The sequence below is a fragment of the Rhineura floridana genome, chromosome 1 (genome assembly GCF_030035675.1).
Source record: "Rhineura floridana isolate rRhiFlo1 chromosome 1, rRhiFlo1.hap2, whole genome shotgun sequence".
Taxonomy (NCBI): Eukaryota; Metazoa; Chordata; class Lepidosauria; order Squamata; family Rhineuridae; genus Rhineura; species Rhineura floridana.
Window position 1 is genome coordinate 271360400 of NC_084480.1, and position 288358 is coordinate 271648757.

Consider the following 288358-nt stretch of genomic DNA (forward strand, 5'->3'; position numbering starts at 1 on the left):
CATTATTTGTCAGAAAATCTTCCTTTTATGTTTTTCAATCTATAGCGTCCTGTTTATAAATGTGAAAAAGCATTTTGTTCTGGTGGAAGATGTGTTTTAAACCCCACAGTTTTAAAAGACTTTAATTGCTCTTTTAGTGCATTGCTGATGCTATTTGATTAGTTTGATTGTTTTAATGGACTTCTATGATTCTTTTTATGTATTGTACCCTGCACTGGGATCCATATCTAATCCAGGCTGGATTAGAAATATCACAAATAAATAAGGAAGGAAGCTAAACACAGCAGTACTTACGTACCCAATTTTTAGAATTCCTTTTGGTGGCAAGTGAAGGATAAAAGCAGGCATTTCAATTGGGAAGAAAAGCAGCAGACTCATTTTATACTGTTACACTCATCCACTTTGAGTGGTGTGGAAGTTCTTAATATCTGGATTTGGTTTCCTTTGGAAGGAGGTCACTGGGGGCTTATGACATTTCATAATGTTTGAGTTTAATATCAAATATACAAGTTGATCATAGGTGGAGACATCCACCTTAAGCACTCCGACTTTCTGGAGCTTGCTCTTTCCTGTCTCTCTGTGTCTCACTCGAAAAACTGCAGCCTATTTCCCGAAAATGCTTCTATTTGTTTTTCTGCTCACACCTGGCTCGCCCACTCTGTATGGTTGAACCAGGAGCAGAAGTCATATTCCTCAAACATTTCCTAGCTTTCTGGGGACATTCACCTGTAATTTCCCTAACAGAAGATAGGCCTGGAACTTTGTCATTCCCTATGTTGAGCCCCAACTCCCCCAAAAGGAGCAGGGAGAGGAGTCGGTCGAGCCCCAGCTTCCCCAGATAGATCAGGGAGAGGAGCCAGAGGTGGATGAGGTTTTCGAGGGCATTGAGGGAGAGGGTGAAGTCGACAGCCCACCAGTTCCCACGGACAGTCCTCCCATCAACGCAGAGCTCGGTCTACCTACAAGTGCGCCAGCAGAGCCATTGGGGGATGACCTTGCACGTCTGCCAACTCCACCCCCCAGGACTCCCTGCCTGGTACTTTAAATGCTTCCCCACCAGCGGGTTCCTCACCCCCTGAAGTCGAGCTGGCACCTAGCGAGCCTGCACTGTCAGATGAGCAGGCGGACGCTCGCCCCCCCTCATCCCGCGAGGGTCACTCAGAAGGTGGAACTTCGAAGGAGTCAGAGATTGCGAGCCAAGACCTTTCCTATTTAAGGTGGCACCCCCCTGATTGGGGTGCTGAATCAACTTACTCCACACGCTGCAGAGCATGCTTAAGTAGTCTAGTTAGGGTCAGTAGTGAGTCAGCATAGAGAGGTCTGCTTTTGATGTAACCATTACCCTAATAAAACAAGAATTAATTCCAGTCTCGTCTCTGTCTTGTCTCTCAGACTCTGGGCAGGGCACCCTATGAAAGAACATTCACAGTCATTCTGAACCTATTAATCTTCTCCTGTCTACCTTGTCCCCCAGTCTCACAACACTGTTTTAGGTGTATCTGCTTATTGGGCTGCAATTGTTAAGGGTGAAACAAATGAATCACACTGCACCATTGTAACCAGAAATTCATATGTTTTTATTGATGTATAGTTTTTTATTAGATTTTGAATATTTTACCTACATGTTTGATAGCTGCACTAAAGCAGAGTGATCAAAATAAATTCAGAGAGTGATCATGGGGGATTGTTATATGCTTCCATTGAAATGAAACTGTAACTCACCATTACTTGATAAATTAATTTTAGCCAAGTACTGTTAATACCATGGCTAAACAAAATGGCTCTTGTACACATACTTTCATATCGATAGCTGCACACTCTTCTTCATAGCTTCAATCCTCTATTAATAATAATAATAAAATACTTCAAATGGATCCTAATACCCCAATTTACCTGTATGTAGTAAAAGTCTTCTGTCCTCTGAAAAGAGACATTTATAAAAATAATTAGCTGACCCTAGTAAATAATCCTCTGACATTTACAATAATCATCTTTATTGTAGGTTGGAATAAATATTTTGTTGCATGTAAATCCATAAAAAACAAGATGCCAGGCACAACTTGAAAAGAGAATGGAATATATTAGTTTTGATTGTGTGAAATACACTTCAGTGAACAGGTTGCACAGTGCTGAACTGTGCTTGCATCCCTTTGATTATGGAAAGAGTAAAATAATCCGTGATAATGTTCACAAGATGAGGTGATCAGTGAAAACAAGTTATACTGTGGTTCAATGGGCGAATATAGACGACCATATACTAAGTCATCTGTATTCAATTATTCTCACTGTTGCTTAGTTCTACTGCTTAATTCCCCTTGAAAACCAAAACAAACTTAGTGCCTTTCCCCTCTTAACCACAAGGGATTTAAGCACACACTAACCATGCAACCCAGTCAAGCATGTCCCAATTTCTTGGATGAGTTTCAGTTGGTACAGCCTGAGGACGTTGACAAGGACCACAATACCTGATGGACCGCCTCTCCCGACATGAACCCACCTGTACACTACGCTCAACATCTTAGGCCCTCCTCCGGGTGCCTACTCCAAGGGAAGCTCCAAGGATGGCAACAAGGGAGAGGGCCTTCTCAGTGGTGGCCCCCAAATTATGGAATGATCTTCCTGATGAGGTGCACCTGGCGGCAACACTGTTATCTTTTCGGCGCCAGGTCAAGACTTTCCTCTTCTCCCAGGCATTTTAGCATGTGTTTTTAAATTGTTTTTAATTTTTTTAAACTGTTTTTAAATTGTTTTTTGTGTTTTTAAATTTGTATATTTGTTTTTATTGTTTTTAATTGCTGTAAACTGCCCAGAGAGCTTTGGCTATGGGGCGGTATATAAATGTAATAAATAAATAAGTAAATAAATAAGCATGTGGATTTCACACAACTAAGTCTGATCTATTTTCAGTGGTGGCTGGTGCCAATTTGGACACTCAGGGTGGAAGACAGACAGGTGAAGCTAATGACAGGCTGAGGCAGAACCAATGACAAACAGGGCCAACTAATTCTAGTTTTGTCCTTATCCTTTCACCTACCGAGTTCTATAAAGGTAACACTTAAGTCTAAGAAGGAGGAAGGTGAGAGTCTGTGCTACCCCCTGGACTGGTTGCAAGATGGCAGACAGGACAAGGGTGGCTATGGACAGACTGAGGTTTTATTAATTATATTTTTATCCTATCTTTCCTCTGCAGAGGTGAGGGCAGCTTGTGTGCTTCCATCTGTTTTTCCCCACACATGAACCTGTGAGGTAGATTAGGCTGAGAGATAGTGACTAGCCTACAATCATCCAGTGAGCTTTATGGCTGAGTGGAGATTAACATCATCCAGGCCTAACAATTTTACCACACTGGTTCTTAGTCAAAGTATAATAACACAATCCTGTATATGCTGACTCAGAAGTATGTTCCATTGAGTCCAATAGGGCTTAGTCTCAGGTCAATGGGTGTAAGATTATAGCCCTAGTTGTTATTTCAAATGTCTTTATAAAATTAGAACTGTTGTTTATACCTAGGGCAGAAGGACATCTTGACCCTCCAGATGCTGCTGGATTCCAACTCCTGTCAACCCTATTCATCAGCTGCCCTACCCTGCCATCATGGATATGGGAGATGTAGTGGGTCACACTTTTCCCACTCCTGACTTTGGGCATATTAAAGTAGGGCTGGGCAACCTGAGACCTATGCTCTCATAGGAATGGGGTTCCCTGCCTACTTCTAATCCGCTTGTATTTCGATAGTCCATCATTCGATCCTAATCCGCCCTTTTTTGGTCCCTCTTGCTTGGGGACTTGTTGGTTCGATCTGCTGTTTGTGTTTTGGGGGGGATGCAAAACAAATGGTGTCATTTTTAACGTAAATGCCTATGTAAATGATCACAGTGGTCCACATGGTTTGTTTTTTCCTATTTATCACACCTCACACTGTTATGAATGCATCAACTTAGAGGAAATTACGAAGATAATTACGTAAAATCGGGGGAGGGGGTTTAAAAAATCCATGCTGATTACAGCTGCGGCCTGCCACAAGATAGCAGACTGTCGAATACAGTCAGAATCCGGTACTAAGTCTGATTTAGCGGATATTCTTCTCCATCCCTAGGCCTTCATGTTGTTCTTGGCCTAATTTTATGCAGCCCTAATACTAATTTCTAAAAGCCCTCTGCAAGTAATTAATTTAGATCTCGGGCAAGAGAGATCTGTTTCTCCCCTGGCAGCCTGCTGGGCAAGGAGGAGGAGGGAAAAAATGGGGGAAGGAGAAAAAAAGGCTGCTGGGGGGAGAGAGGAAGGCTAACTCCATTCACTTTTGTTCTGGCTCCACCCACTGTTGGCTTCAGCCCCGCCCACAGTGGGCATGTGGCTCTTGGCAGATTACGCCTGAGAGAATGTGGCCCTTGACAAAAAAAAGGTTGCCCACGTATTTGAAAGCATGGCTGATTCTCAGTTTCTGAAGAAGATGTCAACTTTAGAAGAATTGTTTTCCTCTCATATGAATGAGCTTATATGAATTCTTAATCAAAATGAAACGAATGCTCAGCAAGATATGAAAAATTTGGTTTTGGCCCAATGTCTTGGTAGCTTTTCCCATTATCCTAGGAATAGTCCTAGGTGGATATTCTTACCTTCTGGGTCATGATCAATGCTATTTTGATATAAGTTTTTAAAAAGAATTTCTATCCTAATGTGATAGAATCACTGTAATGAAAAAAATCATGTCTTGTAAGCTATCATGAAGCAATTAGAATGCTGATGTGCATTTCAGCTGGATAATCTATTGCTGCATTTCTAATGATGCTTTTGAATTTATCAGTGGGTGGGAATGAGACACCTCAGTTTTGTTCTACTTGAACTTTTGGGATTAGTATTCAACTTGATGTCATCTGAGCCTGACAAGAACAGGGACTGTGAAGTCAAGGAGAAATAATGCCTAGCATTTCCATGTCCTGAAACAACCGGTACATTTTGTAAGCGATCTGGGAGTTTTCTTAATGGAGGGGAGGCTTAGAGATGAAAGGAAGTGTTGAGAGCTGGAGGAGAGGGTGGAAGTTTGTCATGTATAACTTTCAGATTGCTAATGAGGAAAATAGAGATGAAATCCTGGGTATCTCAAAGCCTATTCGAGAATCTGGTGTGGATATTTCATGCCTTTTGCTGCTGCAGAGGAGTATCAAATGATTTACTGTGAAATCCTATGCATGCTGACTCAGAAGCAAGTCCCACTCAGTTGAATGGGGCTTATTCCCAGTTAAATGTGTATAGGATTGTGGCTTTACAGCACCAATCCTAACCATGTTTATTCAGAAGTAAGTCCTATTGAATTCAATGGAGTGTACTTCCAGGTAAATGAGATTAGGATTGCAGCCTTGATCCAGACAAAGTTAAGCATCTTTACAACCCACTGGTTTTGGCAGGTGATACTTAAGCATGTGCTTGACTCTCCTATTGAAACAAATGGGAAATTAATTTTGAGCTTTTCTGGGATTCTGAAATTGTGCTGCTTTCTCCAGTTCATGCACAGAACAGTGAAAGCAGGAGGCTTCTGGGAAGCATGGCACAAACCTGTACTTTTAAACAATGGGTTCTGTGGCCTCAGCAATGATGATGTTTTAGATATTAGAATTGCTATCAAGCAACGAAAAAATGTCAACTGAATTATATATATGGTGACAAGAGAGAGGGCTTTTTCAGCTGTGGCTCCCCATCTGTGGAATATGCACTCCTGTGAGGTCTGCTTGGCACCTTCATTGTCATCTTTCTGGCACTAGGTAAATATTTGCCTTTATTCCCATGCATTTGATAGACTGAAATGATGTCTGTTATTAGTATGCTGCCAAAGCTTCCTGTGGCTGCATGGGGATGTTGTTGTTTTATGGGTTTTTTTTTATAGCATGATATATTTGTTTTTGTTAACATTGTTGTAAGTTGCTTGGAAACCTTTGGGTAATGAATGAATGAATAAATCTTTATTTTTACCCCGCACTTTTTCCAAAACTGGAACTCTGGGCGGCTTACAAATAAAAACTACACATAGGTAAAAAAACATACAAAAATATACAATTAAAATAGAATTAAACTATTTGTGACATTAAAACCATGAAACATACACTTAAGATACTAAGACAATTTAAAACATTAAGAATAGGACCATAGAACAATACAACAGACCGTATGAGGCCCTATCTTAAACATCTTCTTAAACAAGCAACTAATAAATCTAAATCTAAACAATGACGATGATAATGATGATATGAATTTAATATATGCAAGCTGGAAATGAATTCTATGTAAAATTTTATTTTTATTTTTCAAAGTAAAACCTTTAAAAAAATAAAAATATACAACACACTGCAATCCTAACCCCACTTATCTGGGAGTAAGCCCTAGTGAATTCAATAGGACTTATGTCTGTGTAGACATATTATTATTATTATTATTATTATTATTATTATTATTATTATTATTATTATTATTATTATTATTATTATTATTATTTATACCCCGCCCTTTTTCCGAACTGGAACTCAAGGCGGCTTCCAGATAAAAATAAGTACATATCATTAAGAACCTATAAAAATATTAAACATATAAAATGAGCATTAAAACAGGATTAAACTATTAAGATGTTAAAATCAATTAGATATACTCTTAAAATACTGCAACCCAGTTTAGGAGCATACAAGTAAAACAATAACATACAGCATCCTCTTCAGTCACTACCCTTAAAACCTTCAGTTCCAAACGTCTGCCGGAAGAAAAAAGTATTTAGCTGTCGGCAGAAAGACTGCACAGAGGAGGCCATTCTTGCCTCCCTAGGGAGGGAGTTCCAGAGCCTAGGGGCAGCCACCGAAAAGGCCGTATCTCGTGTCCCCACCAGTCGCACTTGTGAAGGTGTTGGGATTGTGAGAAGGGTCTCTCCTGAAGATCTCAGGGCCCAGGCAGGTTCCTATAGGGAGATACGGTCTGACAAATAGCCTGGACCTAAGCCATATAGGGCTTTATAGGTCATAACCAGCACTTTGAATTGTGTCCGGAAACAGACTGGCAGCCAGTGGAGCTGTTGCAGGAGGGGAGTTGTATGGTCCCTGTAACCAGCCCCAGTTAACATTCTGACTGCAGTTCGTTGCACCAACTGAAGTTTCCGAACAGTCTTCAAAGGCAGCCCCACGTAGAGCGCGTTACAGTAGTCTAAGTGGGATGTAACTAAGGCATGTGTCACCATAGCCAGATCAGACGACTGATTGTGCTGCTAGTTAGTAGGTCCAATCCATTGCAGTGGGACATGTTCTCCCATTGAAATCAATGGGATCAACCTGCTGTTCAACTTTTGTCTGGATTACGCCCTTAGTATTTAGTTGTTTTTTGTTCTTCAGACAAAACTCTTCAGTATTTAGGTCACATCCATTTACACCATACATTTACAGAACTCTTTTGCCACTCTGACAGCCATGGCATCCCCTAAACTGCAATTTGTTAGGGTTGCTGAGAATTGTTAGGAGAATCCTTACAGAGCTACAATTCCCAGCACACTTAACAAACTGCAGTTCTCAGGATTCTTTGGGGGAAGCCACAATTGTTAAAGTGGCATAAGAGTGCTTTAAATATATGGTATGGATGTGACTTTAGTTAATTACTTAATTTACATCCATCTTTTCCACATAGTTTAGTAGAGCTGTCCAAAATGTCTAACAATAAATCACGGATGGGAAACCTGTGGCCTTCCAGATGCCATTGGGATCCAAACTTCCATCAGCCCCAGCTAGCATGGCCAACTGTCAGGCATGATTGGAGCTGTAGTCCAACAACATCTGGAGGGCCACAGGTTCTTCACTCCTCCAGTAAAGAGGTAAAATAGCTCTTTATACAAGGAGTTCTCCCTGTAAAATGCCAGAGATCACGAACTGTGAACACTGGCAGCAGAGCTCAGGCACCTTATTCCCTCTGCCACTAGGGCAGCTCTCAAGCACAGAGAGATTCTAGCCTGCATTCTGCTGTGCTGCTGCACCACACTAGTAATGGCCAGAAAAAGACTACAGCTCTGTCAAATCAGGCGACCCAAGGAACCAACAACCAGGCTGGGTCTATGTAAGTGTTGTTTCAGGCTTGTCTGTCCTGTCCCCCCTCAGAATCTGATCACCCCCATCCTTTTTAGACCACATCTACCTCTGGATTTTTGGATCCTATTCTGCCTGCTCCAGAACATAGCTTGATTACATTTCTCTCTGACTCCACTGAGCCCTGACTCTTTGAAACACCTTAGCCTAACTTAAGAGAAGCAAATTCCATGTATAAATTTGTTGTCAGATCCCCATTCTTACTGAACATCTTCCCAAGTGACTTCTAATCAAATTCAACATAATGTGCAAAACCGTATGAACTGATGCCATTAAAAAGCATTGTCAGATGTAATATGAAATGTTGATGTTGAAGTAATACTTATGGTTATGTTTGTTCTGTGATGCCTCATCAACAGGTGCAAATTAGAACAGATGCTGTGATAATCAAGTGATGAATGTGTGAACTACTGCACAGATGTGCACAGGAAATGAACAATGCAGAAGGAACAATTGACAATGTTTATTGATATAGGAGTTTGGACTCTGAGCTGTAATAAAATCAGAATGATGCAGCAGCAGATTGCAAGCCACATGATGTTTCTGGAAATGCTGCAAAGAACTCATTTCTAAATTGGTAATTAGTGTACACAGAATGGGCAATAGCCACCCACATTAAAATATAATACTCCTACGTTTTGAGGATTAAAAAAAAAATCCTGTGCCACTGATCATCCAGCTCCTGAAGACATTCCCTTCAAACAACTTCCTTCCTGATAGGAGTAACCAAACTGAATCTGGCTTTCAGTCTTCTATTGAAATGTGCAGGTTGCAAGAATGAAACTGCACGCTATTGCTGTTTTTGTCTTGCATGTGGCAACTTTTTAATGATAGCTTTACCGCCTTCTTTTTTTAGCTGTTCCTAATAATGCAACATACTGTGTCAACAGAGCTTTGATAGAATCATGTCTAGATTATTGAAAATAACTTGTAAACATAGACACAACAACTGATGCCTACTACAGTATGAAAAATATTTGTGGCATCTACCTAAGGTTTCAGGAGATTGCAACTGTGATGAATTGATGTACTTGCATGTGCACCAATCGTTGCGTGCATCACTGCCCCCTGTAAGTGTTGTGCATAGTCACCTACTCATTAGAGTTTGGAGTGGGTTGAATTCAAACATAACTGTGGGTACTAGTAGAATTAACGGAGTGTTAGTCTTTCAGTTCACAAGGCAGTGTGATGTCCTCTTGAGCAAAAGAACAAGACTTCTAATTCCAATACCACTCCTATTCACTTGGCTAGCAACTCTGATTCCTCCAGATATACAGTAAGTGGCTAAGGGCAGTGGAAACATAAGTAAAAGGCTTTAAAGTAGTAATGTGGGAAAAGATAATCTGTCATACTCCTAATACAACGTGATGGCAAGATCGGTGAGTTGCACCAAAGGTATTTTTCACAACTTGCATTAATAATACTTTTTTATCTGGAATATATTGATTCTTACTATAGGCAGCATGGAATGGAAAGCAGCCATTTAAAAATGGAATATATGTCCTAGTTTAGCCTTTCCCAACCTCATGTTCTCCAGATGTTGTTGGCTTACAACTCCCATTATCCCTTACTATTGCCCATGCTGGCTGGTGCTGATGGGAGTTGTAGTTCAAAAAATCTAGAGCACTAGATCAGGGAAAACTGTCCTAGTAAAGTAGGCTTAGTGGGCAATGGCTCTGAGCCAGGAATGGGGAACCTGTGGCCCTCCAGACATAGTTGGACTACAGTTCTAATCAACCCTGACTATTAGACGTGCAGATAGTAAGAACTAAACTACCAGTATTTCCCTTTTTGCAATCTCAGTGTGTTTGAAGAGAACTTTAGCAGAAATGAAACCCATCACAAAGAGTGGAACCCCAAATGCATCAGGCACCCTTGTAAAGTAAAAGCACACCCAGAAACACTGGCATCTGCCAGACCGGAAGTAATGCCTTGTGTAATATTTTTCGCCTGGGCAGTATCATCTTCATGTAAGTGGCATCAAACAATTTAAAAATCCCAGCAGAGATGTAGCACATTGTTTCTAATGCAGCTGAGGTCTCTGCAATGAGTGAGCTCTTGCTATGAGCTGGCCCTTAGGTTCTGTGACACACAACCTCTGACATAAGCAGTTGACATCTACGTCTTAAGGCAGGATGGGGAGCCTATGACCTTCCAGATGTTGTTGGACAACAACTCCCATCATCCATGGTCATTGGCCATGCTGGCTAGGGCTGACTGGAGATGGAGTCCCAATGACATGAGGAGGGCCCACAGGTTCTCCATCCCTGTCTTAAGACGGGGGGGAAATCAAGAGAGTGAGTGAGTGAAGAGAAAGAATAGAGGAAGGGTGATGTACACAGACCGACAGAACAGAAACTTTGCTTTCTAATCTTATCCTATTACCTAACAAGCATCGCACGCAGATTGTGTTCCCATTTGAATAAAGGGGAAGAAATGAAGATGCATGTAGCACATACCTTCTGAATACAAAATCTCATCATATAATATTCACATCAGCGCATGTTATTCAGGTTGTTAAACATGAAGTAGCACTCTGTGATGTCTGAAGGCAGACTGGCACGTGTTACAACAAATGCAGGGCTGCTGCCAAAATGAACAGTGCCATACTGCAGTCTTCATCAACCTGGTGACTTCCAGTTATTTGGACTTGTTTGGAGCTGTAGTCTAAAACATTTGGAGGGCCCCAGGTTTATTTATTTAGGGTTGCATCCAACTAAGTTGTACACAAGAGTAGACCCAATGAAATGAATGAATCTAAGTTAGTCATGTTCATCAATTTCAATGGGTCTGCTCTGATTAGCACTAACATCGAATAAAACCCTTATTTATTATTTGTATTTATAGCCGGCCTTTCACCAAATGGTGCCAGGGCAGGCTACAAAAGCATAACAATTAAAATAAGTTCAATGTATAATTAAAATCATAAAGTGAAAACCCACAAAAATAACTAATATCGGAATAACAAAAGAGCAGCACAGAAATGCACAAGGAGGGAAGACAGCCATTCAGCCAAAGGCTGACAAAGACTGCCATACTGAGTCCCCCTTCTCCACCTCAATAATGACTAGTACAATTTTTATTTGTGCTCCACACCACTGGCTGCTGGTGGAAAGGGGCATGGAAAAGCCAGCTATGTAATGGGGAGACGCATCATGCAAGGGAAGGGAAAATGTGACATGTGGCTGCCACTTTTGGCAGCAGCCTTATGCTTCTTGGTAACATGTAGTTCTTTCCCGATATTTACCTCTAGAATATTAACATTGCACAAACAGTCATCAACCCTGTAATGCAATGGCTTAATTTACTAGCCTCATCATTGCTACTCCTGTGTGTGTGGTTTTAGTCTTTGCAAGATCAGCATTAAGCTAATGTTTGGCATGAGTAACCCTCATTTACCTGTGGAGTGACTTACAGCAGGAATTCTGAAATACAGACTGTGAGTTTTCCCAAGTCATAAAAACAACTGAGCCTCCTGAACTGTAACGAAGCCAAAATAAAAATAGACAGTTCACCTGGCAGCACTCAGTCTTTCCCTGGCCTGGGGACAAGGAGATCAAAAGAAAAAGGAAAGAGCAGGACCGTGCGCATAACTCTGCAGCATGCTCTGTGAATGCCTTGCCTCTCTCCACCTTCTTGATGAGATCCTCTGGGTCTTAGTTCATGCCCCCTGTGTCTTCCAACATCTGTACTGTTCCCTTCTGCCAAGGCTATGAGCCAACATTAATAAAAGAAATGAATTAAAACAGCCATATTCAGCTAATCAAAGTGTAGGACCTTGGCTGCATCCTAGAGGGGGAATGCTCCAGGCATAGTGAAACATATGCCAGCCCATGGCCAGTGGGAGCTGCCATTAAAGATAGCATTTCCCCCCCAGCCCATTGAGCTCCTCTGGACGTGGGCTTATTTATTTTATTTATAAAAGTATTTCTGTGCCACCATATCATAAAATATCAGGGTGGTGTTCCATAATAAAACATAAAACACAATTAAAAAACCAAATACAGTACAAATAAATGCCCAGCTTCTGGTTGAGGCCAGATGAGGGGGATGACTAACAGCAGCTTAGTGTTGCTGATCCCATGCTGTGAAACACTCTCCCAGCAGAGATTCGGCAGGCGTCCTTGCCTTCAAATTTCAGGCATCTCTTGAAGACTTTTGTAATGTTGATAAGCCTATGCAGTTGTTGTAAATGTCTCTTGAGTAGCCAGTCATTTTAACGGTTGTTTTAAAATGTTTTTATGTTGCTGTACAAAGCCCTGATGTTTTGCAAGAGGGTGGTATAGAAATACTTTTATGAATGAATGAATATTTGACTTCTAGTGGAGACCAGTTAGGCTACTGTAACTTAGGGGAGGGTTGGTCACTTCTAATGGACGGAAGTATGAAAACTGCTCATGTGTGAAAGTGGGAAATTGGCTTAGATAGCTGATATTCTTGGACCTCACTTGAAGTCCAGGCTGTGCTCAAAATCTCATCTAGGGTTGCCAGGTCAGAAGTATCCCAAACCGTGAGATTTCAGGGGTGAGCTGTAGTGATGTCACAGGGGTGGGCCCTAATGTCATCACTAGGCAGGCTCTAGTGATGTCATTAAGCATGATACATTAAGAATCAACCACAGTTGCTTGGAGCATACCATTAATACAAAAAAATTTCTCTGATTGGAAATAAGATAGAAAGCTTAGCTAAAAGATGGTGTTCCCAGGTCCAGTAGAAGTGATGGAATCATTCCTTCTCACCTGCTTAGGGAGCCTGGGTAGGGAACATTTAATCCAACCTACTTGCTTCTGGCAAGAAGGGTTTAAGTACCCCTCAGGCCAAGCCAGTCACTAGAAGGCCATTGCAGGAAGAAGGGAGCCTAGTGTCGTGAAGATGTTAGATGGGAGCACTCAGGAGTAAAGTTTGATGCCCTGAACTAAGCCCCATAGAACTCAACAGGACTTACTTCTGAGTAGATATGGCTAGAATTGTGCTGTCGGTAAGGCTCGACTAGGGATTCTCTGCAAAGATATCCATAACCAAGCAGGGTTGGCCTCTTAACATACCTGCTCCAAATTATTTACAGACTTGTCCCTTCACTTCAGAAAGAGGTTTGAGAAATGAGTAAGAGTAAGAAGATTCACTACCCTTTCCTGCCTACCAGAGCTTGGAAAAGTTACTTTTTTGAACTACAGCTCCCATCAGCCTAATCCAGTGGCCATGTTGCCTAGGGCTGATGGGAGTTGTAGTTCAAAAAAGTAACTTTTCCAAGCTCTGCTGCCTACCCTGTGGGATGCTATAAACTCACTCTGACCGCCAACCCAATTCCAGTGAGTAATAACTGACAGAGAGAAAACACACATGGTTTGGGCTACCTTAATAGACAGTAGCTTGGGAATAGCAGCAATTGCAGCCACACTTCCCAGTATGTGAATTCTCTTTTACCACTATTGAGCAAGAAACAAACTGTCATGCAACCAACATGCATCATCAGTGGGTTAAGGGGGTTGAGCTGAGCACATGGAACAACTGTTGTTGCTTCTATGGATGTAAGGGAGTGAGGTTAAATGTAAATGAAATGCAAATAGAAAAACAAAAACAAAAAAGTGATGATTTCCTAAATGCAATTCCATACCAACCACAACAAGATTCCTATGAGTAAGGCAGAAAACTCAGCATCCCATAAGTAGTCAGGGTTTCTAACCAAAACCCCAAACTAAAAAAATCCTGGCAGCCAGTCAACCAAGGTCACAGAAATTGCTGTGCAGCACAACCTGACCCGGGGGCTGCAGTTAGTGCAGAATGCTGTGGCACGTTTGCTGACATGAGTGAGACCCTATCAGCACATAATACATCTGCTCTGAAATCTGCACTGGTTGGTGAGTTTCTACAAGGCCAAGTTCAAGGTGTGCTTTCCATGTTAAGGGTGCCACTTGTTCTGCATTTGTAAGAAATCAGTCCTTTAGTGTGGCAGCACCTATGCTTTGGAACTCCCTGCCTATTGACATTAGGTAGATGCTTTCATTGTATACTTTTCAGCACCTGCTAAAAACATGTTTGTTTAGGCAAGCCTACCAGGCATGTAGAAACTATTGTTTTTTTATCTGTCTTTAACTCATTGTTGGCTTTATTATTTGAATGTTTTTAAATACCTGTCTTTAACTGTTTTTGCCAATAATTTTATTGTTTAATTCCTTTTGTAAACCACTTTGAGATTTTTTTACAATAAAGCAGTATATAAATGTAAATAAAATATATAAATAAATTTTGGAGTCATTCTGGCCCTTGGGTCTCTTTCCACTTTTAGGAAAAAAGGAATCTGCCTTATACTGACACAAGCCATTTGGTACCATCTAGCTCAGTACTGATGACATGAACTAGCATCGGGTGTCCAGGATTCCAGGCAATAGCTTTTCCCGAGATTGAATTTTGGACATTTGCATGCAAAGCGTGTGCCCTACCACTGAGCTACAGCCCTTCTTCCCCTGATTAAAAAAGTATCTTTTAAAATGGTTCTTTTCAATTCACTAATGAATGCACAGCATACCTAAGGCAGATCCACACCATACCTTTAAAGCACATTCAACACACATTTGAAGGATATGAATCCCATCACAGGTTCATGGGAACTGTAGTTTGTTAAGAGTGGTGGGAACTATAACTGCAAGGGGGAAACTGTACTTCCCAGGATTCTTGGGGGAAGTCATGCACTTTAAATGTGAATTAGATGTGCTTTAAATGCATTGTGTGGATCTACTTAATAAACTTTGCATGCATGTAAATGGTTTTAATTAATTTTTAAAAATGGAAATGAGCTATACAATTTACTGGATGACCATGGACTACTTACCAACTCTCAACCTAATCTGCCTCTCAGGATGAAAACAACAAAGGGGAACCATGACCACCCCAAGGAAGGGTACACTTAAAATGTAGAGGAAATAATGTACAGCCATAGTGTGAAATCGGAACATAGTATGAAGAAATATTTATATACGCATGACTGTCAAAGATGTTTATTATTTACACAACCTGTAAAGCTATTTATAGTGCAATCCTATGCATGTTTACTCAGAAGCAAATCTCAATGTAGTCAGTGGGGCTTACTCACAGTCGGGCATGCATACAACTGCATACAACTGCAACCTCAATAAGGAACTTCACTCACCCAGTCAAAAATTCAGAACCATCCCACTTTAAGCTGTTTTCCAACTGTTTTATACTTGTTTTATGTTTTTTTGTGGTTTACCACCACTGCCCTCTCCCTGTTGGACTTCTGCTCTGCAGGGGTCATGCCTTGCAGGACCAGGCCCCCAGGTACTCAGCCAGCTGCTGCTGATATCATCCACCTGTCCCTTCCCTGGAGGGGATACATAAGGTAGCTGGCTGGCTGAGGTGGCTCCTGCTTTGCAGATTGCCTGGCTTCTTGCGGGTCTTGAGTCATGTGCCTGGCAGAGAGGACTCACAGCAAGTCAGGAGACTTGAGGGCCCCCCAATTAGTGTAGTGATGGGTAGAGGGAGATGTGGTGTTGTGAGGAGGTCTTGCCAGGTAAGGGGAATGCAGCTCAGGCAGTTAGCTACTGTGCCTTGTTCCAGTCCTTCCCACATCCGCAGGTTTGTTGGTTGCCCTATCAGCCAGCCTTCAGATCTCCGGATGCTGCTCCTAAACACCAGATCAGTGCATAATAAGATCTCCCTCATTCATGATTTAATTGTGGATGAGGCAGCTGATCTGGCATGTATAACCAGGACCTGATAGTCACTTTAAATATGTTTGATTTACTTTGCAATGACAGTGAAGTTTCCGATAATAAATCATTTTCTTTTGCTTCTGTTTCTGTGAATATGTGAAGTACAGCAACACTTTGCAACGCTAAGAAAACTCCAAAAACAATTGTGGAATAATTGCACTGACTGTTCTGCAGAATAGTTTCCAGTGGACAGGGGGAGTGTCTCAGTTTGCACAAGATAAAACAGTGAGAGGTGAAATATATTCTAGCAAAATGCTAGGTATGCTCTATGTTTTTAACTCTACCTCTTTAGGTAGTTGGTTCCATTGTCGTATGGCTCTAACAGTTAGGAAGTTTTTCCTGATGTCCAGTCAAAATCTGGCTGCCTGCAACTTGAGCCCATTATTCCGTGTCCTGCACTCTGGGATGATTGAGTAGCGATCCCGGCCCTCCTCTGTCTGACAACTTTTCATGTACTTGAAGAGTGCTATCATATCTCCCCTCTGTCTTCTCTTCTCAAGGCTAAACATGCCCAGTTCTTTCAGTCTCTCCTCATAGGACTTTGTTTCCAGTCCCTTGATCATCCTTGTTGCCCTCCTCTGAACCTGTTCCAGTTTGTCTGCATCCTTCTTGAAGTGTGGAGACCAGAACTGGATGCAGTATTCAAGATGAGGCCTAACCAGTGCTGAATAGAGGGGAACTAATACTTCATGCAATTTGGAAACTATATTTCTGTTAATGCAGCCTAATATAGCATTTGCCTTTTTTGCAGCCACATCACACTGTTGGCTCATATTCAGCTTGTGATCAATGACAATTCCAAGATCCTTCTCACATGTCGTATGGCTGAGCCAAATATCCCCCATCTTATAACTGTGCATTTGGTTTCTTTTTCCTAAGTGTAGAGCTTTGCATCTATCCCTGTTGAATATCTATCTATCTGACAAACACCACCACCACACAGAGCAATTGGCTTCCCAAGGTCTTTCACATGGAGAAAATTTTATGAGTGTAATATCTCCAAAGTGGAACCTTAGGAAATCTGCTGCGTTTGTTACAGAGGTTCAGAAAAAATCACAAAATGTGATGGGTAGTTGTTCTGGGAAGAGCCAAGGATGTTTCCTACATATTTTGAGATGTGGGGTTCAAGCCACATGATTATTTAGCATGTCCAGAATATGCACATAATATGTTCCTTTATAGATTGATTTGTGGTGAGATGGTTACGTGATAGCTTCATCATATGATTAGCTTGCAACCAAGCCCACAAAAAAGCTAACCCAATTGTTTTGTAGACTGCATTATGAAATGGGCATATGGTTTCAGCCTTGATATCCTAGATACATGGTTATGTGAATAGCCCCTACTTAGTTTATCACTGGAGTGGGTGGGAAAGGGGAAAATCTTTTGTCACCATTGAAAAAATGTATTATTAAAATGCCCTTGGAGAGGAGATGTTCCTTGCCAATTTAGATTGCAGGCAGACCCAGAGAACCTGGACATGTTATCTGGCACCAACAACTGGACAGGTTTACAGCCTAACCATCTTCTACCTTGGAGCCATCACATTAGTTCACATTGTGGCTGCAATCCAATGAAGTGAACATTGACTTCAATGACCTTCAGCATAAATTCTGTATTGGATTATGGCAAACCCATTTTTTGGACTCCTCCAAGCTCTAACTTTTATTGTGTCTCACCTACATCTAAGCAGAGGTTCTGGTGTCTTTTGGAAAAGATAAAATAGCTGTGCATGAAATTAGTATAGGATATCAAACAGCTAAATCCAGCACACTATTAACACATGTTTCTAAATAACCTCCCACAAGTAATAAGCAATAATTACCTTCACATGACAAGTTGGGGAAGTTTTTGTTAAACTCGAGAAAGTTGACTATTTCAGGTTATTGATCTACCACAAATGACTACATATGGACAGGGAGACAGGCAGCCTTGAACAATGTCTTGCGGCCATAGTTGCTAGGCTGCTATAACTGTGTATCTTCAAGAAATCATAGTCCTAGTTCATTTTCTGGGAGTGTCTAGGGCTGCCACAGGTTGTACATTGAGTCACTACGATTAAAAACTTAATAAGAACCCTGCTAGATCACATCAAAGGCCCATCTAGTCCAGCATTTTGTTCTTATAGTGACCAACTGGATACGTATGGGAAGCCTATAAGCAGATCTTGAGTGCAACAGTGCTCTCGCCACTTGTAATTCCCAGCAGCTGGTATTCAGATGCATACTGCCTCTGATACTGCAGGCAGAATATAGCTATCATGACTAGAAGCCACTGATAGCCTTTTTAATGTTTAAATTTTAAACTTGGGTGCCTTGGTAGAAAGGCAGTGTGTGTCTCTGTGTGTCTGTAAAGTTTTTCAAGGATTGTTTAAATCTGCCACAATCATGCAAATATAGAATGTTTCATATAAATATGTCTTTATATGATCTCAATGGGACAATCTTGCATAATCTTGGTTACAATTGCGTATGTTGCAGCAGAAAAATCTTCTCTTCACATCACATTGAATAACCCCCTAGCTTTTCTGAAGATTAGCACCACTTCCTGAAAGGCTACATTTCTGTGTAGGGGTTTAACATTGAATAGTGAGGATAAAAAATTAGGAGGCATTTGTTATAGTCTCTCACTTTCTGTAGTTTCAGTGACTTAGCTCAAGGTATGAAAGGAGGACTTGAACATAAGAGAAATCTGCAGCACATGCTGCTGCTTCCCCCTGAAGATCATGGGCCTATATATTAAGTGCTAAAATAATGATTGTACCATCAGATCACTGTAAGACAAGGACTCCCAGAGGATCAATGTTCAGCAGCATGTACGTTAGAATTCTATTTCTAGCAGGAAAATGTGTAGTGCAGTTCACAACCCAAATTACATTTGACTTTCTTTTTGCATCATGAACTATATGGGCACAAATTTGTAAGGAAAGGCTGCATCCTTTGCCTATAGAAGGTCCCAGGTCCCTGGCATCTCCACATAGGGCTGGAAAAGACTCCTACCTGGAACCACAGAAAGTTGCTGCCAGTCATTGCAGAACAGATATCGCTAATGTAGTGTCCTCACATGCTGTTGCACTACATCAACACCAGCCATCGTGGCCAATGATTGGAGTTCAACATCTACAGGGCGCCATATTGGCTCTCTCTGATGTGGACAATAATGAACTAGCTTTACAATGGCCTAACTCAATGTAAAGCAAATTTATATGTTCTTGGTTTCTAAGCATCTGTTTTGTCTTGGTAAGAAACTGATTATATAGTGAAAAAGACTTAAAGTCTTGCAGAACTGAAACATCTGTAACACTTGCCCAAAGAAAGTAGAAAAATAAGAGACCCTGATCTAAGTGTAGCTAAGCTATTCCTAATGAAACATCACACAACCACTTTGTCCTACTGATATGCATTCAGCCTCACTAATGATGGATGTATGAAATAAAATAATAGAAACCAAGTTGCTAGTCTCTGAGATCAACATAAAAGATTACCACCATTAGCAGGAGTTTTAACTTCACTGAGTGCCACCACTTAAGCAAATGTCTCACATAAAGAATACTAGACAATTTAAGGATTGAATGGCATAACTAATTTTTGTAATAACTAATTTTTGTAATAAACGATGGATTTGGACTGATTTTGGAAATCTGAAGGCAATTGTCACATAATTAAAAGCAAAATAACTGATTCATTCAGGGCCATTTGCACTCCAAGAATATTAATGTTTTTGCATCTGTAGTGACATAAGTTACTCCAAAATGTACTGACAATACGGTAATATGCCACAGCAAGTACTTTGGCAAATATTTACCCTGGAGTGGTAAACTCAGGAGAGCATGGCCAATGATCAAGGAAAGTATGGTTGTAGTCCAGTAACATCTGGAGGGCCACAGATTCCCCACCTCTAGTCTATGCATATGGAAGATGTGTATCTGCTTTTATATGTGAGACAACCTTTGAGCTAACATTGCATTATAACACAGGCTGTGAGCACACTGGTTGCCTAAGCAAAGCATTTCCATTGGTTACACCTGGAGGGGCAATGGATTGCTCTGCCTATCAGGTGTGAAATCTCTTTGAAGCTAAACGCACTCAAGCTGATCCTACCAGGTTTTACAGTAAAAAGGGGTGGAGACGCACTGGAACTGGCACGACAGTAGGTGTGTGTCTACTCACAGTTAATGCAATATTGCTTTTAAGTCATCTCTGAAACATGGCAAATTAAGTTGTATCAAAATGAGTGAAACATGTGGCATCTTACTTCCAATATATGTTCTTGATCAGGGCATATTTGTGTTGTACTTCCTAAACCAGCCATCATTTAGTTCATAAATGTGATTATTGATATGAGTTGGACAAGCTTCTCAAACCTTGATTTGGACTGGGCCTGGCAACTACAAATAAAAGTGGAGAACACTAGTGGGGGAAAACCCTCTTTTCCCCTAAAAGTTCTAAGCCAGCCCATAATTTCTGCACTCTCTGTGTTCCTGCAGCAGCAGTTTTTCTTTCTCTCTCTCTTCCTCCACTGTTTTGGTAGCAACAGAGAGGGAGGTCTTTGTCCCTCTTTTGTCCTCCTTCTTGGCACATGAAGTGATATGTAGAAGCAGCCCCATTTCTAATATTTGTCAGACATTCCTCACTGCGTATGTTGCCTAGGGATGGGGAGAACATTTGGTTTGGTTAGGATTTTAATGTGAACCCACTGAATTTGCATTTCCCAAACAATATATGAACTGAAACACAGCTCTTCTTCAAAATTTGCATTCCCCAAGTTTTGTGATGGAGTTCTCCAAACAAAAATGTGTATATTGAGGAAAGCAAGCACAAAAATGCTTATATTAATGAAAATAACATAAAAGGCATTATATTATGGAAGACTGCTTGCAAACATATCAAGCAAAATTGCAAGCAAAAATGTGCATATTAGGAGAAATTTGCACTAAAACACTGATGAATTTCCATGAGGATTTTTTTTAAAAAATCACAAAGTGATGCAGGAACGTGAAAAATGGAAGTTAAGACTAGAAAAAAGAGAAAGTCAGAGAAACTGAAATGGAGAAGTTTGTCCACCCCAATTGCTGCTTTAGCCATGTGCTGGTGATGGCTGGCAGGAGAAAGAGAGCAGAGAGACTGAGACTCTGCTTCCCTCACATCTGCAGCGAAGTGCGACCATCACCTGAGAAGCAAGGTAAAGGGAGTGAGCTGGAGAAGGACTCAAGGCTGAAATCCTGGAAGGAAAATATTACAGAATGTAATGTTCTGAGCCTGGAATTTATGCTCTTCATCAGCATCACTAATGTTTGTTGTCCTGGAAAACTTACAATGTGTGGGTATTAATAAATCCCTTAACATATTACTTTCTTGTTATTCACCATTTCACAAAATATTTCACTGAAAATTGGAGTATTAGAATGGTAAAATCCTTTATGTGTATTCCATTTTCATTACTTTTTTTAGCTTATTGCCCTGGTGTACTGATGGGTGACTTGTCACCATCATATACCAATCTAATTAATATATGGACTCAGATACTGGTTTCACTAGTTATAGCCCTATTCTGTCTCTGTATATCAGTAAGAATCTGAATACCTCCAGGCATGTTACAATGCATTCAGGCTACTGTCAGAAGTGGGCATTATACAGCTTCATTATCTTTTGCTATACACACTTGTTATTCTGGACTAACATTTATGCATGACATATATGTGTACACAGCAATATCTATCTGTGTAATGGAATTCATAGTGATGTAGATGGCACATGATAATGTAGTGTAGCAGGCTGAGTATTGGGGTCTGCCTTTGACTATTTTCAGTGTTTTTATTAGCTATTTAAATGATAACTTCTAGAATTTGTTCCAAGTGCCATTAGAATGCTATTCTCCCATTTAATGTTCTCTTTATTTCTAGAATAAGAATGGGAATGAAGAATAACTCCTATCAGCAAATGTTTTAATTGAAGGGAAAACTCACTGGAATACTTTGTTCCTTTGTGCCTTTATGGTTTTGGACAACCTGAATGCTTCTCTGCACATTTTGTCAGCAGGCAAGACTATAAACTAATTATATGTATAAAAAAATATTCATTCTCTCAGCATGGCAAGAGTGTTACTGGGGCAAACTCGCTCTTTAACACAATTGAAATAGGGTTTATGAACAATTTCTGTTCCAAAAACACAGTGGATATTGAGAATAAAAAGTTTAATAAAACATAAATGGGGATCATAATTGAAAAACTGATTTTGCATAATTGTATTTCAGTTACGTAAATTCTTTGTCACTGGGTGGATTTCCTTGTAAATTGATATATTTGCAGTATTATGACTGCATTCCATTCTAAACTCATGTTGGGAAGACAAATGAAATTTGTCATGGGCATGAGAATTATAGCTGAATTTAAAAAAGGCTGTCTGGTGTGCATTTACAATCGTGTAGCTTGCTGTAATGCTCACACACTTTTTGTGCTTCTAGATAAGAAATGGAAATATAGTTTAGAAAGGGGTTATTCTACAGCAGACATAACGCAAGTGGCATGTTTAGGAAAATGACACTGAATTAAAACTCAAGTACTATTCCTACTTCCATTACAGGAAATTTTCTATGGTTTATGTTTTCTGTGTTCTATAACTTTACAAGAGATCATAAGGTGACAAAATAGCTAAGATGTGTTGTTTTGATGAGCGAATACACTACTTCGTTTAAGCCCAAACAATTCCTCTGAAATGAGGAGCGTGTGGTCTTTTTGTAGATATTATAAAACCATCTTCTAATTCTGGCCTTTCACTCATTCATTATATAGAAGTATTATTCATACCATTGGACTTGACACTATATAAAGCATCTTATCTGCATGATGCAACAGAAAGCATAGCGCGAAAGACCAGAAACAAGTGTGTTTCAATTGTAAATATAGTTTGCTGATCAAATACATATTCACTAAAGAGGGAATAAAGCACTGGGTTTTAAAATATATATGTATATATGAAGAGAAATTCCATGTACACATTAGTAACCAATTTCTTTTTATTAGAGTAAATACAGTTATGAAAACTGTACATTATTCATTTTGGGTTCCAGAATTATAAATAAAGAAGCTCATTTGATAAAGAGTTCATTCACAGCAAGAAATTTTAAATAGACAAAGTGACATATCATTAAATACATTGGCAGACTTATGAGCTGTCCAAAATGCAGTGTACAGTATACAACCAACTATAAATAGCCTTTTATGTAAAATACAGCTGTGCACATCTTAGAAAAATACCAACAATTTTTTATTGGAGCTTAGTTTTTAAAAAAGCTTATAAATCATACATATTTATAAATGGAAATAACATGCTTACATTTATAAACATTTTCAAAGCCTTTTTAAAGATTTTTAAATAAACATGTAATAAAATTTAAATGTCAGTTACAAAATTAGTTCAAGCAATAACTTAACTGGGATGAACTGTAGATAAGAAAGAGTGTTTATATAGGACATCAAGGCTTGTTACAATTTTAAGAACCTGAATCTCAGCTTTCTGAATTTAGAAGTAAAACAAGTTTCCTTCCTTAACAAACAAACATACAAACATAAGTTGTTAAAGTTTCATTTGCTGCCTTTCTGCTTTCTTCTCGATTCCACACTGGTCAAAACACAGGATTCTCAAACCCACTTCTGCAAAAAATGCCACTGAGTTACTGCCCGCATTGAGCTGCTCCAGGCTATAAGAATAATTCCTTACCTAATTCCATCTGATGGGCTGCCTCTTACAATTGCTAATGTATTTATGAAGAAACCTCTTCATTAAATCATGCAAATAATAATAATAATAATTTACAAACAAGATTAAAAAGTGGAAAAGTACTCTTTTCTCACAGATAAAAACAAAACCCAAGCCCTTTACTTTTTATTTCTAATTAAAATGCTGACTTTCAAAATGGCCACTCCATGTACAATTTTTCTGTAAGTAAACAAGCATGCTTTTGAGTAATATGGAATACAGTAACTACAGCAGGGAAAACAAGAAAAACATGGATCATATCATCAAACACAGGACTGTAAACCTAGTTAAGACGAAGAGTCAAAATTAAAGTTTGAGGCTTAAGTTTTAACTGGCTGAGGTAAGATTACAGACTCATTTTAACAACATTAAAAGGCATCAAACTGATAATCAGTCATTATTAACAGACTTAAATGCTCTACCTGAATGTATTCAACATGAAGCCTGACCTTTAAAAATAATGATTTATTGTAAGTATTGATGAACAGCTTCAATTGTGCAATCAGGCAAAGACTTTAAATGCCAGTAAAAATGTCCAATATTGAGATTAGACTCAAATCACTGAGCGGCACACTTCTCAAAATATTCTGCTTTGCTCATCCAGTATGCTGATACAGCCCAATAAATCTCACAGCATAAAAAATAATTCTGCTTGCCACTTTCAATAGGAAGATATAAAGAATGGCTTAAAACACTGTTGCATATTGCCTGCTAAGCCTTAAAGGAAGATGACTTTACTGGCTTAGGTAAAAAAAAAATATTGTGAAGAAGTTGAACCTTCCAATAAAATATTTATACAGCATATATGCTACATGCTTTAATTTTGTTTTTCTGACATAGGGTGAAAGCTACTGAAGTTTTCCAGGCTGGTGTACATTATTACATTATGGCTGTACATAGATTTTAAATAAATATTAAATTAACAGAATCATGCATAAGCAAATGAAACACAATCTCCCAGAAAACTGCAAGGAGATTTTAAAAACAGCAGGTAATGGAATAAGACTGGTGAGTGATGCTGCTAACTATTTCTTCTAATGAGATAGGAGTGAATACTGGAATCGCTTCCACAGCAACAGAATCCTCTGACCACATTCCTCTGGCAGTCGTTTTCCCATCTCCCCCTCCAAAAACATCAGACAGCAAAATAGTAAGGCAGCTGTTAACTTCCATCAACAAAAGTGCAGCTCTGTACATTTCCAGTTTAGTCACACACTCTGCTGGAACATATGGAGTAGCCAACACACTCTACTTGTCGAGCTGCTTCAGCAAGCTTGTGTGTGTGCGCGCTTGTGGGGTTTTTTTTCCACCATGGTTGTTTGCTTCAGCTTTCAGAGGACCCCAAAGCCACAAATCCTCAGCAGAGGTACTGCTCAGGCCCCTGGCTGAGATTTCCAAGTTTCATCTCTCTCGTGTCCCATCCTAATTCCATGCCTCCTTCCCTGTGTCTGAACATGACTCGTGCCATTTAAAAGGCTGATGACACAACTGCCGAGAATTGTGGGCTTACGCCACTAGTTGTCATGACTTCACTGAAGGATCAAAACAGTTATATCATTAAGTAACTATGTTGAATCACATTCAGGCATAGCTAAAATTAAAGTGCCAATACATATAATAAAGCTTTGTCATTTGAAATGGGAAAGATAAGAATTGAGATTTGGGGGAGGAGGAAATTTTAGGTGAAACACAAGACCTTTCTTACCTTTCCTAATCCCAATCAAGTTAGAAAATGGACAAAAAGAATGGCTAAACCAATATTCAACAGCATTACCAGGGCAATCATGATTGAATTAGGACCCTGAAAATGAAATAAAATGGGGTTTGATTACATTCACAAAAATTAAGATAAATACATCAGCTGAAACCTTGAACATTAAGCTGCTTCTAAACTATGTCATTATAGCAAAAACAAGATAGGACCTCTCCCCCTTTGTAAGCAGAATAGCATCAAGACTTCAATCAGTACATAGGATACTAGAAGTGCAGATGAAGATTTCAAAAAAGTATGGAAGGCTTCTTGACCTCCAACTTCTTTCACCTGGTTGTCTATTTGGTCTACAAATATTATAAATAATTTATTTTTGAGAGGTTTTCCTTATTGGCAAGTGGAATAAAAACAATATTCCCCGCCATTTGCTAGTACCAAGAGCAAACAAAGATTAGCAAAGTACTACACTGAAATGTTAGCCCCTACAAGGTTAGTCACCCTTCTCCCTTCCCTCATCTAAGACAGATACACAAATCCTCAGCAAAGGAAATTTTCACTTGGAGATGATTTGCTGTAATATTGATGCATGTTAAAAGGATAAAACCAACTCTTAACATTGACCTTGGCTAGAAATATAGACACCATTTTAATGAATTCAATCAAAGTGCAGATTCTGAAAAGCACTATATCAGCAGGTCATGCTCGGCCCACAAATGTATAATTTGATTTTTTAAAAAAGGAGGTCTTGTTGTTGAATTATCATAATTTACAATATGTGGGTTGTCCTCTAACACAAAAAAGGAACATGTGGTTATCTACCATCTTAATATCTTTATTTGGAGGCGAAGCATAAAGAAATGCTACTCTTGCATCTTTTGAAGAGCATGTTACAAACATTATGTAGAAACTACAGGGAATGGCCTCAGTGGGTTGACTTACCCTTCTGTGGCTGTAATGTAGAGTACTGCCCTTCATGCCGTTTTGGTACCCAACATGAAACACTCCCATAACCGGAACCAACTCTTATGGGAAGTGGCTGATAGTGGAACAGAAACTCTGCACAACAGCATCAAATGGGATGGTGACAGACAATATAAGTAACCAAAAGAAAGCCAATTCCACAGTTTCCATGTGATATTCACCATGTATGCTCCAGCCCTAGCTCTAATTTGAGAATAGCCTCTGCTCTGCCCTGCTGTTTACATAATCTCAAGCAATTTGCAGTTACATTTCAAGCCCAATATGATCCTAGCATTGTTGTTGTTATCATGGTATTAAGTTTATGGATTAAGCTAAAATAAAAAGGTAATGCTTTGCTGGCTTGTCTTTCTTCATAAACCAAGATTAAATGGAGAGTTTCAAGGACTGGGAAGGACAGAATGAGATATGGAATGGGGTATCTTAAGCAATGCCAAAGAAACTCTAAATTGCGTAGGCATTTTTGAGTTGATCAAATAAACTGCAGAGAACTTTGCTGTACCCATGGAATTCAAAATGTGACTCAAATTCTGGCTTTTAAAACATTAATGGTGTGACTTCAAAATGCTTTAGGGTGAAGCGCCATAAATAAGGCCTCACTCACTGCTCTCTGCTGCTGCTTAAAATAGAAAAAGGCAAAATTAGTCTCTGCTTTCCACAACTGATCTGAACAGGTGTTATAAAGAAGCCATAACAGAAGAACTTTATGCATGCCCGGAACTGTCCATTCAGCTCTTATATAACAGTAAGTTTAAGGCATAAAAAAGGGAAAAATATCAAACGAAGAAGAAAAAACATACATTGCTATGAAATACAATGATACACTGACTCACTATTAGGAAGCAACGTATTAAAAAAGAGGGTCAGTCATAAAAAGGCAATATTAGTTTTTTATTAGTCTACCATTATATTGAATAGTAATTCTTATTTTTCATGCATAATTCCCTGTTTATGAAACATAATGAAGGGAAGGACTATGATCCCATGGTCAGCCTCTGCTTTCTCTGGTTAAAATAACATAATTTGTCAGGAGTAGGAAAGACCACTGCCCCTGAACTTGAAGTGCCTCTGCTTATGAAAGCAGACAGTACTGGGCTACATAGACCGGTTGCCTGACTTGATGTAAGGCCGCCCCATAACCCAATGATGTGATTTATTCATATTATTGTAAAAAAAAATTGTTCAGAATCTGTGTATCCTTCATAAACTTATGTAGCAATTAACCATCATTTTGTCATACTGTATAAGCAAAAAATAATGTCAATACTCCAAAAACTTAATTCAAAAACACTTTCTGGCACTTCCAATTAAGCTGTCAAACCTCATCAGATAATATCTCCCATGGCTTTGCAGTTCTTATTTCTGTGGAATGGCACACTGGATATTCTCTTTTTCTGAAAAGGCCAGGAGAAGAGGTAGAATGAAGAAGATAATTTTTTCCCCTATGGTTGAAATAGTGCTGAAGACAAGAGGAAAATCTACAAGCAACGTTACACAAATGTTCTGTGCCGACTAGACTCTGATAGCACAGAAATTCTTTTGGAAGGACTTTTGCTGCTCAAAATAACTGTAGGCTACAAAGAAGATATTCTCATGACGCCCTGAAGACTGACAGATTATCTCTTGCTTTGTAGTAAGTAAAAAGTGAGAGGGGTTATCACATTTGTAGCACATTTTAGATTGTATCCAATGGTGTCCTTGAATGAGCAGAATAGCCTTCTGCTTGTGTAACAGCACTTCCTCTTCTTCTCAAGCCACCTGCAGCCTCCTCTCATCAAAATCTGCTTTGGAGAGTTGGAGCAGATTTGGGAGGGAACACTTGGGGGCTTCAGGAGGAAAAGGGGAAGGGAAAGACCAGTGCACAAGAAGTCTGCTCATGCAAAACTGGATTTAACCCTACATCTTTCAACTTCGAAAATTAAATATAAATTTGAAAACCTAAAAAACCAAAACAAAACCACACCCTTATATGTCGAGATAATACATTTGGGAGCTACATAGCAAGGCACTTAATCTGTTACCTATTTGAAAACCTTTTATATATCTTTCTTAATATTTGGTTGCACTGGTGTTATGAAGGCAAATGTAATTCTGCTCTTCCAAAGAGCATAAGAACTGGCAATGTTTTTGTTAACTCAGTAACTAAGGACCACATCACACCATTGTCAAACTAAACTGGTATTGCTTCTATCTAGTAAATCAGCTTACACACCATGTGTACTCTGTGAATATAATGTCTCTATTCGGCAATGAAGAGTTGTGTGTGATCTTTACATAGCACAATATGTGTATTTTATTTACGCAAAAGTGGCAGCAATTTATTTTAAATATTTCTAAGCTGCCTTCTAAGGCAAAGTCTTCACAGCACAACTTACATGTAGGAAAACTACCATTTGTGAAATGACCATTAAGTTAAACGCAGGACATTAGGGAGCTTCAGTCTATCCCAGCTACTTTGATAGTGCATTTGTACAGTACACATTCTTGCAAACATGCATATCTTCAATTCATACATTACATTTTCAAAGTGTGAAATGTTCTATGTGAACATATAAAAATGGAATGTGAGATGCTTCCTGAGTGATTTTATAAAAAGCAGCAAATTTATAAACTGGGATGGGTAAGTTCACATCAATGCAGCAATGTGCGAGAATGATCCAAGACAGTCAGAAGAGTGTGTGTGAAAACTCCAACACAGCTTTGTTCATGAAAGCAGAAGAAGTTCTGGTATCTCACTGGGTAACCCTGAAATGATAACCACTGAATCTCAATTGCGTAAACATTCCCTAGTTTTGATTTATTGCCACAGTCTGCTATTAAAGAATGTTATTTTGTATAATGAAGCCAATCCCCAGGGTTTAACAATATTTTTGTGTGCTTTTGCAGAAATACCAGTGGAACACTGGCACAACAACAGCAAGCATAATTCCAATGTAAAGTGTGAAGCAGATTTTTTGGTGTTGAATTAGCAATATCGCATTTTTTTAAATGATGCTAAGATGAATATTTGTTCAGTTGTCCATGTTGTATTAGGGGGCCTTCTTTAGGTGTTATAGTAAGAAGCCACTTATCTGTGGCTTTATTTCATACTGCTGCCACAGCATTTAAAGGCTTTTTATTATGTGGTTTGTCACAATGTAAGTGGGGCCAATTGCATGTATCCTTCCTATCCAGATGTTACCCTTAATTTTAGCCAAGTGACAACTGCAGGGGACAAACACGTATGATAAGCCTGGCGTCACAATGGTAGGACCATTAAAGCTGTGGTGGCAGTGTGTGATGTAGCCATAAGTGGCTTTCATGCTGCTGCTGCAATGTCTGAAGGGCATGTCAATAACATTAAGTGACTCTGTGGAGAGTCAAGGTGTTTTTTAGGACACTTGCAGATGGCAGAGCTCCAGTGAGCTCTAATAGTTGCAAACACAGGAACTGCACAAGAAAAAAGAAGTACTTTCTACTGCACTAGGTTTGAAAATGATGGTGGTGGGTTTGCCTATACTGTCACTGTGCTACTATACTTATCCTGCGAGCCTGTTTAGGCCAACAGCAATCAAAATGGGAACACCTTGCTGGAAGGAGGAATCTTGAAATGACTGTAGCATCACTTATTAAAGCAATGTACACCAGCTATTGAACTAGTTGGGGAGGGGGACACTCAGTACTTCAGATAGGAGTATTTATTTGAACTCTTCCCTAAATGTGTCTGTGGCCCTTTGTGAATGTCTAGATTTTATTTCTTTAAACACTGATTATACAGCTAAAATCTCCATATAATTTTTGTGGGAGATTAGTCTTAATTTGGGAATTTAACAGATTATATTTATTTATTTATTAGATTTTTATACCGCCCCACTAGCATAGCTCTCTGGGCGGTGTACAGCAAAAAAAAATACAAATATATACAATAAAAACCCATAATATAATACAGCAAGGACACAGTATAAAGAATGAAAGATCTAAAATCAGTTACAGCAAATTTTTAAAAACTAAATTAAAATTAAAGTTAGATTAAAATGCCTTAGAAAAGAGGAAAGTTTTAACCTGGTGCCGGAAAGATCGGCGCCAGGCGCACCTCATCGACAACACTATTCCACAGTTCGGGGGCCACCACTGAGAAGGCCCTAGTTCTTGTTACCACCCTCCGTGCCTCCCTCTGAGTCGGAACTTGGAGGAGGGCCTTCGATGTAGAACGCAGTGTACGGGCAGGTTCATATCGGGAGAGGCATTCCAGCAGGTATTGTGGTCCTGCGCCGTATAAGGCTTTATAAGTTAAAACCAACACTTTGAATCTGGCCCGGAAGCATATTGGCAGCCAGTACAAGCGAGCCAGAACAGGTGTTATGTGTTCAGACCACTTGGTCTTCGTTATCAATCTGGCCGCCGCGTTTTGCACTAGCTGTAGCTTCCAAACTGTCTTCAAAGGTAGCCCTACGTAGAGCGCATTGCAGTAATCCAATCGCGAGGTTACCAGAGCATGTACCACTGATGTTAGGTCCTCCCTGCTCAGATAGGGACGTAGCTGGGCTACCAACCGAAGTTGGTAGAACGCATTCCGTGCCACCGAGGCTACTTGAGCCTCAAGTGACAGGGAAGGATCTAAAACAACTCCCAGACTGTGAACCTGTTCCTTTAGGGGGAGTGTAACCCCGTCCAGGACAGGTTGTATATCCACCATCCGATCAGAGAAACCACCCACCAGCAGCATCTCAGTCTTGTCTGGATTGAGCCTCAGTTTGTTAGCTCTCATCCAGTCCATTATCGCGACCAGGCAACGGTTCAGCACATTGACAGCCTCACCTGAAGAGGATGAAAAGGAGAAATAGAGCTGCGTGGCAACGCACTCCAAATCTCCTGATGACCGCACCCAATGGCTTCATGTAGATGTTAAAAAGCATGGGAGACAGAACTGACCCCTGCGGGACTCCACATTGGAGAACCCACGGTGTCGAGCAATGTTCCCCAAGCACTACCTTCTGGAGACGACCCGCCAGGTAGGAGCGGAACCACCGCCAAGCGGTACCTCCAACTCCCAACTCAGCGAGCCTCTCCAGAAGGATACCATGGTCGATGGTATCAAAAGCCGCTGAGAGATCAAGGAGAATCAACAGAGTTACACTCCCTCCGTCCCTCTCCCGACATAGGTCATCATACAGGGCGACCAAGGCCGTCTCGGTGCCGAAACCGGGCCTAAAACCTGATTGAAATGGATCTAGATAATCGGTTTCATCCAATAACGCCTGGAGCTGGCCAGCAACCACTCGTTCCAAGATCTTGCCCAGGAATGGAACATTCGCTACTGGTCTGTAGCTGTTGAAATTTTCTGGGTCCAAGGAAGGTTTCTTCAGAAGTGGTCTCACTGCCGCCTCTTTGAGACAGCCAGGGACCACTCCCTCTCGTAAAGAGGCATTTATCACTTCCCTGGCCCAGCCAGCTGTTCTATCCCTGCTAGTTTTTATTAGCCAAGAGGGGCAAGGATCTAGTACCGAAGTGGTGGCACGTACCTGTCCAAGCACCTTGTCCACGTCCTCGAGCTGAACCAACTGAAACTCATCCAATAAAACATGACCAGACTGAGCTCCGGACACCTCATTAGGATCGACTGCTATAAACTGAGAGTCTAAGTCCCGGCGGATGCATAAGATCTTATTCTGGAAGTGACCAGCAAACTCATTACAACGGGCCACCAATGACCCTACTATGTCCTGAGGGCCAGAGTGAAGCAACCCTCGGACAACTCTAAAAAGCTCAGTTGGGCGGGAAAGAGAGTTTGGCAGCAAAATGTTGTTTCTTCGCCACCCTCACCGCTCCTAAGTACAGCTTAGTAGAGGCACTTACCAGCGCATAATTGCATCCGTCGGGAGTTCGCCTCCACCTCCGCTCTAGCTTCCTCCTATCTTGTTTCATCGCTCTCAGCTCTGGAGTGTACCATGGAGCTGTATGAGCTCTACAGAGGAGAGGGCGTGCAGGAGCGATCGTGTCAGCAGCCCGGGTCATCTCCGCATTCCACAGTTCGACCAGGGCTTCAACAGGAGCGCCAGTCATTTCACTGGCTCCAACTCACTGATTGTCATAATGTTTAGTAAAGATTTTTTTTTGTTGGTAACTTGATAGAACTACATGAGAAGAGATTTGACTGGTATTGCTGAAATTACACAGTGAAGTTGTACATATTTCTTCAACACAAGGTACCACTATTTTAATAACTCAATTTGCCACTGTGCACTCCAGCAGATGCATCTTCTCATGATTGTGTAGCTAATAAATTCTGTGTTGTAACCAGACATACATCACAATAGCCCTATTTGACTGACTGCAGTGTACACTGGGGAGGGGATAGGGCATACATGCCCTGTGCTCAGCATCCCTGTGTGCACTGAATCTCCTTCAGGTCTTTGTACATTTAACAATAAGAATGTCTGAAGGAGGCACTTAGAAACTTCCCAGTGACCCTGATACTGCAGGGTTCCCTATCTTAGGGAGACTTCTAAGTGCATTCGGAATTATTTATTTATTTATTCTATCCTGCCTTTCCTCTCAGAAGGAGCCTACTCTTTCAGAGGGAGTAAGATTCCATCCAAAGCAAGCAAGTGACCAATCATCCAGATTCAGGAACCACCTACCTACAGTGCCTTCATCTTGGTAGGATTCATAGTCCATTCACTGGCCCTCATCCAGCCCACTACCAAGTCTAGGCACTGGTACAGGGCTTGCATGGCCTCTCCTGATTCAGATGTTACAGAGAAACAGAGCTGGGTGTCAACAGCATACTACTGACATTTCATCCCAAATCTTCTGACTGCTCCCAAGGGCTTCATATAGATGTTAAGCAGAATTGGAGACAAGACGGTACCCTGAGGCACCCCACAGCACAATTGCCAGGGGGCTGACAGACAATCACCAATGCCATTCTCTGAAACTGACCCCAGAGAGGATTGGAACCACTGTAAAACAGGGCCTCCGATACCCATCTCACCAAGTCAGCCCAGAAGGATACCAAGGTCAATGGTATCAAAAACTGCTGAGAAATCAAGTACAAATAACAGGGTTGCACTCCCCCGTCCTCTCCTGATAATGATCATCCATTAGGGCAACCAAGGCCAATTCAGTCTCATAGTCAGGCCTGAACCCAGATTGGAATGGGTCAAGATAATCTGTTTAATTCAAGAGTACTTGCAATTGCTGGGCCTTCATAATCCTCTCAATCTCCTTCTCTAAAAAGGGGACATTTGCAACTAGGTAGTAGTTGTCACAAACATTGGGTCCAGGATGAGCTTTGCAGGAGTGGTCGGATCACCGCCTCTTTCAGGGCAGCTGGGACAACTCTGTGTCACAAAGACACATTAATCACACTCTAGAAGTCCCTTCAGACCTAAGTGGAGCCAGGCTGTGAGAGAATGGGGCTTCCATGTGTGCTCTGGTCCCCTTCTATAGTTTAAGCCCTCGTGAAGTCATTTGGATACCTAAATAGGGTTGATGTGTGTTTGTAAAGTATAAATATTTCAGTGAAGGAGACACCATTGATCTTATTAATATTATTAACATGTGGTGAAAGAAAAGGACTGTTTGCTTGGCTTGAATTTTGTACACACTGCATGCTTTCATACCTGCCAAATTTTTAAAAATAAATTTTACATTTGATGTGAACATTGTGAAAAACATCAGCATTGAGATCAAATTGCTGTTATATTTTTTATAAATTTCTCTACTGTGAAACTGATCTGTCTCAGGCACTTTTAAAAAACTTTTGTAACAGAGTAAAATGCATTGGGTGCCCAGAATGGAAGGGGTGTTTTCTCATGGTCACTTCCATGGGAAAAAAGGTTGTTGCTTATTTAGGATTGCAGAGTTCAGTCCTAAAAAACAGGAATCCAGAAAGGGGTCTATTTAGGTTTAAATTGCCTGCTCCTCATTTGTATCCTTGAAGGTGGCAAAACTCTGACACAGATGTGAACTAAACTGAAAATATCAGACACAGCAAGCAAACACTACCAAATGCATTGAGTACTAGGCCACTAACCGGCTGAAAGAATACACCCAGACTTGAGCTCCAAATGCACAGTACCTACCAAACTGCCTTCTCTTTCCATGGAAGAATAGAAGTCATTATTAGGTGGATTCTTTGGTGCAGCAGATTCAGGCTTCTTTAATGATTCTTTGGCATCTAACTGTATCCCAGATCTGGTGGGGCTTGGCTTCTGAGCTGGTGCTACTACTGCAAGTGCTGAAGATGATGGGTTGGCATAGTCCTCGTCTTCCCGGAGCTCAAATGGATACTTAGCTGGATTACTTCTCACATAATAGCCATGGTAATGATCATGTAACTCCGCATTCTCTGTGTTGATAGGATTGTTGTGGGGTGACGACTTTGGCTGAGGCTTTACCATAAGTTCCTCCTTCACTGGTGCTTTCGAATAAACAGGTTTGTTGATGACTGGTGTTATATTTTCACTGGTTAAATTCTTTTTTTCTTGAATTAGTCTGACCTCAGAGGTGGAGTTTTGCTTTTTGCCTTGTTTTGCAGGGGAAGGCTCAGCAGAGGGGGGAGTATGCCTTGGGCTCTCTTCTGGGGTCCCAGGAGGTGTAGTGCCTTTTCGATAAAAGTGAGGAGATTCTTTTGGTGTAGGTAGTTTTTTCTGAGCTTTTTCTTCAGGATTTTCCTTAACTTCTGCACTTTCTTGAAATCGTTGCTTGATATAATCAGGACCTAAAATTAAAACAATAACAATTAAGACTGAGGACTAGCATGAAGCTTCTGAAGCAAAGAGGAGTTAATTACATTTTCCATATAAAACACATAATTTTGCTGTCATTTGCAGCTGAGGAATCCAAGCAGATTTGGTTAATACTTGTGGTTTTATTTTCACGTTCTTCTTTAAGATAACATATAGGAAAATGTTTCACTAATATTTACAGGCAGTTTTTAAATGCTGCTGTTGCATACCTATTTTGTGGTCTCAATAAATACACCTGGAATTTTTTTGTCATCAGTTTGTATCCTGATGACATAATTTCATGGATACAAAATATTATAAACAGAAGAGGCCTTCAAAGTAGCAAGACAAGGGCAACATTGAAACAAAATTGTTGTAGTATCTCCTGTACATTTACAATGTAAGTTTTCACTTTTTGTTACAATAACACAAGCAAGTTGTAAAATCAGTTTCCCTGAAGCAGCTTCCAGGATCAGGTAGCTTCATTTCTGCCATTACTATTTCTTTGAATTTCCTTCGAGTCTGCATCTTTTGAGTACTGAAGTACCAAGTACCCAATACAGTGCCAGCAGGCAAAGAAGGGTGCTATTACCTTGCTTCTCCATGACGGTCTGTGTTTACAGATACAGCCTAAAATAGCATTAGCACTTTTGCAACTGTATCACATTTCAAATACAGGGGCTGAGCCTGCAGTGTTTGGCAGTTCACTTCAATGGGTGTAGGATCACGTCTCTCATCTAATTTGCTGACTCCTGTCACCTCTTAAGTTTGTTTCTTGATCAGGTTTCTCCCTTCCATGTGATTATTGTAACTTTCTATTTTGCTTGTTGTCCATTTTAAACCAGACTGAGCCACCCTTACCCCAATCTTTTTACCATCAGCGTATATGAGAACCAGCAACTCTTTGCCTAAATTATTTCCCCCCCTAGTAACTTTTTAAATTTCTCTCCCCTTCTTTAGGGTTTTGGTCTGTCATTACTGGCACTTGGCGCAAATCACAAGCTAGGGTGGCATTCAATACTAACCCTGATCAGAGTAGACCCACTGAAGTTAACAGACATGACTAACTTAGATTCATTAATTTCAATTGGTCTATGCTGAGTAGGACTTACTTTAATACAACCCTTAATTTCCTCTTTTATTTCAACCATTTGCTATATATTTCTGCCATGGATTCTTAATAAACCATATTTTATTTTGTTTAAATTAGTTTCATTTATCATGCTTTGATATTTCTAAGATTTCTAACAGCTCCATCTTAAACAACCAGCATAATTTTAAAAGGGAAAGCTGCAGAATTAGCCTCCAGTCCTAAAGACTATGAACTGGAGAATCATCTCCAGCATATGGCCCTGAAAGTCAACAACTGTGGAAGAAATTACTTCCACAGGACACGGACACCTATGCACTGGCATGCTAAGGAGCACTGCTTCTGCTCTAAGTAAAATAACTTACAGAACAGAGATGCACGACTGACTATGACAGACACTTGAAAAATGGAAGAAATTATCAGTGTGTTTAATATTTATTTATTTACATTTATTAGTCATTGGAACACAGGAAGGTGCCTTATACCAACTCAGACCATTGGTCCATCTAGCTCAGTACTGTCTATATTGACTGGCAGTGGCTTTCTAGGGTTTCAGGCAGGAGTCTCTCCCAGCCCTACCTTGCGATGCTTGGACCTTCTGCATGCAAAGCATGTGTTCTGCACCTGACCTATGGCCATATTAACCTGGTCCTCAAGGATAGGATATCTTTTCATATGTTCATATATTGTTCCTCAGTGAGTATTTATAGAGAGTTCACATTTAAAATAGATATAGAATTATAAATACAGAATAATATCAGGAAAATGGCAGATTAAAAGAACTGCAGCGTAAGAATTGCTCATCAAGTAAAAAGGCATGGAAAAATGAAAAAAACCTTCTTGTGGTGCCAAAAGTAATTAGTGTAGGTGCCAGACTACATTTTTGCCTGGGGAGATAATTCCCATAAGCAGGCACAATAACTGAGAAGACCCTCTAGCAACTTGTCACCTGCCACAATTCAGTCAGCAAGGGCACCCAGAGAAAGAGAAGAGCACCTGAAGATGTTTTCAGTGTACAGATAAGCTGATGTGGGAGTAGTTGGCACCTCCAGTACCACCAACTTAGCCGCCTGACTAGATCAGCCACGCAGGGCCTTCTCTCAGTACCACCAACGAAAACAGCTAGGTTGGTGGGAACTAGGGAGAGGGCATTTTCAGTGGCGGCCCCCACTCTCTGGAACTCCCTCCCGTTTGATCTTCGACATGCCCCTTCCCTGGATGCATTCCGCCGAGCATTAAAAACCTGGCTCTTTGGACAGGCCTTCGGGACCTCCGGGGTGGGCTAAGCTTTTATCACTATTACTGAATGCCCGTTGTTTACATACTGTTTTATGCTGTAATTTAATCCTTTATTGTCGACTGTATTGTATTGCTATGTATTTTAAATCGTATTTTAAATTGTATTTTACTGGAATTTAATTGTGTACATCGCCTAGAGTGGCCTTGGCCAGATAGGCGACACAAAAATTAAATTATTATTATTATTATTATTTAGGTCCCAAGCCATGTAAGCCTTCAAAGCCTCAGAATTAGGCCAGGAGATAATGCACGTCTTTAAACACCAGCAAGATGTGAACCAATGACTGGTCTCAACTTAGCAGCCTAGCAGCTGCATTTTGAATTAATGACAGTTTATTCACAAGTCTCTTAAAGTGTGCTGCAGTAGTGTAATTATAGTCTAATGGTGTACTGTGTATGGAATAACTTACTTTCACGCTCAGTATTTAAGTAAATCATCATCACAGTTTTGAAGCTCAGATTGGGACCTCTACAATATATCTTTGAGAACTAGGATATTAGCAGAATTGAAAGGCAGATATTGTTCTAACTTTGCTTTAGCATCAAACAAATCAAAGACATATATGCATAACTGGCTGTGCTCCTGAATTTTCACTGTGGTAAAAAGCCCTACATACACAGGAAATATTCCCGGAGAAATCATATGTCTCTTTCTAAGCCAGCTCTGTAACCAAAGGAAAAAGCATGCTCATCAAAACTGAAGATCCCACATTAGCCTTAGAGTATGTTAGCATGGGCTGAAGCTGCCTTCACAAGTGCAGATCCTGGAGATAGAATGCACTGCTTTTCCGCAACTGGTCACCCAGATAAACATCATATGGGATGCTCTAACTGGAGTCCTATTTGTACTGAATGATATTGTTCATCTGTAAAAACCCAGGCTGTTATGCTAACTTCCAGGCTTCCCTTAATTTCTAGATGTACATTCTGGCTTTTTAAAAACATATGTATATATATAAACAGCTATCCATTTCATTTGAAGGGGCTACCTGAATTGAAGTAGCATGAGGCTACTTGAATTGTATTGCTTTGGTGGAAAGGAGGGGTATAAAATATTTTAAATCCATTAAAATATAGTATGCTATAGGAGTCACTGGCAAAGCTAGTTTACATTGCTCCTTGATTAACTGTTAAAAACACAAAAAATATAAGCAAAATGAATACACATACAAGAGTTTATATCAGGGGTGGGCAGACTTCAGGCTTGTAGGATCTAGTTCATTTTTACTAGAACTCTGAGATCCACCAACAGGAGCCAGATGCAAAAGATATATTCTTAGAATCAAACACTTCTGAGTCCAGGAATTTGTTCTGAGTACCAAAACTGAACTGAGCTCACAGTTATTCCACACAAAAATCTTTTCCAGATTGCTCTCCCTCCCCATCTCTATTCATTTAAGCAGTACAATGTAAGGGGAAGTATTTTATTTCCATTGTTAAACAACTTGGAGTCAGAAATGCTTGTCAATCTATTTCAGAGATCCTTGGATGAGACAGATTTTCTAGATACATTTGAATCAGGGTTTAGACCCATTTTTGCATTGCAATCACCTTGGCCACCCTGTACGATGACTTGTGATGCCAGAAAGGCAGGTGGAGTGTCTCCGTGCTGGTATTCCTTGGCATCTTGGTGGCTTCAATACCACTAAGCATGGTATCCTTTTGAAGCAACTAGCTGGGTTAAGAGCTGGAGGCACTGCTTTGTGGTGGTTCTGCTCCTATCTGGATGGCCAACTTCAGAAGTGGTGTTTGGGACATTGGCTCCTTGGAACTTCCAGTGCAGAATTCTGCGGGATGTGATCTTATCACCCATGCTGTTTAACATCTATATGAAACCACTGACAGTGGAGTCATTTGGAGGTTTTGGAGTGTGTTGCCCTCAGAATGCTGATGTAAACAACTCTTTCACAGCTCAAGCAGGTGTAGTGGTGGATGTACTGTACTGGTGTCTGGCTTCAGTAACAGACAGGAGGAGAGTCAATAAAATGAGGCTCAATCCAGGCAACACTGAGACACTGTTAAGTGGGTGGTTTCCCTGACCAGAAAGATGGGATGTCTCCTGTTCTGGATGGGGTCAAGCTTCCCCAAAGGAGGTGTGCAGCTTGGGGGTACTTTTGGATTCAAGACTGTCACTGGAGGCCTAAGTGGCCTCCAAGGCACAGAATGCCTTCTAACAACTTCTGCTGGTGGCCCAGCTGTGACCTTATTTGGACAGGGATAACTTTGTTTCAGTTGTCTATGCTGTGGTAACCTCTAGACAGGATTATTCCAATGTGCTGTATGTTGAGCTGTACTTTAAAGACAGTTTAGAAACATTAATTAGTGCAAAACGTGGCAGCCAGACTGTTAATGAAAACAGGAAGAAATACAATACTATTGTCTTATATGCACTGGCTGTCAGTTTTAATTCTAAGTGCTGATTTTGACCTTTAAAGCCCTGTATGGCTTGGGACCCCAATACCTAAAGGGCCACCTCTTCCCATATGAACCTGCCCAGACACTGCATTTGTCATCTGAGGCCCTTCTCTGTGTCTCACCCCTAAAAGAAGCATGGAGGGTGGTGATGGCCAACTGGATGGCCAACTTCAGAAGGTGGTGCTTGGGACCTTTTGAGTAATAGCTCCCCATCTCTGGAATGCTTTCCCAGAGGCATGCCTGACACCAACTTTACTATCACTTCAGCACCAGGTAAAAACATTTTTATTCTTTCAGGCATATGGGCAGGTTTTCTGATACTGATGTTACAGTCATTTAATCCAGGCATTCGTTCTGTATTTTTATAATTGTTACTCTATTCATATGTAAGCATCACACTGCAGTTCACAGTGACACAGACAGGTCATGCTGCAAACTCTAGTGTGAACACTCCCCCCCCCACCTGTACTCTGCCTGCACAGTTTGCCACGGCAAGTGGGCAAAGCATCAGCAGCTGCTTGGGTGGGAAGAGGCTGAATATTACACAAGAACCCGTTTGACAGACAGATTTTGTAAGCAAGGTTTCATCTTTGAGCAAATGTTTATGGCAGATATAAATAAAGGTTTATAATAAAGACAGTGAATATGCTCTGGTAATACTCCCATTCATGAGCTTCTAATTCCTCCTGTCATGGATCATGCACATTTTAAAGGGCCAATATAGGAAAGGATGAGAAAGTGCTGTCAACTTATTATTTCAATTGCACATTATGATGCACAGTGCTTTTCTCGAAGATGTACTTTTGGAAAAATAACACTTGCATTCAAAGTTTCATAAAAAATACTAAAGAAAACTAGAATGCATTGTACCTTGAACAGCTCAGAATTCAAGAAAAGAACCAATGCTGTTTAATACTACATTCTTAAAATGCACAATATTTTTCAAGGGGAGGGTGAGAATATATTATATGAATGTAATTATCAGATAGTGTTTTCAAGAAACTCAATGTGTTCATAGCATTGAGTGTTAAAGGACAATGAGGCACAGGATCCTCACTGTGTGCAAAGTAACTTTGGAGCATAGGAACTTATGTCACGTCAGCCTGTTGGTCCATGTCAATCAGTATTGTCTGGACTGCCAGCTAGTGATGTTTCAAGCTCCCAGCCCTACCTGGAGATGCCAGGAACTGAACTTGGGCCTTTTGCATGCAAAGCATGTGCTTAACCCCTGAACTATGGCTCCTCCTCACTTTGAGTGCACGTGCACTGGCATTTTTACAGATAGTTCACTCTGAGAGTTTTGTGGCCTCTTACCACTGTCCCCAGCCCAGATCTTGCATCTACTCCTAGAATACATCTGACATGCCTGCATATACCTCAAAGCAAAGAACTATAAACACTCTGGAATACACTTTAAAATATATTTCTTCTGTATCTCTGTTAATCAGAAGTAGCCTCTAGTCACTATTCTCAAATTAGTAATGGTGAAAGACAATGGACACATGCATGGGCACTTATGCAAGTGGGAATCTACCCATTGGTTAGAAGAGGATTTTGTGCAATAATAGAGTGTAATCCAATTATTTATTTATTAGCAAAATTTAACAGCAAATTGTACTAATTGTGTTAAATTCCAGTTATATTTCTTCAAAAGAAGCATTCATAATTTTGCCCTCTTATTTGGAAATCAAATGTTTTTGAGTTATTTATGCTTTTCCCAAAATGCCCCCCCCTTTTGCAGCTCTGTACAAAGAGAACTGATTGAAGGAAAGTTAACAACTGTTTGAATCATAGTGATTAGTGTAGAAGCATATGCACTTATAAAAATTAAAAATAAGAATTTAAATGTTAGAAGTGTATGCTTCTTTTTAAATTGTATGTTACAGAACTATTTATTGTCATAGCACAACTGAAATTTATGTATTTCTTCTAATGAGAAACAAATGAGTAACAAGAATAAATAACTACATCTTACTCACTTTAGTTGGACATCATTTCCTGACATTCATTAATTGAAGTATTTCACAGAGCTTTACAAAAATATATGTAGCAAAACATAAACAGTAAAAAGATGCCAAACTACCTCAAGAATGGCAGAGGAGCAAACTGTTATATTGCTGTAAAAATTAGACCAACAAATATTTTTCCTCATCGTTTCTGGCACAGATTCCTCAAATTCAGTCTTAGTGTAACAAATGGCATATTTGTTTCACAGGTAGTATTATCAGCCAATTAGCTAACTGATGCCTGTACTTAACACATCAAATAAAAGAAAAGTGCTTGAAAACTGTTTTTCAGTGTTTTATGCTTTCAGTATATACAAATTCCTTAAGTGGATTAATGTTCACTTGCATTACAAAGAGAAAAGACTCTCAAATAAGGCAAGATGTTAGTAGTCCTCTGTTTCTTTTCTTAAAACAAACAAACAAAAAAAATACATACATTGTGGATTTCCTATGTGCTGCCATATACTCATTAAAGCACAGATTTCTTGCTTTTCAAACTAAGCATTTTTAGCCAAGAAAAGGGTAAAATTACATTTCCCCACAATATTGTCTTTCAGGACAATTTGACACAACAACAGACTGTTGCTTAGTTACAGTCAGGAAGTGCAGGGAGCTGCCAGGGCTAGTAATGGTAACTGTCAGATCTTTGTGCTGATATCTCATGTGATGAGCAGCAAGAGGTGCAGGTTGATGGGTAATGTCTGATGTGTCTTTAGCTTCTGGGCATCTTAACCCATCCAGGAAGCCTATTAGATCTCCCCAACTTAGAAAAACTATCAAGGGTTCTAGATTGGACTTGGACTTTACTTGGGCAACAGTAGTGTCCGCTGTGCTTGTCTATCTGCAAAACCAAGTTTCTGGCTGCTGGCTCTCAGCTTATTACCCTGCAGCTGCCCAAGGTCTAAACTAAACAAAATGACAGAAATCCATGATCAAATCTACTTTTTCTTCTAGCAGCTGTGCCCCTCCTGCACCAACATCTGCTCACACATGTCCACTCTCGTTTAGTTCGGTCCTAAGGCCTGTCACTAACATGGAGACTGAGGATTTCTGATGCATCATTACATTGTTGTACCACCTAAAAGCAAACTTTGGAGCTGCTACAACACAATTGGCTTAGGAAATAGAAACAACTGAGAAAGTTATTTGTGGATAACAACTTTGAGATTCTTTTCTTTCAAAACACATAGAATTCCAAGAATTTTAAAATAGTGTTTTATTTGAGAACTATTTTAGGAGCTTTTTTGGCTACTAAGTGTCTTTGAATCAAATGGCATCATTTATGCATATGTCACATCAGAAATATTACTAAACTGCATATTATTATATCAGAGAGGATCTTGACAGGCTCCAGAAAAAGTGATCAAATATTTCAAATGCAGTTTAACATGCAGTAAGTCAACATCTATCTATAAATAAGTAACCCTGCAAGGGCTTTAAATTGCAAGAACCTTAATTACTACAGACTCATATATCTTCTCATGCAGAAATTATACACTATAGCCAGCGTGGATTTTTCACATTCCACAATGTTAAATTGAAAATACCCCCCATACCATTCTGAGGCTTCCCATAAGCTCATTTCAAAACAAAACCTTACAAAACTTATAGTCCTGAACTCAGAAACGCTTGCTTAACAACCCTCTCAATTTTCATGGCGATACACAAAACAGCCAGAGAGCATAGACAGTACAAAGTCTAAAAAGAGAGCAAAAACCCTGAGAGCCCTTTTGGACTTTTTTCTCTCAGAGTTCTCATGATCTGTTGAAATTCATTAAAAATCAGCCATGTTCACAAAGTACCCGTAATCCCATTACTGACCTTGCCCCATACTCTGACCTTCATCTTCTGCAGTTTAAACATTAAAAAAATGCCTGGCTGGTTTTTAATTAATTTAAGAAATTTTGGCTTGAACCCAATGATAGTGTCGGGCATGCTCAGGAAGAACCAACTATCAGTGTTCTAAAAGCCAGACTCACAGCTGCTTGGCTTGCCTAATCAGGGGGCCACACCCATACCAGACTTTGATTTCATGTGAGACAGTCATGGCTTCCCTCAGAGAATCCTGGGAAGTGTAGTTTGTGAAGGGTGCTGAGAGGAGACTCCTATTCCACTGACAGAGATCCAGAGGCAAGAGTGGTTTAACAGTCAGCCACTCGGATTGAACGTCTGTGAGGGGAACAGGGCGTCTCCTAGCAACTATCAGCACCTTTCACTAACTACACTTCCCAGGATTCTTTGAGAGAAGCCATAACTGTCCAAAGTGAAATAAAGGTCTGGTGTGGATGTGGTCAGGGACAGCTTTGGTTTAAATCTGGGTGGGAGGCTACATGCACCAGCTGTAGAATAGAAAGGTGGGGCAAACACTGAAAAGCAATGATACCGTTCACAAAGTTTTCCTTTTGGAAAGGAAAGGGGCTTCCCCTCTGCCCAATGCCTACCCACCCAATCTCCCCTCCCCCTCCTCCTCCCCACCCCTCCCCAGGGTCAGTGTTGGAGAACGACTTGGGAGACCAGGGTTCGAATCCCCACACAGCCATGAAGCTCACTGGGTGACCTTGGGCCAGTCACTGCCTTTCAGCCTCAGAGGAAGGCAATGGTAAAACAACCTCTGAATACCGTTTACCTTGAAAACCCTATTCACAGGGTCACCATAAGTCAGGATTGACTTGAAGGCAGTCCATTTCCATTTCCAAACATGATTGCACAGAAATAAATCCCACTGAACTCTAAAAGTATGCAACTGATCAAACCCACCCTTCCTTCTCCTCCCTCCTATCCCCTCCTTCTTTCCCCTTCCCTCCTCCTTCCTTTGCCCCTCCCCCATCCCCTTCCAATCGACTCCTTCCCCTTCCCCTTCCCCCTCCCCATGGTCAGTTTTACCTATCTTAACCATGATTTCACAGGAGTAAATACCACTGAACTCTATAAGCATGCAAATGATCAAACCTGCCCTCCCCTCCCCCTTCCTTTGCCCTCTCCAATCTGCTCCTCCCCTTTCCCCCTCCCCTCCCCCATGGTCAGTTTTACCTATCCTAACCATGATTGCATAGGAATAAATCCCACTGAACTCAAGCATGAAAATGACCAGACCTGCCTTCCCCCTGCTTCTCCTCTCCCTTCCTCCTCCCCTCCTCTCTTCCTTCTTTCTCCTCCCCTGCCCACTCCAGCCCTCCCCACCGGTCAGTTTTACTTATCCTAAGCATTACTGCATGGGAGTAAATCCCACTGAACACAATAAACATGCAAATGATCAAACCTGTCCTTCTCCTCCCCTCCCCCACCTGCCTGCTCCCATCCCCCTCCTCCCCTCTTCCCTTCCTTGCCTCCCTCCTCCACCTCTCCTCATCCCTTGTGGGCAGTTTCACCTATTGTAAGCATGAATGCAGGGGAGTAAATCCCACTGAACTCAATAAACATGCAAATGATCAATGCCTTCTTGGCAAGCTTGCACAGGATCCCATTTCTTACCTCACAGATTAAAAAGCAGAGAAATTCACTAATAGGCAAAAAACATTGCAGTTTAAGAATGTACCTATAGCCCACAGATATTTCTATCAAACTTTAAAAAGCAGGGAAATTGGGAAGCTATAGTGAATGCACCAGGGGAGCAGGAGACCTGAACTCCTCTCTGAGATGTTGAACTGGGAGGTGTTTTAGCAGGGAGGAAGCAACATTATTAAGACAGTTGATATAATAATAATAATAATAATAATAATAATAATAATAATAATAATAATAATAATAATTTATTTCTACCCCGCCTTTTGGCCAGAAGGCCCTCAAGGCGGCTTACAAACCCCCCACAAATATAAAAATACATCAATAAAGACAATACAATTTACAAAAGGCAGCAGTTACAACTTCCAATAAAATACATTAACAAATCACAAAGCGAAAATCAGAAGAGTAGCAGTGAATTTTGACCAAGTGCTCCTTGCGGTCTTTGCTGCTCTTAAACTTCTCTGGACAGCTCTCCACCAGGTACTGGTACATGTTGTGCCCCTCTGCCATAACCTGGAAGAGGGAGTCATGCCACTCTAGAACGTGAAGCTCTAGTAGATGGGTGGAAATTCCCATAAAATTTGATGGCTGCCTCAGATTTCCACATGATGTAGGCGGAGGCATGACTGCTGGGTAGATGTTGGCCCTTCCTCTGCTGAAGCCACCTCCTCGAGAGCTCTTGTAGTCAAAGTGGAAGCTGCCCGAGGGCAACTCATCCAGCGGGGTGCTGAGTGTGGAGAGCGAGAAAGTGCCCTGCAGCATCCCCCTCACTGGCCGGGTGTAGCAGAGCGCATGAGGAAAAGGCCGCCTAGCATTCCATCGAAGGGCTACCCACCGCCCTGGCCAGGTGAGCACGGACCAAGCTCTCCGCCGCCTCTTTCCAGCCAGAGTGGCCGATAATAGCTGGGTCCGGCTGCAGGTCTGGTGGAGCCTCCGCTTGGAGAGGTTCTTAAAAGAGGAGGAGGGCGAGGTGCCGGCCGCCAGCAAGGAAAAGCAGGAGAAGATGCTGTTGAGCAGGCTGTGCACAGACATCCCGGGGGTGATGGCGAGGTAATCCTCGCTCAGCCTGTACACGCCTGGGCTGCTCGCTCGTTCGCACTCATCCTCCCGCTGCCGACCTCGCCACCTACTTGTTCCCTCACAGGAACCTGCTCATGCTGCTGGTGCCATCATGATCATGTGCTGTTCTTCAGTTCAGATGGTCACTTTAAGTATGTCTGATTTCCTTTGCAATTTTAGTGAAGTTTCCTATAGTAAATCATTTTCTTTTGTTTCTGTTTCTGTGAATATGTTAAGTACAGCAACACTTTGCAAAATTTACATTAAAAAAAGTCCAAAAATAATTGTGGAATAATGGCACTGACTATTCTGCAGAATAGTCTCCAGTGGACATGAGGAGTGTCTCAGTTTGCACAAGATAAAACAGTGGGAGGTGAAATATATTCTAGCAAAATTCTAGGTGTGCTCTCTGTTTATAATTGACCATGCCCACCTTGCCTTAAATGAAGTGGTTTAAACATAGCAGGCTGAAAACATGAATCCTCTTTTTTCCAACAGCTAGAGTCATTGCTGAAGTAGCAACATATTGTAATCATTCTGATTTTACATCAAACCGCAGTTTCAGATTCAACTGTTAATGCACCCAAAATAGAAATAGAACACAACCTGCAATTTGAAACACAAAAGGTTGTCTTCACCATCATATGATGTTGACCAATGAAAAGGCTTTGAAATTAATAAAAATAAATTTGACAGAGATTTGTAGGATGAAAAATGAGAGAAATAAAATTTTCTAGATTCAATTCTCTGTAGAAACATTAGTAACACAGGAAAAAAGCAAAGTAAGAAGAACACCAACAAACATACAAAAATATAATTCTCCATCTTTGGAGATGGCAGGTGTTGCCACCACTCACCATATGTTCAGAGGCACATGTTACTAAATTATTCCAAGCTACACAGGAAGTGGATTGGACTGTGAAAGACCAACCCAAATTGTGTTTGCATTTTGACAAATGTGTAGGGCAGTCCAATATCTCAGAGAGGGGGTCAGGTCTCCTGCTCTCCTGGTGCATTCACTATAGCTTCCCAATTTCCCTGCTTTTTAAAGTTTGATAGAAATATTTGTGGGCTATAGGTACGTCCTTAAACCGCAAGGTTTTTTGCCTATTAGTGAATACCATTATACATTCAGGCAGCTGGTGTAGCATCAGGAATAGCATTGGAAGGTCCAGTTCAAGTCTAATGTCAGTTATAAACTCACTGCCTTCAGCCTTAGACAAACTCAGCATCATGCTGTGATATTGCTCAAACATGAGGGTCTTAAGTAATACCCTTAAAAAAATGATTCCATGAAGGTACACATGTGGTAATCGTATACTGCATGTGCTTATTCTCATTCAAACATGCAAAACATCAGTAGTGCAGGGCTTTAATGACAGTCCAAGTATCTTGCTCAACACTTGGATGGAGGAGAGAAATTTGAATCAGGAATCAAGAACATATGCTAGAGATTACATTAACTTCACAGGCAGATATTCTTTGTAGCATGCTATTCTTTCCTTTCCCTTTTAGCTTTTGAAATGTAACTATTAAGTCACTCCTTGATTTTTAGAGGAAACAAAGGAAAACTTTTTCAGCATGGTAGTTCTTTAAAGTCACACTACTATTCCAGTTTCATGGTGCAAATCTTTGATTCACTCCTGCTGGTTAGACGACTTCCTGCCACAAGAATGACAGGGTTGCCTTTCCTGCAAAAACAGGTTACTAAGTGGGCTACTGAATATTTGGTTACACTTTATAAATATTTCAGCATTACCTCTGCAGGGATTGTTGTAAACATTGTAAACAGTAGTAAACATCATTCCTGTATGAATTTAAACATTTCAAATGTTACCTGGTTGGTAGAAACCCGGGGAAAGTTCTCTGGCGACTGCTCTGGCAATGTCACACTCCTGACGAGCAGATTGAGCAGCTTGATCTGCAGCATCAGCTTTAGCCCTTGCATGTGCAGTTCTGTAGAAGGCATAACAATGTTTTATATCCTTTGCATTAATACACGTAATTTGTACAAATATCCCTGCTTCTGGAAAATAAATTATACACTTTTATTTAGGCAATATAATTATTCTTTGAAACTTTTATCAATTCCAAGGGGTTGTATCCAGAGTAGCGCTATGAGAACGTTCCATCAGTGCAAAGATTTCTGTTTGTGCAACGGAACATTTCCCCCCTCTCTCCCTCCCGCCACAATGCTAAAAGCACAGTCCAAATAAAGGAACACAAGTAATAAAACTGCATTCCAGGCAGAGCTTGGAAAAGTTACTTTTTTGAACTACAACTCCCATCAGCCCAATCCAGTGGCCATGCTGGCTGGGGCTGATGGGAGTTGTAGTTTAAAAAAGTAACGTTTCCAAGCTCTGATTCCAGGCATGTTCTATGCAATGCTGTGAGCCAAAAGTATTCCAAAAATAGAGAGAGAACAAATATTATCACTTCCTTTCACTATTATATAATTCACTATTTTTGAACCTTGCATCACCAGGCTAGTTACAGGCATAATAAACCAATACAAGTATCATAATAAATAACAAATAATACAGCAGGCATACTGTCTTCTTTGATGAACCATAAGAATATAAGAATAGATCTGCTGGATCAGTCCAAGGGCCCATCTAGTCCAGCAACATTCACACAGTGGCCAAGCCAGATGCCCAGGAGAAGTACACAAGCACAGCAACAGTGCTCTCCCCACTTGTGATTCCTGTCAACTGGTATTCAGAAGCATTTGGCCTCTGACAGTGGAGGAAAAACATAGTCATTGTGGCTAGAAGTTACTGATAGCTACTATACAAAACTTGTTGTCGATCAATTGAAAATGGAAATGGACTGCTTTCAAGTCGATTCTGACTCATGGTAACCCTATGAATAGGGCTTTGATGGTAAGCGGTATTCAAAGGGGGTTCACCATTGCCTTCCTCTGAGGCTAAGAGGCAGTGACTGGCCCAAGGTCACCCAGTGAGCTTCATGGCTGTGTGGGGATTCGAACCCTGGTCTCCCAGGTCATAGTCCAGTACTCTAACCACTACGTCACACTGGCTCTTGTTGATCAATTACTACTATATTCACTAATAGGAAAAAAACCTTGTGGTTTAAGAATGTACCTATAGCCCACAGATATTTCTATCCAACTTTAAAAAGCGGGAATTGGGAAGCTATAGTGAATGCACTAGGGGAGCAGGAGACCTGACCTCCACTCTGAGATATTGGACTGCCCTACATATTTGTCAAAATGCAAACACAATTTGGGTTGGTCTTTCACAGTCCAATCCATTTCCTGTGTAGCTTGGAAGAATGTGGTAACATGTGCCTCTGAACATATGGTGAGTGGTGGCAATACCTGCAATCAGCCCAAATAATCGAAACAAGAAATGTACTGTGCTGATCTTGTTTTAGCAGGGAAGAAGCAACATTATTAAGACAGTTGACATAGTTCAGATGGTCACTTTAAGTATGTCTGATTTCCTTTGCAATTTTAGTGAAGTTTCCTATAGTAAATCATTTTCTTTTGCTTCTGTTTCTGTGAATATGTTAAGTACAGCAACACTCTGCAAAATTTACATTAAAAAAAGTCCAAAAATAATTGTGGAATAATGGCACTGACTATTCTGCAGAATAGTCTCCAGTGAACATGAGGAGTGTCTCAGTTTGCACAAGATAAAACAGTGGGAGGTGAAATATATTCTAGCAAAATTCTAGGTGTGCTCTCTGTTTATAATTGACCATGCCCACCTTGCCTTAAATGAAGTGGTTTAAACATAGCAGGCTGAAAACATGAATCCTCTTTTTTCCAACAGCTAGAGTCATTGCTGAAGCAGCAACATATTGTAATCAGTCTGATTTTACATCAAACCGCAGTTTCAGATTCAACTGTTAATACACCCAAAATAGAAATAGAACATAACCACCAATTTGAAACACAAAAGGCTGTCTTCACCATCATATGACACTGACCAATAAAAAGGCTTTGAAATTAATAAAAATAAATTTGACACCGATTTCTAGGATGAAAAATGAGAGAAATAAAATTTTCTAGATTAGATTCTCTGTAGAAACATTAGTAACACAGGAAAGAAGCAAAGTAAGAAGAATAACAACAAACATACAAAAATATAATTCTCCATCTTTGGAGATGGCAGGTATTGCCACCACTCACCATATGCTCAGAGGCACATGTTACCAAATGCTTCCAAGATACACAGGAAGTGGATTGGACTGTGAAAGACCAACCCAAATTGTGTTTGCATTTTGACAAATTTGTAGGGCAGTCCAACATCTCAGAGAGGAGTTAAGGTCTCCTGTTCCCCTGGTGCATTCACTATAGCTCCCAATTTCTCTGCTTTTTAAAGTTTGATAGAAATATCTGTGTGCTATAGGTACATTCTTAAACTGCAAGGTTTTTTTCCTATTAGTGAATTTCTCTGCTTTTTAATCCGGGAGGTAAGAAATGGGATCCTGTGCAAGCTTGCCGAGAAGGCACTGATCATTTGCATGCTTATTGAGTTCAGTGGGATTTATTCTCCTGCAATCATGCTTACAATAGGTGAAACTGACCACAGGGGATGAGGAGGAGGAGGGAGGGAAGGAAGGGCAGAGGGGGAGATAGGAGCAGGCAGGAGAGGGAGGGGAGAAGGACGGGTTTGATCATTTGCATGTTTATTGTGCTCAGTGGGATTTATTCCTGTGCAGTCATGCTTAGGATAGGTAAAACTGACCGGAGGGGGGAAGGAGGGAGGGCTGGAGTGGGCAGGGGAAGAGGAAGAGGGGAGGGAAGGAGGAAGGGAGATCAGGGGGAAAGGAGGGGAAGGGCATGTCTGATTATTTTACTTCTATGTAATCATGGTTAGAATAGGTAATACTGACCATGGGAGAGGAGGAGCAGGGCGAGGGGAGAGGAGAGGGAAGCAAAAAGGGAGGGGAGTGGGGAGCGGAAGGAGGGAGAGGGGCAAAGGAAGGGGGAGGGAAGGGCAGGTTTGATCATTTGCATGCTTATTGGGTTCAATGGTATTTACTCCTGTGCAATCATGCTTAAGACTGACCATGGAGAGGGGAAGGGGGATTTGATTGGAGGGGGAGGGGAGGGGCAAGAGGGAGGGGATAGAATGGAGGAGAAGGGAGGGTGGGTTTGATCAGTTGCATACTTTTTGAGTTCAATGGGATTTATTTCTGTGCAATCATGTTTGAACATGGAAATCAACTACCTTCAAGCTGATCCCGACTTATGGCGACCCTATGAATAGTTTTTTCATGGTATATGGTATTCAGATGTGGTTTTACCATTGCCTTCCTCTGAGGCTGAGAGGCAGTGACTGGCCCAGTCAGCTTCATGGCTGTGTGGGGATTCAAACCCTGGTCTCCTAGGTCGTAGTCCAACACTGACCTGGGGGAAGGGCAGGGAGGGTAGGAGGAGGGGGAGGAGAGGAGATTGGTGCATACTGGGCAGAGGAGAAGCCCCTTTCCTTTCCAAATGGAAAACATTGTGAACAGTATCATTGCTTTTCAGCATTTCCCCCACCTTTTTATTCTACAGCAGGTGCATGTAGCCTCCCACCCAAATTTAAACCAAAGCTGTCCCTGGCCACATCCACACCAGACCTTTATTCCACTTTAGACAGTCATGGCTTCTTGCAAAGAATCCTGGGAAGTGTAGTTAGTGAAAGGTGCTGATAGTTGCTAAGAGACGCCCTGTTCCCCTCACAGACCTTCAATCCGAGTGGCTGACTGTTAAACCACTCTGGCCACTGGACCTCTGTCAGGAGAATAGCAATCTCCTCTCAGCACCCTTCACAAACTACACTTTCAAGGATTCTTTGAGGGAAGCCGTGCCTGTCCCACGTGAAATCAAAGTCTGGTGTGGGTGTGGCCCCCTGATTAGCCAAGCCCAGCAGCTGTGAGTCTGGCTTTTAGAACACTGACAGTTGGTTCTTCCTGAGCATGCCCGACATTATCATTCAGTTCAATGCAAAATTACTTAAATTAATTAAAAATCAGCCGGGCATTTTTTTAACCTTTAAACTGCAGAAGCTGAAGGTCATAGTATGGGGCAAGGTCAGTAACAGGGTTACAGGTACTCTGTGAACATGGCTGATTTTTAATGAATTTCAACAGATTATGAGAACGCTCAGAGAAACAAGTCCAAAAGGGCTCTCGGTTTTTTCTCTCTCTCTTTAGACTTTGAACTCTCGATTCTTTCTGGCTGTTTTGTTTATCGCCATGGAAATTGAGAGGGTTGTTAAGCAAGCATTTCTGAGTTTTGTAAGGTTTTGTTTTGAAATGAGCTTATGGGAAGCCTCAGAATGGCATGAGGGATATTTTCAATTTAACATTGTGGAATGTTAAAAATCCATGCTGGCTATAGTATGCAGCCACTCTTGTGGCTGTATAATAAAATTCAACACTGTTTTAAACCAATTTTAAAAAGCAGGTAGGACACTAAACAAAGGATATTGCCACTGCAGACATAAAAGCAGAGTAATGTAAAGATAACATAGCAAACAGCATTTGCTGACATGATTAATATATTAGTTTTATCCAAAGGAAAACCAACAGTCTTGTGGCACCTGTCACCATAAGGATTACTGCTAGCTCAATAGGACTTCGTCTCTCTGCATGCACCTCACATCCTTCTCAAATCTGCTCTGAGCGGTTTGGGGAACCCCCAGAACAGATTTAGGGGGTGCATGGGGGGAGGAGAGGTGGAAGTTCCATTGTTCTAGCGGTAATACTTGTGCTGATGGGACCTGGACTTAGCACTTCATTGGATACAACCTTAAGAAATGTATTATGGCATAAGCTTTTGTAGACCACGGTGTCCACAAAAGTTTATGGCATAATAAATTTGTTAGGCTTTGAAGGTGCCACAAGACTCTTGTTTTTACTGCAACAGGCTAATATGGCTATCCCTCTGCAGGTTTTTCCAAAGCATTTGACATAAACCATTTAGCAGTATGGATCAAATTAACAAGGGGCTATAAATAGTTGGGACATCAGTTTAAACAACAAATGCAGCAGGAAAAGTAGCATAAGAAAAGATGGATTAACTTCTGAAGCCTTATTTATCCTTGCTTGTGTTTCCTGTTACATCAGTCACATTGACACTGTTGGTCCATAGCTCAAAAAATAAAAATAAAAGAAGAAATTGGTAATTAGCACTGATAATTAGAGCAACTGCACAGATAAAGTATTGAAGGTATGTCATTTTTCGAAGCATGTGCATCCTTTTAAATAAAAAATAAATTTTAAAAATAATGTGCCTTCTTTTGGATTTCTCCATGTGACTGTAATCACTTGGAGGGAGAGAGTGGCACCATGCCTTCTTGCCTCATATCCCACCTGCCCCCCATCCATGCTCTGGGGCACAGAGGTTTGAAGAGGGGAGCCTGATCTATGTAGGTAGGGTCTCCACTTGATGTAGAATTCTGCCCAATCAGGGTTCAAAATCACAGAAGCTCCTACATGCATGGAGGAGTTTCCCCTCCTCTGACCACTCTCCATACCCCCATGCAGAGCAGGCAGGGATGTGACTTTGTTCTCTTCCTCCATGCAATTATGTTTGGAAAAGAGTGCCTGAATGGAGCTTTAGTATAAGTGTTTGTGTGGCTTCATCTCCATGTGGTTACAAGTTTGCAAATGTGATTGTGAAAGGTCCCTTGAGGGTGTAGTGTGAAGAATAAAGCATGAGGACCCCATCCAGAGGAAGAGTGGAATGTACTTTTTCCTCTTTGGGCAGGTCAAGCAGCTCAGCTCACCAGTGGACTCCCTAGCTGCAACTCCTATAGCATAAAGTCCTGCATTCAGCAGGGGGTTGGACTCTTATAGGCCCCTTCCAACTCTACTATTCTATGATTCTAAGTAGGTGTAGCCAACCTGGTGCCCTCCAGAACTTTTGGACTACAACTCTCATCAGCCTCAGCAACCATGGCCAAGAGCCAGAGATGATGGGACCCCAAAACGTCTGGAGACTATCCCTAGTATAAAGGCTTTTAAAATGTTAACTGAATGAATATTGTAAACACATGCAAAGCCAGTATAAATAGAAATCTCTCAAAAGGGAAAAACCATCCTCCTTCAATGTGAAACAGAAGATGCATTGTTATTCCTCTCCTGTTCCACAAACACAAGAGTTCCTTATTTCCTGTCCACATAGCAAACAATCTGTAAGTAAGCCCACTTTTTAACTGCGTTTTTAAAGACATTTTCATATCTGGCTGGCCATGCTACATGTGTGTAGACAATCCTGATCTCTCTCCTGTTGACAGCACATACACCAAAGTAGTATGCCATCACATATGCAAGCAGAGGAAGACTCCTGTGTATCCATACACACACAAATCTTGTATCGCTTTTGTTATGTTCAACTCTAGTCTCTACCTTCAAGAAATTATCACACAATGTTCCACTTACATCCTTTGAGAGTTTCTCTTCACTCTTCTCCTTTTCCATTGTTCTTCTATCACTGATATATATTCCACTCAACACATGCTCAAACTCCTTAGCCCCGGCATGTATCAGTCTCTCTTTTCCTCTTTGACCTGATGCTCACCTTATGCTAGGCCCCCCACCTTCTGCTTTGCTTTTCTTCCTTTATGGCCTACCACAGTACTTGATTCCTATCCATTCTTCTTGACATCTGGCCTATAATTCTCTGCCAAACTAGTAGCATTTGAGATTTGTTATAATTTATACCATTCTTTCTTTAAACTTCCTTTCTTCCTTCCCATTCCCAACTGTTTCTGCTGTACATAGGTCTGCCCATCTTTTTGACTCATTTTGTACTTTCATCCATCATCATCATCATCACCATTATTAGTATTAGTATTAAATTTCTATTCTGCCCTTCCTCCCATAAGGAGCCCAGGGCAACAAAGGAAGGACAAAACATCTTAAAACAGCAATTCCAACGCAGATGCAGACTGGGACAAGGTCTCTACTTAAATGGCTTGTTGAAAGAGGAAGGTTTTCAGTAGGTGCTGAAAAGATAATGAGATAAAGAGATGGCGCCTGTCTAATATTTAAGGGTAAGGAATTCCAAACTGTTGGTGCGACAGCACTACAGATCTGCTTCCTATGTTGTGTGGAACAGACCTCCTGATAAGATGGTATACGCAGGAGGCCCTCACCTGCAGAATGAAGTGGATATATAAGGGGGAAGACAATTTTTCAGGTATCCTGGTCCCAAGTTGTATAGGGCTTTGCACACCAAAACCGGATTGGCCCAGTAGTTAATAGGCAGCCAGTGCAATTCTTTCACCAGCAGGATAACATGTTGGCAATATCCTCCCCAGTGAGCAGTCACATTTTGTACAGCTGCAGCTTCCAGACCAACCTTAAGGACATTGAGGATTTCCAACATATTAGTGACTTTTGAGTAAAACCATTTCTGCACACATGTAATTTAACTGAATACAAGTAGCACATACGTGTGTGTGAATGTGTGTATGCACACACACACACACACACACATTTGGAAGGAACAGTCACTCTTTTCTCCTCCCTGTCAGAGGACTTCTTGTTTTTGAAGTATACTTCACTGGGCAGAAATAGCCAGATATGAAGAACTAGTAAAAAACTGTTTATTTCCAAGTAGGTATTTCACTTATATTCTTTGAAAAGCACAGACCACCAATAATATATTAATATGAATCTTGGCAACACACTTACTTTCATCATAATGAAATATCATTAACAGCAGCAACACTGATTTACTTCTATGGCATGGGTTGAATGCAACAAAGTCACTGTGTTCCTGGATTGACCTCTGCTTGCACAACAGAACTCCCCCTCCCTCTCCTCCCCCAGCTCCCCCCCAAAATCTGCTCTAGGGGTTCCTCCAACCTTCCAGAGTAGATTTGGGGGTGTGAGGAGCAAGGAGAGGGAGGAGAAGTTCCATTGTACACATGGAAATCATTCCACAAGCACAGTGACTTAACTGGATTAGGCAGTGTTTAATTTACATATAAGACCCTCCGTGGCACAGAGTGGTAAGCAGCGGTAACAGCCGAAGTTCTGCTCACGGGCAGAGTTCGATTCCAACGGAAGGAGGAAGTCGAATCTCCGGTAAAAGGGGTCGAGGTCCACTCAGCCTTCCATCCATCCGTGGTCGGTAAAATGAGTACCCGGCACGCTGGGGGGTAAAAAAAGGCCAGGGAAGGAACTGTCAATCCCACCCCATGTATACTGTCTGCCTAGTAAAACGTCGCAAGACGTCACCCTAAGAGTCGGAAACGACTCACACTTTAAGTGCGGGGACACCTTTACCTTTAATTTACATATAATAGACTGGTATTTTCAATGTTTTACAAGTGATTTTTACTCAAACTGTTAGATAACAATGCGATGCATATATTATTTTGGATTATTTCTCTCCATCTTTGCTGGACTCATGTCACAGTTTAAAAAAACCCTCTCTCTCTGTTGAAAGACAGGGAAATTTTGCTTGTCGTGAGCCACTCATACCAGTCTATACTGACTCCTGAACAGGTTTGCACATGGCTGGTAAACAATGAAAAGCACCAATTTTGCCATGACTCATATCTGAGACGTTGCTGGGTGATCTAAAGAGAGAGGTAAAATGACCCTTATTCCTCCATGTATGTTGCAGTTATGGCCTGGTGACCTTTCTTAGACCCTAAGCAAACCTGGAAGAGAAGCAGTTTAGCGAACAAAGCATTTGGACAATATGGTCCCAAGCCTAGCAGCATCAAAGAAGGGATTGCTGGTGCTGTGCTCATTGCACATATCCTTCGGGTAAGTGCAAACTCCTACGCAATGGGACATTTATCAGAACTCTTGTGCATCACATTTTGTACAGAAAATACTGACAGATGGAATAAGAATGTGCTGTTTCTATCATCCCTTATTGGTATATTTACTCTTATAAGAAGAACCTGTCCAGATTTCACTTTTTAAAATAGTGCTGATATTAAAATATATTAAAATCAATAGATAATTTTGAGTATGTTACACTATTTTGCACAGGTCATTAATAAGACAACTGGAACAACTCAGGTATGAATTAAGATTCTGAATGCCCTTAGGAATATTCCACACAACATACTAAATAAATGAAATTCTTTCTAAAAAATCACATGTCCACTTCTTTAAAAGTTACAAGATTTTCTTTGGTATTTTGCCTTAATATAGCTTAATCTGTTGTCTTCCATTGTTGTTGTTATGTGCCTTCAAGTCAATTATGACTTATGGCAACCCTATGAATCAGTGACCTCCAAAACCATCTGTCATGAACCACCCTGTTCAGATCTTGTAAATTCAGGTCTGTGGCTTCCTTTATGGAATCAATCCATCTCTTGTTTGGCCTTCCTCTTTTTCTACTCCCTGCTGTTTTTCCCAGCATTATTGTCTTTTCTAGTGAATCATGTCCTCATGATGTGTCCAAAGTATGATAACCTCCATTTCATCATTTTAGCTTCTAGTGACAGTTCTGGTTTAATTTGTTCTAACACCCAATTATTTGTCTTTTTCACAGTCCATGGTATGTGCAAAGCTGTCCTCCAGCACCACATTTCAAATGAGTTGATTTTTCTCTTATCCGCCGATTTCACTGTCCAACTTTCACATCCATACATAGAGATAGGGAATACCATGGTCTGAATGATCCTGACTTTGGTGTTCAGTGATACATCTTTGCATTTGAAGACCTTTTCTAGTTCTTTCACAGCTGCCCTACCCAGTCCTAGCCTTCTTCTGATTTCTTGACTATTGTCTCCATTTTGGTTAATGACTGTGCCGAGATATTAATAATCCTTGACAAGTTCAATGTCCTCATTGTCAACTTTAAAGTTACATAAATCTTCTGTTGTAATTACTTTAGTCTTTTTGACGTTGAGCTGTAGTCCTGCTTTTGTGCTTTCCTCTTTAACTTTCATCAGCATTCATTTCAAATCATTACTGGTTTCTGCTAACAGTATGGTATCGTCTGCATATCTTAAATTATTGATATTTCTCCCTCCAATTTTCACACACCCTTCATCTTGGTCCAGTCCTGTTTTCCGTATGATATGTTCTACGTATAGATTAAACAAATAGGGTGATAAAATACACCCCTGTCTCACACCCTTTCCTATGGGGAACCAATCAGTTTCTACATATTCTGTCTTTACAGTAGCCTCTTGTCCAGAGTATAGGTTGTGCATCAGGACAATCAGATGCTGAGGCACCCCCATTTCTTTTAAAGCACTCCATAGTTTTTCATGATCTACACAGTCAAAGGCTTTGCTGTAATCTATAAGGCACAGGGTGATTTTCTTCTGAAATTCCTTGCTCCGTTCCATTACCCAATGTATGTTTGCGATATAATCTCTCGTGCCTCTTCCCTTTCTAAATCCAGCTTGGACGTCTGGCATTTCTTCCTCCATATATAGCAACAGTCTTTGTTGTAGAATCCTGAGCATTACTTTACTTGCATGGGATATTAAGGCAATAGTTCCGATAATTACTGCATCCCTTGGGATCCCCTTTCTTTGGAACTGGGATGTAAATTGAACACTTCCAGTCTATGGGCCATTGTTTAGTTTTCCATATTTCTTGACAAATTTTTGTCAACATTTGGACAGATTCAGTCTCAGTAGCTTGTAGCAGCTCTATTGGTATGCCATCTATTCCTGGTGATTTGTTTCTTCCAAGTATTTTAAGAGCAGCTTTCACTTCACATTCTAAAATTTCTGGTTCTTCATCATATGGTTCCTCCATGAATGCATCTGTCATCCTTGCATCTCTTTTATAGAGTTCTTCAGTATGTTGCTTTCATCTTCCTTGTATTTCATCTCGGTCAGTCAGTGTGTTCCCCTGTTGATTATTCAATATCCCTACTCTTGGTTAAATTTGCCTTTCATTTCTCTAATCTTTTGGAATAGGGCTCTTGTTCTTCCCTTTTTGTTGTCCTCTTCTATTTCTATACAATAACTATTGTAATAGTTCTCTTTGTCCCTACATACTAGTCGCTGTATTGTTGCATTTAGGGTTCTGACTGTGTTTCTATCACCTCTTGCTTTTGCTTTCCTTCTGTCTTTAACTATTTTAAGAGTTTCTCCAGTCATCCACTGAGGCCTTTCTCCTGCTTCATTTCTGTCCCCTAAGTCCCATTTCCCCACAATTCCTAGTTCTTCTCTGTTCCCTACTTTTGTCTTCCATAAAGGGAACTATATTAGTCTGATGGTCTTTAGGATATTACAGGATTATTTGTTGTTTTAATCTGTGAAGAAGTTTGCCAACGAATTGTGCCTCTATATCAGTTTCTTCCAATGTGGTGCCCTCAAAATGTTCTGGACCACAACTACCATCATTCCTGACAATTGGCCAGGCTAGCTGGGGCTGATGGAAGCTGTAGTCTAAAACCTGGAAGGCACCAAGTTGTGGAAGGCTGCTCTACACAGCCTTAGATACAGGAGAGAAGAAAATCCCCTCTTTCATTTGTACCATGCTGACTCAGGGCGGAGAAATACACTCTAAAGTACAGGCTATCAGTGTAGCACCTATGGGCACAAATGTGTCCGCAGAGACCTTTCCTGGTACCCATGGTGTCCTTTCCTCAACAGAAATTAGGCTCAAAACAAGCATTCTACAGTAGTCAATAGACGAGGATGTGGTATGTGGTTGGTTGCTGTGCCCATTATAGTTTCCCTAGTTTGTAAATATGCCCACTGGCCCAAAAGGTTGGCAATCCCTGCCCTTCTCTGGTTTGACAATTGCCTCAAAAAGCAGGAAATGCTTATTCAAACAATTTCCACCACATTTTAGAGAGTATCTGTCATTACCCTCACCCCAGTATTGTTCCTAGTACTGCAAGGTCCTGCTGTGAGACGACTAGAGCGCCGATGGCGGAAGTCGTGCGCTGAAGGCTATCAAACACTGGTTAGAGCAGCAATAGCAGCCTACCAGTGGGCAACAAAGGCAGCAAAGAGGCAATTCTTTGCTGCCTCTATTGCATCGGCAGAGTGTTGTCCCAGGAGGTTGTTCCAGGTGGTCCGAAGCCTGGTCGGTCCAGTTGCCCAGGAACCTATGGAACACTCAAAAGCCTCCTGTGACACATTTGTAAAACACTTTGCCGATAAATTCGAGCGCCTAAAGGGCAAGATTCCGTACGTCGTGGCTACAAGTAGTGGTCCAGAGGCGGCCAGTTGCAGGCCGGTTTGCTGGGATCGGTTTCAGCCTCTTCTTTCTGATGAAGTGGACAAGGTGCTCTCTACTGTGAAACCAACCACTTGTTTACTTGATCCTTGCCCTTCATGGCTCGTTATGAGCTGTAAAGAGAGACTGGGCAAAGGGATTAAGGCAATGGTAAATGCGTCCTTGGAGGAGGGTGCAATGCCATTAGCCTTCAAGGAGGCAGTGATAAGACCTATTCTGAAAAAACCCTCCTTGGATCCCCAAGACTTAAACAACTTCCGCCCAGTCTCCAATTTACCATTCTTGGGCAAGGTGATTGAACATGTGGTGGCTAAACAGCTACAGACACACTTGGAGGAAGCAGATTATTTAGATCCTTTCCAATCGGGCTTCAGGACTGGACACGGAACTGAAACAGCCTTGGTCGCTCTGGTGGATGATATGAGGAGGGCGTTGGATAGGGGAGAACATACTTTCCTCATCCTCCTGGACCTCTCAGCGGCTTTCGATACCGTTGACCACGGTATCTTGTTGAGTCACCTGGAGGGACTGGGAATAGGAGGCACTGTTTTACGGTGGTTCCGTTCCTATCTCTCCAGTAGATATCAACGGGTAGCATTGGGGGATGAGGTTTCAGACCCTTGGCCCCTCAACTGTGGTGTGCCACAGGGTTCTATCCTCTCCCCCATGCTATTCAACATTTATATGAAACCGCTGGGAGCTATCATCAGGAGTTTTGGGCTGCAGTGTCACCAATATGCGGATGACACGCAGCTCTATCTCTCATTTAAATCCTCACCAGAGTTGGCTGTGGATACCTTGTCCAATTGCCTGGAATCCGTAAGTGGATGGATGGGAGAGAACAGGCTGAAGCTGAACCCCGACAAAACTGAGGTGTTGCTGGTGGGGGATAAGAGAAGGTTGGGAAATTTAGACCTGGTGCTTAATGGGGTGAGATTGCCCCTGAAGGACCAGGTCCGCAGTCTCGGGGTCATTTTGGACTCCCAGCTGTCTATGGAGGCGCAGATTTCTGCAGTGAGCCAGGCAGCCTGGTACCAACTTCATCTGGTACAGAGGCTGCGACCCTATCTTCCTATCCATCAACTCCCACGAGTAATACATGCCCTGGTCTCCTCTCGATTAGACTACTGTAATGCGCTCTACGTGGGGTTACCCTTGAAGACGGTCCGGAAACTCCAGCTGGTACAAAATGCGGCGGCACGCTTAATAAAGCAGACCCGTCGCCGGGACCATATCACCCCAGTGCTGATTGAGTTACACTGGCTGCCAGTTGTATACCGGGCCCAATTCAAGTTGTTGGTATTAACCTTTAAAACCCTATACGGTTCCGGCCCAGTTTATCTGAAGGAACGCCTCCAGTATCACCAAATATGCCGCCAAATGAGATCAGCCTCACAAGACCTTCTTTCGGTCCCACCGGCGAAAACAGCTAGGCTGGTGCGGACCAGGGAGAGGGCTTTTTCGATCGTGGCCCCCACCCTCTGGAACTTGCTTCCCTTTGACCTTCGGCATGCCCCCTCCCTGATGACCTTTCGCCGCGCCTTAAAAACCTGGCTTTTCAGGCAGGCCTATGGGATCTCTGGGGTGGGTTAGGTTTTATACTGTATCAGTGTAGGATGGTTTTTTAGATGATATGATATGAATACTGTGATTGTTATGAATATGTTGATATTGTATTTTATATTGTGTACATCGCCCAGAGTGTCCGTTAAGTCGGACAGATGGGCGACTAACAAATAAAATTTTATTATTTTATTATTTTATTTTATTATTTTATTATTATAGTTCTTCTCTTCCAGCTTTTGATACTAGAAGGCAATAGGGATGGGGTTCGTTGCCTAGTTCTAATCGCCTTATATTCCAATAGTCCGTTGTTCCATCCTGATCTGCCCTTTTTTTGTTCTTGGTTGCTTTGGTGCTTGCTGATTTGATCTGCTTTTTTTTTGGTTGAGAAAAAAAATTGCGTAATTTAATTTTTTTCCTATTTATCACACCTACACACTGTTACGAATGCATCGACTTACAAAGATAATTACATAAAATTGGGTGGTGGTTTTTTTTAAAAAAACCATGCTGATTATAGCTGTGGCCCACCACAAAAAAATCTGTGCTCATTACAGCCACAGCCCACCGCAAGAAATCCGTGGTGGTCTGAAAAGATAGCCGACTGTTGAATTCAGTCAGAATCTAGTGCTAAGTCTGATTTAGCGAATATTCTGCCCCATCCCTAGAAGGCAAGTTCCATTGAATGAATTAAGAGAAAAATTGAGCAGAGTCAAAGTGATAATTCTGTTAACTCTACAATCCCAAGCATTATTTCTGCTGCCTGGCACGGACTTTTTGCAAACAAAGCAAACAGCAGAAAAGGGGAGAGCAAGAGCAGGCATAGAACCTTAACATAATTGTTCCGGGAAGGGTGACTTAGCCTGTGCCTGCTTTTGAGACGGGCTCCTGCCTCAAAAGAAGCTTATTCAGATATATCAGTCAGTTTTTTCTTTTTTTTTTGACTGATTAAACTTCTCCCGGGTAGGGAGAAACGAAGAGATTAACCTCAAAGCCTATTTTTGTTGGGACGACCAGATCTCATTAATTTATGGGACGAGGTCCAGCCGACGAAGGTGGGACGGATTTTTAACAGCAAGCTCTATCTGATAAAGCGAACGTTCACCTTATCTTCTAAGAGAGAACGCACTAACAGGCAAGCACCCTTCTTTCTATATTTTTCTTTTACTTGACTTAAATTGTTGCTGTTTAAAAGAGATTTGCCAGATTGATCAGTTTTTGACATCTCACTGGGGAGCCATAACTTCTCTCTGCTACGCACTAATTAATAGCTTATCTCTGTTTTTGTTGCAAAAAGCTGTCCTGGATTTGCATTCTAAAGATATACACAGAAGAGGGATTTCTATTCCAGATTTTTATTTTGAAAAATATTATACTGTTTTGAGACTACTCTCTTTTTGGTCTATTTTATTTTGACGAATCTGTTTCTTGACGATTGCCATTAATTGTTTCGATCCTGGGAACTGCATTTCGTTTACTTAACTATTGGAGAGATAAGGCTGTCTGCTCTGTTTATACTGTGATGTCACCAAGTTTGGAGTATTAACCCAATTGTTGCTGAAATAAGAAGTGGTTTTCCTATATTTTTCTTTTAAAATGGCAATTAAGAAAGTGGCTGAAAATCTGGAAATAACTATGTTTCAGAAAATAATGGATGAGATTGAGATAATGAAAATTGAATTGAGTAAAATGAAGCAGGAGATTAAAGATATAAGGGTCCCTGTGAGAGAGGTGACCCTGGAAGGGGTCCCTGTGAGAGAGGAGACCCCGGAGATTGGAACAGGGGTCCCTGTGAGAGAGGTGACCCTGGAGACTGGAATAGGGGTCCCTGTGAGAGAGGAGATCCCGGAGATTGGAACCAACGTGGAACAGGAACAAGATTTGGAGTCTATGGACTTTAGAAATAAAATCTATTGTTTGGAACTCAATGTTATCTCTGAAGAAATGAATGAAGATTCTAGAGATAAAGTTATCAATGGCATGGATAATCTTCTGGACTGGAATGATGTGATGGAGCCCAATATAGAGAAAATCTATGGAATTAACTGCAGCCATGTGACAATGGAAAAACTTTTAAGAGATGACCCAGTGTATTTTGAAAAAAAGAACAGAGATATGATTTTACAGCAGTATTTCAGCAACCTATTCAGAATGGATGGCAAGAAAATATTTGGGATAGAGGTAATCCCCATCAGACTCTTACTATATGACTATGGCTTTGACAGCAAGTTTATTATGGAATACTGATAATGGAAGATTGGATATTGAAATTACTGGACTTAACAAGACTACTGAAGATGGAAGATGGAAAATGGAACTAATAGAGATAATAGAACAATGGCTACTGAAATTATTGAACCTAACAGATTCTGATGTGATGGATTAATTGAAATGTTTATTTTGACTATGGTTATGACAATAAGATTATCATAATTAGTAATGAGATGGATTAATCGATATGCTTATCTGGAAAAAAAAATTGATAGATATATTTCTTAAAGAATTGAAACCTCTCTTTGACTTTTTGTGGAAAGAATAAAGTAATGTTTATGAGATTTGATGATTAAGTAAGATAACTACTGGAGGAAAGTGATTTTATAATATGACTTAAGAGACAGGATTGTTATATATTATAGACTTATAACTGATTTGATCTTTGACAAATGGGAAGTCAATATTTTACTCTTTATTTTTTATTTTTGTTTTTTTTTTCTTTTTTTCTTTTTGTTTAACTATTTTTGATTTTGTTTTTTGTCTTTGAATGTTTTATGATTTTGTCTTGTATGTTTTATGAAAATCTGAATAAAAATTATTGAAAAAAAAAAAAAAAGAACCTTAACATAATTATGCTGTTTTGAATGTGTTTTTTATATTTGGCTTGACTTTGTAATGTTTTCTTTTAATATTTTGTGATGCTTTGTTCAATGTTTTAATCTAGGTTGTAAACCGCTTTGAGATTTGTTTTCCAAATAATATAAAGCAGTATAGAAATGACATTAAATAAATAAATAAACAAACCTCACAGCAGAGTGAGGGACTGCAAAGGCTAATTCCAGGCAGGAGATGTAGGGAAGAGAAAGGAATGCTGGATTTGTGAAAGGGGGATTTGCAACGCAATGTGACAAGTTGAAAAAGAATTTGTGGGAAAAGAGTTATGTGGTTAGTCTGAGGCAGGGTAGCATTCCAGTTCACCAAATGATCAGTTACCAACAATTTTTTTAAAAAGTAATCTAAACTATTATTATGCTTGATCCAGGATTTTTTCCCAGTCTGCAATAATACTTTTATTAGAAGATGCAGCATGCTTCTGAAAACCAGTTGCCGGAAGCCTCAGGAGGGGAGAGTGTTCTTTTGCGCTCGGGTCCTGCTTGCGGGCTTCCCCCAGGCACCTGGTTGGCCACTGTGAGAACAGGATGCTGGACTAGATGGGCCACTGGCCTGATCCAGCAGGCTCTTCTTATGTTCTTATGCAACTACTGAGAGGGATCCAATATTGTTGCTCTGTTCATGGTGTAAACTTTTAATCATAGAAGAAGAGTTTTGCTTGCAGAAGGACTTCTGTGATTAGAGCAGCAATACTGGAACCTATCCACTATCTTCACATTTTAAAAAGATTTTTAATATCTTAAGAATTTTTCTTTTCTTGTTTCAGATTATGTAATGGGTATGATAGTAAACTATTTGGCCTTGTTTACTGCAATATGAGTAAACATACATACTCACCATGCTGAACACAACAAAATTTAAGTCAATTTAATTGTACATTCAGTTGGAGTTTTACTACTGAAGACATTTTCTTATAATTCACAAGTACTTAATCTTAAAACAAAGAAGATGGAGATAGCGTTAATATATTTTATATATCAATGTATCACATTACTACAGGATGTGTACTGCAGTTCTTTAAGTCAAATGAGCCTAGTGACATCCAATAACAGAACTTTAAATCATTTAAAATTTGTACTTCCTATGGCTATCTGATGTGAATAAAAGTTCATTATAAAAGATGTAAAGAATCCCAGCCTAACCCAATCCACCCTCATGGTCTCATGGTTCCCCATGAGAAGAACAATAGGCAATTTTCAACCTATCCTTACCTGCCTAGCAGGAATTTAGGAATCTGCCTTAGAATAAGTGCAAGTCAGAGCACTGAACCATCTAACTCAGTATTGCCCACACTGATGGGCAGCAGCTCTTCAGGGTTTCTAGGGGACATTCCCAGTTCTACTGAAAATGCCAAATTGTACCTGGGATGTTCTACATACAAAGCAGATGGTCTATTACTGGGCTACAGCCCTTCCCCAAACTTAAAAATTGACCAAACACACCTACAATAAAAATCTCCAAATAATTGTTTTGAACTTTTTGAAAAATTTTCCAAATAAAAATGTTTTGAATTGAAAAATACCAGACATAAAAATTAATGCTTATGCCATGGTGATTGATTTACAAAAATAAATATACCCTCTGAATATACTCTCCGTCATAAAAACAACACTAAAAGCCTTTGTAAAAAGGAATTACAGGTTTGCTTACAGACGTTCACTGTATCCAAAAAAGTCAAGTTCATTTCCTATGACAGTCTTTCCCAACCTTTTGGTCCCCAGATGTTGCTGGACTATCGCACCATTGGCCATGTTGGCTGGGGCTCATGTGAGCTGTAGTCCAGCAACATCTGGGGATCCAAAGGTTGGGAAAGGCTGTCTTATGATATTCTACTGGTTTATCAAGGGTTGATGTGCAGCATTCTTTCCAAGTTGATAGAAATGACTCAAGCCTTTGGGATCACATTCTGAAGATCAATATTTTAAAATTTTATTTCCCATGATTGTCCTTTGTTTACAAGTACATAATTTCCACTGATCTGAAAAGGCACTATGTTTGGACATGATGATGGAAACATTTTTTATTTCAGCAACTGAAGTAAAACTACAGCACATTTCAGACTATCTACCATTAACCAAATGGAAAATCTGTCAAAAATCCAGGTACATTTCAACTAGAGCCTTTAAAGCTAACTCTAACATTCCAAACTAAGTGAGTACTTAGCTCTGTCCTGTACATTCACTTTGAAATGCTTCCCTGAATTTTCAAACATGACGACCACATAACCTATACCTAGTTATGCCAATAGAGTGATCACCCCAGATCAAATGACCAAATAATTAATGTATTAGAGTGAGAATCCAGGTATAAACACACTGACATAGCATCATATTGACATTATTTTCTATGCAGAGAGCTCAAACTTTGGTCAGAAACATTTAATTTGGGTCAAAGAGTCATATTGCTCTCTAAAGATTAATACATTTATTATAGCATGAGCTTTAACAGGGAAGAATCTGCTTCTGCATCAGGATGGAACACCACAGAGGAATACTGCCCAACATTTTTTACTGTGGGGGAACTGCCAACTGATTTCAGGACTCCATTCTGTTGCTGCAGATGTACCTTATTCATTAACTGTGGTCTCATTCGCATGTCATGATAAGCCAAAATTTGTCCCTGTGTGGCACCCCCCATGCCAGACAGCACCCATGCAGTTCAAACAATACTATTTCTTGTTGTGTCATTATCTAAATATGAACTGTGGTTTGTTTGAAACAACACAAACAGCAAGCCATAAATAAACTTCAATAAAGTATATACTTTAACCTAAAGCAGAGTACCTGACAGAAAATGACAAAATTCAGTTTGCACAAAAGAAAAGAAAAAAGCCTACTCAAAAGATGATAGAAGAGGAGAACGATCCTAGACAGCCTATTAGACTAGTCTCATAGACTAATGGAATCAATACTACAGGATGTTACAGAAATGATTGGCACAAAATTGCAAGTGTGCAGACACACCACATCAATAATTCTGGTAGGAGCATCAATAATTCCTTGTGTCTCCTTGTCTTGGACTGCTTACTCACGAGTAGATTTTCTGGCTAGGAATGTTCATGGCTCCTGGTGGAAAAGGAGTCCTCCCCAGCTAGCATATATGCTTACTAGGACTTTAGAGAGTCTGCCAGCTGGAAAAGGCTCCATTTCAACTGGCATACTCTCCTCCTTTCAAGAGGAACTTGCTTTCCTCTTGATGTTTGAGCAGACATTGCATGGAACATCAAAACTGCTGACTGGGAAAGATATAGATTTTATCTTCCAAGTTCTCTCTAGCAGACAGATCTGAAGAAGAGCCCCGTGGGACAAGCCAGCATTCTGTTTCCTGCAGCAGCCAACCAGATGAGTATGGGAAGTCCACATTCAGAAATGACTGACAAAAGCCCTCAACATACTGTGCAACTGGTATGTTGCCTCTGAAAGTGGCAGTAATATATAGCCATCATGGCTAGCCTTGATAGCCTTATCCTCTTTGAATTTTCTTACTTGATTTTAAAGACATCCAGTTTGATGGCCATCATTACATCTATCCACTTTCTCCACACCATGCATAATTTTATATGCCTCTATCATGCCCCCCTGCATTACTTGCCTTTACTTAAACTAAAAGCCTCCAAAACAGTAAGCTTTCCTTTGTAGAGAAAGTTGTTTCAGTTACTTTCCAGCTCCTCCTTCAACAAGGCTTTTAAGTAGAGACCTTATCCTAGTCTGCATGTATATTAGAATTGCTTCTTAAGATTTTTTAAAGCTTTTTTAAAAAGATGTTTTTGAAGAAGTTTTGTTTTAATATATTTTAAAGTCTGTTCTTAAGATGTTTTAGAGTGTTTTTATTGTATTGCTTGCCACCCTGGGCTCCTAGGAGGAAGGGTGGGATAAAATTTATTAAATAAATAAATAATACTTGATTGTTTTGGTTGCCTTTTCTGCACCTTTCCCAACTCTACAATATCCTTTTAGAGATGCATCTGCCACAAATGCACACAGTATTCCAAGTGTGGTAAAAAATAGGTATAAAGCCATTACTATATTGGCAGCTTTATTTTAAAACCCTTGTCTAGTAACACCTAACATGGAATTCACTTTTTTCATACAGTGGAATAAGGAAATTGCTCAGATTTAGATCCCAAAAGGGAAAATACTGAGATAGCTCCACATTATTGACTGTGGAAGTCACTCATGCTTAATAGGCTTGAGCCTGAAAGATTTTCATGAGGTGTTTAGGTACCTTAATAAAGACAGATGATTTGATTCGTAGAAAGAATAAAAGCCTCTAGAGGCTTGCTGGTTTAAAATGAAACACCATGTTGAAAGACTGAGAGGCTAATGGGCATTCTTTGATTTTTTAAAAAATGGATCTTTACTCCACTGCTATAAACACATCTTAGTATCAAAGAGAACCCAGGAGGCATAGTGGTTAACAGAGCAGAGATAGACCAAGAGATCTAATAATGGCAACAATGTTTTAGAATTATAGCAAGGGGCACACTAAACAAGGATACAGAATGCTTGGTACAGATAATGTTTTGCTCAGATCTTGTTATTTGTAAAAGTAGAGAAAACTACATATGGCCCTTCATAAAAACAAAACTTTCATAATATGCTTTTTTGTTAATTGGGTTAACCCAGTAGTGGAGATGTGTGCAAAATATTTTATGCCCAAAAGTTTGAGGAAAAGAATAATAGTCTTGAATTTTTGAGGAGGAAGGATGAGAAGGGAATGTATGCAAATTTCCCATTAAGAAGCCTCTTGCTGATGTGCAATGCCACAGAATTTAAACATTTTTTCTTAAAGGGGATAACATCAATGTCCTGACAAGGTACAGCAGCAAAGTATAACCAAAAGCAAAGCTGTTGTGTAATTTATTTTTTTTCAGCAGACTTCCAAAGTTCTGCCCAAATTAGTTAGCCACATATTGGCTCTACAGTAGAGACTGAATCATGGCTGACCACCCAGAGCAAACAACAAACAGGAAAGGGAACAAGACATCTGAGGGCAGTGACTAGAACTAGGGCCTTTTCTGTGGTGGCCCCCGAACTGTGGAACAGCCTTCCCGATGAGGTGCGCCTGGCACCGACGCTACTATCTTTTTGGCACCAGGTGTGTTTTAAAGTGTGTTTTAACAGCATTTTCATCATTATTTTGTATTCTGGACGTTGTTTGGTTCTTTTGTTGTTTGTTTGTTTTGTTTCTTGATTTATTGTATTTATTGTATTCATATATTGTGCTTGTTTTATCTTTCTGTACACCGCCCAGAGAGCCTTCGGGCTTAGGGCGGTATATAAATTAAATAAATAAATAAATATCTGATTATGTTTACTGTTTCAGGCTGTGATAAACACAGGTAAGTCAATTTACTTTAACAGGACAGCAAACCTCTATAATTCTGTGGTAAAAAACTTAGGGCTGCAACATTTAATCAATTAAATGAACTGAAGCAAAAACTGTTGATTGACTGTTGATTGACTGAATTTAAAAAGCCTTTTAAAAATGTAAACACTTTTTAATGCAAGTACAAATTGCAGATGAAAAGTACAATCCTTAAAAGGCAAGCATTCCCCCTTTTTTCTCAAGCTGCAGTAAATGCCTCTTCTAAAATGATGCATCCTATGACACAAGCATAATCTAAAAAGGCAAGGGAAGCATGATTTTGATTTCAGAACTACTGGTGTTAATCATATGTAAATTCATATCTAAATTTAAATCAATTAATAAATATATTAAAATGTATATAGTTGATGAGCAAATTCTTTTTTTAACTAGAGACAACACTATGCAAAAAAATCCTACATTGCACACAGAGTTAAAAAGAAACTGGGACCACACAGAGATACACATATTGGGAACTCAGAAATTAGACCTGAGTTACAGCCTAGGTGGACATTCAATCAGCTAGCTACCTGTACTGTGCACAGTAATATTTCTATTTTTCTAGGGCTGTTTTCATTCTTTGTCATCAGGTACTTAAGAAAAAGAAGAAAAAATAGCCACTGTGATTGTGAGTATAGTAAGCGCTTTAAAAGAGTAAAGGGTAAGGGTGGTCATATTTTCAGATTTCTTTATCTCGTAAAGTAACCTGAAAAAATGCCACCCTAAATTAATTACCCTTTCCTCTTTTAAAGAGCTCACTATACTCACAATCACAGTGGATATTTTTTACTTTAAGTTGTTTCTAGACAGCCAGTGTGGTATAGTGGTTAGAGTGTTGGACTATGACCTGGGAGACCAGGGTTCAAATCCCCACACAGCCATGAAGCTCATTGGGTGACCTTGGGCCAGTTATTACCTCTCAGCCTCAGAGGAAGGCAATGGTAAACCACCTCTGAATACTGCTTACCATGAAAACCCTATTCATAGGGTCGCCATAAGTTGGGATCGACTTGAAGGCAGTCCATTTCCATTTTTAAGCTATCTCTGTATTTTACCCTTTAGCAATAAGCAACTAATCCTGCTCTACTCATCATAATAACTGCAGAATAAACAAACTCTTACTTTTTCCTGCAGGCAAAAATGCTACTTTATTGCTGGCTGGATAGATAACACAACTGAAACTGAAAAGCAAAGGAAAGTCCAAGGGGTGGAGTCTAACTCAACCCATAATACAAAGTTCTAGTATTTAACTCTTCAAGAGTCATGTTACTATACTACTGGGTGTTTTTTTTTAAAAAGGCAGTCCATAAGCATAAGTAATGATATGGTGATTGTGATAATGAAAAATCCTTCCTTATTCAGGGAAAATCTTGAGTGAGCAGATTTTGGGGGCTATTCCAGATTAGGCTTTTGTTGTGCACTCTCCCTGCCTTATTCACTACATTTTTCAGAACTTTCTATTCTTAAATTGCTCCTGTTCATAAAACAAGCTATCATAGTTTAAATGGAGGTTGTAATTGTCTGTCATGCCAGAAATTAAAAAGTTAATTTTCCAAAAAGAATCCTTGGGGGGGGGGGGAGAATCACAGCTTCTATGGGGTCATGCCCCCATTTGCCACCCTCCTGGCTAAAGGCCTGCGTCTGTTTGACAAGGAGTGAAGGATGCAGGATAGAAAATTATACCTTGGGGGCTCATATAGGGGACAGCTTAATAAAATATGTACAATGTCCTAAACTTCACCACATTCGCAAATACAAACTTTTTGATGAGTTGGAATGTTGGGAAACCTCCCATCCAAAAAGGCAGAGGACATAGACTGAAGTCATAGAGCTGTGAATGATTTTCTTAGAGGAGCCGCTGTTAGAATTGTTCCATGCAAAATATTGTTTTATACCATGGGCACCAAATAGAATAGGACATTTGTGTAACTGAGTAGAGGCCCCGCTGTTTAGACTCTAATGGAAGAGGAGGTAGATAAAACTTCCATGTTGATCCCATAAGTGTACAAAGTAGATTTAACAGCTTTTATACAAGAGCTTTGGGTTGTAGTTTGCAGTTGTCCTAGAAAGCAATTTTTTGGCAGGCACAAATCATTCAAACGAGCAAACTTCAGTTAATACAAGGCAAGTGCAGCACAAGCCTTTCTGTGGGTGTACTTTGAGGGACAGCTAACAGGTATCTCATGAAAGAGTTCTGCACTACCTTGGCTTGTGGTCTGTTTTGTTGGAGTGTGGGGTGGAGAAGAGAGGCGACAAGGCTGTGAGAGTGGCGGAGCGTGGACCTCGTGGAGCAGTGGCATGGATCTTTCGGCATCCTCGGCGGGCTCTTTGGGGCCTGCGAGGTTTGGAGCCGGGAGCAGTTGGGCTTGCCCATCTGGCCTTGGGAGTGTTGGGGCCTTAGGGCCTGGGCCTTCTTTCAGTGTGGCTGCCATCTTGCAGCTGCCTGGTTCGCTTTTTCAGTGCGGCTGCCCTTTTGCGGTCTGGGCACTAGCTTCAGGGCCACATGCCTGTGCTTTGCCTTCTTTTGGCATGGCTGCCATTTTGCGGCTACCTGTGACTTCTTTCGGCATGGCTGCCATCTTGCTGCCGCCTGGGCCCCTTTTGGCTCGGCTGCCATTTTGCGGCCTGGGCACTAGGTTTAGGGCACGTGCCTAGGCTTTGCCTTCTTTTGGCACAGCTGCCATTTTGCGGCTGCCTGGGGCTTCTTTTGGTGTGGCCACCATTTTGTTGTCTAAGCGCTAGTGTTAGGGCTGTGTGCTTGGGCGTGGACTGAGTGTGGCCGCCATACTGGGGCTTGGTGTGTAGCAGTCATCTTGTAGCAGTTTGGGTGGCAGCCATTTTAGGTGGCCATTTTGGGAAGTTCAATTTTGAAGGTGGCCATTTTGAGGATGTTGTTTGAGGGTGGCCATTTTGGGAAGGTCATTCAGAGGGTGGCCATTTTGTGGTAGGCTTTTGAAAGGTGGCCTTTTGGAGTACGTATATTGAAAGAAGGGTTGTAAGAAGGGTTTGTTGGACCATGCCTCCTAAGAAGGGCATGGGTGGCTCTAAGCGGAAGGCCCCTAAGCAGACAACTCAGCATCTACCTCCTCCACTCCAGCAGTCCTCATCTTCCAAGGATGAAGGGTCTGATGTGGCTTCAGTATTAGCTTGTATCAGGTCCTTGGAGTGGTTGAACAGGTAACCTTGGAGGAGCATGCCTGCTGTGGGGGCAGCCCCCCGCACTGCCACTCCGTTGTCTTCTCTCCGGGCTGGTGCGGTTCCATTTAGGGTGATGTCAGCTCCTCTGGGGACTCACTTGTTGTTGGCAACAAAAGAGCGTATTTGGAAGGGAGAATACATTAATGTACTTTCTGTGTTGTGAGCCTGAGCAGAAGGGCAAGGATAAGCAGGAGGAGAGAGACAATGACAAATTTTAAACGAAAAGGGTGGATAGGACCTGGGGTAATTGGATGGCAGGATTCTTAATTTACATGGGCGTGGTGATTCAGTGAAAGCCTATGCAGGCGGCAGCTTTGGTGAAATATCTGGACATAATGTTTAGGGCGCATACGGAATTCATGGAATCAGCATGGCTGGCTTATGATGACTCTTTTAGGATGAGAGCGGCAGTGGATGTGAACCTACAGTGGGACAGGAAGGACCCAGAGTTGTGGTTGCAGTTCATGACTGCAGCTCAACCCATGCAGGGGGATTTACTGGGTAAGTCTGCCACTGTGGCGCATTCCTGTGGGTCCACAGGGCAGGGGGTTCAACCCCGCCTGCTCCATTAGTAGTTCAATGCTAAAAGATTTTGCAACAGGAACCCCTGTAAATTCAGACATGTGTTCTATCTGTGCTGGTCCCATCCTTTTACCAGCTGCTCTAGAGCTCGGGGTTTAAGGTTTTCAGGGGGAAAAGCCTGGATCTGGAGACCAGCCTCCAGTAAGGGGTCCCACTCCAATTAGTATTTGGTGCCTTTTGCATTTGTTACATCAGTATTCTAAGCAGGAGGATGCAGTTTACCTGGGGGAATGTTTTGGTTTTAGAATTCCAGTTGCTGGGGAGCGTAGGTCCTACATGTCAGGAAATATGAAGTCAGTAGTTGGAATGGAGACAGTGGTGCAGGAGAAATAGATAAGGAGGTAGCTGAGGGACGGGTCTTGGGTCCGTTTGATTACCTCCTATGCCCACTTTAAGTGTATCACCTTTGGGCATCATTCCTAAGAAAGATCCTGGACAATATCGCCTCATTCATCATCTGTCTTACCCTAGGGGGCAGTTGGTGAATGATGCTATTCCTGAGCATTTGCATTCGGTATGTTATGCTTCCTTTGACAGCACAGTAGTTATGGTTTGGCGTTTTGGCCCAGGCGCTCTCATGGGTAAGTGTGATATTAAGTCAGCTTTCCCAGGGCTGGCTCCAAAGGGCGGCCAGGTGGGGCCCTGACGAAGGGCCCAGCATCCCACAGGGGCCCGTGAAGGGCCCCTCGTTATGGTGGGGGAGTAGTGCTCCCCTTCCATGGCAGGGTCCCTGCTGCGAATCACAGAGAGGGAGCTGCCTGCCCACTCACTGGCCTGCCTGCGCCTGCCTGCCCCTCCCTCACCCTCCACCCCCACTGGCTCCCTCACTTGCCTCCCCCCTCCTGCTCACCCTCCCCCCTCCTGCTTGCTTGTTCGCCCTCTCCCTGCTCGCTCACTTGCCCACTATTCCCACCCCCACTCGCTCGCTCACTCACCTGCTATTCTGCTCCCTTGCTTGCTCCCCTGCTCCCCCACTCACTCGCTCACCCGCAGTCCTGCCCCTCGCACGCTCACCCGCCCCCGCTCACTTATCCTGCTCGCTCACCAGCCCACCATCCTGCCCCCTGCTTGCTCACTCACTCGCCCAACTTCCCGCTCCTCTGCCCGCCTGGTAGGTAGGTGAGGCAAGCGTGTGTGCGTGCACATGCCAGGGCCCAGTGCAGGTTGGTGCCCAAACACCCTGGCAAGCATGGGGCTAGCCCTGAGCTTTCTGCCTCCTGCCAGTGCACCCTTTGGACTTTGATCTGTTGGGGTTTTCATTTAAGAGTTTGTTTTATGTAAATCAAGCTCTGTCCATAGGGTGTTCTATTTCGCGTTCAGCTTTTGAATGCTTTAGTACATTCTTTGAGAGGCTCACATGAGACGAGCTAGCTCTAATGCAGTAGTGCATTACCTTGATGATTTTCTTGTTGATGGTCTGGCCGGCACACAGCAGCGTAGTCTGCTTATGTCTGCATTTGGGCAGCTAGCAGAGAAGTTAGGGGTGCCTTTGGCCAGAGAGAAAACTGAGGGCTCTTCACCTGTGCTCACCTTTTTGGGTATTGAGCTTGACTCCGTAGCATAGGCTTGCCATTTACTGGCAGTCAAATTATGGGAGTTGAAACGCAGGGTTGATAGCATGAGGGATGCTAGGAAGGTGACCCTCAGGGAGCTTCAGGAATTGGTAGGGCATTTAAATTTTGCGTGCAGGGTCATAGCACCTGGCAGAGCATTTTTGCGCAGGATTTATGACCTAATGAAGGGCCTCATCAAGCCTCATCATGGAGTTAGAATTACCAGGGACATGAGGAATGATTTGTTGGTTTGGTCACAATTTTCGGATCAGTTTAATGGGGTTTCTTTTTGGCGTAGGGATTTGTTATTGGAGGCGGAGTTGCAAGTTCACTCTGATGCCGCGGGGGCTTTAGGTTTTGGGGTTATTTTTCGGGAAAGCTGGTGTGCAGAGGCATGGCCAGTGGCATGGGCTGAGGCTGGCATCATTAGGGATCTGACCTTTTTGGAGTTTTTTCTGATAGTGGTTATGGTACATCTGTGGGCAGCTGATTTGGCTTACTCCGTGGTACATTTTTGGTGTGATAACCAGGTCATGGTGTGCATTATCAACTCTAGGACTGCTGGAGTGATGGTTTTTGTACGTGCTTTTGTAACTCAGTGCCTTAAATTTAATATTCTTTTTGTTGCTCGCCATGTTCCTGGTCTGGACAACAGCATGGCAGATGTCCTCTCTCGCCATCAGATGTCACGTTTTGGGGAGTTGGTCCCTTTGGTTTAGACCAGAGCCAATGCTGGTGGCACTGTGGGAACTTGGCAGTTTGAAGCTGAGAAGGCCATAATGTTGTCCCCTGCCACCAGCACAAGAAACTCCTATTTGAGAACAAGTAAGGAATCTGACAGTTTTTGTTTGAGCAGGGGATATTCTCTCCTTTGGCCTGTCCCAGTGGATTGGTTGGTGGAATTTTGCATGGCTCTTCACCGGCAGGGACTTTCAGTGAAGACCATTAGGGGTAAGTTAGCGGGAATTGGATTTCTGGCTAAAGTTGGGGATGTTCCTGATTTGTCTGGGGATTTTAGGATAAGAAAGATGGTCTAAGGGTAGACTAGGGCCCATCCTCCTGCACCAGACACCCGTTGCCCTATCTCACCAGAGATTTTGTTGGGTTTTCATGGGCTTTGGGTGTCTTTATATAATTTCAGCTATGAGGCAGTCTTATTTCATACAGTTGCTGTTATAGTGTTTTGGGGGGCTTTTCTCATGGGAGAGTTGTTTGCCTCTTTGAGAAATGACCAGTCCAGTCGGGCTTTGGAGGCAGGTGATGTGATGGTGGATGGCAGCGGTGTGCAGATTTGGCTGCGCAAGTCGAAGACTGACCACAGAGGGCCAGGAGCAGTTATCATCTTGGCATCTTCTCCTGTTCATGGGCTGTGTCCAGTCCAGGCCTTGGGTTCATTTTTGCTACTTATGGTTAAGTTTGGGGGCTTCCTATTTTGTCACCAGGATGGTCATCCTTTGACTAAGTTCCAGTTTTGGTCCATCACCAGACGGGCCTTGTCAGGTTTGGGTCTGGATCACAGGCTGTTTGATACGCACTCTTTCAGGATTGGTGTGGCTTCCACGGCAGCTACCCTGGGATTTGGGAGCACAGCAATTCAGGCAGTGGGACACTGGCGATTGGGTGCTTTCTGGGTTTACATTAGGCCAATCAATGGCCCACATTGACTGTTGCACTAATGAGTGTATTGTTAATTCTTGTTTCTGTTTTAACAGGTTGGAGGGTACTGGAGAGAGTCAAAGTACTCATTGGTCCATTTGCCCACAACTTTGCCATATTTTTTTTTCTTCTGCTCCAGGTATATAAAGGGGAGGGGCTGCCTGAGGCAGCACCTCAGCATGCGCCTTGGTGTTGTACAATGTGCAGTCCTAAGTGTGCACTTAGCGTCGCACTTGGAGTCTGGAATCCATCGCTCGCCAAGAAAAATCCAGCTGTAAGTGCTGGAGAGAGAAGGCAAACCAATGAGCTGTTATGATTGAAAGCCTGCCCTTCTTTCGGGTGAATAATTGAAATTTGAATGGTTTTTGTTCCTCAGTTGAGAGATGAGGGAAGTGTCATTGTCTACTATGTTGGAAAAAGTGGTTTCTATACCCCCAGAGAGCCTGGTGGGCATAGTTTCTGCCCCTTGAGTCAGAGACAAGGGGGAGTGTTTGGTATGAGAGTGTGGTATGAAGGTTGTACTTAGAATGTGTGTGTGCATTATTTGGCTGTATGTAGATATGAGTGATTGTGATGGTGATGTTTATGGTATGTACATGTGAGTATGCTGTTTTTAGGATGTGTGGTTGAATTATGTGAGTGCTTGTAGAGTGTGATTTGAGGTACGTGTGAGTGTGTTGGTTTAGAATGTTGATATGTTTAAATATGAATGTGCTGATTTTGTAAGGGTGTGTTTGAGTAAACTAAACTTTTTTTCTTTTCCCAACAGTAGTAAGACAAAATTCTGTTATAATGAGGGCTGGCTGTTTTAATAGTGTTGCTTTTTATTCTACTGTGATTAAGAAATCTGATTGTTTAATCTATTATGTTTAAATATAAGTTTGTTTTAACTTGTTTGTTTTTGCCTGAAACGTAGGGAATATTCTGTTTATGTATATTATGATTTTTCTTGTATTTCTTTTACTTAATTTTATATGCAATGTTTATATTACATTGATACTAAAGATTATGTTTTGTTCAGTTAACTGTATTTTATTTACTGTTTTTTGTAGTTGTTTTAAGATGTTTTGACTTGTGGTACACCGCTTAGAGTTTTATTTAAATATAAGTGGTATATAAGTGGACTAAATAAATAAATAATTTGTGGCCACAGCATGGTATTCTGGGCCAAGAGGAGGATGGGGCTCAGCCACTGCGCTTTGGTCCAGTGGCTGGGTAGACGTGGCATGCTGTGGGAATGTCTCTTACCAATGCTCTTTGATGCTTCGTTGGTGCAGCACCCTCCACAGGTTTTGGTTATTCATTTCAGAGGCAACGACCTGGGAATGTTGAAGGGAAAAGCCCATATCATTCAGGCTTGCCTGGACTTTGAGGCCATATGTAGAAGGTGGCCTGGGACTGTGATTGTTTGATCAAATATCCTGCCCAGGAGGATTTGGAGGAGTGGGATTTTATTTTTATTTTTTTAATTTAAAATATTTATATCCTGCCCTTCTACCCCATAATAGGGGACTCAGGGCGGCTTACAAAAATAAAATCAAACATGTACATAATAAAATTGTAAACAGTAAAATCACAAAAACATTAAAATAAATTTAAAATACATAAAATGCAATCAAAATACAATTAAAATCCTGGGGATTGACCCCAGGAGCCTAAACAAGGCTAGTAAGAAAGTAAATAAGGAGGTACGGCTCGTTCTTGCAGCTGGCCAACCGGAGGTGAAGTGTGGCAGGGCTGATCTTTACCGGCCAGATGGTGTTCATGTGTCTGACTTGGGTAACAATTTATTTTTGAGTGATCTGCAGAGTGCCCTGCATAATTATTTGAAATAATTTACATCTCTTATTCAACAGCCTATGTAAATATATTCAATCTCCTCCAAAACGTATAAAGATTTTTTCCCCTGCAATGGCCAGATGGCAGAACTGGGATAGGGGTATTCAGTCAACAGAAGAGTCCAAAAGACTGAAATGTTCAGTATATCCAAAATACCTTTCTTCAGAGTCAAAGCACCAAGATTTTGTTGACTCAAACACTGAATAATTTTCCATTTATATTTATTATTATTTATTAGATATATGTCCTGGCCTTCCTCCCAGTAGGAGCCCAGGAGATGGCAAACAAAAGCACTAAAAACACTTTAAAATGGGTGTGTGTGGCTAGCCCACTGCCAAGATGGCTGCTTAACCCTGGATCTCAGTGACATCCCTCATTTCTTTTCATGATTCTCTCTACTTTTCATGACCTGTGAGTAGCTTTGGCTGGGGAACTTAGAGGAGATCACAAATGCTCTAATTTTAATTCTCCTAGCTTTTAACATCCCTGTTCTGTTATGCTGCAATGTTTGACAGCTCGGGGTGTGTGTGAAACTGACATGCTCAAAAAGGTGATTAATAAAGTGAAAGCGGGAAAATTGTCAAAGGCCACTGCTGAACTCTCTATGGCAGATTTAGCTGCACAAACACAAATTAACCTTATGGAGAGTTGGCAAGCTGATCTCAAACCCCTTGAACAGTCATTTAAAGATTTGACCACCCAAGTTGCAGAAATCGCTACAACCGCTGATGATGCTTTTGAGCTGGCCTTAAGACAAAAGATCAGAACAGACAAGTTAATGGATCACATACTAGATCTCCAAATTAAATGGGAAGATCAGCAGGATCATAATTGCAGACAGAATCTGTGCATATGTGGGGTCCCGTAAGGGATTGGAAAAGGAGATATGATTTCCTTTATTGTTGAATTACTTACGCAACTGCGCCTCACAGAACCTGTAGCAGAAGGGACATTGTTATCGCAAGTGAAAACTAATTATGCTGCACTGCAAAAGCTTAAAGGCCCTTCTCCGGGTGCCCACTCAGAGGGAAGCCCGGAGGATGGTAACAAGAAAAAGGGCCTTCTCAGTGGTGGCCCCCGAATTGTGGAACAATCTACCTGATGAGGTACGCCTGGCGCCAACATTGTTGTCTTTTCAGCGCCAGGTTAGGACCTACCTCTTCTCCCAGGCATTCTAGCATTTTAGCATTTCAGTATTGTAGCATTTAGCATTTTAGTATTTTTAGTATTTTAGTATTTTAGTTTAGTATAGGGTTTTTTTGGGAATTTAATGAGTCATGTTTTAAATTGATTAATGTGTGGTTTTAAATTGTATGTTTATATTTTGATGTTGTGAACCGCCCAGAGAGCTTCGGCTATGGGGCAGTATAAAAATTTAATAAATAAATAAATATAAATAAATAAATATAAATAAAGGGATGTTCTATGAAAATGCTGACTTACAGATTTTTCAAGATGTCTGCCCTGATATGCTGTTGCACCGCAAGGGTTTCAGGCCACTCACTGAGATTCTGCAAAAAGCTAACATCCCCTACTGCTGGGGTTACCCTTTCAAGCTTTTGGTTTGTCAAGGAGACCATTTTTATTCAGTTTCAACAATAGGTCAAGCATCTGTTTTATTACATGATCTTGGGCTTGAGCTCCAGAACCTACCATCTGAATCCTCACACAACAGAAATACACTTTCACCTTTAGCTGAATTGTCTAGCCAAAAGAAGCAGGGCGCTTCTAAATCTATACTTCCTAGCCCTTCTGCAGATCAAACTGCTGGCTTCTCTTCTGAACCCGACTGAATTTTCTATCAGACAACCTCCATTCTTTTTATGTGTTTGCTATTCTAAGGAATGTTGCTGCTTAACTTTGGACTCTTTCTCTGCCACTATCCCAATGTTGGCAGAGTCAACCTGTGGGCAATCCTGGGATGCATTTCCAGATTGTGAGGCAGCAAAGTCTTCCCCATGATATGGGTTAACCAGTCATTCTAATTGTTTAAGTCTTGCGTTCTTAAAAGTTTTTTGTTACTCCATGCCCTATCGAAGTCACATTATTCTTCCCATTCTCACCAATCCAACCTCCAGCTATATCAAACTTAGGAAATGTCTGGACTAAAATTGTTTCCCCTTAACATGAATGGATTGGGGACTACTGTGAAGCGTGCTAGAATCAAAACTTTATTACGGAAGGCAGATCCTGATATCACATTTTTGCAAAAAACTAGTGTGCTTTTTCGCGAAGGCAAAAACTGTTGTACCACGATTGATATTAGTTCTGCATTTTCTGATTTTTACACTAATCTGTATCCTACAGACTCACCAGATGATTTTCCTATTGACACATTTTTAACAGACCTCCAAATTCCCCCGTTGAGCATGGAGTATAGAGAATATTTAAATAGTCCTATTCTTTCTAAAGAGAAGTCACTATAAAACATCTGAAAAATGGAAAGACTTCAGGTCTTGATGGCCTTGGTGCAGAATTTTATAAGACGTTTAGTGAAATTCTCCTTCCTCATCTACAAGCACTGATGAATGGAATTATGAAGGGAGATAAGATCCCAGAGACCTGGAAACAAGCTAGAATAATTGTCATCCCTCAACCTCATAAAGATCCATGTTCACTGGGTTTCTATTGCCCAATCGCTCTCCTGAATCAAGATGCTAAGCTACTTACTTTGATAATGGCTCAGAGACTAAATGGGTTCTTAATATTGTCCATCATAGTTCACAAACAGGCACTCCTCTTGCACTACTTTCCCTAGATGCTTTCAAAGCCTTTGACTGTCTCAAATGGCATTTCCTATTCCGCTTATTAACTAAGTTAAATTTTGGTCCTTATTCCTTAATGTCATTCATCAGGTTTATTCTGGTTCCCAAGTGACAATTCATATCAATGGATTTGATTTCCCTTTTATTAATTTAACAAGAGGCACCAAGCAGGGATGCCCTTTATCTCCTATATTATTTGCAATTGCAATAGAAGTACCGGCTGATAAGCTTAGAGCAGATCCTAATATTAAAGGTTTGGTTATTAATGGCCAAGAGCACCTTATCAACCTCTTCATGGATGACGTACTCCTATTTTTACAAGTACCTCATGACACGCTCCCACAGCTGGAAACCCATTTAGCTAATTTTAAAGAAGTGGCGGGGTTAGAAATCAACTACAGACAGTTGGAACTTTTTTGCATCAATTTCCCCTTACGAGCACAGGCTCACCTGAGTGATGTATTTGGTCTCCAGCTGGTGTGTGGTGGCTTTAAATATCTAGGGTTAACTATTACCAAAGACTTAAAACAATTAAAAAAGTGTAACTTCCATCCATTAATACGAGCTCTTAAAACTGAGCTTTATTCTTCGAAAAACCTTTCCCTTTCTTGGCTTGGCAGAGTGACTGCAGTGAAAATGGTCATTCTGCCCAAATTCCTCTTCCTCTTCCAAACTCTCCCCATTTATCTCTGAGATACTCCCACAGAAATGGCAACAAATGCTTGATTCTTACTGTAATGGTGGTCAATGTTCACGTTTAAGTAATGCAGTGCTGTATCGCTCAAGTAATAATGGAGGTTTTGGCATGCCAAATCTTCAACTACATCACGAAGCACACAGATTGAACAACTAGCTCAAATGATTCATTTTGATCTAAGTATACCTTGGATTTCAATGGAAATTACTTCGGAAGTGAAATGCCCATCAGCATGATCATTCCCTTTGTTACCACCACAATGTGCTCTTTCCTCAATCACACACTCTTTCTTGACTGCCACCTTGAAAATCTGGATGGGTCTGCAAACTAGCACCTTGGCTGTCCCTTCTTCTTCCATTCCTAGATCACCCCAAATTTCATCACATTGACAAATATAGGCAATTTGAAGGTGGGGAGCAGAGGGGATTACTAACAATGCAAGATCTGTTTGATCAAGGATGTCCTTTACAAATTTCTCAATTAGTAAAACGTCTCTCTGGGTTAAGAGTCAGCTGGTATGTATGGATGTGAAAGTTGGACAGTGAAAAAAGCGGATAAGAGAAAAATCAACTCATTTGAAATGTGGTGTTAGAGAAGAGCTTTACGCATACCATGGACTGCAAAAAAGACAAATAATTGGGTGTTAGAACAAATTAAACCAGAACTATCACTAGAAGCTAAAATGATGAAGCTGAGGTTATCATACTTTGGACACATCATGAGAAGACATGATTCATTAGAAAAGATAATAATGCTTGGAAAAACAGCAGGGAGTAGAAAAAGAGGAAGGCCAAACAAGAGATGGATTGATTCCATAAAGGAAGCCACAGACCTGAACGTACAAGATCTGAACAGGGTGGTTCATGACAGATGTTCTTGGAGGTCACTGATTCATAGGGTTGCCATAAGTCGTAGTCGACTTGGAGACAACAACAGTAAAGTTCTTAAAGCTACAATTATCCCAGATCTGACCTTAGCACTTCTTTTCCTTAAAGGGGGTTCCATTGTTCCTAAAACTCAGATGGTTCTCCTATCCAGATTCCAACTTGCAGTGAGGCTTGAAACAGCCAAAAATTGGAAGGGGGCAGAACATTTATCAATAAAAAATTGTTTTACCAGACTCTGGCAACTTACCCTAGATAAAAAATTAACTCGAGAGTGAAAAAAAGCTTGGAGGGAGACATCCTCCATTAAATTTACTCCAGTATGGTATCCCTTTTTATGTTATGCTATCGAAGATGGGGCAGAAGCAAGACCACCCCCATAATTAACTTCCTTTTGGTGGGAAGTGTACCCTGCTTTTTAATTCTATTATTCTGCTTTCTGGTATTCTTTCTATTTTATACAGTATATAAAGCTTCTGTTGCTGAATATACTTTTTTCCTATTATACATAGCGTGACATGTTTATTGTACTTTGTTGTTTTGTTTGTTGTTACATTTATCAGAAATCTCAGTAAAACACTATTCACAAAAAAACCACTTTAAAACATCATAAAAACAGACTTTAAACAGACTTGCTTACTTATACAATGGATGAACCATAATATATCCTATAAACTATTATTCAGCTAAGAGATGGTATTTTGACAGTATTATTTATAAGATTTCTTATCCACCCTTCACCATAAGGCCACAGGGCAGGTTACAACAATAAAAGATACAATTATAAAAACAGATAAAATCATTACAATGATGAAACACAGGAACCTTTGGTAGCACACTAATAACGAAGCAACATCTATATTGGCATTATTCCGGCTTTTGAAGATGCACCTGTTTAAACAAGCATTTTCTTTTTCTCTTGACCTCACTCTCCTGTTTTATTTGCTGTGAGGCTTTAATGGGATTTTGAATTACATATTTTAATCATATATTATTGTTTTAATGGGATTGCTTTATTGTATATTTTAGTTACGGTGGACATTTAATTATTCTGTATCTTAACAATGTTGTGCAATTAGCTTTTATGTTTTGTGATAGATAGATAGATAGATAGATAGATAGATAGATAGATAGATAGATAGATAGATAGATAGATAGATAGATAGATAGATAGATAGATAGATAGATAGCGGAAGAGGACTAATGCAAGGTTTATACCTGGTCCGCATAGTACTCCACTGCTCAAAGGCCAGCACATGCTGCAGGGATGAGACTGTACTGGGACCATCAAGGGACAAGCATTTCCACCTGCCTTGCCCCACCCCTCTGCCTGGGCCTTATCAGGAAGAGCTGCAGGCTGAGAGGTGCTGCTGCAGGGATGAGACTGTGCTGGGACCATCAAGGGGCATGATTTTCCATCTGCCTTGCCCCCACCCCTGCTCTTAGTGAAATTTTCTGGGGACTGCCCTTTACCAGGAAGATGAATGCTTTTGGTTTGCTGCTCCTGTTTTTTAGAGATGTTAGGACTTTGTTAGTTTGATTTTTTTTTTTTTTGTAAATTGTATTGTTTTTATTTCTATTTTGTATTTGTATTTGTGTGTAAGCCGCCTTGGGGGCCTATATGGCCGAAAGGCGGCCTAGAAATAAAACATTACATTACATTCTACAAAAATACAAAATGGGGGGGGATAACTTATAGATAATGATCATTTAGGATAGGAAGGTAAATATTTGCTGAAGACACTGTAAGAATTTTTCTCCAGACAAAACAGGAAAATAACATATTTTCAGCTCACCATGCAACCTTTGGCCCTGTGGAGTTCCACTGTGACTCTTTTCTAGGCATTTGAGGAGAAAATCATTCTATTCCATACCACTATTGTTATAGCAGATCCTATAGGGATGTCCAGTGCCCCATTTGACTCAGGGCCCATTCACATGGGAGCTGAAAGACATAGTAAAGACGCAGCTTTTGCCATTGCAATAGATTTCCAAAGATCACACTTCTACATTCAAATCTGTTTTCCATTCACACTAGTTGGCGTTCCTCTGGGAAGGATTTGTGTCGCTGTTTCATGACCCACCCCCTATTTTGCATGTTTACTGCATCCAGAGTATCGGTATTGCTAATGGAGAAGGGGATGCTTTTGAGGGGCAGTTTCATTGTTTCTTGTCAATTGCACACCTCTCCCAGCTGAACATCTTCCCCACCTCCCGCTCTAGTTATTACAGCGTGAGTTCTGTCCTCCTTCACTTTCTTGGGGATTGGGGGCACCCCTTCCCCTTCAAAGTCCTTCTCTTCTTTGTGTATGTGTATGTGAGGGACAGAGAGGGAGGACTGGCACTCCCTGCCTCTCTTTTGCCCTGGTGTGGCACACTGACTTAAGGAGCCATGTTCCTCTATTGCAGTCTCCTTTTTCTCGTCCTCTTGGATTCCCCAGATCAGTTGCTCACCTGACCTTCTCCCTCTTCAAAAGAATGTGGCATTCTTCCACCCTTTAACTTTGTGTGCATGTATTTCCCTGCTTCTTGTGTGGGAAAGCTTCCCCCCCCAAGACAAAGGGAAGGTGAGGGGAGAGAGTGTGACACTTTCTCTCTTGTTACTCTTCTCTTCTGTCCTTTCTTCCCAACTGCAGAGGTTGAGGTGAATCCCAACCAGCCAGACGCTCCCTCTTGGCAAATCACTGCGGGACAAACCGGGGTCTAATGAAAGGAAAGGGGAGGGCAGGATGTGACTACCTTCTGCCACATCACTTGTAACTGGGGATACAACAATATTGGGAAACAGAGCGCATCGCTGGTTTCAAGGAGCGAGGGGAGGGAAGGAATTTAACAGGGGAAAGGGGGGAGAAGGAAGGCTATATCAAATGTAGGAGGACAGAGCGAAGCTGGAAGTGGCTGGTTAAGCTGCCAGAAACAAAATGGAATTTGTGGAGTTTACTGGGTGGAGAAAAGGAAGTATCTGAAAGCAAGGATTTATTTTATTTATTTCATTAAACTTATAGACCGCCCCATAGCCGAAGCTCTCTGGGCGGTTCACAAGACAAGAAATCCACCCGCCCAGCAAAAAACATCAAAGCAAAGCACCTACATGGAGTAATGCTGTGAAGCGGAGATGGTTTTTCCTTCACTTTTTGCATTATCCCCAGATTGGTTTAATGTGGATTTAAAGGGGAAAAACTGTGTTGTACCTTCTCTTTGCCTGCAATGTCATGTGAACCACATGAATTTAACGGGGATACAAGTAGCACCAGACTCACACTAAACCTCTGTGTGAACCAGCCCTCAATCTGGGAACACTTTTGGTTGAAGCAGCTTGATGATATGGACTAGATGTTAGCAAATATGTAGCCAATCATGTGCTCTTTGGACCCCTAAGTCTCATGGCTGATAAAAGTTAGCTGTGGGTTTCTGACAGGTGAGTGTGGTGAATGTGTTTCTATGTGTGGAGATGGTCCCCATTTTCTTAAAAGAGGCAGTGGTGTGGCCATTCCTTAGAAAACCCACCTGGAACCAGTGGTATTTTACAACTACTGCCCAGACAGAAATACCCTCTTTTGGAGGAAGATTTGTCAGAGGGTAGTGGTGGTAGACCTGCAGACATTCTTCACTATACTTGATGCCTGCTTAAAACATATTTGTTTAAGCAAGCTTACCCGGACATATAGAAGTTGACATGTTTTAATCTTTTTAGCATATTGTTAATCTTAACTGTCTTTTAAATGTTTTTAATTATTTCTTAACTCTTTTGAATTGATAATTTTAATGGTTTTGAAAACTGCTTAGACTTTATTACAATCAATTGATAAACAAGTTTTGTTAAAAAATTAAGAAATTATCTGATTAATTAAAAAATTCAGCATAATTGTGAGGTCACCTGTAAAATAATTTCAGTAAGTAAGTAGCATATTTAAATACCTTATGGTTAGAAAACTAAAGTAAAAATTACAGAAACTTACTATGCTTGCAAAAATTAATAATTGTGCCCTTAGCAGTTCCTTGTTTGGATTCAAACTGCTCAATTTCAGCAAACACCTTGCTCCCCTTCCAAATTGTTTTTCCCCACACACAATATAAATGATTGTGTGATGTGTTCTTGTAGAAACCAGTTCTAAGGTTATAGCTTTTCTATATTAACCTGAAGCACCATATTCTTTTAGCTTAAATTGAATGGTTTATTCTTTTTTCTTTAACTTCTAATGCAGTTTGTAAAACTGAGCTCCCCAAGATTGCAGCATTGTTAAAGATATGATTCCAATCACATGTACTGCTGTTTATTAAAATTGATTCATTAGTAGGCAAAAGAACCTTGCAGTTTAAGAATGTACCTATAGCACACAGATATTTCTATCAAACTTTTAAAAGCAGAGAAATTGGGCAGCTCTACTGAATGCACCAGGGGAGCAGGAAACCTGACCTCCTCTCTGAGATATTGGACTGCCCTACAAATTTGTCAAAATGCAAACACAATTTGGGTTGGACTTTCACTGTCCAATCCACTTTCTGTGTAGCTTGGAATTTGGTAACGTGCCTCTGAGCATATGGTGAGTGGTGGCAACACCTGCCATCTCCAGGGGAATTACATTTTTATATGTTTGTTGGTGTTCTTCTTTCTTTGCTTCTTTCCTGTGTTACTACTGTTTCTACAGACTATCTAACCTAAAAAAATATATTTCTCTCATTATTCATCCTAGAAATCTATGTCAAATTTATTTTTATTAATTTCAAAGCCTTTTCATTGATCAATGTCATATCATGGCGAAGACAGTCTTTTGTGTTTCAAACTGGAGGTTATCTTCTATTTATATTTTGGATGTATTAACAGTTGAATCAGAAACTGTAGTTTGATGCAAAATCAGACTGATTACAATATGTTGCTATTCACGCAATGAATCTAGCTGTTGGAAAAAATGAACTTGGCCTGCCCAAGATGCATGTTTTCAGCCTGCTATGCTTAAACTCCCCCACTTAAGGAAGGGTGGGCAAGGTCAATTAAAAACAGAGCACACCTAGACATTTGCTAGAATATATTTCACCTCCCGCTGTTTTATCTTGTGCAAACTGAGACACTCCTCATGTTCATTGGAGACTATTCTGCAGTATAGTCAGTGCCATTATTCCACAATTATTTTATCAACTGTCTTAATATTGTTGCTTCTTCCCTGCTAAAGCAAGAACAGCACAGTACATCTCATGTTTCTGTTATTTGGGCTGATTGCAGGTGTTGCCACCACTCACCATATGCTGAGAGGCACATGTTACCAAATTCTTCCAAGCTTCACAGGAGGGGAATTGGACTGTGAAAGACCAACCCAAATTGAGTTTGCATTTTTACAAATTTGTAGGGTAGTGCAATATCTCAGAGAGGAGGCCAGGTCTCCTGCTCTCCTGGTGCATACTCTATAGCTGCCCAATTTCTCTGCTTTTTAAAGTTTGATAGAAACTTCTGTGGGCTGTAGGTACGTTCTTAAACTACAAGGTTTTTTTTTTTGCCTATTAGTGAATTTCTCTGCTTTTTAATCCAGGAGATAAGAAATGAGATCCTGTGCAAGTTTGCTGAGAATGGATTGATCATTTGCATGCTTATTGAGTTCAACGGGATTTAATCCTCTGCAATCATGATTAGAGTAGATGAAACTGACCATGGGGGGATGGGGAGGGGAGGAAGAGAAAGGGTAGAGGTAGGGGAGCAGGAGGTAGAGGAGGAGGCTGGGAGCAGGTGCGAGGAGGATGGCAGGTTTGATCATTTGCATGCTGATTGAGATCAATGGTATTCACTCCCATGCAATCATGCTTAGGAAAGGTAAAACTGACCATGAGGAAGGAGAAGAGGGAGGGCTGAAGTGGGCAGGGGAGGAGGAAGAAGGAAGAGGGGAGGGGAGGAAGAAAGGAGAGGAGAGGGGAAGGAGAGGAGAGAGGGGGAGGGGAATGGCAGGCCTGATCATTTGCATGCTTATTGAGTTTAACTGGATTTACTCCCATGCAATCATGCTTAGAATAGGTAAACGGAGCATGGAGAAGGAGGAGGTGGAAGGAGAAGGAGGGGGAGGGAAGGCGCAAAAGGGATGGGAGGGGTAGGGGTAGGTAGGTTTGATCATTTGCATGCTTTCTTGGTTCCATGGGATTTACTCCTTTGCAATCATGCTTAGGATAGGTGAAACTGATCTGGGGGAGGGGGAAGGGGGAGACAAGTGGAGGAAGGGTAGAGGTAGGGAGGGAAGTTGATTGCGTGGGCAGGAATTGGGCAGAGGGAAGCCCCTTTCTTTTCCAAAAGGAAAACACTGTGAACAGTATAGATATTTTTCAGGGTTCCCCCCAACTTTTTATTCTACAGTAGGCAAATGCAGTCTCCCAACCAAATTTAAACCAAAGGTGTCCCTGGCCATATTCACACCAGACCTTGATTCCACTTTAATAATAATAATAATAATATTTAATTTCTTCGTCGCCTATCTGGCCGATGGCCACTCTAGGCGACTTACAAATTTGTTAGAATACACTTTAGACAGTCATGGCTTCCCCCAAAGAATCCTGGGTAGTGTAGGTTGTGAAGGGTACTGGGAATTGCTAGGAGAGGCCCTATTTCCCTCACAGAGCTACAATCCCTGAAAGATGGGCTGACTGTTAAACCACTCTGGCCACTGGAGCTCTGTCAGAGGAATATGAGTTTCCTAGCAACTCTCAGCACCCTTCACAAATTACACTTCCCAGGATTTTTTGGTGAAGGCAGGACTGTCTAAAGTGGAATAACTGTCTGGTCTGCTTGTGGCCCACTGATTAGCCAAGCCAAAAGCTGTGAGTCTGGCTTTAAGAACACTGACAGTTGGTTCTTACTGAGCATGCCCAACATTATAGTAGAGTTAAATGTGAATTTTTTTAAATTACATAAAAATCAGTCAGGCATTTTTTTAACTTTTAAAGTGCAGACAATGAAGGTCAGAGTATGGGGCAAGAACAGTAATAGGATTACAGCTACTCTGTGAACATGGCTGATTTTTAATTAATTTCAACAAATTATGAGATCTCTGACAGAAAAAATCCAACAGGGGTCTGGATTTCCCCCCCTCTTTTTTTACACTTTGAACTCTAGATTCTCTCTGACTGTTTTGTGTATCGCCATGAAAACTTAGAGGGCTGTTAAGTAAGTGCTTCTGAGTTCAAGACTATATGTTTTGTATGGTTTTGTTTTGAAATGAGGTTATGGGAAGCATCAGAATGGCATGGGGGTATTTTCAATTTAACATTGAGGAATGTGAAAAGTCCATGCTGGCTGTAGTATACATTCACTCTCATGGCTGTGTAATAACCACAGACCACACACATACACACACAGAGTCAAATGCATCCAGTTTGCATTCATACTGCCAGCATACATTTAAGCAATATTTTTGCCTAACTGGTTCTGTATTGTGCTTGTAGTAGAAACAAGCAGAGGAAAGTAGAGCCCACACTCATTACTGGACTTAAAACCACCACAATGTTATTAGCACCATGCAGTCACCAGACAGTTTGACAATTAAGAGCAGATCCACTCAGTTATGATAATTCAAATGTGGTGACAGCTGAGAGCCTCCTTAAATATTTAAGGAGGAAAACGGCATTAATCTAGGCACTTCTGCCTTCAAAAATATTTTTACCCAATTGACTTACAAGTGATTTACACTGTCTTGCCAGGAAATAGAGTTAAACATACCACTACCAAGAGATGTCTTATAATTTGAATGTCTTATTATTAGGCACATTTAGTGCACTGGAGTGAATTCCAACCTGTTTTGAACTCTTCTGAAATACTGCTGGAAGCAGAGAGTGGAATCTATGATAAGGAGTACTCCAATTCAAGTGGCAAGATTAAGTTCATGAAAATGACTTCAAACTGTACAACGCAGATGATGATTGGCACGCAATGTTATTTATTTTCCTACAACAGTTCAGTACTTTACAAATCCCAAATATGTAACTAATGAAATTTGAGCTAAAAATTATTTTGTGTGTGTGTGTGTGTGTCTGTGTGTGTGTGTGTGTGTGAGAGAGAGAGAGAGAGAGAGAGAGATTGACCATATATAATTCTTACAGTGCCTAAAATGGTAGGGCTGAACTAAAAGGAATAGAGAAATTGCTTCCAGTGTAGTTTTCCCTAAACAATATTATTGAGATTATCTGCTTTTTGTTTTAAGATACAGCTAATGGTTGGGTTCTCCCCTCCAAAAACTATTCTTTAAAAGCTCCAGTGTAAGTCATTCTATATAAATCTAAATAAATTATTTTATATATCTATGTGCTAGGAGAACTAATAAAGTGAATATGTTGGCTTCCAATACAAGGAATAAAACAGTATTATCTTTAATGATTGAATAAAGATAACCCTTTGCTTTCAGCGATTCAGTTGATGTGGAAAACCAGGTTATAGCTGATGAGATGGGAACAGCAATCACTATGGTAACAGTCTATTTCTTAACAGAGAAAGCAGGGAAAGGCACTACAGTGTTCACTCCTTGCCCATCTAAACAGCTTTGTTCTGATCCTAGATTTAGAGAACTTATCTACCTATTCACCTTGGCATGAAAAAAATGGTTTTAGACTAAATCACTGACACACTTTCTATGGTTTCTGTCCAGTGCACCTCAATAAAATTAGTATTCTACTTCACTTAGAGGAAAGGAATGAAAGTCATGAGTTGCTACATAGCTGAAACTATGAGGAGAAACCTATATTCACTGAGTTGCTCCAGTTAAAAGTAAGGTTGGTATTTTGTATAGGATGCAAACCTGAGTTTTAATACAGTTTATGTGTTCAAATGAATTCTTTTCAATAATTTTCAGTGTGCCAATGTGGTAGCTCCATTCCAATAATTTATTAGCAAAAATAAAATGTTTTGCATTAGCTTTGTAAGTAATGAAAATGACTTAAATCCAAGTTAGGTGGCTAAAATTAAGTACAGCTGGGCCTATTAGGAAAAAAATGTTGGGTCTACTTAAATCTCAGCCTTTCATTCACTGTATGCAGCTCTGGACTAAATACGCCTTTTGCTTGATCCAACAGAGCTGTTTTTACTGTATTGGTTATTATTCTTTATTTTATTTACATACCACCCTTCCTCCCAAAGGAGCCCAGGGGAGGCAAACAAGTGATAAACAATAAAAAAACATAAAAACCAAACATTTTAAAAACAATTCCAATATAAGATGCAGACTGGGAAAGATCGCTATTTAAAAGGCCTGCTGGAAGAAGATCTTCCATAGGCACTGAAAAAACAGCGATGGCACCTGTGTAATATTTAAGGGGAGGGAATTCCAAAGGGCAGGTGCCACAACACTAAGGGCCTGATACTGTGTAGAATGGACCTCCTGATAAGATGGTATCTGCTTGTTTTAACTAATCATAGTTTAAGCCACAGTTCCCAGACCTTGAATGTCCCAGCAAAATATGGTTAGCTTAAAACCAAATGTAGATGCTTCCGATCTCATCCACTGCCTGCAAAAAACATAGCAGAAGGAGAAACACAAAGTCTAGGGCTCACTGTTCACATCGAAACTTTGCTTTTCCACTTCATTAAACCAGGCCTGTGTCACTAGCTTAAGATAATCCCTAGCTGATATAGATAGATCTTGATCAGTGTACCTGTACACATGTTAAAAACAAGAATGAGAAACTTTGGGCTTTACATCAGAATCAGGGCAACCAAGTCAGACGGTCACACAGCCTTTAATATCAATCTGAAGATGGGGAGATGGCGAATAGACATAAACCTCAACATTCACATGTGGCCAAGGTGAGAAAAAGGAACATTTCTTTCTTTGCATTCTGTCTTTATTTCAAAGACCAATCAGAGCATGCAAAACTTGTGTTAGTCTCCTAGTACTAAATCTCATATTGTTTTAAAGTGTTTTGGCAGTTTTAAAAAGTTTTAAATATGTTTTTTATTTTATTTTTAACTTTTATTTTTTTATCACAGAAATATTTGCCCCCCCGGGCTGCTTTCAGAGGAACAGCACGATAATGACATAGTGACATGAGGAGAGGAAAGTCAGGGGTTGTATATTCCAACCAGTGCATTTTTAAATTTCATGCACAATCAATAAAAACTGAAGGCAAGACTAGTGTCCAGGAACCATGTTTAAAGATGATCACCTATGGGAAATAATTTTCACAGTGATGTTTAGGTCTTAATATGAGTCTGGAGATAAGCAGGGCTCAGCCACAAAATCTGCATTCAGTGACAGGAGTTCACCCTGCAATGAGTTTGATTAATGAATAGGCTAAGACTAGATCCAGTCCACTATGTTCACTGTGCCCATGAATAGAGAATTCAGTACTGAAGACCTTCCTCTTTCAACAAGCCTTTTAAGTAGAGACCTTATTCCAGTCTGTGTCTGTATTGGAATTGCTTTTTAAGATGTTTTTAAAGCTTTTTAAAAAATATATTTTGTTTTAATATGTTTTTAAAGATGTTTTGTTTTAATATATTTTAAAGTCTGTTTTCAAGATGTTTCAGAGTGTTTTTAGTACTTTCTTTGTTGCCCTGGGCTCCTTTTGAGAGAAAGGGTAGTATATTTGCATGCTGAGTGGCATGTTTGTAGGCAAAGAGAGAGGAAATTAGGAAAATTTATTTATTTTATTTAATAGATTTGTTAATCTATTAACAATTAGAAGTGGTACACAGTATCAGACAAAATCAGTTTAAAACATATTAAAATAAATGCACAACATTGATCAGCAGAAAACAAATCATACCTCATCTATTTCATTACAACTAGCCTTTCTAGCACAGGGATGAAGAAGCAACTACCAACCTAATCTACTCTCTCATTAGAAGCAATCTGAAATAAAAAATGTTTTGGGGGCTCACCTACAAGATGCCAAGATGGGAGTGAGGGAGCTGCTTTTATCTCCAGAGCAAAGGAACTACATAATGTGGAACAAGCCTAGCCTGCCTTCCTGGTGTGCATAAGATGATCTTAATGCTCCAGCAGGTTTGTAACTTTGTCCCAGACTATTAAGGTCTTCAAGGTCAATATCAGGGTGGAGTGTCTTGCATGCCTAATACCCCCATCAGCCCTTTCTCTCACCATCATGGTTATTAGTGCTATTTGTGGAACAACATGCTCTTTTAAAAGTATAGGAATTATCTGTGTGCAGGCACAGCACCTGTGGTGGATTGGATCATGGCTACTATGCATTAACACTTTGTTAACACACAGCATGATGCAAAGGACACATTACAGAAATATCAGTACACACATTTATTCATCAGACGTTACTTGAAAATTTATGTGGCCAAGAATGTTCACAAAGCCAAAGTACTTTATTCACTCATAGGCAAAAAAGCCTTTGCAGTTTAAGAACGTACCTATAGCCAAAAGATATTTCTATCAAACATTAAAAAGTAGAGAAATTGGGCAGCTATAGGGAATGCACCAGGGCAGCAAGAGACCTGATCTGCTTGCGGGCTTCCCCCAGGCACCTGGTTGGCCACTGTGAGAACAGGATGCTGGACTAGATGGGTCACTGGCCTGATCCAGCAGGCTCTTCTTATGTTCTTATGTTCTTATGACCTCCTCTCTGAGATACTGTACTGCCCTACACATTTGTCAAAATGCAAACAAAATTTGGGTCAGTCTTTCACAGTTCAATCCACTTCCTGAGTAGCTTGGAAGAATTTGGTAACATGTGGCTCTGAGCATATGGAGAGTGGTGGCAGCACCTGCCATCTCCAAAGATGGAGAATTACATTTTTGTATGTTTGTTGGTGTTCATTTATTTATTTATTTATTACATTTATATACCGCCCCATAGCCGAAGCTCTCTAGGTGGTTTACAGCAATTCTTCTTACTTTCCTTCTTTCCTGTGTTACTACTGTCTGTACAGACAATCTAACCTAAAATCATTTATTTCTCTCATTATTCATCGTGGGAATCTGTGTCAAATTTATTTTCATTACTTTCAAAGCCTTTTCATTGGTCAATGTCATATGATGGTGAAGACAGTCTTTTGAGTTTCAAACTGCAGGTTATCTTCTATTTCGGGCGCATTAACAGTTGAATCAGAAACTGTAGTTTGATGCAAAATCAGTCCGATTACAGTATGTTGCTACTTAAACAATGAATCTAGTTGTTGCAAAAAAGGAACTTGGCTTGTCCAAGATCATAGAGTCATGGAATACTAGAGTTGGAAAGGGCCTACAAGGTCATCAAGTCCAACCCCCTGCTCAATGCAGGAATCCAAATCAAAGCATTCCTGACAGATGGCTGTCCAGCTGCCTCTTGAATGCCTCCAGTGTCAGAGAGCCCACTACCTCTCTAGGTAATTGGTTCCATTGTCGTATGGCTCTAACAGTTAGGAAGTTTTTCCTGATGTCCAGTCGAAATCTGGCTGCCTGCAACTTGAGCCCATTATTCCGTGTCCTGCACTCTGGGACGATCGAAAAGAGATCCCAGCCCTCCTCTATGTGACAACCTTTCATGTACTTGAAGAGTGCTATCATATCTCCCCTCAGTCTTCTCTTCTCCAGGTTAAACATGCCCAGTTCTTTCAGTCTCTCCTCATAGGGCTTTGTTTCCAGTCCCCTGATTATCTTTGTTGCCCTCCTCTGAACCTGTTCCAGTTTGTCTGCATCCTTCTTGAAGTCTAGAGACCAGAACTGTACTCAGTACTCAAGATGAGGCCTAACCAGTGCTGAATAGAGGGGAACTAATACTTCATGCAATTTGGAAATTATATCTCTGTTAATGCAGCCTAAAATAGCATTTGCCTTTTTTGCAGCCACATCACACTGTTGGCTCATATTCAGCTTGTGATCAATGACAATTCCAAAATTCTCCTCACATGTCGTATTGCTGAGCCAAGTATCCCCCTTCTTATAATTGTGCATTTGGTTCCTTTTTCCTAAGTGTAGAACTTTGCATTTATCCCTGTTGAATTTCATTCTGTTGTTTTCAGCCGAATGCTCCAGACTATCAAGGTCCCTTTGAATTTTGTTTCTGTCTTCCACAGTATTAGTTATGCCCCCCAATTTTGTATCATCTGCAAATTTGATAAGCATGCATTGTACGTCCTCATCCAAGTCATTAATTAAAATGTTAAAGAGCACTGGGCCCAGGACCGAGCCCTGTGGTACCCCACTCATTACTTCCGCTCAGCTGGAGAAGGAACCTCGATAAGCACTCTTTGAGTACGATTCTGGAGCCAACTGTGGATCCATCTAATAGTTGTTCCATCCAGCCCACATTTAGCTAGCTTGCTAATCACAATATCATGGGCACTTTGTCAAAAGCTTTGCTGAAGTCAAGATATATTATGTCCACAGCATTCCCACAGTCTACAAGGGAGGTTACCCGATCAAAAAATGAGATAAGATTAGTTTGGCAGGATTTGTTCTTCATAAATCCATGTTGGCTCCTAGTAATCACTGCATTGCTTTCAAGGTGCTTACAGATTGACTGCTTTATAATCTGCTCCAGAATTTTTCCAGGGATTGATGTTAGGCTGACTGGTCTGTAGTTCCCCGGTTCCTCCTTCTTGCCCTTTTTGAAGATAGGGACAACATTAACTCTCCTCCAGTCATCCGGCACTTCGCTGGTCCTCCATGATTTCGCAAAGATAATAGACAGCGGTTCTGAGAGTTCTTCAGCCAGTTCCTTCAATACTCTAGGTTTACCGGGCCCTGCCAATTTGAACTCGTTCAAAGTGATTAGGTATTCTTTGACCATTTGTCTATCAATCTTAAAGTCCAATCCTGACCCTTCTACATGTTTCCCGGGAGGGTCATAGGCCCTTTTTTGGGAGAAGACTGAGCCAAAATAGAAATTGAGCACTTCTGCCTTTTCTTTGTCATGTTATCATTTTGCCATCCTCATTGAGTAGCTGTGCCACCATTTCTTTTCTCTGTCTTTTACTATGGACATACCTGAAGAAAGCTTTTTTGTTGCTTTTAGCATCCCTTGCTAGCCTCAACTCATTCTCAGCTTTAGCCTTCCTGACACCATCCCGGCAATTCCGTGATACCTGCCTGTACTCTTCCTTTGTGGCCTGGCCTTCTTTCCACTTCCTGTATGTGTCCTTTTTTGTTTTCAGGTCATCTCTATGCTTTTTGTGAAGCCACATTGGCTTCTTCTGCTGTTTCTCCCCTCTTTTCCTTGTTGGAATTGCTTGCCATTGCGCTTTTAGAATTTCCTTTTTTAGAAACTGCCACCCATGTTCGACTCCTTTTCTCATTAGGGTGGCTTGCCATGGAACTGTACTTACAATTGTTCTGAGTTTATTAAAATCAGCTTTCCTAAAGTCCTGGGTGCGCGTGTGGCTACTCTCAGCTTTTGGTTCTGTTAAAATCAAGAATTCAAGTATGGTGTGGTCACTTTCCCCCAGAGTTCCCGTAACTGCCACTTCATCCACCAAATCATCTCTATTGGTTAGAATAAAGTCCAGGATAGCTGATCCTCTGGTTGCTTCCTCCACTTTCTGTAGGAGGAAGTTATCTGTAACACAAGTCAGAAATTTCTTGGAGGGGCCGTGTTTGGCAGAATTTGGCAGGTGCAAGTTTTCAGCCTGCTATGCTTAAACCATTTCACTTAAGGAAAGGTGGGTATGATATATTAAAAAGATAGAGTACACCTAGAAATTTGCTAGAATATATTTCATCTCCCACTGTTTTATCTTGTGCAAACTGAGACACTCCTCATGTCCACTGGAGACTATTCTGCAGAACAGTCAGTGACATTATTCCACAATTGTTTTTGGATTTTTTTTAGTGTAAATTTTGCAAAGTGTTGCTGTATTTCACATATCCACAGAAACAGAAGCAAATGAAAATGATTTACTATAGGAAACTTCATTAAAATTTAAAATTAAAAAATTTTTCTCTTGTTTTACACTTTGAACTCTTGATTCTCTCTGACTGTTGTGTGTATTACCATGAAATCTTAGAGGATTGTTAAGCAAGTGTTTCTGTGTTCAGGACTATGAGTTTTGTAAGGCTTTGTTTTAAAATGTGCTTATGGGAAGCATCAGAATGGCACGGAGGTATTTTAAATTTAACATTGCTGAATGCGAAGAATCCATCCTGGCTATAGTATGGCTAAAGTGGCTGTATAATACAGCTTAATGAGCAAGCGAAAATTTATTCTTAATTGTGGCAAAACTTGGAACTTCAGTCTGGGCTGAAAAATCTCTTGCTGTGATTCTCTGTTGTTATAAATGCATTTAGTTATAGCTGGGATCACACAATTCTGAATTACTAACCTTTAAGTATTTTTACCCATAGAGGAATTAAAGTTTTAAAGCGTCTTTCAATCTGAGATGTACACAGAGAACAGGACTGCTAACTCCCTTAAATAACATCAGAATAATCCTAGTCACTATTCTTTTTCGTATGATTAGATGTATGCATTCAGTTTTTAATAACACCACCACAGGAACAACAGCAACAAAAGTGGGAGAGACTTATTTTAAATAGTCAGTGTAGGAAGACCAATTCCAGGAACAAATTTGAAGCATATCTTTATACATGAAATTATCAAAACTTGCTTAATAGGAAACAAGCAACAGTGAACTAATTTTTTAAAAAAACAACCACCACCAAGTTGTTGATAGATGTACACAGTCTGGAAAAACAAACAGCATTTTTGAAGTGATAATTACAAGCAATAATTATTTCACAGTCGAGTACAATCCACCAGGAATTTTTCCCATTAAAAACCTCATTGCAATAAATGCAATTGCATGGTTACCATTCCTAAAGAATAGAATGTCAAATAGTGTCAAATAGGAATAAAGAGAGTAGAAGCGAGAAACTAAAAACCTGCAGCAGGTGGAAGACCTGAGCAATAAAACAATCTCCACTTCCATTCTACCTCTCTTGAAGGTCTCTTTGCAAGCTGCCTCCATGGTGTCAACCTTGGGAGGGACCTAGTGGTTGCCAGTAAAAATAATAATAATCCCAGGAATTTCCCAAATTGATTGGGCTGGTGCCCATGAGAGCTGCCTTCATGGACATGATTTGCAGAATGACCCAGTCTAAAAATATACTCCTACCACCAACTGTCCTGGGAACTCACTGGGCTGGGTGTGGTGGAAAGCCCTTTTTATAGCTTGGGATAGAATGGGAGATACATCAGTGCTTACAAATATGTTATCTTTGAGGCCTTTGGTATAGGTCTTTAGTAGGGTAATGGTGGAGAGCACATAGCAAGTACCCAATCTGTCTCGCCTCCATCCCTCCACCCATCCCCAGGCTCCTGCACACTAGCCATGGGCTGACAGTGCATTCCCTACTATTATTTTCAAGGCTGGAGTTACTTTGCCTAGTCAACCAAAATAGTTGCTCCTTATTTATTAACACAGATGACCAAGCTGGCTAATGTTATATATAATACTACAGAAATTTTGGGGGTGCAAGGACATGCATACATATGATATACATACAAACCACCTTGACAGAATTGTAGAATTATTCTCTATTTTACATTTTGTCAGTTAAAAAAACAAATGAAAACAATATTCATCTAGGCTCAGGTACTTGCCCTGAGAGTATTGCTACTGAATGTTACAGTAAATAAAATATAAAAGTATAAATAAAATCTCCCCAGTTAATTCCCACCTGCAGTTTCCTCTTACTGTATTTATGCAGAGTCAGTATGATAAAGCTTACAGAAAATGGGAAAATACCTTTACAGTTTAGGCATGTATACACACACAAACTAGTTATACATTCATGCTCAATGAGCAAATTAATTACACAAGACACTTCACAACAAGGCATATTTGAAATTGCTTTAATGATGCAGCAGCTTGATATTTTTGGTGTAATTGCAGAACAGCTTGCAAAGTTGCATTTGGATTTATTGAATTTTAAAATAGCAGTATATTAAAAAGAAAAGATGCTGCAGTATGTAAGCTAACTTCTAGATCTTGTTTAAACGCCTCAGTAGCCTCATTACAAATTTTAAAAAATACAGATCAATTTTTTCAAAACTAAATTCATTTTCAAAACTAAATTCATAATTCTTGTACCATCTTTAAGCTCCAAACATTTGAAAAAATGGAAATGGACTGCCTTCAAGTCGATTCTGACTTATGGCAACCCTATGAATAGAGTTTTCATGGTAAGTGGTATTCAGGGGTGGTTTACCATTGCCTTCTTCTGAGGCTGAGAGGCAGTGACTGGCCCAAGGTCACCCAGTGAGCTTCATGGCTATGTGGGGATTCAAACCCTGGTCTCCCAGGTAGTCCAACGCCCTAACCATTATACCACACTGGCTCTCCCTCCAAACATTTGTGAGGGATATAACTTGTTTTCCTGAATACTGAAGAACACTTATGTTCACCTTGTTTGATGAGAGTGTATAACAAGCAACAACAAAGGGCCTACACACAACATGCTGGGTTGTTGACTGCCTTCATGTACAGTGTAGCAACTATAGCCTAGTGCAGGCATGAGAAACCTTTGGCCCTCCAGATGTTACTGAACTATAACCCCCATCAGCCCTAGCAAGCATGGTCAATAGCCAGGGATGATGGGAGTTGTAGCTCAGCAACATTTGGAGGGCCAAAGTTTCCTCATGCTTGGTTTAGTGGAATTTCGTATACTTTGCACACAGAAAGTCCCAGGTTGACATCTCCAGTTAATATGATCCAGTAAGAGTTGATGGGAAGGACTTTTCCCAGATATCATGAAGAGCCCCTATCAGTCAGAAGAGACAACACAAAGCAAGATAGTTTAACCTGGCAGTATGCACCTACCTATACAGTAGGGCCCCACTCATAAAGTGGGTTAGGTTCCAGACCCCCGCCGAAAAGCAAAAACCGCCAAAAAGCGGATCAGCTGTAGCGTGGGGGTCTGGAACCTAACCCGGTGATCGTGCAGCAGGAAGAGATCAGCTGTAGCATGCTACAGCTGATCTTCTCCTCCTCCAGTGCGATCAGATGTAGCACGCCCTTGTCCTGCTCATCGCCTTCGTCCTGGAAAGGGATGAGCTCATCCGGAGCGCCCAGGTCATCGCTGCCGCCACCACCGGCCGGCTGCAGCTGAGGCATGGTGTGGCAGGGTCCCGGTGCTGTGGGGGGGTGCTCTCGGCACCCCGCCTGCCTCAGCCCAGCCTCCCGCCTCAGCCTCGTTCTGGTGCCGCTGCTGCCACTACCCAAACAAAGGTTTGATACTTGCAAGAAGGGGAGGAGGGGGACAAAGAAGAAAAAGAAGGCACCACGGAGCTTTTTTAAAAAATCTTCTTTTGGTGTCGAAGGAATGGGATAGGAGGAAAAGGAAGAGATCGAGGGGAGGCGGCACCCCAGAGGGGGGTTGGGAGGGCGGAAGGTGAGCAAGGCAAAATCCCTGAGTCGCTCCGACAGCGGCTGGTGGAGACCCATGTCTAGCCCCCCCGGGAGGGTCAAAAATGCGAGCGAGGGGCTGGGATGGAAGAGGAGGAGCAAAAGGGCAAAAAGGAGGAACCACAGAACTACAGACCAGTCAGCCTAACATCAATCCCTGGAAAAACTCTGGAGCAGATTATAAAGCAGTCAATCTGTAAACACCTTGAAAACAATGCCGTGATTACTAGCAGCCAACATGGCGTTATGAAGAAGAAATCCTGCAAAACTAATATTTTCTCGTTTTTTGATTGGGTAACCTCCCTTGTAGACTGTGGGAATGCTGTGGACATAATATATCTCGACTTCAGCAAAGATTTTGACAAAGTGCCCATGATATTGTGATTAGCAAGCTAGCTAAATGTGGGCTGGATGGAACAACTATCAAGTGGATCCACAGTTGACCCCACAGTCGTACTCAAAGAGTGCTTATCAAGGTTCCTTCTCAAACTGGGTGGAAGTAATTAGTGGGATACCACAAGGCTTGGTCCTGGGCCCAGTGCTTTTTAACATTTTTATTATTAATAATAATAATAATAATAATAATAAATTTAATTTTTGTGTTGCCTATCTGGCCGAAGCCACTCTAGGCGACGTACAAACTAAAATTCAGTAAATTACAATACAATACAGATAAAATACAATAAAATCAGTACGATCATTAATCATAGCAGCATGATATCAGTTAGGGTAATCAGTAGATAATAAAATATCCCAAAAAAGTTAACCCTCCCCGGAATTCCTGAAGGCCTGTCCAAAAAGCCAAGTTTTTAATGCCCGGCGAAATATATCCAGGGAAGGGGCATGGCGAAGATCGAATGGGAGGGAGTTCCAGAGAGCGGGGGCCACCACTGAAAATGCCCTCTCTCTAGTCCCTACCAACCTAGCTGTTTTCATTGGTGGGACTGAGAGAAGGCCTTGTGTGGCTGATCTGGTTGGGTGGCTTAATTTGTGGTACTGGAGGCGCTCCTTCAGATAAACTGGGCCGAGACCGTATAGGGATTTAAAGGTTAATACCAACACCTTGAATTGGGCCCGGAAAACAACTGGTAGCCAATGTAGGTGAAATAATACTGGTGTGATGTGGTCACGGCGGCGGCTGTTGGTAAGCAACCGAGCCGCCGCATTCTGCGCCAGTTGTAGTTTCCGGACCATTTTCAAGGGTAACCCCACGTAGAGCGCATTGCAGTAGTCTAATCGAGAGGTGACCAGGGCGTGTACCACCAGTGGGAGCTGATGAATAGGGAGGTAGGGTTGCAGCCTCCGTATGAGATGTAATTGGTACCAAGCTGCCCGGCTCACTGCCGAAATCTGAGCCTCCATGGACAGCTTGGAATCAAGAACCACCCCGAGGCTGCGGACCTGATCTTTCAGGGGTAAATTCACCCCATTAAACTGTAGGTCAACAGCACCCAGCCTCCCCCTGTCACCCACAAGTAGCACCTCGGTCTTATCAGGATTGAGCTTCAGCCTGTTTCTTCCCATCCATCCACTCACGGATTCCAGGCACTTGGACAAGGTCTCCACAGCCATCTCTGGTGAAGATTTAAATGACTTGCATGAGAAGGTACAATAATAATAAGGTGGCAGGTACAACTAAGTTGTGAGAAGCTTGTGAATTGGCCCTCAAAATATTTTGCATTGTAAGAAAGCACCCATGAAGCTTTATAGTAATCTGTATGCAAAAATGTTTTTGTATTTACACAATTTTATCGCACTCTTCAGCATTACTACTCCCAAAGCAGCTGCTAACAAAATATAAGAGTTTAAAAAATACAACATTGCATTTATGCAAGACATTCAATGTAACAAATTAATATGGCTGTCACAAAATACCTATCTAGTCTCACCTATCACTAGAAAAGACCATAATGCTGGGAAGAACAGAAGGGAGTAGAAAAAGAGGAAGGCCAAACAAGAGATGGATTGATTCTATAAAGGAAGCCACAGACCTGAACTTACAATATCTGAACAAGGTGGTTCATGACAGATGCTACTGAAGGTTGCTGATTCATAGGGTTGCCATAAGTCATAATAGACTTGAAGGCACACAACAACAACAAAAAACAGTTATGGCATCCCCCAAAGAATCCTGGAAATTTTGTAAAGGGTGCTGAGAGTTAATAGGAGAGGCTCTATTCCCCTCACAGAGGTACAATCCCCAGAAGAGGGGCTGATTGTTAAACCACTTTGGCCACTGGAGCTCTGTCAGGGGAATAGGAGTCTCCTAACAACTCTCAGCACCCTTCACAAACTACACTTCCCAGAATTATTTTGAAGAAGCCATGACTGTTTAAAGTGGAATAAATGTCTGGTATGGGTGCGGCCCCCTGATTAACCAAGCCAAACAGCTGTGAGTCTGGCTTTTAGACCACTGACAGTTGGTCTTACTGAGCATGCCTCAGAGTCCAATGTTAAATTTCTTAAATTAATTAAAACTCAGCTATGCATTTTTTTTTCACTTTTAAACTGCAGAAAATGAAGGTCAGAGTATAGCGAAAGGTCAATGATAGGATTGCAGGTAGTCTGTGAACATGGCTGATTTTTAATTAATTTCAGCAAATTATGAGACCTCTGACAGAAGAAAGTCCAACAGGGGTCTGGATTTTTTTTCTCATTTTACACTTTGAACTCTATATTCTCTCTGAGTATTTTGTGTATCGCCATGAAAACTTAGAGGGTTGTTAAGCAAGCATTTTTGAGTTCAGGGCTATGAGTTTTGTACGGTTTTGTTTTGAAATGAGCTTATGGGAAGCAGCAGAATGGTATGGGGGATGTTTTCAATTTAACATGGTGGAATGCAAAAAATCCATGTTGTCTGCAGTATACAGCCACTATATTTATCCTGCAAACCTTGTGGTAGAACCAGATTGCATATTTCAAATTGCCAGTTCTGGCTAAATCAGAATATACTCTGTTCTAATATCCATATTATATAAAAGTATAATACAAAGCAAGTCAGTGATGGGGTAATCTGATGCTCTTAGTTCATTCCCAGGAATCTAGTTCTCTAATTTTTTTTGCCTATTAGTGAATATAAGGAAAACCTGAGATGCCCAACAACCACCTGTGAAATTCATACTTCTTTGCTGGAAAGGAGACCCTAAAACAAGGTTTATGTTGGCTTCGTTAAAACAAAAAAGTCAGTGTCTCTTTTTTAAACGGGACAGCTAACATTTGACTTCAAATATTTAGTATTTAGAAATGCAGAACATAAACGTTTTATGTTCAACGAAAAACACAGTAGGTGATAAACATATGTAGGGAATTAAGTAAGTCAGCTTACTTTCTGCTAGTGATAGCAGCAGAGAGATGAGCTACTGTATCAGTTGCTTGTAAGCTTTATTCCTGTTGAATGCTGATAAGCTAATTTCATTCATTTCCTTATTTAGACTAACTTCTCTCCTGACTCACCAGAGAGCAGCAACATACATATGAGCTGCTCCAGTGCTGGGAGGAGTACAAGTTCTTTCTGTAAGCTTTACCTTGTAGCTAAACATCTGATATTTCAGCACTAGAAGACAGAAACACCCCCAGTGATATAACAATGGACTGAAGATGTATTGGATTTGCCATTTAAAAGGGGGGGGGGACGTGACCTTGGAATAAGTGGTGGAAACTGCAGAATCAATGCATTCTGTATTTCTATGTCAAAAATAACCAACGGGATGCCCTCCAGATGTTGTTGTACTTGAAATATCATCTGCCCCAGGCATCATGGCCAAGAATGATGGAAGTTCTATCCAACGTCTGAAGGGCACCACATTGGCTACTCTTATGACTCTATATCAGGGATGGGGAGCCTTAGGCCTTGGGACCAAATGTAGCTCCCAGGTATCTCTGTCTGGCCCTTGGCAACACCCTGAACCATCCCTGCTCCATGCTATCCTTGACTGGTTTTGGCTGGCTGAAATGTGTTCTTGAACTGTGATACTGTTTCTTGATTGCCTGAATGGAGGGTGTGAGTGTATGCAGAAACTGCTGGCTTTTGAAAGGTTACAAAGTAGCCTATTATACAAGGTACAAGTCACATCCATTGCTCCATCCATTTTTGCCTCTTGCTGCCAATGGCAGGCAACCTTCAGAAGGTTGTCCATGAAGGAATGTGGTCCTCAGGCTGAAAATGGTTCCTCACCCTTGGTCTACATAGTGGAAAATGACTTTTTCCACCACATGTAACAATACAACAGCCTGCTGTCATCCCTTTCCAATACCCTATTCCCCATGCCTTTCCACCACCATCTTGTCCTTCCTTTCTTTGCTTTTTCTCTTTTCCTCCTCTTTTTGTTTTCTATAATTGGCCTACTTCAATATAATATCTTGTTGGATCAGGCAAATGGGCCATGTAGTCCAGTATCCTGTTCTCGCCAACTAGATGCCTATGGAAAGCCCACAGACAGGTCATGAGTGCAAGAGCACCCTCCCCTCTGGTATGGAGAAGCATACTGCTAGTAGCCATTGATAGCCTTATTCTCCATGAATTTGTCTAATCCTCTTGTAAAGTCTTCCAAGGTGGTGGCCACCACTGCCTTCTGTGGGTACAAATTTTATAGTTTAACTATGCACTGTGTGAAGAAGTACTTTTTTATACTGAATGTGTATGGTAAGTTTATGGTAGCTGGAACATTTCTTCTTCTTTGGGGGTTGGGGTAGAAAATAGGGGAAATGGAAGCAAGTTTAATTTTTTTTTAAAAAAAGGTAAACTGTTTAAATATAAAAACTGAGTATAAACAAATATTTAGTTAATTCTATTGCGGAATCGCAGGAAGTCATTCCTTGCAGTTATACAGTAATTAACCTTATTTGCAGTTTGCACAGAAACCAGAGGAAAATTAAATTTGCTATCAAAATAACAGTCCAGCCATATTTATGAAGGGGATTTCTAAGATTGCTATTGGATCAAATGTATGTTCACAAGCATACAATAGCGATCTACGCTGTGTTTATTTTTCACACACAGAGATGTTTACCTTATTTCATTTGGAATGCATTTTCTTCCTGCAGCCACAGGAACTTCACCAACGAGGAGGATGGAAGGGGATAAATGCCAGAGATACATATTGTAAAATAGTCAAACAATGCTTCTGTGTTAAATGGCTTTGGTTAGCAGGAAGTTTGACAAGTTCTGAGTGATACCTAGCTAAGTCATACTCAGAGTAGATCCACTGAAATCAAGTGACAATCTGCTGATTTCAGTAGGTCTACTCTGAGTATGACTAACCTTGGATATTACCCACTTTCTCACTTTTTTTTGAATGACCACATGTATTTATCTTTTTATTTTAATTAACACAGCAATTAAACATGGATTGATCTTATTTGACATTTCAGGCTGCTATATCCATAATTATCAGTACCTACTAAATAGCTACTAATTGCTTTGATTCTATTACATGTTCATCCAGAGTTCACTTTCTCTAATATAATCTCCTTCCTGATAAAGCATGATGGTGCTCTTAATAAATCTGTCACATAAGTAAAACCCATCACCGGTTGCATTTAATCCACACGGGAACACTATGTAATCCTGTTGAATCAATGCAACTATCAGCAAAGCAAAAGTGGAAGCAATAAGAATGCACATGCCTGCTTCTTATACAGTGTAATTATGACAAATTATTTAACACAGGATGCCTCCATGACTACCTTGATTCCTATTGGCCCATACTCCAAAACAGCTGTGTGATTGTGAAGTCACTTCTTAAAAGTGAGTTTACACAGTAAATGCGCTCATCTTCCCATTTTGGTTTTGCATCTTCAGGAGTAAAAAAATTTTTCGCTGCCATTTGTGCTGTAAATTGGCTTCCCATGAGCTAAAAAAACCTGCTTGGAACTTTGGGTACATTTACACAGAGTTAAAATTGACTAAGATCCTGGGTCTTTTCTAAGCAGCTTTCAAGACAATTTAAGCAGTAATAAAACTAAAATTGAGTTTTTATGTTTTATGTATATTAATTTTATATTAAGTACTGCAAATCTGAAAGAGTTACTTGCTTTCTTTAACTTTATCACCAGTTCTTAAGTTTGAAAATTGACAAGATGAACTGCAATAGCAGACTTGTAAAAAGTGGCAAGCATAATTTACCATCTGGAGAGCAAGAGTGTTTCTATTTTTTGTTGGGTGCACAGGACAGATTAGGGCTTTTATTTAAGGTATTTATATGTCACTTTTCAGGCAGATCACACAAATCAGTTTACAAAAGATCATTACAAGCATCAATTTTGTTGATCTATGTCCCATAATGCTGCTGCCCATCAATTTCCCTGACTGAGCTGATGGAGGTGGTCTCAGAGTTGGTATTGAGAATTCTTAAGATGATTGTTCTGGGGGAACTCGCCATCTATGCCCAGACCACCATACCCAGGATAACTCAAAACTTCATTGCTTCCTTGTCAACCAATGCTCTGTCCCAGCATGTCATTGGTCTGGGACATATTCTTGATTTGTTTTTTCCCACCAGGTAGGAAGTTTTAGTCCAGCAACAACTAAGCACTGTTCTTCAACCTTAGGTCCCCATATGTTGTTGGACTTCTACTCCCATCATCCTTTGCCACTGGCTAAGCTGGCTGGTTGATGAGAGCTGTAGTCTGACAATATCTGGGGACCCAAGGTTGAAGAACAGTGATCTAGAGGACCACAAGTTTTCCACCCCTGTAGTAGGTGATATGGTAGAATCTTTGGTAACATGTTGGACAAGTATGACACTTTGATGGCAACGTCCACCATTACATTAGAGAACATGCTCTTGATTTTTGCCTCTCCAGGCTCATTACATCTACCAGTAAGAGTATGGCTGGCTGGGTCCAAGGGGTGGTGCTAATTTCCATTAAAAGAATGCAGTCCCAGACTCCCTAGAGGCACTGGTAGTTTGCCCTTGAAAAACCTTTTCTGGACTCAGAAAATCTGAACAACTATAGGCTGGTGTCCAATATCCCCTTCCTGATGTTCTTGTATCACAAACCTAGTACTAATATATGGTTATTACCTGAAAGGTGGCAGGGGCACCAGTGAAAATTCTGTATTATCTGTAGTTGAAGCAACTGTGGCAACTCTGGAATTTGCTTCTTACACCAGTCATATATTTGTAAGTACACAAACCAGTTGCAGCTGAGGGGCGAAATAAGACACAGACACAGCAGTTTGGGTTGAACAAATGGCCACTTTAAATATTAAACTATAATAAAACCCCTTTTAAAGTGACCTGCAGAGGGAAAACCTAGGTGCGGGAACTGTCTATAAGCAAGCAGTTTGCCATACAGCTCTCGGGCGACGAGCCCCTGCTGGGGCAAAGGCAAGCCCATCTGCTTACCCCTTACCCCAGCCACACCCTGTAGGTGAGTAGGGGGGGCTTCCCATGTCACCACTCCCGGGGGCCGTGAAACTCCGGGTGGATGAGGTAAGTTGGCCCCAGAAGAAGCCCATATCCTGTCCTTGAGCCATAAAGCCCTGACAGACAGGCTTCTGGAACTGCCAGTCACCTCCAAAGGTGCCTAAGGGGGCCACCCAGCTGGCCTTACCTACTTCCCTTTCTGCACCCATGCCTTAACAAAAACTGCCCCACTCCGGGCATTAACATTAAGACTATGTCCAATTAGCCAAATTAGCCAAACCACCTATTAATCACGACACCCCCTAACCTGATTCCCTCCCACCCTCACAGTGTGAAACAGGCAAAAAACCTGCCCGCCAACCAGGGTGGGCAGGATAAAAATTCCTACTCGGCCCTGAACCGACCCACAACATACCATGAATGAGGGAGGGCGGAGTGGGCATCACATGCCAAGAGGAGGAATAGGAGGAGCGGTGCAGGCTTAAATAAGCCCCTGACGCTCCGCCCCTCCCATGCCACACGTCACGTGCACATATTACGTGCAACACATGACGCTGCCCACCTTAAAGATGGCAACATGGGAGACCAGGATTCGAATCCCCACACAGCCATGAAGCTCACTGGGTGACCTTGGCCCAGTCACTGCCTCTCAGCCTCAGAGGAAGGCAATGGTAAACCCCCTCTGAATGCCGCTTACCATGAAAACCCTATTCATAGAGTCGCCATAAGTCAGGATCGACTTGAAGGCAGTCCATTTCCATTTTCCTAGTCTTCTGCCAATGGGAAAGGAGGAAGAATTTTTGCCTTTCATGAACTTGAGATATATTCCATGACATGAGCAGTTGCCTGCCATCACTAATGCAACAAGTTAACCTATCCCCTCTGACATTTCTTATGTGGCATGGGAGTTGCTACACCGCATGTCCTTCCTATGCCATGTCTTTCCTGTGTTGTGTATATGCAGTGTCTGTGCTGTTTTGGTAATGGTCACCAAAAAATAAGTGTAAAATCAGCTCTTTTTTATTACTCCAGCTCCTTCCTACTCCAGTGTTGCCCTAGTTTCTACGAGATCATAGCATTTTCCTAATCTCTAAACATTGATGACATTCATACCATAGCCAAAAGAAGGCAATACTTTGCCCCCAGAAAATACCCCATATAAATGGAGTGAAAGAACAAAGTCTAGTGATCTCTGGGCAACCAATGATCAATGATAATGTCACCTTGAAAGATGAATTTAAAACAGGCATAACCCTGTTAATATTTTTGACCTTTATTGAGAAAAAAATACAAACAAGTGAAAGTGACTAATCAATGCACTGTGCTTTGCGCTCACTCAAATCCCTTTGACTTTAATGGGAATCTGAATGAAACAAAGGGTTTTGCAAAGCTTAAAATGAGGGCTGGAATTCGAAAACCTATAAAAAGAAAATGGTGTGTAGACTTGAGTTGCGCAGCTACAAAATCTCTACCAGCAATCAGCTTTATTTATGAAAATTCCTAGACTTCCATAATATGAATATGTTTTCTGCTTTTGTTTGTTCTACTGTTCCAGCTCAAATCAATCGAATTCTGTCCTCACATATGCATGAGCAACTTCCATAGAAATCAATGGCAACAGCAGAAATATATTTCAGGGCACAATCGTTTCTCATAGTCCTGTACCACAGTGGTTTAGTTTTGGATAGCAAATGAAAGAGATAAAAGAATATCCACATACCTAAGCTTTCTCAGCCCAAATTTAAGTCCACCGTTACTCCTACCACCATACAAATAGTACCTTCTTGTTTCAACATCTCTTTATACAATTTCAGAGATGAGATTAATCATCCATTTTCACTTACATTAAAGGAATCAGTCAGGTACAAATAGTTAATGGATTGACCCCTTAAAATCTCTGATCTAATGTGACTGGAAAGCTTGACTACAATATATATAAAAGTGAATATTATGTAGTTCTTTCTCTAAATATTAATTTCCCAAACATTTAAATTCCCCAACCACTAGAGTGACCAGCTTGATCATCTCAGAATTTGGTATGCAGTAAAACCAAAACATTGGAGACTCCTGCACTTTACATCATGTTTGTTTTATTTAGATGTATTTCTAAGGCTTAATGTATCAATATATTGTTTTCTTTAAAACTTCCCTATTAAGTATGTCACTACTATTCCTGTTGAAAAATAGATAATTGATTCCCCCCCAAGGTCAGGCAAATTCATGGATTTGTTGTGATCGTTCCTTGTTTGCCAAGTGGACAAAGTGGTAGAATTTCATTCAAAACATAGAACAGTTACAGTTCTAAGTTTTGAATAAAATTCTTCCACTTTGTCTACTGGCAAACAAGGAACTATCACAACAAATCCATGAATTTGGTTCATTTGTATAATATAATAAGACAAACATGATTATCATTATTCTAGGCCAATTAGTTTCAGTAAAACAACTAGAAATTCTGGATAAGCTAATAAATACAGAATAATTTATAAAATGCACAAGCATAATGAAGAATATGGATCTCACCTTCAACTTAGTTGCACATACTGCATTTTTAGACTAATAACCAATTGAATTTGTATAAATTAGAACATTTCTAAAACTATTATTCGTGCCAAATAGTCCTTTCTTTTTCAATAAAATATAAAAATAAACATGTCTGTGCATAAAAGTGACATTTCCTATTTTGTCGCTGAAATGACATTCTATAGCAAGAATTTCAGACACACCAGTTTAATCTTATTTGCTAATCAAGAATAGACTGAGCCATTACCCCTCTGTGGCCTGGCAACAGGTATTTAGAAAGCTGCAGGTCCCAGAGGTTGTTTGTTCTTAGCTCCACAAATCAAAGCTTTGCAAACTTTGTAATGTTTGTACCCTACATGCATTGTGATCAAAAGTGCCCTTAGCTTAGTACAAAAGCAAGCAAATCTATATTAATACCAGCAGCATCAGCTGAATCCTATTCCTAAAACACAATGTTCATACTGCATCTATAATAAGTAAAGCATTTTAATGATTTGCTAGGCACTAGTCTTACAAGTGCTCAGTTTAGTGTCTTGCGTAAAGAGAGACTGGTAGCGTCAGCTTAATCCAGAGTGGAAAGTTGTCTGCCCTACACATAATTCTTCATGATGGCAGGATTGGTTGCTAAAGTTCATTGGGGATAGATTCTCAAGTAAAATGTCTACTGAAATCTAGGTCCTCAAACAAAAGAGAACAAAGCAGAAACCTACAGTAAAAGTAATTATCAAGCTGCACCATTTTAAACCCTGTTAGCTCTTCAAATTCAAACAAAACATTGCTGAAATTGAGGAAATGGATGAATATCATAGGATTCGGGTGTATTTGCTGCTGAAACCTCTGATGTAGCTCAAGAGTTTACATGACAACTAGTAAATAGCTGTAAACTCACTGTCAGCTACTATGACTATAGTATAGATGTAGTAGTACAGAAGTAATCTCCGGCTTAGAAATCAGGTGTGTCAAAATGCAGACAACAGTAGCAAAAGTATCCAGTCCTTTCTAGAAGACTACAAGGAGCTCCAGTGCTGTCTATTGTCTGAGGCAGATTAACAGGAAGTTTTCAATACATCTGCAATTTTAGCATGTCACAATAACTGAAAATACTGAATTTCAGTGGTTCTACCTGACTGATTGTTTCTAGATGGTGGTGCTACAGGACAGCTACTCTGCTCCATGACATTTATGCAATGCAGTTCAGCAGGTTTCCACCTCGGCTCCCCTGCTTTTTAACAGCTGCATAAAATCACTGGGAGAAGGGCTGAAGGGAGCTATAGTCCAAAACATGTGGAGAATGCCAGAAATGTTAAGAACTGTAGTACAGCAACTTGGAAGGCCACAAGTTAGACATCCCTGATCTAGGACTTGAAGGATGACCTACATCAGTACAAACCTGCTGAGTCAGAGGATGGACTTTGGGTGCTCCCACCTTCTGAGATATGGCTACTAGAGACAGTGCCTTCTTTACACTGGGATTTCCTCCCCTTATCCAATTACTTGGCACCAAGACTGATGACTTTTGGTATCTGGTAAAAAAAAATTGTTTCCCCAGGAATTTTGTTTGGCTTTTAGTTGTTTTAAATGGCTTGAGGATTATACTGCATTTTATTATTGTTATTGGTTTTTAAATAAGTTAATTAAAATAATTATACCTTGAAAACTGGAGGGGAGGGAATACAATAAATAAATAAATAAAGCTTGGTTCAGTCTCATTTCTGTTCACTTTTAGCAAACCACCATAGTTAAGGGCTCTGCTAAATGTTCCGAGTTCAGCCTTTACCAATCTGGTGCCTTTCTGATGATTTGGAGTATAGCTTCCATCATCATGTGCTGACTGGGGCTGATGAGAGTTGCAGTTGAAAACGTGTGGAGGGCATCAGGTTGATGAAGGCTGAACTAGTTATTAATGGGCTGATACAGGATCACTACAGAAGTGAGGGGACAAGGCAAAAGGTAATCCTCCCTAAAAAACAAAAAGTTGGCAACCTAACATTTATTTATTTTTGTTTATATGAATGATTTCATATTGCTTTTCACTCCAGAGAGGACCAAAGTGGTTTACAACCAAAACAACAATATAACATAAATCATCAAACTTACCTGTAAAAACATATCAGTAAAATATTAACATCACTTGCAGTAAACAGGATGTTTAAAAACTAGCATTAATGGTCTGGAAATGCTTGAACAAAGAGAGATGTTTTTAAAGCACACTAGAAGCACCCAAGAGTTGATGCCTGCCTAATCATCAGAGAGAGGTCATTCTATAAGATAGGTGCCACCACGGAGATGATCTAGTTACCATGCCACTGTAAGCCTTCCTCCAACTACTAGATGGTTATTGGATTTTCAAAGAGTATAACATCTGACGCACAGTGAAGCCATGGGCATGACTGCTCATTCATTGCATTGCAACATTTCACCCGGCTTAAAGAGTTGGGTAAATGAATCCACAATCCATTTAAAATTAAAGCTGCAAGTCCTATGCAAATATACTGAGCAGCATATTGGTAAGATTACTTCTGAGTAAACACACAGAGAACTAGGATGCAAGTATTTTATAAGATATGACTCCTACTTATGTATTTGTAGGGTTCCTGACACATCTGAGTCTCTACTCTTAATTTGATATTGTAAAGTTGTTCTCTGATAATAATCAGCAATTACTCCAGGCCTTTCCAAAGAAAACTGGCACCCATGGTTTATGTGATAAATTACTACCTCAAATAAAAAGTGTACAACGTATCTCACATTGAAATTAAAGATTAATTAGAAATGTTGGTTTAAAATCTTATAGATGTTAAAGTGCAGTAAAAGTTATATTAATTATTTAGATTAAGGAGTACTAACCAAAATCCAGTAAGATTCCTTCATTATGTTTATTTTTTATTTATTTAGGGTATTTATATCCTGCTCTCAGGATGGCTAACAATAAGAAACACAGCTAAAAGATAGAAAATACAAAAATATACAAAATGCTTTTTTAAAAGAAAGGCAAATCCATAAAAATAACAATAGCCTCAGAGATAAGCTGAGCAATCATACAATTAGTTCGCTGGGCACTTCCAAGATAAAATCTCATGCATCCGCCGGGACTTAGACTCCAGTATTATGGCAGTTGAACCTAATGAGGTATCCGGAGCACGGTCTTGTCCTTATTTATTGGATGAGTTTCAGTTGGTACAGCTTGAGGACGTTGACAAGGTGCTTGGACTGGTGCGTGCAACCACCTCTGTGCTGGATCCTTGCCCCTCTTGGCTAGTGAAAGCTGGCAGGGCTGGAACAGCTGGCTGGGCCAGGGAAGTGATAAATGCCTCCTTGAGAGACGGAGTGGTCCCTAGTTGCTTAAAAGAGGCAGTAGTGAGACCACTCCTGAAGAAACCTTCCCTGGACCCAGATAATTTGAACAACTATAGACCGGTAGCGAATGTTCCATTCCTGGGCAAGGTCTTAGAACGGGTGGTCGCTAGCCAGCTCCAGGTGCTCTTGGATGAAACCGATTATCTAGATCCGTTTCAATCCGGTTTTAGGCCCGGTTTTGGCACTGAAACAGCCTTGGTCGCCCTGTATGATGACCTGTGTCGGGACAGGGACAGAGGGAGTGTTACTCTGTTGATTCTCCTTGATCTCTCAGCTGCTTTTGATACCATCAACCATGGTATCCTTCTGTGGAGACTCATGGAGATGGGAGCTGAAGGTACTGCTTGGCAGTGGTTCCGCTCCTACTTGGTGGATCGTCTCCAGAAGGTAGGGCTTGGGGAACATTGTTCGACACCCTGGACTCTCCATTGTGGAGTCCCGCAGGGATCGGTACTGTCCCCTATGCTTTTTAACATCTACATGAAGCCGCTGGGTGCGGTCATCAGGAGCTTTGGAGTGCGTTGTCACCAGTATGCTGATGACACGCAACTCTATTTCTCCTTTTCATCTTCTTCAGGTGAGGCTGTTAATGTGCTGAACCGCTGCCTGGCCGCAATAATGGACTGGATGAGAGCTAATAAACTGAGGCTCAATCCTGACAAGACCGAGACGCTGTTGGTGAGCGCCTTCTCTGACCAGATGGTGGATGTTCAACCTGTTCTAGATGGAGTTACACTCCCCCTGAAGGAACAGGTTCATAGCTTGGGGTTTCTTTTCGATCCACTCCTGTTTCTCGAGGCGCAGGTGGCCTCGGTGGCACGGAATGCGTTCTACCACCTTCGGTTGGTAGCCCAGCTACGTCCCTATCTGGAAAGCGACGACCTCGCTTCAGTTGTGCATGCTCTGGTAACCTCTAGATTGGATTACTGCAATGCGCTCTACGTGGGGCTGCCTTTGAAGACAGTTCGGAAACTACAGCTAGTGCAAAACGCAGCTGCTAGACTGCTGACGAGGACTAGGCGGTCTGCACATATAACACCTGTTCTGGCTCGTTTGCACTGGCTACCTATTTGTTTCTGGGCCAAATTCAAAGTGCTAGTTTTGACTTATAAAGCCTTACACAGTGCGGGACCACAATACCTGGCGGAACGCCTCTCCCGATATAAACCTACCCGCTCACTACGTTCAACATGTAAGGCCCTCCTCCGAGCTCCGACTCACAGGGAAGCTCGGAGGGTAGTAAAAAGATCTAGGGCCTTTTCAGTGGTTGCCCCCGAATTATGGAAGAGTCTCCCTGATGAGGTGCGCCTGGCGCCTACACTTTTATCTTTTAGGCGCCAGGTTAAAACCTTTTTATTCTCCCAGGCATTTTAACCTATTTGTGTTTTTAATCTATCTTGGTTATTTACTCATTTCATACTGTATATTTTACTGTTTTTGTGATTTTATTGTATTTTATCCATGTTGTGCACCGCCCTGAGAGCCCTTGGGCTGTGGGCGGTATATAAATCGAACAAAATAAATAAATAAAATAAATAAATAAATTAAAAAGGCTTTGAAAAATAAGACTGTATTCATCTGACCCAAAAAAGGTGCCAGGCAAGCCCCTCTGGGAGAGGCCATTCCAAAGTCTGGGTACCACTACAGAATCTTTCTCAAAGTCACCACCACAACCTATTGGCCATATCTACAGTGTCATATGGAATAAAAGAGGAACATTTTTTCTTTTATTAAAAAAACACTTCCTCTTATCCTTAAGCCTCTCTTTTCCTGCTTTCCATTGAATATTTTATCCCATTTCACTTTTTACATACAAACTGTCCCTTAACAATATAGTAAAAAATGTAAATGTACTGCCTTCAAGTCGATCCTGACATATGGCGACCCTATGAATAGGGTTTTCATGAGGCTGAGAGGCAGTGACTGGCCCAAGGTCACCCAGTGAGCTTCATGGCTATGCAGGGATTCCACGCCGTAGTCCAACACCTTAACCACTACACCACACTGGCTCTAACAATATAGTAACAAGATCTAAATCAACTTGGTATGAAAATTGGGGGTCATAAAGTTACACATCTGTGCCTTCAAATAAATATTATCAACTGCAAAAATATTACATGACTGAATCTATTGTCACATATGTTGTAAATTCCTCTTATTGTTGACTTCACAATCCATATTCAAGGGCACATCACACACTACATTTTTTGGATGCACACTGAAGAAGCTTTTATGTTTCTACTTAACAATGTACATGCAGCAACGAACAAGGCAAACACCTGTTATGAAAGAACAGTTGTCAAGAGAGGTGTGATTGGCTGTAACTTCCTTGAGAGTGTATGCTCAATGGCAAACCTAGACCTTCCTCTGCTTAATATGTGAACTTGCACCAAGACCTAACAGGGCAGTCAGTCTTTGCACTGACCCAAGACTAAATACCCAGCTCACATATTTTCAGTTGCTAAACTCTGGGGCTGTTTCTCTGTCTTACTGTCTTTCCCTCTCCTGGTCTCCATATGAGCAACGACTGCAATGCAATACTAAAATATCCATCCAACTACAGTTGAAATGGAAATGGACTGCCTTCAAGTCGATTCCGACTTATGGCGACCCTATAAATAGCGTTTTCATGGTAAGCGGTATTCAGAGGTGGTTTACCATTGCCTTCCTCTGAGGCTGAGAGGCAGTGACTGGTCCAGGGTCACCCAGTGAGCTTCATGGCTGTGTGGGGATTCGAATCCTGGTCTCCCATGTCGTAGTCCAACACACTAACCACTACACCACACTGGCTCTAATAAATACTATTACACAAAGCATCCTTCCTCTTGCACTATTACCCCTAGAGAATTTGATCCAGAATGCCTTTTGTATGGCTGTACTCAGTGGCGTGCTGGAACCGGCTCGTACGGGCTCGCGGAAGACGATTGTAAAAATTTTGAGAATTTTGCGAGCCGTTTGTTAACAGAGGAAACAGGGGAAGTCTTCTGCTCCTCTGACTGGTGGACGAAAAACATGTGCCAGAAGCATGGGCTTCTGGGTACAGCTTAAAAAAGTTACTTGTTTGAACTGCAACTCTGCTGGCTGGGGCTGATGGGAGTTGTAGTTCGGGTTGCCATATTGCCCGGTTAGCCGGGTTTTACCTGGATTCTTTGCATGGCGCCCGTTTAGCCCCTTAGGTGGCCCGGATTCTCAGCTTTAATTTAAAAAAAAGAAGTTTCTAGGTGGTCCGGTTCTCGAGATATACATAAAAACATCAGCCACCCCCCCCGAGTGTTAAATCTTTTTTTAAAACAAATCTGTCCTGTATAGCACTTCGTAGCTCAGTCTAACCCCGCCCATTCAGGATTGCAGCCAATCAGTGTGAAGCCAGTTTGGTTGACCTGGGCAGTGTCTAGAAAACCTCATTGCAATGCCAGAAAATGGTGGTCCCCCCCGCCATTTATCTGAAAATCTCATAAATTGGGTAAGTATATACATTTCAGTTTTTCCCCCTCTTGTGTGCTAGAGTCAGATCCTGGGCAGTGTTTTCAAAACCTTCCCAATACTTGCTTTTGTGGGGGTAAAAGCATGCTAATCCCAAATGCCCAGAGTAAATCCCATTGAATTCAATAGGACTTCCTTTTGAGTAGACATGGTTATGAATATGCTGTAAATTAATGGGACTTTTGAGTGAATGTAAAAAAGAATTGTGTTTGTGTTCTAACTCTTTCTGTCTTCCTCCAGTCCTATTTTAAAGCAAGTAGGCAGGTATTACAGTTTTTATTCTGTAGGAAACTAATACTGATTTTTTTAAACTAATGCTGATTTTTCTGCAATGACCAACTGGTTTGACAATAAACTATTATATGGACTGTATGTATTTATACATTGCAGTGTGTGTGTGTGTATGGAGTCTTTCCAACAACCCTGTGAGGTAGGGTTAGGAAACCAAGGCAATTCACAATAAGAAATAAATCCCTTTAAAATCCAATAACCATAAATCAAGAATAAACTGTTGGAAAACAGCCTAAAGAGGCATGATTCTGAATTTTGGGTTGGGTGAATGAAGTTTATTTATTATTTGATTTATATGCTGCCTTTCCTCCCAGTAGGAGCCCAGGGTCGCAAACAAAAGCACTAAAAGCACTTTAAAACATCATAAAAAACAGACTTTAAAATATATTAAAACATCTTTGAAAATATTTTTTAAAAGCTTTAAAAAAAAGTCTTTTTTTAAAAAAAGAAAAGGCTTAAAAACATATTAAAAATCAATTCCAACACAGACTCAGACTGGGATAAGGTCTCAACTTAAAAGAACAAGTTGAAAGAACAAGTTCCTTATCACTTGAGGCTGTAGTTCTCTGCACACTTCCCAGTTTGAGTAAGCTCCATTGAATACATTGGGACTTGCTTCTGAGTAAACAAACATCGGATTGCACTATAAATATATTTACAGATTGTGTAATTCATAAACATATTTGATAGTCATGTTTATATAAATATTTCTTCATACTGTGTCCCAATAAGTATTTGATTTCACACTATGGTTGTAGATAATTTTTTCCTCTACATTTTAAGTGTGTCCTTCTCCATTGTTTCTCCATTGTTTTCATCCTGAGGGGAGGACAGGCTGAGAGATGGTGAGTAGCACATTTAAGGTCTCTTCACCTCCCCCCCCTTTTTTATTTGTATTTATTTTATATTTCTCCAATATCTTCCCCTGGCTGTTTTTATGTATTTTAAATATTTTTAGATTAAATAAATAGGAAATCATAATTGTGAACCTCCCTAAAAGCAATTTACCTATCCTTATGTTTTGGCAAAGTGATGGTGTGAAGGCATGCTGGTAGAACAAGAGACCATGTTTGAGGCATGTTATAAGGTGTTTGAGGACTTTGTGACACATTACGTTTTGAGACCTGTAGATTCATGTTGGAAAGAACACATGCACATATTGAATGGTGGCTTGGGTGCTGTTGTTTCAGTCTACGCTGCATGCGTAGGAAAGGTGATACATCATCGGGCAGCTAGCTTCATAACGTGAGAATGAAAAACATTTGGATCACCATTCACTTGTTTACTTTTCTCACTATTGAGACTACTTCATATATTACTTTTTCATACACAGAAATTTAATCTTTGTACAGGAAAAAGTATTTTGTAAAATATGAAGGACAGTGGCTGCCCAGTTAGTATAACCACTGTACAAGATTTACTCAGCCACTGTAATTACCTTTTTGTTTTGAGTGCCCTTTTGTCTGGGTCTTGGTTCAGGTGTGTATCCAACTTTGATGTGCTTATGGAAGGGGTGTGCAAGTAGTGCCCCCCCCCCCAAGTGTGGAGGCTTGGACAAACATTGTGTTATGGGAAGTACATATTTGGGAATGCCATCAGTGTAATCCTAAACACACTTAATAAATAATATCGAACTTGCACGTCACAAAATATTTTACGGTCATGTCCATAAGCACCAGGAGGGTAGTCGCCCAGGGGGTCTTAGTCCCCCTGCTTTTATGGGAGCAGGGTCCCTATATTTCCAAGCATCCTACAGTCAGCATTATCTGGATCCATTCCAATCGGGCTTCAGGACTGGACATGGAACTGAAACAGTCTTGGTCGCTCTGGTGGATGATATGAGGAGGGCGCTGGATAGGGGAGAATTCACCTTCCTCGTCCTCCTGGATCTCTCAGCGGCTTTTGATACAGTTGACTACGGTATCCTTTTAGAACGCCTGGAGGGATTAGGAATAGGGGGCACTGTTTTACGGTGGCTCCGTTCCTATCTCTCAGACAGGCATCAAAGGGTGGCATTGGGGGATGAGGTTTCAGACCCTTGGCCTCTCAATTGTGGAGTGCCACAGGGTTCTATCCTCTCCCCCATGTTATTCAACATCTATGTAAAGCCGCTGGGGGCCATCATCAGGAGATTTGGGCTGCGGTGTCACCAATACGCGGATGACACCCAGCTCTATCTCTCATTTAAGTCCTCACCAGAGTTGGCTGTGGATACCATCTCCAAGTGCCTGGAATCCGTAAGTGGGTGGATGGATGGGACGGAACAGGCTGAAACTAAATCCTGACAAGACCGAGGTGTTGCTTGTGGGAGACAAGGGCAGGCTGGGGGATATAGACCTGGTGTTCAATGGGGTAAGATTGCCCCTAAAAGACCAGGTCCGCAGCCTCGGGGTCATTCTTGACTCCCAGCTGTCACGGAGGCTCAGATTTCGGCAGTGAGCCGAGCAGCTTGGTATCAATTACATCTGATTAGGAGGTTGCAACCCTACCTGCCTGCCCATCTACTCCCAGGGGTAATACAGGCCCTGGTCTTCTCTCGCCTAGACTACTGTAATGCGCTCTATGTGGGGTTACCCTTGAAAACGGTCCGGAAATTGCAACTGATACAGAATGCGGCGGCACGTTTGATTAAGAACAGCCGCTGCCGTGATCATATCACTCCGGTGTTGATAGATCTACACTGGTTACCAGTTGTTTACCGGGCCCAATTCAAGGTGTTGGTATTGACCTTTAAAGCCCTATACGGTTTCGGCCCAGTTTATCTGAAGGAGCGCCTCCAGCATCACCAATTATGCCGCCTGACGAGATCAGCTGCGCAAGACCTTCTCTCGGTCCCACCAGTTAGGACAGTGAGGCTGGTGCGGACCAGAGAGAAGGCATTTTCGACTGTGGCCCCCACCCTCTGGAATTCCCTTCCTTTCGATCTTCGCCATGCCCCTTCCCTGATAGGTTTCCACCAGGCCTTGAAAACCTGGCTGTTCAGGCAGGCCTATGGGACCTCTGGGGTGGTTTAGTTTTAATACTGATATTATTAATTATTATTATGGTTTTTGTGGTTTTATTGTATTTATTGATGAAATTGTACGTCGCCTAGAGTGGCCGTTGATTCGGCCAGATAGGCGACTCAGAAATAAATGTATTTATTATTATTATTATTATTATGAAAAGGGAGGGTGTTAGTCACTGAGAACAGTCTTCTAATATGCTTCCTTGCCTTTCCTGCTGATTGGAGCCAATCAGAGTGAAAGGAGGTGAGTCAGCCACTGAGAAGACTCTTCTCAGTTGCTAACGCTCTCCACTTACATGTTGATTGGCTCCTAGAGATGTTTGTTATTGTGAGAGAATGCATTAACAAATATCTCATTCTTAATCCAGGAGCAAAAAGGAGTGTACGTGGCTGCAACTATCATGAAGGGACTCTGCACTTCTGAATTTTCTACTAAACAACTAATACCTATGTAACTTTGTGTCTGGAGACTTATTATTAAGAATCACTTTCCATAATTGTAAGGAGGTATGTCCACACGAATGCATCCCAGGCACCTAAATGAGGGGTGACAGCAGCATAGGGACATAAGCAGATGTCTTATACCAGGGGTTCCCAAACTTTTCTTCTACATAGACCACTTGAAAATTGCAGAGGGTCTGAAAGTATCTGAAAATGTACTATGGGCATATGCAAGATAATTAACTCCCATTAGTGTTAAAAGCAAAAATTTATAATTATTATTTTAATTAAAACAAGAGGCTTATCAGTACTTTGAAGAGGTTGTTGTTATGTGCCTTCAAGTCGACTATGACTTATGGCGACCCTATGAATCAGCGACCTCCAAGAGCATCTGTCATGTACCACCCTGTTCAGATCTTGTAAGTTCAGGTCAGAGGCTTCCTTTATGGAATCAATCCATCTCTTGTTTGGCCTTCCTCTTTCTACTCCCTTCTGTTTTTCCCAGCATTATTGTCTTTTCTAGTGAATCGTGTCTTCTCATTGTGTCCAAAGTATGACAACCTCAGTTTCATCATTTTAGCTTCTAGTGACAGTTCTGGTTTAATTTGTTCTAACACCTAATTATTTGTCTTTTTTCAAAGCAGTTGATTTTCCTCTTATCTGCTTTTTTCACCGTCCAACTTTCACATCCACACATAGAGATTGGGAATACCATGGTCTGAATGATCCTGACTTTAGTGTTCAGTGATACATCTTTGCATTTAAGGACCTTTTCTAGTTCTCTCATAACTGCCCTCCCCAGTCCTAGCCTTCTTCTGATTTCTTGACTATTGTCTCCATTTTGGTTAATGACTGTGGCAAGGTATTGATAATCCTTGACAAGTTCAATGTCCTCATTATCAACTTTGAAGTTACATAAATCTTCTGTTATCATTACTTTAGTCTTCTTGACGTTCAGCTGTAGTCCTGCTTTTGTGCTTTCTTCTTTAACTTTCATCAGCATTCGTTTCAGATCATTACTGGTTTCTGCTAAGAGTATGGTATCATCTACATATCTTAAATTACTGATATTTCTCCCTCATTGTTCACACCTCCTCATCTTGGGCCAATCTCGCTTTCCATATGATGTGTTCTGCATATAGATTAAACAAATAGGATGATAAAATACAACCCTGTCTCACACCCTTTCCGATGGGGAACCAATTGGTTTCTCTATATTCTGTCCTTACACTAGCCTCTTGTCCAGAGTATAGGTTGTGCATCAAAACAGTCAGATACTGTGGTACCCCCATTTCTTTTATAACTGTTCCATAGCTTTTTGTTATCTACACAATCAAAGACTTCGCTGTAATCTGTAAAGCACAGGGTGATTTTCTTCTGAAATATCTTGGTCCATTCCATTATCCAGCGTATGCTTGCAATATGATCTCTGGTGCCTCTTCCCTTTCTAAATCCAGCTTGGATTTTTTTTTCCAGAGAGCCGGTTGTTAAACATTTACCAGCACACCACTGGCTGTACTGTACATCTGCCCTCACATGCAATACCCTAATCAGAGAGTATTTTTAAAATCCTGTTAAATCCCAGTGTTTAATTTCATAATGTAGTCATGTTTCAAACTTACTTAGCCTTTACTGGGCCCAGATGCCCAGTAAAGTTATTTTTACAAGCTTGGGTAATATGCATATCACTGAAATACTCAGAAAACATGTAACGAAGGACAGAATTCAAAGTATGCACATTTACATTTGAACATCTACAAAGTTGTAATGCAGTGAAAGCCAAAGAGGTGCCCTCCAGATGTTGTGGGCTAGAAAGAGCATCATTCTTGACCACAGGCCATGCTGGCTGAGGCTGATGAAAGCCTGAAGTAATCCATACCCATAGACTACTGAGAAATCCTATAATATGCAGTATAGGATTTCCAGTGACAGGGAATTACACATTTTGCAATTAACATGGTTCTATGAAACCTTTCTAATTAGTTGCTCATTCATTCATGCAAGCAGAATGGAAACAAAAGCTCCAGTGTTCAAATTTAAAGAACATCTAGATATGTTCATTGATGGATGGCCAAAGAAGTCTATCACAGAAACAGGGTTCAGATAAACATTCAACTAAATAAGCCCAGTTTTGTATGTGAAGGTAGACACTGGTATGAATATGAGCACTTCTCATTGTGTTATAGTGACTGCCAGCCAGATTCTGAGGAAAGGAAGGCAGAGATACACTCAGTAGCAGATGCACCACAGCTGATCTGTCCCTCTCCATTACAGAGCAACTCTCCCTACAGGAATGAATGTGAGCTCTAAACTGCATACTCTGTACATAACTAGACTAGAATATTAGCAGCTGTACAAAAAATAGAGAGGGACACTTCCATACTGCAGGATTTGTGAATGTGAGGTAGATGAATCAGCATGATACCTTCAGTACACATATAGATTCTGCCTATCCTTATTCTGATAAATCCTGACCGATCTTTGTTTCATTTCCCCTGTTCATTGGCATCTCTTATGAGGGTTTCTTTTTCCCACACTTCCTGTTCAGTTCTACAATTCTACAATTGCTAGGTGGAGAAAGTGGGTTTCTGGAGGTACCCTAAGAGGGGGTCATTAAAAGCAATGGTTAACAAGGCTCCGCTAACAAGGACAGAAATGGGAATGGCTCACTTCCCTGTACTCTACAAAAGCTTTGACACGTGCAAGGAGGTGGTTACATTGCCAACAACAATGTATGTATTGGAACTGTTTTAATTTAATATTCTGTATTTTAATTGCGTTTTAATGTGTTATATGCTATTGTGTTTTTATGTTGTTTTTGTTCTTGTTAACCGCCCAGAGAGCTTCGGCTATGGGGCGGTCTATAAGTTTAATGAAATAAAAATAAATAAACAACTGAGGCCTAATTTTTTCCAAAAGGTTTCTAATGGATACAAAGCATTATAAGATAAACTTGTGCTACTTACACTGGAACATATCTACATATACACATGTGTGGACCAGACCCCTGGATTCCAGACCCCTCATACACCCTCATTTTCTTCCAATGACACTGAAACTATTCAGGCAACACAACCCTAGCCTAAAGGCACACCTAGCCTAAAGACACACCAATCTGCCTTTCTCCACGAAATTAGCTTCTGCAGGACTCCCAAGTGCCATTTTATTTCATAAAGTCATACCTGTGTTATCTCAGCCACAACTGCTTTCCCCAGCCAGTCCAGATATTACTCATAACCTAATCTAGGCCCAAACAATGAAATCCTGTAACACAATGTACATCATACACTTCAGCCCCTGCTTTTCTTTAGTTGAGCCAGAGCAGGCAACAAACTAGTGTAGTGCAACCTCCTCCATCAGGCAAACATGCATCCACAAGGGGAAACCCTCCCTTTTTTTAGGGAGAAAGAATGGGACAATTTAGTGTAGAAAACTGGCAGGTAAAAGGCTAAGCACCCCTCCTATACTGCTGCTTCTCTTCTCCAAATTCTACCACCCCGTCTGTTTTTTTTAAAAGAAAAACCACAAAGAACAATAATTTGGGGATTTGTTACACACTTCTGCATGTAACGTGTAGCTAGCTCTTCAGTGTGACTTAAGCACTATTAATATAAACAAGCAGCTGGTTTCAAAGAACACTTTTAAAACAGGCATGGGGAGGCTGACCCATGTGTATCTGAAGAGATGACCATCTAAAATTGCTGTGAAAAGGACTTGGCTTGGCATGGTGTGTTGAAAAACCACAGATCCCTATGACAAGGGGCTGCATGAACACCTGCCACAGTAGCTCCTACTTTGCTCAGCTGCTTGTTCATAGCAATTGGGTCCAAGAGCTGGGAATTGGGGGAGAAGAAATATATGACCCATGCAACCCTTGAGGTAGAAGGGAAAACTACTTAGTCTTGCAGCCAAAACTAGATGTTACAAGATTTATGTAACAGTATCCCCCCCCTTTTTTTTATGAAGAGCAGCTGCGGAAGGCTTGCAAGTCTAATCAGAGGGACAGTTCCAAGTAGCTTGGCAGTGAGCAAAGGGGTTGCCCAAATCTTTGCCCACTTGCCCTTTAACCCACTTGAAATCCACCTCTCCCCATGATACTTTTCCAGAAATGGGAGAAAAGGGACAGATGGAAAAGCAGTTTCCATACCTTTACTTTCACAAGCAATTTTAAGGAAAACATAGCTAGATGTAAAAGAGTTAATCAGTCCCCCTCCCATCCCTCTGGTCAAACTCTCAGCATGAACACCCACCCCATCAAAAATTACGCGCATGTCAACTGTGCAACATCCAAGATGACCCAAGGTTCTACTTCTCCACAGTCAGTTTTAATCATTCCATTAGCACCAAAGAAGTTGTGTCACACCACAGTTAAGGAATACATTCAAGGTGTGCAGCTCCCCTGAATATTGCTTCTGTATATCTAGTCGTTTAAAAAGTAGGTCCAGGGCAGGACCTTTTACTTCTTTGTGGAGAAGCTATCACTCAATGATAACACCTGCTTTTGCATACAGAAGGTCTCAGTTTCAATCCCTGACCTTTCCAGTTGAAAGAGATGCCATGTAGTAGCAGGACTAGTAAAGTCCTCTGATTGAGACCCTGGAGTGCTGATATGTGTCAGCAGTGGACTAGATGGATCAATGGCCTGACTCAAGACACATGAAACTGACAATGGTTGCATTTACACTTAAAACTCTTCATAAAACTGAGCTCCTGCTGGAGGAAGGGTGGGATATAAATAAAATAATAAAATAAATAAAAACTAAGCCATAAAACATTTATTAAGCCATACCATGCATGTAGCCACACTTTGCTCCTCCATTCTATGAGCAGGTAAACAAACCCTGAAGAGGCTAGCTTACTGTAACATCCAAACCCAGGATTGTAGTTTGGTTTGCCCTAGCAAATCATGATTGCAAAACCAAGAACAAACTATTATTTATTTGTTTATTTATTTAATTTATATACCACCCTTCCTCCCAGAAGGAGGCCAGAGCGGCAAACAAAAATGCTAAAAGAACTTTAAAACATCTTAAAAACAAAAGACTTTAGAACATATTAAAACAAAGCATCTTTAAAAACATCTTTTTAAAACAACTTTACAAACATCTTAACAGGCAATTCCAGCACAGATGCAGACTGGGACATGGTCTCTACTTAAAAGACTTGTTGAAAGAGGAAGGTCTTCAGTAGGTGCTGAAAAGATAACAGAGATAGCACCTATCTAGTATTTAAGGAAAGAGAATTCCAAAGTGTCGGTGCCACAACATTAAAGGTCCACATCCTATGTTGTGCAGAATGGACTTCCTATGGCATCATGTTGGCCAGCAATCACAATCTACGTTTGGATGGCAGACTAAGCTAGCCTCTTTGTGGTTTGTTTAAATAATTACAGAAGGGAGGAGTGAAGTGGGAGTGCTCAGGTTACAATACCGGTGCAGAACACAACCCATACCTTTTGACTTTGTTGTACTTGCAAATGTGGCCTTTTATCACAAACCCTTGATGATTCTTAAACAAAAACATTTTTTAAACAAAAACCTCTTTTAAAAATGCATTCATTAAAAAGAATTCCTCTTTTTAAAAGGCAGTGGAAAAGCAATCTAGTTTTTCAAATTATATATTAGTAATCAAAAAACCAAAAGCAGCTTTGAGTCATTAATCTGATGTCTAATAAGATGGTTCCTTGAACACATTTTAAGCTAAGCTATCGATGCTACACTTCGTTAGCTGATAATGCTTGCCAAGTTCTTCCTTACTTTACGGAATCAAGCTACCAACATTCCTTGGAGGGCAAATTGTGTAATCATGTATGTTTCCTTTCTAGGTGCAGCCTTTTAAATCAGAGTTCTATATACATTTGCTGTACATTTGTTAAAAATTGCTTTTCAGCATAACATTCAAATATGAACCTTCTTCCCAGCTCATACTTTTTAAAAAAATCACCATTACTGCATGTACAGTGAATGTACCACTTAGGATTTATAGCCTACAAGCAGGATGATTTAATCTAAATGCCAGGGGTCAGTTGGTCATTTTTTTAAAACAGTGTAATACAAATACATCCTTCCAATTTAAGTTTCAGAACACTTTCTTGCTAAGACTGTAATGCAAGTACTCCAAAATATTATCCACCGTATAATTTCATATAATATTCTGAATAAATGTTTTGGATAGTGCATTTTAAAATTTTATATAATTTTCCAGGAATATACCCCTATCATACTTTTTAAAAAATGGTTTTTCTAAAACCCACTGATTTAATGTACCTTACCAAAGAATTAATTTGCAATTGGGGATATAGTTATAACGTTGTAGGACTGTTATTTGAAATGTTTATCTTCCATTAATAGGTTCTATAGTCATGTTAATATTATTCCATATCAGGGAATTTGAAATAGAACATTTCATATCTATCAAGGGGTGGAGTCAGGAGCTGAAAGGAGTGCGCGCAGGGTTAACGGTAATCTGAAACGAGACTTGAGGCCTTAGTGCTGTATGATTCTCTTGAACTGAGGCAAGACACCAAGCCTGCAGACCCACAGCAAGTAATTAGTCTGGGAACAGGTGCCTCTTTAAGATACACATGATTCCAGCGCCGTCAGCCTCCGCAGTGCAAGCCCATAGTGCCTGCTCGGAAGCAAACTCCATTGACCAGTGGTTTCTTTTTCCTTGTAATCTCTGTCTGAGATCGAGTACTGCCTATGAGTTGTTTTCTCCAGATTCTACTGCAGTGTTTGCAGCCCCCAGCAAAAGTCTGTCCTGCTCTCTGATCATAACCTCATAACCTGCCTCCCAGAGGGAGGCTCCTCCTTCAGAACAATGGATGTGCAGGCCCACCAAGGTTGAGTCCTGGAGCCTTGCAGCTGGTGGGCACTCCCACCGCCCCGCCCGGGAGGAAGCAGAGCCAAGAGAGATGGTGGCAAGCCGCACCATGGGAGCAATAACCTTTTACCTGCTTGTCGCCCTCCTCCATGGTCAACATAATTTGTTTTCTTTCACAGAGCAGGGAGGGCAGCTTATGGGCTTCCCTTGGTGAATTCTGACCTTTATACTGTGTTTATATACATGTTTATGTATATGGATATTGTTTGTGTATTTTGCTTTGTAAATTAAGTTGATATGTTTTTATTGTACTTTGTGTATTCTATTGTAAACTGCTTTGAGATCTTTTAGATAGTAAGCGGTCTATAAATGGAAATAATAATAATAAGGTGGCAGGTACAACTAAGTTGTGAGAAGCTTGTGAATTGGCCCTCAAAATATTTTGCATTGTAAGAAAGCACCCATGAAGCTTTATAGTAATCTGTATGCAAAAATGTTTTTGTATTTACACAATTTTATCGCACTCTTCAGCATTACTACTCCCAAAGCAGCTGCTAACAAAATATAAGAGTTTAAAAAATACAACATTGCATTTATGCAAGACATTCAATGTAACAAATTAATATGGCTGTCACAAAATACCTATCTAGTCTCACCTATCACTAGAAAAGACCATAATGCTGGGAAGAACAGAAGGGAGTAGAAAAAGAGGAAGGCCAAACAAGAGATGGATTGATTCCATAAAGGAAGCCACAGACCTGAACTTACAAGATCTCAACAGGGCGGTTCACGGCAGATGCTCTTGGAGGTCACTGATTCCCAGGGTCACCATAAGTTGTAATTGACTTGAAGGCACATAACAACAAACAAAAGTTTGTCTCACCTATGGGGCAAGTACATCCCACATAATTCCTGAAACAAAGCAGACTAATCCAAATGCCAAACCAATTCCCCACTATATAGAATTATGGGGTCTCTTTCAGAAGTTATAGGCTTGGGGAATCCTTAGGGAACGCTGAAGTTGCTAGGGCATTTGATCAAGCTAGCTGTTATAGCCTTTGCCTTTAAAGGTAATCACAGGGGACGTAGCTAGAAGCAATTCCAAGATCAGAATTAGTGGATGGGGAAGGCACACACGGCTAGGTTCCTAAGTGGATATGTACACTCAAGACTCCCTACAATGGGGTCCTGCTGGGAGGAAGGCGGGATATAAATCAAATAATAAATAAATACAATAAATGCTTATAACGCTAAAGCAATCTAGTTTAATCCAATGGGGCTCAAAATTGTCGAACCAAATTATCTTCTTAGTCGCATGCACAATTCCACTGTAGCAAGTGTAAATGAAACCTGCACTTGTAGTTTTACCAATATAACCCATAGCTAACAAAAAAATTCTAGTTTGTGTCATTGAAGCAAGGAATAAAATGCTTTGAAATGACATACCTTGAGGTTGCGATTTCCACTTTAGTTCTTGCCATGGCAGCTGCACGCTGGGCACCCTCGAGTGCACGTTCCACCTTTTCTTTAGTTTTTGTGTTTCTTATTGGTATAAGCTGCTTCCTTATTCCACGGACCAAAACATTGTTTTTATACTTTCCCTCTTCCTTGGTGCCATCTGGAAACATGGTACATCCATATCCATGTCTCTTATTATTTAGCCACTCCCCTTCATATTTCATACCATTTGAGCGCTCACTAATACCAAAACCACTACGCTTGTCATTCTTCCATTCTCCCATGTATGTTTCTGTTGTAGTGGCATCAACGTGGTCTTCTACTGGGCAATAATCACAGTCTCCATCTCCAAAACTAATGGTAGAATTGGCATCACTAGAACTAATCCTGCTCATTGCAGCATCACTCCTCACAGAGCTACGTTTGCTAGAAATTGATGATTTTGATTCTGATTTTCTAAGTTTTATACTTCCAAGAAGTGATCCTCTTCTGAACAAGCCTCCTTTTTTCTTACTACCAATGCCTTCAAGATCACTGTGAAAATTCAACACAAATCCTCCTCTTGTTCCAGCTGGACTGTCTGATGTAACATCATGTAGGACAGTGCCATTGCTCTGCTCACTACGTAGTGATGCTAGAGATGTCCGGAGGGGTGAACGGATCACAGTTGCCATGCCATAGGGAACACTTTGCCGCATTCCATATCCATGCCTCATCCCTCCTGTCCATTGTCCCTGGTATGTACCTTTTCAAAGAAATAAAAAAACAAGGAAAATGAATAAATATCTGATGTTTATAAATCATCAGCAATTCTGAAAATTCATCTTGCATATTTTCACCACTAAAATATGAACACAGCCTGAAATAGCTCTCTTTTACCTAAAACGTCAATTAGATAGAAGAGAACAAAGAGACTAACAAATTAGGCATTGATGAGATTAATATTATATATACTATATACACTGACAAAAATGTTTATTCTTATGTGCCATGGAATCTGCTGATCAAAGTTAAAAAAAAAATTCTTGAGTGATAAGCAAAACCTCTTCAGCTAATTTACTGGTAGACAATCATTTTGGCAAGTCCACCAAAAGATAGTATGCACACTGTTCCCTCCACAATCTGGGATTCAGATGGTTTTACTGCTAGTCTACTGAATCCAGGAGCAGGCAACAGTACAGGCTGAGCTCTATACCATAGCCAAGCCTAGAGGCTCTCCTGTTCCTGACCAGCCATGCCACAAGCCCCTGGTACAACTTGTAATATCTATCCAACAGGTTAGAAACACAGGCAATCCTCAAGTAGCTCATTGAATGTTAGCAAATGAAAATGAGGCATTAAGTTTTCCTTATGTGGTTTAAAATTGTTGTAACTTGCCCTGGGACCTCTGCGTGAAGGGCAGTAAGTGAAGGGCAGTAATAAATTCTAATAATAATCATCTCTAACATTAGTGCTGTGGCACTTAGCGCTAAAACAGGAAATAAAAGATCCCCACACCTGACATCATATGATGTCAAATGACTGAAAGGTGGTCATTGTTTGCCCAAAATAGCCTCAAAGGCCAAATTCAGATGCCCAGCAAGTCTAATCAGAACTATAGGCCAGAGGTTCCCCACCAGTGCTATAACCATTAGAGTATAAAATAAGTAAGTTATCAAAGGTCATTCAGTGAGCTTTTTGTTTAAAGCTTCATGCCTAAGGCCATTGAGTAACCTTCTTGCATTTAAGCCCCAATGCCAAATTCAACTAACATTAGGAATGACTAAGTTCCATTTACAGCATCAGGATTTCAGTCAGTTGCAACAAACTAACCTGTTCTATTGGCTTCAGTGAGATGTGAAGGACAATCCTAGACTTGTTCATTCAGAACTAAGGCCCACCATTTTCAAAAGGGATTTGCTCCCATGTGAGTCGTATGCTCCCATGCATATGACTGAAGCCTTAAGTCATGACGAACTACTGATGATCTGGGGATAACGTGTAGCTGGGCATCCTGTTGGAGCAATGAAACCTCTCTCCCAGCAATTTTGAGTGGCCATACAATTAGCTTGTGCACATCTTGTTCTACATTTCTAAATATGATTTCCATTTAGTTTTCTGTTGATAGTGCCAATTTAACATTCACAAATGTAAAAATACCCACCAGCAGATGCAACAAAGTTTACCATAAAGTTTCAGGCGAGACTTCAAATATCTTTGCTGTACATTTTTACACTTCATTTCAGTATGTTACTATTGAGTATACAGCAGACTCTAGGATCACCATACAAATATTTTATTATGTATCTTAGGTGTGCTGAAAAAAATAAAATTTGCGTCAACTGAAAAATAACTTTAGAAACATTCCAGTACCCAGATTTGAACACTGCTGGTCATTTATGCATGTATTTCCCATATAATTCTGCATTTGAGATTATGTAAACTATTCAAAACTTTAAAAACAATTCAAATTCATAGTGCTGTATTCAACTGAATCACTGGTCCTCAATTCCCCCCCCCCCGGACAACTTGAAAATTGCTGATGGTGTTTGCAGACCACTGTGCTGTGCTAGATGCTGTCTGGTTTTTAATTGTATTTTTATCCCTTCTTTCTTTGTTATATTGTATTTTATTGTACTACAATTTACATTCCATAGAATTCAAACTGTAATACTGTAATACTACCCGCTCACTACGTTCAACATCTAAGGCCCTCCTCCGAGTCCCGTCCCATAGGGAAGCTCAGAGGGCTGTTACTAGATCTAGGGCCTTTTCAGTAGTGGCCCCCGAATTGTGGAACAGTCTTTTCGATGAGGTGCGCCTGGCGCCTACTCTTCTATCTTTTCGGCGCCAGGTTAAAACCTTTTTATTCTCCCAGGCATTTTAATTGCTTAATGTTAAATTAATTTTATATCAAGTTGTTAAATGCTTTAGCTGTTTGTTTTAGGGATTTTATCTGATTTTTTTTACTGTATTGTATTTTATTCCTTGCTGTGAACCGCCCAGAGAGCCATTGGCTAGGGGCGGTATAGAAATGGAATGAAATAAATAAATAAATACAATTTAAAAAATAAAAGTAGTAATAAAAATACAATTAAAATCAATATGAAAATTTAATTTGGACATGCTGCGGACCACTTGAATGAAGCTTGCAGACCACTGGTGGCCCATGGATGACAGTTTTGGAAACTCTGAACTAAATCATACTCTAAGTAGACATATTGAAGATAATGTAAATAACTAACTTAAGTACATGGATATCAATAGGTCTACTCATAAACCCATAGTTTATAGATTTTAATCTATAAATACTAAAACAAGTAGATGCACATCATAGTTCTCTTCTCCCTAAAATAGTATCAACAAACTACAAAAATATTTAAAATAAGCATTTGAACTTTTAACAAATTTATTGTTTTGGAATAAATTATCTTTCACAGTTAGTATTTACTTTTTATTCTCACATACTATTTCACCAATACCTGAGGGAAAGTGGTTATGCACATATACCACAGAAAGGCATGTTTGGTTCTTTTTATTAATCACATCTAACACTTGAATCACAGATTTTAAAGCATATTTTAACCCAATATATTTCTCCCAGAGTTACTCATTCTGTAATCCAGCCTCTCAAACATAATTGCACAGATAGTTGAGAGTTAGGAACTGATCTTTTGATAAAAGAATATTGAGGCTGTAGTCCTATATTGAGTAAGCCTCAATAAATATATTCAGACTAACTTGCCGCCCTGGGCTCCTGCTGGGAGGAAGGGCGGGATACAAATTAAATAAATAAATAAATAAACTTTCAAGTAAACATACATAGGATTGTTCTGAAAGTTATCGATTTTAAAATGCAATGATGGAAACAATATATTTTATATTTAACTTGTAGTAAGCTTTTATAGCATTGTGGCCTTCCGTATGTTCTTGCCCTAAAATTCTCCACCATGACGTGCCATATCATTATTTTCTTTTAGGGAATGTGAAGACATCTCTCTTCTAGCAGGCTTTTAGACAGGAGGAACTGTGACTGAAATAATTTATTAATAGTTTGAAGCTGCTGCTTTTATTGCAAGTTGTAGCAAAATAATTGTTTTAAGTTTTTGTGTTGAATGGTTAATGTGTTGTTTTTATGTAGTAATCTACCCTGTGGCCTTTTGACAGAGGGCAGTACATACATTTCTTAATAAACAAATAACCATTTTCCCTGTCCATGGCCACGCTGGCTGGGGCTAATTGAAGTTGGAGTCAACAACATCTGGAGAGCCATAGATTCCTCACCCCTGCCTTTGATTCTATATCTGTTACTCCAAGGATGGGAAACCTCCAACATCTGGGCTAGTACAGAAACTGTACTTCCCTGGAAGCAATTCCTGTTGAAATCAATGGGCCTTCCATCCAAATGAAGGGCTACAGGATTAGGATGTTAAACACTACTAAATATATGTATAAAGACTGAGAAAGTCTTAAAATTATGTTTATCATGTTTCAGACCATATTTTGCAGAATGCACCACACAGCAAATTTCTTATACACTAGTCATGAAGAATTAATTGTCAGTGCAAGCAAAATAAATATGCCCAAGTTTTATTTAAGTATTTTTATTCTGCCTCTCCCATAGCTTGAAGTGGTTGAGAGATTAATATATGCAAAGCACTGCACTTTAAAAAAGAATAAATCCAATTATATATTTAGGCTGCAGTAAATCAAGAGCAGCTCAACAGCTTTGAATTTGTTTCATCATCATAAATGGCAGGGATCTGGCCTTTTTTTGTACAGTGCTCAAAATGACACAAGTACAGTATGTCAGTGAAACAACTTATTTGGACAACATGTACTCTTAACTGACCTAAATCAACTTCTGTTTCATACCCCTTGTTATGCTCACTTTGATGCCAGAACTTCAGGATTTTGTTTTCTTTAGACACAGGGCTAATTCACATATTTGAGATAGTGCAGAAATTCCAGATATTTATAGTAATTGCTTTCAGAATCACAACCATCTGCATTGCTCCTGAAATATAGATCCTTCAGCTTCCTCTGACTCATATTTTTCAAAATGTAAGTGAAGCCAAGGTATCGTCAAGCTTTTAAATTCCTTTAACTACTTATAGTTATCCACTTCAGCCAATAATTAGTAAAATAGAAATATTGTTTTTGTCATCCATCTAGAATAAAAATTTTGTGTTCTTACAACAGAAATATCTAATACACAATATTCAATACAAGAGAGCTAGTGCAAAACAATTTTATCACAAGATCAACTACCAACATATGGTTAAGTTATTATTACCACTCAATAGGTTACACAGATCGTTTTCTTACATAGCTACCATATAGTATGATGAAATTGACTGGCTGGATAGAAGAGGCAATTTAAAGCAGAATCTGCTTACAAATTGAGTCCCATTGATTTCAATGGTACTTACTCACAGATAGGCATGCAGTCTTACTCATTAAAGTAACATTAGTCCATCTTTTCACTATAAAACAGGTGGCCGGCACCAATTAAATGTACAAAATAAAACAAAATAATCAGAACAATTTAAAACAAAAAGAAACAGTACATGAGATATATTAAAACCATCAGAGTCAGCATTAACATGAAAGATAATTAAAATGCATCTTTTCAGAAGGAAACTGTCAGTCTTGAGGCTGCTCCTAAAGAAAGCCTTACTGAACCCTAAGAATTTTAACTGCTATTTGCAGGTCACAAATATCCATCACTTGGACAAAGAATCAGGAGTTTCACTTTTTGAATAAAACTGATTTTCTGCATCCATTTCAATCTGGTTTCATACAGGTTCTGGTATAGAACTTTCCTTGGTGTGAGAAGGACAGCCAGCCAATGACTCTCCTTGTTCTCTTCCACTGTGCAATGGCTTTCAGTACTATCAACCACAGTAGCCTTCTGGACAATCTATTTTGTTTGGAAGTACCGTGCCTCAGTGGTCCTGCTTCTACTTGGATATCCAGTTCCTGAATACTGTGTGGCTTCACTGCATTTATTCTGAGGGGTCCACACACTTGTATCTTGTCTCCCATTTACATGAAGACACTGAATATGGTCATCTGGAGATCTGCAGTTGGGTGTCACCAATATGCTTACAACACCCACCTTAACTTCTCATTCATATAAGGTGAAGCTATACAGGCGAGGCTATGCAAGTGTTGTGTAAGTGCCTAGGAAAAATAATGGTCTGGATGATGGCCAATAAAATCAAGCTTAATTCCATCAAGATGGAGGTTTTGTTGATACAAGGGAAGGTTAGGAGATGTTGACCTGGTGTTTGGTGGGGTGAAGTTGCCCCTACACCAGGTCCGCAGCCTCGGGGTTGTTCTTGATTCCAGGCTGTCCATGGAGGCTCAGATTTCGGCCGTGAGCCGGGCAGCTTGGTATCAATTACACCTTATACATAGGCTGCAACCCTACCTCCCTGCTCAACAGCTCCCGCTCGTGGTACATGCCCTGGTCACCTCTCGATTGGACTACTGTAATGCGCTCTACGTGTGGTTACCCTTGAAAATGACCCGGAAATTACAACTTATACAGAATGCAGCGGCGCGCTTACTTACCAACAGCCGCCGCCGGGACCACATTACGCCAGTATTATTTGATCTTCACTGGCTGCCGGTTGTTTTCCGGGCCCGATTCAAGGTGTTGGTATTAACCTTTAAAACCCTGTATGGTTTCGGCCCAGTTTACCTGAAAGAGCGCCTCCACCGCCACCAATTATGCCGCCCAACTAGATCAGCCACACAAGGCTTTCTCTCAATCCCACCAACCAAAACAGCTAGGTTGGTGGGTACTAGGGTGGCCCCCACTCTCTGGAACTCCCTCCCATGTGATCTTCGACATGCCCCTTCCCTAGATGTATTCCGCAAGGCCCTGAAGACGTGGCTATTCCAACAGGCCTTTGAGGTCCTTGGAATGGGTAAATCTCCATGATTTTGTTATCTATCGTATGCTGCTAAAATAATTGTTTTATATATGTATTGATGACTGTCCAGTATTTATTTTATCTATTGTTATTAATGTGACTGCATTTGATATTATTGTATTTTATTTCATTTTAATGTACGTCGCCTAGAGTGGCTAATTGCCAGATAGGCGACACACAAATTAAATATTATTATTATTATTATTATTATAAAGGGTCCATCCAATGGCAAAGGTGATATTCCAACCTGTTCTGGATGGGGCTGCACTCCTCATAAAGATCAGGATCTCAGTTTGCTGAATTTATCAGCACCTCCATTGTCAATGGACAGTGATGCCCAAGTGGTGTTTGGGGCATGCACTGCCTTTTATCAGTTATGGTTGACACACCAAAGACATCTTGACACACATGTCCTGCCACAGTTCACATCTATGCCTTGGTAACCTTTCAGACTGCAGCATGCTGTACATAGGGCTGCTTTTGAAGATTTCTTGAAAACTTCAGAATACAACTGCTAGGCTGCTGACTGAGAACATCTACAGAAAACACATCTCACCAATTTTTAAAAAGCTACCTAGGCTGCTGGTCTATTTCCAGGCACAATTTGAACTGCTGGCTATTACCTATACATCTTTAAATGGCTTGGGAACATAGCCTTGTCTCACACCAATGTGACAGTACCCTTCATTTTTCATCTGAGGCCCTCCTCTGCGTATCCCCACAACCCAAGATTAGCTAGACTGCAGTTGGAGAGGGGCCTTTTATGTTGGTGGTGGCACCTTATCCATCGCATGCCCTCTCCTGGAAAGCTAGCCTGGTCGCAAGCCTGTTTGTTTCAGTCTTTTCGTCATGTTTTACAACTGATTTCAGTACAGCTCTGTTGGATTTGATTAGTTTTATGGCTGATATTTCTTTTATCTTTATTAAAATTTTATTATTGTTTGAGCACCCTTGAGTTATTTTACTAGAGTGTAACCTAGACATTTTATAAAAGATGGAATACCCAACCCTGATGTCACCCTGGGATATAACCTGTATCTTGATTTGGTGTGTGTTAAATCAATGAGATTTACCAAGTAACAACCTCATGAAGAGGGTCTCAATGACAACAACATTGCCACTACTCTGTGAAGTAGCAATCGAACCACATTCCAGAAATGTAAGAATTTAGGAATATTTCTTGTGAAGAAGAAATACAGAACCTCAAAATACAGAACCTTAACTGTTAATTTTGAGAAGACTCAAATTCATAGGTGTGAAGTAAGCTTAAAACTGCTTTCAGTGTTTGCTTTATAACACAGAAACATCAAGGTGGAAAAGATGTCTTAAGACAACCTAGGCAACCTTCTAAATTTAAATCAGACAACCCATACTCAGTTCTAGTAGTTCAGCCCACATCACCTATTGAAATAATGTGGCAAAACAGGTAACAGGAGATACCCCAGAGTGCTTAATCAAGATGCCTTAATGCAAATTACATCCCCTTAACAACTTTTAACATACAGTCATGCAGTCAGAGTGGGAAAAATGCGGACTTCCACAATCTGCTTTTTGGGGGGTGGTAATCTATTTCAGTTTGGATTTCCTCTTGCAGCAAACATAAGGAGTCTTGTGGCACCTTAACGGCTAACCAATTTATGAGCTTTTGTAGCCTACAGTTCAGTATCAGATTTATATGACATACTAAAATTTAAGACTGTGAGAATTTATACCAAGTAGTGACTGTGCTTTAGAATGCCTTTGCAAGACAAGCAAGATAAACGTGGTAATGGTCCCTATGGGTGTCTGTTCGAACAGCAGAAGATGTCAGCAGCACCACACTTCTGCATGAAGTATCAAATGGTCGTGGGTCTCGTCGTCAGTGCAATCTAGGGCGGGAGGGCAAGATCGATGCTTTTTTCAAGGACGGAAGAAAACTTCTCTCTCCGAACAATCCTCATAGATGAGAAGGGCTAAACTTTGTAGCTCTCTTTTGAGCATTGCAGACCTGCGAACTAATAATCAACGAGAATGCACACGCCGGAGGAGACATGCATTTCTTTCGCAGTCTGGATGTTTCAAAATCCGCGTGTTCGTCTTTTGCCAGATAAAAATTAGGTTGGAAGGAAAAGAGAACGAAAGCGCGCCCGAACTGAATGCCTTCGGAGGGCAGCTTTGCACTCTTGCATCCGGCAGTTCCACACGTGTGGAAGGCCAGCGCTCTGCACGCCGCCTCCCGACCCGTGCGCCCCCTAGCGGCCGCCCCTCCGCTCATCCACTCACCTCCGTCGCCGTAGGTCTCAACGCCGTAGCCGTCCTGCAGCCCGTTGCTCCAGGTGCCCTCATAGCGGGCAGGGGTAGTGAGGCTCTGGCGCACGCCGTAGCGGCCCTTGAAGCCGTGTGACCACTCGCCGCGGTACATCCACTTGCCCTTCGTCTCCACGCCCAGCCCGTGGCGCTTGCCCTGCGCCCAGTAGCCGTGGTAGGTGTTGCCGCTGGGCCAAGTATAGGTGCCCACCACCTCGAAGCCGTGCGCCCACGAGCCCGCGTACTCGCCCTGCCCTTTGGGCCCGGTGCAAATGCCGTGCCCGTGGGCTTTGCCGTCCTCCCAGCCGCCGCAGTAGGTGCCGCCATCGTCGAAGTCGAACCTGCCGCCCGTCATTCAGGGGGAGCGGGGCACGCCCGGGCCGAGCTCGGCTCTTCCGCCACCTCCGCCTGCTACTGCTGCGACTGAGGCTGCTGCTCGGAGCGCTGCTCTGCGTCCCCTGCCAAGGCTTCCGCGACAAATGCCAGGGCTCTGTCCCAGGCAGCGCACCTCGGCTCGGCGCCCGCCCTCAACTCCGCTCCTCCCCTCCGCTGTCCCCTCCTTCCACACCCAAGCCCGGCCACCGTCCGACTCCTACTACCCCGCGCGGAGGGGTGGGGAGGGGAGGCGAGGGGTGAAGTGAGGCGGAGCCCGGCGGGGGCAGGTGCCCCAGGGTGCGTGCGGCTGGGCGAGGGAGGCTTGCGGTTTCCGGAACTCTACAAGAAAAAGGCGCGCGGGGGGCGGATACGGCTGGAGGAGGGGAGGGGGTAGCGTCGCCTCAGCTAACGCAAAGGTGTGAGTGAACGTGGTTGGCTGACCCAAAAGACTGGGGGACTGTGTTATTTTGTGGGGCAGGGAAATGCGAAGCGTTGTAATTGAACCGGCTCTCATCTCACTTAAACGAACACCTGTGGGTTCAACCTTAGGCTGGCTTTGCAATTACCAGCCAGGACTCAGCTACGGCTGAGAACATAGAAAATAATGCTAAGCTTAGCTTGATCCTGAGCATGTGCAGAGTAAGTTTCCTTCCTCGGTCGTGCTCTGCGACCTGTCTTCACACATTTAAACTTTTGGACACCCAACAACCTTGACCCTTAGTAGGCGCTTAGCAGGCCCCCTTCTTAAATAACTTTTCTCTTCGTGTTTTTTTTAAACAACAAGCTGCTAATTTCTCAAATGAGAAGTTCCAGGAGTCAAGCTCGCTATGCGCCTGTCTCCTGCTTAATCCCTAGTTGTGAGAAGATAGCTTGTGGTTAATTAGAGGTGTGGACAAGTGAAGTAAATTCCCTGCCCCTGGAGCCAGGCTGATATTGGTCTGGGGTTTCCCTTTCAAACATTCCAGGGAAATCTTGGTTTATCTCTAAGCCATTTGCTCCCATTAATCTTTATCAGTGATAATAGCAATCTTCCCAAGAAAGGAAGGTGCTCCAGTCACTACAGCAAATGCAACAAGATGAGGTAGCAAAATGGACTGTACCACACTTTACTATAGGTGAGGAATGACATTTGTGAATGTCTCTAATATTTACAACTGTCAAATGAGGCAGCAATGCTTGTAGCTAGTTACCTGAACCAGTGGAGGTGCTAGACAGAAAGAATAATGTTTTGTGTTCCTCTCACTGACCACATTGTAACTTTGTTTTGAATATCTCTTCCTGCTTCTTCTCAGACCACACACTCTCCTTTGTTCTCCATGTGGGGATGTGCTCTCTCTGAGCTGTAATTCAGAGAGATGGCTGTGTATGTTTTAAGTGATTAAACTTTAACTTTTCCTCTCACCTTTACCAATGGTTTTAACAGATTGATTTGCTGCAACTTCTGTATTTACTCTGCTGACTTCCATTTTTTTTAAAAAAACAGCAACAGCACACCTCCTTGCAAGTAGAAAATGAGCATAGTAGGGAATGGGCTGGCTAGAACTCTTGTTCCTGTTCTACCTGTGGGGAGTTTGTTTACTATTTTGTTTATCCTTTAATCAATTACCTGTCACAGTAACCTTTGAGGGTTCTTTGAGAGTGTCAACAAACATGTAGACAGAGGTGATTCAGTTGACATTTGCCTGGTCCTCATGTTCTACCTCCATTGTCAGAGGAAATATGCCTCTAAATGACCATTCCTGGGAATCCCAAGTTAGGAGAGTGCTGTTGTGTTCAACTCCTGCTTTTGGGCTTCACATAGGCATCTGGCTAGCCACTCTAAGAACAGGATGCAAGGCAGTAACTAATTTTATTTCAGTCAAAGTCCAACAAAGAACAGGATGCTGTACCAGATGGGCTATTGGCCTGATCCAACTTTCTGATGTTCTCTTGTCAGAGTAAGCCAAAGTGTGGCATACTTGAGTCCTTGTGAACATGCTGGCTCCTGGAGGGGACTCACACTCGCTTTGCTTCTCCTCAGCCCTTTTAGCTCAACATGGTGCAGCAGTTAAGCAGTTAAGCCAAGGCTTCAGGGGATCCTTGGCACAGGCATTTTGGATGAGGTAGCCAGGAAAATGTCTGCACCACCATGGGTTGCTGTGGTGGCTACAACATTTTTTAAACTTTAAAAACATATATCTAAGTTTTAAAAGCCTCTCTAGCCACTGTGAGACCTTTCTCAGAGTCCAGGCAAGGCAGGGATGTGTAGACAGGCTGCTAGCAGCTACTGTAGTTGGGAGGTGAGGTTGGCTCACAAGTGAAGCAGTGCCTGAATGCCACCACCTAGGCCTTTTGGTGAACAAATCAGGCCAGTGGGGGCCCTTCTGAGCCCTGGGGCCCTCAGCTAGTACCCAAGGTAACGAACCATTGGTACAGAGCCTGACTGTGTGTATAGATCAGGATAAAACTACTCCAGGATTGGTCCCTTTTTCCTGGCAAAACTCCCCACTAGGGATTGAAAGATCTGTCAATTTTGGTTCTCTCAATTTTTCATTTTTTTCAGTTCAGTTCTCCACATTTATGCAGCCATTTGCAATGTTTGTTTAAAATTCCTCATGAAAATTATCCAGTATATTTATGCAATTTCTCCTAATAAACACATTTTGTAGGCAGTTTTGACTAATGTACACATTTTTGCAGGCAATTTCTCATTATATAATGCATTTTTTGCATGTTATATTCACTAATATATTCATTTTTATGCACACTCTCCCCTAACATATGCATTTTTGTAAACGTTGCTTGGTTGGCGAACTGCACTGCAAAAACTGAACGTGTGAATTTCATAGGATGGCTGTGTTTAGATTCTCATATTGTTTCAGAAATTGTAAATTTGATAGATTCAGCTTGAAATGCAAATTGAATCAAATTTCTCACCCATCCCTACTCCCAAATATGTGACAACCAGCAATTCATCAGGTGAGATTTCTTCCAGCATGGAGAAAACAGTGACACTTTTAAATAGGTGGATAAGCCTTGTCAGGAAATAGTTGGCAACCCCATCTAGGGACATCCAATTAGGATTTGTAGGCATAGATTCAGGTCCTTATACTCTTCCATGTAAATCACATGTCTGACCTTGGGGCATTCACTATCTTTCAGCCTAACCTGCCATGCAGGGTTGTTGTGAGAATACAATGGTGGTGGTTACACTGGCAGCATAAGCTGCTTTGAGGAAAGAAATGAATGTAATAAATAAGTGAATAGTGATCCCTATCTTAATTGAAAGGTTGCTTTTAACACACACACACACACCGGATTTTTTAAAGGAATGACAAAAAACTGGAAGCTGGAACAATGGTTGTAAAACAATAAAGATAAGTAAGGAGAACAAGGCTGCTATCTTACATACTGGGAATAACCTCTATTGGTTATGGCCTATGGCCAATACAAAATAAACTACTTGCCTGTCTACCTTGACCTCAGTTGTATTTCCTTCCTAGATTGCAAATTCTTTTTACAGGAGCCAGTGCTAATTCAGCAGCAGAAGAGGAAGATGGATCAGCTTGAGGAATCAGCAAGGGTCGGAGAACAATAGAAGGGTACCCTAGAGGCAGCAGAGTACCAAAAGAGAATGAGGGGGATGCGTATGACAGGCAAGGGAAAAAACAGAAATAAAAAACGACAGGAAGGGGGCCCAGGAGAAGCAATGGAATCACATGGAGGTTGCCATGGGAACCAGAAGGATTGAATTTTCAGAGTGGGATGGCAGCTAAATGAGAGTCATATAAGTGGAATGACAGTCAAATGTCAATCCCCCTCTCCAAGGAGAAATAACAGTGTTCAGGATTACATGACAGTCCCACAGATGGAAAAACTAAATAGAATCCCTGTTGAATTTGTTGCAGAACAACAATGAGAATGGGCCATGAGTGTGAGCTGTGAGGAATTCTTCAGTTGAAATCTCACCTCAGTTATAAACTTATTATGGGATCTCAGGAAAGCCCATGTTTGCTCAGTCTCATCTCCTGCAATAGAAAGATAACAATACTGTCTTAGCTTACAAAAGTCTTGCTTAAGGGTGACTGAGATAATCAGTGTGGCACCAGCTATGACCCTTCCTGGAGAAGGCAGGTCTTGCCACAGTGCACACGCCATAGTTACATTCAGGATGGACTGGATGACAGTAACATGTTCTCCATGGGGCTGAGTATGAAAAGTGTCTAGAAACTGGTGCAGAATCCAGCAGGTATGATGCTGGTAAATAAAATGTGACAAAGGTCTGAACACTTGAAATGCCATATATAAACATACTTTTATTATTCGGATGGCATCCAAGTTTTCTGAGCAAAGATTCACACGGGTGAAAAACTGAGAAGAAACTCCCAAAGTGAAATGAGTGTTATTTGTTTTTGTTTTTATTATGGATGCACTTACACCTACTATGTTTAAACACATTTATTACATCGGATTCCTTTGCATTAACTGACATGTTTAATTGTTTGAATGTCCTGCTGTTTGCATGTGCTTTTTGTTAGCAGTATAAATGTTGTTCTCCCTCTTCCAATTTGCCTGCATGTGCATATCATGCTGGGAAAAAACCAAACACCCATAGTTTGTAATTCTACAAGAGAGCTCTTGTGGGGAGATGGGCAGCAATCGTAAGTGTTTTTCTAGGGTTAAAGGATTTGGGTATTAAGGCTAATATCCCAAGGGTGCTTACCTGTTAGCAAGAAGTATTGAGCAGAAATGCATAGGATTGATCTATATCATTTAGTTCATCACATTTACAATATTTTTTTTTATTAAAAGCTACTTGTATGTGTCATGCAGAAAGCTAATGTTCAACATCTCCATTTGAATATACAACATCTGGTTACACAGAGAACAGAAGGTTATACATTCACTTTATAGACAATAATAGCGAATCTCATGGTAGAGTATATCCAAGATGCAGCAGTCACAGGCTCTTTAAAATGTATGGAATAAAAGTACTTTGACAAGGAAACTCTGTTGAGAAGTAACACTAGGCATGCTAACTTTGGGTTCGGTGCCCCCCATGCATTCCACAGAATTTAGTCTCTATGAAGTTTATTGTTTATTAATAGTAGAATCCTAAGCATGCTTACTCAGAAGTAAATTTTGCTGCCTCAATGAGACTTACTGGATGTGAAGATAATTTCCTGGGCTGTTTATTGCAGATGCATGAACTTCTGTTCTGGCACACGAGACCTATTCAGTCAATGCAGTGTCCATGCTACTTTATAAGAAGATAAGAAGAGCCCTTCTGGTTCAGATTAAAGATCCGTCTAGTATAGCATCCTGCTCTCACAGTAGCCAAGCAGATGCCTATGGGAAGCACTGAACCAGAACATAAATGTGCATATGATTGCAGGGCCTAATGCCATGCTAGAAAGTCTGCAAGTTGCTCTCTTTGTTGCAACTTTGAACTCTCTGTGCATCATAAATTTGCTGTAATCACAAACTTTTTAGCATTTTCCCACAGCAAGTTGGACAGAGCTATGGGATGATCTACAAATCACTTAGGCTCTTATTGCAGTTTGTACCACTGTGGCTAAAGCCACAGGATTGGGTTAGGTTTAGGATTCGGTTAGGCATAAACAAAACACCTTTTATTAATTTCCCCTGACAGTGTTAAATAGAATTACATCCTGGGAATATGAAAGAAAAAGATAGCATATGTTGGATTTACAAAATAATTGAATTAACATTGATACTGTAATTAAATATATCATGACATTTCTGAGTAAATTCTGCTACGGAAAAGGAAGATGAGTGAAACCTGCACAGCAGCAGTAATTGAAGATTTTCTGCCATTTTATTTATGTAATTTAATGTTTATAAGCCACCTTTCAGGGATCCCTATCTGCATGTTAAAACACAATTTATGCAATGTATTACAATATATTGCAACATATTTATAAAATAATACAAGTAATCTAAAACATACTAACACATGTAAAATATTGCTCTAGCAACAGATAGAAAAAACTAGCATCAGCAGACTAGAAGAGTACAAATATGAAAATAGACAGTGAAAATAGCAAATTAAAAACAACACAGCAGCACATAAATGCCAAATATAAATATCCGTTAAAAGCAGTTTACAATTTTTTTAAGCCTTCAAAGTCTGATAGTTCAGGCCATTTTCAAACCCAAAGACAACCATTCCTTAACAATAGCATTTCAAAATCAGAGGCTGGAAAGGGGATTCAAAGACACCATCCATCCCAATCCAGTTTGCAGTTTCTGAAGATGAGGGACCATGGCTCTTATCCCATTAACTTTCACTCTCTCTCTCTCTCTCTCTCTCTCTCTCTCTCTCTCTCTCTCTCTCTCTCTCTCTCTCTCTCTCTCACATACACACACACACACACACACACACCTCCCTCCCTATCTATCTACCTACATCTGGTTCATCGGTGTATATACCTATAAGAGAAGCCTGCTGGATCAGGCCAGTGGTCCATCTAGACCAGTATCCTATACTCACAGTGGCCAGCCAGATGCCTAGGTAGGACCTCAGCGCAACAGCATCCCACAGGTTCAGTTCAGTTCAGATCATTTTATTTATTTACTTACCAGCTAGCTATATATAGCCACTGCATAACAGTTTTTTTGGCAGCTCTCAAAGCAAATAAATTAGTACAATATTAATATGCAACACAGAACAATAAGTACTAAAACAAATTAATTTTTTAAAAAAATGGAAACGCAAAACACAATTTAAAATTGAGTTCAAAACTGAGACATCCAGATTTTGAAAAGTAAATTGCTTAAAAGACCTGGGTGAACAAGAAGGCCCTCATTTAGTGCCAAAAAGACCATAAATATGGTGCCAGGTGAATCTCTCTGTGAAAGCTGTTCCATAACTTGGGTGCCCATACCAAAAAAGCCATTTTCCTACCTGGTGGTGTTCTAGTGCAATGGTTTCCAAAACAATTTCCTCCAAAGACCACTTGAAAACTGCTGAGGGTCTTGGTGGACCACTTAATTCTTTTCTGTCTGTTGTAGCAATTGTGGGCTCCTGCTGGGAGGAAGGGCAGGATACAAATCAAATAAATAAATAAATAAATAAATAAATAAATAAATAAATAAATAAATAAATAAATAAATAAATAAATAAATAAATAATGTGCTGTGCTAGATGCTGTATGATTTTAATTGTATTTGTATTGCTTTTATTTCTTTTATTCATAGAATTCATACAATGAAATACAATATAAGAAATAAAAGAAGCAAATACAGTTAAAAATCAATATGAATATTTAATGTAGGCATGCCACAGACCACCTGAATGAAGCTTGCAGACCCCTTTTGGAACCCCTGCTCTACTGGTTATTATATTTCTATCCACATTTCCTCCAAGGAGCTCAAGGCAATGCGTGTAGTTCTTCCATCCCATTTTGACCTCACAATAACTCTGGGATAGGTTAGGATGAGAGAGAGAGGAACTGGCACAAGGTCACCCCACTGACATTTTTGGCTGAGTAGGGATTTGCATCTGGTGTCTCAGAAAGTGTAGAAACACACTCACTGTTCTGGCTGTTCCAGTGTGTCTCCACCTGTCTCTTCTGAAAATGGGGGCACATGATGCAAGTAAAACCCTGCCCCTTTTTACTGTAAAACCTGGTGGGATCAGCCTGAGTGTGCTTTTTAGAATTCAGCTTCAAAGAGTTTTCACAACTGACTGGCAGATCAGCCTGTTCCCCCTCCAGGTGTGACTAGTGTGTTCACAGCCTTAATCCAACACTCTGGCCAGTACACCACATTGACTCTTGTGGTGATGTTCTTCAACAGTTCAGTTCCAGATCAGTTTGACTCAAAAAAGAAAATACAAAAACATCCTTTTATGAGTTTGAACAGCACGATGTTGTAATGGTTTTCTATAAATTTCAGAAGCTGTTGGAGATCTGGGGAAGCAATATGTTAAAAAGATAATGCCAAAGTCATTATGAGGTTTTGAGTCTGGAGAATTGAATTTCTGATTAACAGACAGTGGTGGGCTTTGCAAAATGGAGTCTCACTATGAAAATGGATTCCTAAAATGCTGCTCATTGTGGACTCTCAGCAGAGATCCTGTCCTAAACACACTTGTGCATACTGATAACACCTACTGCAACCCAGGAAATAAGGAAGCTTGCTTAGGGCTGCAGAACAGGCATTGTCACCTACAAGGCCCGTAACTGGCATCAGTCCACCACTACAAACTTTCAAAACACTGTGCAACTACTGATCCACGTACTGTGAAAAGGAAGTCCTACCCTCTCCTTTCTCAGGCAGTGAACATGTTCTTCCTTCAGTAATGGACCCTGCCTCCCATTGCTCAGTGAAAGTCCATTGCCTGTTCTCACTTTAAAGAGATCATACAGTCACGGTGCAAAGTTTGGTGTAGAATTGGATGATACAGTAGGATGGGTGACCCTGCTGGGAGTACATGACTCCTGACGGCATCGGTCATAGGGTTCACTGGAACACACAAGCCCACTCACCACTACAAGGTGACGATCCAGTGAGGGGGATTGGAAGATGCCTGTGCATGAATTTGTTTTATGTGGGGAGATTAGTGCACAACAATCAACACACAATCTTGACAGAAAAAGGCTTTGATCCAATAGCATGGATACCAGGATGATTGGAAGTCTTTAAAGGATGCTTTAGTTTGAAAAATGCATAGCGAAAAAATGTGTGCTCAGTCCAGATTTTACTATATGCTCTGACTAATAAGAAAGGATGATGAAGACTGCTTGAAATATTATAAAATCCATTCCTGGAAAGTGCATACATGTAGGAATTAATATGCTGCCAGAGCACATAGTATGACAATCACATAGATGTGAACATCATTTTCAAAACTCTAGCCCACTGCAACTTTCCAGTGTCTGTACACGTAGCAAAATAGATGTGCATTTGAGCATAACAATGGATAGTGCTGTATTCTCACTCCTACAGAAGAGTGTTGCCCATGTAGGAATGTTGCAATGTTTGCAGCACCTTTGAGGGTTCGATTCTGTATGTAACTAGCATGCTGATGCTTACTTTATACAGTCTGCGAAATATGACAGCAAGCCAAGATATGGTAGGTGATGATAATCCAACACAGCCCTGAACCTGTATGACCCAACACTTGAGATTAGCTGTATTTTATAAGTAAAGAACAGGCTGCAATAATTATAGATATAAAATGCCTAAGTATAAAAGTGCTTTTCAGTTGCCATTACACCATGTTATTGGATATAGTGGAGAAATAGTGCTTGTACTATCCAGTGAAGATACTTATTTTTCTAAAAGATTGATGCATGCAAGCAATTTCCCCCCCAAGTAAACTGTGTATTTCACTTCATCCTCTCTTGCTAGAAGTGAGTGTTGAAAGATGAAGGGGCAGGCAATGTGCTTCTGGTGCCAAGGATAGAGGAGGCAGCATGCTTGTCCCAGAATAGCAACAGCTGTAAATATGGTCATGCTGCTCCTCCACTCGGAGACGCAGATCACATTCCCAGTACCCAGTGGGGCCATTGGCTGCCAGGCATTCAAAGGCTTTGATAAAACATTTGCAAATGTAGCTGTGGTTAAGAGAGACTTAATTCCTGCCCTGATCAAGCTAACATCAAGCAAAAATGGGAGGAGGACATATGGTCCCTGAGCAGAGAGCATTAGCTTCTTGGGCCATATGTTAAAGCAGCAGCTGACTCAGTGTTTCAAGATATGGGAGTGTGTTCTGCATGAGAGTTTGCTGTTATTTGCGGCACTGACTGAAGCATGCAACTCCTTGCATAATGCAAAGAGAAGACTGGAAGCACTCTTGCACTCTCCCGCATATTCTCTTCAGTATTATACAACATTGCCTGTGGTGGAGGTACCAAAGTGTTAACACAAAATGGAGAAGACAAAATCTTCCCTTTCAATATTCCAGATGTCTATCCCATTGATTAAAACTAATCCTTTCAAATAAGACAGCATTTTATTTATCCTGAATGCACAAGTATTTGCAGGTTTTTTTCAGGTGGGTGAGAAAAACCTCTGAAGAATATTTATATTTATATCTTACATAATGTCAGAATTGTTCCCAATCATCACTGCTGTAATACTAATATTTCCTTGCATTGATTTTAAAAAATTAAAATATGTAATCCATTCCCCCCAACTATAAGCACTGGGTTATATTTCATTTAACCAATGTTGCTATTGTACCAGGAAACCCCTTGATCTTGGAATGGGCTTAGAGGGTCTGCACCTGTTGTTGGGCCAGAGAAGGAGACTGGGGATGCTATCAGTCTACCGACCACCCGGCCCAGCAGCATTCCTGACTGAGCTGGCTGAAGTGGTCTCTGGTGTGGTGTTGGAGAACCCAGGGACAATAGTTCTGGGTGACTTCAATATCCACACAGAGGGTCGGCATGGGACTCCATGGCCTCCATGACAACCATGGGGCTGTCTCACAGGGTCATCGGCCCAACACATTGGGCAGGATATACCCTTGATGTAGTCTTTACCCCAAGTGACATGAGGGATGGACCAAAGGTAGGGGGCGTGCAGTGTACTTCCTTGTCGTGCTCAGACCATTACCTGGTAAAATTTGGACTGGTAGAGGCAATTCCCTCCTGTACGGTTGGTGGGTCTGTTCAGATGGCCTGCCCTTGGAGACTGATGGAACCTGATGTATTCCTGAATGTTCTCGGGGATTTTACAGCAGAGAAAGCTAACAATCCTGTCAAAGCTCTGGTCTTGCTATGGAATGGTGAGATAAAATGGGCAGTTGACACGATTGCTCCTGAGCGTCCTCTCCAGTGTTGTGGAGCCTGAGTGTCTACTTGGTATTCTAGGGAGCTTTAGGCTATGAAGCAAGCCAGATGAAGACTAGAGCACAAGTGGCTCAAATCTCACTCCAAAGCCAACCCAACATTGGTTAGTGCAGACAAGGGTGCCTGCCATGTGGCAGTGCGGGCTGCAAAGAAGACTTCACAGAGTGTACTGCATTCCCTAGTAGCTGGCCAGCAGAGTTATTTCAAACAGTTCAGAGGTTACTCTCTCCCACTGTGGGGGAGGGGCCTCTGAAACATGTGAGGACTCACTGTGACCAACTGACTACACACTTTAAGGATAAAGTCATTCGACTTCAGAGTGACCTTGACTCTGCTGTTGTTGCAGTTTCAGATGAAGTACCCAATGCTGGAGTCGGTGATATGTTGAACAGTTTCAGCTTATGCAGTGAGCTAATGTTGACAAGTACATGCCTGACCACATGCCCTCTTGACCCCTGTGCCTCCTGATTTATTAATCTAGGAGAGGGGGGTTGACTGCTTGGGTCCAGAGTGTGATTAACACTTGACTGTGTGAGGGAGTCATCCCTGCAACCTTGAAAGAGGTGGTGGTGAGGCCACTCCTAAAGAAACCAGTCCTAGATCCCTTGGACTGGAATAACCTATTGACCAGTCACAAATACCCCCTTCTTGGGGAAGGTGGTGGAGAACAGTAGTGGTAGGGCAGCTGCATTCATGCTTGGATGTCACAGATTATTTAGATCCATTCCAGTCTGGGTTCAGGCCTGGCCATGGGACTGAGTCAGCCTTAGCTGTCTTGATGGGTGATCTCTGTAGAGAGGGGACAGGAGGAATGTGACCTTGCTCCTGCTTCTCAATCTCCCTGCAGCTTTTGATACCATTAACCACGATATCCTCCTGGACCGGCTCCAGAGAATGGGAATTGAGGGCATTGTGGTTCCAGTCCTACCTACAGAACCGAGTCGAGAGAGTAGCATTGGGTGATTTATTTATTATTTATTTATTTATTACATTTATATACCACCCCATAGCCAAAGCTCTCTGGGCGGTTTACAGCAATTAAATTGTTTTTTGGCCCCCTGGCAGTTGTGATATGGGATGCTGCAGGGTACCATCGTATCCCCAATGCTATTTAATATCTATATGAAGCCACTGGGAGTGGTCATTAGGAGTTTCGGGGTAAGATGTAATCATTATGCTGATGCCATGCAGCTCTACTTCTCCAAAACATCCGAATCAGGAGAGACTGTGAGGGCCCTAGTGTGGTCCCTGGATGCAGTGGTTGGATGGGTGAAGGAAAATAAGCTGAGCTTGAATCCTGGCATGATGGAGGCACTGTGGGTGAGTGGCTTCTATGTCTGAGAAATTGGCCAGTTGCCTGCCATGGATGGGGTTGCACTGTCCCTGAAGGAGCAGGTACATAGTCTGGGTGTGCTTCTGGATCCAGCTTTGTTATTGGAGGCCCAGGTAATCGCAGTGGCTAGAAGTGCCTTTTGTCAGCTGCATCCAGTGAGATGATGAACATTCCTAGATCAGAGGAGCTTGGCCCCTGTAGTTCAGGCACTGGATTATTCAAGACTGGATTATTGCAATGCACTCTATGTGGGTTTACCTTGCACTTAACCTGGAAACTGCAATTAGTGAAGAATGCTGCAGCCAGATTGCTGATGGGAGTGAGACCCTGTCAGCCTATAACACCTCTGCTCAGAGATCTGCACTGGTTGCAAATTTGTTACCAGGCCAAGTTCAAGGTGTTACTATTGGTATATAAAGCCCTTAACAACTTGGGGCCAGTTTATTTGCAAGATTGCTTTGTACCATATGTGACCACGCGAGCACTTCAGTCTGTGGAACTGGCAATGTTACATATGCTACAACATAATATATGTTCCGCACTTATGAGAAATTGTTCTTTTAGTGTGGCAGCACCTATACTTTGGAACTCCCTGTCCATTGACATCAGGCAGGTCGCTTCACTGTATTCCTTTTGGCACCTGCTTAAAACATTTTGTTTAAGCAAACCTATTCAGACACACTAGGACTGCCAGGTTCAGAGCCTGATCCTGTAATGGGAAAAACCACAAGGTGGAATTCTCCCTTCCCCCTGCACAACTTTTAAAGATACAGAAGACCTCTTGCTTGCCAGGCCTGGCCTCCAAGAGGTCTTCTGTATCTTTAAAAGTTGTGCAGGGGGAAGGGAGAATTCCACCTTGTGGTTTTTCTCATTACAATGTTGCAAGAGCACCTGCACTTGGCTGACTTTCTCTTCTCCTAAAGATACAGGATCAGTCTCAAGCCCTGAACCTGGCAACCCTAAGACACACAGATGTTGATCTGTTTTAAAGTTTTACTCAGTAGCTCTTAAAATTGTTTTAAATATATTTTCAACTGTTTTATTCATACTTTTAACATTTTTTATAAACAGCTTAGAGGTTTTTGCATTCAAACAGTATAAAAATTCTGTTAAATAAATAAATAATGTTTAACCTGCAGCTTTGCATAGCAGAAATGTGGAAAGGAATAAACAAAGTTGTGAGTAGTCAGAAAGTTACAGAGCATAGCTACATTGCCTTTGGATACATGGGGAAGACACACTGAGTCTTGATAACCTGCAGTTTTGTTTAAGAGCTGCCTTTTTTTGAAGATGAAGTTAGTCTTGTGAATAACATTTTGGCCACTGATGTCAAATGAAATCCTGATTCAGCCACAGACTCATTAGGTGTCCTAGACAAGTTTTTATCTTCCCTGTTTGGAAAATGGGAACACAGCAATATTGTTTTATAATGGTCAGGATAAGACATGTGCTTATCTTTCTAGGTGTTTTTAGCAACAAATTGCAAAACTTACAAGTGTCCTGCAATTAAAATTTTGACTGGTAAATCACAATGGACTCTTGCCCCATATATCTTGCTATCTCTCTTGATTGTCCCTTTTCTCCTCTCTGCTTATCCCCCCCCCCACTTTGGTCTTTGGCAGTGGTGCTGGCTGCTGCATAAGGAAGGAGATTGTAGGTGGCCTTCCCTCCACTGTAGTGAATACCTGCTGCTGGGAATCACAAGTGGGGAAAAGACTCAGGTTCTGCCTGCATGCTTCCCATAAGCATCTGGTTGGCCACCGTGAGAACAGGATGCTGGATGGGATTTTGACCTGATCCAGCAGGGCTGTTCTTATGTTCTCCACCATGCAATGCATGAATGCATGAGCTAGGTAGTCCAACATCACCTGTGTTCACCTATATCCAACTCATCCTCATCCATTTTCTCCAAGAACACAAATGAACATCACACCATTCCATGCTGCTCTATTTTTAGCATGTTATTGCTTATCAAAACATTTCATCATGGATCAGTCCAGCACATTTTTGGTCTAACAGGAAGAGCCTTATTGAACCCTAGAAATCCAGTCTCTAAGGTGGAAAGTCTACTTACCATCTTGCCAGCTGGCAAGATCTGTGTTTAACATCACTGATAGCCTATATCGCATCTGTTACACTTGAGCACTGTTGTATCTCTTCATTTGATAGTAAGATAATAATAAAGTTTTTTATATGCATAATTTCATCGCTCTTTGACATCTAGTTTCAACAACACTGGCTCAATACAGACAACCAGCTTACTACCATGGATTTGACTGGTCTACTGTATTAACAAAAGTGTGGTGTTTCTCCCCCAGCTATGCAGTCTTGTGTGTGGTAAAGGCGGTGGCGGGGGGTGGGGCTTATCAAGTGGCAAGGCTTTCCCACATTAATTTCTTGGTAAAATGGTCATCTGTATTAGTAATTTCTGACAAATATTGGAACTGAGCTATAGAATTCCTTGAATAGCTTTGTCTGTTAAGAAACAGCTTTGTCTCCCTGATTTTTCTCCCTGGCTTTTGTATTTTAAATGGAAATTTCAGATTTCTATTCTAAATATTTATTTATATATATTGCAAGATTTAAATATTTGCCATTTTTGTGAGGCTTTAAAAAAATAGCATATGTGTTTCTTAGTGAAGAGCCTAATCGTATCTCTAAAGTGATGTTTTTCCTTTTTTTTGAGGTGAGTGGTACAAGGATTAGTTTTGACTTTAAGGTGAAATTGAACTTCCAAGGCTATCTTTACATTATTTTTCACCTTCATTTTCTTGGTTGCAGTTGTGATGGGTATGCATGCACACATCACAATTAAAAATTCTGGTCCTCGAGATACCATTGAAACATCTGAAGCTCACTGTAACGACATCGCAGGGCACTTCCAAAATAAAATCGCATGCATCCGTAGGGACCTAGACTCCGATGTTATGACAGTCGACTCCATTGAAGTGTCCAGAACACGGTCTTGTCTTTCATTATTGGATGAGTTTCAGTTGGTGCAGCTTGAGGAAGTGGACAAGGTGCTTGGATTGGTGCAGGCGACCACGTCTGCTCTAGACCCTTGTCCATCTTGGCTAGTGAAGGCTAGCAGGACTACTACCACCGGCTGGGCCAAGGAAGTGATAAATGCCTCCTTGAGTGAGGGAGTAGTCCCTAGTAGTCTCAAGGAGGCAGTAGTGAGACCTCTTTTAAAGAAACCTTCCTTAGACCCAGATAACTTGAACAACTATAGACCGGTGGCAAATGTCCCCTTTTTGGGCAAGGTTCTGGAGCGGGTGGTCGCCGGTCAACTCCAGGTGCTCTTGGATGAGACCGATTATCTGGATCCGTTTCAATCCAGTTTTAGGCCTGGTTTTCGCACTGAAACAGCCTTGGTCGCCCTGTATGATGACCTTTGTCGGGAGAGGGACAGAGGGAGTGTGACTCTGTTGATTCTCCTTGATCTCTCAGCGGCGTTTGATACCATCGACCATGGTATCCTTCTGGGGAGACTCGCGGAGTTGGGAGTTGGAGGCACTGCTTGGCAGTGGTTCCGCTCCTACTTGGCGGATCGTCGCCAGAAGGTAGTACTTGGGGAACATTGCTCGACACCTTGGACTCTCCATTGTGGAGTCCCTCAGGGGTCGGTTTTGTCCCCCATGCTTTTTAACATCTACATGCAGCCTCTGGGAGTTTTGGAGTGCGTTGCCACCAGTACGCTGATGACACGCAGCTCTATTTCTCCTTTTCATCTTCTACAGGTGAGTCTGTGGATGTGCTGAATCACTGCCTGACCGTGATAATGGACTGGATGAGAGCTAATAAACTGAGACTCAATCCAGACAAGACTGAGACACTGTTGGTGAATGCCTTCCCTGCCCAGATGGTGGATGTTTACCCTATTCTAGATGGGGTTACACTCCCCTTGAAGGAACAGGTTCGTAGTCTCGGGGTTCTTTTCGATCCTTCCTTGTCTCTCGAGGCGCAAGTGGCCATGGTGGCAAGGAATGCGTTCTACCACCTTCGGTTGGTAGCCCAGCTACGCCCCTATCTGGACAGAGATGACCTCGCCTCAGTTGTTCATGCTCTGGTAACTTCTAGGTTGGATTACTGTAATGGGCTCTACGTAGGGCTGCCCTTGAAGACAGTTCGGAAGCTTCAGCTAGTGCAAAATGCAGCAGCCAGACTGCTGACGAGGACCAGCCGGTCAGCGCATATAACACCTGTCCTGGCCCGTTTGCACTGGCTACCCATTTGCTTCTGAGCCAGATTCAAGGTGCTGGTTTTGACCTATAAAGCCTTACACGGTGTGGGACCGCAGTATCTTGTGGAACGCCTCTCCCGCTATGAACTGACCCGGTCACTTCGCTCAGCATCTAAGGCCCTCCTCCGGGTACCAACCCATCAGGAAGCCCGGAGGACAGTTACTCGATCTAGGGCCTTTTCTGTAGTGGCCCCTGAACTGTGGAACAGCCTCCCCAAAGAAGTATGCCTGGCGCCGACGCTTCTATCTTTTCGGCGCCAGGTTAAGACCTGGCTATGCTCCCAGGCATTTTAAGTGTTTAATGTTATAATTTTAAATTTTTTCATTTGCTGTTTATTTATTGTGATATTCTGTATTTTAATCTTTTTGTACACCGCCCAGAGAGCTACTCGCTATGGGCGGTTTAATAATGAAACAAACAAATAAATAAATAAATAAAAAATCACCCATGGATAATCCAACCCCCAACAGAGGTCTTTACTGGTTCAAAAACAATAAAACAGAAAACTTCACAGGCATAAAATCAACACCATCTTTTTAAGTTGTGGGATTTTTCACATTAGGAAAAGAAAAAAACTCCGAAGAGAGAAAATAATGTTTTATTTATCTGTTTAAAACAACACCATGAGTACACGTTTAACTCTATGAGGGCATATTAACCACTTATTTCCCTAAAGTTTAGTGACTAAACAAAACAGCCAGGCAGTAGTGACAAAACTGCAGCAATGAATGGAACGATAGGTCTTTCCTCCATAGCAAAAGAATAAGGCAGTAATTATGAGTGGAGCAACAGCAACCACAGAAAAAGATAAAAACCACCCACAGTCATCTGTACAGCTACACATTACCACACTTTAGCACATATTAAGAACTGGGGCAACTTATTCATGTTACCCATACAGTAAGCTGGTTCTCTGTGTTCTACCCATTCTATACTGTAGATCAGAGCAGGCATTACAGTAAAGCTCTCTTTTAGTCAGACGTGGTCACTCTTAATTTGAACAGAGGAAACCACAAAAATGGGGATTCGTTTAAAGGGAGAATGTGAGGCCATGTCTGGAATACTGTGTACAATTCAAGTTGCTAGTCTATAGAAAGATATTGTAAAGCTGTAAATTCCTAGGGTTGTCAGGTCAGAAGCATCCCAAACCTTGAGATTTCAGGGGCGGGCCCTAGTGATGTCATTAAGCATGATACATTAAGGACCACAGTTGCTTGGAGCATACCACTCAAACAAAATTTTTTCTCCAATTGGAAATTAAGATAGACATCTTAGGCAAATGAGGGTGTTCCCAGGTCCAGCTGAAATGATGGGATCATTCCTTCTTACCTGACCGAGAGAAGATTCAGACAAAGTAGAGTACTTTTTCACACAACATATCACTATATATGGAATTCAGTGTTGCAAGATGTGATGATAATTGCTATAGAGAAATTCATGGAGGATAAGTCTATCAATGACTATTAGCAATGATACCTAACTGAGCTGCATGTTTGGGGAGAGGGGAAAGGGATATGCTTCTGAATGCCTGTTGCTGAGGGACAAATTGTTGTTGTTATATTTATTACCCACTCTTCACCATCAGGTCCCAGGGCAGGTTACAAAAGTTTGCAATTCAGTATTAAAAACAATTAAATTACAATATGGTTGAGGGCCGTTGCAGTCATACTGTTTGTGGAATTTCTGGAAGCATCTTGCTGGCCCATGTTGGAAATCCATATGCTGGATAAGACAGACCCCTGATCTAATCCAGCCAGGCTCCTCCTCTGTTAACAGACAACCACATGAAGGTTTTGGAGGCATAATATCACTCTTCCCTAAGGGGCAGAACTCACTGAAGCAGGGCTTTTGACAAGTGGAATCATTGCTGGAGACAGCTCATACTTCCTCAGAGGGAACAGTGGAGGATGGGGGCAACTGCCTCCTCTTCTAGTGGATGAACTGGGACTTTCTCTCCCTCCTTCATCCCTTCTTCTTGCCTGCTAACTTTCTTTTCCCTGATGCATGGATAGTATGTATCAAGGATCCACTGTTGTGCAATACAATATAATATATATGAGATATAATGTTTTCCCTTATGAGTTTGTCTTTCTCTATGTAATTACAGTAAGGATGATCAGGGGACTGCAAACAAAGCCCTATGAGGAGAGACTGAAAGAACTGGGCATGTTTAGCCTTGAGAAGAGAAGACTGAGGGGACATATGATCACACTCTTCAAGTATTTGAAAAGGTCACACAGAGGTGGGCCAGGATCTCTTCTTGATCATCCCAGAATGCAGGACACAGAATAATGGGGTCAAGCTACAGGAAACCAGATTTTGGCTGAACAGCATGAAAAACGTCCTAACTGTTAGAGTGGTACAACAATGGAACCAATTACCTACAGAGATGGTGGGCTCTCCAGCACTGGAGGCTTTCAAGAGGCAGCTGGACAGCCACCTGTCAGGTATGCTTTAAATTGGATTCCTGCATTGAGCAGGGGTTGGATCTGATGGCTTTATAGGCCCCTTCCAACTCTACTATTCTATCATTTTATGAATCTATAATTTGAAAAATGGCTGGAAGTTATTTTGATGTTGTTCTGCTTTGATTCTTTCTCTGCCTGTGCTGTAACCAACTGTGACACTTCTGACTTCAGGTTGTTATTTCAGACACATACTGTTGCCTGCTATATTAATTTCTCCCCCCTCCACATTCTCACACAGAGCATACAGTCAACGTCATACACATTTATAAGTCCAGGATTTAGTCAGAGGAGACTTCAATACATGCTGCATCTGTAAAACTGCCCGGTCCATGACCATGCCTCAGCTGCAGATGAAAATGGTAATTTGTGGTTGTGATGTTGATATTTTAAACAATAGGGTTTGGGGAGTAGTATTTTGTCCTTTGAGGTAGTTCCTTACTCTGATACTTCTGTGGACAGAGTGGAATGTAATATAAAAACAATAACAAAACAGGAAGCAAGAAATCCAGTTAAACACGTCAATGGGGATTCAGTGGGAAAGTGCATGTGCTTTCCTTTTCCTGATCTCCTTAACACTCTCCCACATAAGTCAATGGAATTTAATCATGATTGATTTTGCTGAATCATTCCCATATATATAATAAGATGCTGCAGATTGATAGCCCTACCTTTTGAACTTTTCCCAACACTACTTTCTGCAAGAGAGCTGGTTGCTGCTGCTATTTATTTCACCAGGAAAGGTACTCATATAACAGAGCAACCTAAACTGGGGTAGGGAGCAATGGAGTGGAGTGGAGCATTGAATCCACTGTTGCATCCAAAACACTGCAGCTGTGGATGGAGAGGGGCATCATCATCATTATCACCATCATTTGCTACACTAGACAGAGCAGAGCTTGGAAAAGTTACTTTTTTGAACTATAACTCCCATCAGCCCAGTCCAGTGGCCATGCTGGCTGGGGCTGATGGGAGTTGTAGTTCAAAAAAGTAACTTTTCCAAGCTCTGAAGAGGTTGACCTATCTATAGGGCTGGCTCCAGTGGATCCAAAATTGCCTCTGCCCCATCCCCAAACCCTCCATTTCTGGGCTTTCTGATGTCTCTCACTGGCAGAACTGTGGCAATGCTGGAGACTGTTCTACAGAGCCTTGCCTCTCCTAACTGGTGGCACTTCTCTCCACTGATGGAGACCGGTGGTTGGCAACTGCATGCCATCCAATCATGACCACCTTCTGCCATCAACATGGAGTGGTGGTTAGAATTGTGATGTAATATATTTTGATTGTAAATGAGAATATAAAGTCATATGATAGATGGGGAGAGAGATGCAAATATCAAATTTGGGATGAAAGTATTCTCTATTGGAGCTAATGAACCTTAGCTACTTTGGGGTTTTCTCATGAATTGAAAAGCAGCATATAAATGTAAAAACAAAGAGCTAGAATAAAGCAACTCAAGCTTGAATTTCAGATACTGAATACTGATTTTTTAAAAATGTTTTGAAATGTAGAATGGAGGGAATTAATTTAGTTACTTGCAGAGCGGGGTGACTAGCTGCTGACAATGAATCAAGTTATCTTTATTATATGTCATCTGAAGATCAGAAATGTTTTCTGCTAAGTAACTATATGAATGAAATTATGAATTTATCTGATATGACTTTCCTCCTTGTGTAATCACGACACATTATTACCTAAAGCTGAAGTTTCTGCTTAAGAGAACATGCTTTCATTTATTGGGTTAGTCTGCAATCCGAAGCATGCTTTCCAGGAAATATGTCACAGCAAACTTGTTCAGACTTATCTTTGAGCAAAATTGTATAGGATGATTCTGTTTTGCTTCACTCTGGTATTTCTAAGATACAATGAAATCTAAATCTTAAGCAGTGTTTTGTGGCCATAATGAGTAGTTTTGTTTGTTTTAAAGATAAGAACAGTACTATACACTTATTGTTAATATAATTTTATTTTAAGTCTTTCAACTGTAGTCTGGGGGGGGGGAACCCTAAATAAATAAATAAAACAAAATGTAGCAACCCCCCCATATTTTGTACCAAGTAATCAGATCTGAGCCTCAAGCCACACAGGCAACTGATGTGTGGCTAAGATGTCCAGTTTCACATGCCACCCTCACATTGCAGACATAACAGGACCTTACATGACTTGCAGAGATTACAAAGCAAGTGAGTAAGAGAGCTTGGAAAAAATCCCAAGCAATTGCCTGGCCCCAATTTTAAAAGCATGCACACATGAGTAAGTCCTACAGGAGGCAATGGATCTTACTATTATGTATTTTTAGGACTACAGCCTTGAAGAGCAGGGTCCTAATTTTGAATGTGAACAAGTAGAAAATGGGGGAATTATGCCACTTAAGTTGTATTATGTATCGCAATGGATACAAAAGTTTGATAATGGTTAAATGGTGTTTTTTTTAAAAAATGAAATAACAGTATACAAATATGTTTATAAATTTTATTATCTTTGTGTCCAGATTTTTAATGTTTATTGTATCTGTATGTTTATTTTGTACGTCGCCCAGAGTGGCTGGATAGCCAGCCAGATGGGAGACTAAGAAATTCAATAAATAATAAAATAATAAATAAATAAAAATAAATAAATAATAGCTAGATGGCTTTTGTATTGTATTTGTGTGCCTTTCCATAGTTTCTTCAAGTTCATCCATTTTTTTCCCCCAGGCCATGTTTTCATATTTATCTGAGTGCAACAGTGAGGAATAGGAGTTATTTTTTGGTTGTGTGTTAGGTATAAAGCAATGCTTCTCTTGTCCATACACAGTCATGATTAATGGTGGCTTTCATTTTAATTCCAGAAGTTCAGACTATTCAATATTTTTTTGTTTTACAATCCAGTGGTATATACATTTTGTTGAATAATTAAATAAGTTTATAGAATGGTACACTATTAGGAGCACAGGAAGTATCCTCCGAAATGGCAGCTGTTTCTTTCTCAAGGATATTCCCAGAGCGGAAGGCAGCCAGCAGATTCCACATTGGCCTCAGAGCAGTCTCACGTAGATGAGAAAGGTGCTTTGAATTTCAGCTTATCAATTAATCAAATTCATATGCCTTCTTCCCAGGAGCCCAGGCTGGCAAACAAATGACAAAACACTAAAAACATCTATGAAAATGGACTGCCTTCAATCCCGACCCTACAAAGAGGGTTTTCATGGTAGGCTGTATTCAGAGGGGGTTTACCATTGCCTTCCTCTGAGGCTGAGAGGCAGTGACTGGTCCAAGGTCACCCAGTGAGCTTCATGACTGCGTGGGGATTCAAACCCTGGTCTCCCAGATGATAGTCCAAAACTCTAACCACTACGCCACACTGGCTCTAAAAACATCTATACAAATATTAAATACAAAACATCTTTAAAAAATCATAAAAACAAAACATCTTTCAAAAAAACCTCTTGTTTTTTCTTTAAAAAACACTTTAAAACATCTTTAAAACAATTCCAACACAGATGTAGACTGAGAGAAGGTCTCTTCAGCAGGTGCCGAAAAGACAACAAAAACAGCACCTGTCTAATTTTTTTAATACATTTTATTTGTTCCTTGTCATACAAATATCAGAACAGTATAAAACAATACATAACACACAAGCAAAGAAAGATAAAAAAGGAGCATTATTCACATTGTTGCATATAAAGAATTCATTTTTGTGTTAATAGCCCTTGTTTAATAATTGTTCTCTTTTCCACTTTGAGTTTTCCTGTATAGTGTATCTAGAGTTGCCCATGTACAGACACAGACACTCACTCACTCACTCACATAACCCCATATACAATAAGACTTGACCAAGGTGCTCAAAAGTTTTCTACTACATTTCTTAAATTCTTTCTTTCTTGTCTTTTTTTCTTTTAAAAAAAATCAACTTAAGTGTATAAATCAAAAACTTCGTAACAATTTAAATGCCTGTTACAATGTACAATGTACAATCAAAACATATATACATAAATAAATTAAAAAAGGAAGAAAAAATAAAATAAAAAAGTTTTAAAATTATAATAATAAAAATAAGAAATCAATAAATAAAAAAGAGATGGAGAAGAGAGTTACTGAGATTAATGTAAGCTTTAAAAAGCATTACATTTTATACATGGAATGCCATAGATATCTAGGAATTTCCTTTTTATAGATGGATTTAGTGCAATAAACTACATAGACTCCCCGAAGATATCCCTCCATAATGAGGCATGAGTTGATGGCTTATAGAAATCATGCTCTCCCACTGCTACATAGCTTTAACAGAGCTTGGAAAAGTTACTTTTTTGAACTACAGCTCCCATCAGCCTAATCCAGTGGCCATGTTGCCTAGGGCTGATGGGAGTTGTAGTTCAAAAAAGTAACTTTTCCAAGCTCTGCTATAAACATAAACCATTTAATATGACAGTTGTCTTTTTTATTTGGATACTGCCTCGCCAATCTTTGTTGTGTTAATTTTTCCATTAAAGCTATGTTCCATACCTGAGAGTACCATAACTCTATTAAATTGTAATCAATCTTTTTTCCAATGACGAGCAATTACAATTCTTGCTGCTGCTGGTAAGGTTACTATTATATCCTTAGAGTGCAGTGATAGATTATCTCCTTGGAAAATCGACAAGATAGCCATTACAGGATCAGACTTGATGTTCTGCCCTGTAATCATCCCAATTTCATGAAACACTTTTTTCCAAAATGCCTGAACAGCAGCACATGTCCACCATATATGAAAATAACTTCCAAGCTCTCCACACCCCCTACAACACTTCTGTGTAGCAGTATTATTGATTCTATGCAAAACTAATAGAGTTAAATACCACTTATGAATAATTTTATATGAATTTTCTCACAGTTTTGCTGATATTGAATGAAATGGAAATTTATCTCATAAATGTTCCCATTTTACAGAATCAATCTCCATACCAACATCTTCCTCCCATTGTTGTCGTAGACTATGTAAAGTCCCAGTAGTTAGATCTAGTAATATTTTATACAAAGATGATAAAGAACCTTTATTAGTGAATGATGTTCCCACCAAATACTTCTCAAATGAAGTCAATGATTTCTGTCCCTGCTCCTCCACAGAAGGTATTGTTAAGAAGTGCTGAACCTGAAGTAACTGATACAAGTACATTAATGTGGATATAATTTTTTCTGAATTTGTTTAATAGTAAGTGGAACTCCATTCATGAATAAGTCATGTAATGTGTAAAGCCCCTTCACCTCCCAACAAGCAAAGTCTGAGAGCTTATTTTGATAGTGATGGTGAAGAAATGGAATAATAGTAGTTGGCTGAAATATCAAATGCTTCCTTCACAACCTCCAGACAGACAAGTCTGCTAATAAGAAGGGGTTATCTAGGAAATGAAGGACTTTTTCCCTGTATGCTAAAAAAGATAAAATTCTAATTTTCGATTCCCAGCAGGCTGGACATTCCATAGACAACCATGAACAATTCAAATCTTTCTCAATCACCGGCAACAAATTTTTCAAGTGAGCCTTGTCTAATATTTAAGGGGAGGGAATTCCGAACGGTAGGTGTCACAAGACTAAAGGTCCACTTCCTATGTTCTGCACACACACACACGGTTGATGGTTATCCAGTAAAATATAGTTTATATGTCCTTTTTGGGTTATATGCAAAACTTTTATCATTGTGTATTTATGTATTTTTATTGTTGTATTTCTTGTAATATATATTTTATTGTATTATGATCTTACGCTGTGGTGAAACACACACATGATTCAAAATACAGATATTGTTTAGAAAAGGAAAAACTCATCAATTTTGAACTTCATTGTAGGACACAGATCCAAAAATAAATAAACCCCTGTATTCCTCAACCATTTCTAGAAATATAGAGACCCCTTGTGGTCATTCAGAGATATGTTAGTTCAATGGATACATGTTCATCACTACCTCAAGTTATGCGATTTGTATACTCTTTCTAGAAACAACGAAGAGTTTTGAGGAACTTTAAAGATAGGCAAGAGTGTACTTCATCAGAGGCTGTTTTCTATCAAAATAAGTTCATGCCACAATATATTTATTTGTCTTTAAGGTGAGATGGGGAACCTGTGGTGTTTTAGACTCCAGTTCCCATCAGCCCCAAGTAGCATGGCCAGTGGTCAAGGATGATGGGAGTTGTTGTTCAGCAACATCAGAAGGGCTACATGTCCTACATCCCTGCTTTAAGGTGTCACAAGATTCTTGGGTTTTTTCTGTAACAACTTACTAACAGGGGTACATTTATGATTTATTATTCTAGATTTAGTGTTGTTCTTATTAGTTACAGCTTGTATTCTGTGATAAATTCCCTTTCTGACATTGCAATTCTAGACATAATTACACAGAAGAAAGCTGCATTGATTTACTCCCAGTTAAGCTGCATAAGATTGCAGTGTGACACTCTGTGCCAATCTGGAGTTCCATGCTCAAATTTTGGCCACATATTTATAGATTTTGCATCACCAATTTTCACTTTTTGAATGTTGAACTGTTCAGAAAAACTGTATTAGTCAGATGTAGGTAATATCTCCCAATACATTATAATTTGTTCAGTCTGTTTAACGCTACATTTTAAAAGCCTAAATAAAAATATTCTTACTTAATATTCTTGAAGATTTTTTCCCCTTTTTCCTTTATAGCCTGGCTATGGCAGGCTGCACAAAAGAATATGTCTCACACAAGCACACAAACAGATTCCAAAATATATTTATTTTTATTTGTGATTTGCATCCTACTATCAGCAGTGCTTATTTTCTTTGAAACCATTAAATGTATTCTAATGATGAAAAATGAAAAATAAGTTTTGGAAAATTATTATATGCAGACATCTTTGAGCAAAGGCAAGGTAGATTAATCAAAACAGGAGTTATCAGGAACCATTAAAACTCAAGGCAGAAATTTAATCAAGTTACATTTGGTGGAGGGGAGGATGGAAGACAAAACTTGCAAGGGACTAGCACAGTCTGCCTTGTACCATTTAAAGAACTTATCTTTGTGGAACTTTGCCTCCTCTCCCAATGTGTAAAAAGCATATACAACAATCTTTTGAGGTCTGTCTGGCAGTCAGGTTTCTGCCACCTCAACTTCAAATTCTTGTCTGAAGACAGCCTATCTTCATTTTTTATGCTTTTATTTTTGGCATTTTAGATAAGAGGATATAAGAAAGAGGACTCTGTTCCCATTATTTGCATTCTTCCTTTATATTAATCCCATCTCTCCATTTTAAAAAATCTCCCTAGATTTAAACCCTGAGGACAATTTCAAAATCCCTCCATCTTACTAGAAGTCAGGTTCTAAGGGAGAATGAGGGCATCATCAGGGCAACAGCTTCATCTGTCGACAATGAGCATGCTCAATCCATGGAGCAGACTCAGTAGCAGTGAGAGAACGAGATCTCATAGGCAGAGTATCGGAGTGGTGAGCTGAACAGAGAGAAAAGGTGAAATGGCAGGAGAGAAGGACCAGGCTGTAGAGAAAATGCCTCCAAGTGAAGTGGGTTCCAAGGCAGATGACAAACTGATCCTCTATCACTGGACACAGTCATTTAGTTCCCAAAAGGTGAGTGGCTAATCTGTCTCTTTCCAGGAATGTCAGATTTCAGGACCCGGACAGCTCCCTCAGCCCATTTTACGCACCTTAAGGGTGGTTGCTGTGTGTGAACGGAGTATGCCTTTATGTAAATACAGCTGTAGGAATGCATCTGGAGAAGAGAGGAGGGAGAGGGGAGATAATGAAAGGGAAAGATGCATAGGCCAGGATGCTTCTTTAACAGGCCTCAGAGCTCTTACAATTGTCATAGGATGGGGTAGCAAGTGTGGTGCCCTTCAGATATTATTGGACTCCAACTCCCATCAGCTCCAGCCAGCATGGCCAGTGGTCAGGAATGATGGGAGATGTAGTCCAACAACTTATAGAGTGTGCCACATTGACTACCCCATCATAGTTGTGCACTTTAAAATTATCAGCTGTTTCCAAAAATACATACTTAGTACCAATGGAAGAAATATTTCTCGCTTCTTCATACATGGTTTTCAAGTACAAAATAACAAAACAATTGAAACCACATCCAATAAAATAACATATTAAAACAGACAGGAGAGCAGTAATGTAAAAACATAATAGCATCAAGGGCAGCAGCATATATTCAAATCAGAATGCCTGTTGAAAGAAGTATGTCTTGATTGACTGATGTGCCTTGTGAAACGCAAACCATGATGAAGCCAGGTGGATTTTCCTGGGAAGATGTTCCATCATCTAGGCACCATTACAGAAAGTCCTCTCTTATACCTACAGAGGTATGGACTGCTAAAGATTAACAGACAATAAGCCATCCATGGCTTGGTTCACCCCAGGACAAAACAGAAAAGTGTAACATTCTGAATGGCTTAGTGTGGTCCTCCACCTAATTTAATGTAGCCCTTGCCACCAGTGACACATGCTCTGATAACTTCTTGTTTTGACTGCTTCAATATGCTGTACATGGGGCTGCTTTTGAAGATAGCCTGGAGGCTGCAGCTGATGCAGAATGCTGCTGCCAGGTTGTTACACAGTCGAGTGAGAAGGAATCCTATTACACTGATCCTTAGAACTCTGCATTGGCTGCTTGGTAGCTACTAGGCCCAATTCAAGGTATTATTACTGGTGTTTGAATCCCTGTACTACCTAAGACACAAGTATTTAAAGAAATACCTTTTCTGATTCCTGCTGAACCTTGCATTAAGATCTGAAGGGGAGGCCCTATTTGTGGTGGAGTAGATGGGGCTGTGGCATGGGGCAGGGCCTTCTTGATGGTGGCCCCTTGGTCATGAAACTCCTTACCAACCAATTATCCACCACCTTAAAACATATTTATTTTGCCAGGCTTTTGGTGGTTAGCTGTATATTTGAATAGTTTTACCGCCCGCTGCTGTGCTTTAAATAATATTATTGATCTGTTGTATGTTTAATTGAAAGCTGGTATAGCACAGTGGGGAGGAGACCCTGGCTGGAGGTCCAGAGTCTGTGAGTTCAAATCCCCTCTCGTGTCTTCTGGGTGTAAAGGCCCAGGTAAGATCAACCCCACAGTGAGTGGCTCAGGGGTTACATGGCCTACCACCTGTGTAGCCATGGGCAAGCTGTATAGTCCCAAGGAGCCCAGTTTTCCTCCAGGTGTCAGTTGCGGACAAGGAAGGGGCTGGGTTGTGCAGCTGTGGCAAGCTGAGCAGGCCCTAGCCAGCTGGGGAAGACTAGCCTCAGAGGGACGCAATGGTAACCCCCATCTGAATACTGCTTACCATGAAAACCCCATTCATAGGGTAGCCATAAGTCGGGATTGATTTGAAGGCAGTCCATTTCCATTTCCATGTTTAATTATTGTTTTGTTATACCTATATTATATTTTAAGATTGATTTTAGTTGCCCTGGGCTATGTCAGGAGGCAGGGCTGGGTGTAAGAAAAAATAAAATCAATTTATGTGGGTGGCAGGGGGAGAAAAAGCCAAGGGGAAGGGGTAGCAGAAATCTATTTATTTATTTTATGTAGGTATAGGCCACCTTTCAGGGTTGCCCCTCTCAACCTGGTGGCTCACGACATGTAAAACCAATTTATAACCTTACAAATCATAACATGATAAAAACAATCTAAAACACAATAACAAATCTAAAAATAATCACAGCAAGAGAGAAAGAGACTAAGGAGTAGCAGAAAGAGAAAAAATAGGTGGTCCCATTGCTGGTTTGTGAACTGCTGGTTTGTGACTAGCTCTGAGACAAGCTGTGAGGGAATGCAGGCCTCAGCAGAAAAAAAAATTATCCACCCATGGGTTACAAGAAAAGGAGGCCCAGAAAAGTGAGATGAATGTCACAAAAAAGAAAAGGAAAAAGAAAGAACTGAAGATAAAATACATGCCCTCCACTTTCAGATCCATCATGTGGGTTTCCATATTGTATTAATAAGAAATGCATAATATCTTTAATGGTACAGCCATAAATCTTCAACAAGAACATTCATATATCTTTTCCAGGTGCGTTTGGTGATTGCTGAAAAGGGGCTGAAATGCGAAGAGCATGATGTAAGCCTTCCATTGAGTGAACACAATGAGCCTTGGTTTATGCGATTAAATGCGTCTGGAGAAGTCCCTGTGCTCATTCACAGAGAAAACATAATTTGTGATGCAACTCAGATTATTGACTATCTTGAAGAGACTTTTGTGAATGGTAACAAGAGTACTTGTGTGATTTTTGTTAATGTAAATGTGTGCGCATTACACCTTGCTGCATGAATGTTTGTTTTACAGATGCCCAAATGATTCTCAATGACCTGAGCAAGTCGTCAGGAGGATCATGTAACTTGCAGTTTTAGTACTTGCAGTGCACAGAAAAATGAGATGCTAGGAAACTGGTTGTGGGATGGGTTTGGAATAAAAATTATGGCCACACTCTGACATGGGTTGTGATATTCTCCCCCCCCATCTCCTTCATAGAATGCTACGAGACTTACTGTGTATTGGATTGCAGCCTTAGGCTGGGGATATCTCTCTCCCCCCATCACCTGCTTCCTCATCCTTTTAACTGGAGGCACCAGGGATTGAACCTGGGATCTTCTGTATGTAAAGCATGCACTCTATCACTGAGCAATGGCCTGTCTCCTACAGCTGCCTGGCAGCATGATGTTTTGCAGCTGGGTCCTCTCCTATCACAGTAGGAGTGACAAGAGATTTGGTCACTCTTATCTGATTCTTCTACTTTAATTTTGTTTTAATTGTCATTTTTTTATCCCAGAAACAGCTCCAAGGCTGATGCCAGAAGAGGGAAGCATGTACTATCCCAGGGTGCAACACTACAGAGAGCTTTTGGATTCCTTACCTATGGATGCTTATACACATGGCTGCATTTTGCATCCCGAATTAGCAGTAGACTCTATGATCCCAGCTTATGCAACAACTAGAATTCGTAGTATGTACCATTAATACATTAACATTTCATGTCTCTGCACTGTTGTTTTTTGTAGTATTTCAATTCAAAGCACTAATCTCTGAACTCTAAACCCTTCTATGGTCTCGCATGTCAATTAGAGTGAAGACATCCTCTTGACTTCCCTATAGTATTCACATCATGTATTGCAATGATACATAGGCATGGTAGTTGGGATGGTAAATTTTTGATTTCACATTAAGTCCATGTTGAAGGATGTCTCATACAACAAATATAGTTGCTGTTTTGCCAGGTTGAGTTCAGCGATGGCTGTGTCTGAAAAACAGGTGTCCATATCTGCAGAGCCCCACATTTTAAAGACATTTTCTTTGTGAAGGGACCATAAGGAGTATTGTGTGAAAAAGCATTCTTGGTGATTGTACCATAATTACGGAGATCCCTTTCAAACCTGAGCATCTTGAGAAGCTATCATCACCTTGTCTTAGCTGCCTTTTCATCGCCACCAGTGGCTTTACCCTTAATAGTTTATAGTCTGAATTATTTACTTTGGGTTGTATCTGATGCTGCTGTTCCGCTTGCGCCCCCTCTGCACCCTCAAATTCTGCTCCAGAAGGTTTGGGGTGGACCCTCCATAGCAGATTTCAGGGGTGCATAGGGAGAAGAGCAGAAGGGCCAGTGCTATTGTGCGAGCAAAACTCTACCCGTGCAGTGCTGGGTACAGCTCTTGGACTATATACTTTTATGAATCATAAAACCTACTTGCATTACAGCAATAACAAAGTCAATGCTTTTTTTAAAAAAAAATCTATTGCTTTCTATAAAGCAAATTATATTTGGGGGTTAATTCTGCATCACTGACACAGGGGTTTAAACTAAATCATGTAAGATAATGGAGCAGGCAGACAACACTCTTTTGGGAGGCTCTTTAATAAAAAAGAGTTCCTAACCCATGTGTTTTAATATAACTATACTGAAGTATTAATTAATAATTTTGATGAGCATTGATTATTAGTTTTTAATGACCTCGTTATTTTATCAGGTCAAATAGGTAATACTGAATCTGAATTAAAGAAGCTTGCCAAAGAAAACCCAGATCTGCAAGATGCATATATAGCAAAGCAGAAACGTCTCAAAGTAAGAATAAAATGTATCTGGTAAAAATACTATTACGTTTGTTAAGGATATGGTATTAATACAGTATACCACCTGTCACTACATGTACTATATATATCTTCAGAATAATTTGACTTTAACGGGAATTTTTGTAATAACTCTGTTTTTATGGACATGCTATTACTCTTGTTTGATGGTTCTGTATGTGTGGTGGTATAGTTATGCATACATGCATGGCTTCCAGCACCATACTAGGCTTGCTTTCTTGGAAATAAATCACACTGTTCAGTGGAGCTTGTTCCCAGGTAATAGGGCTGCAGCATAAATATATAATCTATTTATTTTCTTTAGTCTAAACTGATGGATCATGATAACATAAAATATTTAAAGAAAATATTGGATGAGCTGGAAAAAGTTTTGGATCAAGTTGAGACTGAATTGCAAAGAAGAAACGAAGAGACACCAGGTAGGAAAGTCTCCATATTCAGTTTTTGGTTAGAGCGTAGCTGTCTCTGTCAAAGCATAGAATGGTGATCAACACATTGGTAATTACTAGCTTGGACTACACAATCCATATTCATGGGGTTGCCCTTGAAGACTGTTTCAAAGCTGCAGTTGCTGCAACATTCTGCAGCCCCCTCTTTAACTATATGTTGCAAATGTCATATCACTTCTATCTTAATAGAATAATGTTGGCTGACAGTTTCCAGGCCCAATTCAAGGTGCTGGTTAATATCTTGAAACTCCTATCTAGCCTTATAGGGAGCAATCCTCAGGGAGCAGCCCATGGTTTGTGTGCCATTGTATTTGAAGGCATGGTTCACTACATGTACCAAGTAGTTATGTATGTATGTATGTATATATTGCTTTTCAGGACTATACAGCACTCTTAAGGTAATTCCTATTATGAAAAAATTAGATGAATAAAATTCAAAGTTCACAATGAAAATAATACAGTTAAAATAAGCCATTCCTCCTGCCCTGAAGTACAGAAGTGCTACAAGAAAAATAACAAGTACTTAGTGGCTTTACATGCAACACAGATCATTTCTTCAACTTTTAATTATATTAGTTCAAGCAGTCATACAATAGGAAAAAACTCTTTTGATAGTAAAAGGGTACAATCCTAAGCACATTTACCAGGTAGTAATCCCAGCCACAGACATGAACTTAAAAGATCTGAACAGGGTGGTTCATGAAAGATGCTCTTGGAGGTCACTGATTCATAGGGTCGTCGTAAGTCGTAGTTGACTTGGAGGCACATAACAACAATCCCAGTTGAACTCAATAAGATTTATTTCTGAGTACAAACATACTTAGAATTGCACTGTAAGTTGCTGCTAGGACAACTCCAATGCAATCCAAAGAATGCCAGAAAAAAGCCCATCCTCTCTCCCATTGACACTGCAATTTCCTGCTACATCAGACAGTTGGTTAGTGCTTGGGAAGTTCATTTTAAAAAGGAAGTAGTTCTAGTTCAATTTAATCTTATCCAAAAAGGAATTAGTTAAAGTTTGTGCTTTTACAAAAATAACTAGTTCAGTCCAAGTTCATCCAAATAAACTTTTTATTTAATAAAAATTTTGTCTTTGGTAATTTTACTCCAACATTCAGAATGTTAGAAACTGCAGTGCTGAAGCATAGGAGTCCAAAAGTAAATCAGGGGCCACACACAAGTAATAAGATGTCTGACAGACAGAATGCCAATAGGTGAAGCTTTCCCCATAATTGCATTTCCATACCAGAAAAGGCTTACCCTGATTATTATATGCCAGCCACACTGCTGTTAAAGACACAAGGCATTGTTTGCTTTGTCCCTGTCCCTGTCCTCCTCTCTGCAGACTGTTCCAATTAGAAAAGGGTGATCTCTTCAGCAGGAAAGATACAAGCAATGCCTCACATCCCTTCTGTCCTTGGCAACAGCCTCAATATCTGCCTAATAATCCTTAGAATGTTGCCTCCACATTTTTCTTTCTAACTTTCTTTATAGATGTCCAGTATACTTACTTTTTAAAAAAGAGTCTGGTCCTCCTGCTGGGAGATAGGGAAAGGGAGGGAATGTATCCCCAAATAAACTTAATTCACCTTTAGTTCACCTGGCAATTGTGGGAAGTATTTTCAGACGTAGTTCAGATTTTTTTAATTAGTTCAGTGAACTTTGTTCAGCTGAACTAGTTCATTCCAAGCCCTGAAAATGCTTCCTGTGTTTTTGGCGCTTTATTCACCTAGTTTAAATGCTTTTGTTGCTTTGAGATTAAACAACAATTAAAATATTTGTTTGTGAAGCATGTCCTCCATATTTCTCTTAGGCTTTCAATCACATTTCTGTTTTTCTATTCTGAAAAACTGGAGTCCAGAATTTGGAAAATTAGAGGATGTGCAAAAGCTTAGCAGCATATCCTAGAATATGTCCCTCTGAGCTGTGAAAAACACATTCTGATTGTAAGGATGAAAAGACAAAATGAGGCTTGTTTTTTCTCAATGCACTTTGCCTAGATATTAGGATAATTTGCTGTTTAGTGGAAAATCTTCAACAGTGGTGAGTCATTCCTGTCTGTTTCATCTGGAGTGATGCTCTTAAGACAACCTATTTGTCACGCCTTTGCAGATGCTAAAATTTTAAAAAATTTTTTTACAGGCTTTCTCAGAAGGATGGGTTGGCTTGTACTCAGTATTTGATTTCTCTTTGGAGAATGGTTTTATCTGTTTTATTTGTTATTGTACAGTGCTATGGTATTTTGTAAAGTTTAACAATCTATAAAAATTCCAAATAAATAAATAAATAAATAAATATATGACTTTTCCAGGAGCAACCTATGATCAGTGATTGCTTGAACATAATATAGAAAACCTTGACAGATTAATAAGACCTGAGGCCCTTCACATATTCCTGCTTTTTTTCATCCCTAGCTACATTTATCTCTTTTTTTCTTATTAGAAAATGGACAGCAGCCATGGCTCTGTGGTGAGTTTTTTAGCTTGGCTGATGTGTCTCTTGCTGTTACATTGCATCGGCTGAAGTTCATTGGACTGGCAAGGAGAAACTGGGGAAATGGAAAGCGACCTAACTTGGAGGTTTATTATGAGCGCGTCTTGAAGAGAAAAGCATTTCACAAGGTTTTGGGACACGTTAACAACATATTAATCTCAGCAGTTCTTCCAACTGCATTTCGAGTGGCCAAGAAGAGAGCACCAAGGTTTTTTGGCACAACTCTTTTGGTTGGTTTCTTAGCAGGAATAGGGTATTTTGCTTTTGTGTGTCTCCGGAAAAGGTTTCCCAACATGCTGTTATCCATTAGAGCAAGGCAAAGTTATCTGTAGATGTTTCTTTGCCAGACTGTGAAAGGGCCACTAATTTCCCCAAGAATACAATGGGCCACAATATTGTTAGTACAGGGATAGCCAAAGTGGTGTCCTCCAGGTATAGTTAGACCAGAACAGAGCTTGGAAAGGTTACTTTTTTGAACTACAACTCCCATCAGCCCCAGCCAGCACGGCCACTGGATTGGGCTGATGGGAGTTGTAGTTCAAAAAAGTAACTTTTCCAAGCTCTGGACCAGAACTACCATCAGCCGCAGCCAGCATGGCCAATAGACAGGGTTGATGGGAGTTGTAGTCCAGCTACATCAGAGGGCATCATGTTTGCTACCAATCTATTAGTACTTTTCTACTGTTGCAGCTGCACAGGTACAAATGGAAATGGAAATGAAATCTTAAAGAAAAATGAGACAATGTCTTGGATCCTGAGTACTAGGAGCAGAAGGCTATGGAATGGGGCTTTCCTGTCCTCTGCAGTCCTTTGTGTCCCTAAAAAGTCTCCCTGGAGGGCTTGGGGACCCTTCTAAACAGCATGGGATAGGGTGTGGTGTGGTTGGAAGATGTTTGGATCACTCAAAGTTGGGGGAAGAGGGCAAATGTAGCTCTGCTTGTGCAGGGTCCCTCCACATGATTTTGGACAACTTCCCATCCTCCAGCAGCCCTCTGCATCTCATCCCATGCTATTCAGGAAAGAAACAGGGGGCTGTAAGGGGAGAAAGGAATGGGAAAATCCCACACGTTTCCTCTCTTCCCAGTATTCAAGATCCAAGCCAATATAATTTCCTTTCAATTTGTGGCTCTTATGGCAATATGCAGTTAGAAAGGATATACAGTCTCCCTCTCTCCCTTTCTCTTGTACTAAAAGCCGTTTCTTAGTATTTTACTTTTGACAATTACACATTTGTCACAGTTCAGAGTGTCCAGTCATCTACTAATCCACCACTTACATTTTATGTAAATAGGATGGGTGTGCCATGCAGTTGTTCTTATAAAAATGAGGAGTTTCATCTTGTTACATCGATGGTTTGTTATTCTGGGGCTGGATTAAAACACATTTTCCTAAAACACCAGTTATTTAAATGTAAGTTGTCACAGCAGCACATGTTTAAATCACATTAGGGAAGCACATGAAAAATATCTGTAGATAGTTACTAGGAACATAGCGGGCAGGTTTCCAGGGCACAAATAACAGGCGTCAGACCTCTGCTGATGGCCCAATAGGATGAGATACCTTAATGGAATTTGTGCCTTGATTAATCCTTGCACAGGAGTGTCATGTTTCATCAGTTCATTCACTGAAGCACTGTGCATCATGCATGGGATGTTGTTTGTATAAATTCATAGGTAAGTAGCTTTTCTATTAATGTAAACATATCTTTTGTGCCTGTGTATGAATGTAGCCCATAATGTGCCTCAGAAAATGTTTTCTCCACAAACATGCATTTCTTCTTGCAACATGCATTTGTAAACAGAGTTCTGTCCAATAACTGTAATTTGTTTTCTGATTAAAATTGGATTACCAACCAGTGGTTTGGCTATGAAGCATAGATTCAAAATGAAATAGCAGTCTCAGTAGCATGGGACTATTGTGTTTTGTGATCTTTTAGGATTTACCAAGAGTGCACCGAATGTGGCAGACAACTCGGGTGAGGATGAGGCTCAGATTGCTTCATCAAGAGGAGAATCACTAAGACAATATCCTCCCACCACCACCACCAGAGGGCACATGAGTCCCCTGAAGTGTCTCCTTCTCTCCAGCCTTGCAGAAACCAAAGAATGCAAAATCAGGCAAGGGCCCTTTACCAACCCAGGTGGCTCCTCTAGAGCCAACCATTCCATGTTTTGTCAGCCTGCATAAGGCTCAGCTCCCGGCTGGGACAATATTTTTCTACAGCTACCTTAGCTGGAGATAGTTTACTCAGCTGGGCTCACTTGGAGCTATCCAAGGTCTTGTATTTCTTTGTCCTGTATGTAGCAGAGCTTCTGATCAGACTTTCTGTGCCTTGATCTGCCCTGGCCGCCTGTGACTTGACTTTTCTTACCTTGACTGCACTTTATCTGTTTTATCTGACCTATACTTGCAAAAATTATTTATTTATTTAGGAGCCCAGGGCAGCAAACAAAAGCACTAAAAACACTTTAAAACATCACTTTAAAAGACTTTAAAATACATTAAAACTTCAAGCACCCACAGAACAGTTGGAAATGCTAGAATACGCTCTCCTAAGTTATTCATACAGGTGGGAGAAACTGCTAGTGATTGGCCACTGATGCCCAAGTTGGAATTCCTTTATGTATCACTGAGGCTTTCTTGAGTTTTCCCAAGAAAAAGCTTGCCCCACAGTTTGAGAAGCAGTGCCATTAGACTATACTGCTTCTCAGTAAAATCAGTGTATGATGCAAGGGTTGCCATCCTTTTCTGGGCGCATTTACAAACTGGAAAGATGACTGTGGCCACCATGCAGGCACTGCAACCATTGTGACCCCTCAAACTGCCCTTCCTCTGTTGCAATCAGGCTTGAAGTAGCCTTCTTTTGGCTACAACAGAAGGCTTCTTTGAAGCCTAAGTGTGGTGGCAGGAGAATGTTTTGGGCAGGGGATCTGTGGTTTCTCCTGGAGATTGAATAGTTAATCATTCTCTCCTCAGCTGTGACCCCCCCCCCAAAAAACACTGCCTGCATTGCCATTAGGCTTAGAAAAAAACTTCTAATGGCTTCAGCAGAAGGCTTCTTTCAAGCCTAATTTCAGTGGAGAGGGAACAAAATGCTGTGGGTGCATGATTTTTTATTTATAGAAGTATTTATGTACCACCCTCTTACAAATGATCAGGGAGGTATATAGCAACATTAAAAAAAACCTTGAAAGCAGCACAGAACAATCATGAAAATGACTGGCATCATGTCGGCAACCATGCTATGCATCATCTTCACAGTTTTTCTTATATAGAAAAGATAACAAAATTTTGTGTTCTCAAATGAAGCTCTGTGCTACAGGCAATGGTTCAAGGCACAAAAATGTCTGTTGCCACAGGCATATCATACTGTACCAATAACTGGGAAACATTTTAAACGGTGATATATGAAAATGGATTGAAAAGAGCAGGCACATAACTATATAGTTTGAGTCCAGCAATGACAAATGTTATTGATACTCCTCAACAGTCCCTGCAAAAGAACAGAACTCAATTTTACATGGGCAGTCCTTTCACCAAATACAGCAACTCCAAACCCATTCCAAAGGAACTCACCAGTAATATAGGATCTCTCTTTTTCAGGTTCATATATCAGCATCATCCCTTTCCTTGGAACTTTTTGGATCCTCATAACCTCATCCACAGATATTAAGAAATTAGTTTTGATGAGACTAAATCCCAGATAGAACTAAATTCCAGCTGCATATCCAACACAAGGAAAATCTTGTTTTTTAAGTAAATATCTGTTGCCTACAAATTCAATAGGATTGGTGTGTTAACTTGAGTGCCTATATCCATTAATTTCAATGGGATCAAGTGTCCCACATGCTGGGTTGAACTGAGGCCATTGTCTATCTAACAGTTGTTATGCAATCCACTCACAAGGTACCATATATAATCAGTGAGGTACCACCCTGCCAACTAAAAATAACCATCAATGCTGAAATGGCAATTCACTTTTTGAAACTACTGGTTACTATTTCATAGTACTAATGATTTAACAACATATTCTGATTCTCCACTCAATCGCACTAATGAGAAACACTCTTTTCTATTTGGGAAACATTTGGAGGCAGTAAAAAACAGATGAATATAATTTAACTCCATGACCCAGTTATTTTGGCAATACTGATGAACTGGACATGCTCTGTTTACAGAAACAAAGTTTAATTTGACCAAATAACACTGTTTATATGTTGGCATCTTTAGCCTCTGGTGCTAACTGGAAGCAAGCTTAATTGTTTTCAATGGAGTTTACTTCCAGGTAAAACGCTTTGGAATGATTGGAGCCTTGCTTTTGCGTTGTTGCTAATAGGCTGTAATGAATCAGCATTGACTGGTAACATACAGACTCCATATGCACAGCACAAGCTCTGAAACTGGATAGCCACAATGGCACATTATCTTCATTAGGGATTCTGAAATGCAATATTAAAAAACTATCTGCTCTGGCCTTTATAAAATTATATTATTTGACTTATCGGTAATGAAAATGGGCATGCCATGCTTCAACTCCCATGCTTTCTAAATTTGTACACAGCCAAATTTTCTTGTATGAACGTATTCACCTTTCTGAATGGTCTGGCCTATGATGAAAGTTAGTTATTTGGGTGCACAATTTCATTTCACTTACCATTATCTTTATTCTCAGCAGAAAAAACACACACCACCAGATGGCAGTGTTTCTCCAAGGCTCCATTTTAGCAGAATTTTGGAGCTTTTTTTTTTTTTTTAAAAAAGCAGTTGTTACTAATTTTACTTTTCCCTACTTGTGTTTTGAAAATGGATGTAGGGAAGTGGCTAGGGAATCACTGAAGCAATATATCTTCTTACAGGCACATGGAAGTGGATGCATACGCAGTGGAGATTGGTGGCTCCAATGCCAGTGGGACAGTGAATCTGCTCTGGGTTTTAGTCTGAAATTTAAAGCAGCTGTCCATGGTGCTTTCAGTTTGGACTAAAACCTGGATTGTATTCATTGCCCCATTGACATTAGAGCCACCAGTTTCCACTGTGTGTATGGCAGATGAGATCAGGGCAATTAAAAGAGTACATTTATTTCTCAAGAGCACATATACAGATTGGTCAGGCCTGAACCATCTTACAGTCAGAGACACTATGGGGGGGGGAATAAGTTATACAGAGTCACTTGTGTCCCTTATCACAGCAGCAATATGCTGCTTACAGTAACACAGTAGCACACTGTGGAAGCACAGACTGTGTGGCAAGAATGATATCCAGCTGGCCAGGAAGTCGTTCCCTCTCTCCCCCATCCCTAACAGCCATTTTTGTGCCACAAATTAACATATTATGTGTGGGAAAGTAGGCTCTTAATAATTCTTGTGGGCTAGTCACTTGCAGTCTTAGCTGAAGGGCTGCACAAACATATTAACTACAGTAGTGCAATATGTATTGTAAGCAGAAAGGTGGGACTCTGAACAGGTGTCACAGTAGCAGTCAGACATGAGTATCAGAAGACGTACTTCTGCAGATAAGCTTCAGAGACCTCCATTGTTCATGCCTTTGCATCCTTGGTTATTTTCTAGAAGAAGCTCTCAGCATCTCAGGCTGAGTAGAACCTCTTGTCATGCCAGTTTCCTTTCCATAGATAACACAGATTTATCTATGTCTCAAGTACAGCTTACCTATGGTGTTTTTTAACAACCCCCCCAATCCTTTGTTTTCTTTTTCTCAACTCCATAATCAGAAGAGAGAAAGGGGAAAAAATACAGTTTCTTACTTGCCCTTTGCCGTAAGGTCCCAGGGCAGGTTAAAACAAAACAAAGATACAATTTAAAATCAGATAAAAACAATATTTAATAGCCATCTAAAATGAAATTGACAATGCATGCAGTTGACGGTCCAGAAGACATAGGATGAAGGCATGTTTTGTGGGTGGTGTATTGAATCAATGTGCTTGACACTTGCAAGATACATGGCGATTGCCCCAATCCATATAGTGACTACTTAATCCATAGGTGGGGAATCCCTTTGAGCCAGAGAGTCACATTCTCTTGTGGTCAACATTCCAAGGGCCACTTTGGTGGGCCAGATGCATGAGTGGGCCGAGCAATGATGTGACTCTTACTTTTGTGCAGTAGGTTACATTGCAGCCATGCAAAATTCAGATGTTCCTACAAACTCCCCCCCCATACATCTCTCACCCTCCTTCTAAGCAAGAGAGAAGCATGATCACAGTTCAAGGATGCATTCCAGCCAGGCAAAAGCACTCAAAAAGGATGTGGCCTATGGGAGGGGATGTGGCCTGAGGAGAGTGCCCAGGGCCAAATAGAATGGCCTGGAGGGATTCATTTGGCCCCTGGGCCTGAGTTTTCCTACTCCTGACTTAATTCAAATGGATCTGCAGGATCAGTGTGGCTGGCACAATACATATAAATGGCTGTGGCATTAACATCCCTTCCATAATAGCCGGTGGTATCTTTTTCGAGGGAGTCCTAGGGGGACCTTTCATGTCCACTTGTTTAGAGCTACAGTACAGGGCTGTGGGAGCTGTGCTCTGAATGTACACTTAGTTCTTGCCCTATTCAGTCGCTGAAGGTCAATAGACCTGGGCTATCATCTCTTAGTCATTTGCTGAATGGATTAGGTCATCAAAACTCTACGTACAATAGGGATGGTTAATCTGTGGTTCCCAGGCAGCAAACTCAATGGTCAGAGATTATGAGAGTTGTAGTCCAACAATATTAAGGGAGCCACAGATTAGTCACCATTGATTGGGAAGAATGCAAACAGATTGGCCCTGCTTTAGCTAAAGTTAGTGACATGCAATGCACTCATATGCACATTTTCTTGGAAGTAATTCCCACTGTGTACAATGGGGCTAACTCCTAGCCTAGGTAAGGATGTATAGGACTGCAGGCTTAGGCTGCTATAAGTCAGATTGAAACCTATGGAATGAGTTAGTCATGACTAACATGTTTCATTGATTTTAATTATTCTTTGTAATGGCTGACTTTAGCTGATTCAGAGATCTTGATCATAGTTGGAGAATAAACAACTAAATGAAAGAGATGTTAAATAACCAAAACATTCTGCCTGCCAGTGTTATGTCAGAATACTATTCTGGACTGTTTCAGCTCCCTTTCACCTCTGCTGTAACTTAAAATTTAAAAACAAAACCATAACATTTCTTCTTTTTTGTTAAAAGTTAAAAAAGAAACAAGACATAATGGGGGGCATAAAGCTGTCTTGGGGAGCTGTCAACAACTCTGATCAGTCGATTTTTGATGATGGCAAAACATTAAATGAGAGACACAGAACATCTCCTACTTCTGCAATCAGATCTGGAGCATGTTTACACAAGTTTATTTCCCCACTCCTCTGAATTTGCTTACAACAGACCTGTATGTGACCAGTAATGATATTTATACCATAAAGTACAGCATCACATTTAAAAAGTACCATTTTAAAACAGTCCAGTTGGTTCTAATTCATCGAGCCACATAATATTCCCCTTTGAAAACAGGGATTGCATAGTAAGCATAGAACTGTGATGTATTTAACTCATTTAAGCTTTGAACATGGGCATCATGTACTGAACCAAACTTTTGGAACACAGAGTTATTTCTTTGGAAAAAGGACTGCTTTTATAAAGAGTTTGTAGAGTATGTTTAGGATTATCTCCAGAACAGCATCATAAATTTTGTGTTTTGTGTGTTTTAAGACAGCAGAAGAACGTTACAGTTTACTTTAGCTTTTCCCCCTAGACCTCTAATCTCTATAAATGGGAGGCTTTAGCTGTCAAAAAAGAGTCTGTAGTTTATAGCTTTTTTCTTTGTACTAGTAGTCATGCACAAGGATAAGGGTCTTGATTTCTTTGTAGAGATCCTCTCAAAACTTCCAGGAAATGCTTGTCAGAAAAATATCAAAATAAATAATGGCACATTGCTAAAGTTGCAGCAACAGTTTCAATGTGGAATACTTAACAGCTAACAAAACAAACAAAAGTCCTGCCTGCTATTTTTTGTTTAAAAAACTGATATGATTCCAAGTGATGCATTTAGAAATACATCTGGTTTGGTGCCCTGCTTTTTATTCACTTCATGTCATGCAGGAGAGTATTCTTTGTACCTGAGAGGCTTCATTACCAAATTACCACCTTTGGTTTTTTGAATTATACAGTTCAGGAGTGAGGAAACTTTGGCCCTCCAGATGTTGCTGAACAACAATTTCCATCAGCCCTAGCAACCATGGCCAATAGTCAAGGATGATGGGAGATGTAGTCAAGCAACATTAGGTTGGCCAATGGTTGGAGGTGTTCTCTTAGGTCATCTAGTCCAACCCATGAGAGATGCAGGAAACCTGGAGCATCCACACCAGCCTGTGCTTCAAGACTTCCAATAAGAGAGAAACTACTACCCCTCTAGGTAATTGGTCCCATTGATAAACTGTTCTTATCATCAGTAAGTTTCTCCTAATATTGAGCTGGAATCTACCCACTGGTATTTGAAGAGTGCTATCACATCCCCCCTCACTCTTCTGTTTTATAGAGGTTCTTTGGATTTAAGCAACCAACAATTATTATAATAAACAAAATAAATCTGAGTTCAAAACTTCCAATCTTCTTTGGTGAAGACTACTATTTTAAACTTATTTTAGTTCATGTACACTTCCAGATAGAGGCTGTGTCAGTCCCTGGGGCTGTGTCAATCCAGCAGCACCAGTGAGGTGGTGATGATAGAGGGAGTGGGAAGTAGTACTCGGGTAAAATCTAGCCCAACTGCTTTCTCCACAGCTGCTGCTGTTTATCTGGAAATGGAACTGTATTACAGCCAGACTATGATTGGCTAGGAGCCCAAGTTCAACTGGTCCATCTTGAAGGCATGGCTTACAAAAAAAGTTGCCTTAAAGGGGAAACACCAAAGGGAACTATCCCTCTAGAATGCACGTAGGGGAGTTATTGGGATGAAGGTGCCTCAATATGGACAAATTATTAGACGATAGGTGGGTTCCTGTGAGTGCTTACTTTATCATTGCTAGGTGACTGTGGGTGACATTGGTGTTTTTCTTTCTATTAAACATTTCTCAAGTGCTTTGCAGCCTACCCAGCTGACTGTGCTTCCTGATCTGAAAAAAACTCCATCAGAAACATTTATTCATGATACCTTTTTCCTAAGCTTGAATTGAAGTATGGGAAGCCAGGAAGGCTGATTACCAAGTGCCTGCGATTGGTGCACTGATTTTATTTTTAAAGGAAGCCTTTCTTTTCACCTTAAAATAATCTTTCTGCAGATTTCTTTAAAGTGAAAAGATCACTTAGAAACAGTAACAATGAACAGCTGCACAGTAGGCAACTTCCTTTACTGTGTTGATAGCAAAGCCCAGCTGGGGATGCCATGGTGTTTTCAGGCAATGCAGGCACCCAGGAAGCCTGCAGAGAGCAGACCACTTTCATGATGATCTGCAGAAAGGGCACTCATAAGCATCCCTTGGCCACCTTGAAATGAATGTAAGCACAACAAAAGCCCTCCATTATGCCCATCAGAATTTCACTGAAATTTTCATTCCCCTTCCCAATTCTCAAATGCAGTTTCCTTTCTCACAAATTGATCGAGAACCATCAAAAAATGCAGGAGAAATGTTCAGCACAGCACTAATCAAGAATGTTGTGAAACGGTTTTGGGGGGTGGATACTGGCCAGAGTTACTGGAATTTCTGAAGCAGAGTGGCCTCCAAACTAAATGACCATCCTGAGGACTGGGCCACCAGGATGACATTCTTGTGTCAGTGGAAAAACTCCCACTAATGGCAATGGTTATTGGGAACAACTCATTTCAACATGGGATAGCTTATAATAAATTTATTTAGACTTTCCCCCCAAAAGGGAAGGATGTCCAGTAAATCATCAGCTCAAATTACTTTCCTTCTGCTAATAAAACAGATTTGTAAATTATTTGTTTGTTATGGAAAAAGGCATAGCAAAGGAGAACAATGTTAAGGGCAATGGATTTTTATGCACACAAGAGAGACAAACTGCTTACAAATGAAACTCAACCTGAGGAGGCTTGTTCCAGTCTAAGATGCCAAATAAATTCTATATGAGCAGAACTGAGAAACAGGGATTCTGTGACATTGTTTATTTATTATCCCTGAGAATTTATTTTGGAGGCTTCCATATAAACACACAGACAGCTCCAATGATCCTGGTCTAAAATTATAATCCCCTTAGATACTGAGCAAGATCAAGACAGAAAACTAAATTTTGGAGCCCTTTTTGAAAGGATGTCAGAAAGTGAACTCATTTGTCATCCTGGCCATGAAGAAACATAACATCAGAAGCCACAAAATAGTTTCCATCCTTCTTTAATGAACTATAGCAGCAACAAGATATAATTAATTGTTAATGATTAATTTTTCTTTGCATCTTCTAAGCAATGCATAAATATATTCTTTGGTGTAGTAGAGTGACTTAAGGCTACAATCCTGGGCACATATGCTTGAGGAAATAAGTTCCATGGAAGTTTGTAGAAGTTACTCATGAGTAAGCATCAATACCAACCCAAGCCTTACCTCAGGCACAAACTTGATAAGGGGCCCACTGAAAGCCACTCTCTGATCAACAACATGAAGACTATTATTACCCTTGCTTTTAGAGTTTTTGTAAGGATTGCTCAGATAAATCATGAGATGGTGCTTCAAATGCTCAGAAGCACTAATGTTAAGAATTATTGTTGTTATTATATGCCTTCAAGTTGATTATGACTTATTTATTTATTTATTTATTTATTTAATTTCATTTATATACCGCCCTAAGCCTAACGGCTCTCTGGGCGGTGTACATAAGAGGTAACAGCTCAATATATAACTTCAATAAATATAAAAGGCAAAAACCAAAAACAGACAAACAACAACAAAAACCAAACAGCATCATAATACAACACTAGTAAAATACAATTAGAAATACACTTTAAAAACAGATTAAAATACACTTTAAAATGCCTGGGAGTTTAAAAGGTTTTCACCTGATGCCGAAAGGATAGCAGCGTCGGCGCCAGGCGCACCTCATCATGAACACTATTCCAAAATTCGGGGGCCACCACCGAAAAGGCCCTAGATCTAGTCACCACCCTCTGAGCTTCTCGGTGAGATGGCACTCGGAGGAGGGCCTTAGATGTTGAGCGCAGTGTACGGGTAGGTTCATATTGGGAGAGGCGTTCCACCAGGTATTGCGGTCCCATGCCATGTAAGGCTTTATAGGTCAAAACCAGCACTTTGAATCTAGCCCGGAAACAAATAGGAAGCCAGTACAGACGAGCTAGAACAGGTGTTATATGAGCGGACCTACTGGTCCGCGTCAACAGTCTGGCCGCTGCATTCTGGACTAGCTGTAGTTTCCGAATTATCTTCAAGGGCAGCCCAACGTAGAGCGCATTGCAGTAGTCCAATCTAGAAGTTACCAGAGCATGAACAACAGAGGTGAGGTCATCACCGTCCAGATAGGGACGTAGCTGGGCTACCAAGCAAAGATGGTAGAAGGCATTCCGTGCCACCGAGGCCACCTGGGCCTCCAGTGACAAGGAAGGATCGAAAAGAACTCCCAAGCTACAAACCTGTTCCTTCAAGGGGAGTGTAACCCCATCGAGAACAGGATTAATATCCACCATCTGGGCAGGGGAAGCACTCACCAACATCGTCTCAGTCTTGTCTGGATTGAGCTTCAGTTTGTTCGCTCTCATCCAGTCCATTATCACGGCCAGGCAACGGTTTAGTACATCAACAGCCCCACCTGAGGAAGATGAGAAATAGAGTTGCGTGACATCTGCATACTGATGACAACACACCCCAAAACTCCTGATGACCGCACCCAGCGGCTTCATATAGATGTTGAAGAGCATGGGGGACAGTACCGATCCCTGTGGGACTCCACAATGGAGAGTCCAGGGTGTCGAGTAATGTTCCCCAAGCACTACCCTCTGGTGATGACCCACCAAGTAGGAGCAGAGCCACTGCCAAGCAGTACCCCCAACTCCCAACTCCATGAGTCTTCCCAGAAGGATACCATGGTCGATGGTATCAAAAGCAGCTGAGAGATCAAGGAGAATCAACAGGGTCACACTCCCCCTGTCCCTCTCCCGACAGAGGTCATCATACAGGGCGACCAAGGCTGTTTCGGTACCAAAACCGGGCCTAAAACCAGATTGAAATGGACCAAGATAATCAGTGTCATCCAAGAGCCCCTGGAGCTGGCCGGCAACCACCCGTTCCAGCACCTTGCCCAGGAACGGAACGTTCGCCACAGGTCTATAGTTGTTCAAATTATCTGGGTCCAAGGAGGCTTTCTTCAGGAGTGGTCTCACTACCGCCTCTTTTAGGCAGTCAGGGACTACTCCCTCTCTCAAAGAGGCATTTATCACCTCCTTGGCCCAGACGGCGGTTCTGGTACTGCCAGCTTTCACCAGCCAAGAGGGGCAAGGGTCCAGCACAGACGTGGTTGCCCGCACCATTCCAAGGATCTTGTCAACATCCTCAAGCTGCACAGACTGAAACTCATCCAATAAATAAGGACAAGACTGTGATCTGGATGCTTCATTAGGTCCAACTGCTATAATAGTGGAGTCTAAGTCCCGGCGAATGCATGCGATCTTATCTTGGAAGTGCCCAGTGAACTCGTCACAGCGGGCTACAGATGAATCTATAATGTCCCGAGGGCCAGAGTGTAAGAGCCCTCGTACAATTTTAAAGAGCTCCGTTGGGCGGGAAAGTGATGACTTAATGGTGGCAGCAAAATAACTCTTTTTTGCTGCCCTCACCGCTACTATATATCGCTTAGAACAGGCACTTACCAAGGCATAATTGCATTCATCGGGAGTTCGCCTCCATCTGCACTCAAGCCTCCTCCTCTCTTGCTTCATTGCTCTCAGCTCCAAGGTATACCATGGAGCTGTATGAGCTCTACATAGGAGGGGGTGCATAGGAGCGATCGTGTCAACCGCCCGGGTCATCTCTGTATTCCACAGTTCGACCAAGGCCTCGACAGGAGCACCAGTCTTCTCAATCGGAAAATCCCCCAGAGCCCTTTGGAAACCTTCCGGATCCATTAGTCTCCAGGGGCAAACCATTTTAATAGGTCCCCCACCCTTGCAGAGGGAAAGGGATGCTGTGAGCCTAAACTTCAGCAGGTGATGATCTGTCCATGACAACGGAATAGATGAAAAACCGCCAACCTCCAGATCATCATTCCCATGTCCAGTGGCGAAGACCAAATCAAGGGTATGTCCCGACACATGCGTCGGGCCAGTAACAAATTGAGACAGCCCCATGGTTGTCATGGAGGCCATGAAGTCCTGAGCCGCCCCAGATAATGCAGTCTTGGCATGGATGTTGAAGTCCCCCAGTACCAATAGTCTAGGGAACCGCAACAATACCTCCGAGACTACTTCTGTCAGCTCAGTTAGGGAATTTGTTGAGCAGCAGGGTGGGCGGTACACCAACAAAATTCCCAGTCTGTCTCTCTGGCCCAGCACAAGGTGGAGACACTCCAAGCCAGTCGTCACCTGGACAGGGTGCTTGGTGCGTGAGAAAGAACTCCTATAGATCACAGCAACCCCACCTCCCCGTCCTTCGGTTCTACCATGATGCTGAACCATATACCCAGGTGGGCAGAGCTGGGAAAGAGCAACTCCTCCCTGATCTCCCACCCAGGTCTCAGTTATACACGCCAGGTTGCCAGCCTCCTCCACAATTAAATCATGAACAAGGGAGATCTTATGATGTACCGACCTGGCGTTCAACAACAGCACATGGAGATCCGAAGGCCGACTGGTAGAACAACCAGCAGTCCCGGGGATGTGAGGAGAACCGGAACAAGTCACAGACACTATTTGTCTGGGGCGAGTTCCCCTTACCTGGCGCGTTCTCCTCACAACACCATACCTCCCATTACGCGTCACTATGCTAACTGGGCCCCCCAAAAGTCTCCCCGGTTGATGTATAATACTCTCTCCCAGGCACATATTAAATAAAAAAGAAATCACATATACAAACACACCTGGTTTCATTCTCACCACATAAGACACTTTTACACCAATACACACGACAATTCACACAAACACACAAACATATACTTCATCAATCACCCAGAACAATAAACATTCACACACTACAACCAAACAATATTAATTAATTACAAACTTCCAAATGAAAACTCTCATATACCACAATACAATCATTCATACAAGCACAATACACATTCAATCTTATTAGTTACATCCAGGTGGCAGCAATGAGTTAAAATGTTGCAATCTCAAAGGCCGCAACTAGGTTGGTAACAGTAGCCACACTTAAAGGAGCAGCAGCAACACAACGATGGTAAGGCGACGATAAAACAAAGAGACAAAAGCCACGACAGTCCTCCAGACTTATGGCGACCCAATGAATCAGCGATCTCCAAGAGCATCTGTCATGAACCACCCTGTTCAGATCTTGTTAGTTCAGGTCTGTGGCTTCCTTTATGGAATCAATCCATCTCTTGTTTGGCCTTCCTCTTTTTCTACTCCCTTCTGTTTTTTCCGGCATTATTGTCTTTTCTAGTGAATCATGTCTTCTCATGATGTGTCCAAAGTATGATAACCTCAGCTTCATCATTTTAGCTTCTAATGATAGTTCTGGTTTAATTTGTTCTAACACCCAATTATTTGTCTATGATATGCGCAAAGCTATCCTCCAACACCACATTTCAAATGAGTTGATTTTTCTCTTATCCACTTTTTTCACTGTCCACCTTTCACATCCATACATAGAGATTGGGAATACCATGGTCCGAATAAGAATTATTATCACATCAGAAAGTGGGACTTGCAAAAAAAAAGATGCAGTGCGAGAGTGCTCCTATCCACAGTTATAATCAGCCAGCCATGCCCTCCTCCATGATATTCCATTCCATTTCCCCTCCAACTTGGCTTTCAGTTGTTTTGTTTTTCCATTGCTGTATCAGCATTCCATGGCCAATGACCATGTTCAATCCTCATTGGGCTATTTTGGAGAGTACTTCCTCCCTTAAGAGTTTCCCCCCTCTCACGATTTTTGTACACCTCCCATATGTGTGTGTGTTACACATACATTTTTGTTACATAAGCTTTGGCACTCATGGCTGAACATCATACATAGAAGGAAAGATGAACTACAAAGTTCTGAGCTAGCTAAAGTTAGTTGTGTGATTAAGTCCTACTGAAATCAGCGATACTTGAGCTAGCCTAGTTCTGACTAACTTTAGCTGGAATGAGGCCCAAATCTTTAGGTATTATTGTTGGAAAATAAGTGGCTTTCTAATACTACAGCTGGACATTGTCCATTGGAATGACTGAAGCAGGCACAGTTCCAGTGGTTAGCTGCTCACAACAAACTGCCTATCCTTATAGGGCAGCCATAAGCAAAAAACAGCTTGCAAGATCTCCTATATATGACTGGGTCATCCAGATATGCTGCCTTTCTCTGTCCATCTGTGTGTCCTTTCCCAGTTTGATAGCTCAGCTGGAAGAGTGGAGGACTGTATAGGAATTACTATACTTTGTAGAAATCCTTAGTTGCTGGTTTGATTCTGGCTCAAAGGAGCCCATTTTTTTAGGGGAGGGGCCTAGGTTCAGTAGTGGAGCACATACTTTGCATTCAGAAAGTCCCAAGGTTCAGTTTCCAGCATCTCCAGTCAGTCAATGTACTGTAAGCAATACTAGGGCAGAAGGACAAATAGTTTGACTTAGTATAAGGCAGTTTCATATCAATTGTGGCCCATAAAGTGAGATGCTGATGCTGCTCTGCCCTCCCCAAAATGAGCATTTTCTGTGCTAATTTTTCATCTTGGAATGGAGATAATCTCCTGCTGCAAAGCTTTGCATGTGAACTTGGTAATACAGAAAGTCCACAGCTTTTAAAATACATGGTGCTCTCCACAATGCATACCAGTGCATGTGTGAAGTCCTGAATACCAGTTATATGCTTATTTGCTTCTGGAAATAAGTAATTTGCATGTTTTGTGCATTAGATCTTACCTTCTGCAAACCTTGGCATATGTGTGCAGCTTAGGGCTCCAATCCATGGCTTTCGTTATGCACAGCTATCCAAGAGCATAGCCAGTGTCCTTGGACAGAGTTATGCTGGAATGTGCTTTAGGAGACATATCTGCATCCACATCAGCCACACACCCGGAAGGCTCTTTTTGTGGTTTTCAGAAGGGTGGTCCAGGTCAGACCTTTCTCTGTGGCAGCCTTTAAATTGTGGAATGCCCTCTTCGCAGAGGTGTGTCTAGTGTCATCATTGTACAGCTTTCTCTGCATGCAGAAGACACACCTTTTTACCCTGGCCTTTGACAACTAAGGTATGTTGTTTTGTGGGACCCACCTCTTTAATTTAATTCATACTGTCCTGTTCCATTTGGAATGGGTTTACTTGCTTTATCATTGTAATTGTTTTATCTGTTTTATAATAGTATATTATATTGTTGCAACCTGCTCTGGAACCTTATGGTGAAGGGCAGGTCAGAACTCTTATTTTTTTTAAAAAAATGGTTGGAAGGTTGGGGGTTGATTCCTTTCTAAAGGAAAGTTCTAGTAAAGCCTGGAAATTGCTTCCTGTTCTCCTTAAAGCACTTAAAAACTCAAAAATTACTAGAGATCTCTTTCTGGCAGGGTTTTGCCGGCACCACTCTATATATTTGCCAAGACAGATGTGTTGAAGTGCCAGTCTAATCATTGTCACATTTCCATTCTGTGCTTGTTGGTAACGATATTCTTTTTGAAAGAAAGTTTGTTTCACCCACCCACACTCTTTCAGAGCACAGAGCTGTTTGAAATGCAGTCAAAGACTCTGATACTTATCAACAGCTACACTTTCTTGGACAGAGAGATGATAAATGATAATTTGCAAAGTGTCTTCCAGGGACGGTCCAGCTCTTTGTAGGAGGACCCCAAGTTCAGAAAGAATAACTGGCGAGCCAGCAAGAACAGCTGTGACTAGTTAACATGAGAAGGACTGAACAGACTCATTGGAAGGTATTGCTGAGCTCTGTAGGCAAATGGCTTCAGAATTTTAAACACATTGGCAAACACTGATGTCATGCAAACTCTGTAATCCTATGGAAGTGGTTAGCTTATGGATGTTCACATATCAGCAAACAATTGAGCCAATCCTGGTTCTTTGGTAGGTGCACTTGTCTTCTGAGCATATACACTTTACATTTTTAGAGCACACTTGAAGGGTGTACATTTTTTTCCAGTGGGCAAGTAGTTCAGAGTTAACATTATGTGATAAAGAAGCACGACCTACTGCAGTAGTGGGTAAAAATAAATACTGTTCCAGAGCGTAGGGCACATTGCACTATGAGCTGGTTGAGGGTAGCCTCTCAGTATGCTCAACAGAGCTGTGAGAGAAGCAAAGTACTCCATGCTTTAGCCAGATATCAGAATGCTGGGAGATATCTGCAGTGTGTGTGTGTGTGTACACATATATATTCCCCAAATGGTAGGAGGTTTCCGGAGTCCCAGCATGAACCTTGGATTTGGTTCCTTGGAATGAAGCATACCTGTTAGGTATGCTTTAATTAGGATTCCTGCACTGAGTAGGGGGTTGGACTCAATGGCCTTATAGGACCCTTCCAACTCTACAATTCTATGTTTCTATGAAGACTACTGGATAATTGTGACATTTCTGTTCTATAAGGTTCACTTACATATATATAGAGACCAAGCATGAGATAGAAGGCATTAACACAAGTCTGCATCTGTACTGGAATTGTTCTGAAGATGTTTTAATTGTTTTCTTGCTTGTTGTTTGCCACCCTGGGCTCCTTTGGAAGGAAGGGCAGGACATAAATGTGATAACACAAGCATGCAAGCAAACAAAACACACTTCAACAGATCTTGCTCCCCATTAGGTTTTTAGGGGAACCCCTAATATCATAACACTGGGTTCTTACAGAGAGCAAGTCAGGCCCAGTTTTGGGATGGATGGTCTTTTATTCTCTTTCACACAAAAACTCCTTGATGATATCCCCAACAGGGGTGGAGGGGAGAAGACATGCTCCCTTATGCTCACTTTCTAGGAGGATCTGCAGCTGTTTAATTTCTGTGGAAACCCATTGCCCTAGCTTACATTACAAGGCAGATACTTAATAGACCTAGCCTGGGCTATTTATTAAACAAAGAAACCAGATTGACCATTTTAGTGGTCTCCCTTTCCTTGAGAATCCTAACTTAACAATTATAAAATCACAGGATAGGACTGGAAGGTACCACCAAAACCTATTTAGTCCAACCCTAATCTCATTATACCCTTTCACACACACACAAAAGCAATATACCTGGAGTTTCCCCCATTGTATGCTCACAACAACCCTGTGAAACAGATTAGACTGAGAGATGATAACTGACCCTAGGTTACTCAGTAAACTTTGTGGTTAAGCAGAAATTCAAACAGGTTCCCAAAGTCCAAATCTGATTGTCTGTCCGCTACACCAGGATTGGCAAACTTCAGGCTTGAGGGATTGTGAGGTGTCTGGGGATCCTTAAGAGCTTTCTTACCCCTCTCTGTACCCTTCCTGACACCCCTAGAGGGCAACTAGGAACACCAATTTACTTGGGCATCTAAGTGCCCCATCTTTGTCACTGAGATTAAACCACCATAGAATAGTCCAACTGAATCCAAAGCAATAGGACTCACCGTAGCATGGCTAAAAGGCCCAAGGCAAGGCTGTGGGGTGCAATATTATAGATTGTTCTGACTCTCCTTGGATCAAACCACCCCAGCTGTACTTTGAACAAGCAATGCGATTTATTAACAAAATATACAGAACTATGGCAGGCTATTTAAATAAACAATAAAAGGTTGTTCTCTTACGTTGCTCCAGGGCTAGTTGAGCATTTTAGGCTTTTTCTTTAAATTAACTCTAACCTTCCCAACTCAATGTGACAGGGATCTACTCTGTTTCTTGATTTTGTTTTTACTAGAAACTCAAGATCTACAAACGAGAGTCAAATGCAAAAATGATGGCTCAGGGGGTGGAGGCAACTACCTGCTGCTACAACAAGGTGACTTTCACAAACAAGCACAAATCTCCATTTGAGAGTTACTACAGATCAGGATTTTTGATATCATAATTTGTGTGTATGTGTTGCAGAAGCTTTTTACTGTTGTTATCATTAAAACAGTTGGGAACGGGAAGCCCTTGCCAATTTGTTGCAATACCCTACAATCTGCCAGTCGATCCTGAACTACCTTCTGACCACCCCTCCACTACATCATGCCAGCACTTTTTTAGCCCTCTGATTTGGAGATTGTCCATAGCAAAACTTCTTGGATGTCTTGCTATCAAACTGCAGCATGGGTCACTTTGATTGCATTGTAGTTCAATTTGAGGAAATAGGCTGCCATCATACATTTGAAACCTTGAGATGAATTTGGAGTACTGACTCCCATTTCTTTGTCATTTTATCCAACCTACTTGCCCTGTACTCCTTTTGAGATAGAGCCTGGACCGTCTGCTATGGGATGATAGCAATTTGACCTTCCCAATTTTCTTATAAAACCAGTGATGCCACTGAAGTTCAATATTACCTGGTTGAAAATATGAATTTGTTCAGCTGGTAATGCTCTGTTGTATTATCCCCTCACTGGATCGTCACCTTGTAGTGGTGAGTGGGCTTGCGTATTCCAATGAATCCTATGAGCGATGCCATCGGGAGTCATGTACTCCCAGCAGGGTCACCCATGGAGGTAAAGTCAAGGGAGAGGAACCAAAGAACAATCCAAAAATGTCCTAAACGGCAAAACAGGCAGAGGATAACAATGTGTATGTTACAATGGCTGTGAAGGTGGGTGAAGGCTGCAGCAGATAAAAGACTTCCAATCGTCATGGTATCCATGACATTGGATCAAAGCCTTTTTTCTGTCAAGATTGTGTGTTGATTGTTGTGCGCTGATCTCTCCACATAAAAAAAAATAATGTACAGGCATCTTCCAAGCAAACCACACCAAAAGTCCCATGGCAATCGGCGAATGGCGACAGGGGCAGGACTGTGAAATCTGGAAGCCCCTAGTAATGGACCAGCACATGGGCGGTGGATACAGACTCAGTTGTCCTGACTCAAGGACTGAGGCAGTTGAGTAGTTTGACAGCTATATCCATGACTGAGCAGTCCTATTCAGGATCCATTCTGCTCACCCCGTATGGGGAGGGGGCTAGAAAAGGTGCCCTAAACATAGTCTGCCTCATCTCTCTCCCTGACTGGATTACCGCATCCAGTGGGGTCACCACTTAGCGGTTGCAAAAGACAACTGAACTTTGGAACATGGAATATATGGACATTGCTGAACAATACTGATAGTGAATGTTCTGAATGCAGGACTGCCATCATTGCGAGGGAGTTGAGATATTTTAATATTGACATAGCAGCACTCCAAGAAACTCAAAGAGCAGAAGAAGGACAACTGAAGGAAGAAAAAGGAGGTTATACCTTCTTCTGGAAAGGACTGCTTGAACAAGAACGACAAATACATGGAGTAGGCTTTGCTATTAAAAATAATCTTGTGAAGCTCTTGTCAGAAGTTCCTGTTGGCATTAATGAACGACTCTCAACTCTCCAGTTAAAACTTGTCAAAAACCGGCAGGCAACTATTGTAAGTGCTTATGCACCAACATTAGATGCTGATGAAGACATCAAGGAAAATTTTTATAACCAGCTGGACACCATCTTACCAGAGATACCCAAGGAGGATAAAATTATCGTCTTGGGTGATTTCAATGCAAGAGTTGGGCGTGATTTTGATTTATGGCCAGAAACCACTGGGAAAGAAGGAGTTGGCAATAGCAACCTGAATGGAATTCTACTTCTGACTAAATGTGCAAAAGAGCATAATCCTGTTATTACAAACATACTCTTTCCCCAGAAAAATAAACTTAAAACATCATGGAAGCACCCTCAGGCAAAACACTGGCATCTCCTGGATTACGTAATTGTTCGTGCCAGAGATTGTCGTGATGTACTCCTCACTAGGGCCATGACGAGTGCTGATGACTGCTGGACAGATCACCGATTAATTCGATGATCTGTGGCTATTAATATTGTTTCTTAACGTAGGCTCCAAGGAAGAAAACCAAGGCGTAAAATGAACATCAACGCCCTTCAAGATCCTATTAAGCAAGTCTGCTTTCAAACAACTCTCAAGAAACACCTACCTATGGAACTCCCTGAAAATGTCGAGGAACACTGGACTAAACTGAAGACTTCCATTATTGCAGCATGTGAACAAACTGTTGGATACAAACTAAGAAACATCAGGATTGGTTTGATGAGAATGATAGTGAGATTGAACATATCACTGACAAGAAAAGGAAAGCCTTCCAGATACGGCAGAAAGACATTAACTGTGCTGCTAAGAAAAAAATCTATGCCAGTGCAAAGGGTGAGGTCCAAAGAAGAACTATAGAACTTAAGAATGCCTGGTGGATAAAGAAAGCTTTTTTAATGCCACAAAGGCCATCTATGGACCAACAAATTATGGTACAAATCCCTTACGTTCAATGGATGGTTGCAAACTTCTTAAGGATAAAGAGTCTATTGCACTGTGTTGGAAAGAGCATTACCACGACCTCCTTAATCATAACTCTATTGAGGATGGTGAGGTCTTCTCACAAATTTTCCACAACAACAAACTAGAGAAGAGCTCGTAGTATCCCCTAATTTAGATGAAGTCAGTAAAGCCATCAATCAAATGAAGAACAACAAAGCTAGTGGACCTGATAGGATTCCTGCTGAAGTCTTTAAAGAAGGTGGGCCTGAACTTATGCAACAACTTCATAAGCTCATCAAAAAAATCTGGATGAGGGAGGAGATCCCGGAAGACTTTAGGGATGCCATAATTATCACCCTTTTTAGAAGGATGATAGAACAGATTGTGGGAACTATCGAGGCATCTCTCTTCTAGCTACCGCAGGCCAAATCCTTGCAAGGTTCCTCGCAAATCGCCTCCTGCCGATCTCAGAGGATGTCCTCCCCGAATCTCAAAATGGTTTCCACCCTTCCAGGGGGACAGTGGACATGATCTTCACTGCATGACAGCTTCAAGAAAAATGCCAGGAGCAGAATCGACCTTTCTATATGGCGTTTATTGATCTAAGGCCTTTGATACTGTGAATCAAACCGCTCTCTGGACCATCCTTCTGAAAACTGGATGCCCTGATAAATTTGTGAATATTTTGCGACTCCTCCATGACAACATGACGGCAACAATTTTGGATAACAATGGCTTTCAGAGCAATCCATTCAGAGTTGGATCAGGTGTAAAAGAGGTCATTGCTCCTACCTTATTTGCTAACTTCATTGCTATGATTCTACACCTTATTGAGGGGAAACTTCCTACTGGTGTGGAAATCGTATATCAAACAGATGGAAAGCTTTTTAATCTCCCGAAAGAAGCATAGAGTGTTTGAGGATCGGGATATTAGTAGGGAGACCAAAATGCTTAGTTACAAAGCTATTATACTACTGACCTGTGAAACATGGACCATTTATAAACGCCACTCCCAACTTCTTGAAAGATTCCACCAAAGCTGCTTCTGGAAAATCCTGCAAATTACTTGGGAAGATAGACGTACTAATGTTAGCATTTTGGAAGAAGCAAAGACTACCAGTGTTGAAACAATGATCCTTCAACATCGACTTCGCTGGACTGGCCATGTTGTTCGAATGCCTGATCACTGTCTTCCAAAGCAGCTACTTTACTCCCAACTTAAGGATGGAAAATGGAATATTGGTGGACAGCAAAAGAGGTTTCAAGATGTTCTTAGAGCGAATCTAAAAAAATGTAACATGAGCATCTAGAACTGGGAAGCCTTGGCCCATGAACATCCCAAATGGAGGTTGGCTATTATCAAAGGTGCTATGGACTTCGAAGATGCACAAATATAGGACAAACGAGCTAAGTGGAAGGCACGTCAAACAAATCCTCATTGCGACCATCTTCCATCTGGAAACCTATATCCTCACTGTGGGAGGCTGTGTGGATCCAGAATTGGCCTCCACAGTCATTTATGGACCCACTGTTAAAGACCTTATCTTGGAAGACAATCTTACTCGGCTACGAGTGATTGCCAATGAATGAATGTTGTATTATGGATCAAGTGGCATTTCCACCTCAGAATGCAAAATTAAAGCCTGTTAATAAATAAGGATCTTGCAAGCATCCCTGTTCAATTTCTTGTGAGTAGATGTGCAAAAAAATCTTAATTTCACATATACGCTCATGGGGTCTGAACTGGCGGTGACCGACCAGGAGAGAGACCTCGGGGTTGTAGTGGACAGCACGATGAAAATGTCGACCCAGTGTGCGGCAGCTGTGAAAAAGGCAAATTCCATGCTAGCAATAATTAGGAAAGGTATTGAAAATAAAACAGCCGATATCATAATGCCGTTGTATAAATGTATGGTGCGGCCGCATTTGGAATACTGTGTACAGTTTTGGTCGCCTCATCTCAAAAAGGATATTATAGAGTTGGAAAAGGTTCAGAAGAGGGCAACCAGAATGATCAAGGGGATGGAGCGACTCCCTTACGAGGAAAGGTTACAGCATTTGGGGCTTTTTAGTTTAGAGAAAAGGCGGGTCAGAGGAGACATGATAGAAGTGTATAAAATTATGCATGGCATTGAGAAAGTGGATAGAGAAAAGTTCTTCTCCCTCTCTCATAATACTAGAACTCGTGGACATTCAAAGAAGCTGAATGTTGGAAGATTCAGGACAGACCAAAGGAAGTACTTCTTTACTTAGCGCATAGTTAAACTATGGAATTTGCTCCCACAAGATGCAGTAATGGCCACCAGCTTGGATGGCTTTAAAAGAAGATTAGACAAATTCATGGAGGACAGGGCTATCAATGGCTACTAGCCAGGATGGCTGTGCTCTGCCACCCTAGTCAGAGGCAGCATGCTTCTGAAAACCAGATGGCGGAAGCCTCAGGAGGGGAGAGTGTTCTTGCACTCGGGTCCTGCTTGCGGGCTTCTCCCAGGCACCTGGTTGGCCACTGTGAGAACAGGATGCTGGACTAGATGGGCCACTGGCCTGATCCAGCAGGCTCTTCTTATGTTCTTATGTTCTTATGTGGGTCGAGCAAGGGCCTGTTGACCTACATTTTGAGGTCCCACTGCCACCTACTCCCACTCCCATGAGCCTAACAAACTTACCTGGAGACCGAGAACAGGAAGCAATAAGAGTGAAGGTTGTGCTAAATACTCTAGTTTGCTTGGCTGAGCATACTTTCTTGCTGAGCAGAGATCTATGACTATAAGTCCCAGTGTCCCTGGCAAGAAAATGATTCACATCAATTTCCACCAGGAAAAAGACACGAAACACTGATCCTTTGTGTGTATGCACATGTAGCACATACAAAAGATTGAGCACAAAGCATCCCTACTCTGAAACGTCAGCAGATCAGGCACCCTATACCAGCTGCTCTGTAGGTGAATGAATATATTGCTCAAGCTCTTGTTGAATGAGTGTTGTGAAATATCCAGCCATGCAGAATTTGTTTGGTAAATATCTACTTGATTTGGCTCAATTTTCTTATTTATTTTGTGTGCACAAATGTGATCTATGGTATTTGTTTCCCATCAAGATAGAAAACACTCTCTTGTTCCCAGGTATGTTTATTTTGAGATGGTAGTGATAGTTCAGTTTCTAAGCAGCTTTCCAGCCTAGTGGGTGGTAGAAATGGTAACTCCCAAAGAACAATACACTAAGGTTCATATGCCTGCAATGTGTGCTATCAGAGCATAGGTGTCAACATTAAAAGCCTGGGTTTGGAAAATAAATCGATTTATTTTTCTTAATGCTTACTGAGAAAGCTCATAAGCACAGTGTTGATTCTGAGTTGATCAGAAAGAAGCTCACCCATCATTATGAAAACTAATGACCAAAACTAATGTAGGGCAGTACAATATCTCAGAGAGGAGGCCAGGTCTCCTGCTCCCCTGGTGCATTCACTACAGCTGCCCAATTTCCCTGCTTTTAAAAGTTTGATAGAAATATCTGTTGGCTATAGGTACTTAAAGTGAAAGGTGTTTTTTCTTGCCTATTAGTGAATTTCTTTGCTTCTTAATCCAGGAGCTAAGAAATGGGATCCTGTGCATGTTTGCTGAGAATGGATTGGTCATTTGCATGCTTATTGAATTCAGTGGGATTTACTCCCATGCAATCATGCTTAGGATAGGTGCAACTGACCATGCGGGAGGAGAAGAGGGAGAGAGGGAGGGCTGAAGTGGGCAGGGGAGGAGGGAGGAGGAAAAAGGGAGGGGAAGGGAAGAAGAAGGAGGAAGAAGGGAGAGGGGAAGGAGGGGAAAAGCAGATCTGATCATTTGCATGCTTATTGAGTTCAATGGGAATTACTCCAGTGAAATCATGCTTAGAATAGGTAAAACTGACCATGGAGGAGGGGAAAGGGGAGGGGACAGGAGAGGAAAGGGGGAAGGGGGGGGAAAGGATGGGGGACAGGATTGAAAGGGGATGAAGATGGGGAGGGGGGGCAAAGGAAAGAGGAGGGAAGGGGCAAAGGCATGGGGATAGGAGGGAGGAGAAGGAAAGGAGGGCAGGTTCAATCATTTGCATGCTTTTTGAGTTCAGTGGGATTTGCAGTATCATTGTTTTTCAGTTTCCCCATCTTTTTATTCTACAGCAGACACAAGTAGTCTCCCACCCAAAATTAAACCAAAGCTATCCCTGGCCACATCCACACCAGACATTTATTCCATTTTAAACACTCATGACACACACACCCAAATCCTGGGAAGTGTAGTTTGTGAAGGGTGCTAAGAGTTCTCCTCACAGAGCTACTATCCTCAGAAAAGGGGCTGACTTTAAACTCCTCTGGCCACTGGAGCTCTGTCAGGGGAATAGGAGTTTCCTAACAACTCTAAGCACCCTTCACAAACTATACTTCCCAGGATTCTTTGGGGGAAGCCATGACAGTCTAAAGTGAAATAAATGTCTGGCATGGGTGTGGTCTCCTGATTAGTCAAGCGAAACAGCGGTCAGTCTGGCTTTTAGAACACTGACAATTGGTTCTTACTGAGCATGCCCATGCTTATCGTTGACTCCAATGTAAAATTTCTTAAATTACTTAAAGATCAGTCAGGCATTTTTTAAACTTTTACATTGCAGAAGATGAAGGTCAGAATATGGGGCAAGGTCAGTAATAATACAGGTACTCTGTGAACATGGCTGAGTTTTACTTAATTTCAACAAATTATGAGACCATTGACAAGAAAAAAGTCCAAAAGGGGTCTGGATTTTTTCTCTCTTGTTTTATACTTTGAACTCTTGATTCTCTCTGAGTATTTTATGTATTGCCATGAAAACATAAAGGGTTGTTTCTGAGTATTAAGTTTTGTAAGGTTTTGTTTTGAAATGAGCTTATGGGAAGCAGCAGAATGGTATGGGGGGTATTTTCAATTTAACATTGCAGAATGCGAAAAATCCATGCTGGCTATAGCATATAGCCACTCTCTCTATAATTAGCCTAGGACTGTGGTTCTCAAACATTTTCCCCATGAACCACTTGATAATTATGAGGGTCTTAGCAAACCACTTAATTATTTTTCTGCCTCTTGTAGCATTTGTAATGTGCTCTGCTAGATGCTGTGTGAGTTTTAATTGTATTTTTACAGACATGTCATAGACCACCTGAATGAAGTTAATGGACCACTGGTGGTCTGTAGACAACAATTTGGGAGCCTCTGGCTTAGGTAATATTTTCTTAATTTGATTTATTTATTTAGTACATTTACACATCACCTTTCTTTTGTCATGGAGCTTATGTCATCGATGAGGTTCCAGGAGATCTCCCATCCAGGACTGATCAGACTCAGACCATCTTTGCTTCAGCACGCTGGAGGAATCATGTGTCCTCACACCATGCTCAATATGGCATGAAAAAGCACTATCACTTGAGAGCAGTGGAACTGGTGCTTGTCTAGGGAATCAGGCAGCCTTTGCATGACCATCACAGCTTCAAGGATAAGGAGCAGGTTAAAGATAGTAAAAGGAACAGAATGTTGAGTCACCCAAAGTAATCTACTTGGGAATTAAGAATAAGATGATTTTCTTTACCAACAAAGTTTCAGACTTCAAAAACTCTTCTGTATGCCACCCTGGGCTCCTTCTGGGAGGCAGGGCAGGATATAAAATAAATAAATCAATAAAAATGTATGCAGCTGCCTATAATTTGCTTATTTAGTTTTTGTTCAGTATTCTTATGTACACCACCATATCCAATGGGTGAGCTGTTTCATGGGTCCCAGCACATATCTTGGTTCACAGCATTAACAGATCCTGCTCTCCTTCAGATTTGAAAGGCGGGAAAACCAAACCATACCTCTGCACAGAACCTGAGTCAGGTCTTTGCTTCTTTCTAGTCCCAGTCCCAAGACTGTCAATTTCTTTTGTTCTTTTTCACACAAAAAACCCTTGATGCATCACTTCCAATGAGGAGCGAGAGAGTGGGTCACACACCTTCTTCCATTCACTTTCTTGAAGGAGCTCCAGATACTTTCTGTGGAAACTCATTGCCCTTGCATATATTAAAAAGATGATACCCACTAGGCTCGGTCAGGCTATTTACATAATAAAGAAACTGGTTTGATTAGTTTAGCTGTCCCCTTTTGCTGCAGACACTAATCTCACAGCTGTAAAATCAGAGGAGTGGAAGGTACCTACCTTAAGAGGACATCCAGTCCAACTCCAAGGCTATCCCATCTTTAGGTCAGAGCTTGGAAAAGTTACTTTTTTGAACTACAACTCCCATCAGCCCAATCCAGTGGCCATGCTGGCTGGGGCTGATGAGAGTTATAGTTCAAAAAAGTAACTTTTCCAAGCTCTGCTTTAGGTTAGGGTGGATTAGCCATTCTTGGGGCCACAAGGCAGACAAGGAGGCTTGTGTGCAACGCTAATATCAATACAGTTGGAGGCACTATGCTTCTGAATGCCAGTTGCTGAAAGCCACAGGAGGGGAGAATGATCTTGTACTCAGCTCTGCTTGCAGGCTTCCCATGGTGGCATCTGGTTGGCCACTGTGAGAACAGGATGCTGGATCAGATGGGCCATTAGCTTGATCCAGCAGGCTCTTCTTATGTTCTTATTTTCTGGATAAATGCACATGAGTGTATCATATATTAATTATAGGAAAAGTATTTTCTGGGGAAGAAATTGTTAATCAAAGGGGCATGGCCTGATAACTGCTGTGCAACTGTCTGCAGCTGTGGGTGCTGGGAGTTTCATTCTGTTTCCTGACTCCTAACTGAGCAAAGCAGAGCAGAAGAAGCTGCTTCAGCTTGTCTACAAATGATACAAGTGAGCCAGTTCTCAGAGAGTAAGTGAACAGAACGAGAGAACAGGAAGAGCTAACAGGAGTTTGGCAGTGGAGGTGTAGTGAGGAAGAGGCAAAGGCAAAGGCAAAGAGGTGAGTGACCTGGAGTAATCTCAGGAGGCTGTCTGTTGTGAGTCACCATGTGCTCAGCTGGAAAGATGGCAAGACTGAAGGGCTCCAGCGCAGTTTGAGTGGAAGGGGTGTATCATGTGGCCTGATAACTATTGAGTGCAACTCTCAGCAGCAGTGTGTATGATGAGAGTTTCATTCTGTTTCCTGACTCCTAATCAAGCAGAGCACAGGAAGCTGCCTCAGCTGATCCAGAGGATATACAAGTGAGCCAGCTCTCAGAGATCAAGCAAACAGGAAGAACTAACAGGAGTTTGGCAGGGAGGTTCCTAAAAAAAGTTGTCATGTAGTGCATATCATAGACCAGTGGGACTCTCCTGTTAACTTTCAAGGAAGACAAGACAAAGTACAGGCCATTCCAATACAAGTAGGAAGATAGAAACAAAAGGTAATAGTGACTATGGATGGAAATGACACTCTAGTGGTGGTGACCTGCATGGTCTGTGCTGTGTTTGTGTTCTTGCCTGAGAACCAGGGCTGTGGAGTCGGTATGCCAAACCTTCGACTCCGACTCTGACTCCTCTATTTTTCCACTGTCTGACTCTGACTCCGACTCCTCTATTTTTCTACTGTCTGACTCCGACTCCGACTCCACCCAAAATTGCTCCCGACTCCGACTCCACGACTCCGACTCCACAGCCCTGCTGAGAACAACATGGTGTGCACATGCAAAAGTGCAAGCTGGTTGCACTGTTGGAAGGAAAAGTGAGAGGCCTGTAGTGGTGGGTGTCACACTCAAGGTTTAAGAGAAGATGAAGAGTTCTTAATAATATAATAATAATACATTTAATTTATGTGTCGCCTATCTGGCCGAAGCCACTCTAGGCGACGTACACGTTAAAACACAATAAAATACAATATAAATACAGCATAAAATACAATGCAGTCAGCAATAACCATTTTTAAATAGCAGCAGTATAAAACAATGTAGGGCAATCAATAGACAATTTAAAACAATTTTAGCCCATCCCGGAGATCCCAAAGGCCTGTCCAAAGAGCCAAGTTTTTAAGGCTCGGCGAAATATATCCAGGGAAGGGGCATGGCAAAGATCGAACGGGAGGGAGTTCCACAGAGTGGGGGCCGCCACTGAAAATGCCCTCTCTCTAGTCCCCACCAACCTAGCTGTTTTCGTCGGTGGGACTGAGAGAAGGCCCTGCGTGGCTGATCTAGCCAGGCGGCTTAGTTGGTGGTGCTGGAGGTGCTCCTTCAGGTAAACTGGGCCGAGACCGTATAGGGATTTAAAGGTTAACACCAACACCTTGAATTGGGCCCGGAAAACAACTGGGAGCCAATGTATATGAAATAATACTGACATAATGGATCACGGCGGCGGCTGTTTGTAAGCAGATGAGCCGCCGCATTCTGCACCAGTTGTAGTTTCCGGACCGTTTTCAAGGGTAACCCCACGTAGAGCGCATTGCAGTAGTCTAATCGAGAGGTGATCAGAGCATGTACTACCAGTGGGAGCTGATGAATAGGAAGGTAGGGTTGCAGCCTCCGTATAAGGTGTAGCTGATACCAAGCTGCCCGGCTCACCGCCGAAATCTGAGCCTCCATGGACAGCTTGGAATCAAGAACAACCCCGAGGCTGCGGACCTGATCCTTCAGGGGTAGACTCACCCCATTAAGCCTCAGGTCAATAACACCTAACTTTCCCCTGTCACCCACAAGCAGCACCTCGGTCTTATCAGGATTGAGCTTCAGCCTGTTCCTTCCCATCGACCCACTCACAGATTCCAGGCACTTGGACAAGGTTTCCACAGCCAACTCCGGTGAGGATTTAAAAGAGAGATAGAGCTGCGTGTCATCAGCATATTGGTGACACCGCAGCCCAAAACTCCTGATGATGGCTCCCAGCGGTTTTACATAGATGTTAAATAGCATGGGAGAGAGGATAGAGCCCTGTGGCACTCCACAAATGAGAGGCCAAGGGTCTGAAACCTCATCTCCCAATGCTACCTGTTGATGCCTGTCAGAGAGAAAGGATCGGAACCACTGTAAAACAGTGCCTCCTATTCCCAATCCCTCCAGGCGATCTAACAGGATACCGTGGTCAACGGTATCAAAAGCCGCTGAGAGATCCAGGAGGACAAGAAAGGTGAATTCTCCCCTATCTAATGCCCTCCTCATATCATCCACCAGAGCGACCAAGGCTGTTTCAGTACCATGTCCAGTCCTGAAACCCGATTGGTATGGATCCAAATGATCCGTTTCATCCAAGTGTGCTGACAACTGGCTAGCCACCACTCGCTCAATGATCTTGCCCAAAAATGGCAAATTCGGGCGAAAGTTATTCAAGACTTGGGGATCCAAGGAGGACTTTTTAAGGATAGGTTTTATGATTGCCTCCTTGAGGGCCGGTGGCAGTACACCCTCCTTCAAGGATGCATTTACCACCACCCTGATCCCTTCGCCCAATTTCTCCTTGCAGTTCATAAGGAACCATGATGGGCAAGGATCAGTCAGACAGGCTTTACCGTTGAGAGCACCTTGTCCACATCCTCAGAAGGAAGAGGCCGGAACCGATCCCACTGAACCGGATTGTGACTGGTCAACTCTGGATCCTCCACTGCATCCACAGCGTACGGAATCGAGTTCTTTAGATGTTCGACTTTATCAGCAAAGTGCCTTGCCAATTTGTCACAGGAAGCCTTAGAATGCTCCAAGGGTTCCTGGGCAACTGGACCGACCAGGCTTCAGACCACTTGGAACAGCTTCCTGAGACAGCACTCTGCGGATGCAATAGAGGCAGCAAAGAAATCCTTCTTTGTTGCCTTTATTGCCACCTGGTAGGCAGCTATTGCTGCTCTAACCTGTGTCCGAACATCTTCAGAGCGGGATTTCCGCCACCGGTGTTCTAGTCGTCTCACCTCCTGTCTAATTCTACTCCATCACCAGGGTTTCGACCGGGCGACCTTCAGCAGGTTCCAATTCCCCCAGCGCAGTCAGGAATCCATCCGGATCCATCAGACGCCTGGGTTGGACCATTCTAATAGGTCCTTTGCCCCTGCAGAGGGTGTGTGGCAACGAGAAGTCAAAGTTCACCAGATAGTGATCTGACCATGACACGGGGGTAAAAGAAAAAGCCCCCAACTTCAGAACACTCCCCTCCATTCCCAGGACAAATACAAGGTCGAGAGCATGACCGGCTACATGGGTGGGCTCAATATTACTAAGGTGCAGTTCCCAGGAAGCCATGGTTTCCAGGAAATCCCGAGGGGCTCCAATGAGAGTGGTCTCAGCATGTACATTAAAATCCCCCAACACTAACAGTTCTTGGGTCATTGTTCGCACATCCGAGACCACCTCCAGCACCCCGGCCAGGGAGTCTGCCGTGCAGCAGGGCGGGCGGTACACAAGCAGGATCCCTAAACTGCGGGCCCAACCTCCAGTACATGCAATCAACAAACTTGGTCCTTGGGAGCGGAGGCCTGGTGAAAATCAAAGACTCCCGATAGTTGACTGCCACTCCCCCTCCCCGCCTTCCTACCCTCGGTTGCTGCGCATAATGGAAAACTGGCGGACACATGGCCTCAAGAATGGGAGCTGAGGCCTCGTCCAGCCAGGTCTCCGTAATACACACCAGGTCTGCGCACTCATCCAATATCATATCATGGATGACAGATGTTTTTTGTGTCACAGACCTGGCATTACACAGCAGTAGTCGAAGGTCGGTAGGAATCCTGCGTCCCCCAGTTGACTTCTGGTTTTGGGCAGACCTGGAACAGGGGATGGATATTACGCATCTATCTCCTGTTCCTCTAAATTGACGTGGTCTGCCCCTAGCATCAATCCAGCGCCTGCTGCCCAATCTTGGTATAACTTGGCCCCCATCTTTCTCTGCTCCATCCCCCCTTGGATTACACATGCCCCTATCCCTGCTGCCTAAGGACAGACCTATCCTAACGCAATAATAAAGCAAGACCCACCCCGTACACCCCGGAAACTGCCAGCCACTCCTTAAGACCGCAGTAAAATAAAATAATTTAAATCATAACTATCCACACTCATACATACAACATACATTTACTATTACAGTATCACACAATCAATCTAACACACAGCAATAACAATCAATTTAGTGGGTGTAAAAGTGAAAGTGGAATAGTAAAAATGATATCAGATGGTATTAGGTGGCACGCCAACAAGCCGACGTGATAACAAGAACACAGCAGTGTCCAGTAACAATGCCAGTGCAGAGATGGTATTTGCATCCAAGCCAACTAACAGGAAACGCCCCAGTGGCCAGCGAGGAGCAGCCGCAGCAATGATGGCAACGTTGGCAGTGTTGAGCCGTAATGGTGGAAACAGCACGATTCACAATGGCAGGAGCAGTGACAACAGCTGTGGCACAGGCCGGAATAATAATGATGACACCCGGGCGCCCCGAACAGCAGCAAACCAGCATGCAGGCGGGCAGGCAACGGCGATGCAAAGCCGCAACAGTGAACCCCGGCAGCGGCACAAGCGGGCAAGCACAAGCGGGCAAGCGGCAGCACAAGGCCGAGGGTGGCACCCCGGGCAACGGCACAGCACGCTAGCGGACAGGCGGCGGCAACGACGACACAACAGGCGACAGCAGGCAGGACCCACACAAGCCGCAACAGAGGCGACGCCGACAGGCGACAGCAGGCAGGCAGGACCCACACAAGCCGCAACAAAGGCGATGTCAGCAGGCGACAGCAGGCGACAGCAGGCAGACAGGACCCGCACAAGCCGTGACAGAGAGCACAGCCGCAACAACGGTAGCAGAAGACACAGGCCGCAGCAGAACGTGCAGCACAGGGCAGCACGGCCCCAACAAAAAGGTAAGAGGCCTCGCTCATCCCCGGCTTCAATTTCTAAGTCTCCCGGTCCAGGTCCAGCCGCTTTCGTCCACAACGCAACGCAACACAAGCACTGCTCCAATTTCACCAGGCTAAGAAGAGGAGGGTGGGTAACACTGCCCACCTACTCCTGTAGAAGCCCACGATGTTGAAATAGATGTTAAAATAAGTGTAAGAAGATGTTAAAAATATTAAAAATAAGTAAACGGCAGGAGCTTCAAACGCAAGCTCCTCCACCTAAGCCGCCATCTTAGAACATGTGCTTCTTAGACAGTATGCTGGAACAACAGAAAGAAAAGAACAACAGCAAGTTGAAGCAGAAGAGGGGAGTGTTAAGGAGAGGAACAATGAAGTGGAGGAAACTCTGTGGAAAAGGGTGACAATTAGGAGCAGAAGAGCTAGAAGACACTCTGCTCTGGTGGAACTATGGAACCACTTTCAGGTTTTTGAGGACAGCGTGCAGAGGAAGAATTACAGGAGACCCTGCGGGACAGCAAGCAACAGGCTGAAGCTCAGTCAAGCAGAGGCAATGAAACCACACCCTACAACAACAAGGGAAGAGCAGTAGTAGTGGGACACTCCCTACTGTGTGGGATTGAAACCCAAGTATGCCGAGAAGACCCATGGACTTGCCAGGTATCCTGTCTCCTTGGAAAATGGATTAGAAATGTGACTGAAGGGTTGCCAACACTCATAAAGCCCTCTGACACATATCCCTTTCTTCTTATCCATGTGGAAACAAATGATACTGCCAAGCTGAGCTACAAAGTAATCATGTCAGACTTTGAAGCTCTGGGAAGGAAACTCAAGGACTTTGGGGCCCAGATAATTTTCTCATCTATCCTTCCAGTACTTAGAAGAGAAAAAAAGAAAAATACTCTGGGTGAATGACTGGCTATGAAAGTGGTGTCGATGTGAGAGATTTGGATTCTGGGACCACGGGCTATACTTCCTGGAAGATAGACTGCTGGCAAGTGATGGGTTGCACCTCACAAAGACTGGGAAGAATGTGTTTGGCCGCACCATGGAGAACTTCAAACTGAATTCTAAGGGGGATGGAGATGCAAACTTGGAGCTAATGATTGCTGAAGAGTTGTGCACAGGAACTGTGAGAACAGTTAGGCCTCATCTTGAGTACTGCATCTAGTTTTGGACACTGGACTTTAAGAAGGATGCAAACAACCCAGAACAGGTTCAGAAGAGGACAACAAGGATGATCAGGGGGCTGGAAGCAAAGAGGAGAGACTGAAAGAACTGGACAAGAACTGAGGGGAGATATGATTGCACTCTTCAGATACTTGAATGGATGTCACACAGAGGAGGGCCAGGATCTCTTTTTGATCATCTCAGAGTGCAGGACATGGAATAATGGGATCAAGTTACAGGAAGCAAGATTTTGGCAGAACATCAGGAAAAACTTCCTGTTAGAGCAGTACAACAATGGAATCAATTACCTAAGGAAGTGGTGGGCTCTCCAACACTGGAGGCCTGCAAGAGGCAGCTGGACAGCCATCTGTCGGGAATGCTTTAACTTGGATTCCTCATTCAACAAGGAATTGGATTTGATAGCCTTATACCCTTCCATCTCTACTATTCTATGATACTATGATTAACTACGTTGTTCAATTTTTCATTTACTAGGATTTCCCTAGGTGAGGGCCATATGAATCTGGCCCAACTGACTGAGCAAATAACCACATGAGGGCCAGTTTTGTGCCAATGGACAGTACTAAAATTTGGATTAGTGGATTAGGATAACAGTTCCAAAAACTGGGGATCAAATGCCCAGGGCTTCTGATGCAACATTTTTGTAGGACTGCTGCATATTTAACACCTACTTTACAGTGTTTGATTAGCCAAGATAAGCATCGTGTTTGGTGATGGAGGATTGGGAAGGAAGGTACTGCTTTGGTCTAACTTTCTGTTTTCCAAAAGTATTGCTAATAATTCCACAAATCTGTCAGGTCCTAAACACCCTTACACTGAATTACTGGCCTCAATTCACAACCTTATCCAATTAATCTGCATTTATGGAAATCTTTTAGAATATTCAGCAGACCTGATGAGCTGTCACAGTTGCAATTATTGTTTAATCACAATAGCACTTGTCATGCCAACCGGCAAGGGTTCTTGTGGAATCAGAGGCAATATACACACAGGTAGATGGAAGTCAAAGATTTTATTAAGTAGCAGGCAAAAGGATGCAAACAGGAAAATCTACTGAGCTTACTTTCTCCATTCAGTTGTCAGGAACTCCAAGGGAACGACAGCAGAGAGACCCTAGCTGATGGCCAGTACACAGCATCTCACCCACAGCTGCCCCTTGTGCTGGGCCCAACAGTGGTAGTAAGGGGCCACACATCTGACATGCCCCCCTTCTTCTACCATGCCCACATGCCAGCTGTAAGTTGCTGAACATGTGGTCCATTAAATACTGTCTGATATATTCCTGCCTGCATGGCCATACTTCTCAATTGCTCTGCTGCTGCTTCAGTTGTATACCATGAAGGCAACTGCTCTTCCCAATCCATTGCAGCAGGATACCTAGCCTATATTGCAAGCATACGCCAATCCAGCAAAGAAGCCACTGTCCCAGTAGTTGGTCCCCTTAAGTATTGATTAATCAAGGTATCCCTTGACAACACTCCCAATTTGGTTAACTCTTCTGCAGTGATATACACACTGCCAGCACCTTGTCCCACAACCTCACCGACCATTGGCTCAGCTGCTCTCTTTGGTGCTGCCAAGTACTCTTAGCAATGTCAGCTAACTATTGCTGAGTATAGTCCCTGATTGTTCTGGTTATTTGGGTTGCATTTGGATTTCCAGGTGGCCCCTTAGTTTTGTTTGTAATTAAGGGTTTTACTTCAACCACCTGTTCACTCTTATCCACTCCTTCTGCCCATTCAGACTCTTCTTCTTGAGAGTCCCACATAACCCCATCCCAGGTTTCAGGATTCCAATCTCGGGACGCGATGGGGGTTACTTTCTGGGGGTTGGGTATGTGCCCCAGTTTTGCCTGTCTTTGCTGTTTAAACTTAGCAAACTGAACAGCCGTTATAGAAGCTTGCTCCTCTGCTAACTCTCCCCTCCCCTGCACTCCTTCCAGGGCTTTCTGCAGGATAGCCTGCTGTTCTTTCAGGGCAATCATATCATTGGTCTGCTGTTGCACTTGCTTCTGAGTGGCTTCTAAGCACTCTCAAATATTGCAGAGTGCAGTGAGAAGGACCCATCCTAGTCCTATCACTGCCTTCTGCCCCCTTCTGCCCCACACCCAATATCTGCAAGAACTTCAGTGCAGACCTTGGACTGGTGAGGTCCTGTGTACTGGCCATCAGCTGGGGTCTCTGTATTGTTGTTCCCTTGGAGTTCCCAACAACTGAACAGAGAAAGTAAGCTCAGTAGATTTTCCTGTTTGTATCCTTTTGCCGGCTACTTACTAAAATCTTTGACTTCCACCTACTGTGTGTTTATTGCCTCTGAATCCACAAGAACCCTTGCCGGTTGGCAAGATAGCACTGTGCTTCAACAGAAAGAACGATTGAGGTAATTGTTGCTGTTCTTGGTGGGAAAGCTAACTTAAAGGGGAAAGCTAACTTAACTCCTGCTTTCCCTCTCTGATTATCATGGCCCCGGCAAAATGGGGGTGTAGTGGTAAGATGGCAGAGGAGGAGGACGAAGAGAACTTTGAATGGACTGACGCTTCCCATGTTGAGCCATCAGGCATGCGGAACTTTGAGAACTCTCTTGCTCTGGATAATGACAGTTCCATCCCTGAAGCTCCTGCAGTGGCCACCCTGCCTGATGTGCCTCCTCTACCCACTCCTGCTCTGCTGCCTCCCCAGTGCATCATGCCTCCCTCTGACAAGGAGGGAGCTGCAGAGGCAGAGAGGCCACCCTCGCCTTGCCTCATGGAGGTGCCAGCGCAGGCAAGAACACCCCTGAGGTGGAGCTCTTGGGTGTGAGCGCGCTCCCAAGAGTGACACTCAGTTCATGAAAGTAGGGTGCCCGCCCAACCTTACTTAAGCCGGGTGAGGGGGCGAGACTAGTTGCTGCTGTCTTAGTGCAGTGCAGTTGTCTCTAGTCTAGCCTCGTAATGATGCTGAATCCTGTGTAACCTGTAAGCTGATTCATGAAGTGCTCTGAACTGAAATCCTTTAATAAACCTATTAAAGAAAAGCACAGATCCTCATTTGTGACTGACTTCAGGGTGTTTGGGCAGGACACAGATATATATTAATCATTCAGATCAATGGTTAAATAGCAACTTGCCATTCTCTGCACCAGCAAAGCAGACATGTCACTTTCAAGATGGTGAAATGTCATTCAACACAGTTACATTTTTGTTATACAAACCATGGTTGATATCCCAAAGGCTGTCAACTCAGTCAAGTGGTCTGTTCCAGTGTGTACCTGTTGCTCAGAATAGCTGCTCCATTAATTCCAATGGTGGGGACAAGCCATTCACATATTCTTCCTTTGCAATGGCAGATTGGCTCCGTTAATGGGACACCCTGAACAAAGAACAGCCCATGTATGTATCAGTGCACATATGTCACTTTGAATTGGGTTGTACTTTTTGAGATGGGCATCACTTCCAACAACTGGATCATTGCTTGGGAAGATACAGACTAGAACTGAAAACTACAGTTTTGCATGTGACTTCAGTGGTATGAAAGCAATCTAACTGGGCTCAGGACTGTAGTCATTTTAGGGTATCTATGTTAGACTCCTCCGAGATATAAAATTTGGCACTCTAATTATAGGATCTGGACACATAGGTGGGACCTCATATGATGATTTGGCCTTGCCAGGAACATATGGACACTATTCAGTGCACTCCATCAGTGCATGTATATGTGTCTGCTAAACATACACTGGTACAGCTCAGTTCAAACAGGCTATGCAAACCACAAAGTTATGTGAAAGGGTCAAAGGACAGCACAACCAACAGAGAGCTCTAAGTTCGGTGAGAAAAGTATTCATGAGTTTTGTCTTGAATGTTTTTAAGACAAAGATCAGGAAAGAAGGAAGCTCAGGGATGAGGAGCAAGAGAGCAACTCATGGACTTTCCAGTCAGATATTTGCAAATCACTAGCCAGATTCAGTTGCTGCTAGGATGGCATTATGGTGGTGCAGTGCAGGGGTGGCTAACTTGTGGCCCTAGGGATGCATGCAGACCTCAGCATAAATTCCAAAAGCCCTCTGCAAACCATCAGTTCAGATCTTTGAGAGGAGTGAACTGGCCCTCCCTGGCCCTCTCCTGGGCAGGGAAAGAAAGGGGGAGAGCAAGAGGGCAGGGGAGAGAAAAAATAACTCTTCTGGCTCTGGGTCTACCCACAGCTGGCTTCAGCCCAACCCACAGTCAAAATGCAGCCCCTGACAGATTTCTCCTAAAGGAATGTGGCCCTTTGAAAGGGGAAAAAAGGCTGCCCACCCCTGGTGCAGTGGGTGAGTGTGTTGGACTAGGACTAGGAAGACCTGGGTTCAAGTCCTTAGAAAGCTCAAATGTCTAAGCTAATAACCAGGGTCATTATGAAGACAAAACAGGTGGGAGAAAGCCATCCTTGAGCTTATTGGAGGAATGGCAGGATGTAAACATCAGAAATCCATAAATAATAGACATGCTGAAATACAGTCCTGAGATTATCTTTCTTGATAATTTAGCCAACCACAAATTCCTTGAATCCTTCCCCAGATCAGTGGGAATGAGACTTAAATTTGTGATAGGATTCTATATAGTTCCATAATTCAACAGCAATTCTAACCCTTTTGTTTGTTTTTGTTTGAATAAACTTTTGCTGTAAGTCTGCCGTTGGGCTCCCTCTGGTGGCTATGGTCGCCAAGTAGGGTTGCATATACTGCACCATCAAACATTAATATAGGGCTTCCTTTTTAAATAACCTTGCTTGTATCGTGGTAAAACTGAGTTCTTTCCAATGTAGTTAAGTATCTATTAATTTTAAGGGATGCCTAAAAGAGATAATATTTTTTAAAAATTAACATTTGGAATTATTTTATTGAGATAAAAGGAAGTGCCATTACGTTATTGCCAACATTGAACTAAAGAAATAAAACAGAGCAATTGCTACACAAGTTGCCAAGTTCTTTAAACTACTAAGCAACATACATAACACATCAAAACACTGAAACTGGAAGTCACACTTGTTATTTTGTGCAATTCTTCATTTATTATGAGATAATACATCTCCTAATGGTAAGGGCTGTAGCTCTGTGGTAGAGCATATGTTTTGCATGCAAAGCCTCCCAGGTTCAACCACTGGTATCTACAGGTAGGGCTGGGAAAGATTCCTCTTTGAAATCCTAGACAGCTGCTGCCAGTCAGTGTAGATAATACTGACCTAGATGGACGAAGGGTCTGACTTGGTATAAAGTAGTTTCCTAGGTTCATGGCGACTTGTACTCCAGTATTCGAATCCAGCATATAATGTCTGCATCCATCATCTAGGACTGTATGGGTGACAATCTATGTTGCATCCACATTGTTTCCAAAATGAAACAAGTAAGTGATGCTGTTGGCTTTGATACCATCAACCATCTGTTATATCTGCCCCCCTGGATTCCTTCAGGAGGAAGGGTGGGATATAATAATAATAATAATAATAATAATAATGTGTTCATAATGGCTGAATCAGGGCCAAACTCCTACTGAAGTTATATTAGCACTAGCAAACTGAATAAACATGTTTGGACCATAGTGATAGCTAAGATTCGTCTACTTTTATCAACAGCCCATTTCAGTCATTCTGCTCATTCAGTTACCAATCACAGGAGGGGCAGAGCAGGGCCACACTTGCTAGGTCTTGCCCCTGTGCCTTTACTGGCCGCACCCTTTCTGTGCTTTGCATGGAGGGAGCAGTCTGCAGGGAAAAGCCTGGAGGAGATGCATAGGCTTCCCATACATTTTTAAAGCCTGTGCAGTTCCTAATCATGTGGGGAGCCTATACATGTACAGCAGACTTCCCGTCTTCAGACAATCCTCCCTATGCATGGGTCGTGTGTGTGTGTATGTGTGTGTGTGTGCGTGAGTGACCATGGATTCAACACTGAAGACAGAGCCAGAAAGCCTGGCCTCACCTGCCCTCTTGCAATTGCTAACTGCATGTGAAGAATGACTGAACAGGACTAACAACAGAAGACCACCCAAAACTTCACTGTTTCAGATGCAAAATTTAAGTGCTTCCAAGCCCAATAACTTCTATAACGTGGGAGAGAGGTTTTTCAGCTGTGGCCCCCAAGCTTTGTAATACCCTACCCCAAGAAGCCTGTTCTGCTCCCTCCCTGATGGTTTTCCAGAGACTTCTGAAAACGATCTTGTTCCGGAGAGCCTTTGGGAGGGACTGAATGTAAAGCCTGACACTGATTTTATGCCTTCTACGTTAAATTTTTACCTTTGTAGTCCCCTTTAGTACCAATCCCTATATATATATATATATATGTGTGTGTGTGTGTGTGTATTGTATTTTATGTATTTTAATTGTATTTTATATTTTTAAATTTATTTTAATGTTTTTGTGATTTTACTGTTTACAATTTTATTATGTACATGTTTGATTTTATATTTGTAAGCCACCCTGCCCTATTATAGTGTAGAAGGGCGGGATAGAAATATTTTAAATAAATAAATAAATAAATATAAAGATTAATTGTCATCCAGGAATCTGACCCAATAATTCCCTTTCTTCTAATATTCCTAGGAAATATTAGTAAAACCTGGAAAAAAGAAGATTCTCCCCATCTTTTTGGCAGTTCTGTTACTAATTCATTGCCTTTTGGAAAGGCTGATACTACTGGTTATGAAGTTGGAGTGGGATATTTTGACCTTACTTGACTTTGAACAAGAATGAAAGGCATTTGAGTTGACCTTGTGGATGGTGACCTTTCAGAGTCTTGCTGTATATTCAGATTGCAGCTACAAATCTTAACAAAAAGGAGACAGTAGAGGTGTGTGAGAGAGAAAGAAGTCAAGGTAGCCTGAAATCCTTGGCCAAAGTGGGATCACTGCTTCTTGAAGTTTAGCAGATATTCTGGAGTCAAGTCACCTTTATTGAATTTGGCAACAAACCATTACAAGGAAACACAGATTCTGCTGAGTAATGGCAGGGAAATGACTGAACACAATGCACAGCAAAATATTAAGTGGCGAAGGGATTGCCTGAACAATTGATGGCTACTTCATTCATACATTTTGCCTCCCTCCTCCCATTACCACTGTACAAAGGGCACTCGGTGCATGGTATATGCTTCTTTGTCTGATAAATAATATCAGGGCATGGGATGATATCTTCCATCCAGCTATACAGAGGGCATATATTGACACCTATTCTCCAAAAAAGCATGCCTGAGTGAGAAGAATGGACTGTCTTCAAGTCGATCCCGACTTATGGCGACCCTATGAACAGGAATTTCATGGTAAGTGGTATTCAGAGGGGGTTTACCATTGCCTCCTTCTGAGGCTAGTCCTCCCCAGCTGGCTAGGGCCTGCGCAGCTTGCCACAGCTGCACAAGCCAGCCCCTTCCTTGTCCGCAACTGCCAGCTGGGGGACAACTGGGCTCCTAGGGACTCTGCAGCTTGCCCACAGCTGCACAGGTGGCAGGGCATGTAACCCCTGAGCCACTCACTGTGGAGTGATCTTTAGTTGGCTCTTGACACCCAGGAGACATGAGCAGGGATTTGAACTTACAGACTCTGGACTCCCAGCCAGGCTCTCCTCCCCACTGTGTCATACAGGTTTACGGCCAGAGCAGCTGCCTTCAATCTGACACCTCTGTTCTTCACACAAAGGAAGGGAAATATTGAACTACTTGCACTGCAAGTAATCAAACTGAGGACGGAGGAAAGATATAATGGACACTGAATATGCCATACAGGACAGCGTAATTAGCAAATACTTGCAAAAGCATTTTCAGAATATTCAAAATTGAGTTAGCAGCATTTAAGTAACAGGATGATGTTCAGTAAACTGAAGCTTCTGCTGTTGAGTGACAGACATGATACATGAAGAAACATGCATACAACAGGTTCCTTGAGAACATTTTTTTTGGTGGAGGTGGGGCAATCTTAGCAGTTCCGAGGTTGCAAAGGGTTCAGAAAACGGCAACCAGAATGATAAAGGGGATGGAGCAACTCCCCTATGAGGAAAGGTTGCAGGATTTGGTGGTATTCAGTTCAGAGAAAAGGTGAGTCAGATGTGACATGATAGAAATGTATAAAATTTCACATGGCATGGAGAAAGTGGATAGAGAAACGTTTTTCTCCCTCTCTCATAACACTAGAACTTGTGGGCATCCAGCAAAGCTGAATGTTGGAAGAATCAGGATAAAAGAAAGTAAAACTATGGGATTCACTTCCACAAGAAGCAGTGATGGCCACCAACTTGGATGGCTTTAAAAGATGGTTAGACAGATGGCTATGCTCTGTCTCCATTAACAGAGGCAGTATGCTTCTGAACCCCAGTTGCTGGAAACCACAGGAGGGGAGAGTGCTCTTGTGCTGGGCTCCCGCTTGCAGGCTTCCCATAGGCATCTGGTTGACCACTGTGATAACAGGATGCTGGACTAGTGGGCCACTGGCCTGATCCAGCAGGGTCCTCTTATGTTCTGATGTTGCTTGGATAAGTTTACAAAGCTTTAGCAATATGGTCAACATAGGCTGTTTCATCACAGTGTGCCCTTTTGCCTTTGCTTTTCTCTAAGGCAGACAATGGCTGAACACAATGCACAGGGAGATTTTTTTTGCTTCCCTTGGTATATGCACATACCTCTTTTGTATCAAGACAGGTTTATTGCCAGAACTTGGAAGTAATTAGTTACAAAAAACAAACTACTTGTAATTCTTTACTCTTTTGAGGGACAAGTGGGTAATTTCTTTACATTTTGATTGCAATAGAATGAGGAGTATTTTTTTTTTTACTTTTGAGGAGTAATTGCAATGTTTCCAGAATTACTTTTGGGCATTACTTTGGGGGGGGGAGCAGGGGAAGTCTTCTGCTCCTCTGATTTGTGGATGAAAACCATGTGCCTCAAACTGGGCTTCTATGCAGCATCGCTCTTCCCTCATAGTCTGTGGGTGGGTTGGAGACGATGAGGGAGGAGGTGGAGAATGAGACAGGGGTGGAGTGGAGAAAACAATTGTTTACAAAAATGGACAGTGGTGGAGAAGAATGGAGGGGAGGGAGAAAGGAGCTGGATGGCAGGAACATGGATAAAGGAGGAGAAGCAGGCAGCAGCAGAATGGAGATAAAGAACTGTGGAGGTGAAAGATGACAACATGTGTCTGCGCGCACGTGCATTTGAATAATATGTTTGCACTTGGCACACAAAGCGGCCTTCCCTGGCTAATTTGCTGCAGTGTTTTAACTTTTTTCCATCTCAGGGGAAAATATTTGCTTGGGTGAGTGTCCCTTAGTTGGTGGCAGGGCAGGGCAGGGTCCGGGAGGTGGTTAAATAAGAGAGATTATGCTTGCTGACTGAGTGTGTGTGTGTGTGTGGGGGGGGGTTCCACTTGGTTTGATGTGCAAAGATCTGAGCGGTGGCCTCTGCCTCCCTTCCCACCTCCCTTCCCAGTGGAGAGACCACCATTGCTATCTTATGGATAAAAATAATTATTCTGCTACCTTCTCTCTGGGTGTGTTTATTTTTAATGTTGTTTTAGATGACTTGGGTGTGCAGCAGCCAAGGCCAGCACCTTGTAGGCACTCTAGTTTTTTTTAAAGTATTTAAAGTATAATTGTAGCGATTATTTTTGGGTAAAGTAATCAGTTCCTTTCAGAACAATTGTAATTGCAATGGTAATTTATTCGTTGTTGGGGCCATGTAACAGTAATTGCAATTTATTCCTTTTTAAAAGTAATCTTCCAAGCTCTGTTTGTTGCCAGTGAGCACTATTCCACACTGCCATTGTGTGTGACACCTCATAAGCACCTTGGCTGTAGCAAAGTGAGGCAGTAAGGATCTAGCAAACTGGGACAAAATGCACTTGAAAGTGCCCACACAAGCCCTCTTCTCAAGTGGACAAAGGAGTGTCCACACCCTCATTACATGGGATTTATGGGAAATTATGAATGCTTGAATCTTCCTCCATTCCTAATCAAATCAAAGCAAGACTGTATCACCTACTGATAGGCTAAGGAGACCCCTACAATTGAGTGCCTTTTACAAGAAGTATTTTAAATTCTAGCTAAAGTCTAGACTCCCCTACTTTGCTAAGTAGGAACAAGACAATCCTTTTGTGTCCCTGGAGATTACTGGTTCTATTTCATTTGTGAATCTTTGTCATTGAAGGCTATAACTTTGGAAGCTTTGGAACACCCTACCCCAAGAAGTCTGCTCTGCTCCCTCCCTGATGGTTTTCTGGAGACTTCTGAAAGCGATCTTGTTCCGGAGAGCCTTTGGGAGGGACTGAAAGTAGAGCCTGACACTGATTTTATGATTTTATGCCTTCTTAAATTTTACCATTGTATTCCCCTTTAGTACCACTCCCTATATATGTGTGTGTGTGTGTGTGTATATATATATATTGTATTTTATGTATTTTAATTTATCTTAATGTTTTGTGATTTTATTGTTTACAATTTTATTATGTACGTGTTTGATTTTATTTTTGTAAGCTGCCCTGAGTGCCCTATTACAGGGTAGGAGGGTGGGATAGAAATATTTTAAATAAATAAATAAATAAAAATAACTGCCTCAGAACCTAAATTCAGCAAGTCTCTTCATGAGTCTTCCATGAGAGTCCCCACCTCACCTCATCGCCAAACACATTGTTGGAGTTCCTGTGTAGGTGTCTGTTCTTGCACGTCTGAACCCCTGAACTCCAGCTGATTCCAGCAGAGGTTTTGTTGTGATAAACTCAACATGACTGACCCTGGAGTCCTGGCTTTGAATACTTCTTTTTACGGCACTCCCACATCCAGTGGACTCCAGCCAGTATAGTGTTGCTAAAGTTCAGAAAAGTCTCTACTTTTTATTTTCTTATTGGATTTACCCTGACACCAAAGGCTCTCCCATCTTCTCCCTGTTCAAGTAGAGCATAAGGAAGGAAAGGTATAACTAGCACTAGCTTTTTAATTCTCACTGTAATTGACCCCTTCTCTCTCCCATGCAATCCACCGGGCACCCTCCGTGCAGCATCACTTCTCATCACTTTTTCTCTCTCCCATATCTCTGTGACATTTTGTTACATTTTGTCCATAAAACTATTTCTGGGAAAGCTCCAGTTTAATCTCTCTTGCTGCCCAAGTACTTTTCCAGGACACTCCTATACATAGATTGAATAATGTGAAGTTAATTCACACTGTGACCTTTGCATTTGGAAAATGTGCTAGTTTCTGACCAAGCTGCACCAGGCAGACATCAGCTGTCTTCTGGCAGAATAGAGCCAGGGTTGCAATGGGAAATGGTTTTCCCATGAGATTTTAGCTAAATTTCCTCAGCCCTCATGTTCCAGAAGTGCTTATTCCCAGAACATGGAACAGTAGTTTACAGACTTTTACGGCATGGTAACAAGACCTTACAGGTTTTCCCAAACAAAACAGAAACTAGCAAAGCCAGTTAAGAGATGAAGATAGGATGTGTAAACATCAAAAGCAGTGATCCACTTGCAAATCTTCAGTTTTCTGAAAATGAAATAAAAAAAAGCCTCCATCCTAAGAAGCAAGTTCCTTGTGTTGCTCAAGGATGATTCCTGGTGCATCTCCATGGCTGGATGGCATGGGGTAGTGGTTCTCTTCATGGGATTGACCCAGAAATATCTGTCTTGCACTTTGATTTGTAAAACAACATCTGAACATATTTTTCACCTTCCTTACTGGGAATTCAGAAAATATGCATCTCACCTTGTCAGAAACCAAACAGCAAACCATGATATATGCCCAGCCTTTTTAATCACTCACCTGATGTTTCCAATAGCTGGATACATGGCTGACTGGTGCGTGCTCAATTTCCCCAGACAACGGATGATTTCTTACTATCTCCAAGAGCCATGTTTTGACAATGACACACACATCTCATTTAGGGATAGAGTGATTGGGTAGAGTAGACTGTATTGGAGGTGACAGAATAATCTGTCACTGGCAAAGGAAGGTAGAGAGGCTGTTGCAGACCCTCAATTGCTTTGGTATTATGATGTCATCCTCTGCAGACAGACAACAGTTCTATTGATTGCTGCTGTATATCAGTGCCTTCTATGTTAAAGAGTTGGACCTGGCAGATGTGTCCTGGGCAAAGAGAAATGACTACCCCCTCTCCATAGAACATCTGAAAATTGCTGACCTCTGGCAATAAAGGTTACATAAGCAACAGTAAATCACAGTAAATAGCAATGTTGTACAAATAGGTTGTGACCCAAAGAAATATGCTGGGCTATTTTGATTTCAGCGATTATGCATAAACCATCAAGTGTATATTTTTAAAATCTCATCTCTCCAACATATACTTTAAGCTGTGGGGTGTCTTCCAAAACAAATGCTTTAAGTATGAGGTTACTAAAGGCCTTGTTAAAACTTCTATCCTAGAGGAATAATACATTTGGCATCAGAAAAATGTATGGTCCATGTTGTTCAATCTGAACATTATACCACAACTAATTAAATACTGGCATTGACATGAGAGAAAGTATGCATATTATGGTATTGATTTCATACTGTAACTATGAACTGTTAAAAAACAGTTTGGCATAATTGTGTCAATTACATAATTTCTTCTTTTTACTTTCTTTTCTCTTTCCTGTTTTGTTCTGTGTTTCTGTTGTAGGTCTTGAAAATCCAAAGCACAACATAAAAAAGTTGAACATAAAATTACACATCAATAGGGCAATGGACTAGCCTAGTTTTGTAGAAGACACATTTTTTAAAAAAATCTGGTTTCAGTGTCTTATTTGATATGCATTATTTTGGAGCAAAAACATTTTCACCAACTTTCTCATCTACATGGCCATTACAATTGTACCCTTTCACACACATAGACACCTTGATGACATCACTCTCAGTTAGGGAATGGAGAAAGACATAACCCTCTTCCAAAAAGATTTCTGTCTATTTAAGTTCTGTGGCAACGCACAACCTGTACTTGGCCATTTCTTTAGTTATACAAAGAGCCATTCTGGCAACAAAAGGGAATCTGCCCTGCTAAGCTTGCCCAACCAGTTTGACTTCTTTAGCAGTCTCTTTTTCTGCAGAATCCAATCTTACTGTTATCTTGCAGAGTTGGAGGGGACAGTGAGAGTCATTTAGTCCAACCCCCCCTTTCATTACACCATCCTTCAAAGTACAGGTGCTTACCTATAAAGTTTTTCATGGCCTGGGTTCCACAATTTTCAGAAAGCATGTATATCTATACCAGCCTTTCCCAACCAGTGTGCCTCCAGATGTTGTTGGACCACATTTCCCATCTTTCCTGACCATTGGCAATGCTGGCTGAGGCTGATGGGAGTTGTGGTCCAACAACATCTGGAGGCACACTGGTTGGGAAAGGCTGGTCTATACTGTTCTCCATGTCAGCTTTAATCAACCTCTCAGTGCCTATTCTCAGCTCCTCCAATCTTACACAGAGTGAAGATTATTGTTGGTCTTTACATCAGTGGCCCCAAGATTTTGGTAATGTGTTCCTCTCTATCCATAGATCATACTCTCTTTAAGACTTTGAAGGGGGGAGCAAAATACATTTCTTCCATCTGGCTTTTGGTTTAGCGGCAACATTTGTTTTTATTGTGCTGTTTTTTCAGGGTTTTTTTTGTTGCTGGGGAGTTTATTTTGTTTTATTTCTTACTGCATGCTGCCTTGATTGCTGGAAAGAGAATTTGCAAGTGATTTTAATAAACAATAAACAAATCAATAATCCTTATCCTGCTGAGAAACAAACAGAGACTTGCATAGCCCCCCACCTGTGAATCTATGACTAAGCTGGGATATGAAGAAAGTCTCCTCGGATTAACCTCCAAGATTCTAGTCACTAGACGTCCTTTATCAAAAGAATGTGCAATTGAAATTCTCCTAATTCAATTGCATTACTAGTTCATCGGTGGCGTAAAGAAAATGATAGTCTGATGGGAATAAGCCTCAGAATTGTCCCCTGGAAATATGTCTCATTGACTTCAAAGGAATCTCTTTCCCAGTTAGTGTGCTTGACATGACACCTTTTACGTCTTTTCTGGCTTAATATACTCCACTGCTGTAATATCCAGGAAATCCAGCATACTGGATTTGAGACAATCCATTTCCTTGTAAACCTTAGACAGCAGTCTCCTATTTAGATAATTAAATACAACCACATACTCATAGCTTTAGCAATCTGCCAATACAGTTCTAGACAGCTGGGGGAAAGACCGTATTTCAAAACAGCACATCATCTACTTTGAGCCTCAGATTAATTTGCAAGAAACATGCCTGTTTGCCATGTCATGTTGCATCCCTCCTCATCCCACCCCTGGTCATTTCTTCCTTTCCTTTCTCTTAGAGCAAAGCAGTATATGCGTCCGGTGTAACAAATGGCCTTGTGGGTGATTGCAGAGATCTTGGAAGTATAGGAAAATAAGCCAACAGCTCTTGAAGAGTGCTGGAAGGAACTCATCTGCAACTAGACCATAACATACAACATAATTACTGCCAAAAAAATGGGGGGGGGAGACAAAGAATCAGCCCCAGCTTGGCTGGAGTGCCAGCCTTCCAGAATGAAGCAAGCTGCATGAAACATTTACAGTGATTTTTTCTTCTGAGTCCCTGGTGTCAGAGAAAGAGAGAGACAGACAGACCATTTTAAACAAATGAGGATCTGGAAACAAGGAGTTGAGCTTTGTTTTGCAAAAGTGAACAATTTACAAGCAAACTTCTTTGCCATGGTGAACTGTGGAATGCATGATAATGTCAGAGTTTCCTTGTTTTATAGGAGGAGCCCCCTAAATAGATCAGTACTCACAGAATAAAGATCTATCAAATGTTTAAAGGGGCAGGTCTTTTTTAAAAATGTGTACTCCTCCATTTGGCCTGTTTTGGGTACAAGGACAAATAAGAACTGACGATAAAATAACAATAAAACCAACAAATTCAACCATTGTCTTAAAATACATTAAACCCATCAATATATGATGCATTAATATTGCACTGTCACTTGCTAGGTCTGTTGTTGGATTCATCCCATATGGATGGTGAAAAGATGCTGTGTATTTATTATATTTCTGCTTTACTTTACATGTGGATTCCCTTCTAGAGGAGTAGCCATGTTAGCGTGTTGCAGCAAAATAGAGAGTTCTGTGACACCTTAAGGCAGTCTTCCCCAACTTGCTGCCATCCAGATGTCTTGAACTATAAATACCATCAGCCCCAGCCAGCATGGCCATGCTGCAGTCCAAAGCATCTGGATAACAGCATGTTGAAGAAGACTGCCTCAAAGACTAACAAATGTATTATGGCATAAGCTTTTGTGGACCAAGATGTTACAGGACACTTTGTTGCAGATGTGGGCTCCCCGTGATCTCCAATGCAGGGATCGATCAAATCCACATCTGGATTTAATGGATCGATCAAATTCACATCACTTCAGCAATGCTATAATATTAAGTGATCCCAGAGCATTTACTGAAATTATGATAAAAGGCAAACTGGGGAAGAGGTGAAAGAAAAGACAAATTCCTCATTTCTCTGATGCACTCCTTTGTATTTTCATGTAAGGCCTGTTAGGTCAGGGGTATTCTCCTACATTGCCCTTTGTTTAACTGTCTGAAGGCAAAATGTATGCTTCTGCTTGGTTTGATGGTATTTAGTCCATATATTTATAAAATGGATGATGTCTACAGCTAAAACTTTTATGGACGTCACCCCACTGTATTGGGACAGTTGCCCTCTCCCGTTTCACATCACATGTGCCCAGAATTCAGGAGTGTTTTCAGTTTTAGCCTGCATACTAGTTCCATGTACCAATGGAACCTGAAAGTTCTCACACTACTGACATTTGAAATGATGCTCTGGAGCTCTGCCCCAAATCATAATGCTTGGGGATTGTAGTTTGGTAGAAATGAGAAAAGGACAGTAAGAATAAACTTTCAGACCTTGCTTACCACCTCCCCTGTCCTTTGAATGTGGGACTTTGTGAATTTTTGAGATCTGCTTTGCACAACACCCCCTCTCCCCAAAGCAAAGTATACTGCTTTTGTATACTCTGAGAATTTCAGTCTCTGTCATTTCAGTCGCTTGTTACACAGAGGTCTCCAAGTGACTTACAACATATTTTAAAACTTAAAAAATAAGTACATTATAATATTGACACATTCTTACCAAAAACACATAATTCATTAGAAAATATACAAAACAACCCACCCATAACAGCAGGAAGCTTGGGTAGCACACTAACAGCAAATATATCATTATCATAAGTCATAGATGTGACTATAGTCTATCAAAAGCCTGATGGGAAAGGTAAGTTTTTACCTAATACTGAAAAGATGTGAGGGAAGGCACCAGGTGGACTTAACTGAGAATAGCATTCTACAGATGGAGAGCCACAACTCTCTTCCTTGTCATTCAGCACAGTATGACAGCCATCTTTGGAATCAGATTCTGAACACCATTAAAAGCCAGCAAGTGTTCAGGTGTTTTTTTTTAAATGTAGCTTCATGTTTTTACTGTGGGATTAGTGGTGGGGAGGAACCATTTTTATTTTCCACCTCAAAACATCTTGGGCCAGTCCAGCAGTTAAAAATTCCCTTGCCTTTTCTTATATCTGTTCTTGCTTTCTTCCAGCAAGAATTCGTTATCCATACTGCCTATGCTGTTCCCTAAACCTAGAAGGGCTAGCTTACCATTCTGCTAGCTCTTTCCTCCTCCTCCTTGAGGCTTACTCCTTTCTTCACATTATTGTCTTTTTCCATTACCACTTCACTCCATAGGGAGGGCTGTAGATCAGTGGTAGAGCATCTGGTCTGCATGCAGAAGGCCCTATGTTTAACCACAGCATTTCCAAATTGGGCTGGGAAAGACTCTCTGTCTGAAACCCTGAGAGCCACTCCCAGTCAGTGTAAATACGGTGCTAGATGGACCAGTGGTCTGACTCAGTATAAGGCAGCTTCCTGATATAAAGGTGGTCATCTGACAGGTTCTTTGACTGATCCACTTGATCATTGAAAGGGCCAGGTTGACTGTGATGGAAGCTGGTACTATATAAACTGGTTCTATATAAACTTTGGATGTGCAACCAGTTTTCTGGGCTAGGATGACATGTTTAATTGCACATTCGATTCTGGCACAAGACCTATTAAATATACTGCAGTCAACTCAGATTCTAGGCTATTCCATTCCATTCCATTTATTTATTTATTAAAAATCCTATCCCACTTTTCTTCCATTAGGAACTCAGAATAGCTAAATTCATAGAAATTCAAAAATAATCAAAACACAATCAAGCAACATAATGAAGTACTATAATAATAAAGCCAGCAATCAGAACAGATAACAGTTCAGTATGCATGAGCTGCAGCTTTCATTGCTACTTCTTCATGTCAAACAAACATCAAATGTTCATGGGATGTATAATTCTGCCTTATACCACATCAGACCATTGGTCAATCTATGCCATTACTGTCTAATCTGATTGAAGGTGGTTTAGGCTGAGGTTTTGCCCAGCGTCTTCTATGGATCCTTTTAATTGGTGATACCAAGGAATGAACCAGGGATCAGCTGCTTGCAAATGATGTCATCATCCCTGAGCTACTATGGCCTCTGATGATGACCTGGGACTCTAGGAACTTCCATTTTGCTCTCTGAAATCACTATGAAAGAATCCCTCTTGATTTTCCTGGACATCAGAGAAGTTACACAAGTACAGTTAGCCTAGTGGTGAAGGATCTTGAATAAGATGATGACAAGGAAAATGTTGCAACATCTAGGAATCTCTGTGTATGAAGGTAACTTGTGAAGGTAGTGGAATAATTTTCCATTGATTTTTTTTTGAGAAATTATATTTAATTTGACTAACTTGAGTTTATTCTCTAGGCAACCAGTCATGATGTGCCTCCATCTCCTTTACGTGCACATGATTCCCACCCCTACCCCCAGTAAGGCTACATGAAAATAACATGAAAGTTGCTCCAAAGAATGAGCTTTGCCCCTTGACATCAACATGTATTCACTGATACAGACTACAGTGCTAGAAAATGTGCTCTTGAAGTGTGCATTTGTTTCTTTTCTTCATGGACACTGCCAGACTGCTGCAATTTTGCAGGTAGTATTCAAGTGCATACCGGCATATTCAGACTGTGCAATTAAAGTGGCTTTCTGCAACAAATCTGTTCCCTTCTCTGAAGAAGGAAAGCTGTAAAGAAAGTGTTGGAGAAAAGCATTTGGAAGTATGTTATAGCAATTCCTTGATGCAACATTGTATGGCAAACAAATCAGAATGAATGTTCAGTAAACAGTCAGTGTCATATAACCTCCCTGAAGACTTTGTGCAAACAATTTGCTCAATAAGCAGGTCATCTGAAAGTGACCTATGTCTATGTGTCCTCTATGTAAGCACTTTAGTAGAGTCTCATGTTTTCTTAGAATTGGAAGTTTGACTTGTACTAGAAACCAGCTTTTCCATAATAAAAGCACTCCAAAAGTAATGTCAAAAATTAATTTCCTGTTATCTAATAAAAAAATAATAAAAACAATGAACAAGAGACTTTACTTGTTTAAATGAGGGGGATCTAGAGTGTAAAAGTTCTCACTGCGGTCATGCAAAGAACAACCTGTTCGCTTCACTTCTCCTTATGTTATTGAGCTGAGAATTTAAAGCTCAGTGCTGTGCTTTTGTACATTATTCCAAAAGTAACATCAGATTATCAGCTTTCTCGTTCACTCAAAACATTTTCTCCATGCAAAACAGCTCTACATAATGTTTTGTTTTTATTTTTATTGCTAGGAAAACAAAAGTATGGTACAAGAGTAATAGGTTTCACACCCTCTAGAGATGTATTTGCTGACTTAGAAAGTCAACAGTCTCTATCAAATGGAATCAAAATCTGTACAGAGGTTCAGCTATCTTAGATAGAACTTTAAATACAATAATTACAGATTAGAATATTAATTTGTATTCTATCATAATCTTCATCATTATTATCCACTCTTTCCTCCAAGGTGGTGTAAATGATTCTCCCCTCATTTTATTCTCACAACAGCCCTGTGAAGTAGGTTAGGCTGAGAGATAGCAGTGACTGGCCCAGGGGCACCCAGTGAGCTTCATAGCTAAGTGGGGATATGAATCCTATTATTTTTTTAAATGCTGGTAGCAAGCTTTAGGATGTACAGAACTGTTCTTCAGAAATAGATGTTACATGTCCAGATCTGTAGTTACTAAGCTGTGTGATATGTGGATTATATCCATATAGGTAGAATAGACCCAGTGAAATCCATATGAGTTAAGTTAGTCATGACTTAAGTTTTATTGATTTCAGTAGGTCTACTCTAAGCATGACTCAAGCAGCAATCTTAACACCTCTTACCTAGCAGTAAGCCTCACTGAATTCAATAAGACTTACTTCTGAGTAGACATGGTAAGAATTGTACTGTAGTCTGCATCCACGGCTATTTATTTATTTTTATATTTAAATTGTATATCAGTTTATACCAGTTCTATCTGTTTATAAATTGGAACAGCGCACTTCCTATTCTTATCTGTCTCTCTCTGATTTCCTGTTCAATCATCCACAAAAAGTGAGGGAAAGGAAAATACTCCAGTCAGACAATGTAAAGAAGAATTCTCAGACAATATAACATAAAAACAATAGGCCACAAAAAAAATTAAATGGGTATATTGAATATTTATTTATTTTATTTTAGTACAGCTCAAGGTAGTGTACACGTTTTCCACCCTTCCCATTTAATCCTCACAACAATCCTGTGAGGTAGGTTAGGCTGAGAGATGGTGACTGACCCAAGGTTACCCAGTGAGCTTTATGGCTGAATGGGGGTTTGAACTCTTGTCTCCCAGGTCCTAGTCTGGCACTCTAAGCACTACACCACACTGGCTCTATACATATTGAAGGACTAAGAACCACACTTTAAAAAAAACAATAGAATCATAGAATAGTGGAGCGGGGAGGGGCCTATAAGGCCACTGAGTCCAACCCCCTGCGCAATGCAGGAATCCAAATTAAAGCATACCCAACAGGTGGCTGCCCTGCTGCCTCTTGAATACCTCCAGTGTTGGAGAGCCCACCAACTCACTAGATAATTGGGTCCACTGTCGTACTCCTCTAACAGTTAGGAAGTTCTGCATACAGATCTACTGCTATTGGGTAATAATACAAAACAGTGATCTCAAAAAGTCTTCCTAAAATGTTTAATTAAAAAGTTCCAACAGTCAATGCAATTCTCATGCTTCAAAAGTGTGCTCCATATATGGGAAATCAATGAATGAGAAGATCACCCAAGAGTAGTCTTCTGACTGATAAGTATATTGGTCAGCGAAAGTGTTCTCATCTATCATGACTGCACCCCAGTCTGTTATTCCTAAGTAATTTACTGTAGAATAACATCATAAATTATGTAGGGTTGTATCCAACACTGTGTAAGCAGTGTTCACTTCTTCACCTCTCCCCATGCACCCCCAAATCTGTTCTGGAGGGTCCCTGATTTTGAGGGTGGAAGGAGGGCTGCAGGGGAAAGGAGAGGAAGGGGAAGTTCCATTGCGCATGTGGAAGTCTGCTATCCGAGCGGAACAGCAGCATTGGATACAGACTGTAGGAATTCTGAAGAATAAGTGCGTTGAGTGTATGTGGTACTAGGGAATGGCAAGGGTGGTCAACTGCCCGTTGTAAAAGTGGCCTGTCCACCCTGTCTGAATTAGAACTTTCTCTTCCCCCAAAAAACTTTAAATTATATACTTGTTTCTGTTTTGGAAGACTGAAACATATGAGGAAGGGTTATTGTGCCACACTGTTTCCTTAGAATATATCTTTCTTCATCTTTGCCCATATTATCAGCATCTCTCCCCCTGCCCCTCCTGAAACCGCCTCTGCATTCAAGGTTTACAGTCTTGGCTTGCTGCATTACCTTAAATATAAAGGATCCGGTTTTCAAACATACACAGGCTCACAAAACTGACAATGGAAAATGCTGGTCAGTTTTAGAAGCATGACACTGGGTTTCTGATATTAAACAAACAGGTTTGAAAAGTCTGGCCATGGACCTTTAGTCCCTGTCCCTTTTATGCCGTTCTATTATAAGGACTAGATGATTAGTTTACTTTTTGCTGTTGAGTCAGTGAGTGATTCTTTTTTCTTTTCTTTTTTTTGCCAAATGTCAAAACAGGGTTGTTTCTTGGCTTCACGGATAAATTTGTCTAAAGAGCACTCAAACAAATGGCAACGACACACTTTGCTGGAAGCAAGAAAGCAAAACTTGGCCAGCAGTGACAAAAAAATAAAATAAAAAATAGAGTGACCTTGCATCATGCTGCTGGCAAATCCTATAAGCCAAAAAAGCAAATGCAACCAGCCTTTAAGCAACCTGCAGCAAATCTGTTACTATTCTGCACCATTGTTGATGAAAAACTGCTCTGGTCTGGAAGGCATTATGAGAAAGATAATTCCAGGAAAAAGGGGGGAAATGGCATAGTCTGCATCTCAGACCTGATGCTTAAGAAAAGAAAAGTCCACACTGAAGAAATGGGAACAGAGTTCTGATTTTTGATTATGAAACAGTGTTAAATTGCTGTTACATTATTAACTGTTACAAACGGTTACATATAGTTGAACACATAGACAAAGACACTTAGAAACACAAAAGCGATGTTAAGCAGGACTTTATGCATGCTTACCTTTGTCACACAAATATCACACACATCGTTCAGCCATGACATGGTGATGTTTCAGAAGAAGCATGAGATTCCTGAAGCTTGTGTAGAAGGCAGAGACAACAATGGTGAAGGGAATCCCCCACAGACCTGTAGCCTTGTTAGATGGGGCAGCCACATTTCTAGGTGGGACTTTTGCGGGGAAGTGGTGCGTAGCACCAGCCAATTCCTCCCTCCCCTCACTGGTGCAGAGGATGTGATGGCCTGGCCTGGGAAAGGGAAACGCAGAAACATTCATCCTTCATGCAGACAGTGTGTTAACTTACATAACGAGCTATGTAAGGCCAAGTTAACAAACAATTTCATATAAACACTAGAAATTATATGACTGGGATATTTTTTTTATTTCATAAGAAAAAAGGATGTTAAGGATGTAGTGTACAAGGGGATACCAAAAGGTGTTAACTTCTCCATGATGGTTCCTCCCTCTAGTCTTGTTCCTGACCTTTAGATTTTCCTTTCTGTTGGACAGTCAAGGGAAATCTTTTTAACTGGTTGCTATAAAAAGGACTAACTAAGCAATTGGACACTAACTGTGGAAAGCAATTGGATTTATTTTTTTTACTGGTTGCTGGGTTGATTTTTCTGCACACAAACCCTGAAAAGGCTGCATGGTGAGCTTCACACATCAGGAAAAACCAGAAAATGCCTGAATTACAGCCTAGGTAGCCAGCCAGCCAGCAAGCCAACCAGCCAGCTAGCTAACTGTAGTGTGTACAGGACTGTTTGTATTCCTCTAGGGCTATTTTCATCCTTTGCTATCAAGTACTCAAGAAAATGAAGAAAAGATAGCCACTATGATTGTGAGTATAGGGCAGTGATTTTCAACCTTTTTCATCTCAAGGCACACTGACAAGGCACTAAAATTGTCAAGGCACACAATCAGTTTTTTAAGATTGTGTTTAAAGTTCAATAACTAAAATTTTAATCGTGTTATTTTTTAAAAAAATAAATCAGTGGGAAATCTGTGCTTGGTGATTTTTCATGATGTCCCTTGTCCAAGGGCGGATGGTTGACAAGCATACCCTCAAGTCCTCCTCCAGTGTTTGAAGCCGTGACCTGTTCTTGCTCTTCATTGTGTTCATAGCAGAGAAACCAGCCTCACACAGATAAGATGTTGAGAAAGGAAGAAGTGCTTTAATCGCCACCTTTGTGATGATGGGATATTCCTCTCGGAGAGACAACCAGAATGAGGCCATATCTGTTGATGAGTGTTTCAGTTTCAGTCCTCTATTATTTCTGATTTCTGTCAGCTCATCTTCTTCTGCAACAGTTAATTCTGCTGACTCGCACGCACTTAACACAAATGGATCTCTCACCCAGTCCAAGGAAGATACATCAAGTGACGGGAAATACTTTTCAATGTTTTTACTCAGCAGTGACAAACTTTGTAGAATTAAATCGACAAGATTTTTGTCCAGTCTGCAACTTTTTGTCAGTTCAAACATGTCAACTTTGTTCTCTTTTTTGATTCTGGCTCCCCACAGTGTTAGTTTTTCCTTAAAGGAGATAACTTTGTCAGTACAAGTAAGAATATTCTCATTCTTTCCCTGCATACTCTTGTTAAGAATGTTCAAAGCTTGGAAAATGTCAGCTAGGAATGCAACTTTATTGCACCAGGTCTCATCACTAAGCAGGTCAGCCAGCTCAGACTCTTCTGATGTAAAAAAATTAGAAGCTCTTCCCTCAGTTCATACAACCTTGAAAGCACCCGCCCTCGAGATAGCCATCTCACTTCCGTGTGCAGTAGAAGTTGTGTGTGAGCAGCTTCCGTGGCAGAACACAGTGCTGAAAACAACTTCGATTTTAATGGCCTACTCTTGATGTAGTTAACCATTCATCCAGCAGAGGCTGGACAGCTATCTGCGGGAGATGCTCTAGCTGTGGATTTCCTACTGTGAGCAGGGGGTTGGACTCGATGGCCTACAAGGCCCCTTCCAACTCTATGATTCTATGATTCTATGATTTGATCATCTCAGCCAGTACTTTTTGGAGTTCAGGTAGTACTGATTTTGAAATGAGGGCCTCTCTGTGCAGGAAACAGTGTGCAAAAACAATGCCAGGGTTCTTTTGTTCGGCTAGTGCGACGAATCCTCTTAGGCTTCCCGACATAGAGGGAGCACTGTTTGTGCAGATGCTGATGCATGATTTCCATGACAAATCATGAGAATTGAAATAGATGTTGACAACATTAAAAATGTCTTGGCCTCTTGTTGTTTCTGGAAGTGATTTGCAAAATAACAATTGTTCAATGATGTCTCCATTAAAAACAAACCTGCCCATTCCGGGAAGGGTGACTTAGCCTGTGCCTGCTTTTGAGACGGGCTCCTGCCTCAAAAGAAGCTTATTCAGATATATCAGTCAGATTTTTTTTTTTTGACTGATTAAACTTCTCCCGGGTAGGGAGAAACGAAGAGATTAACCTCAAAGCCTATTTTTGTTGGGACGACCAGATCTCATTAATTTATGGGACGAGGTCCAGCCGACGAAGGTGGGACGGATTTTCAACAACAAGCTCTATCTGATAAAGCGAACGTTCATCTTATCTTCTAAGAGAGAACGCACTAACAGGCAAGCACCCTTCTTTCTATATTTTTCTTTTACTTGACTTAAATTGTTGCTGTTTAAAAGAGATTTGCCAGATTGATCGGTTTTTGACATCTCACTGGGGAGCCATAACTTCTCTCTGCTACTCACTAATTAATAGCTTATCTCTGTTTTTGTTGCAAAAAGCTGTCCTGGATTTGCATTCTAAAGATATACACAGAAGAGGGATTTCTATTCCAGATTTTTATTTTGAAGAATATTATATTGTCTGAGACTACTCTCTTTTTGGTCTATTTTATTTTGACGAATCTGTTTCCTGACGACCGCCATTAATTGTTTCGATCCTGGGAACTGCATTTTGTTTACTTAAGCATGGAGAGATAAGGCTGTCTGCTCTGTTTATACTGTGATGTCACCAAGTTTGGAGTATTAACCCAATTGTTGCTGAAATAAGAAGTGGTTTTCCTATATTTTTCTTTTAAAATGGCAATTAAGAAAGTGGCTGAGAATCTGGAAATAACTATGTTTCAGAAAATAATGGATGAGATTGAGATAACGAAACAAAACCTGCGACAGGGTTGTAAGGAGCTGAAAATTGAATTGAGTAAAATGAAGCAGGAGATTAAAGATATAGGGGTCCCTGTGAGAGAGGTGACCCTGGAAGGGGTCCCTGTGAGAGAGGAGACCCCGGAGATTGGAACAAACGTGGAACAGGAAAAAGATTTGGAGTCTATGGACTTTAGAAACAAAATCTATTGTTTGGAGACACAGGAGATTAAAGACATAGGGGTCCTTGTGAGAGAGGAGACCCTGGAGACTGGAACAGGGGTCCCTGTGAGAGAGGAGACCCTGGAGACTGGAACAGGGGTCCCTGTGAGAGAGGAGATCCCGGAGATTGGAACAAACGTGGAACAGGAACAAGATTTGGAGTCTATGGACTTTAGAAATAAAATCTATTGTTTGGAACTCAATGTTATCTCTGAAGAAATTAATGAAGATTCTAGAGATAAAGTTATCAATGGCATGGATAATCTTCTGGACTGGAATGATGTGATGGAGCCCAATATAGAGAAAATCTATGGAATTAACTGCAGCCATGTGACAATGGAAAAACTTTCAAGAGATGACCCAGTGTATTTTGAAAAAAAGAACAGAGATATGATTTTACAGCAGTATTTCAGCAACCTATTCAGAATGGATGGCAAGAAAATATTTGGGATAGAGGTAATTCCCATCAGACTCTTACTATATGACTATGGCTTTGACAGCAAGATTATTATGGAATACTGATAATGGAAGATTGGATACTGAAATTACTGGACTTAACAAGACTACTGAAGATGGAAGATGGAAAATGGAACTAATAGGGATAATAGAACAATGGCTACTGAAATTACTGAACCTAACAGATTCTGATGTGATGGATTAATTGAAATGTTTATTTTGACTATGGTTATGACAATAAGATTATCATAATTAGTAATGAGATGGATTAATCGATATGCTTATCTGGAAAAAAAAATTGATAGATATATTTCTTAAAGAATTGAAACCTCTCTTTGACTTTTTGTGGAAAGAATAAAGTAATGTTTATGAGATTTGATGATTAAGTAAGATAACTACTGGAGGAAAGTGATTTTATAATATGACTTAAGAGACAGGATTGTTATATATTATAGACTTATAACTGATTTGATCTTTGACAAATGGGAAGTCAATATTTTACTCTTTATTTTTTATTTTTGTTTTTTTTTTCTTTTTTCTTTTTGTTTAACTATTTCTGATTTTGTTTTTTGTCTTTGAATGTTTTATGATTTTGTCTTGTATGTTTTATGAAAATCTGAATAAAAATTATTGAAAAAAAAAAAAAAAACAAACCTGCCGAATGCTAACAGTTGAGCTTTTCCAGTGATGTCAGTTGACTCGTCCAACTGGATAGCAAAGAAATCGGCTTCCTTAATGTTAGCTATCACTTGTGACTCAATGTCTTGAGACATGTCCTGTATATGCCGACTAACACTGTTATCTGACACAGGGATTTTCAAGATCTCTTTTTCATATGTTTCGCCAAACATAATATTTACAATTTTACAGCATGCTGGTAAAATTACTGACTCAGCAATTGTATGAGATTTCATCTTTTTTGCCACGATTTCGGCAATGGCATAGCTTGCTTCTTGAGCTTTGTCAGAAATAGTTGTGATTTTGGTAAATTGTTTAGCCTGACGTGTTTGATCAGCTATAACCCTTTTAAAATAATCAATTGGTTTCTCACATAAATGTGAGTGCTTTGTGTGAAGGTATCTTTTCAGCTTACTTGGAATCATAGCTTGGTTTGCCAGTTTCTCACCGCAAACAACACACTTAGGACGTGGCACTTCTTCCCCCAATGAAATGAATCCAAAGGACAAATAGTCTTCATTACACTGGTGCATGACGGTTTCAGAACTAACACTGATGATGCTATGTGCGTTACTACCTGAACTAGTGCCAGCCACACCTGATTCGTTGTCATCGTCCAACTTATGTTTTTTAATTAAAAATCTATCCATGTTGATTAAGTCCTGAAAAAAAATTAAGAACTAAATTTAGAAATAACAAAATAACTAAAACAAAATAGAAATAACAAACTATCTTGGCATTTTTGACAGTCTGGTAGTTTGAGACTTTTCTCATGCAGCAACACCCCAAGAAAGATGAGCTTTTATGCAAAAAGGACTGACAAACGTATAAACCAGGCCAAGACCACCTAGGAAAGACCACCTACTAAATTGTTATTTATTTTAACTGATTTTAATACTGTGTTTTTATACTGTTGTAACAATATATTATTGTAACCCTGGATATGAAATCCTAATCGTAATAATAATAATGATAATGATAATGATAATAATGATGATGATGATAATAATAATAATAATAATAATAATAATAATAATAAATGGCAACAAGAGTAGATGCACAAAGGCTACTTCTAGTACAGCCCTGTAATTTACCCTAGAATAGACATTGGCAGAGTAGCTAACAGCACAGAGTCTGAGCTGTGTGTATGGAAGGAGAAGGGTGGGGAAACCTCATGAACTCTTCGTGACAGCCCCCCCCAACGCATCTACTGGACTGGACAATGAGAACGCACATCGAAGTAGTCATCCATATCAACTATGGGAGGTGGGGAGAGAACATCACATTCCACCATTCATAAGGCTAGCTACGAAAATCACCAACGACCAGAGCCGCCCCTAGGCACCGGGAAGTGGGGCAGTTGCCCTGGGCCCCATGCTTTGGGGGGGCCGCGCTTGGTGATATAGAGAAGCTGGGCTGTGGCAGGGGTTTTTCCCGCTCTTGGGGAATCTCCCGCTCTTCGGCTGCATGCCTGAGTGGCTTCCTTGTGCTTCCGCCTGCTCATCAGCTTTGTGCGATCTAATTTTAGGCAGGAGGTTTGAATCCCCTGCTCTTCGGGGATTCAAACCTCCCACCTAAAATTAGATCATGCACAGCTGATGGGCGAATGGCAGCACAAGGAAGCCACTCAGGCACGCAGCCGAAGAGTTTCTTCCCCCATCCCCACGAACAACTGACTGACTGACTGGCTGATGAAGTTCTTGAGGATGGAGCTCTTGCCTGCGCTCTGACTCTGACTGCCCACCACGACGATTTGTGGCAGGTCGAGGTGGCAATTCTGTCCAATAGAGCTGAATGCATCCCATAGCAATGACCTAAGGGGGGCAGATCCACTTCCTCTCACAGCCTGGGGCAGCAACCACCAAACTTCCCCCTTGGATTTTCCTCATCAGGTGTCAGCGACGCCCCGCCCCACTTTCCACCCTGCCCTTACGTGTCAATCGCTATCATATTGCTCGACACAACTGCCATTTGCTAAAGTGAATTTTTTTAAGGGATGTTCTCGCGTGAGCAAACTCCCGTGGCACACCTGCCAATGTACTGCGGCACAGCAGTTGAAAATCGCTGGTATAGGGAGTGCTTTGAAAGAGTAAAGGATAGGGCAGAAACTTTTCAGATCACTTTAAGTTATCTCATTTCATTCTTAGCAATAAGCATGCAATCCTGCTCTACCCATTATAATAACTTCAGAATAAGCAAACATATTTCTTACTGCAGGTAAGGTGTAAAATTCAATCTCTTACTGCAGTTAAACAAACATGCTTCTTTTTGCTGGCTGGGTAAAGAACACAACAAAAACAGAAACTGAAAGGGAGATCAAAAGAAAGTCCAAGGGGTGGAGTCTAACTCCAGCCCATGATACCAAGTTCTAACATTGCATCTGTGTTGGAATTGCTTTTTAATATGTTTTTGAACTTTTTTTTATTATTTAATGTTTTTAACCTTCTTCTGCTGGACTAAGGACCTCAATAGCACATATGTCACTGATTGTTACCCATTTGCTACAACCAAAAGGTTCATATGAAGAGATAATTTCTAGCTTCAAAGAATAAAGGACTATTTGGAGCTGTTTACACTCTGGTGGAAAATGGAATATCGGTGGGCAGCAAAAGGGGATTAAAGATGTTCGTAAAGTGAATAAAAAAAACTGTAGCATGAGTATCGAGAACTGGGAAGTCTTGGCCCATGAACGTCCCAAATGGAGGTCAGCTATTATCAAAGGTTCTATGGACTTCGAAGAAACACGAATACAGGGTGAATGGGACAAACGAGCTAAGTGGAAGGCATGTCAAACAAATTCTTAACACGACCATCTTCCAACTGGAAACCGATGTCCTCACTGTGGGAGGCTGTGTGGATCCAGAATTGGCCTCCACAGTCACTTATGGACCCACTGTTAATGACCTTATCTTGGGAGACAATCTTACTTGGCCATGAGTGATTGCCAATGAATGACACTCTGGTGACAATTGCTAGAACTAAGGTACACTGGATGTTGGACAATTCTTTCATTCTTTCTTATATATGTATGCCTTCCAGAGGATAAGAGATAACACCAAATGTCTCAGGCTACACCAGCTCTCTTACAGCACTTGTGGGTAACCTGTGGCCTGTAGGCACCTCTTGGAGGCCTTCTAAGTGGCCCACCACAGGTGCTTAAGCCACCCCACCAAATTCCTGCTACCACTGAATTTAGGTGCACCCATCAGCATAATTGCATGGTAGAAGGTGGCATGGGGGAAATCATGCCTACTGTCAGCCTCACTAACTAGCATGCACCCCCTGTGTGCCCAATCACAATTGCATGTGACCCTCAGAGGCAAACAAGTTGACCACTTCTACCATATAGACTTAAACATGTGTAGATTTTTGTTTGTATAAATGGATGAGGCCATCAGATGATTCCCCATCTGAATTAAGCTGATGGCTGATATTATGGTGTGATGTTACATGGATTTTTATGTTATCCCAGCAGAATGTGTGTGTGTGTGTGTGTGTGTGTGTGTGAGTGAGTGAGTGAGTAAGAGAGAGAGAGAGAGAGAGAGAGAGAGAGAGAGAGTACTGTATTGTTATGGCAATCTGGAATACATGCCATTTCTGTATGTGATCTCTTGGGTGTGTAGCGGTTAGCATGTGCTTTCTTTCTGTTGCATTTGAGCTATGGGGAAGGTGCTGAGGAATGGTGATGTAAGCTGTGCTTGTAACTGGACTGAAAAGAAGGTGGTAAACAAAGCCTTTGCAGTTCACCACAGTGGGCTTGTTGGGTACCAACTAGTGAGTTCTGGCCAGTAATGGCAACAAATAGAGGATAACCTGAATATAACTGACCTTTCCAAAGCCATTCAAAGAATTTAGTGTACCATAAGGTTGCCTGAACTTGATATGGCATTTGAGGCTGCTATTTGACCATCCAGCTTCAGGGCTATTCAACATATTTAGGTTTGACCTAGGAATGGCTCATTGCTTAAAATGCTGAAATCTGCATTGGTCATTTGTTAATGAACCATTAGCCATGGCCTTTTCACCAAATCTATGCATGCCATAAAAATGTGGAAGTCTTCACAGGCAGAACTTTACACCTTTCAGAAGGGTATCTCAAACAGAGATAATAAAATGCATCTGAATAAAACCAGCAGTATTTTGTTTTAACAATATTTTTTGAATGGAAAAAAAGTAGAAAGCCTGGTGTTGCTGACAGAATAACAAGAATTATACTACCATTATCTGAGCATAGCAATATTTTGATTTTCTGTTATGCTCAAGAAATGGAAAACTCTATTGTTATTGGATATGCAGTAGGAAAACTCCTTGGTTGTTGGACATACAAGATTTTAACAATGTCTATTGTGAGGCCATTTCAAGGTCAAAATAGTTGATGAAATAGCTCAAGTCAGGCTTACAGCTGTTGCTAGAGCTGTTGCTCACATAGTATTGTACAAACATGACCACCAGAAAAGACACATCAACTGTCACTGTGAATTACAGTAGCTATACAAGAAATGAGACAACTTCTAGAGTAGAATATCAAGGAATCCTACAACTGACATTGGGCTATGGATACAACTAAGGTTTGGATGTTTTTTCTGAGCTACAGATGCCTCTTCCCCATCTATGGCCTCAATGACACTCCTCGCAGCTGCTATTTGCAATGGCACAGAGGCTTCCACTGGCACACGTTCACACAATAAACACTGCATCAGCTTTGTCCTTAACATTGCACCAACTTTGTCCATTCAGCATTGAATTGAATAATCTCATTTCCCCATCAAACTTTCTTTGCTCTTATTCAGTTGAGAAACACTGTCATGTTCAAGCTAAGCTGGGAGTCGGTAGCAGCCTTGCACAACCTGATGTTATTAACTACATCTCCTATCAACCCAAGCCAGCATGGCCAATGATGGAGGATGGTGGGATTTGTAGTTCAAAATAGTGGGGGGCACTGATAGGTCTATAGGCTGCTGAACAAAGTCTAGGGGGAATTCAGTTTGGAAAAAATAGCACCTCCAAGCAGTGAGCAGGATGGATCCAGGTACTTCAGGACCTAGGACAGCTCTAAGGATTATTGGCAAGATCTGTGGGGGTGGGTGGGCTTAGCTTGCAGCAAAGGACACGTATGTGCGGGAAACAGTTCAGAGGCTCAGATTCAGGAGAAAGGGTCCCAGTGACAGCAAGAGTCTATCCAATGAATTCCAAAGCTCAGTGGAATCCTTACAACCTCAAGCAGGGTCTATACTGAAGACTATCAGAGGTCTACCCAACAAGTAAAGCTAAAAGGAATTTAAATATGGCTTAATGCTGAATGGCCTCAAATGTTGTATTTTGCATTCTTCATTGAAGATGGTGAGTATAGCACAGAGCCTTGGATATTTGGTAGTGTGATTCTGACTTTATTCTTCAAAAATCTGAGCTGCCATTGTCAAGTCTGAAATCTGGAACTTTGTCCTCCTCATCAGAAAGATTTCTAGGGCCATCATGAGAGGTCTCTGAGGAATGATTCATAATGGAAGGATTATGGATAGCTATCAATACAAGACATCTGAATACAATTAAACAAACAAATAAACAAACAAGAGACTTAAATACAGCACAATACAATTAGTGTGTACTCTTAAAATAATTACAAATAGTTCAGCCTTCCTTTTTTTCTTTTTGGTGCAACACTAAATGATCTTGTTTTAGGAGATCACTCTGTAGAATAATCAATAGGAATTCACACACACACAGTTCCATCATTTGATTGTTTACTTGTTTATCTTTTTCCGCACAGAAAAGAGCTTTCTGAACTTTTGCTTTGTTCTTAGGAAATATGACTTTTTTAAAAAAAAAGTCTTGCTGCTAGAATGTGTGGCAAAACACTGAATAAGAGATCCTTCTGGTCTGAATGGTTATGGATATCCCAGAGATACAGGCAGAAACTTTGCATTAGCTGGAGGACAGTGGAGGATGCTTCATCAGGGCGAGGGGGGGGGCACTGTCCCATCAACCTCAGTTCACCCCCAGCCAGCCCTCACCTGCCTGGCTTCTTACTCCAAACTGGTTGAGGAGGTGGCACTGCCTGTAAGCTACCTCCCTCTCCTTAGTCCCAGTGTTGGCCTTGAAGAACTCAGCAGGGAGCAGTATGTGGACAAAACCAGAATTAGTTGGCTCTGCTGGTCATTAGCTCTGGCTCCACCTACTGTGTGGTTCCTGCCTTCTGCCCTACCAGTCCCAATGGGCACCAGCCCCCACTGCTGGAGACTGAAAAGAAGAAAGACCCCAAGGTCTTTGCAGATAGCTGGAAAAGCCAGTTAATGCACTATGCAAGAGAACACCTTATAACAGGAGCAGCAATGGTTGGAGTCCATACAGCAAAGCTTGAATGAAGGGGCAAGGAAAGGGAAAAAAGTTTGATCATGGCAGGGAATTGGTATGATGGCTTAATACAGAAGTTTAGGCTCAGAGCACAGTTCAACACAAATAAGCTACAGTATGTGCTACGGAAAAACAGATAAATCGATCTTTCTCACTATAGACCTGGGGGTCACGGTTAGGGCTATAGAAAAGACTTGCAATTATTGTTTGTAAACAGAGCAAATTCACAGGCTCATGCAAGCAAATGTTTAAATTATGGGGTATGGACAAAATATAATAATTTCTTCTGAATTTGGCTACAGTAGATGCAAAATTTCCTGGTGGAGGTCAGTGCCCTATATTTCACCCTGGAAATGATGTTCATGGACAGGTTATCCTTATAGCTATTAAATATAGCATTAGTTACAAAATAGAATTGGATTAATGAAAAAGATTTGTTCAAAGACGTTGTAAAGATAACTGGTAAAATATCCAAAAATGCATAAAAAGGCAACTAAAATTATCAGAAAGCTGGAGCAACTCCTCTATGGGGAAAATTTAGCATTTGGGGATTTTGAATTAAAAAAAAAGGAGAGGAAGGGGGGCTGTGATAGAAGTGTAAACAATTATGCATCATAGGGAAACAGTAGAGATTGCTTTCCCCCCCTCTGTCATACTAATCCTTGCCCTCCTCCATCAAAGCTGAAAGGTGGGACATTCAGGACAGCAAAAGAAGTTCTTCTTCCCTCAGTTCATAGTTAAATTATGGAATTTGCTACCACAAGATGGAATGATGGCCCCCGCCTTGGATGGCTTCAAAGAATGGATTAGACAAATTCGTTGAAGATGGGAGAGAAAGAGATTGCCCTCATGTTCTGCTTCTGGGCTTCTTGTAAGCATATGGTTGCCTACTGTAGCAAACAGGATTTTGACCTGCCAGACTTTATGGAGAAGCTCAGGCCTGAGGGCCCATTGCAGCCCTCCAGGCCTCTCTATCCGGCCTTCTCCCTCAGGCATGCCTGCTCCCTAGGCCCCACTAGCCTTGCTTCATGCCCTCCTCGGGCCCCTTTTGCCTGGCTGGAGTGATATAATGAACTGTAATCATGCCTCTTGCTTTCCTGGATGGAGGATACAAAGGTAAGTGTGGTGGGAAGGGACCTCTGACTTTTCCATGGCTAGAATGAAGCCTCCCGTGCAAAGGGTAAGAGTCACAGCCAATTGCTCTGCCCTCTTTTATCTCTGGCCCCACCCACCACTGGCATGCAGTCCCAAAAAGGTTCAGCATGAGGGAATGTGGCCCTCTGATGTAAAACGTTTCCCCACCTTTGCCTTACATTCTCATGACTCTGCTAAGGGATGTCAGGTTGTAGTGATGCCATTCCTCCCCCCACCCCCGGACAAAGACCTGTCTTTTTCAGCATGATATAACTTACACTGTGGACACTTGGGAAGCAAATGGGCTAATCTGAATGAGAACATAAATATATTTAGGATCCTGAGTACACACACCCATTCAACCACAATTATATATGGAATACAGAAGAACAGACTCTAGGAATCTAAGGTTAAATTTATACAAGACTCATATAAGACAATGTGACTGAAAGGGAAAGTGTGTGTTGGCGTGTATGTATGTGTGCTTCTCCCAGGCAAGCCTGGGCAACAGTTCTCCTCTTGCACAGCTGGACTGCATCTCATTTCTCCAGAGCACCTGACACCTAACATTCAGCTAGCCCTTCAGGAACCCTTCCCTCTACACTTTGGCCACATCCACACCATACATTTAAAGCAGTCTTATACCACTTTAACAGTTATGGCTTCTCCTCAAGAATCCTGGGAGCTGTAGTTTGTTAAGGATGCTGAGAACTGTAGTTCTGTGAGGGGGTCTCCTAACAACTCTCAGCATACTTAACAAACAACAGATCCCAGGATTCTTTGGGGGAAGCCATGACTGTTAAAATGGCATAAGAGTGATCTAAATGGATGGCGCAGATGTGGCCTTTATAATGGATAGCTCTTACAGGTAGGCTTTCATAAGTATTTAGAAAAAGTTACTCAGGAAACTAAGCATTATGAACCTCCCTATAGACAGAATACTCAACTCCTGTTGGTTTTGGTGAGGAATTATATTGGCATTCAATTTATATCAAGAAGTCAAGATGAGACACAAATTCCTTAACAACTGCTTTACTTGTTTTAAGCATAAAAACATGCAGAGGAATATACAGGGAGAGAAGCGTAACATGCAACAAACAAAAATGATTCAACAAAAGAAACAAAAAAAGAAATTATTTGAAGGAGCTTGTTTTAATTTGAAGTCTTACCACGACTGTCAGTAGAGTCAGAGAAGTGCTATGGTGGTAACATGATTAAGCAGAAATCATAAGCCTAATGAGAGGTCTCTCCCGCATTTTAAACAACAGATCATCCTAAGTTGCAAAAACAAGTCATGACCAAAGGTAGTGTTTGCATTTTCTTCTTTTGATCTGTAGGTTTCCTAAAACACATGTATAATAAACTTGTTTCCTTTGCAAATGAACTATTTATTTTTAATTAATACCCCCAATTCACCCCATCTAATCTAAAACTTAATTGTTACTGAGATATAGGGAGACACAAACTAGTTCACAAGGTAAAAAGGAGGAGTGAAAAGAAAGTGTCTGCTAGGGAAAAATTTGAACAAGACACATAGGTAAAGGTGAAGAACCCCTCTCCCAGGGTGGCTGAAGGGGAATGATGAATTAAGCCAAGATTTGTTTCACTAACATTCACTCCAGTTTGAGAGTTCTATGTATCCTGCCACTGCAAACACTATCATGCCTAATGCTCATCTGCAAAATACTGCTGGTCCTATTTTCCAGCTTGTCCCAACTTTATTATGTTTCTCTCTCTCACCCACTAGTTTGGCAGCTGGAAGGGAGGGGCTAGTTATAACAACAACTATATCTCCTCCATCTCCTCCAATTTATTACTTGCCCTTTGCTAGCAGGTTCTAGGGTGGGTTACCACAGTTTAAAATTCAGTGTTAAAAACAGTTAAAACAAATTACAAACACAGGAATAGGTTGGGTCCTGAAAATGCACACCTCAGGGGTTAAAGGCCAGGGTAAAGTGATGCATCTTCAGCATTCACCAAAAAAGGTACAGTGAAGATGCCAGACCTCTGTGGAGACAGAATTTTTCAACTTAAGCCACATTCACACCAGATATTTATTCCAATATTATTCCACTTTAAACAGTCATGGCTTCCCTCAAAAAATCCTGGGAAGTGTAGTTTGCAAAGGGTGCTGAAAGCTGTTAGAAGACTCCTATTCCCCTCTCAGAGCTACAATCTCAAGAATTTCCTGGACAGAGGAAATGTGTGTTAAACCACTATGGCAAATTGTAGCTCTGCGAGGAGGATCGGGGTCTTTTAACAGCTCTCAGCACCTTTCACAAACTACCCTTCCCAGGATTCTTTGGGGGAAGCCATGAATGTTTAAAGTGGAATAATAGTAGAATAAATGTCTGGTGTTAATGTGGCCTTAGGTACTGCCACAAAGAATGCTGGGCCACTCCTGTGAGCATCTGAGGGTGGTGGAACTATCAACAGGGCCTCTCTGCTGACCTTAACACCTGAGAGGGTCTGTAGGGAAGGATGGGGCCTAAGCTGTTTAGGTCTTTAAATATTATTATTTTTATTTAATTAAAATAGCAGGAGCCCAGGGCGGCAAAGCAAGCGCTAAAAACACTTTAAAACATCATAAAAACAGATCTTAAAATACATTAAAACAAAACAGCGTTAAAAACATTAAAAAAAACTTTAAAAAATGGTTAAAAACATTATTAAAAACATATTAAACATTTCTAACAACAGATGCAGACTGGGATAGGTCTCAACCTAAAAGGCTTGTTGAAAGATGAAAGTCTTCAAAAGGCGCCAAAAAGATAGCAGAGATGGCACCTGCCTAATATTCAAAGGAAGGGAATTCCACAGGGTAGGTGCTGCCACACTAAAGGTCCGTTTCCTACATTGTGTAGAACAAACCTCCTAATAAGATGGTATCTGCAGGAGGCCCTCACCTGCAGAGTGCAGTGATTGACTGGGTATATAAGGGGTAAGACGGTCTTTCAGGTATCCTGGTCCTGAGCTGTATAGGGCTTTGTACACCAAAACTAGAACCTTGAACTTGGCCAAGTAGCAAATGGACAGCCAATGCAATTCTTTCAGTAATGGGGTGACATATTGGCGATACCCTGCTCCAGTGAGCAGTCTCATTGCCGCATTTTGCACCAGCTGCAGCTTCTGGACCAACCCCAAGGGCAGCCCCTCATAGAGCGCATTACAGTAATCCAGCCTGGAGGTTACCAGTGCATGGACAACACTGGCCAGGCTATCCTGGTCCAGAAATGGCTGTAGCTGTCTCACCAGCTGAAGCTGGTAGAAGGTACTCCTAGCCACTGAGGTCACCTGGGCCTCTAGCGACAAAGATGGATCCAGGGGCACCCCCAGGCTATGGACCTGCTCTTTCAGAGGGAGTACAACCCCATCCAAAGAAGGCAACTGACCAATTATCCGAACTCGGGAACCACCAACCCACAGCGCCTCCGTCTTGCTAGGATTCAGACACAGTTTATTGGCCCTCATCCAGCCCACCACCGCGTCCAGGCAGCGGTCCAGGGCTTGCACAGCCTCTCCCGATCGAGATGTTACAGAGAAATAGAGCTGGGTATCATCAGCATACTACTGACACCTTGCCCCAAAGCTCCTGATGACTGCTCCCAAGGGCTTCATATAGATGTTAAACAGCATGGGGGACAAGATGGTACCCTGTGGCACCCCACAGCACAGCTGCCAGGGGGCTGAAGGACAGTCACCCAATGCTATTCTCTGAGAGTGACCCCAGAGATAGGATAGGAACCACTGTAAAACAGTGCCTCCAATACCCAGCTCACCAAGTAGACCCAGAAGGATACCATGGTCAATGGTATCAAAAGCCGCTGAGAGATCAAGTAAGAATAACATGATCGCACTCCCCCTGTACTTCTCCTGATAAAGGTCATCCACCAAAGCGAGCAAGGCCAATTCAGTCCCATAACCAGGCCTGAACCCAGACTGGGATGGATCAAGATAATCTGTTTCATCCAAGTGTGCTTGCAGTTGCTGCGCCACAACCCTCTCAATCACCTTCTCTAGGAAGGGGGTATTTGCAACCTGTCAGTAGTTGTCACAAATCAATGGGTCCAGGGTGGGCTTTTTCAGGAGTGTTTGGATCACTGCCTCTTTCAAGGTGGCTGGAACCACTCCCTCCCACAATGATGCATTGACCACACCCTGGATCCGCTTGGTCAGACCCCCTCTGCAAGCTTTAAAAAGCCAAGAAGGGCAAGGGTCGAGAGGACACGTTGCTGGCCGCATCATCACAAGCACCTTGTCCATGTCATCAGGCCGCATCAACTGAAACCGTTCCCAAGACGTTGCAGCAGACATTGCACTGGACACCTCATGGGGACTACAGTAGATGTGGATGGGGCATCAAGACTGCTATGGAGGAGAGCAACTTTACCCTCAAAGTGCCTTGCAATCAATTCACAGTGGGCCTCCCAAGGGTCTAAGACTCCATTTCCTGGAGTTGATGTCAACAGACCCCTGACAATACGGAAAAGCTCCACTGGATGGCTACTTGAGGATGCGATGGAGACAGAGAAGTATGATGTTTTACTCGTGCCCGATCAGCCTCACAGCACGTCTTTCGCCACTTGCGCTCTAGCCATTGTCCAGCCTGTTTCATTGCCCTTAGCTCACTGGTGTACCAAGGTGCAAGCCAGGCTCCACAGTGCTGGAGAGGGTAGTTTGGGGCAACCATGTCGAGAGCCCGACACACCTCGCTGTTCCACAGTGTGACAAGGGCTTCAACAGGGTCACCTGCTCTATCTACTGGGAACTCCCCCAGGGCATTCAGGAATCCAGTGAATTCCATTAGGCTCCAGGGGCAGACCATCTTAATCTGTCCACCACCCCTGCAGGGAAGGTTTGGAGCCATAAGTCTAAACTTCAGCAGGAAGTGATCTGACCATGAGAATGGGGTGACATCCAACCCCCCTATTTCCAGACCATTCCTTCCTCCATCTGGAGCAAAAACCAAGTCGAGGGTGTGCCCTGCCCTATGTGTTGGGCCAATAACAACTTGAGATAGCCCCATGGTCGTCATGGAGGCCATGAAGTCCCGAGCTGGAACACTAGAGGCAGCCTCAGCATGGACATTAAAATCACCCTGCACTATCGTGCTGGGCTCCTCCAACGCCATAGCCAAGATGACCTCCATCAGCTTGGTCAGAGAAGCTGCCAGGCAGCAGGGTGGACGGTACACCAGCAGCAACCCTAGTTTACTGTCTCCTCAACCAAACATCAGGTGCAGGCCCTCACAGCCAGTTCCAAGACAGAGTGGTTTCCTGGTGACAGAGATGGAAGTTCTGTAGACCACAGCAACTCCTCCCCCCTGTCCCTGCAGCCTGTGCTGGTGCTGCACCGAGTATCCAGATGGGCAAAGTTGGGTCAGATCAACTCCTCCAAGGTCACCCACCCAGGTCTCGGTAATGCACACAAAATCGGCACCTTCATCCACAATCAAGTCATGGATGAGAGTGGTCTTATTATGTACCGATCTGGCGTTAAACAACAACAACACACAGGCCAGTGGGCACAGCAGATGAGCAATGAGGAACTCATCCATGAGAGGAGTGGCAGCAGGAACAAGGTGCAGATAGCCTTGCCTTCGCCTTCTATGGCGACATCCCCATGGCTATACTTCCCTCTGCCCGTAATCACTGAAATTGGGGTGGCATCACCCATGTGGCATCAGCCATACTAGTGTGATCACCTTGAATTAGGCCCAGAAGTGAACTGGTAACCAATGCAACTGTTTAGGGTTATATGAGTTCTAAAACCAACCCCAGCCAGTTATCTGGCTGCTGCATTTTGGACCAGTTGAAGTTTCTAAATTGTCTTCAAGGGTAGCCTCACATAGAACATAAGAAGAGCCTGTAGATCAGGTCAGTGGCCCATCTAGTCCAACATCCTATTCTCACAGTGGCCAACCAGATGCTCATGGGAAGCCTGCAAGCAGGACTTGAGTGCAAGAGCATTCTCCCCTCCTGCAGTTTCCAGCAACTGGTATTCACAAGCATACTGACTCTAACTATAGAGGCAGAGCATTGCCATCATGCTTAGTAGTCACTGATAGCCTTACCCTCCCATGAATCCTCTTTTAAAGCCATCCAAGTTGGTGGCCATCACTTGTGGGAGCAAATTCCATAGTTTGACTATATGCTATGTGAAGAAGTACTTTTTTTGTCTGTTCTGAATCTTCCAGCATTCAGCTTCATTGGATGTCTACAAGTTCTAGTGTTATGAGACTGGGAGAAAAACTTTTCTCTATCCACTTTCTCCATGTCAACTATGGAGGCAGAACATAGCCATCATGACTTGTAGCTATTGATAGCTTTTGTCTAACCCTCAAATCCAATCTGGAAGTGCCATGGCTAAATCATCTCTATCCAAATGAGGGTGTAGCTGGTGGTCCAGTTGGAGCTAGAAATAGGCAGCCCTAGCCACTGAAGCCACCTGGGCCTTAAGTCACAATACTGGATCCAGATGTACCCCAAGCTACAAACCTGTTTTTTCTAGTGGAGTGCAATCCCATCCAAAACAGGCTGTCTTTCCATCTCCTGGACTCGAGAACTTGGAACACATAACACCTCTTTCTTTTCAGGATTCAGTTTCAATTTCAATATAAGACAAAGGTTAAGGGGATACGGAGTGGAAGATAGAAACAACACTATTTGTGTTGTAGTGGCTGAGGATTTTTCTTGAGAACATGGCACCATGCAGTGCAGATCCTGCATTGAGCAGAGGGTTAGACTAGATGATCTTCAAGGACCCTCCCAATTCCATGATACTGGGGCAACCTGATGCACATTGTGGCTGCATCATCCTACTCCCTTTGGTAGATATGGGGTGGTATCCACACTTAACATTTAAAACACTCTTAACAGTAATAGCTTCCCTCAAACAGTCCTGGGAATTCTAGTTGTTAAGGATACTGAGAGTTGTTAGGTGACCCCTGAAAGAGTTACAATTCTCAGCACCCTTAACAAATGATAGTTCTCATGATTCTTTTGGGGAAGTCATGGCTGTTAAAGTAGCTTAAGAGTGCTTTAAATTATGGTGTGGATATGACCTGATATCCTTACCTGCAGTTGGGCTTGGGTTGGTCACATTGCCTTTCCACTTTCTCCAATTGTTCAATGGGAGTAGAATTAGGTCACAGCAGGATGACTCTGTTCTATTTTCGACAGAAAGGAATTGATAGCCAGTTGTATGTGATCAGACAACTATCCCACTCTGCTGGCTATAAGGTGTAAGAGATAACATAAAGGAGTCAGCAGTCTGAAAGAAACTAGAAGGAATTATGCAAAACTATCCAGAATTTGGTGTTTAATCCCAAAAAATTATATGTTTTGTTATAAATCCCACGCAATGCCCCAGAAACCAAGGCTGGGGATGAATGATAAAATGGCAAGGAAAGGTGGGATTGTTTTAGCATTTGCTAAGCCTTGTAGGCAGGACAGCTGGCTAAGGATGCTGCTTCTAGACTTGAAAGATGCTGCTAACCCTCTTTCTGCACATGCCAGCAGCCACTGTTGTCTGAAGGATATTTCCTAAATTTCTCTGATGTTTGGAAACTATGTATGCATAACAGTAGAACCGTCCGTTATTATTCAGTACAAATGTTGCAATTTGGATTAGCTTTACTGATGTCATTGCAAAAATACTACATGATGACTTGTGTTCTCACGGTTTCACAGAGATATACTGTAAATTGTTGCTCAATTATCAACAAGAATAGCAAGGGCATGTAAACAGCAGATCCAAATAGGATTACAAATTCACCATCTGTAAGGAATTTCCCCTTACAGTTAGAACGACTATTTTATTGACCCAAGGTAAAACAACAACATAAAGATGCTTTCCTCTTTTGACTTTAACTTAAAGACATAAACTGTCTTACACTGAATCAGAGCATTGGTTTATCTAGCAATTAGTACTGCCTAATCGTGTTCAGCTCTCTAAGGTTTCAGGCACAGGTCTTTCCTAGATTTTGTGCTTGAGATACTTTAGTAGCTGAGGGCTGAACTTGGGACATAGCCCATACAAAGCCCGTGCTCTGCCACTGAACTAAGGTCCTGCCTAATATCCCATCCTTCTTCCTAGGACTCATACATTGTTTCTCCCTTGTCTTCACAACAGTCCTGAGTAGCATAGGCTGAGAAATGATGACCGGCCCAAGTGAGCTTCATGCTGAGTGGAGATTTGAAGCCAGGTCACTCTGGTCCTAGTGTAACATATCATCTGTTATACCAGGGGCAGGGAACCTTTTGCAACCCAAAGGATACATTATTTTATGGGCAATCTTCCAGGGACCACTTGCCAGTGGTGGGCAGGGCCTGAGGCAAAAGTGGGCAGAGCATCGAATGTACATTTTACTTTTGTACAATAGGCTAGTTTCTACACACACTCGCATGCACCTCTCTGCCTTACAAAAGGCATGATCAAAGTTGGACCCATTCCAGCCAGGCGAAAACACTCAATGAGAGGAACGAAGCAGTGCTGGTGAGGTAGTGCAGCCTGGAGAAAGGGTGTGTGGCTGGGAAGGGGGTCTTGTGTAGGAGAGTCCAGAGGGCCAGACACAGAGGCTTGGAGAACAGTATTCTGCTCCTGGACCTGAGATTCTCCCTGTGTTATGCAATACTGATTTGTTTCACATACCTAAGTAATCTAGGGCCCAGTGCATCATCTCTCTGCGTGAGGCATAAGGAGAAATAAGAAGAGCCTTGTTGGATCAGACCAAGGTCCAACTTGTCCAGCATCCTGTTCCCCACAGAGGCCAGCCAGATGCCTCCAAGAAGCCCACAAGCAACAGCTGCCTCCGACTGTATCTCCTCACCAGCTGGGATTCAGTAGCATACTGCATCTGAACATTAGCAGCCACTGCTAGACTTGCTCTTTGTGAATTTGACTGATCTCATTTCAAAGCCATGTATACAAATGTCCAGCACCATATTTTGCAGCAGTGAATTCCCACACATTTCTTATGTGCTGCATGATGAGTTAATTTCTTTTATCTGTCCTGAACAGACAGAATTGCTATTAAATTTCCCAGGTAGCTTGTAGTTCTAGCATTATGGGAGAGAAAAAACTTTTTATCTGTCCCCAGGATTCGGCAATCATGCCAGCTAAATACACAAGCGTGGGTGGGTGGGAATGAGCATGCTAGCTCCATCCCCCTCTGTTATTGTTCTGGTCACCCTCATGGACAGTGACTTTGCGAAGCAGGGGAAGGGATCATGGAGGTTTCCTGTGTGGTTTAGAAGCCTGGAAAATCTGGGTTATACAATGTGAGGGGCTCCTGGCTTCACAAGATGCTCTCCATGAGTTAGAGACTTCTGTAGTCCAGATTTTGTACAGACTGACGCTATTCATCACCCTCTTTTTCTTTTGACTTTCCAACGCTACCCTGAATTTGATACTGTTTGAGGAAGGGGAAGTAGAGTAACTCTGAAACTATTTTCAAAAGAGTGAGAGAGGGAAGCATTTGAACTGCTTTGAGACAAAAAGTGTCTGTTGTGATAGGCTGAGCACTCCCGAGCTTTTCAATCCAAACAATTGAAAGAGCACTGCCTTGAATGGCTTGGCAACACCCTGCACAGCTTCATTACATAGTTCAGAGGTCCAAGTGTTCTGTCACCAAAGTTTATCTTACCAACAGTGCTTTATATATTGTTTACTATGCATGCCAGGATCTTTACACCCCTTGATTCCTTCATGTGGGCCTTTCTTGCACGTCTCCTCTGTAAAAAGAAGCCCTGTTAGCCTTAGGAAGACCTCAAAGCTCCAGGCTACCTTACCACAAAAGCCCCAAGAAGTTCCTCTCGTTTATCTTAATGGTGTCTGGGAATAACTGCTTTAGGCGCGATTGCTGGCTTCAGCATGTAGCTACGGATCAAAAAGTAGTAATAGCCAGACAGTCCTATGGTGATCAAAGAAAGGGTAGCCAAACGTAATATGCAGCTGCCAGCAACTTTAGAAGTTATTAAAGGAGAAAAGGGATGCAAGCAGCACTACAGGAGCTTCAAATGGCCCCTGTTCAAAATGCTACTGAGAAGAAATGATTGCTGATGAGGCTGACTAGCTTATCTTTGTAAAGTTTCCTAAATGCAAGGGACTAAGGGAAGAACATGGCCTTCTGCTATGGCTACCTTAATTCCAAGTTGCCACAATTCCATGGGAGCACAGAAAAAGTGCAGAATTTCCAGTAATTAAGGCAAAGGTGCATAGTTTCTTATCTTTCCTCCTGACTTGCAAACCCAGAATAAATTATGCAAATTCAACCAATTTAAATTTTGCATGGAATTTGCATATCTCCCCCTTCCATTGCAGAATTCAGCTTTTCTTGGCAAATAATTTGCATTACATTGCTGCTGAAGTTTATTTCACAGAATACAAAACCTCCTTACATGATAGCAAAGGTTTGTCATAAGGCAAGGCCAATCTCCACAGCAAGACTCAGACAGAACCTGAAGAAGGCACCTATCCCTCTCTGATCTCTCCTTAGGTGAGGGTTGTCAGCTTTCATATTGCTCCTGATTGTGTGCCTCAAACAGCAGCTGAATAAGCATTTCTCTCCACTGTATCTCCATGCTATGAAAATGCTTGTGGGCTGTTAAATTATCATCACCATCATCTGTTATTTCTATGTTTTCATTTAAGGCGCACACACAGTAAAGGCACAATATAAGAAGATGGTGAACTCTAATATTGGACCAAAAGACCAAACATAATTTTATCTCCTTTGAATCAATATAATACAAGAGGTTGTATTATACAAGAAATTGTGCCATATCCTCCAGTTGTACCTCTTTAATATTTACTAACAGTATTAAAAATTATAGTGCCTACTTACTCATGATGGAATATATCTGTGGCTCTTCTGTATTTAATTTGAACCTCACATTAGCATGTTCTTCAGAACTATGGCTGATAGAACACAACCTTCCTAATTAAGCAGTGGCTCTAAAATGTTGCTTCTACAAACTATTCACTAACAGGCAAAAAACCTTGCAGTTTAAGAAAGTACCTATAACCCACAGATATTTCTATCAAACTTTAAAAAGCAGGGAAATTGGGCAGCTATAGTGAATGTACCAGGAGAGCAGGAGACCTGACCTCCTCCCTGAGATATTGTACTACCCTACGAATTTGTCAAAATGCAAACACAATTTGGGTTGGTCTTTCACAGTCCAATCCATACATAGAGATTGGGAATACCATGGTCTGAATGATCCTGACTTTAGTGCTCAGTGACCTTTTTTTACTTCTCTCATAGCTTCTGATTTCTTGACTATTGTCTTCATTTTGGTTAATGACTGTGCCAAAGTATTGATAATACTTGCCAAGTTCAGTGTCTGAAGGAGGGGATTGGAAGGGAAGGGGGAAGGGGGAGGGTGTGACACCCTTCCCTGGCTCTCCCTGTCAGGTTCCTACCTGCTCGTGGCTACTGCCTGTCACTAGGCACCACCAGGGACTCCACCAGTCTGGACTGTCCTTTTTTATGGTTTCTCTCTCTGCTCTAGCACAGACCTCACCAGATCCCCCTGCTAGGCAGCACCACCAGTCACGTCCTATAACCAGTATTCCCAGAGACTCTGCCTGAGTCTCTCTCAATCAGGTTACCTCTGTGACTGCGTGCTTAAGCTGTCCCAATCCCTTTGATCTATATAGAATGCATATAATTCTGGGTTGCTCTGGATACTTGTGGTGTTATATTCTTCCCTTCACCGCTGCCACCAATTGTTACAGTTTCCCTTCAGCCTTGGTAAGTACCTTGCCCTCCCCTCTGGTCTGTATATTCCCCAGCCAAGGATCAGGCCTCCGGTAAACCAAAATAGTGTTTATTAAATATTAGAAATAACAAGATTATTTTATAAAGGCACATAAGCATATGGTTTCATCTATTCCTGTGATACTTGTCTTAGTATTAATCCGAACTCCACACTCTCCCCACATCCACCTCCAAACACCCAGCTCCAAACACCTCTCAAACACCTCTAAAACCCACCAACGTCCACCCAGATTCAACTGTCATCCTTCCATTTATACTCTCAGCCATCCAAACACTCAGCCAATCATCCAGCATTCTACTGCTCATTTACTCCCCCCTCCTCTTTCATTCCACTTACCATGTATCTTCTATACAAACAGCACTTACCATATATACATTAATACAGGAACATCACAGAGGGGTGAAGGGATGGAGAGGTAAGGGGCAAAAGGGAAGTGATGGGAGGGAGGAGGAGGGGAGGGCAGGTTTGATCATTTGCATGCTTATTGAGTTCAATGTGATTCACTCCCATGTAATCATGCTTAGGATGGGTGTGTTGGCAAGTAAAGGGTTCCTGACTGTATTTTTCATAGCAGAACAACAAGGCCAAGCAGCTCACATGTCTGGAGAGTCCGTGCAGTTTTCAAGGACGCATTTCCAAGACAACCAGCTGGCCTTATCTATAAGACTGGGCGGGTGAAGCCAGTCGAGAGTGGGGGAAATAGTTTGTTGGCAGAGAGAGCTTGAAATCATGTTCTGAAACTTTCCTGTCAGTAAAGTGACTCTTAAAACCTAGTGCTTGTATGGCTGATTGCTTTCAACGGGATCTAGCCTGTCACTATTCTATCCTGCATCCTGGGCCATCCACTGTGCACGATCTAAACATCCAACAAGTGGTAGCAGAGGATGGTTTCAATGTGCAGACGGATATCCAGAGAAAATCCAATATAGGAGCAAAGAGGACAGGCGTGCGAAGAGCAATAGACGGCTAAACTGAAAGCTGAGCTGAAAGCTGTGAGAGAGCCGTGGGAAAAACTGACTGGAGGACGAAGGTGAGAAGCTCTGATTTCAAAGACGGAGAGACGTGAAAGTGAAAGTATGTCTGTGTCGTTGACAACAGGACTGCCCCTTGAAAGGCTGACACAAAAGAACTATGCCAGTTGGAAACAGAGAATGCAGGCATTTCTAGTGAAAGAAGACGTTTGGCAAGTCATCGCGGAAGACCCACCCGCCGTGGTGCCGATTCCAGCAGCTTGGAGAAGGCTGGATGAAAGGGCGAAGGTGTTAATAGTTCTTGCTATAGATGATTCGCAATTACTGCACGTGCGTGACGCAGCAACAGCTAAGTTAACTTGGGAAACTTTGAAGAATATTCATGTGAAAAAGACTGATAGTAGTAAAATATATCTAGCGAGAAGATTGTATCAGATGCGCTTATCTGAGGATACAACTATGTCAGAGCATTTATTGGAGATGAATAGACTATTTGCTGAACTAGAAGAACGTGAAGTGGAACATTCTCAATTACAGAAAGTATATATAGTGTTGTACACCGCCCTGGGAGCTGCTAGCTATAGGGCGGTTTAGAAATGCAACTAAATAAATAAATAAATCTCTGGATACAAGTTGGGATGCAGTTGTGAGTTCGATGGAAGCGATGCAAGATGTAAACCTGACCATGGATTATATCGAGGGCAAGCTTTTACAGGAATATCAAAAAAGACAAGAAATGGCAAAGCAAGAACAGACTGAGTCTAAACACTTGGGAAAGCTGAACAACAGAGCAACAGAGGAAAGACTGTATGGACAAAAGGCATGTTATTTTTGTGGTTCCAGGCAACATCTACAAAGGAATTGTGAAGCAAGAAGAAGAGAAAAAGGAAGAAAACCATTTGTACAGGTGATCTGTGCTAAGAATAATAAGCAAAGAATAAATAATGAGCAGGAAAATAAATGTAATGATTTATGGGCTCTGGATAGTGGTGCTACACATAGTATAATTAAGGATAAATCATTGTTTCAGACTTTTTGTGCTGTAGATGATCAGGTGATATTAGCTGATGGAACTAAGAAAAATATTATGGGAAGAGGTACAGTTAGATTAGCAGTATTTAATACAATAATGACAGATGTGCTGTTTGTTCCAGACATTGAGAGTAACATAATGTCAGTGAAGAAACTCAACGAAATGGGGTTTGATGTTTGAGGTTTGATGTGTTGTTTAAAAAGGGCTCATGTCATATCATGAAGGGAGACAAAGTAATCATGAAAGGGCTGATACGAAATTCTTTGTTCTACTTACACTTAAAACAAACAAATCATGTGCTCATGTGTGCCAATGAGAAACCCCATAATAATTGTGTACATTTATGGCACAGAAAATTGGGGCATATAGGATATGAAAATGTGGTAAAAGCAACTGAGAACAGTAATGATGTTACAGTCTCAATGCGTGGATGAGACGATGGTGTCGGGTGGAAGGGTTCGGATTTGTTAGGCACTGGGGAACATTTTGGGACAAGCCGGGCCTGTACAAAAGGGACGGGCTCCACTTGAACCAGAATGGAACCAGACTGCTGGCACTTAAAATTAAAAAGGTAGCAGAGCAGCTTTTAAACTGACTGAGGGGGGAAACCCGACAGGAGCTGAGAAAGGTCCGGTTCGGAATAAACCTCCCCCCTGGGATAAAGACCAAAGAAATGATGAAATTTTAAAAGGGGTAGGCCTAGAAGTAGGCATTGTGAGAGCAGGGGCACAGCATATAAATTCAGAAGAGCAAAATTACCACAGGCCTAACCACAAGTGCCAAAGACACTTGAAGAGAGACACTGCTTACAAGTGCCTGTACGCTAATGCTAGGAGCCTCCGAACCAAGATGGGAGAACTGGAGTGCTTGGTCTTAGAGAAGAGCATTGATATAGTGAGCATAACCGAGACCTGGTGGAATGGAGAAAACCAGTGGGATACGGTTATCCCTGGATATAAACTATATCAGAAGGACAGGGAAGGACGTATTGGTGGCGGAGTCGCTCTATACGTGAAAGAAGGCATTGAATCCAGCAAGCTCGAAACCCCAAAAGAGGCAGACTCCTCCACAGAATCGTTGTGGGTGGTGATACCGTGCCCCAGGAGGGACTTAATACTGGGAACAATCTATCGTACCCCTGATCAAAATGCTCAGGGAGACTTTGAGATGAGATATGAAATTGAGGAAACATCCAAACTAGGAAATGTGGTAGTAATGGGTGACTTCAACTACCTGGACATAGACTGGCTGCGTATGTGTTCCAGTCATGACAAAGAAGCAAAGTTTCTAGATATTCTAAATGACTATTCCCTAGATCAGTTGGTCATGGAACCGACCAGAGGGACGGCAACCCTGGACTTAATCCTCAGTGGGGACCGGGACCTGGTGTGAGATGTAAGTGTTGTTGAACCGATTGGGAGCAGTGACCACAGTGCTATTAAATTAAACATACATGTAACTGGCCAATTGCCAAGAAAATCCAACACGGTCACATTTGACTTCAAAAGAGGAAACGTCACAAAAATGAGGGGATTGGTAAAAAGAAAGCTGAAAAACAAAGTCCAGAGGGTCACATCACTTGAAAATGCTTGGAAGTTGTTTAAAAACACTATATTAGAAGCTCAACTGGAGTGCATACCGCAGATCAGAAAAGGTACCGCCAGGGCCAAGAAGATGCCAGCATGGTTAACGAGCAAAGTCAAGGAAGCTCTTAGAGGCAAAAAGTCTTCCTTCAGAAAATGGAAGTCTTGTCCGAATGAAGAAAATAAAAAAGAACACAAACTCTGGCAAAAGAAATGCAAGAAGACAATAAGGGATGCTAGAAAAGAATTTGAGGAGCACATTGCTAAGAACATAAAAACCAACAACAAAAAATTCTACAAATACATTCAAAGCAGGAGACCATCTAGGGAGGCGATTGGACCCTTGGATGATAAGGGAGTCAAAGGTGTACTAAAGAACGATAAGGAGATTGCAGAGAAGCTAAATGAATTCTTTGCATCTGTCTTCACAGTGGAAGATATAGGGCAGATCCCTGAACCTGAACTAACATTTGCAGGAAGGGATTCTGAGGAACTGAGACAAATAGTGGTAACGAGCGAGGAAGTTCTAAGCTTAATGGACAATATAAAAACTGACAAATCACCGGGCCCGGATGGCATCCACCCGAGAGTTCTCAAAGAACTCAAATGTGAAATTGCTGTTCTACTAACTAAAATATGTAACTTGTCCCTTGGGTCCTCCTCCGTGCCTGAGGACTGGAAAATGGCAAATGTAACGCCAATCTTCAAAAAGCGATCCAGAGGGGATCCCGGAAATTACAGGCCAGTTAGCTTAACTTTTGTCCCTGGAAAACTGGTAGAAAGTATAATTAAAGCTAGATTAACTAAGCACATAGAAGAACAAGCCTTGCTGAAGCAGAGCCAGCATGGCTTCTGCAAGGGAAAGTCCTGTCTCAGTAACCTATTAGAATTCTTTGAGAGTGTCAACAAGCATATAGATAGAGGTGATCCAGTGGACATAGTGTACTTAGACTTTCAAAAAGCGTTTGACAAGGTACCTCACCAAAGGCTTCTGAGGAAGCTTAGCAGTCATGGAATAAGAGGAGAGGTCCTCTTGTGGATAAGGAATTGGTTAAGAAGCAGAAAGCAGAGAGTAGGAATAAACGGACAGTTCTCCCAATGGAGGGCTGTAGAAAGTGGAGTCCCTCAAGGATCGGTATTGGGACCTGTACTTTTCAACTTGTTCATTAATGACCTAGAATTAGGAGTGAGCAGTGAAGTGGCCAAGTTTGCTGACGACACTAAATTGTTCGGGGTTGTTAAAACAAAAAGGGATTGCGAAGAGCTCCAAAAAGACCTCTCCAAACTGAGTGAATGGGCGAAAAAATGGCAAATGCAATTCAATATAAACAAGTGTAAAATTATGCATATTGGAGCAAAAAATCTGAATTTCACATATACGCTCATGGGGTCTGAACTGGCGGTGACCGACCAGGAGAGGGACCTCGGGGTTTTATTGGACAGCACGATGAAAATGTCGACCCAGTGTGCGGCAGCTGTGAAAAAGGCAAATTCCATGCTAGCGATAATTAGGAAAGGTATTGAAAATAAAACAGCCGATATCATCATGCCGTTGTATAAATCTATGGTGCGGCCGCACTTGGAATACTGTGTACAGTTCTGGTCACCTCATCTCAAAAAGGATATTCTAGAGTTGGAAAAGGTTCAGAAGAGGGCAACCAGAATGATCAAGGGGATGGAGCGACTCCCTTACGAGGAAAGGTTGCAGCATTTGGGGCTTTTTAGTTTAGAGAAAAGGCGGGTCAGAGGAGACATGATAGAAGTGTATAAAATTATGCATGGCATTGAGAAAGTGAATAGAGAAAAGTTCTTCTCCCTCTCTCATAATACTAGAACTCGTGGACATTCAAAGAAGCTGAATGTTGGAAGATTCAGGACAGACAAAAGGAAGTACTTCTTTACTCAGTGCATAGTTAAACTATGGAATTTGCTCCCACAAGATGCAGTAATGGCCACCAGCTTGGACGGCTTTAAAAGAAGATTAGACAAATTCATGGAGGACAGGGCTATCAATGGCTACTAGCCATGATGGCTGTGCTCTGCCACCCTAGTCAGAGGCAGCATGCTTCTGAAAACCAGTTGCCGGAAGCCTCAGGAGGGGAGAGTGTTCTTGCACTCGGGTCCTGCTTGTGGGCTTTCCCCAGGCACCTGGTTGGCCACTGTGAGAACAGGATGCTGGACTAGATGGGCCACTGGCCTGATCCAGCAGGCTCTTCTTATGTTCTTATGTTCTTACATTAAGAAGTTGTGGTAAATATGTAGCCTATAATGTATGTCAGCAAACTAAAGCAGTTGTAGCAGCGAAGAACACTGAAGCTGTGCCCAGTACGAATGCACCGTATCAGTTGATACATGTGGATTTAGTGGGGCCATTTCAACCCACGCAGGGAGGTGCAAAATATTTTTTGACTATAGTGGATGATTTTTCAAGGTACTGCACTGTTTATTTACTGAAAGCAAAAAGCGAAGCTGCAGAGAAACTGAAACGGTTTATAACAAAGATTGAAGTGCAGCATGGGGTTACTATACAACGAATGAGATCAGATCAAGGGGGAGAATTCACTGGACACTCTTTAACTGAATACTTAGATAAAAAGGGGATTAAACAAGAGTTAACAGCCCCATTTACTCCGTATCAGAACGGGATAGCCGAACGTTGGAATAGATTGCTTCAGGACTCGATGAGGGCAATGTTGTGTGATTCATCTTTGCATAATGGTTTTTGGGGAGAGTGTGTTCTTTATGCTGCATACATTCAGAACTGATTATTCCATAAGGCTATTGGAATGTCTCCTTACGAGAAATTATATGAAAGAAAACCCAGGTTACAACATTTAATTCGGTTTGGTGCAAAATGCTGGGTACACGTTCCTAAAAGTAAAAGGCCAGGGAAGCTGCAAAAGAGAGCAGACAAAGGGTTCATGCTGGGATTTGAAAACACATGCTACAGGGTCTGGATGCCAAAACAAAGGTCTGTAGTATTAAGCAGAAGTGTGCAAGCAATAGAGCAGGATTGGGAAGAGAAAACATACGTGGATTTGGGACACACTGACGTTAACAATGCACAAGAACAGGTTGACACAATACCAATAAAACAAGAAGAAAAAGACAGCAGTAGTGAAACTGACTCCACCAGTTATAGCTCTGATAAAGAAACAGAGGAAACACAAGAAACAGAGGAAACAAAGGAAAAAGTACGAGTACGTAGGTCAGAGAGAACTACCAAAGGAATTCCACCAGAAAGATTTCGTATAAACACCATAAAAGGTCTAAACATTGGTGAATGGAAAAGATGGGATGATGGGTTACATGAAGAGTAATGAAATGTAATGACTGAAATGAAATGAAATATAATTGATACTGATGTAAATATGACATGTAACATAGAAACATATAACGTATAAATGTTATGTACTGTTGAAATGTTAAGACGATATGCTAAGGAAGTAGGCTATGAAAAAATAGGTGGGGGATGTTGGCAAGTAAAGGGTTCCTGACTGTATTTTTCATAGCAGAGCAACAAGGCCAAGCAGCTCACATGTCTGGAGAGTCCATGCAGTTTTCAAGGATGCGTTTCCAAGACAACCAGCTGGCCTTATCTATAAGACTGGGCGGGTGAAGCCAGTCGAGGGTGGGGGAAATAGTTTGTTGGCAGAGAGAGCTTGAAATCATGTTTTGAAACTTTCCTTGTCAGTAAAGTGAGTCTCAAAACCTAGTGCTTGTATGGCTGATTGCTTTCAACGGGATCTAGCCTGTCACTATTCTATCCTGCATCCTGGGCCATCCACTGTGCACGATCTAAACATCCAACAGGGTGAAACTGACCTGAGGGAGGGGCAGGGAGGGGAGGAGGAGGGGCAGGGAGTGGAGAAAGAGGGAGGAAGGAGGCGGGGAGGAGATTAGATGGGTGGGCACTGGGCAGAGGGGAAGCCCCTTTCCTTTCCAAAAGGAAAACATTATGAACAGTATCATTTTTTTCCAGGGTTTTCCCCACCTCTTTATTCTACAGCAGGTACATGTAGTCTCTCACCGAAATTTAAACCAAAGCTGTCCCTGGCCACATCCACACCAGGCCTTTATTTCACTTTGGACAGTCATGACTTCTCTCAAAGAATACTGGGAAGTGTAGTTAGTGAAGGGTGCTGAGAGTTGCTAGGAGATGCCCTGTTCCCCTCACAGACCTTCAATCAGAGTGGCTGACTGTTAAACCAGTCTGGCCACTGAAGCTCTGTCAGTGGAATAGGAGTCTCCTCTCAGCACCCTTCACAAACACACTTCCCAGGATTCTTTGGGGGAAGCATGACTGTCTCAAGTGAAATCAACGTCTGGTGTGGGTGTGGCCCCCTGATTAGGCAAGCCAAGCAGCTGTGAGTCTGGCTTTTAAAACACTGACAGTTGGTTCTACTGAGCATGCCTGACATTATAATAGACTGTTTTGTGTATCACCAGGAACATTTAGAGGGTTGTTAAGAAAGCATTTCTGAGTTCAGGACTATAAGTTTTGTAAGGTTTTGTTTTGAAATGAGCTTATGGGAAGCATCAGAATGGCATGGGGGATATTTTCAATTTAACATTGTGGAATGCAAAAAATCCATGCTGACTATAGTATATAGCCACCCTCATGTCTGTGTAATCTTCAAACAGGATTGTCTCTTTCTAATCATTAAAATTTGGCAATATATTGCGGAATGATAACTTCCATAAATCCTTTGTACTAAGCCACATTTTAGATCCACTACTTACTTAATACAGAGGACTGGTGGAGTTAATAATCTCTTTGGGGTTTTCCCAGTTTATTACCACTCTCAGAGCCTTGCCCATTTGAAATCATGCTTTTATGTAGACTGTAGAGAATCATCAAAGTGGTGTGGCCATTGTCTTAACCATCAAGGGGGGGGGAAACATACAAAACCATGTTTCAGCTTAAAGCTAGAATGAGCTGTGGTGAAATATCCCTCATGAAATAAACAATTCTTAATGAAAGCAAAGTTTTCATTCTGGGCAATCATCTGAAACGTGGCCTTTATTAAGTACAGTGTTCATTTGGGTTATGATCATGCTAAATGTTGCACATACTCAAACTGAATAGGAGCAGAAACTACACAATATCTTGGAAAAGGAGGTGGCTTGCAGGTTAGCAGGAAAGCAAGAGTCATCACACTGGACGGTCATTTCTCAGCCACAAAAATTTACTTGCAGAAGACAGAGTTGTTTCTCTTTGTGGGCTGTGGGATTTTAAAACTCCTTTAGTGTTTCTGCCAGAGCCACAAGTTCTGATTCTCTAAACCCAAAGACTTCACCAATAAATGGACCATACCCTTTCAATTTGCAAAGCTGCTTCTTCTTTTTTAAATTAGGATTAAACATTTTCCAAATCCCACATTTCTTGTCCACCCAGCCCACCCACATTTCACTTTTGTCCTCATTCCCCTTTGCACTTTCCTTCCAGTAATGCTTTCTATCCAGCTGTTCTTTTCTCCCTGCCCTTTTAAAGTGTGGGGTAGGTAAAAACCTTTCCAAATAGTTTGATCCCAAAAGTTTCAGATCACATGATACTGCCTTATAATGAATTGGACCATTGGTCCATCTAGACCCGAGCTTGGAGAAGTTACTTTTTTGGACTACAACTCCCATCACCCCACTCCAGTGGCCATGCTGGCTGGGGCTGATGGGAGTTGTAGTTTAAAAAAGTAACATTTCCAAGCTCTGATCTAGACTAGTACTGTCTACTTTGACTGACAGTAGATCTCAAGAGTTTGGCAGGAGTCTTTTGGAGATGGCTGGATGATACCTGGGACATTCTGCATGCAATTCATGTGATCTACTTCGGAATGATAACCTGGGCCCTCTACAAGAGTGTTCAAGAACTTTAAGTCTGCAAGGAGAAAATATTCTTAAAACAAATTCCCAGCAATTTTAATGTATGTTTTTTCAGAGTTCACATCTTTGTCTGCTTTTTCCTCTGCATACAATATAAGCATCCCTAAAGCTTATGAAAACTGGCTTGGTCCTTTCTAGCTCATCATGGTTCTTCACCTTTTAAAGAAGAGATGTTACTGTCATCAGTAAAACAAACACAAGATTTCTTTTGCAGTGAGTTAGGTCCTTCTAACTGAGGCATGTCAACAATCAAGCAAAAACAACACCCACCAAAATAAATCTGTGTATATGAATCCTGAAGCCTGTAAATAGTCAACACTTTATTTTTAATGAAAAACAAAGAGGTTGCTTTCCCTCCCCTCCACCTAAGACACTGGCTTGCTCTTCTCTCCTCTTTCTGCTATTCATTAAACTTAGGATACTGCCAAATGTAGCTTTGAAAGATACAATGCAGGTCAAGGCTTACTAATGGAGGAAACAGCTTCACAAAGTGTCAGTATTTTTTTTGAGCTTGAAAAAAATGAAGGACTTTTTATGACTTACAGGATAGAATGGCGACAAAATCCTGTTCTACTACGGGGGATATAAAAGTAGTCATTTGTAAGGTAATTTTACAACAAGGAGATAAAAAAGTTGTGAATTACTGAGAGGGATGGCACATTGTTTCCAGAGGGCTTGAGAATATCTTCCCACCAGTAGGTAATATGATCAATGGAAAGTGAACTGACCCTTTATATATATGGTTATAGATATGAAATATATACTACATATATGTAGCATATTTTGCATATTAAGATTCATCCCAGCTAACATAATGGCAGACATTGGTTTTCTTTTACTGTTCTCTGTTTTGGAAGAGTAGTGTGCAACTCTAATGAAAAAGGGCACTGAGAAATAGCAACTACAATTTTGTTCACACTACTTTTCAGGAAAGCTTAGCGAGATTGCGGCTGGACTAACTGTACAATCCAGTCAACCAAATATGGATATGTGATCATATTTTATTTTATACAAATGAAGCACCTGTCATTGTGATGGAGGGTGTGAAAATTATAGGGGCTTTCTCACAGGGTCCCTTTTAATGGAGGCATCCTCCACTAGGGGTAGAAAATGTTTTTACTCCTTCCTGTGATAGTGTTTCAAACTGTGGACAAACTCAGTGGGCACCACTGAAAGAAGAGCCAGTGTCAGGGCTGGTCCAATACATTTTGCTGTCTGAGGTGGAACAGCACATGCCCCACCACCCTTCATCCAAATCAAGATGAACAGTGCCGAAGGCAAGGCAAAATATTTGGCACTTGAGGCAGAAGATCCCAGAAACACCTCTCCCCCTCCCTCACAGCAAAAATACAATAATGATTATGATGACGGTGATTATTAAAACAACTGCAATTTGCTGCCTTTTCATGATCCTCAATAGCTGCTCCTTGGGCTGGCTGACTCACTGTGACTAATGGTAGGGACCAGCTTTGCCAGACTTCCATATACATGGCCGTACCCTGAGGTAGGTTCATGTGCAGAAAATTTGGGTCTGAGTTTCTGTGCTTGATGTATCCAGATCATCCCATGGAGGGACCTTACACATGTGCAGCTGTAGACACAGAAGTCTCTTTTATTATCACACCAAATGCACAGATGGTGGGTATTGTAGTCACCAGGCACATAAGCATCAGGGATGGGTCCAGTGGATGTAGTCCTACACCCCCGTCATTTGTTCAGTGAACCCAGGGAGGGTGTGTGGATGATGGAATGGCCATATGATATCAGTCAGTTTTAGATTATGAGCCTGTGGAAATGGAAGACTCTTTTAAAAAATGCACAGTATCTTATCATTTCAGGTTCTTGACAAATATATATATGAGGCCGAGAGTAATATCTGGATACTAGTGAATGTGGACTCTTAAACAGAGTCTTCTATTCAGCTAAGTCATACTTAGAGTAGACCCACTAAATCAATTGACTTGTTAATCCACTAATTTCAATCAATCTACTCTGATTTAGTTGGATTCAACCCACAGGCAGTTATGAATCTGCAGCTTTGTGCTCCATGAATAATACTAGAACTCAGGGTTATCCAAAGAAGCTGAATGTTGGAAGACTCAGGAGAGACAAAACAAAGCCCTTCTTCACACATCACATAGTGAAACAATGGCATTTCTTCCTGCAAGATGTAGTGATGGCCACCAACTTGGATGGCTTTAAAAGAGAATTAGCCATATTCATGGATAAAGCTAAGAATGGGTACTAGTCATGGCAACTATGTTTTTCCACCACTGCCAGAGGCAGTATGCCTCTGAATCCCAGTTGCCGCTTCTCTCAGGTCCTGCTCGTGGGTTTCCCACAGGTATCAAGTTGGCCACTGTGGGAACAGGATGCTGAACTAGATGGGACTTTGGCCTGATCCAGCAAGGCTTTGCTTATGTTCTTATGTACCCTCCTCTCTTCTGCTACCCAGCCTATTTCTTCCAGAACTGGAAGAATCTTCTCTGATGACATAGTGGGACAGGACAAAATGACTATAGAGGACACCATGTTTCATAGTTTTTTGGTAAAGAATACAACACTTTTGCTGCACATTATCCTTGTGACTCCTCCTGGCTCAAACACAATTTGTGGTTGAAGCTATCTATGAGGTAAATGAAAGTGCTATTATCCAGGGCCAACTAAACTTAACAATTTGGTTATAAATAGCAAGCATTACCAGTTCTTTGGCATGACAGTTCTTGGTGATTTAATTGTAAAAATAAGAAGGTCATACTGAGTTAAAAAGTGGCTGGTTTGGTCTTCTTAGATGGCCATCCAAAACACATGCACTGAGAAAATTAGACTGCAATCCTTTACACCAAGGATGGGGAACCTGTGGCCCTCCAGATGTTGTTGGACTCTAACTCTCATCAGCCGAAGCTGGCATGAGCAATGGTCTGGGACAATGGGAGTTATACTCTAGCAACATCTGGAGGGCCATGTGTTCCCCATTCTTGCTGTATACAACTACCACTGAACGCAACGTTTGAGTAGTCATGTATAGCATTGTGCTGTTAATGACACTTTCAAATATGCATATTTAAGGCTGGGTGCCTAAACATTTGTTTTACACAAAGCTTTATCTGTTTTGAGAAATTGTATCATTGCGTTGTATCCAATATACTGCTAAGTAAGTATCTCATCAGCACAAGGATCTCCACTTGCATAGTGGGGCTTTCCCCCATTTCCTCCCCCTGCACCTCCCCTAAAGCTATTCTAGGTTTCCCTAACCCTCCAGAGCAGATGTACGAAAGTGTGAATAAAATTAATTCATGCAACATACAAATACAATTTAAAACCAACATATAACAAAATACAAAGCAAAAAATAAAATAAAATAACCAAACCTAAAAACAGGACAGAACATGAAAAACATCTAAAATCTTCTTGGCAAATAGGAAGTTATAAGGAGTGTTTTAATAGTGTTCTGATAATTTGAGAGACTTTATTAGGTTTCATGTACAGATGCAGGCTTTATTGAGTGTTCTACAGACTATCCAAACTGGCCTGCTGCTCAGACTAATTCCTCTCTGACCTATAACTCAGGAGGAGCTTCAAGTCCAGCTCCAGGTTGTACTAGTCAGAAGAGGTCTTTGCTGTATCGCCTACTGCTAGACTGGAAGTATATGAATTGTAACAAACATTACCATACAGGGCAACGGCATGAGCAAACCAGGACCCTGGGCAGCTCCCAGTAGGCCTTGCTAGTTGAGTTTGGACAGATGTTAACTCAGCAAAGGCTTAGAGCCATTGGAGACCTGGCAGGGCTTGACCTTCCAGTAGCTCTGCCCAGCTGGAAGAGCTACTTGCCATATTTAAAAGGCCTGTAATGTATTCTGCAGTTGCATGCTCCTGTTTGGTTGTGAAGCAAGAAGGGCTGCAGGGAAACTGGACTCTGAGGATGATGGAAGAGCCCTATCCTTAGGCTGGGACAGTGTAAAAGGGGGTACTGGGTGCTTTGCCTTGAGTAGGCACAACTTGTGCATCATCTGAATCAGAGCTCTCAGTTGATGGGACCCTGAGGCAGGGGACATGATATCATGAGGAGAACTTGGAAAGTGCATTCATCCTTATACATGATGCTGTCCAGTACTTTGAAAGTGTAAGACCAGCTAACAGAGCCTCTTCCAAATGTACCCCCTGGGCCATTAACACTCCAAACAAAATCAATGGTGTGGTTCCTATTTTTTTTTTCTGTTGGTCACTGGCCCATGACAGAAGAAAGGTGTCTTATTCCTGCTGTCGTCTAACATATCCTCCTTAGTCTGGGTGAATGAGTCAAAAAGATGCCCATAAACTCAAGCATCTAAAAGTGGAAAGGGCAAGGCTGCCTAGCAGCAATAAGAATGACAAACTTGGGTACAGAACCTCATGGAGACAACATGATCTTGTAAGTTTTAGCATATCCACCTCAGAGGATATCAGAGGTGCTAGAATTGAGGCAGTCTTGCCATATTGTCAACCCAGTGCAAGAACAATATTTTTGTATATGACTTCTGGCATGCTCTGTGGTTGTTACAGAATGATGGAAGGGAGGGTTCTTAACAAGAGAGAAAGTCTTTCCTACCATCTGCTACCTGATCCTTTTTTTAAAAAAAAAACGAGATGCCAGGGATCAAACTTGAGCCCTTCTGCACACAAAACCATTAGATCTATCATTGAGCCATGGTGACCCTATTGAATACAGCAAGACTTATTCACAGACAAAATAGCAGAGTTGTACTGTAAATCTGGTAATGAAGCCGGCATTGGCTTAACTACTTCATTCTGCACAGAACACTCATGTATTAATTCTGGTTTGGCAGCACTCAGCACATAAATATGTCTTACAGATATAGCAAAGCATTAGTCTTAAAAAAGAGCTTGTGCTAGTCATCATTGTGGAACAAGGTCTTAATGTACAGATAAAGTGTATCCTAGAAACTCAGACAACAAAAGAAATGAAACAGATACTTTAATAACTCCTTCCCTGATTTGGGGGTGCACAACAAATGATTTTTGCAACACTTAGTGGGAGCAATTCTGCAGCGGTGGTTCACAACTTGCAGGTGTAGATGAACAGCTAATGTGATCCTGTAGTCAAGTGTTGAACATGAACCAAGAATACCTGCATTCATATACTTGCTGAGCCATGAAACCCACTGTGTGACCCTCTGCCAGTCAACACATCCTAACCTAATCTGTCTCAAGATTGTTCTGAAGACAGGAAAAGGAAGTCATTGCCTTCCATACAACAATGGATTTAACAATTTTTATATTTTTAATTGAAGGTTTTTTTTAAAAAAATTGAAAAATACATTGAAAATGAAAAGAGGGAGTTGAAATAGCAAATGGGAACATGCGGGAGATGGTGAAGTTGTTTTGGCCATATAAGAAGGATATAGGAAATACAGAAGATTACAATGCAAAAGTCTCAAGAAAAGCTAACTCAATATTCTCATGTCTCATCTTTCCACTCACATCAATACAGTGCCAGTTCAAATAAGGACAAGGGAGTGCAAATCATTAATCTTTTCTTGTATGGAAGGCACCAGCTTCTCCTTCCAGTGTCTAAGCGCCATGCGTTTGACTGACCCTAGTCCAAGCTTGACCTATAGTCCATGGTTTTGGGGTAAATTCTAAATAGCATGGATGTAATTAAAGAAAACATGCATTTTTGTGAAATGTGGTGAGGCTTCCAGGACTACAACAGCACAATCCTAACCATGCCTACGCAGAAGCAAGTCCTATTGAATTAAATGGGGCTTACTACCAGGAAAGTGAGGTTAGGATTGCAGCCTTAATGAATTATTTCCAAGACTGTGTGCTTTAACTTGGATTCCTGCATTGAGCTGAGGGTCGGACTTGATGGTGTTATAGGCCCCTTCCCATTCTACTATTCTATGACTGTATCTGTAAACATAGGTCACTATTTTATCTGTACAAGTCCTATACATACGAGGTTTATAGAAAAACCAGTTACCTAGGAGAACAGAATGGATGTTGAATGGAAAATGCCTCTGTGGTACAAGGTCATTTCACACAACATATCGCTATAGCTTCAGCCTCTCCAACTAAAACGTTTATTTAGAATGAAATGTCCATTTGCATTTCTGCAGCCGTGCAAGGAAGCACAAGGCAGTTGAGTGCATGGTCTGTTTCATTAACTACTGACCTTGTTGAGTGAATGTTGTCAACACACCACACGATCAGATACATTTTAGCTGCAATTTATTTTTCAATTCAGCAGTGTGAGGACCACCCCTAAAACAATAATATTCACAAGAGGAACACCCAGTTTTACAGAGTGATGATATGGCCCTGATACATTGAGTGGCACCCATCAGCCTTTCTAGTGCTTCAGCGCCAACCCAATTTTCAGAGGCTTAGCCTTTGTAGAGTGTTGTGGTGGTGAAGCCACTGCTCTCTTACATTGTGTATCCTATTTTGAAGGCATGTGAGGATGGCTCATCACAAGAACATAAGAGCTCTGCTGGATGAAATGAAAGGCCATTCTGTTTTCCACAATCAGATGGCTATAGAAAACCCACAAGTAGGACATGAAGGTGATAGCCCTCTTGTGTTGGTGTTCTCCAGTGACTGGAATTCAGAACTATGTTGCCCCATTAGGAACTGTTGATGGATCCCTCAGTGATTTGAAGTAGACTGGCAAGCATTTAGGACCACTAATTTATTAACAATGGCAACAAAATGATCCCCCTCAAATAATTTATACTGCTGAAATGAAGCAAAGCTGGGAAGGGGATAACCAGGAATGGATTTTTGTGTGGAAGGAACATGAGCGTGGCTGAGTTCTGGTACTCAGAACAAATCCCTGGGCTCTGAGTTCTTTAATTCTAAGTGGTATCTTTTATACCTGGCTCCAGCTGGTGGAGCTCAGGAAACACAGTCGGTCCCAGAAACCTGATGCCTGCCAACCCTTGGCATATAGGCATTATTACAAGTAGGTGCTGATAGCTTTACTCTCAAAGAATTTGCATACTTTCCTTTTAAGGTCATCTATGTTTGTGGCAGACTGACGTCTAACAGGTTACTTCTTACTTCATTTCCATGACTTCATCTTCACTTCTGCCTGTCACACAGCTGGGACAGCCCAAGTATATTCTATGTTCACACAGCATATTGAACAACCACGGAAAACATTGTAGTGATATTAAAGGTTGGAACCAAATGCCCACCACAGATAAAAATCCAACACTTCAGAAGAAGCAACGGGGGGGGGGAGATGACAGACAGAGACCAGATGTCAAGGGAAGCAAAGCTGAACTGTCAACAGATTGAGATCACAGCTGACATTTTGGCTGTTCTTCATGATGTTAAAGAGGCTATCTGGTGCTTGGTGTATTAAAAATAAAGGAAATGAGTGTGTATCCAACATTTATTTGTTTTTACTTCATATAACTTTTTTTTATTCTATGTAAACGGTAAAAGGGAATACACATTTTATATAGCTTTCCAAAAGCAAAATCTGGAACTGAATAGCATTTAAGAGAGAAACATTTGTTGTACTTAATGAAAATTAGAGTCTGGAAAATTCAAGATTTTGAGAGGTAGAGTGTCTAACTTAGGAGCTGTGAGCGTCTAAGTTAGAAGTTGACTGAGTGACCTTCTTGAGCCAAATACTCTCTTCTATATCTTCTATACCTGGCCAATCTGGATGTCCCATCTTTTAAAAATTTCTTTAAGTACCAGCACTCCCCAGCATCAGGACAGTGATGCTGGAGGAACATCATCCCCCCTCTCACATGGCTACTATTTACTGGATTAAGGAAAATGTACAGATATACACTATCACAACTGTAAAGTACTTATTGGGTAAGAAAGACCCAATTGAATGATCTTGTTCACATGGTTGCTTCTTTCACACACTATTACACTAATGTGATTATGGACACAGAGAAACCTATGCACATTAATGTACCTCTGAAATGAATTATGGCACCTCCAACCATCCTTTTATTGGGCATTCATGATAATTTGTACTCATGATGCTATCAGGGTGATCATACATGATCCCTACAGACATTTTGGGGTAATTATACTGTTTCACTTCCAGTCAGTGCTGAAATCCCCTAACTTTTTATACCACAAATGTTCTGGTTTATTTTTGTCCCACAAATTTTGTCTCCTCCAGACAGGAATAATGTGGTAGCATTAAGGAAGCATGGCAGAATAAACTAAAGCAGAATAAATCTACCACTAATATACTATTATTGTGCCAAGAACCAGAGCTTGGAAAAGTTACTTTTTTAAACTACAACTCCCATCAGCCCCAGCCAGCATGGCCACTGGATTGGGCTGATGGGAGTTGTAGTTAAAAAAAAAAACTTTTCCAAGCTTTGCCACGAACATGTTGCAGAATATACCTGCAATAAAACACCAGTCAAGAGGGGCTCTGAGATCTAAATATGAACTTCCTTTGGTTTACACTTGGGTGCATACAGAGCCTGTGGGCCGGGCCATGCCCCCTGAAGCCTTCCTCTCAGCTCCTACCATTTTTACTTGTAGTGCATCTTTATACCCTATATTACCAATAATTTTTCTTTCATATCTACAGTAGACTTAGCACCTAACTGGTTTTTTACTTACCAGTAAACTTAGCACCTAACTGGTTTTAAACTGGCCTGATCATTTGACTGATTGCTGGAATGATTGGCACATTATTGGGTTTCCTCTGTAATTGACAATGTTTAGTTACATGTGTGTATCTATATAAATGAATCAAATGTTTTAAAATGATAATGAATTCTCATTAGATCACATCTGTGCAAGTGTGCAGCACAGCTGAATGCATCTTCTTGAGGAAGAACTATTTTACAACATTTGGAAGAGTCAAGTGATACATAAAGAGATACAAAAATCTAGACACAATGTTCTTTAAAAAGGCATACACCACTTTTAAATCTCACCAACAAAATGACATTAGTCAAACTATCAGTCCCTGAGAAATTCAGTGCCAATGTAAATATAGGCAGATTTTGGCAGAAAGTTTTGGCCCACGCTTTTGAGACAAAGCCATTCACCTCTTTCTTATAAATTAAATGAGGTGTTTTCCACAACCTAATAATATCAAAGCACTTGCTTTAATTCAAATGTGCAGATCAACCCTATGCATTATTTACTCTGAAGCAGTTGCTTCTTAGTTAAGTGAGGCTTGCACCCAAGTAAATGTGCATAGGATTCAGCCAAAGAGTCAAGGAAATCCATAGAACTGCTCTGTCTTAAGCAGAGATGTGCCAAAACTAAGGCTGTGATCCTGTTCACACTTAAATGTAAGTGACATAGATCAAAGTGAGACTCCCCTATAAGTAAACATGCATAGGATTCATCTGCATGGCCTATTCAAAGTCAACAGAACTTGTAAGGAGATAATCAGTGGCGATTCTGCTTAGGGGAGATGTTTCCATTGAGGATTCTGGAACTGGTAATCCCTGTCCCTACTCCCTAGAGGGAAAAGGTGCTTTGCCAGAGCTTTGGCAGCTCTCCGCTATGGTCCCCACTGCTGCCTTCCCCAAAGGTAAGTTCTTGGTTTTGGCGGCTGGAGGTGGCAATGGATGACAGGATCATTGAAATTACAGCCCTGCTAATTCTGTTCAAAGCAAGCTCTGAGGAGGGCTGTGTTCACCTTGATTTTGCTCACAAGCATGCAAGACTCATCTTTGCCATTTTGCTCACAAGTGTCCAAGCCTCAATTTTGGAAACATTCCTCCTTGAATGGCTGCAATTTTCCTAATGCTGTCTAGAATTGGATAGTGCCCATCGTATACACAAATAGTGAACTTAGATGCTGAATTATGACAGTTATGTAACCAAAACAGGGTTCTATGCAACTACAATAGGGTTCCCACAAGTATCACTATGCTTGTGGGAACCCCAATTGTGCAGAAATAGAAAAATATTTACTGAAAAAGAAACCCTATTGGGGCAACCTCCCTCCCCTCAAAAACCCAATGTGGACTGAGCATGCTCAGTGGACACAGAATGATGAGTGTCTGCTATGAGGGGCATGGAAAACTGGGGTAAAGAGGGGGAATGGAATGGAAAACCCTAAAACAAGGCCTGGCTGAAACACTGAACAGGAACATTTCACACTGCAATATTTTGCTGTAGACCCTGTGTGTAGTATCACTAATACACAAACTTCAAAGAGAGGAGCTCTTTACCTGGGAGCTGAAATTGTCTTAACATCCAGCGGTAACAGGCAAACTCCCCTTAATCTGATCAGAAATTGGGCTTGGAAAACTGAGCTGTTTTCTGAGGCTGAGCAAAAATGTCCTCCAATAATCAGAAATGAGGAAAGTTGTAGTCCAACAACATCTGGAGGGTCCTTAGTTCCCCATCCCTGGGTGGGGCTTAGCTGCTCACCTTTGGCCTTTGGGCTAAATCACTTATTAACATTAATTAATATTAAGCTCACTGGCTTCATTGACACTTTATTTTACTTGGACCAAGATCTGAAGAGTGGATGGGAGATGGGTGAACACAAAGGGGCAACAAAAGCCTGAAATCCTGAGTGAATTGTTTGTGCTGGATTGAGCCCTAAAAAAATAACCAATGCTTTAGGAAACTTTAGCCAGTAAGCTGAAGACAGAAGACAAATTCTAGCCTAGCGGTAAGTGAGCTTTGGCCCATCAAATAGGAAAAGCATCTGCAGCATTAATAAGATTATTTATATAGCCACCAACTCACTCTATGACAGAGTTTAGTGATCTACTCAAGTAAACTAGTGGAATAGTCATAAAAAAGATTTTAAAACACAAGCAGCAGAAGATAAGAACACAAGAACATAAGAATATAAAAAAAGCCTTGTGGATCGGACCAATGGCCCATCTAGTCCAGTATCCTGTTCTCATAGTGGTCAACCAGTTGCCCATGGGAAACCCACAAGCAGGACCAGAATACAAAGAACACATAAAATATCTGAGGAGATTAAAAAACAAACAAAGACAACTTTATTTTGGAGGAACAATTATAAACTTTTCTGGTCCCACCTGCACTGATGGCTGTAAGCTGGCCATTTACTCTTCCTAGCCAGTCTTGGGACTGGTAGGGCAGAAGGCAAGGAGGTCAACAGCAGGGGAGCCAGTCAATGGTAGGAACAGCCACCTGCTGACTTGTTTTTTAGTATGAAGACATGCAGGTGGGGCAGAATGAGGTTGTGAGGTCAGTGTCCCATTTGCCCTCATTTTCATCATTGGCGATCACTCGTGGCCGAGTAAGATTGTCTTCCAAGATAAGGTCTTTAGCGTTGGGTCCGTAAATGACTGTGGAGGCCAATTCTGGATCCACACAGCCTCCCACAGTGAGAACATAGGTTTCCAGATGGAAGATGGTCATCATGATCTGTCCATGACAAAGGGAGAGATGTAAAACTCCCTACATCCAGATCACCATCTCCATGTCCAGTCGCAAAAACAAGATCTAGAGTATGCCCCGACACTTTTTGCCATATCTGGAAAGCTTTCCTTTTCTTGTCAATGATATGTTCAATCTCACTATCATTCTCATCAAACCAGTCCTGATGTTTCTTAGTTTGGTATCCAATAGTTTGTTCACATGCTGCAATAATGGAAGTCTTCAGTTTAATCCAATGTTCCTCAATGTTTTCAGGGAGTTCTGTAGGTAGATGTTTCTTGAGAGTTGTTTGAAAGCAGACTCGCTTAATAGGATCTTGAAGGGCGTGGATGTTCATTTTACGCCTTGGTTTCCTTCCCTGGAGCCTACGTTGAGGAACAATATTAATGGCCATAGTGGATCGAATTAGTCGGTGATCTGTCCAGCAGTCATCAGCACTCGTCATGGCCCTGGTGAGGAGTACATCACGACGATCTCTGGCACGGACAATCATGTAATCCAGGAGATGCCAGTGCTTCGACCGAGGGTGCTTCCATGATGTTTTAGATTTATCTTTCTGGCAAAAGAGTGTGTTTGTGATAACAAGATTATGCTCTGCACATTTAGTCAGAAGTAGAATTCCATTCAGGTTGCTATTGCCAACTCCTTCTTTCCCAATGGTTTTTGGCCATAAATCAAAATCATGCCCAACTCTTGCATTGAAATTGCCCAAGAGGATAATTTTATCCTCCTTAGGTATCTCTGATAAGATGGTGTCCAGCTGGGTATAAAAATTTTCCTTGATGTCTTCATCAGCATCTAATGTTGGTGCATAAGCACTTAGAATAGTTGCCTGCTGGTTTTTGGCGAGTTTTAATCGGAGAGTTGAGAGTCGTTCATTAATGCCAGTAGGAACTTCTAAACTACTCTTTGCAGTTCTTTCCACTGTGAAGTGGCAAAATGGCCTCAAGGCTAAACATCTCCACTGTGCTTTTTGGCAAGGCCAGGGCTAGCAAGATCAGATGGGCTGCTTATAGCCACCACCTTCATAAACAGACTAGAAGGAAATATTCCATGAATGCTTTTTAGCAGAATTGGTATAGGCAGTAAATGCAGTAGATTCTTCAACTGGACTATAAAGCTAACCAAAGACCCTTCCTCCTTTAAAATTACTTTTAGCAAACAGTTTTTCAATGCTTCTTTTATAAGCTACCCCAAATTGAATCTTCCCTTGCCAAAACAACAAAAACAACAAGCCCAGTTTTTTTCCAGTAGTTGGATGGGCAGAACAATCCTACTCCAGGGAAGCTGGCATAAGTGGTGCTGGCACATGAGAAGCTGGCGTAAAGTTCTACTGCATCCAGTTGCTGTTCTGGAGCCCCTGGGTTGGCTGAACACTGCCTCATCCAGGAGCTGTGCACAGGGACCAGAAAGTAACAACCCGCTCTCCCAAATACCCCTCCTGAGGAGTAACCCCTTTCCATGGACTTCCATTGAAATTATTTTCTTAGACTGACCTTTTTCCAGGAGTAAGTTTTGCCTGGATTGGGACCTGCAGGAGCACTCCGAACATGAGTTGGATATGGCCTAAGTCTATCCCCCGGACTCTCCTCTGACATGCCCCCAGAATGCCCCTTTTTCAGGCCTTCCGCTGGCTTCTGCCAGCTCCCCTTATGCCAGGCTGGGCTTCCCTGGTGGACCCCCGGCTGAGCCAGGATGAGGAGCTTCTGCTGGTGTAGCCTGGCTGAGCTGGGACTAGCCATCTCAGCCAGGGGTCTACCATATTCAGCTTTCCTCAGTCCAGTATAAATGTGAGTTGGATTGCACCCTAAGTCAATAAATCTTTACAGCAATCTATTTTTGTATCTATGGATTACTTGTTTGAGAGTATTATTTATTTATTTATTTTATTTTATTACATTTCTAGACCGCCCTATAGCAGAAAGCTCTCAGGGCGGTGTACAACAAATAAAATCACAATTAAAATATGAGCAAGTGTGAAAAATATAACATGATAAAAATCCGAAATAGAATTGCCATGAGTTTATAAATTAAAATCCATATTAGGTTTAAAATTAAATTTAAAATGTTTAAAAAGCCTGGGCGAAAAGGTAGGTTTTTACCTGGCGCCGAAAAGATAACAAAGAAGGTGCCAGGCGTATCTCGTCTGGGAGGGCATTCCATAGTTTGGGGGCCACCACCGAGAAGGCCCTAGATCTAGTTGTTGATCTGAGTATTCAGACAGAGAGCAGAGAGTCAAAGGATTCAGACAAAGAGCAGCTTTGCACAATATTATTTACTAGTTCAAAGGAAGACAAAAGAAACTCATTCCCTTCACACTGAACATTTATCCTGGCTGTTAGCCCTATTGTTAAGCCAACTAAGCTGATATTTCTTCAACTGTTGTGATGCAACCTCTGCATTTGTTGTGAACACTTTTACTCCTTTGAAAGACACCTGTCAAAAAGTACCACTGGAACTATATGTGGAAAGTGTCCCCACATCACATTTTAGCTCATCTGCATATAATATCTCTGTATCGATATGAAGACCTTGGGGTGGGGCAGGTTACAAATTAGTCTGTTAACAAAAACCAGTTGTTGGGATTCCCTTATTAGAGGAGTAATTTTTGGTAATGGCAAATGTAGTAGTCAGAATCCTACTGCAGAAAACCCAGCTAGCTGGCTTGAGTAAACTGCCTAGCTACTTATTGGCAGATCAGGTTGAGGCAAAGGAAGGCAGTCTGCCTGGATGCAGCAGTTATTGAGTCTGAAGCAAAATGTCAGGAGGAGATATTTTACAGATGCACCATAAATTACTACTGATGTTGCATAATCTTGCTGTAAGAGCAAGGTTGATTGGTTGAAATGGCCATAAAAATGTTTGGAAGAGGAAAAAAATGAAGCAGACACCAGGTAATGCTGCATATGTATTCCAGGTAAATTCCACAAATAACATAATGGGTGATAATGGGAAAAGTCCTGCTGGGAGGAAGGGCGAGATATAAATCAAATAATAAATAAATAATAAATAAATAATAAATAAAAGTGCGTACCAACAAGAACTTGAAGGGTGTGTCACTGGTGCAAGCCTCAAAATGGGGCATGCACATTTTCTAACTGTAGTTGAGCGAGGATGGCTGGCTGGTGATGGCTGTAAGAATGAGATAGAAGGGTGTCTGAAAAAAGTTAAGATGGTGTGTGTGTGGTGTGATGCAAGTCTCATCTTATCAGGTGGGTTTAGATGAGGCACTTCTCTCACCCAAACCAAAACACCAAGCAGGAGATGTACAAAAGAAGAAAGGAGGGATGCTTCACTTGTGGCTATCTTGCATAGAGCAGGGGGTTGGACACTATCTCCTTCAAAGATTTTCCAACTTTTAATCATTCTGGGTGGATGCCATTGGTTGCCAGTTGGGTACTTGTAATGTACATGATAGCTTCCTTTGCAGAGACTCCATGTGCCTATTCCAGTGAACAGACAAATCTGGGATGTAGGTCCACCTCTCCGCCACTCACAGTCAGCCAACTGCAAGGCAGTGATGAAACATCAGCTAACCACAACATAGGATACCATACTATATCACCTGGTGAAGCCCTTAGCAGCTGCAGTTTCCCAGCATTTTGGAGTGTGATATGAATGAACATGGGAAGCACTTAAGACAGTATGTGAAGCCAAAAGGTTTTTTTAAAACTGAGTTTGATTACATTTTGAGGCTATACCTACAAGTCTCTGATCAGACAAACTTGAAATTAAAAATGAGAAACTCAATGGAAAAAGAAAGATACATTATGATTAATATGAAATAACACACTATTTAGAAGGGCAAGGAACTTCAGTGGCTAATTTATTAAGTGAAAAATAAAAAGTAAAAAAAAAAATCTGATGAAGCTGCCACGTATTTGGAAAACTCCTAAATATCTTCTGCTGTGTTTGAATCCTCCCTCCCATCAAAGAAAGCATAACTGTCTGGAATAAGGTGCTGGATATATACTTCAGAATATCAAAATATGTGGTTATATTTCAATTTGTCTTGAGCCCTGAAGGGTCTTGGCCTTCCTAGCTCATCAGTACATTCCGCAAGTCTGTTGGAGCAGCTGAAGAGCCTGCATGGAATGGAACCTTCCAGAAGTCTAGTCACGTGATGTCATTAGTGCCCCTCCCCCCATTTCTGGCTATAATGGCAGAATGGGATTTAAATATATAGTTAAGGCACAGCTTTTTCTGTGTGTTGGCATTCTATTGTTATAAAATTTATTAATTTATTATTAATTTATTTTTACATTAATATTCCACATTTCTTTCAAGGAGCTCAAGGTTGTCTCACTTTATGTCCTACTCTTTAATATTTGTTTCATCTCCTTTAAACAGCTATTTCTTTTTGTAGTCTGAGCAAGAGCACCTTGTGCAGCAGTGCAGCTAGGTCATTTTATATCTTGATGGGGGGGCGAAGCTTTAAAGGTTCACGTGTATTACTTCAGTTGTGAAGCACACAGCTCACATAGTAAAGATTACACTCCCCCCCCCACCGGTCCATGCTTTACAACTGCTTCTTCTACATTCCTAATATGTTAGAGCAGAGACTGGAACCTTTCTCAGCCTGAGGGCTGCATTCACATCTGGCCAATCCTCCCAGGGTCAAGGGGGTGGGACCAGGGACCAAAGGAGGTGGGGCTAGAGGGGACAGTGTTAAAATAAAGTGAAATAAAAAAAAGTTTCCCCCGTGCTACAGAAACACTCACTCTCACACACAGCATTAAAAACTGCTCTAACAGAGCAAAGAAACAAAGAAAAAAGTTTGCCAGGCCTGGTTAATAAATAATAATAATAATAATAATAATAATAATAATAATAATCTGAGCATGCATTGTACATTTATGTACATCTGCATTGTACATTTAAAGCAGTATCATACAACTTTAAAGAGTCATGGCTTCTCCCAAAGAATTCTGGGCACAGTAGCTTGTTAAGGATGCTGAAAGGATAACACCTATTCCCCTCACAGAGCTGCAGTTCTCAGTGGTTAAACAATCAGTGCTGCTTCCCAGGGAACTCTGATAACTGTAGCTCTGTGAGGAAAATAGGGGGTCTCTTAACAACTCTTAGCACCCTTAACAAACTGGTTCCCAGGATTCTTTAGGGGAAGCAATGGCTCTTTAAAGTTGTATGATACTGCTTTAAAGGTACAGTGCAAAAACCACCATCTCTCCTAACATGTACAATAATCTACAGGCGTAAAATATGGTTTGCTCCTGTTGCCTCAATAGTAAACACATTTAATTGGGAATAAACACCATTTTGTAGTAGAAAAAGATAATATATTTTAAAATTAAAAGTAACTAATGGGGCTCTGCTTCCTGCTCACACCATGCACCAACTCCTCAACCTCCCTAACCCCCCTCCACACCCTAACCCACCATCATTCACGGGCAGCCCCACTCCCCTTGCCAACTCCTACCCCATCAGGCACCCACACTCTCCTCACCAACCTGCTGACCTCACCTGTTTTTCCTCCTCCACTGCTACCCCAGACATACACTGCCATCACACAAAGCACCTAGACTGCACATTGGCCCAGGCTGCCTCTGTCTCCCTTAGACAAATGCCATTGCCGTGCAGCATGCATAGGCCATGCTCTAGGCCATCTGTCTGCCCACCCACCAGGCTGCCACTGCCATATATCAACTGCTGCACCTAGGCCAGTCACTCACTTGTTCACCAAAGCAGCTACCGCCACCTTGTGTGGTTGCTGAGGTGGGCAGTGTTGGGTGGTATGAGCAGCATGCGTGGGAGGAAGCATTCGAGCTACCTGTCTGTGGTGCTGTGAACTGCAGCATGATGACACTTACATTTTTATTTAGAGATAAAATCAGCACCCATACATGCCCAGTCAGCAACCCCCTGATTACAATTTTAAATAAATAAAGAAAGGCTGCTGTAGTGACCAGTACCGGCTCTGGTGGGCCCTGGCATACCCACGTAAGCTCAAGTGTTGACCCTGAGCCTCTTTGCCACTGCACTACCCTTCCCACCATCTGTCACTTGCTGTTTACAGGCTTCCTGGGCTGTGGCCCTGGATTTCAGCTCCAAAGTCTAGCCCTGGTTACCCCACTGAACTTGTGGGTGCTAATATCTTTTGGTAGGTAAAAGAGGAATGTATTGTATTGTGTCATGAATCTGGTATATCTTATCAGCATTAAATGCAACCAGACCTTTGTTCATTGGTAATTTTTTTTAAAAAATTGTTTTTTAAAAATGTCATGTCAGCACTAGCTAACATAGTTGAATGTTGGCCTCTCAGGAACCTGTTAGAAGATCAGGTCCCTGCCAGTGGAAAAAAAACACATATTTGTTTGTCTTTCCTAAAGGCTCACAGTCCTCTATGTTGTTATTAAGACTTAATCTGTGAGTCAGATCCTCTCAGGCACTTTGCTGAACCAGCTGCTTCTCTCCCAGTTCCAAACAGATATTTCAAATAAAATATATTTATTTTGTTTGGGGCTTTCCCACTGACTATTTTTAAATAATAACTTTTGATGAACTGTACCGTCTGAAGGTCAAGTGCTGAGAAGGACACTGAACTATCTTTTGTTCTGCATGGATGTTCAATGTCCTTGGGGCCTATTTGGCTGTGGTATCCTAGTGTATTTGGCAACAATGTTTGTCCCAGTGCCTTGGATGGTGAACTTGAGAGTGTTGCATACTGTTGCTGAACATTGCAATTAGGATGTATGGAAGCTGCAGAGATGCTTCAAGATGGACAAGATGGGTTAGAACATATTCTTTATTCCCTAATGGTGACTCACAGGAACATAGGATGCTGCCTTCTATTGAGTCAGACCCTTGCTCCAATACTCAGTATTGTCTTCACCAGGATAACCAGCATGGTGCCCTCCAGAAGTTCTTTCCTACAACTCCCATCAGCCCTGACTGTTGGCTGGGGCTGATGGGAATTGTAGTCCAAGACATCTGGAGGACAACACATTGGCTAACCCTGGTCAAAACTGACTGTCAGCAGCATTCCAGAATTTCAAATGGAGGACTCAATTCTCATCATTTGTTCCAACTTGAAATGTAGTTGAAACATTTTGGATTGGACCTTCCAATGCAAGACAAAAGTCACAGTGTGTCTTTAAATTCTGTAATGGAAGTGTAGCAAAGTTAGTAAAAATACTGTTGCACACTCCACTCATCACCACAGTTTATTAAAATAAAAGTAGATTTCACTGAAATCAAATGGCCTTTCTTCTAAGCACTTATTGTAGGATTAAGGAACCAGGCCCTGAAACCAGTGAAGCAATGAAACCAGCATAGACTTGGGTGGACTGTGACGTCCTTCCCCAGCACCACCTGTGAAGCTCTCACTTGGGGCTACCAGCAGACAGGAACATCAGGTTTATTCTTACCCTTTACAGCTCTAGCACAGATCTCCCTAGATCCCACTGCTAGGCAGCACCACCACCAGTCACTTTCTGTAACCCAAACTCCCAGAGACTTTGCCTAAGTCTCTCTATAGCTTGTTACTTTGTGACTGTGTGCCTATGCTGTTCCCAACCCCCTTGTATCTTTATATTTAAAGCATACAACTCTGGGTTGCTCTGGATACGTGACTTGTTACAATCTCTCCCTTCACGGCTGCCACCATTAGATACAGTTTCTGTTCAGCCTTGGTAATTACCTTGCCCTCCCTTCTGGTCTGTATATTCCCCAGCCAAGGATCAGGCCTTTAGTAAACCAAACAAGTATTTATTTAATATCAGAAATAACAAGATTACTTAAGGAATGTTTCACAAGCGTATGGTTTCATCTATAGTCTGTTAGGTACTTAACTTCTTACTAATTGCCTCAGAACTCTGACTCACTCTCGAACACCACCTCTCAATTCACCACTAAACACCACCTCAACCTCTCTCTCCACCTCTCAATTCACCCCCTCCTTACACCTTCTAAACACCACCTCCCAGATTCAACTGTCATTCTTCCATTTATACTCCCAGCCATTCAAACGCTCAGCCAATCATCCAGCATTCTACTGCTCATGTACTCCCCCCTCCTCTTTCACTCCACTTACCATATGTCTTCTATATAAACAGCACTTACCATATGTACAATATAAGCAGGAACATCACATGGACCAACAGAAACATTGGCATAGTTGCTCCAGGGACAAGCTGATTGGATTTCCTCCCTTTACCCATTCAAAGGGAGAGCAAAGTGATTGGCTTCATTTGCTCTCACTGATGTTGTTAACAATGCGCTATGCGGTCTTGGGACATTGCTTATTACTGGTTGGAATCACTCGAGAAAGGAGAAAAAAAGAAAGAAATTGTGAGGAATAGCAGCAAACAGTGGAAACACAAGTGTTGCACACAGTTGTGAACAGTAAAAAAAAAAAGGAGAATGGGAAGCTTGAGGGGCTCCCCCGAAAGCACTGCCTTGTGCCTCAAGAAATCTTTGAAGCAAAAATACAGCCAAAATTCCACAATCCACAAGAAGCTGCCTTGTACTGAGCCAGAGTGTTGATTCAGCTAGCTCAGTATTATCTACACTGACTGGCAGCAGCTCTCCAGGGTTTGGGGCTGAAGTCCTTCCCAGCACTACCTGGAGATGCTGGGGGGTGAACCTGAGACCTTCTGCATTCAGAGCAGATACTCTGCTATTGAGCCATAGCCCTTTCCCTGTCCACAGGGCCGTAGTTTTGGATATTTGGCTTGTCTCCTCCTTTTTTTATTTAGTTGTTTTTATTTTTCAGAAGAAATTGGCTTTCACTGAGCTAAAGCACCAAAGCCAAGTTTTAACATAGCATTACATTAAGCTTTTTTCAGGCCCTAGGGAAACAGACAATCTGTACGGGCAAACGATCAGCAGAATCAAAGGATGAGGGATAATAAGATGTTAGCTGAGAAAGAAAGAAATGTCAGTTTCATATTTTTGTTTTTCTTCCACAGTACTATTGCTGTAATATCTTGTCTGAAGATTAGGCATTCTAAGAAATGCTTTTCCAGCCTCATGGCTGACTTGTCTCTCATTTCGAGGCCTTGTCTGTGGTCCTCAGGTCTAATGGGGTAAACTACAGAAGTATTCATGGCTTCCCAGCCCTGTGCTGTCCTCATTTTATTCCTCAGGTCTTGAAGGACGGCATGATGAAATAACTTGCAGTCAAGTAGTGAAGCCTAGCTTGATATTGCTGATTGTTGTACAGAGGAATTTAAAGGTGCTCAAAACTGCCACTGTGCAAAGTGTGTTGTGCTGCAACCTGACATCAGACTCCTAGAGAGCCTTTAAAAACAAAAGAAAACATTTCCCTCTTCCCAATGCTAGGCAGAGCTTGGAAAAGTTACTTTTTTGAACTACAGCTCCCATCAGCCTAATCCAGTGGCCATGTTGCCTAGGGCTGATGGGAGTTGTAGTTCAAAAAAGTAACTTTTCCAAGCTCTGGCTAGTTGGCAGAGTTGCCTGACACATAATGTTAACCTGTCTAGCACGTGAAGTACGATTAAGCAGCCCAAACAGATTGTAGCGCAACACACAGTGAAAAGCACTTTGCATAATTCTTAAAGTGTTTTTTGGGGGTCCTATCGCAATGGCTGACCTCAGTTAGGCCACATCTGCACCATACATTTAAAGGACTGTTAAACAATCATGACTTCCCCCAAAGAATTCTGGGACCCCTATTCCCATCACAGAGTTACAGTTCATAGAACTGGAACTGATAAACCTCTCTGTGAATTGTCTCATATCATACTGATAGAGGCACCTAGTTAGCTAGAAGGAAGCACATTTGGGTTGACAGAAGGTACAGAAAGAATAATAGAATCATAGGCCCAAAGCTTGGAAAAGTTACTTTTTTGAACTACAACTCCCATCAGCCCAATCCAGTGGCCATGCTGGCTGAGGCTGATGGGAGTTGTAGTTCAAAAAAGTAACTTTTCCAAGCTCTGCATAGGCCATTCTGTTTCTTGAGTCCTAACCGAGCAGAGAAAGCTGCTTCAGTTGGTCCAGAGGATATACAAGTAAGCCAGCTCTCAGAGAGCAAGTGAACAGAAAAAGCTTACAGGAGTTTGGTAGTGGAGATGTAATGAGGAAGAGACAAAGGCAAAGAGGTGAGCAACCTAGAGTAACCCCAGGAGGCTGTCTGTTCTGAGTCACAGTGTACTCACAGTGTGTTCAGTTGTGTAGGTGGAAAAGCTGAAGGGCTCCAGAGTAGCTTGAGTGAAAGGAGTGTGTCCTGATAGCTATTGATTTAAGGGGCATGGTCTGATAACTGGTGAGTGCAACTATCAGCAGTTGTGCATGCTGGAAGTTTCATTCTGTTTCCTGACTCCTAACCAAGCACAGCAGAGATAGCTGCCTCAGCTGGTCTAGAGGATATACAAGTGAGCCAGCTCTCAGACAGCAAGCAAACAGGGAGAGCTAACAGGAGTTTGATGGGGAGGTCCCTAACAAAAAGTTATATTGTAGCATGCATCATAGACCAGTGGGACACTCCTATTAATCTTCAAGGAGAACAGGACAAAGCATAGGCCATTCCAATAGAAACAGTAAGGTAGAAACAAAAGGTAATAGGGACTGTAGAAGGAAAGGACTCTCCATTGGTGACGATCTGCAAGGTCTCCGCAATGTTTGTTTGCTTGCCTGAGAACAACATGGCATACACGTGCAACAAGTGTAAGCTGATTGCACTGTTGGAAGAAAAAATGAGAGGCCTGAAGTGCCAAGTGGTCACACTCAAGGGTATAAGAGAAGACAGCGTTCGTAAATAGAATGCTGGAACAACAACATCAAAGAGAAGTACATGAGGTAGAAGAACATCAGCAAGTTGACGCAGAAGAGGGGAGTGTTGAGACAGGAACAATGAAGTGGAAGAAACTCCATAGAAAAGGGTGACAGTTAGGAGCAGAAGTGCTAGAAGACTCTCTACACTGGTGGAACTATGGAACCACTTTCAGGCACTTGAGTATGAGACTGGAGGACAGCCTACAGAGGAAGAATTACAGGGGATCCTGTAATTACAGGGATACGCACACATAGCACGCATGCATGCCATCAGCCAAGATGGCAGCAGAGGCTTCAGCCCCTTAGGGAAACCTCAGCTGCCATCTTCATTAAGGGCAGTGCTGCATGTGCAACTGCAGAACAGCTGAGAAAGGTAAGTTAAGCAAGGGAATGGTGGGGCTCCAAAGTTCTTGCCATGTGATCCGTGGCAGCAATCCTGCTGCGAATCGTGGAAGGGGAGCAGAGGGGCCCCTGTAGCCACAGCACCCGTCGGCCAGGGCCCCACCCGGCCGCCCTTTAGAACCGGCCCTGAAAAGGAACATGGTGGTTGGAGTCTACTACTGACCACCCAATCAAGGAGAAGATGAGGATGAACTTTTGAAAAGCAATTTCTAATGTTTCAAGGTGGCATGATGTAGTAATAATGGGGGACTTCAATTACCCCAATAGCTATTAGGAGACAAATTCTGCGAGACATGGCCCCTCCAAAAGATTTCTGACTTGTGTTGCTGATAAGTTTCTCCTACAGAAAGTGGAGAAGGAACTACATGATCAGCTGTCTTTGACTTGATTCCAATAAATAGAGATGACTTAGTGGATGAAGTGGGAGTTATGGGAACTCTGGGATAGTGGCCATGTTATACACAAGGTCTTGATTGTAAAGGAAGCAAAAACTGAATGTAGCCATATGCATACCCTGGACTTCAGGAAAGCCAATTTTAATAAAATCATAACAATGACAAGTAAGGTCTCATGTTAGGTGATCTTAATGAGAAACGGAATCCAAGATGGGTGGGAGTTGCTAAAAAAGGAAATTCTAAAGGCACAATTGCAAACAATTCCAACAAAGAAAAAAGGTGGAAGTCAGCAGAAGAAGCCATAAAAAGCTTAGAGATGACCTGAAAACAAAAAAGGATACATACAGGAAGTGGAGGGAAGGCCAGGCCACAAAGGAAGAGTACAGACAGGTAGCATGGAATTGCAGGGATGGCATCAGGAAGGCTAAATCTGAGAATGAGCTGAGTTTAGTGAGGGAGGCTAAAAGCACAAAAAAAGCTTTCTTTAGTATATGCAATAGTAAAGGACAGAGCCAAGAAATGGTGGTTCAGTGAGGATGGCAAAATGATAACAGATGACAAAGAAAAGGCTGACATTTCTAGTTTTCTCTTTTGCCTTGAGCTGGGTAGTGGGGCAGAGTGGTGAACTCTTGCTTGACATTCCTCAGGTCCTTGGTTGAAAACTTCTTATGGGTGTCAGCGCTGAAAGCAGTCATGGCTGATGAGACAGGATGTAAAGCAAGAATGGAGTGCTTGCTTCTGTTGAGCCACCGTCAAGCTGTAGTACAACCCGGGCCTTTCTGTTAGAGGCAGCTGTTATGTATGCTAATGGGTTAAGTTTGGGCCTGACTGGGCTCCTGTAGTTCTCTTCCAGTTCTAGCTGCTGGGTGGAGTTTTTTCCTCAGTCTAGTTATGTTGCAATAAAGTAAGGTTGTGTTTCAAGGCCTGAGTATGTATTGTTTTCTCCCTGAACCCCAACACAACAGCAGCCAAGGCATGAGTGCAGATGAGGCTGGTGAATGGTCAGGCCCATGACTGGAAAGCTCTAGATCAGGGACTTAGAACGCATGATGCAATCGCTTTGCTGAGGTTGAGAAGACCTGGATCTGGTCAGTGTCTGGATGGGAGACTCTCTGGAATGCCATGTATACCACTTTGAGTTCCATGATGGGATGTAAGTATGCTAAGAAACAGCTTGCCACTTTTCTGGGGGAAGAGGGGAGCTTTGGCTTGCTGGCAAAATGGAGGCAGGAGGGAGCCAGCTGACTCTTGCCTGGGTGGGTTTCCATGCTGCAGCTCAGATTGCACTGAGGCTCCAAGAGCTAATGGGTGCCCAAGCTGCCTGCTGGTGGTGGGGCCTGCGAGGAAGATGTTCTCCCTTCATCCTTGTGTCAAATCTCTGGGGACCAGACAAGGCTGTGGGTGTAGCAGTGCAGTCACTGTTGTTGACTTCCCTATCCACCCTTCCTAGATTGCAATAACCCTTGCTGTGGACAGCATTGGTCGCTGCTAAAAGGGGCCAGTAAGAAATTTTGCTCATGGCCTTAATTGGCAGTCAGCTGGAGGTTTGTTGCCTTCCCCATAGCAAGGTTGTATATCTGTTTGCTGGCTGAATCAATCTTCCACAATTTTTCAGCTGGTGGGTGAGAGCATCAGGCAGGATCCATAGCTTATGGGGTGATTCCCATAAGGGGTCTTGAAGTGGCACCAAAAAGCTTCTGTTCCAGCCAGGGGGCTCAAGCCAGCAACCCAACTCCCCAGTTGCTTGTGGGCCCACATGTGTGGCCTGTGCGATGGTGGGATCTACCTGTTTGCCAGTTCTTCCTATTATCACAGCAGGCGGGCTGGGTGATGACGTTGGCCAGCAGGCAGGCTGCTTGATAGATGGATCCTTGTCCTGTGTCCCACCAAATCAAGGATGTGCTGTTAGCAATAAAGTTGTGGCCATGTTTAACTTACACACTTGTCTGTCTCATTATTGCTCCCACCCTATATTTCGCATGGATGCACCTGGCATGTAAGCAAAACAGTTTGCAATCTAAATTTAAACAGTG

The 288358-nt window shown here is 41.6% G+C and overlaps 2 protein-coding genes and 1 long non-coding RNA gene across 4 annotated transcripts; 1 reads left to right on the forward strand and 2 right to left on the reverse strand.

The window, feature by feature from the left end:
* Positions 1-22836: 22836 nt before the first annotated feature.
* JPH1 (junctophilin 1) lies at positions 22837-140564 on the reverse strand. Of its 2 annotated transcripts, none has more exons than XM_061601559.1 (6): positions 139758-140564; positions 130561-131317; positions 48204-48322; positions 34349-34986; positions 25299-25394; positions 22837-23487 (listed from the first exon to the last, which is right to left on the reverse strand). In XM_061601559.1, exons 1-5 carry the CDS (start codon positions 140134-140136, stop codon positions 25314-25316), a joined length of 1974 nt encoding a protein of 657 aa, XP_061457543.1. In that variant the 5' UTR covers positions 140137-140564; the 3' UTR covers positions 22837-23487; positions 25299-25313. The 2 variants fall into 2 exon arrangements, with proteins under 2 accessions (XP_061457543.1, XP_061457533.1); XM_061601549.1 differs by having other exon boundaries at positions 22837-25125; positions 139758-140563.
* LOC133374596 (uncharacterized) lies at positions 101100-107726 on the reverse strand. The gene is made up of 3 exons (XR_009759931.1): positions 106830-107726; positions 103303-103394; positions 101100-101176 (listed from the first exon to the last, which is right to left on the reverse strand). It is a non-coding gene; the product is annotated as an uncharacterized LOC133374596 (long non-coding RNA).
* A 28521-nt stretch (positions 140565-169085) lies between the features above and the next one.
* Positions 169086-174357, forward strand: GDAP1 (ganglioside induced differentiation associated protein 1). The gene is made up of 5 exons (XM_061605793.1): positions 169086-169206; positions 169771-169944; positions 170963-171057; positions 171388-171502; positions 173975-174357. Exons 1-5 carry the CDS (start codon positions 169101-169103, stop codon positions 174355-174357), a joined length of 873 nt encoding a protein of 290 aa, XP_061461777.1. The 5' UTR covers positions 169086-169100.
* The last annotated feature ends 114001 nt before the right edge of the window (positions 174358-288358 follow it).

What these genes read in the sequence shown, in the direction of transcription:
- JPH1 (XM_061601559.1), bottom strand. Translation starts at nt 140,136, where the DNA reads ATGACGGGCGGCAGGTTCGACTTCGACGATGGCGGCACCTACTGCGGC. An exon ending in TGAGACCTACGGCGACGGAG is followed by an intron (nt 131,318 to 139,757) that starts GTGAGTGGATGA and finishes TTCTTTGAAAAG; the next exon opens with GTACATACCAGGGACAATGG. An exon ending in GTGGAAATCGCAACCTCAAG is followed by an intron (nt 48,323 to 130,560) that starts GTATGTCATTTC and finishes TGCCTTCTACAG; the next exon opens with AACTGCACATGCAAGGGCTA.
- GDAP1 (XM_061605793.1), top strand. Translation starts at nt 169,101, where the DNA reads ATGCGATTAAATGCGTCTGGAGAAGTCCCTGTGCTCATTCACAGAGAA. An exon ending in TGCAACAACTAGAATTCGTA is followed by an intron (nt 169,945 to 170,962) that starts GTATGTACCATT and finishes TTATTTTATCAG; the next exon opens with GTCAAATAGGTAATACTGAA. An exon ending in CAAAGCAGAAACGTCTCAAA is followed by an intron (nt 171,058 to 171,387) that starts GTAAGAATAAAA and finishes TATTTTCTTTAG; the next exon opens with TCTAAACTGATGGATCATGA.